The sequence below is a fragment of the Pan troglodytes genome, chromosome 4 (genome assembly GCF_028858775.2).
Source record: "Pan troglodytes isolate AG18354 chromosome 4, NHGRI_mPanTro3-v2.0_pri, whole genome shotgun sequence".
Classification (NCBI taxonomy): domain Eukaryota; kingdom Metazoa; phylum Chordata; class Mammalia; order Primates; family Hominidae; genus Pan; species Pan troglodytes.
The window spans coordinates 143664090-143921657 of record NC_072402.2 but is presented as its reverse complement, the minus strand read 5'-3'; the positions used below and the strand labels follow the sequence as shown (position 1 = coordinate 143921657).

At 41.3% G+C, this 257568-nt stretch overlaps 3 protein-coding genes, 2 long non-coding RNA genes and 1 pseudogene across 9 annotated transcripts; 3 read left to right on the top strand and 3 right to left on the bottom strand.

Moving 5' to 3' along the window:
• Nucleotides 1-7237: 7237 nt before the first annotated feature.
• On the top strand, nt 7238-75943 carry LARS1 (leucyl-tRNA synthetase 1). 2 transcript variants are annotated; one of them, XM_001157096.7, is made up of 32 exons: nt 7238-7548; nt 12339-12457; nt 17067-17154; nt 17850-17930; nt 21576-21713; nt 25371-25532; nt 29344-29456; nt 30361-30424; nt 32040-32107; nt 32207-32432; nt 35870-35957; nt 36036-36112; nt 36620-36673; nt 37845-37985; nt 40173-40250; nt 45154-45239; nt 45328-45393; nt 45515-45597; nt 46300-46438; nt 46764-46976; nt 49597-49654; nt 54219-54282; nt 56804-56987; nt 58785-58875; nt 59733-59873; nt 60763-60903; nt 61093-61203; nt 63330-63440; nt 65789-65893; nt 67283-67378; nt 69378-69510; nt 75543-75943. In XM_001157096.7, exons 1-32 carry the CDS (start codon nt 7543-7545, stop codon nt 75746-75748), a joined length of 3531 nt encoding a protein of 1176 aa, XP_001157096.2. In that variant the 5' UTR covers nt 7238-7542; the 3' UTR covers nt 75749-75943. The 2 variants fall into 2 exon arrangements, with proteins under 2 accessions (XP_001157096.2, XP_016809485.2); XM_016953996.4 differs by lacking the exon at nt 7238-7548 and adding an exon at nt 10997-12031.
• Nucleotides 75944-83625: 7682 nt separating this feature from the next.
• LOC129144025 (uncharacterized) lies at nt 83626-85163 on the bottom strand. Its single transcript, XR_008548095.2, has 2 exons — nt 85080-85163; nt 83626-83704 (listed from the first exon to the last, which is right to left on the bottom strand). It is a non-coding gene; the product is annotated as an uncharacterized LOC129144025 (long non-coding RNA).
• PLAC8L1 (PLAC8 like 1) lies at nt 84308-106882 on the top strand. The gene is made up of 4 exons (XM_518015.9): nt 84308-85693; nt 91588-91724; nt 105598-105734; nt 106623-106882. The coding sequence occupies exons 1-4, from the start codon at nt 85575-85577 to the stop codon at nt 106761-106763; spliced, it is 534 nt and encodes a 177-aa protein (XP_518015.1). The 5' UTR covers nt 84308-85574; the 3' UTR covers nt 106764-106882.
• Nucleotides 106883-128313: 21431 nt separating this feature from the next.
• Nucleotides 128314-254375, bottom strand: SH3RF2 (SH3 domain containing ring finger 2). Of its 4 annotated transcripts, none has more exons than XM_016953989.3 (10): nt 254240-254375; nt 252618-253104; nt 190599-190868; nt 186820-186915; nt 176920-177234; nt 143222-143313; nt 141838-142008; nt 134822-135072; nt 130858-131216; nt 128314-128657 (listed from the first exon to the last, which is right to left on the bottom strand). In XM_016953989.3, exons 2-10 carry the CDS (start codon nt 252993-252995, stop codon nt 128382-128384), a joined length of 2208 nt encoding a protein of 735 aa, XP_016809478.2. In that variant the 5' UTR covers nt 252996-253104; nt 254240-254375; the 3' UTR covers nt 128314-128381. The 4 variants fall into 4 exon arrangements, with proteins under 4 accessions (XP_016809478.2, XP_009448158.3, XP_016809482.2 ...); XM_009449883.4 differs by having other exon boundaries at nt 134840-135072; XM_016953993.3 differs by having other exon boundaries at nt 134840-135072; nt 252618-253101; nt 254240-254371.
• Nucleotides 148137-148653, top strand: LOC107974895 (uncharacterized). Its single transcript, XR_001717971.3, has 2 exons — nt 148137-148226; nt 148307-148653. It is a non-coding gene; the product is annotated as an uncharacterized LOC107974895 (long non-coding RNA).
• On the bottom strand, nt 192849-193778 carry LOC107974894 (MICOS complex subunit MIC27-like; annotated as a pseudogene).
• Nucleotides 254376-257568: the final 3193 nt, after the last annotated feature.

The following is a 257568-nucleotide window of genomic DNA, read 5'->3' as shown; positions in this document are numbered from 1 at the left end:
AAGATCTCTCCACTGCACTGCAGCCTGGGCGACAGAGCAAGACTCCATCTCAAAAAAAAAAAAAAAAAAAAATCCTACCTTCTTCTCTTTATTCTTCTACTCTTTGCTTGTGTCAATTAAAAAAGAAATCTGTTTGCCATTCAGGAAGCATACAGGTAAAGGCAGAACACAGATGTAGAAGAAAAAAACATTGAAAAACAAAAAGTCCCTAAAAGGGTAGGGAAATAACGCTATTCATTGAATGCCACACGCCTTAGGAGCAGAAGCATATAAAGAAGTTCCCACAATTTTTTCCTCAGAGAAAGAACCTTGTCATCTGAAGGTAGGGAAGCTAGGTAAATATGCACGAAAAACCAATACAAAAGGACTCACAGACAAGCTAAAACTAATTATAGCCTTAGGGATCTAAATTTAGAAATGCTAACAAATTACCAAATTGAGCAGAGTGACCAGTGGGATGGGTTTAAAAATAAATCGGGGGGGGTCAGTCGCGGTGGCTCACGCCTGTAATCCCACCACTTTGGGAGGCTGAGGCCGGTGGATCACCTGAAGTCGGGAGTTCAAGACCAGCCTGACCAACCTGGAGAAACCCTGTCTCTACTAAAAATACAGAATTAGCTGGGTGTGGTGGCGCATGCCTATAATCCCAGCTACTAGGGAGGCTGCGGCAGGAGAATCGCTTGAACCAGGGAGGCGGAGGTTGCGGTGAGCTGAGATCGTGCAATTGCACTCCAGCCTGGGCAACAAGAATGAAACTCCGTATCAAAAAAATAAAATCAATCAATCAATCAATCGGGGGAGGCTGGGCATGGTGGCTCATGCCTATAATCCCAGCACTTTGGAAGGCCAAGGCAGGTGGATCACCTGTGGTTAGTAGTTCAAGAGCAGCCTGACCAATATGGTAAAACCCTGTCTCTACTAAAAATGCAAAAATTAGCCAGGCATAATGGCACGCCCCTGTAATCCCAGCTACTCAGGAGACTGAGGTAGGAGAATTGCTTAAACCCGGGAGGCAGAGGCTGCAGTGAGCCGAGATTGCACTACTGCACTCTAGCCTGGGTGATAGAGTGAGACCCCGTCTTGAAAAAGAAAAGTTAAAAATAAATAAATCAGGGAGGAATTGAGTTTTGTTGTGAGGTTTTGAAGAATGAATGCGATATGGTTTGAAAGTTGTAAAAGGTATAACACACAATTACATTGTGATAACTAGCTCAGTTAAGCCAGGGAAGAGATTATTATGGGGCACATGTAAGCTTTTTCCATTTTAATCAGACTAATGTTTATAGATCAATATTAAAAATAGCTGACATTTTAAAATGCTTACTATATGCCAGACATACACACATACATAAACAGAGTTTATACACATATTATTTCTTTAATCCTCAAGCAATCCTAAGAGTTACACATTATTATCCCTATTTCACAGAGTGGTTAGCTGAATTGCCTGAGGTCACCCAGCTAGTAAATGATGATCTCTGTCTGAATCACAGCCTAAGTTCTTATCCACTATGACATCTTTCTAAATTCTTTTGTCTAGAGGGTATTTTACATAGGCTAGCAAATAATTGACAGTTCCCAATTAAAAAGCCATATTACTAAGCTGTAACACAAATATTTTCTAAGTATCTCTTGAATCTGTCTACATTTCTCTATCTTTACTGTCACCACCATAGTCCAAGACCACATCACCTTTCACCAGGACAATTGCAATACCCTTCTGTTTCCACTTTCGCTCTTTTTCAATTCTTCCTCAGAATGATTTTTATAAAATACTAATAGGGGCCGGGAGCAGTGGCTCACGCCTATAATCTCAGCACTTTGGGAGGCTGAGGCTGGTGGATCATTTGAGGTCAGGAGTTAGAGACCAGCCTGGCCAACATGGTGAAACCCCGTCTCTACTAAAAATACAAAAATTAGCCAGGCGTGGTAGCAGGCACTTGTAATCCTAGCTATTCTGGAGGCTGAGGCAGGAGAATTGCTTGAACCCGGGAGGTGGAGGTTGCAGTGAGCCGAGATTGCACCACTGCACCACAGCCCGAGGGACAAGAGTGAGACTCCGTCTCAAAAAAAGAAAAAAAAATTCAAATAGGACCATGTCCCTTCCTTGCTTAAAATCCTTCGATGGCCTCCCATTGCTCTCACTGGTTTAATGTCTGTCCCTTCCACTAGACTGGAAGCTCTCTGAAGGATGTGGCAGTGCCTGTCTTTTTCTTTTTCTTTTTTTGAGTCTCACTCTGCTGCCCCTACCAGAGTGCAGTGTTGGGATCTCAGCTCACTGCAACCTCCGCCTCCTGAGTTCAAGCGATTCTCCTGTCTCAGCCTCCTGAGTAGCTAGGACTACAGGCGTGTGCCACCACGCCCGGCTAATTTTTGTTTTTGTTTTTGTTTTTGTTTTTTGAGACGGAGTCTTGCTCTGTCGCCCAGGCTGGAGTGCAGTGGCGCGATCTCGGCTCACTGCAAGCTCTGCCTCCCAGGTTCACGCCGTTCTCCTGCCTCAGCCTCCCGAGTAGCTGGGACTACAGGCGCCCGCCACTACGCCCGACTAATTTTTTTGTGTTTTTAGCAGAGACTATGGTTTCACCATACTGGTCAGGCTGGTCTCAAACTCCTGACCTCAGGTGACCCACCTGCCTCAGACTCTCAAAAGTGCTGGGATTACAGGCGTATGCCACAGTGCCCAGCTGTGCCTGTCTTTTTCTTTTTTTTCTTTTCTTTTTTTCTTTTTTTTTTCTTTTTTCTTTTTTTTGATACGGAGTCTTGCTCTGTCGCCAGGCTGGAGTGTAGTGGTGCGATCTCGGCTCACTGCAAGCTCCGCCTCCTAGGTTCTGGCCATTCTCCTGCCTCAGCCTCCCGAGTAGCTGGGACTACAGGCGCCCGCCACCACACCCGGCTAATTTTTTGTATTTTTAGTAGAGACGGGGTTTCACCGTGTTAGCCAGGATGGTCTCAATCTCCTGACCTCATGATCTGCCCGCCTCGGACTCCCAAAGTGCTGGAATCACAGGTGTGAGCCACCACACCCAGCCTATGCCTGTCTTTTTCAAATATTGTGTCTCCAGCATCTAGAATAGTGCCTTGTACACAGGAGAAGCTAAATACATTTTGTTGAATGAATGAAATTCAAATGATCCTTAAAACAGGAATCTTGGTCACTTATGTTTTTGTTTGTGTGTGTGTGTGTGTGTGTGTGTGTTTGAGACAGAATCTTGCTCTGTCGCCCAGGCTGGAGTGCAGTGGTTCAATCTCGACTCACTGCAAGCTTCGCCTCCTGAGTCACGCCATTCTCCTGCTTCAGCCTCCTGAGTAGCTGGGACTACAGGCACCCGCCACCACGCCTGGCTAATTTTTTGTATTTTTAGTAGAGATGGGGTTTCACCATGTTAGCCAGGATGGTCTCGATCTCCTGACCTCATGATCCGCCCACCTTGGCCGCCCAAAGTGCTGGGATTACAGGCGTGAGCCACTGCACCTGGCTGTTTTGTTTTTTGAGACAGACTCTTGCCCTATCACCCAAGCTGGAGTGCAATGGTTCGAACATGACTCACTGAAGCATCAACCTCCTCGGCTCAAGTGATCCTCCTGCCTCAGCCTCCCGCCTCAGCCTTTCAAGAAGCTGGGACCACAGGCATGCACCACAATGCTCAGCTACTTTTTTTTTTTTTTTTTTTTTTGAGACGGAGTCTCGCCCTGTCACCTGGACTGTAGTACGGTGATGTGATCGTGGCTCACTGCAACCTCCACCTCCCGGGTTCAAGCAATTCGTCAGCTTCAGCCTCCTGAGTAGCTGGGACTACAGGTGCGCACCACTACGCCCAGCTAATTTTTGTAGTTTTTAGTAGAGGTGGGGTTTCACCATGTTGGCCAGGCTGGTCTTGAACTCCTGACCTCGTGATCCACCTGCCTTGGCCTCCCAAAGTGCTGGGATTACAGGCATGAGCCACCGTGCCCAGCCAGCTAATTTTTTTAATTTTAATTTTTGTAGAGACAGGGTCTCGCCATGTTGCCCAGGCTGGTCTTGAACTCCTCAAGTGATCCACCCACCTCAGCCTCCCAAACTGCTGGGATTACAGGTGTGCAACACCATGACCAGGCTCAGTCACTTAAATGGGAAAATTACAAAAGTTGAATTTGGAGACATGAAGGCAGGTGTTTCATAATTTCTAATAAAATACTTACTTGTTTATTTTCTAATTTAATGTCTCATGCCCTTTAGACTGTAAGCTCCATGAAGGAAGGGACCATGGTCTGCCTTGTTCTTGACTCCATCCTAGCTCTACGTCAGGTTTATGGGAGGTACTCAATAAATATTTGTTGTATGAATACTTTCAATTACCAATGTGGATTGGAAGGTGATGAATCAAAGAGATGAAAATAGTACTGGTTAGGGCAGAATTGGGACAAGAAATTATAGCTATAGTTATAAGAGCTGTGGAGGATGAGGATTCTTTCATTCATTTAATAAATATTTATAAGGCACCTGCTATGGGCATGACATCGTGCTAGGCACAGTCTCTGCTGTTATGCAGATTTTAGTCTAGTGATAAATAAACAGGCAATTCATGAGATGAAATTTCCAAGGCAAGGGGTGCTTCGGGGAACATCTAGTGGGGAGCATTTAACTCGGACTTGGGCTGTCAGGAAGTGATGACTAAATGGTTGGTAGCTAAAGGAAGAGGGTATGGAAAGTGAGGGAGGCAGCCTAGAGGCAGGAGAGCCACTGGTAGCCTAAGGTTCCTTCTTAACTTTTTCCTTTCATCCAACAAATTTGTATTGACCCCATATCATATGCCAAGTATTGTTTTAGGACATCATTGAATTTGTATTTCAAAACTAGTTGTTGAAAAATGTAAAAAAAAAAAAAAAAGTTCTGTGTGTATGTGTTTGTGTGTGTGTGTATTCCCTTCCCTTAAACCCTTAGGTAGACACGCATCTGGGCTGCGTTCCCCATCCCCTTAAAGGGTCCCCAATCCCTTAAAGTGCATTGTAGATGCTTAATGTTTTACTGTGTTAATAAATTATCACATGTGAGTAACTAATTTGTGGTTTTTTGTTGTTGTTGTTTTTTTTTGGAGCTGGAGTCTCACTCTGTCACCCAGGCTGGAGTACAGTGGTGTGATCTCGGCTCACTGAAACTTCTGCCTTCTGGGTTCAAGCAATTCTCCTGCCTCAGCCTCCTGAGTAGCTGAGACTACAGGCACATGCTGCTACGCCCCGCTAATTTTTTTTTTTTTGTATTTCCAGTAGAGGTAGGATTTCACCATGTTGCCCAGGCTGGTCTTGAACTCCTGAGCTCAGGCAATCCGCCCACTTAGGCCTCCCAAAGTGCTAGGATTACAGGCATGAGCCAGGGCGCCCGGCCATCTGTGTGTTTTGTTGTTGTTGTTGTTGTTTTTTGAGATGGAGTCTCACTCTGTCCCCCAGGCTGGAGTGTAGTGGCGTGATCTCAGGTCACTGCGACCTCTGCCTCCTGGGTTTGAGTGATTCTCCTGCCTCAGCCTCCCAAAATTCTAGGATTATAGGAATGAGCCACTGTGCCCGGCAAGAAATGAATTTTAAATTTTATTTATTTTTAATTAATTTGAATTTAAATTGCCACATGTGGCTAGTGGCTACTGTATCAGACACCATATATCTCTGTATGGTAGCATAGTCTTTTTTTTGTTTTGTTTTTGAGACGGAGTCTTGCTCTGTCGCCCAGGCTGGAGTGCAGTGCTGCCATCTTGGCTTACTGCAACTTCCACCTCCCGGGTTCAAGTGATTCTCCTGTCTCAGCTTCCCAGCAGCTGGTATTACAGGCGTGTGACACCACTCCCGGCTAATTTTTGTATTTTTAGTACAGACGGGGTTTCACCATCTTGGCCAGCCTGGTCTCGAACCTCTGACCTCGTGATCCACCTGCCTCGGCCTCCCAAAGTGCTGGGATTACAGGTGTGAGACACCGTACCCGGCCAGTCTTTTTTTTTTTTCCTTGAGATGAAGTCTCGCTCTGCCGCCCAAGATGGAGTGCAGTGGTGCGATCTCGACTCAGTGCACCCTCTGCCTCCTGGGTTCAAGCAATTCTCCTGCCTCAGCCTCCCGAGTAGCTGGGACTACAGGTGCGCGCCACCATACCCAGCTAATTTTTGTATTTTTAGTAGAGACGGGGTTTCACCATGTCGGCCAGGCTGGTCTCAAACTCCTGACCTCAGGTCATCCGCCCACCTCGGCATCCCAAAATAATGGGATTATGGCCACCGCGCCTGGCCCTGTTTGGTAGTATTCTAAATAGTCTGAGTCAGGCAATGGGACCAGGTAGGCTTTCAGCCTCTCGCTTAAAAATGGAGATTGTTGGCCGGGCACGGTGGCTCACGCCTGTAATCCCATCACTTTGGGAGGCTGGGGTGGGCGGATCACGAGTTCAGGAGATCGAGACCATCCTGGCCAACATGGTGAAACCCCGTTTCTACTGAAAATACAAAAAGTAGCTGGGCGCGGTGGCGCGCGCCTGTAATCCCAGCTACTAAGGAGGCTGGGGCAGAAGAATCGCTTGAACCCGGGAGGCGGAGGTTGCAGTGAGCCGAGATCGCGCCACTGCACTCCAGCCTGGAGACAGAACGAATCTCCCTCTCAAAAAAAAAAAAAAAAAAAAAAAAAAAAAAAAAAAAAAAAGGAGATTGTTGGCTAGGTACGGTAGCTCTCACGCCTGTAATCCTAGCACTTTGGGAGGCCGAGGGAGGCAGATCACGAGGTCAGGAAATCGAGATCGTCCTGGCTAACACGGTGAAACCCAGTCTCTACCAAAAATACAAAAAATTAGTCGGTGTGGTGGCGCTCGCCCGTAGTCCCAGCTCCTCGGGAGCCTGAGGCAGGAGAATTGCTTGAATCCGGCAGGCCGAGGTTGCACTGAGCCAAGATCGCGCCACTGCACTCCAGCCTGGGCGACAGAGCGATACTGCGTCTCAAAAAAAAAAAAAGGAGATTGTTAATACGCGGTTATACAATGTCTAAATGCTGGGCTGTTGAATGCCACTGACAGTAATAAATATCTGTGCATAGTGGCAAGCCATAAGTAGCACCTCAGTCACCGAATAGTAATTAACTGCGTATCCTGGCATCCCGACAAGCAACCAGCTCTACCGGGTGAAAAGGTTGGTGGCTAAGGGACTCCAACCTAACCAGGGCGCACTCGCGGCATTCGGCGATCCCGCACTGCATCATGGACTTTGTAGTTCAACATGCCAGTGACGTCACTGCCGGTTCCCCTCTGAGTGGGCCTATCGGGTAGACTTCCGATAACCCGTTTTTCTCTGGGAATTGTAGTCAGTCAGCGCCTGCTGGGTGTCTGCTCGGGTGGTCTGGGAACTACAATTCCCGGCGGGCTCTGAGATGCCTTGGCTGTAGTTAGTAAGGAGCCGGATGATTGCCTCAGCAGGTGTGAAGCGTGTGCTTTAGTTTCGTGGGAGGCCTGGCATCCCCGAGAGGGAGGGGAAAGGTAACCACTCCTTTGTGGAGGTCGCCAGGGTCATTGTCGTGGATTTGCACAGTCGGCTGGGCGGTGCAATGGCGGTGAGTTTGAGCGGGAAGAGTCCGCAGGGGCCCTGGAGCCGGACTGGCCAGTCTCTAGGGGCTCTCCATGTGCTGTCCTGAAGGGAAAGTCTTTTCTAAAAGAGAGCCACGCTTAAGGCGTGCCTTTCGTAGAGACTTTGCTTTTTCTTGCTAGTTTATGAACCAGGAACTGATGTCTGTTAACTTTACGGAGTACTTGGATATCATATTTGTTATTTCTCTGGAGTTTCTAAAATCGAGGTGGAGAGCCGGGCACGGTGGCCCACGGCTGTAATCCCCGCACTTTGGGAGGCCGAGGCGGGTGGATCATTTGAGGTCAGGAGTTCGAGACCACCCTGGCCAACATGGTGAGACCCCGTTTCTACCAAAAATACAAAAATTAGCCGGGCGTAGTGGTGCGCGCCTGTTAACCCAGCTACTCGGGAGGCTGAGGCAGGAGAATTGCTTGAACCCAGGAGAGGGAGGCTGCTGTGAGCCAAGATCGCGCCACTGCACTCCAGCCTGGGTGACAGAGTGAGACTCCGTCTTAAAAATAAAATAAATAAATAAACAAACAAATAAAGCCGAGGTGGAGAGAGGAGTATGTAAGTTGATTCCTACTTACAGCAAAAAAAAAAAAAAAAAAAAAAATTGAGCTCCTCTTCGTAAAACAGACAAAAATCTCTCTTTTCATAGTGTTTATGTGTGTGGGTAAAATACACTGTGAAATATTGTGTCAGGTGCTGATAAATGCTGTGGGGAAAAAATAGAGCAGGAAAGGGTGCTAGGGAGTGTACGGTGGGGTAGTACAGTTGCAATTTTTAAAAATTTTTTTAAATTTGAGAGATGTTCTCACTCTGTGACCCAGACTGGAATGCAGTGGCGTGATCATGGCTCACTGCAGCCTGGACCTTAGGGCTCAAGCGATCCTCACACCTCAGCCTCCCCACAGCTGGTACTGCAAGCGTGCTCCATTACACCCTGCTAATTTTTTGTATTTTTAGTAGAGACAGGGTTTCGAACTCCTGGGCTCAAGCGATCCTTCTGTCTCAGCCTCCGAAAGTGCTGGGACTACAGGCATGAGCCATCCCGCCTGGTTTTATTTTTTTTTGTTTTTTGTTTGTTTGTTTGTTTTTTTCTTGAGACGGAGCCTTGCCCTGTCGCCAGGCTGGAGTGCAGTGGCGCGATCTCGGCTCACTGCAACCTCCTCCTCCCAGGTTCAAGCGGTTCCTCTGCCTCAACTTCCCGAGTAACTGGGACTACAGGCGCGCGCCATCATGCCCAGTTAAATTTTTTGTATTTTAGTAGAGACAGGGTTTCACCACATTGGCGAGGATGGACTCAATCTCCTGACCTCGTGATCTGCCCGCCTCGGCCTCCCAAAGTGCTGGGATTACAGGCGTGAGCCATGGCGCCTGGCCTGTTGCAATTTTTAAAAGGATGATCAAGCAAGGCTTTGCCAAAAAGGTGGCAAAAACGAGACAAGAGAGCAACCTATGCAACTATAGGAAGGAAGAGATTTCCAGGCAGGGGCAACAGTGTAAGTGAAAAGCAGGGATCCCGGGTAGAAGCCAGGGATGCTTCTAAACATCCTGCAGTGCACAGGACAACCCCTGAAAACAAAGAATTATTTGGCCCAAAGTGTAAGTAGTGCCAAAGTTTAGGAATATAGCCTTTTGTTACCAGTGAGGAAGTTGAGTCTCAGATTGATCAAATGACTTGCTCAAGGTTATACAACAAGTTGGTGTTTGGGCCAATATCAGATTTTATTATACTTGATCTTTGAGGTTTTGAGAAACAAGTTTTTCTGAGAAACAGAAAACTCAAAAGCTTTCTTGCATTTGGCATACTCAGTACAATGAAAAGAAACACATAGTTCTAAGTAATTTGTAAAAGACTTGTTTTCATAGTCTTCTTTACAATGGGTGACATGATCATATTTTTTATTTTTATTTTTATTTTTATTTGAAATGGAGTCTCGCTCTTTCCCAGGCTGGAGTGCAGTGGTGCCTCCCAGGTTCAAGTAATTCTCCCACTTCAGATTCCTGAGTAGCTGGGACTACAGGTGTGCGCCACCACGCGCCGCTAATTTTTGTATTTTTTGGTATAGTTGTGGTTTTTACCATGTTGGCCAGACTGGTCTTGAACGCCTGACCTCAAGTGATCCGCCCACCTTGGCCTCCCAGAGTGCTGGGATTACAGGTGTGAGCCAATGCACCTGGCCATGTTTTTTATTTTTTGAGACAGGGACTCGCTCTATCAACCAGGCTGTAGTGCAGTAGTGCAATCATAGCTCACTGCAGCCAGCCTTGACCTCCTGGGTTCAAGTGATCCTCTGGCCTCAGTGTTCCCATGTCCTGCTCATGGTAATTTTTAGGTAAAAGATATTTGTTACATAACTTCTGTGTCTATGGCATTGTACTTTGTGCTAAGGTGACTATAAACGATTTAAAAGTTCCTGCCTGTTGAGAATTTACAGCCCAACTGCATAAATGTCTTAAGATCATTGGTTGCATTTAACAGAAGTCAACTCAAGTTGGTTAAGGAGGAATTTAGTAATAAAGTGGAAGTTGGCCGAGTGTGATGGCTCAAGCCTGTAATGTCAGCACTTTGGGAAGCCAAGGCTGGTGGATTGCTTGAGCCTAGGAGTTCAAGACCAGCCTAGGCAACATGGTGAAACCCTGTCTCTACAAAAAAATACAAAAACTATCTGGGTATGGTGGTGCATATGCCTGTAGTCCCAGCTATTCAGGAGGCTGAGATGGGAAGATTGATTGAGCCCAGTAGGTCAAGGCTGCAGTGAGCTGGTGCTTGCACCATTATGCTTCAGCCTGGGTGGCAGAGGGAGACCCTCTCTCTCTCACACAAACACACACACATAAATACAGTGAAATTTCATATTACCCATGACCGTAGGGAAGGAGATATGACTAGGCTTCATGAGGCCCTACATACTTTTGCCTTTGTGGGTGGGTCCTTTCCTCTGTAAAAATATTAGAAATTATATTTTACAGACTGGGCTGGGTGGCTCATGCCTGTAATCACAGCACTTTGGGAGGCTGAGATAGGTGGACCACCTGAGGTCAGGAGTTTGAGGCCAGCCTGGCCAACATGGTGAAACCTCGTCTCTACTAAAAATACAAAAATTAGCCAGGTATGGTGGCACGCACCTGTAATCCCAGCTACTCAGGAGGCTGAGGCAGGAGAATTGCTTGAACCCCAGAGATGGAGGTTTCAGTGAGCTGAGATTGGTCTTGCTGTGTTGCCTAGGCTGGAGTGCAGTGGCTCCATCTTGGCTCACTGCAACCACTACCTCTTGGCTTCAAGTAATTCTCCTGTCTTTGCCTCCCGAGTAGCTGAGATTATAGGCGCATGCCAACGCATCCGGCTAATTTTTGTATTTTTAGTAGAAATGGGGTTTCGCCGTATTGGCCAGGCTGGTCTTGAACTCGTAGCCTCAGGTGATCCACCTGCCTCGGCCTCTCAAAGTGCTGGGATTACAGGCATGAGCCACCACACCTGGCCAAAATAATTGTTTTTCTTTTAAAGAGGAAGTCTTTCTATGTTGCCTAGGCTGGTCTCAAACTCCTGGCCTCAAATAATCCTCCCTCTTCAGCCTCCCAAAGTGTTGGGATTGTAGACATGAGGCACTACATCCAGCCAAGTTACTTATTAAGAAGAGGTTTTGAAGTGAGAGGGGGCAGTGGCGTTGATAGTCTAAATGAAGGTGGTTAGTAGCAGGAATGGAAAGGGATGAACAGATGTGCAGGCTTATTATTTCTTAGAAAAGAAAATACCTTATACAATCACTGTTTTATGGAAACTTGAAAAGAGTCCAGGTATTTTTTTTTTTTTTGGTGGGGGGATGGAGTTTCGCTCTTGTTGCCCAGGCTGGAGTGCAATGGTGCGATCTTGGCTCACTGCAACTTCCACCTCCCAGGTTCAAGCGATTCTCCTGCCTCAGCCTCCCAAGTAGCTGGGATTACAGATGCGTGCCACCTTGCCTAGCTAATTTTTGTATTTTTAGTAGAGATGGGGTTTCACCATGTTTTCCAGGCTTGTCTCTAACTCCTGACCTCAGGTGATCCTCTCGCCTCAGTCTCCCAAAGTGCTGGGATTACAGGTGTGAGCCACCGTGTCCAGCCTGTTTTATTTAAATTTCATATGAACCGTTCTTTAACAATTTTGGAGAGAAGTTCTCTATCAGTATCTTTGATATTCATGTATTTTAATTAAATAGAAACATTTGATGACAGTGTTACATTGTAGTATATAATTTTAAAAAAGCATATCAAAGCCTTTTACATATTTCAGTAATTGTTGAACCATTTCTTTGAGGTTTGAGGTACACAGGTCATGATAATCCTAATTTCTTTTTTCCGACGGAGTCTTGCTGTGTCACCCAAGCTGGAGTGCAGTGGTGTGATCTCGGCTCACTGCAGCCTCCGCCTCCCTGGTTCAAGCGATTCTCCTGCCTCAGCCTCCCGAGTTGCTGAGATTACAGGTACCCGCCACCAAGCCCAGCTAATTTTTGTATTTTAGTATAGATGGGTTTTGCCCTGTTGGCCAGGCTGATCTCGAACTCCTGACCTCAAGCAATCCACCCGCCTCGGCCTCCCAAAGTGCTGGGATTACACGCATGAGCCACCGCGCCTGGCTGATAACCCTAATTTTTAATGTTCATTTAAATTTCAAGATAACCATGGAAAAATCAGTCTTTATCAGTGAGCAGCTCAGTTCTGTGAACCCAATTCTTTTTTAAAGCAAGCGTGCTGAAATACAGAGTGGATTATTCTCTTTGTGTCCAATAGGAAAGAAAAGGAACAGCCAAAGTGGACTTTTTGAAGAAGATTGAGAAAGAAATCCAACAGAAATGGGATACTGAGAGAGTGTTTGAGGTCAATGCATCTAATTTAGAGAAACAGACCAGGTGAGTAATAGTTTGTGAAGTTCTGCACATTGTATTTATATATATATATATATATATATATATTTTTTTTTTTTTTTTTTTTTTTGAGACCGAGTCTTGCTCTGTTGCCCAGGCTGGAGTGCAGTGGCGCAATCTCGGCTCACTGCAAGCTCTGCCTCCCGGGTTCATGCCATTCTCCTGCTTCAGCCTCCCGAGCAGCTGGGACTACAGGCGCCCACCACCATGCCCAGCTAATTTTTTGTATTTTTAGTAGAGATGATGTTTCACTGTGTTAGCCAGGGTCGTCTCGATCTTCTGACCTCGTGATCCACCCGCCTCGGCCTCCCAAAGTCCTGGGATTGCAGGCGTGAGCCACCGCACCCGGCCCTGCACATTGTATTTCTAAAACCGTTGGCTTTATAGTACAGAAACAGCTTGGTGGAACCCATAAGGTAGATTGTATTTATAATGCCTGAAACAGGGTGAAGGAGGTGACTTTCACTTTCTGCATATGAATTAGGATCTTTTTTCTTATGGGGTTTGTAAAGATTTTTTTTTCTAAATAAAGTTTCTTTTGTTTTAAAGACTACAGTATTTTAAATATTTAGACAAAGAAGGATGTTTTGAGATTTTTTTTCTTTGCTGACTGATAAAACGAAATTATTCTATTAGACTCATAGACGATTATTATCTCCAAAGACAGAAAATGTAAATTTTTATGTTTTTTCTTTACAAGTAAACCTAATGCTTATAAAAGTATAAATGTTGAAGATATTATTTCATAAATACTGCATTGCCTTGATACTAAAATAATACTGATTTAAAGACAAACATAGATCATGACATGATATTTGGGAAAATCAAAAACAAAATAACTCCCCCAAACATTGCCTCAATAAATGTATGCATCAATTATAAGATATATCCCAGATTCATATATGTTGAGATGTAAGAAAATGTGCTTTTTCAGATTGAAGAAATACGGTTATAATAACAACAATAATAGTAAGTTAACATTGAACACTTACTGTGTCCTAGCAAATGTGCTAGCAAATTTTTTTACATGTATATTCTTATTTAATCTTCTTTTTCTTTCTTTCTTTTTTTTTTTTTTTTTGAGCAGTCTTGCTCTGTCATCAGGCTGGAGTGCAGTGGCGCCATCTTGGCTCACTGCAACCCCCAACTCCCTGGTTCAAGCGATTCTCCTGCCTCAGCCTCCTTAGTAGCTGGGATTACAGGCACGTGCCACCATGCCCAGCTAATTTTTGTATTTTTAGTAGAGACGGGGTTTTACCATGTTGGCCAGGATGGTCTCGATTTCCTGACCTCGTGATCCGCCCGCCTCAGCCTCCCAAAGTGCCGGGATTACAGGCATGAGCCACTGTGCCTAGCCTTTTTCTTTCTTTCTTTTTTTGGACAAAGTCTTGCTGTGTCATTCAAGCTGGAGTGCAGTGGCACAGTCATAGCTCACTGTAACTTCAAACTCCTGAGCTCTAGCAATCCTTCTTCCTCGGCCTTCCGAGTAGCTGGGACTACAGGCATGCACCACCATGCCTGGCTAATTTGTTTTTTCTTAGAGACAGGGTCTTGCTATGTTGCCCAGGCTGGTCTCAAACTCCTGGCTTCAAGTGATCCTTCTGCCTTGGCCTCTCAAAGCTCTTAAGATTATAAGACATGAGCCATCACTCCCGGCCTCATTAATTTTTTTTTTTTTTTTGAGACGGAGTCTTGCTCTGTCACCCAGGCTGGAGTGCAGTGGCGCAATCTCGGCGCGCGGCAAGCTCCGCCTCCTGGGTTCACGCCATTCTCCTGCTTCAGCCTCCTGAGTAGCTGGGACTACAGGCGGCCGCCACCACGCCCGGCTAATTTTTTTGTATTTTTAGTAGAGATGGGGTTTCATTGTGGTCTCGATCTCCTGACCTCGTGATCTGCCCGCCTCGGCCTCCCAAAATGCTGGGATTACAGGCGTGAGCCACTGCGCCCGGCAATTTTTTTTTTTTTTTTGAGGTGGAGTCTTGCTCTCTTGCCTAGGCTGGGTGCAGTGGCACGATCTCGGCTCACTGCAACCTCTGCCTCCCGGGTTCAATGATTTTTCTGCCTCAGCCTCCCCAGTAGCTGGGATTACAGGTGCATGCCACCACGCCTGGCTAATTTTTAATTTTTATTTTTAATAGAGACGGGGTTTTGCCATGTTGGCCAGTCTGGTGTCAAACTCAAATGATCCGCCTGCCTCGGACTCCCAAAGTGCTGGGATTACACGCGTGAGCCACTGCGCCCAGCCATAATCTTTTTTTTTTTTTTTTTTTTAATTTGGAGACAGAGTCTGTGGTGTCAGATGGAGCGAGCCTCTGTCACCCAGACTGGAGTTCAGTTGTGTGATCTCAGCTCACTGCAATCTCTGTCTCCTGGGCTCAGGTGATCCTCTCACCTCAGCCTCCTGAGTAGGTGGGACTGTAGGCGCACGCCACCACACCCAGGTAATTTTTCTATTTTTAGTAGAAATGGGGTCTTGTTATGTTGCTGAGGCTGGTCCCAACTCCTGGGCTCAAGTGATCTGCCCACCCCAGCCTCCCAAAGTGCTGGGATTATAGGCATGGGCCACTGCGCCCAGCATTTAAAAAATTTCTTTTGTAGAAATGAAGTTTTGCTGTCTTGCCCAGGCTAGTCTTGAACTCCTGGGCTCAAGTAATCCTCCCACTTTTGCCTCCCAAAGTGTTGGGATTACAGGTTTGAGCCACCATGCCTGGCCTTAATCTTCTCAATATACTTTAAGGTTAACAGCTTTTAAAATTTCTCTTTTACAGCTGAGGAAACTGAGGCACAGAGAGGCTAAGTAACCAGTTCAAGGTTACATCACTGGGAATTGACTGGGCCTGGGCTTGTTTTTAGGACTTTCTGATTCAAAAGTCTTTTTTCCTTGCTTATTAAGCTATATTCTAATGGAGATATATATATATATATTTGAGACAGAGTTTCGCTGTTGTTGCCCAGGCTGGAGTGCAATGGGGTGATCTCGGCTCACCGCAACCTCCGACTCCCGGGTTCAGGCGATTCTCCTGCTTCAGCCTCCCCTGTAGCTGGCGTTACAGGCATGCGCCACCACGCATAGCTAATTTTGTATTTTTACTAGAGACGGGTTTTCTCCACGTTAGGCTAGTCTTGAAATCCCAACCTCAGGTGATCCGCCCGCCTCCGCCTCCCAAAGTGCTGGGATTAGAGGTGTGAGCCACCAGGCCCCAGCTTTTTTTTTTTTTTTTTTTTTAAGAGAAAAAGAAATTGCTGTAATATAGTCTCTGGTGTTATACTTGAAGCTATAATTTGAAGCTTCTATTTTCTTCTAGAGGTTTGGTTAACTTTAAGGTAATTTAAAATAATTACAAGTGAACTGAAAAAGCTGCTTTGTTTAGTGAAAGAGAATTAACTATAGGTGTATGCAGTAACACTGCAGAAAGTAATATAATGTCAAGTGAAGAAGGCAAATTGCAGAAGTCTATATGAAGTTTGCCTTTTTTTTGTATAAAACTCACAAGTGAGTGAAACTAAATGATAAATAGTTTAAGGGTGCTGGCAAGTGTGCAAACTATTCAAAAACAAGGGAACGGTAAAAGCAAATTTCAGAATGTTGGTTATCTCTTGTGGGACAGTAGAGAGGAAACAGGTAGTTTCAGTGGGTTCATAAGTCAGATGGTGTGTTTACAAGTGTTCATTTTATTATGCTTCATAACACAGTATGTATGTTAGATATTCTTCATAAGAAAAAAGAATACAGACCAAGCATGGTGGCTCATGAGCTCATGCTCATGGTGGTTCTTATATTGAGAACCCTGTCTTTACAAAAGCAACTAAAAAATTAAAAAAAAAAAAAGATTTAAAGGATGCTTTTAAAGTGAATCTACCACATATCAAGTAATATTGAGGATGTTTTATATTACCTGAGGGACTTTGAATTGCTTTATATATATATCTAGTATCTAGTGAAAACAAATCTCATTTATTCGGTAAAAAATTAGCCTAGGTTCATAAGGGTATTAAAGAATTTTTTTTTTTTTTGAGATGGAGTCTCACTTTCGCCCAGGCTGGAGTGCAGTGGCATGATCTCAGCTCATTGCAACCTCTGCCTCTCAGGTTCAATGATCAGGCGATTCTTGATTCTCATGCCTCAACCACTAGAGTAGCTGGGATTATCAGCGCACGCCATCACGCCCGGCTAGTTTTTAGTAGAGACAGGGTTTCACCATGTTGCCCAGGCTGGTCTTGAACTCCTGGCCTCAAGCAGTCCACCAGCCTTGGCCTCCCAAAGTGTTGGGATTACAGGTGTGAGCCACTGCGCCTGACCTAGTATATTATCTTTACTCAAGTATTTTAGCTCAAATTAAACCTCTAGTATTCGTTACAAGGCTATTTAATTCTTAATAGCAACCTATCAATGTCTTATTTCTTGTAAATCTAAAGTAATTTTCAATTTTAGAGAGTTTTAAATTTCTAGATTTATAAATTTACTTTTAAATATTTTTTAAATAACTAAACTTAGTTATTTATATCAAGCATTTCCTTCACCCCACTTCCTTATTGTAAAAGGAACTTAACATTTATTCTTCTGTACTTTCTTTTTTATACTGTTGTTTTGCAGCAAGGGCAAGTATTTTGTAACCTTCCCATATCCATATATGAATGGACGCCTTCATTTGGGACACACGTTTTCTTTATCCAAATGTGAGGTAATGTTTCCCTATGTTTGCTATAATGGGGAGGAAGGTTTTTAACGAATATTGTTTTGAAGAAAATGGCAGCTATAGAATTTATTATTTCCTGTTAAGAGAACTTAAAATTCCTTAAAGCATAATTTTTATATTTAAGTAGTTTATTTTTATTTTTATTTATTTATTTTTGAGATGGAGTCTTGCTTTGTCACCAGGCTGGAGTGCAGTGGTGTGATCTCAGCTCACTGCAACCTCTGCCTCCTGGGTTCAAGTGATTCTCCTGCCTCAGCCTCCCAAGTAGCTGGGACTACAGGCACGCACCACCACGCCCAGCTAATTTTTGTATTTTTAGTAGACACGGGATTTCACCATATTGGCCAGGATGGTCTCAAACTCTTGACCTTGTGATCCACCAGCCTCGGCCTCTGAAAGTGCTGGGATTATAGGCGTGAGCCACTGTGCCTGGCCCATTTAAGTAATTTAATTTTTATATTTAATTTTTATGTGCCTTATGTGTATGTGTGCAAGGGTCTGGGCATGTATGCATATTCAAAAGTAATTCCTAGGTTGGTGAGTTTTGGAATGCCTAAAATCTAACTGGCATTCCAAAGGAGGATGTAAAGAAGAAAACTAATTTTTTTGTGTGAAAAGTTCACATTTTGTATTTGTCTGGCATTTAAATTTGCAATTTAAATTTAATTTTATTTCTGTAGTTTGCTGTAGGGTACCAGCGATTGAAAGGAAAATGTTGTCTGTTTCCCTTTGGCCTGCACTGTACTGGAATGCCTATTAAGGTAAGATTGCTAATAGGATTGGTTTCTACTCTTTTTAGTTGGAGCAAATAGTAATACCCAATTCAAGAGCTTGAAAGGATTTTTAAGTATTGCTGCATTAAAGTATGAAATGAGTTGAATTTATTATAGTGAAAATTAATTTAAAAATAAACAACATTTGAAGAAGTGCTTAAATAAAGGGCATCCATTATGGTCTAAGTGATTACTAAGTGATTTTAATGTCTTTTGGTTACCTTGTGTATTTATGTCTGTATTACAGTTAGGTAATAACTGATTCTGTTTTACTAAAAAGAAAAATGTACAGCCATTGTGCACTTGTGACATATGTAAGATGCCGGCATAAAATAATAAACAGTTGTATTGTATTTTGATCATTTTTGCAAATATCTTCATTTGTCATAAGTTTGTATTAGAAATAATTCTCAATGAAGAATAGGAAAGAAAACTAGAGGTGAAAGGATTCCTTTATATAATAGGATTAGGAAATTTAAATCCTATTTCTTTTTATTCTCCAACATTTTATTTTATTTTACTTTATTTTATTTTTTTTTTGAGACGGAGTTTTGCTTTTGTGATCCAGGCTGCAGTGCAATGGTGTGATCTTGGCTAACTGCAACCTCCTTCTCCTGGGTTCAAGCGATTCTCCTGCCTCAATCTCCCGAGTAGCTGGGATTACAGGCACCCGCCACCATACCTGGCTAATTTTTGTATTTTTAGTAGAGACGAGGTTTCACCTGTTGGCTAGGCTGTTCTGGAACTCCTGACCTCAGTTGATCCACCCACCTCGGCCTTCCAAAGTGCTGGGATTACAAGCGTGAGCCACCATGCCCGGCCTTCTGCAACCTTTTATTTTAAAGAATGTCAATCCTACAGAAAAAATGGAATGGTAGTACAATGAACACCCTCCACCCTTCACCTGTAGTTACAAAGTCTTAACGTTTGCCATATTTGTTTTAGTTCTGTCTTTTAGCACACATGCATGCATGCGTGCTTTTCTCTTTCTTTTACTTCTTTTTTTTTTTTTTTTTTTTCTGAGTTGGAGTCTTGCTCTGTCGCCCAGGCTGGAGTGCAGTGTTGTACTTTTAGTACAGACGGGGTTTCACCATGTTGGCCAGGCTGGTTTCAAACTCCTGACCTCAGGTAATCTGCCCACCTCGGCCTCCCAAAGTGCTGGGATTACAGGCATGAGCCACCACGCCTAGCCCTTCTCTCTCTCTTTTTCTGTGAACTTTTTGAAAGAAAGTTGCAGATATCATGACGTGTCATTGCTAAATACTTCAGCATGTATTCTAAGAACAAGGGCATTCTTCTACATTATCAGAGTCCTGTTATCCCCTCCAAGAAATTCAACATTGATGTTATATTATCGTCTTCATCTAATCTGTAGTCAAATTTCTGTAGACTCAAAATGTCCTTTCCATTTGTTTCCCCCCGCCCTTTTTTTTTTTGAGACGGAATCTTGCTCTGTCACTCAGTCTGGAGTGCAGTGGTGAGATCTTGGCTTGCTGCAACCTCTGCCTCCCAAGTTCAAGGGATTCTCTTGCCTCAGCCTCCTGAATATCTGGGATTACAGGTGCCTGCTACCATGCCTGGCTAATGTTTTTTGTATTTTTAGTGTAAACAGGGTTTCACCATGTTGGGCAGGCTGGTCTCGAACTCCTGACCTTAGGTGATCCGCCTGCCTTGGCTTCCCACAGTGCTGAGATTACAGGCTTGAGCCACTATGCCCTGCTGTTTTTCACTTTTTATTTTGTGGAGCACACATTGCATGTAGTTATCCATTCTTTTCACTATCTTTTAGTTGTTTTTCGTGATATTGATGTTTTTGAAGTCTAAGCTAGTTATTTTGTAGAATGTCCTATGATATGAGTTTTCTGATTGTTTTTTCATGATTAGGGTTGGGCTAAATATTTTGACAAGAATACTTCATTGTTGAGGTATTAAGTTACCATTGTATCACCTCAAAAGCATATAAAATGGTAATTTGTCCCATTTAGTGAAATTAAGTTAATCCTGCCAGGTTTCCTCATTCTAAAGGTGACTTTTCCTCCTATAAAATTAAAAAGTAAGGCCAGACATGGTGGCTCACGCCTGTAATCCCAGCACTTTGGGAGGCCAAGGCAGGAGGATCACATGAGGTCAGGAGTTCAAAACCAGCCTGGCCAACGTGGTGAAACCCCATCTCTACTGAAAATACAAAAATTAGCCGGGCGTGGTGGCAGGCGCCTGTAATTCCAGCTACTTCGGAGGCTATGTCAGGAGAATCGCTTGAACCCGGAAAGTAGAGGTTGCAGTGAGCTGAAACTGCGCCATTGCACTCCAGCCTGGGCAACAAGAGTAAAATTCCATCTCAAAAAAAAAAAAAGAAAGAAATTAAAAAGTAATCTATAGGATAACACTTTGAGAGCCTCTGAATATCGTGTTACTCAATAACCCTGGTTTTATCATCCTTTAATCATCCTTGCCTGTTTTTATTATTCTATTAGTGGTTGAAAATCTTCTGAATAGAAGAGCCTTTTCCATTTAAAAAATTTTTACTTCTGTATTTCTTATTTTTCTCATAACTTTAACAGTGTTTACTTGGTGTCATCTTTGTTTTTGACAGTGGACTCATTGTGGTATAATTGATAAGAGCTAGAGTGGAAAGTCCAAGGTTAAGTCTGTAACTTTGCTAGCTGTATGACCTTGGGTAAATCACTTCATCTCTGTTTGTTTTCTGACTTAAAGCCTATCCTATCTACTTGGTAGGCTTGTGATGATAACTAATAGAGTATATGTGACAGTAATCTATCTTTCTTTCTTTCTTGCTGGTGGGATTTTATTTTTGTTTTTATTTATTTTTTATTATTATACTTTAAGTTCTGGGGTACATGTGCACAATGTGCAGCTTTGTTACATGTGTATACATGTGCCATATTGGTGTGCTGCACCCATTAACTCGTCATTTACATTAGGTATATCTCCTAATGCTATCCCTCCCCCCTCCTGACAGTAATCTTTAAATTGAGAAACAATGTTATTAATGTTATCCAAAATGATAACACATTATGTTTCCTACATCTTTATATATCTAATATATATGGTATATAGTATACTATATTGAATATTCTGAGTGTTGAATAAATGCTTTTGAGTAAATTAGGTAAAATACTACTTTATAAATTAGTGAATTTTGAGGTACATGATTTATACCTTTTTTTAATTTAATTTTATTTTTTGGAGACATGGGACTCATTCTTGCTTTGTTGCCCAGGCTAGAGTGCAGTGATGGGATCTCGGCTCACTGCACCCTCTGCCTCTTGGTTTTAAGCGATCCTGTCACCTCAACCTCCCAAGTAGCTGGGATTACAGGCGTGTGCTACCACACCCAGCTAATTTTTATATTTAATGGAGACATCATGTTGGCCAGGCTGGTCTCGAACTCCTGACAAGTGATCTGCCTGCCTCAGCCTCCCAAGGTGCTGGGATTATAGGCGTGAGCCACTGCTCCCAGCCTCCGTTTCAGTTTTCTGTAGTGGAGCCACATATGTATCAATATATTGCAAAAAACTTCAGAGTCAATTTTAGTTGGCAATAAAAACAGTAAAAAACTGAAATTGTGTCTACCTTGATTTTGAACTTCATTATCTCTAATATTCGTTGTAGGCATGTGCTGATAAGTTGAAAAGAGAAATAGAGCTGTATGGTTGCCCCCCTGATTTTCCAGATGAAGAAGAGGAAGAGGAAGAAACCAGTGTTAAAACAGAAGATATAATAATTAAGGATAAAGCTAAAGGAAAAAAGGTTTGATAGTGGTTGATATTTATGTTGGTTGAAGTTTTTTATTTTTCTGATTTATATGTGCATTCCCAGTACTAGCACAGTGCCCAACACATAAAAGGTACTAGATCATTTTTTTAAAGTATCAAAGCAAAAAATTATCTTTCTGGCCAGGCACGGTGGCTCAAGCCTGTAATCCCAGCACTTTGGGAGGCCGAGGCAGGCAGATCACGATGTCAGGAGATCGAGACCATCCTGGCTAACATGGTGAAACCCCATCTCTACTAAAAATACAAAAATTAGCCGGGCGTAAGCCAGTCGTAGGCCAGGCGCGGTGGCTCAAGCCTGTAATCCCAGCACTTGGGGAGGCCGAGGTGGGCGGATCATGAGGTCAGGAGATCGAGACCATCCTGGCTAACATGGTGAAACCCCGTCTCTACTAAAAATACAAAAAAATTAGCCGGGCGTGGTGGCTCACGCCTGTAATCCCAGCACTTGGGGAGGCCGAGGCGGGCGGATCACGAGGTCAGGAGATCGAGACCATCCTGGCTAACACGGTGAAACCCCATCTCTACAAAAAATTAGCCGGGTGTGGTGGCGGGCGCCTGTAGTCCCAGCTACTCGGGAGGCTGAGGCAGCAGAATGGCGTGAACCCTGGAGGTGGAGCTTGCAGCGAGCCCAGATCACGCCACTGCACTCCAGCCTGGGCAAGAGTGAGACTCTGTCTCAAAAAAAAAAAAAAAAAATTATCTTTCTGACTTTCCTATTTCCTTTTTCCTCTTTTTTGAAGTAATTTTAGATTTACAGAAGAACTGCAAGATAGTATATAGATGTTAAATCTTATATAACTATGATACTATTTTTCAAATTAAGGAATTAACATTAGTACAGTAGTGTTTACTAAACTACAGACTTTTTGGATTTTACCAGTTTTTTCACTAATGTCCTTTTCTCTTCCAATGTCCAATCCAGGATCCCACATTGCAGTTAGTTGTCATGTGTCCTTACTATGTTTCCTTAATCTTTTTTGTCTTTCGTTTTCTTCTATGACCTTTATACTTTTAACGAATACGGGTCAGATAATTATAGATTATGCCTCAGTTTGAGTTTGTTTGATGCTTTCTCATCGTTAGATTGAGGTTATTGATTTGGAGGAAGATTATTAGGTAATTTGTTGTTCTCAAGCATTAGGGAGTATATGATACTGATATGTCTTATTATTGGTGATGTTAACATTGATCATTTGGTTAAGATGGCGTCTGCCAGGTTTTTCTCCTGTAAAGATTTCATTTTTTTTTATAATTAATATATATTTTGGGAGAGATCTTTTGAGGCCATGGAAATAATACTGTGTTTCTTTTTAAATATTTGCTCATTAATTTTAGCATTCATCAGTGGATCTTGCCTACAACAATTATTACTCTAGTCTTCTAATCATGATTTTCCATTTTCCTCATTCTTTTTACATTTATTATCTATAATTCTTCTGAAAAGAAGAGCTGTCCTTTCTCCCCCACTTACTTAATCTGTCCTTTCTATGTCATATGGATTCATGGATATTCACTTTATTCTTCAGGTTATAAGCCAATACCATTGAGCTTTTTGTTTTTTAAGAGATGGAGTCTCACTATGTTGCTGGTCTTCAGCTCTGGGGCTCAAGCTGTCTTCTCACCTCAGTCTCCTGAGTAGCTGGAACTATAGGCTTATACCTCTGTGTGTGGCTATTGGGTTGTTTTTGTGTGTGTGTGTGTGGTTGTTAACAACACCGTAATTTGTTGTCAAATTGTTCTTTTTTATTAGAATAAAGCTAGAATAAATAAATTGTTCTAGCTTTGGCCATTGGGAGTTTTTTCAGCTTGGCTCCTGTGTCCATTAGACATTCCCTCATCTTCCTTTGTTCAAAGCACTTGCTTTCTTTATGGTGTCACAAGCTGTTCCAGGCTTGTATTTTCCGTGATTCAACCAAGGAATCAACCACTTCTCCAAGGTTTCTTTTATTGAAGAATGGTGTTCAGAAACTAAGGTCTGAATGCTGGGTGTGCTCATTGCCTGGGGGTATCACTGCTTCTAGGCACTCTCAGTGGAAAGAGCAAGGAAATATATTTATGTCTGCTAAGCCATGCATACACATCTGTTTTTATTTCTTTATGTATTTGAATGTTTATTAAAAAACAAGTAAGTTCATATTGATACCCCTGGCTCCATTTTAGCACCATGGGTGTCATTCTAGCATTTTCCCTTGGCTTATTTGTGACTTCTTACTACAACAGTGAGAAACTTGGCTCTCATTACCTATAGTATATTTATTTATTTGTTCCATCCTAGACTACTAGTAAAGTAGTTTCAGAATTGCCAACCTATACCCCTGGGAGAAACAATTTTACTGACAAAAGTACAGTGTTTGTGTGTAATTCTTTCTGTCTTTACAATCTAATCACACTGTTTTCCAAAACTGCCTAGATCAGCTCCTTTCTTCCCTCCCCCTTGAGTGTGGTTATATCATATATTTGTAATGCAGTTAGACAGATTTGTCACAGTCTGCATTCCTCAGGTTCCTTCAGCATCGTGGTTGAATTTTTTAAAAATTTACATACCATAAAATTTACTTTTTTTGTTGTTTTTTTCAAGACATAGTCTTGCTCTGTCACCCAGGCTGGAGTACAGTGGTGGAGTCTTGGCTCACTGCAACCTCTGCCTCCTGGGTTCAAGCAATTCTCATGTTTTAGTCTCCCAAATAGCTGGGATTACAGGTGTGTGCCACCACGCCCAGCTAATTTTTGTATTATTGTTATTATTTTTATTGTTGTTGTTGTTGTTTGAGATGGAGTCTCTCTCTGTCGCCTGGGCTTTGAAGTACAGTGGCACAGTCTCAGCTCACTGCAACCTCCGCCTCCCGGTTCAAGTGATTCTCCTGCCTCAGCCTCCAGGGTAGCTGGGATTACGGGCGCTCGCCACCATGCCCGGCTAATTTTCGTATTTTTAGTAGAGACGGGGTTTCACCACATTGGCCAGGCTGGTCTCGAAGTCCTGACCTCGTGATCCGCCTGCCTCGGCCTCCCAAAGTGCTGGGATTACAGGTGTGAGCTACTATGCCAGGCCCAAAATTTCCTCTTTGTGATGTATAATTCTGTGAGTTTGAAAATGCCTGGAGTCATGTTTCTACCAGCACAGTATCATATAGAGCAATTCTGTCATCCTCAAAATTTTCTTATGCTGCCTCATTATAGTGTTACAGTTTAACCAAATTTCCTACCTTCAACTTCTGGTATTTGGTTGTCTCTTGGATATTCATAATTTTTGGAAAAGGAGGAAAGTCTTATGAGTAGCCTCTTTTTAGGTAAATAAGGTAAATGTGGTATTAGGATAAAAGAAACAGAAGGTTTGGTATTGAGATCTTATCTTCATGATGGGTAGTTCTTTATGTTGCCATCCATTTAGTTATTATTGGTGCCAGTGTCTTGGCGGATATCTTGGCTATACAGTTTGACAGACTAAATTAGTACTATTTAGTACAGACTAGTACTTTTAGTACAGACTAATAATACAACTAATTCCTGCAGTGTTCTGATGTATCAGCATTATTTTAGAATGTAAAAAAATTACATTCATTAATATCTTGGGTCATTTTCCTGGAGCGTTGGTTATTCTTTGATCGAATTTATTTTTCTCCATTATTTTCAGAGTAAAGCGGCTGCTAAAGCTGGATCTTCTAAATACCAGTGGGGCATTATGAAATCCCTTGGTCTTTCTGATGAAGAGATAGTAAAATTTTCTGAAGCAGAACATTGGCTTGATTATTTCCCGCCACTGGCTATTCAGGATTTAAAAAGAATGGGTTTGAAGGTATGTCTATAAAGGAAATATGAGGAAAGCATTTACAAGTATGTGCTTTTTTAATTGTACTTTGCTTTATTGTGCTTTCCAGACATGGATTTTTTTTACAATTGAAGATTTGTGGCAACCCTGCGTTGAGCAAGTCTAGTGGCACCATTTTTCCAACAGCATTTGCTTACTTCATGTCACATTTTGGCAATTATTTTAATATTTCAAACTTTATTATTATCTGTTATGGTGATCTATATTCACTGATCTTTGATGTTATTATTCTAATTGTTTTGGGTTGCCACACACTGTACCCATATAAGGTGGCAAACTTAATTGGTAAATGTTTGTGTTCTGACTGCTCCACTGACTGGCTTGTTTCCCTCTTTCTCTCCTTGGTTTTCCCTGTTTTCTAATAAACAACAATCTTGAAGCCAGTTATTAACCTTATAATGGCCTCTAAGTGTTCATGTGAAAGGGAGAGTCACATGTCTCTTATTTTAAGTAAAAAGCTAGAAATGATTAAGCTTAGTGAGGAAGGCATGTTGAAAGGCAAGATAGGCTAAATGCTAGGCCTGTTGTGCCAAACAGTCAGCCAAGTTATGAATGCAAAGAAAAGTTCTTTTTTTTGTTTGTTTTTTGAGATGGAGTCTCGCTCTGTCACCCAGGCTGGAGTGCAGTGGTGTGATCTCGGCTCACGGCAACCTCCGCCTCCCAGGTTCAAGCTATTCTTCTGCCTCAGCCTCCCGAGTAGCTGGGATTACAGGCGTCTGGTTGCCTGGCTAAGTTTTGTATTTTTAGTAGAGACGAGGTTTCACTATGTTGGCCAGGCTGTTCTTGAACTCCTGACCTCAGGTGATCTGCCCATCTCAGCCTCCCAAAGTGCTGGGATTATAGGCATAAGCCACTGTACCTGGCCCAAAGAAAAGTTCTTGAAGGAGATGAAAGGTGCTTCTCCAGTAAACACATGAATGATAAGAAAATGAAGTGACCTTATTGTAGATATGGAGAAAGTTTGGTCCATATAGAAGATCAAACCAGCCACATTTCCTTCAGCCAAACCCTAATCCAGAGGAAGGCCCTAACTCTTCAATTCTGTAAAGGCTGGGGGAGGTGAGGAAGATGCAGAAGAGAAGTTGGAGGCTAGCAGAGGTTAATTCTTAAGGTTTAAGGAAAGAAGCCATTTCCATAATAGAAAAGTGCAAGTTGTAGCCTGGGTGTGGTGGCTCATGCCTGCAATCCCAGCATTTTGGGAGGCCAAGGTGGGTGGATCACCTGAGGCCAGGAGTTCGAGACCAGCCTGGCCACCTGGGGAAACCCTGTCTCTATTAAAAATACAAAAATTAGCTGGGTATGGTGGCGGGCTCCTATAATCCCAGCTACTTGGGAAGCTGAAGGAGGAGAATTGCTTGAACCCAGGAGGTTGCAGTGAGCTGAGGCTGCGCCATTGCAACCCAGCCTGGGCAACAAGAGCGAGACTCTGCTGCAAGGTGAAGCAGCAAATGCTGATGTAGAAGCTGCAGCAAGTTATTTAGGGGATCTAGCTAAGATCATTGATGAAAGTGGCTACGCTAAACAACAGATTTTCTATGTAGACAAAACAGCTTTCCTCTAGTGATTAAGATGCTGTAAGACTTCCATAGCTAGAGACAAGTCAGTGTCTGGCTTAAACGATGGGCTGATTCTTGTTAGAGGCTAATGTGTCTACTGACTTTAAGTTGAAACCAGTGCTCATTTACCAATTGGAAAATTTTAAGGCCTTTAAGAATGGTGCCAAATCTACTCTATGCTCTGTAAATGGAAAAATAAAGCCTGGGTGACAGCACATCTGTTTAAAGCATAGTTTGGTGAATGTTTTAAGCCCACTCTTGAGACCTACTGCTCAGGAAAAAAAAAATTTCTTTCAAAATATTACTGTTCATTGACAATGCACCCAATCACTCAAAAGCTCTGATGGAGATATACAAGGAGATGAATGTTTTTAAGCCTGCGAACACAACATTCATTCTGCAGTCCATGAATCAAGGAGTCATTCGACTTGTAGGTCTTCTTATTTAAGAGATACATTTTATAAGGCTATAACAGTCATAGATGGTAATTCCTCTGATGGATCTGGGCAAAGTAAATAGAAAACCTTCTGGAAAGGATTCATTGTTCTAGACGCCATTAAGAACATTCATGATTCATGGGAAGAGGTCAAAATATCAACATTAACAGGAGTTTGGAAGAAGCTGATTTTAACTCTTATGGATGACGTTGAGAGGTTCAAGACTTCAGGGGAGGAGGTTAATGCAGATGTGGTAGAAATTGCAAGAGAACTAGAATTACAAGTGGAGCTTGAAGATAAGCCTGAATTGCTATAATCTCATGAGAAAACTTGAATGGATGAGGATTTGCTTCTTATGGATGAGCAAAAAAAGTAGTTTCTTGAGATGGAGTCTTCTTCTGGTAAAGGTGCAGTGAACATTGTTGAAATGACAAAGATTTTGAATATCACATAAACTTTAGTTGATAAAGCAGTAGCAGGTTTTGAGAGGATTCACTCCAAATTTTTTTTTTTTTTTGAGATGGAGTTTTGCTCTTGTTGCCCAGGCTGGAGTGCAATGGCATGATCTCGGCTCACTGCAACCTCTGCCTCCCGGGTTCAAGTGATTCTCCTGCCTCAGCCTCCCGAGTAGCTGGGATTACAGGCATGCGCCACTACACCTGGCTAATTTTGTATTTTGTATTTTTTGTTTGTTTGTTTGTTTTAGTAGAGACGGGGTTTCTCCATGTTGGTCAGGCTGGTCTCGAACTCCCGACCTCAGGTGATCCGCCTGCCTTGGCCTCCCAAAGTGCTGGAATTACAGGCATGAGCCACCATGCCTGGCCCATTCCCAGTTTTGAAAGTTCTGTTATGAGTAAAATGCTATCAGACAGTATCACATGCTACAGAGAAATCTTTGTGAAAGGAAGAGTCAATGGATGTGGCAAACTTCATTGTTGTCTAAGAAATTGCCATAGCCATCACAACCTTCAGTAGCCACTTCTCTGATCAGTCAGCAGCCGTCATCGAGGCAAGACTCTCCACCAGCACAAAGATTACAACTCAACTGAAGGCTCAGATGATTATTGGCATTTTATAGCAATGATGTATTTTAAAATTAAGGTATATACATTGTCTTTTTAAATATAACTTTATTGCACACTTAACATAATTCAATATAGTATAAACATAACTTATATATGCCTTGGGAAATCAAAAAATTTGTGTGACTTGTTTTGTTGTGGTGGTTTAGAACCAAACCCACAATATCTCCCAGATATGTCTGTATATTTGTGTGATTATATGAGATTTGGACCAACTCCTAATTTTAGAATAATATATTTCCCCTGTATGCCACTAAAGAATTAGTACTGTTATTGTTAGACTAGAACCTAACATTGCCTGTGGGTCTCATAACAATGAATACTTCACTATTTGTTGAATTAGAATGTATATTGACATATTAACAATTAGTAGAAAGGAGCTTTATTCAAAGAATATGAAGAAGCCCAAGTTTAACTTGAATATTTAGAAATACATAAAGGTAGGATTAAATGTTTCTTCTTAATTTATTATAGCTTCTATATGTTTGTTAATATGTATATGTATATGCTTAAAAATATACTTTAATTAAGTAAATTAAAGTAATAATTGTGATATACTTTTAATAGTGGAACTTGGAAAATTATTTTTAATAGTTGATCTGATTCTAAGTTAGAAGAGTAAATAATTGATTCATAGGAATTCTTATTCAAACAAAATTTGTGTATTTCTCAGTAATTGCCTTTTAAAATTTTCCTTTTATAGGTAGACTGGCGTCGTTCCTTCATCACCACTGATGTTAATCCTTACTATGATTCATTTGTCAGATGGCAATTTTTAACATTAAGAGAAAGAAACAAAATTAAATTTGGGAAGCGGTAAGTTTGTTATACTTGAGCATAATAAAGCAAAAATCAGTTGGGCACGGCGGCTCATGCCTGTAATCCCAGTGCTTTGGGAAACTGAGGTGAGGGGATTGCTTGAGGCCAGGAGTTTGAGACCAGCCTGGGCAACATAGCAAGACCACATCTCTTTATATAAAAAAAAAAAATTAGCCAGGCATGGTGGCATGCACCTGTAGTCCTAGCTACTTGAGAGGATGGGGCAGGAGGATTGCTTACATTAATAAATAAATACCTTGTAGCCTACCTTTTCCCATTACCTTTCTGTTTTTAAAATACGTTGTTTCTATTCTTTTGTATCCTTTGTTTTCCTTTTTTCCTTACCAGTGTCTTAATTTCTCTGAGCTGCTTAGCGTTTATGACAGATATAACCAGGGAGAATGGGAGGGTGGGCTTTTATTATCTTACTAAAGATTATGTTCAGTATTCCCTGCCAAGCAGAAAAAGTAATCATTTGATTTGTGTTTTATTTTATACTTTGTTCTACAAATTAAGATTCTTCCTTGATTATGTAGATTAATCAAGGAAGATAACTTAAGAAATGAAAATAAGTTATCTTCCTTGATTAATCTACATAATCAACTTCCTGATAGTTTCATTTGTTAAGTCAATTTATGTTTTATAATCTTTTGTTCAATACCACAGAGCCAAGATCAGTGTGTATTTTTCAGTGGTATTACCTTTGACGAAGGTAGAAAGCTTTCATTAAATAAGTAGGTTGACAGTGGAACTACCATAAGAGTACACATAATAGATACAGATATTTACTCAGAAATTCTAGTTGCAAGACATGTAAGAAATTAGGTGCAACACAGGCAAATATGGTAGGATAAAACGTGAATATTATAATAATGTTTGTCACTTTTTGTTTATTTTTTAGGTATACCATTTATTCTCCAAAAGATGGACAGCCTTGCATGGATCATGATAGACAAACTGGAGAGGTGATTATTTGTGAGACAGAGTAGCTATTATAATAATCCTTAATATGACCATAGAGTTTAAGAAATAGAAACCTAAAAATAACTTCTTTGTAGTGCTGAGGGATGTAGTCCTGATACTCTGGTGGATATGAAGAGGAGATAGAATATTAATACAGGTACCTGTATCTTGTGTAGTACCTAGCTATCCTAAGAGTCATCTGAGGACAGCTGCATCAGTTTGTTACAGGAAAGCACATTGTTTAGCCTCACCCCAAAATTGCTGAATCAAAAGTTCTGGGGGTGGGGCCCAGGAATATCTTTTTTTTTTTTTTTTTCAGTTGGAGTCTTGCTCTTTAGCCCAGACCGGACTGCAGTGGCGCTATCTTGGCTCACTGCAAGCTCCGCCTCCTGGGTTCACGCCATTCTCCTGCCTCAGCCTCCCGAGTAGCTGGGACTACAGGTGCCCGCCACCACACCCGGCTAATTTTTTGTATTTTTAATAGAGACGGGGTTTCACCGTGTTAGCCAGGATGGTCTCGATCTCCTGACCTCGTGATCTGCCCACCTTGGCCTCCCAAAGTGCTGAGATTACAGGCGTGAGCCACCGTGCCCGGCCTCCAGGAATATCTTTTTACGAGCTCTCAATGTGATGTATATGCATGCTAATGTTGTGAAGCACCATCTGGAAAATAAACAGCTCTAAAAAGAAAGCATGGGGAGAGGTAATAAGATATGTGACTAAGATTTGATGTACACAGATTCCAGTTATATTTGCTTTGATCATGTGCCTTCTTGCTTATTTCCAAAGTACTTCTAGCCATGCCTAGAAGTTCATTCTAATTCCTGTAGAACACATTATTAACATTATTCTCTGAAATACTTGAATAAATCAAGAGTAAGTGATTTGGCTAAATCCATGGCACAGTAAAAATCAATGACAATGCCAGCATCTGAACTTATGATTCCCTATGATTGCATCATTCTTTATTACCATCTTTGAACATATTTTCAAAATCAGCCTTCAATTTTGATATAACTTATCTAAGTGAGAGTTGATCAAAATTTTAAAAGATTTGAGAGACTTAAGACCCAGTAAAGTTTTAATATAGCCAATGGCAGCAATATCCTAGATTTCAGTAATCCTTTGTAGATTTTTCAAAGCATTTTTCATCTGTTATCTTGTGTGTTCCTCAGGACAGTCCTATCTGAGACACGACATCCTTATTTTACCAATAAGGAAAGAAAGGCTTAGAGAGATTATGACTACCTTGGGTCTAACCATTAGTAAGGGAGCAAACTAAGTTTAGGAAGCACATTATCTTTGACCTCTGGTCTAGTGTCTTCCTTTGATGACTACTATGTTGGGACATGCCATGGGATGGAATTAGGGTTGATTGTGTCCTCTCACCTTCATTTTGGCAAACACTATTTTGGGCGATTACTCCAAATCTCTCCTAACATACTAGACTTCTGTGTGGGTATAGTTAGCACACCACTGGCAATCTCTTCTCTGCAAAAAAAAATTAATAATGCGAGAACCCATTTTAGGGACTTGAATCAGATCTCTCACATAGATTAGTAGGTTTAAGGCAAGTCTTTTTTTTCCTTCAAATTTTTGTATCGTTTATTTGCTTAGGGTGTTGGACCTCAGGAATATACTTTACTCAAATTGAAGGTGCTTGAGCCATATCCATCTAAATTAAGGTAGGTTTGCCAGAGTAATTGCTTTATCATTTCTGAACCATCAGATAGTTGTTACAGAGTTGACATGTTTTTACATCAATATTTGTTTTTTTTTCTCAGTGGCCTGAAAGGTAAAAATATTTTCTTGGTGGCTGCTACTCTTAGACCTGAGACCATGTTTGGGCAGACAAATTGTTGGGTTCGTCCTGATATGAAGTACATTGGATTTGAGACGGTGAATGGTGATATATTCATCTGTACCCAAAAAGCAGCCAGGAATATGTCATACCAGGGCTTTACCAAAGACAATGGCGTGGTGCCTGTTGTTAAGGAATTAATGGGGGAGGTAAGTTGGATAGCAGATTTTTTATTTTAATGCGTAAATTTCAAGGAAAATTTCAACAATGAATATTGAGAAAAGAGCGTTACAACCTTAAAAAATGAGGTGTACATGCAGTAAACTGTGTAAGTCTTGTGTGTTTTGGTGCGTTTTCATATGTATATACACTTATGTAAGCACCACCTAAATCAAGATATAGAACAGTTTTAGCACTCCAGAAGGCTCTCTCATGTCCATATCATTAGTACTCACCTCTCTCCTCCAAAGGTAACCACTGCTCTGACTTCACCAAAGATTAGTTGTTGTTCTTGAACTTTACATAATGGAATTGTGTAGTCTGACTGTTTTGTGTCTAGCTTCTTTTGCTTAACATTATGTTTGTGAGATTCATACATGTTGTAGGAGTAGTTCTTTTTTTATTGTTGTGTAATATTCATTGTATGACTGTGTCATTAAGATAGCATATTTTATTTTTAGGTTTCAACTCGGCAAATATCTGGTTGAAAAATATAGGCAGTCCTCCCCAAGAGAGTTAATAGCTGCATTAGTCATTATATTATTTTAAAAATACTATTACCTGAATTCCTGGTAATACTAAATTTGGAATTGTAGCTGCCTTTTTTTTTTCATGTGAAGAAAGTCTTGGTTGATATTAATTAAATATGGATGGTTACACAGCTCATCTACTTTATTTTATTTTTATTTTTTTTGGTAGACAGTTCTGCTCTTGTTGCCCAGGCTGGTGTTCAGTGGCGCGATCTCAGCTCACTGCACCTCTGCCTCCTGAGTTCAAACGATTCTCCTGCCTCAGCCTCCTGAGTAGCTGGGATTACAGGTGCGGGCCACCATGCCCAGCTAATTTTTTGTATTTTTAGTAGAGACAGGGTTTCATCATGTTGGCCAGGCTGGTCTTGAACTCCTGACCTCGGGTGATCCACCCACCTCGGCCTCCCAAAGTGCAGGGATTACAGGCATAAGCCACTGTACCCAGCCTTATCTACTGTATTATCGATATTTCTGAATGTGTTTAATTCCATTTAGTGAATGCTGATCTTTGGTATCTTAAATAATTTTTTAAAAAGAAAAATATGAGTAGAGTACCATCTCAATTCTTTTAAATTGAACTATTTTATTCCTTATTTAATACTTTTTATTTGATTGCAGTATATTTACAAGTCCCAAAATTCAAAAAACGCAAAAAGATACAAAAGTTCCCCATTCTAGAGGTAGTTAGTAATATCTGTGTCTTGTGTATCCTGGTAATATTTCATGTATACACAAGCGAATACGCACATACTCTTTGTCCCTCTGTTTTTACACAAATGGCAATATACTTTATATGCATTGTACCACATCTTGCTTTTTAATTTGTATCTTGGCAATCATTTTGTCAGTACATAAACAGCTTCTTTATTCTTATTTTTTATAGCTACATAGTATTTCATTGTTTGGTTGTACCACAATTTACTTAACCATTCTCTATTAATGGATATTTGAATTGTTTCCTGCCTTTTTCTGTTAAAAGCAGCACTGCCACATCTCTTTAGTTCCTAATGTTGGAATTTTGTCTGAGAAGTTCTTGGGAACAGTATTAGGGACATACATGTTTTCCTATTCTTAATGCAACTTTTCTCCCTGTTAATTTGAGCAAATTCTGGTGTGAGGGACATGGATGTTATAAATTGCAAAATAGTTTCAACCTTTAAAATGGTTATAATATTTAGCTGTCATCCATATGACTGCAAATTCTATAAAGGCAGGTTATATGTACATATATGAATAAAGAGGGGTGGGTGGGAATTATGTGGAAAGGAAAAGTGTGTTCCTTAGCTAGAGCAAGCAGCTGCAAACTCTTTGTTGCCATCTGAGAATTTGGGTCTAAAATTGCTTAATCTTTTGGATTTTTTCAAGTGAAATTAGAACTATCCTTTTACTTTGTCTTCATAACTACTATTTTAAATAGATAGGTAGTACCCATTCTTGTTCCTGTAACATATTTTGTTAAATCATTTTCTCTATCATTGAAAGCTTTAGTTGTTTCCAGGCTTTCCTAGTATAATTAACTCAGCATTGGGTAGACTTGTTTAAGGAAAAATAATTAGTTGTTGTTGAGTCTGAGTTACATGAACATTTTGTGGCTTTTGCTGTGGATTCCTATATTTTCTTCAAGGAGTACAATGTCACAAACAATGTATTAGTGTACTCATGTCATCATAATATTGACAGATTTAGTTATTATAATTATTAAAAATTATTTTTCCGGGACGGGCATGGTGGCTCATGCCTGTAATGCCAGCACTTTGGGAGGCAGAGGTGCGTGGATCACCTGGGGTCAGGAGTTCAAGACCAGCCTGGCCAACATGGTGAAAACCTGTCTCTACTAAAAATACAGAAATTAGCCAGGCGTGGTGGTGCATGCCTGTAATCCCAGCTACATGGGAGGCTGAGGCAGGAATCGCTGGAATCTGGGAGGCGGAGGTTGCAGTGAGCCGAGATCGTGCCATTGCACTCCAGCTTGAGTAACAAGAGCAGAACTCCATCTCAAAAAAAAAATAAAAATAAAAAAATTATTTTTCCTCTAGGAGGTATGAAAGAATGTGTTTTGTTTTACTTCATATGTATTTTATTTATATTCTTTTCTTTATTTTTTGAGATGGGGTCTCCCTCTGTCATCCAGGCTGGAGTGCAGTGGCACGATCTTGGCTCACTACAACCCCCACCTCCCGGGTTCAAGCAATTCTCCCGCCTCAGCCTTCCAAATAGCTGGGACTACAGGCGCATGCCACCACGCCTGGCTAATTTTTCGTATTTTAGTAGAGACGGGGTTTCACCATGTTGCCCAGGCTGGTCGCAAACTCCTAAGCTCAGGCAATCTGCCTGCCTCAGCATCCCAAAGTGCTGGGTTTACAGGCGTTAGCCACCGCGTTCAGCCTATATTCATTTTTTAATTGACAGAAATTGTATTTATGGTACGCAGTATGTTTTGAAATATATATACATTGTGAAATGGCTAAATTGAGGTAATTAACAAATTCATACCTTACGTACTTACCATTTTCTGTGGTGAGAAGAGTTAAAATTTAAATCAGGTACAGTGGTATGCACCTGTAGAGCCAGCTACTTGGGAGGCTGGGACCTCAGGAGGCTTGCCTGAGCCCAGGAGTTTGAGCCTGTAGAATGCTATGATAGCACCTGTGAATAGCCACTACACTCTAGCCTTGGTAACATAGCAAGGCTCTGTCTCTTAAAAAAATCTACACAGCAGTTTTCAAGTATAAAATGCATTGTTATTTCCTATAGTCACCATATTGTACAAAATAGCTCTTGAATTTATTTCCATATATTTTTGATTACTAGCTTCTCAGGGCTTAAAATATTAACATAGTTTTAATTCTAATGGTCACAATGAATTCACCTTTTATATTGATTTTTTTCTTATGCAGGAAATTCTTGGTGCATCACTTTCTGCACCTTTAACATCATACAAGGTGATCTATGTTCTCCCAATGCTAACTATTAAGGAGGATAAAGGTAAAGAGTTTATTTCTAGAAATATTTTGATAATCACGTTTTGGTTCTAGTTATTAATTCCACACTTTGTTTTATAAGGCACTGGTGTGGTTACAAGTGTTCCTTCCGACTCCCCTGATGATATTGCTGCCCTCAGAGACTTGAAGAAAAAGCAAGTAAGTATCTGAGTTTCATGTTTGTATTTCGTCCTCACCATCTCATTGCTTAGGTACTGCTGAACTACGCTGTGGGACTAGGCTAAAAAGCTATGCATTTATCTTTAAACTGCTATCTCTAACTTGTTTCTTGATGTTAATATATTTTCTGTGGTTTGAATTTTAAATATGTTTCACAGAATTTTGAAAAAGCTTTCTGATATTCACATTTTCATTGAAATCTGGCATATGAACCTCAATTTAAGTGATATGTGTATGTCTATGTACATTTTTGCTTTTGGCTGTATGGTTTCATTTAGGCTGTTCACTATAACTTTAGCTATTAAATTTTTGAAGGTTACAGATCCCTTTTGAGATATTTGGCAAAGTTAGAAAATTGCTCTCTATGGAGAGGAGAACAAATAGAAACTTTGAAGAAACTTTTAAGAAACTTTGGAGGTTGCTTCTCTCAATGATTCTACCAGTAAAGTGTTGATCATTAGTGTTAACTTGCAAATTTTTCTGTAGGCCTTACGAGCAAAGTATGGAATTAGAGATGACATGGTCTTGCCATTTGAGCCGGTGAGTACATAGATAATTCAGAATATTCACATCCATGTCTTTATCAGAGAAAAAGAAGAGCTAACATGTTTTCCTTATAACAAAATTAATTGGTGGAGTATGAAAAAGAGAGTTTGCTTAAGGATTTACTCACTTTAATTTGATACCTGCTATGGTAGATAAGAGCAAAAGGAAAGCTAACAAGCATTTTCTTACCACCTGGCACCTGCAGTTCTGGAACAAATAGCTTTTTAGCATTACCAATTTTATAGTAGCTTGCTTTGCTAGTGTGATCAATTTCCTGGCTTCTAAAGATAAAATTTTGCCCTTTTCATGAATGTTTATATGTAACCATAATAACTTTAACAAAGTCCTGTACAACTCTGTTTTATGTTTCTTGTATTTTCATGTTAGTATCTATAGAAGAAAAACTTTTAAATTACTAGCAAATGATTTTCATTTCATGAAAGATCCAGAGGAATTAATATAAACCAAAAGCACAACCATCCATGAATCTAGTTGTTTACATCAGCAGTCCCCAACCTTTTTGGCACCAGGGACTGGTTTTGTGGAAGACAGTTTTTCCATGGACCAGCAGGGTGTGGTAGAGGAATGGTTTTGGCATGAAACTATGCCACCTTAGATCATCAGGCATTAGATTCTCATAAGGAGCAAGCAACCTAGATCCCTCCATGCACAGTTCACAATAGGGTTCGTGCTTCTATGAGAATCTAATGCCACCCATGATCTGACAGGAGGTGAAGCTCAGGGGGTGATGCTCGCCCGTTCCTCACCTCCTGCTGTGCAGCCTGGTTCCTAATGCCATGGACTGGTACCGGTCCACATCCTTGGGGTTGGGAACCCCTGGTTTACATCATTTTGCTAGTTTCAGTATGAATTACTTAGGTAATTATATGCCAGTGGAGGATAGAGTGTTGGGAAAGGTGTGTGTGGTGGGGGAAGGGCATTGGGGGTGTTGGTACACAGAGTATGGGTGGTTCCTGTGGAGAGTAGAAGGACAAATTTACATCTGGAAGTTAGTCACTCTGTGATTACTTAATGTGTGGCAGTGTCGTAATGACATATACAATCTGAAATGACTTAATTGGACATTAGAGGCAAAAGGACTTGTGCCCTACAGAGCTGTGTGTCCAGTCAGTGTGAACACGTTCCTGATTGCTGTTTGCTGCAGGTGCCAGTCATTGAAATCCCAGGTTTTGGAAATCTTTCTGCTGTAACCATTTGTGATGAGTTGAAAATTCAGAGCCAGAATGACCGGGAAAAACTTGCAGAAGCAAAGGAGAAGATATATCTAAAAGGATTTTATGAGGGTGTAAGTAAGAATTTTTTTTAGTTTTTATTTGATTTACTCCATGCTCTGTGATTTTCTTAATTAGAAAAAATGTAGAAAAATTTAACATAATTTCAGCTATACATTGATTTGAGAGCTTAATATGAGAATGTATTCTATTTCCAAATTTCTAATTTTTGTTTTTATCATGTCCTTTGCCTAAAAGCATTTTCAGAAATTGTCTTTTTCGTGCCCTCTAGGAATCTCTATGGAGTGAATTTCTTGACAAGATATTTCAAATTAGTTCATATTATTATGCAGTAAACTTGAAAGATTTATCGAATGGAGAATACCTGGTCCCTTCTTTTGCTCTTTTAGTTAAGGAGTTCATATTTTAGATAAGCAGTTTTATTCAGTCCATTAATTTATTTATTAATGTCTACTAAATGCCAGGTGAGTTCAACAAACATGTTCTGAACCATTCTTTTCTCCTAATTGTGCATATGTTAATGTGGTTTATATTTCCATGGAAAGAAGGCTAGGCTAGAGAACATAAAAATCCAAACAAGTTATTAGGTGCTTCAGAGTCAAATGAAGATTTTTAAGGACATCAACAAGAATGTTTTTTAGTTTAGCTTTCCTACATTTTTCTGGATAACCAAGAATTGGTTACATTTCTTTTTTTTGAAGTGACACATATTTTGAATGATGATAAAAGCAACACTTATGTAGCACTTATATATTAATTTACTTAATTCTGAAAATAACCCCATTCTGAAGTAGGCACTCTTATCTCCAATTTACAGATGAGGAAATGGAGGCACAAATTGATTATTAACTGATTTACTTGAGATTAGCCAGATAGTTAGCCAGTGGGAACTGGAATTCAAACTAGGTAGCCTGGCTCTGGGATTTGCATTTGTGTGTGTGTGTGTGTGTGTGTGTGTGTGTGTGTGTGTGTGTGTCTGTGTGTCTGTCTATGTCTTTCTGACGGAGTCTTGCTCTGTCTCCCAGGCTGGAGTGCAGTGGCGCAATCTCAGCTCACTGCAGCCTCCAACTTCCGGGTTCAAGCGATTCTCCTGCCTCAGACTCCTGAGTAGCTGGGACTACAGGCACGTGCCACCATGACCGGCTAATTTTTGTATTTTTAGTAGACACGAGGATTTCACCATATTAGTCAGACTGGTCTCGAACTCCTGACCCCAAGTGATCTGCCCACCTTGGCCTCCCAAAGTGCTGGGAGTGTAGGCTTGAACCACTGCACCTGGCCAGATTTGTGTTCTTTTTTTTTTTTTTTTTTGAGACGGAGTCTTGCTGTGTCGCCCAGGCTGGAGTGGAGTGGCTCAATCTTGGCTCACTGCGACCTCTGCTTCCTGGGCTCAAGCAGTTCTCCTGCCTCAGCCTCCTGAGTAGCTGGGATTACAGGCCCCGGCCATCACACCCAGCTAATTCAGATTTGTGTTCTTAATCACTGCACTCATTAAATATAACTTTATAATGCTGGATTAAATAGATATTGAAGTATTTTGGTATGTTAGAGGTTTAGAATGTCAAAAGAGAATGCATGTCTTTTCTACCTAAGATAGAAACAATTTGAGAGAAATATAAGAGTCATGTAGATGAAAATAAGAGTCATGTAGGTGAAAATATCTGCTTTATTACCAGAGAAAGCTGGAAGGTGATTGAGGCTTAATTGATGGCAACAATGAATAAGCTAATACTTTGCCCTAGAATGTTATTGGCCTACTGAAAAAAAGATAGAGATGAAAGAGTAGGCCTCCTTCTAAGAGCAAGCTTTATCACATGGCCAGGCAAAGAATACTCACCTGCAGCAGGTGGGGTTAGAAAGAGGAGCCTAATTAGATGAAGCCAAATGTACTTAGTTCCTTCAGAAACCACCAGGAATGAGGTGAGTGAGTGTAATTGAAGTCTGTCCATGTGGAAACTTAAGAAGTGGAAGTGAGTATTCCTTCCTAATCATGCTCACACTAGGTATCTTCGTGATACCTAGTGAGATGTGGGTATCACTGACAGAACGATAAGTGTGTTATAAATATTAGTTATCCATGCTATACCAAAATGAAAAATTATCGTTGTAAATATGATAAATTTCATACTAAAAATATTTCGGTGGGCAGAAGCAAATTTAGTTAGGGAAAATTAGGAAAGAAACTCAAGGCAGATTCTAACTGTTTTATATGTGGTTTTTCTCCCCTCTCATCCTTTTAGATCATGTTGGTGGATGGATTTAAAGGACAGAAGGTTCAAGATGTAAAGAAGACTATTCAGAAAAAGATGATTGACGCTGTATGTGATAGGCTATGCTCTGAAGGCTGTTTTAGAAGAGCTGTTAATAGACTTGACAGTGTTATTAGTAGTGAGTTCTACAGTAGAACCTGGAGCTATAATAAAAATATCATACAGTTTTGCGGCAGAAAATAGACCTATTTAGCAATTCATTTAACTTGAACATCCCATCTATAATGTTGATAAAGGTAGTGTTCTAAAGTCGATGTGTGCATAGCATGTGTAGAGAACTTTGATGATATTTCTGGCAGTGGCCATTTTAGATACTGGTAGTTACAATCCTTTCTTTCTGTGGTGTTTCTGTCATCCTCCTCTCATCCCTCCATTTTTGTTATAACTCTCTTCTATTTAGCTGAGTTAACCCTTTACATTTTTATTTTTGACAACTTTGTATACCCATAATACTATGAGAGACAATGGTCTGTTAGGCTTGTTGAAATAAAAAAGCAGCAATTTCCTCATCACTTTTCCATAATTTAAATTTCTCTTCCTTGGAGGGGGTAACATGTAATCGTTTTAGTATTGATCTCCAGCTCTTTTTTTTTTGAGACGGAGTTTCGCTCTTGTTACACAGACTGGAATGCAATGGCGCGATCTCAGCTCACTGCAACCTCCACCTCCTGGGTTCAAGTGATTCTCCTGCCTCAGCCTCCTGAGTAGCTGGAATTACAGGCATGAGCCACCATGCCTGGCTAATTTTGTATTTTTAGTAGAGATGGGGTTTCTCCATGTTGGTCAGGCTGGTCTCGAACTCCCGACCTCAGGTGATCCACTCGCCTTGGCCTCCCAAAGTGCTGGGATTACAGGAATGAGCCACCATGCCCGGCTGATCTCCATCTCTTACAGATCTCTGATCTAAATGCTTGTAATGTGATTTTTTTTTTCAGGGTTAGGTATCAGCCACTAACCTCCTACTCTTGGAAGGAGTAGGAGGAAGATCAAAGTTACACTCTTTCCCCTACTTTTTGTTTTCTCTAACGTCCCACATTTATTGGTATATACTACTCCATACCCTGTCTTCTCCGTACACTGTAGTTATAACAAATGTTAGATCAATAGTTATTATTTACATTTTTGAGACATGGCTTATCCATAATGTAGTAGACAATAATTTTTCATCCTCAGCTTTTGGTTTTCCCTGGGATTAATAGTTAGGTTTATTTTTTAAAAATTCTTAATTAAAATACACTCGTCAGTACTCCATTTCTCAACTCTTTTCCAACTGTCTATTTCTTTTCTTACTCAGTTCAAACACATCAGTGTGCTTTCAGTTCCATCTCAGAGAAAGCTCTTCCAGAGCTTTCTGGCTTTAGTCTGAACTGGTTGCTTACTGTCCTGATGCACAAATCTTGGATGTTCCTCCACTATTACTAAGAATACCCTTTGCTCCTCTTGAGCTGGATCTCCTGTTTCCTTAATCCCATGTCTATGTCCTTATATTCTTTCTCATTTTGGTGAAACTCTGCCTCTGATAGCTTTTCTGAGAAAGGGTACCTGGAAGGTAAATTGTTGTGACTTTTCATGTCTGAAATATGTCTTCTATCTTTATATTGGATTGCCTGAGTATAGATTCTGGATTGGAAGTAATTTTCCCTTAAAAACCTGAAGGTATTACCTCATCATCTTTTGGTTCATTGATGCTATTAAGAAGTTGAAAACTCTTCTGGTAGTGACTGATGTTTTTGTAACTAACTTGTTTCCCCTGATTTTGGAGGCTTATATAATCTTTTTTTCTCCCAGTATCCTGAAATTTCATGATTTGCCTTCGGTGTAGGTCAATTTTCATTCATTCTACTGGGTGCTTGGTAGGCTCCTTCAGTCTGGAAACTTGTGTACTTCAATTTGGGGAACATTTCTTGACTTTTTTCTTGATTATTTTATTTTTTTCTTATTCTCTATTTTCACTTTTTGAATTCCTATCATTCAGATATTGAACCTCTTAGATCCTGGCAGTCCTGTTGGTCCTCTTTGTGGGATAGTCCCTCATCATTTTCTTCCTTAGCTTTTCTTTACTATGTGCTTTTATTTACTATTTGTGTGTGTGTATGAATACAAATTTATAAGAACTTATTTTTAAAGAATCGTATGGAAAATTTCAAATGTATAAAAAAGTAGAGAGTAGAATGATAAATTCCTGTAATACCTATCACCCGGATTCAATAATTACTAATTTTGGGCCAGTTCAATAATTGATTCTTGTTTTCTGATTGGTGTTTTTTTTTTTTTTAAAGAGACAGGGGTCTTGCCATATTGCCCAGGCTGATCTGGCTTTGGGCTCAAGTGATTGTCCCACTTCAGCTTCTTGAGTGGCTAGGACTACAGGCATGTGCCTCCATGCCTGGCTGATTTGTTGTAGGATGCTGTTCTTGTTTCATAGATGGGACATCTTAATCTTATTTCTCTGAGGAAGACCGTTGATATGTAATATATTTGGGTGTAAAAAGAAATGTTTTTGCATATGGGTAGGACTTGTCTCTAGGCTTCACTGGGGGAGATCTAGAAAGGGCCATTTGGGCCTTGGTGACTCCCGGTTGTTAAGTTTTTTTAGTATTTGCTTTTGTGCTTGTTAGATTTCCCTACAGAAGATTCTGCCAATCTCTAGCTCAAAAGGTCTAAGTGGCCAGGCACAGTGAGTGGCTCATACCTGTAATCCCAGTACTTTGGGAGGCTGAGACCGGTGGATCACTTGAGGTCAAGTTTGAGACCAGCCTGGCCAACATAGTGAAATCCTGTCTCTACTGAAAACACAAAAATTAGCCGGGCATGGTAGTGTCTGCCTCTAATTCCAGCTATTCGGGAGGCTGAGGCATGAGAATCGCTTGAACCTGGGAGGCAGAGGTTGCGGTGAGTCGAGACGGCGCCACCACACTCCAGTCTGGGCGACAGAGCACTGTCTCATAACAAACAAAAAAGTCTAAGCAACTGAGCATTTTGGAAGTTGGATGGGAGAAGATAGCTAGGAATGTGTACCAACATCTAGTATGCTGACTTTCACTTAATTCCCCTATTTTTACTATGATAATTGTAACTTTGTCTCTAGTTCAGAGACTTTCTTTTACCTTTTCCAGAGAATTAGCCTTTTTTTTTTTTTGGTGCTGGCATAGGTAGGGGCAGTATATGGGGTTCTAACCTCTATTTTATTTTATTTTATCTTTTATTATCTTATGTTATTTTTTTACCACCTCCCAGATACCCACTTCTTTAAATGACTTTAGTTGGTGATCTTCTTTTCAGTCTCACCTTATCTCTCTCTCTCCTCTTTCTTTTTTTTTTTTTTCGGAGTTTTGCTCTTGTTGCCCAGGCTGCTGGAGTGCAATGGCACGATCTCAGCTCACCGCAACCTCTGCCTCCTGGCTCAAGCGATTCTCCTGCCTCAGCCTCCCAAGTAGCTGGGCATTACAGGTGTGCGCCACCATGCCCAGCTAATTTTGTATTTTTAGTAGAGACGGGGTTTCTCCATGTTGGACAGGCTGGTCTCGAACTCTTGGCCTCCCAAAGTGTTGGGTTTACAGGCGTGAGCCACCACACCCAGCCCTTATCTCTATTTCTAGAGCTATTTAATGCCACCAATTTCTGAGTCTCTTTCTATTTAATGCCACCAATTTCTGAGGTACTAGAGTGCAGAGTAGATTGCTTTTCAGCTTTTTCTATTAGGATTCAGATAGCTTTTTAATTGCTGCTAATATATTTGTCATTCATGTTGCTTTTTTGTTTGCAAAATTCAATTAATATTTTTTCTTCTCATTCATTTTGACTTTGTAGATTCCTGCCATTTGTAAAACCCTCTGTTGTCTTTTTATTGGAATTTTGAGAGGGAGTTAAATGTCTGTTTTTAATCTACCATCTTTAAACCAAAATTCCAGCTATTTAATTTCAGCATGAAGAATTGCATTAAAAACAGAGCAGTGAATCATTTTATGAATAATAATGCTGGATTTTATTTTTAAAAATTATCCTAGCCTAAAATGTTTAGGATCATCATAGCATTAAGAGAGATTTATATTTGGTAAGAAATCAAAAGCATCGTCAATTTTCATGCTTAAAGTATTTAGGATCATAATAGCATTAAGAAAGATTTATATTTGGTAAAAAATCAAAAACATGGTCAGTTTTCTAGTGGAAATTTTTCATGGCACCATAAATCTTTAGTAACAAGATTTTCTATGTTTAGTCTTTGTATATCTTTTTTTTTTTTAAGCAGTAGTTTATAAGAAGGATAAAAAGCTGCCATAGGGCTGTGCACAGTGGCTCATGGCTGTAATCCAAACACTTTGGGAGGCTGAGGTGGAATACTTGAGCCCAGGGGTTCGAGACCAGCCTGGGCAACATAGTGAGACCCTATTTCTATAAAAAAATTAAAAAATTAACTGGGTGGGTTGACATGTGCCTGTAGTCCCAGCTACTCAGGAGGCTGCAGTGTGAAGTAGAAGGGTCACATGAGCCAGGAGGTCGAGGTTGTAGTGAGCCATGATAGTGCCACTGCGCTCCAGCCTGGGTAACAGAGCAAGACCCTATCTGTCAAAATAAAAACAAAACAAAAAAAAATAAAACCCCAAAAAACTGTCATAGGAAGCCCAACGTTCAAACCATAGGATTCGAAACTGCTGACCATCTTTTGTGTTTTTTTTCCTTTTTGTTCACTTTTTAATTTTTCACTGAAACGAAATAATCAGTAGCTAGAGAAAGTGATCCACTTGATGAAGATTCATGCCTTTTGAAAAGCAGGTGTTACATAGAAGGAAAGGTAGAAGATGACTGACCCTGGGAAGGCGGGGAAGACATAATGAAAATGTGGGGTTTCAGTTATTGGTGGTATAGCATTTTTTTAAAGTAATTTTTATCCTTGAGGAATGAAGATTGATTTGACATAGTACCTAATGTATGTTTGTTTACCTTCCTTTAGGGAGATGCACTTATTTACATGGAACCAGAGAAACAAGTGATGTCCAGGTCGTCAGATGAATGTGTCGTGGCTCTGTGTGACCAGTGGTTAGTCTCTTATAGCAAGAAAATTCCCCTAGTCAATTTGCTCACCTTTGACTTAAAAAAAAAAACATATTAATTTGTCCACTCTCAGGTACTTGGATTATGGAGAAGAGAATTGGAAGAAACAGACATCTCAGTGCTTGAAGAACCTGGAAACGTAAGATGGGAGAAAGTGATGAAGGAGGAAAAAGGAGATGAAAAATGTGGAAACAGTAAAGTTGAAATGCAACAAAAAAATGAACCAGTAAAGATACACTTTGTCTTTTGCTCTTTTCTAGATTCTGTGAGGAGACCAGGAGGAATTTTGAAGCCACCTTAGGTTGGCTACAAGAACATGCTTGCTCAAGAACTTATGGTCTAGGTAATTTTTGTTTGGATAACTTTGCCAGTTACACAGAAAATATACATTTTTACCTTCCCCCCTGCCCCTCAATTCTAGTGTTTTCTGAATTGAAAGCAGTAAGTTTCCTTTGGATGGTCATGAAAACTAGGATATAGTCCACTATCATCTACTGTGTGGTAGAAATATGCCCTCTCTATATAGATTTTGTGGTGTGACTTTTTTATGGAGAGACTCCAAGCTTCAATCATTTGTCTTTTTTTTCTTTTTTAGAGACAGAGTCTTGCTCTGTCGCCTAGGCTGGAGTGCAGTGGTATGATCTCAGCTCACTGCAACCTCTGCCTCCCGGGTTCAAGCGATTCTCCTGCCTCAACCTCCTGAGTAGCTGGGATTGCAGGCACCCGCCACCATGCCTGGCTAATTTTTTTTGTACTTTTAGTAGAGACGGGGTTTCACCATGTTGGCCAGTTTGGTCTTGAACTCCCGACCTCAGGTGATCCACCTGCCTCGGCCTCCCAAAGTGCTGGGATTATAGGCGTGAGCCACTGTGCCTGGTCCATTTTGTCTTTTATCTACCATTTTATTTTTATTAATTATTCAAGAATAATTTAAGAGCTTCCTAAATAAGTAGCTTTGTAAATGCTATAGCCCCCTTCTTAAAAATGTGGATTCTATAGATGAAATGTCTCTCAGGTTCCTCATGCGTTACTTTTTATTTTTCAGGCACTCACTTGCCTTGGGATGAGCAGTGGCTGATTGAATCACTTTCTGACTCCACTATTTACATGGCATTTTACACTGTTGCACACCTATTGCAGGGGGGTAACTTGCATGGACAGGCAGAGTCTCCGCTGGGCATTAGGTTGGTAAACAGATAAGGGAAAGGAGCATAATTTGTCAGTAAGAGTTGTGATATTTGATTTACGTATTGAAATGTTTTAATAAGATTTATTTCACAGAATTTTGTCATGATATTTTTGCTTTTTTACTATTGAACTGGGAAAAATTAATAAATAGCCCCTTACTGTCATCATCTATTCTTCATTCTTATGGAAGCTGTTGTCCTTATTTGTTCCTGTAACTACATTAAGAAAGAGATTCCTAATCCATGGTTCGATTCAGGTATTGATTCTTCCAAAGAAATTACATATATATATATATAATAGTTTGTTTTATTTTTAATACAGACCGCAACAGATGACCAAGGAAGTTTGGGATTATGTTTTCTTCAAGGAGGCTCCATTTCCTAAGACTCAGATTGCAAAGGAAAAATTAGATCAGTTAAAGCAGGAGTTTGAATTCTGGTATCCTGTTGATCTTCGCGTCTCTGGCAAGGATCTTGTTCCAAATCATCTTTCATATTACCTTTATAATCATGTGGCTATGTGGCCGGAACAAAGGTGAATGATAAAATAGGTGTGGACTAGAGTTATTGATTGTCAATAGGGGTGTCTTGTGGCTTCAAATATCTAATAAATTATTGTGGAGGGGATGGTATAGATTTGCCAGTTACATTCTTTTTCTTATCTTAAATATGTGCTAAAGCAGAAAGGCCACCTCCTATCTCTTACATCCAGAAATCCACATACCTACCCCAGGCACCAAAGCATGTCATATCTCAGGTGCATTGCTGGTCTGCTAGTAATTCATTTGACCTGTTAAATGCAGGAATAATTCTAGACCATTAGAATTGGAAAGAACTTTCTCTTTAGAGCAGAGAGCCCCAAGGTTCCAGCATTAGTTGTAGTAACATTCTGACTAGAGTTTGTTTCTTCAGAGTAATCCTTCTGTCCTTTTCCCTCTTTACCCAGACATGTCTACTTTTCCCTCTAGTTCCTCAAGTAGCTGAGGAAACAAACCTCTCAGTCTGTTAAAATTTTATTTCATAAAACCAAAACAATTTCTTATGCCTTCTTGTATTTAGAATAAAATTACATTTTTTCCTTCAACAATAAAACAAAGATTTTGAAGTAGAGGAATAAAATAATTTTTTTTTTTTGAGACGGAGTCCAGGCTGGAGTGCAGTGGCACGAACTCAGCTTGCTGCATCCTCTGCCTCTGAGGTTCAAGCAATTCTCCTGTCTCAGCCTCCCGAATATTTTTTATTTTTTTTGAGACAGAGGTTTGCTCTTGTTGCCCAGGCTGGAGTGCAATGGTGTGATCTCAGCTCACTGCAACCTCCGCCTCCTAGGTTCAAGCGATTCTTCTGCCTCAGCCTCCCGAGTAGCTGGGGTTATAGGTGTGCACCACTACGCCTAGCTAATTTAGTATTTTTAGCAGAGACGGGGTTTAACCGTGTTAGCCAGGCTGGTCTCGAACTCCTGACCTCAGGTGATCCACCCACCTTGGCCTCCCAAAGTGCTGAGATTACAGGCATGAGCCACCATGCCCAGCCCAGAGGAATAAAATAAATTTAATGTGGTTCTTACACTACTTGTCATCCACTATTGTTACTTACCTAATTTATTTATTTATTTTTCGACAGAGTCTCACTCTGTCATTCAGGCTGGAGTGCAATGGCATGATCTTGGCTCACTGCAGCCTCAACTTCGCAGACTCAAGTGATCCTCAACACTTCCGAGTAGCTGGGACTAGCCACATGTCACCTTGCCTGGCTAATTTTGTTTATTTTTTGTAGAGACGAGGTCTCACTTTGTTGCCCAGGCTGGTCTCAAACTCCTGGACTCAAGCGATCCTCCTGTCTCGGCCTCCCAAAGTACTCAGATTACAGGTATGATCCACCGTGCCTGGCCCTAGTATTTTTCTCTATTGTTTACAATGCATTTGTAGGCAAATTGGTATCTCAGAAGTATTCTTTACCAATAAGTTGAATCTTCATTCCTTTGCACCAGTTTTTTTCACATTTGTTAGGTTTTTAAAAATTACAAATAAGTATTGACATCAAGAGCTTATACCAGGTACTTTTTAAATCACTTTTAATAACTCTTTTTACTATAGCTTTTCGAGGAAGGTCTTTAATATCCATGTCTGTAGGCAGGGCAGTGTACTGAGGAATAAAGAGGAAGAAATCATAACCCAAAGCTACCCAGCTAATGAAGATAGTACAAGTATGCAAACCCAGAGAGACTGGCTCCACAACTCTTGCTCTCAACTCCCCATATGATCTCATTGCTAGAATGAATGAATGACATGTACATAGTTTGAAAATTTAAAGAGTACATAAAGGCAAAAAGTTAAAAGTGAACTTTCATCCTTGCCTGCACACTACTCTATTTCCCAAAATTCATCATGATGCTATTGGTTTCTTGTGATTTTATATACCAGCATCTGATATCTCTATTTGTTAATGTATATAAAGATACCACATTGTTTACACTGTTCTGTCTTATGTTTTCACATGTATATGTGTGTGTATATCTATGTGTATATATGTGTGTATATATGTGTATATATATGTGTGTGGGTATATATGTGTGTGTATATTTATATATGTGTGTGTGTGTATATATATATACATTTTTTTGAGAGGGAGTCTTGCTTTGTCGCCTAGGCTGGAGTGCAGTGGCGCGATCTTGGCTTACCGCAACCTCCGCCTCCCAGGTTCAAGCAACTGTCCTCCTCAGCCTCCCCAGCAGCTGGGATCACAGGCGCCAGCCACCACACCCGGCTAATATTTGTATTTTTAGTAGAGATGGGGCTTCACCATCCTGGCCAGGCTGGTCTTGAACTCCTGGCCTCATGATCCACCCGCCTCGGCCTTCCAAAGCGCTGGGATTACGGGTGTGAGCCACTTCGCCCAGCCTTCACATATATTTTTAAGATCTTTTTATATCCATATGTGTAGCCCCACCTAAGTAGTTACATCATTATATACCTGTATCCTAGTTTATGTAGCCAGTCCTTTGATTTGTTTTCACTTCCCATTACAAAAAGGACTATAGTATATATCCTTGCACTTTTATCTTAGCAAGCTTTTATGAGTCTATTAGCTTTTACCTCAAAATTTTAAGCCAGAACTATCATCTTTGTTTCTTATTTTCTGTCTTTTTATCTGTGAAGTGACAAATGGCCTACAGCTGTGAGAGCAAATGGACATCTCCTCCTGAACTCTGAGAAGGTAAGGCTTATTGCATCTTAAAAGTTTAAAATTCTGTGGAAGGCTTTTCAGATTTAGGTTGTTGCACTTTTTTTTTAATGTATGTAAGAAATAATGTGTCCAGGTGTGGTGCCTCATGCCTGTAATTCCAGAGCTTTGGGAGGCCAAGGTGGGAGGATCACTTGAGGCCAGGAATTCAAGACCAGCCTGGACGATATAGTGAGACCCCATCTCTACCAAAAAATCAGTAAATAAATAAGAAATAATATGAATTAATCAGAGTTAAAAACCTTCTAATTAGCGTATTTAGGACTAGGCATAAATTAATTTTTTTTTTTTTTTTTTTTTGAGACGGAGTCTCACTGTCTCCCAGGCGGGAGTGCAGTGACGCCATATCGGCTCACTGCAAGCTCCGCCCCCTGGGTTCACGCCATTCTCCTGCCTCAGCCTCTCGAGTATTTGGGACTACAGGCATCCGCCATCACGCCTGGCTAATTTTTTTTTGTATTTTTAGTAGAGACGGGATTTCACCGTGTTCGCCAGGATGGTCTCAGTCTCCTGATCTCATGATCCGCCCTCCTCAGCCTCCCAAAGTGCTGGGATTACAGGCGTGAGCCACCGCACCCGGCCTATAAATTAATTTTTATCTTTAAAATTGAGCAAGGGGAGTAGATAGTATTAATTGAAGAGAGAGATAGGGAAGAGTTACCTATTTGTAACATTTGTATTTAGAGTGGCCAAAGGTGACACAAATTGCAACTGAAGTAAAGAGAGAAAAAGAGAGACAGAGACAGGGACAGGAATCATAAAGAGCTTAGCATTGTGACCCAGAAGAGTTTTCTTTTCCTTTTTTTTTCTTTTCTTTTCTTTTTTTTTTTTTTGTGTGTGTGACGGAATCTCACTCTTTCGCCCAGGCTGGAGTGCAGTGGCACGATCTTGGCTCACTGCAAACTCCACCTCCCAGATTCAAGCGATTCTCTTGCCTCAGCCTCCTGAGTAGCTGGGATTACAGGCGCATGCCACCATGCCCAGCTAATTTTTGTTTTTTTCCATAGAGATGGGGTTTCGCCATGTTGGCCAGGCTGGTCTCGAACTCCTGACCTCAAGTGATCGCCTGCCTCGGCTTCCCAAAGTGCTGCGATTACAGGCATGAGCCACTGCACTCGGCCTTTTTTTGTTTTTGTTTTTTGTTTTTTTTTTTTCACAAATCCACTTTTATTGACTTTTCATTAGTTTAAATCCTTGAGGGGTACAGCATCACTCCGATTCTGTGTCCAATAACCTTAGCAGGAAGATTGTTCAGGAATTTGGCATGAACCATGCTACTGTTCCCGTGGGCCTGAGTTACCTTTCCCCAGATTACTCTGGTTTTGTTTGGTTTGCCTCCAGGGGTCACCGTCTGGTTCTTTGCTTTGTATACATAGCACATCTCTTGCCCAAATAGAATTCTGTTTCATCTTAAGCATAAACACCTTCAAATTTTTTTTCTTTTTTTTTTTTTTCTTTTTTTTTGAGACAGAGTCTCGTACTGTTGCCCAGGGTGGTATGCAGTGATGCGATCTTGGGCTTGCTGAAACTTCCACCTCTTGGGTTCAAGCGATTCTCCTGCCTCAGCCTCCTGAGTAGCTAGGATTACAGGTGCCTGTCACCACACTCGGCTACTTTTTTGTATTTTTAGTAGAGACGGGGTTTCAGTATGTTGGCCAGGCTGGTCTGGAACTCCTGACCTCAAGTGATCCACCCGCCTTGGCTTCCCAAAGTGCTGGGATTACAGGCATGGGCCACTGCACCCAGCCATTTATTTATTTATTTATTTTTTCCTTTTTAACAAATCCACTTTTATTTATTGACTTTTCATTAGTTTAAATCCTTGAGGGGTATAGCATCACTCAGATTCTGTGTCTAATACCTTTAGCAGGAAGATTGTTTAGGAATTTGGCATGAACCATGCTACTGTTCCCATGGGGCCCGAGTTACCTTTCCCCAGATTACTCTGGTTTTGTTTGGTTTGCTGCCAGGAGTCATAGTCGTTCTTTGCTTTGTATACATAAGCACATCTCTTGCCCAAATAGAATTCTGTTTCATCTTGAGCATAAACAGCTTCACTTTTTTTTTTTTTTTGAGATAGAGTCTCACCCTGTTGCCTGGGCTGGTATGCAATGACGCAATCTCAGCTCGCTGCAACCTCCGCCTTCCGGATTCAAGCAATTCTGCCTCAGCTTCCTGAGTAGCTAGGACTACAGGTGCCTGCCATGATGCTCGGCTCATTTTTTTGTATTTTTAGTAGAGACGGGGTTTCACTATGTTGGCCAGGATGGTCTCGAACTCCTGACCTCGTGATCCGCCCACCTCAGCCTCCCAGAGTGCTGGGATTAGAGATGTGAGCCACCATGCCCAGCTAACACCTTCAATCTTAAGAAGAGCTGTGTGTTCTGGAGACATTGCTCATAGCCAGCAAAAATGGCCTTGGACCACAGCCTTCCAGCCATATTTCCTTTTAGAAGTCCTGCTCCCAGCAGGCCTCCATAGGATCCAAGATGATGGGAAGAGCTATTTTTCTTAGTAAGTTGAGAAAATGGCTCAGTGCTTTTTGTTTTATACTGTGACTGGCCACTAAATTAGTAGAATGATAGAATTTTGGAGTCTGTAAGATTTTTAGATGTCACGTAATGCTCCTTCCCAAGCAGTATAGTAGTCCTCTCTATGCTTCTGCTGTTACTATCACTACTGTTACTATTAATAATATGGGTGATTTTTTTTAAAACAGACTGCATAGTACTTTATCTTATTAATCAATATCCTCAGTAGGAGATTATGCAAACTTGACAGACCCCTCACTTGCCCCTATGATACTTCTGTGCAAATTACAGAAGGGCACCCCTACTTGACTTAAAAAAAAAAAAGGGTACAAAATTATTTATTTCTCATTAATAAAAATGGTAACAAATTAGATTTGTTACAACCAGTGAATTTTGCTGTAACCAACAGAATAGCAATGACAGTATTAGTTGTCATAAGTGTCTATATGTCATAATGAAAATAGTTGTAGGAGACTGGGCGTGGTGACTCACGCCTATAATCCCAGCACTTTGGGAGGCCAAGGCGGGTGGATCACCTGAGGTCAGGAGTTCAAGACCAGCCTGGCCAATGTGGTGAAACTCCATCTCTACTAAAAGTACAAAAAATTAGCCGGGCCTGGTCGTGGGCGCCTGTAATCCCAGCTGCAGGCTGAGGCAGGAGAATCGCTTGAACCCGAGAGGCAGAGGTTACAGTGAGCTGAGAACATGCCATTGCACTCAGGCCTTGCGTGACAAGAGTGAAACTGCATCTCAAAAAAAGGAAAAAAAGAGAAAATAGTTGTAGCTTTAAACAAACGGCAGCTGATGTAAATTGCATTATGTAACATCAGACTTAGCCTGTGCCCTAATATTGAAAGATAATAAAAAATGTTCCTTTAAGATAATCTGTGGCCGGGTGCGGTGGCTCACACCTGTAATTGCAGCACTTTGGGATGCCAGGGCTGGCAGATCACGAGGTCAGGAGTTAGAGACCAGCCTGACCAACATGGTGAAACCCCGTCTCTACTAACAGCACAAAAATTAGCTGGGCATGATGGCGCGCGCCTGTAATCCCAGCTACTCAGGAGGTTGAGGTAAGAGAACCCCTTGAACCGAGGGAGGCGGAGGTTGCACTGAGCCAAGATTGCGCCACTGCACTCCAGCCTGGGTAACAGAGCAAGACTCCATCTCAAAAAAAAAAAAAAAAAAAAAAGGTAATCTGTATATTAGACTGAAAAATTGCTGTTTAGAAGCACAGGCGATTTTAATAGATTTTGTTAGCTCAATAAGGAACCTTTGATTATTGAATTCATTTCTTCTTTGTAAGTCAAAGGAACAATACATTTATTATTCTTGTTAGAACATGACATTTTCTTTGACTGTCTGAAAGTTGTTGTACTATCCTGATTTTATTAGAACAAGATATGTATTGCCATGTAGTATAATAGAAAACTGATATAATCATCATTTCCTTTTGATATCAGCATAGTTAAACTAATGACATACAATTTTAAAGTGATAAAGATTGCTAGGCTGTGAGTGGTGCCTCTTCCGATGCATTGCCCTAAGGCAGAGCACAACTTGAACAACCGATTTTTGTGACCCTAATGATAGGAGGGTTCCTAAAATCATAACTCCAACCTCATGAGCTGGTCCATTCCATTTCTGAATGATTCTAATTGCCGTAAAGCTCTTTCTTAGGTAACCAGGTGGTGTTCTAGAGTTATAGTGGAATCATTACACATGTCTAACCCAGACAGTATAGGCTACATCACAGTGGACTGAGTGTGAGTCTGGAGGTCCTCTCCTAGCTGTGTCACTGATAGCTGAGTAACCCAAACAAGGCACTTTATCGGATGAAATTCAGTTTTCACCTCTCTAAAATTAGTATAGTATCTTTTCCTTTCCATATTTTGAATTCTTTTTTGTTTTTATCTGGTCATGGCCAACCTAGTTAATTTTATTTGGCTCATTTGGTTTATTTATATTACTGTTATTAATGATTGATCACTGACTCTCTATTTCAGATGTCAAAATCCACAGGCAACTTCCTCACTTTGACCCAAGCTATTGACAAATTTTCAGCAGATGGTGAGTAAACATTTTTCTTATTGCTGTTCTGTAGGGTCCAGTTCTCAGATTATAGAAGACACATTAAAATTGGTGTTTTAATTTTACTTTCTGTTTTGCTTTTAACAAAATTTTAAAATCTTAATGTTTCCTTTGTGGATGAGCAACATAATATTTAATATATAAGAATTGCTGACATGATGTGTTCAGGAACAAATCAAGCTGAAGTTAGTTTGAGTCTTCCTTTAATGAACTCAGTATCATTGCTAAGATTCAAGACTTGTTTTGTAGAGATGTTGAGTATGGGCCAAGCGCGGTGGCTCACGCCTGTAATCCCAGCACTTTGGGAGGCCAAGGCGGGTGGATCACCTGAGATCAGGAGTTCAAGACCAGCCTGGCCAACATGGTGAAATCCTGTCTCAACTAAAAATACAAAAAAAAAAAAAAAAAAATTAGCTGGGTGTGGTGGCGGGTGCCTGTAATCCAGGCTACTTTGGGAGGCTGAGGCAGGAGAATCGCTTGAACCTGGGAGGCGGAGGTTGCAGTGGGCTGAGATTGCACCATTGCACTCCAGCTTAGGCAATAAGAGTGAAACTCTGTCTCAAAAAAAATGTTGAGTATGTAGGAAGCTTTTCCAAGATATTTCCTCTGTATTTGGTATTCTATTCTTATTAACTGAGAAAGAGTCTTGCTCTGTCATCCAGGCTGGAGTACAGTGGCATGATCTTGGCTCACTGCAACCTCTATCTCCAGGGTTCAAGCGATTCTCGTGCCTCAGCCTCTCAAATAGCTGGGATTACAGGCATGTGCCTGCACGCTTGGCTAATTTTTGTATTTCTAGTAGAGATGGGGTTTTGCCATGTTGGCCAGGCTGGTCTTGAACTCTTGGCCTCAAGTGATCCACCCTCCTTGGCCTTCCAAAGTGCTGGGATTATAGGCATGAGCCACCATGCCTGGCCTGTATTTGGTATTCCTAAATGTGTCTTGAACCTGGGAACATTGATTTTTTCAGAAAATTGTTTTTTTGTCTGGCCTCAGTCCTATTACATTTTATTATTATCGTGTCAAGAGAAGAAATGCACTATCCTGAAAGAACCATTCATTTCTTATATAATTAGTCATTGGTCATCATGATACTTCTTTTTATTGGTCATGGCTAACTCAGTTTGTGTTCTCAGTATTTTGACTGGACACCAAAGCCAAAGACGGAACTGTATCCAAATAATATAGTTAGTCTGTTTCTTACAAGATATATAAGCAATTATGAAACCACTTTATTTATATGTTAGGATTGAATAAATAAGTAAACAGGTAGATAATGAGAACCTCTGCCTCACAGAGCTCACTATCAGAAAAAGAAGCTATAAATAAGTAAAGAGAAAATGCTAGAATGAGCCCTATGGGGTCAGATTGGATTTGGTGATAAAAGTATGAGCTCATGATTTTTATTTTGTGTATAGATATGTAGATATAAAACTAAACAGCTGGGTGTGGTGGCTCACACCTGTAATCCCAGCACTTTGGGAGGCTGAGGCGGGCAGATTACCTGAGATCGGGAGTTTCAGACCAGCCTGACCAACATGGAGAAACCCTGTCTCTATTAAAAGTACAAAATTAGCCGGGCGTGGTGGCGCGTGCCTGTAATCCCAGCTACTCAGGAGGCTGAGGCAGGAGAATTGCTTGAATCCAAGAGGCGGAGGTTGCACTGAGCCGAGATCGCGCCATTGCATTCTATCCTGGGCAACAAGAGCGAAACTCCATCTCAAACAAACAAACAAAAAACACAGATATGTGTATGTATGGGTTAGTATACAAATATGAACTGTTAAGTGGAAAAGGCAAAGTGCAGAACCTGAATGCTTTGATTGGACACCAAAGCTAAAGACGGAAATAACTACATAATGAGTTCCCTCTTTTTTTTTTTTTTTTTTGCAACCATATAGTGTTCCATTGTAGGGATATCCTACAGTTTAATTGATGGACATTTAGGTTCTTTTTTTCAATATTTTAGAATGGAAGATTTTGGTAGTACTGAGAGATGAGAATTGAAAAAGTAAAGTTTTATTAGTGGTAAACTTGTAAGAACCTAGTTTCAAAACTGAGAAAAATTCATATGCATTTGTACACATAAGGCACCAGTGTGTATTCTCATGCATTAAAATGTATTTTGCTACCTCTAAATGAGGCTGAAATGTCGATAAGAAAACCACAATGAAATGTGTATCTTTATCTCCAGTTTATCATTTTCTATCTCTGCCTCATTAAAGATCACTTTATCTCATTAACTCAGCATGCCTGAGAAGAAACACATATTGGTGCTTAGTGGATGCAAATCAATATGGATGGTTTGAATATTTTAACATCACGGTTAGGGATGCTACTTTTTGGTGATTTTAATTTTTGTTGTTGATCCAGGACAGTCCTTTAAAGCATTTGTTAATTTATATATGGGCTTTGCAAGGTATCCAACTGGACACATAGGACACAATTGATACTCAGTAACCATATTTTTAATGCATTGAATTTTTTTTTCTTCTTCCAGGAATGCGTTTGGCTCTGGCTGATGCTGGTGACACTGTAGAAGATGCCAACTTTGTGGAAGCCATGGCAGATGCAGGTATTCTCCGTCTGTACACCTGGGTAGAGTGGGTGAAAGAAATGGTTGCCAACTGGGACAGCCTAAGAAGTGGTCCTGCCAACACTTTCAATGATAGAGTTTTTGCCAGGTAATCTGTAGATCCCAATCATTTTGTGTTTTAGAGTTACTTAGTCCTGGTGCATTTTTAAGTTTTCTTTTTCTTTTCTTTTTTTTTTTTTTAAATAAAATAAACTAATGATAATAATAGCTAGTATTCATTGAAGGCTTACTTGTGCCAGGTACTATGCTAAGTATTTTGTGTCCATTATCTGACTTTAACCTCAAAGCAACCTTATATAATACAGATATTATTAGCTCTATTTTATAAATAAAGAAACTGAAGCTTAGAACAATTAAGTATTTCCTTAAATGCCTTAAAGCTAGTAGTTGCAAACTTGGAATATGAACTTGCTTCTGTCTGTCTTGAAAGTCTGTTCTCATAACCATTTTACCATGTTGTCTTGTTTTCGAGTAGGGCAAAATGGTTAAAGGAAAAGTAGATTAAAAGAAAAGGATAAATATCTTTGGAGTCATCCTATGCACTGGTATTATAAAGATAAATGAGACCTGATCCTTATTGTCTAGCAAGAGAGACAAACACCCAGTTTCTAAGCACAATAATAGAGATAAGGAGAATTCAGAGGTGTCATGTGACTTCTGGGTTTCTTTTTTTTTTTTTTTCCTGAGACAGAGTCTCGCACTGTCACTCAGGCTGGAGTGCAATGGCACAATCTCAGCTCACTGCAGCCTCCGCCAGGTTCAAGCTATTCTTCTGCCCCAGCCTCCCTACTAGCTGGGATTACAGGTGCCTGCCACCACGTCTGGCTAATTTTTTGTATTTTTAGTAGAGACGGGGTTTCACTATGTTGGCCAGGCTGGTCTCGATCTCATGACCTTGTGATCCACTTGCCTCAGTCTCCCAAAGTGCTGGGATTACAGGCGTGAGCCACCACGCCAGGCCAAATTCTGGGTTTCTTGAGAAATAAACAATGTTTTCAGGGAGAGGAGAAAGTGTGGATAAGCCATGGAAAGGGTCTGATATTTATTTGAAGTACATTATCTTGTGGGCAGAGGTAGGAGATGAAACAGGTTGGGGCCAGATTAGGCCAAATGAAGAAGGACCTGGATTGGTATGAGAAAATTTTTTTCTGATATCCAGTATTAGTTATTGTAAATGCAATAATTAAAACCTGGCTATGGCCAGGCACTGTGGCTCACGCCTATAAACCAGGCACTTTGAAAGGCTGAGGTGGGAGGATTGCTTGAGCCCAGGAGTTTGAGACCAGCCAGGGCAACAAAGTGAGATCCTGTCTCTACAAAAAAAAAAAAAAAAAAAAATTAGCTGGGTGTGGTGGCTTGCGCCTGTAGTCCTAGTACTTGGGAGGCTGAGGTGAGAAGATTCTTTGAGCCTAGGAGTTCGAGGCTACAGTGAGTTGTGATCATACCACTGCATTCTAGCCTAGGTGGCAGAGAGAGACCCTGTCTCAAAAACAAAAAAAAAAACAAAACTTGGCTACAACCTTAGTTAAGCTATTTTCATATTGCATTTTGGGCTTTATAAGAATAAAGTGTCCATCAGGAAATTTCTGAAGAAGCATCATTTATTGTCATAAACAGGAGCCCTAAGCAGTGTCAGATGACAGTACTTAAGGGTGGATAGACAATAGAGAGATTGCAGTACTTTGTTTTAAGGAACGCAAAGATGGTGTTGTGTTGAGCAGTTTTAAATGTTCTGGGCATTGTTCTCATTTTACTACTTAAATGAGCAGTATTTCAAATTTGTATATTAAAAAGCAGTATTTTAAATTTGTGTATGCAGCAGTTTTTTATAGCTATGTATAAGGGCCTTTAAACTCAATAACCTTTTTTTCCCCGTATTCAATAGTGAATTGAATGCAGGAATTATAAAAACAGATCAAAACTATGAAAAGATGATGTTTAAAGAAGCTTTGAAAACAGGGTTTTTTGAGTTTCAGGTAGGCTGTTGATTCTTTTGGTAGCTATAAAACATGTCAATGTGAACATTATGTATTTTCCCCCTTTTTTCTTCCTGCTATAGCACAATTACTCGCCTAAAGTGTAGACTGAAAATCCTGCCAGAAAAATTTTAAATTCTTCAATAAATTGTGATTTTAAGTTATTATCTTTGGTATTTTTTCTATTGTGTCCATTTGATTTAATAATTCTGCTCCTAGTTAAGCTATGAGCATTAATATAAAGGAGATTAAATCTAAAATTCAGCTATACTTTCCAGGAAAACATTTCAAAATTGATAAAAACGAAGGCAAAATTGTAATTAATTGCCATTAATTTGAGAGCAAGCGTTTTCTGAGGTTTTCCACAAGGTGTCAGTATTTCCTCAAGTTTGGCATTTAAAGTGCTTAAAGTAAAAATGTAGCTTTACGCAATGAGCTGTGTAAAATATCACATTGAGATTTATATAACTTGGTTTTCAGAGTTGTGGTTAAATAAGGATAAATGGCTGGGCATAGCAATGTGTTGTATTTATAGTCTTTTTTTATATTTAATATCCTATATGCTGCTAAGAGCAGTCACCCTTAATATACAGTTAAAGTTGTTCAACTTTTATGTCTCAGTTACAAACTGTCTGTAAAAAAATTCTTTTTTTGAGAATTATTAGTATAAAACAGCCATGTACTTTGGACAAAGATAAATACTTGCAGATTCTTAAAGTAAAACCTTTACAGTAATTTGGTATGGATTTTTAAAAGACTAGAAACTTAAAAATGTGTTAAAACCAAGATAAAATTTTTCCCTTTATTTTTATTTTAAAGAAGGTGAGGGAAATGGTAAATAATTTCAAATTTTATAGGCCGCAAAAGATAAGTACCGTGAATTGGCCGTGGAAGGGATGCACAGAGAACTTGTGTTCCGGTTTATTGAAGTTCAGACACTTCTCCTCGCTCCATTCTGTCCACATTTGTGTGAGCACATCTGGACACTCCTGGGAAAGGTACCTTTATGCGTTTAAAATGTTTTGAGTGGTTTTGATTTTGGCTTCATTAAATAAGTGTTGTGCTAATATCGTTACTTAAGAGAGAAAGTCTGAAAGTGAGTAATTCAAGAGTAATGCTGGATTCAGCATCATAATTATGACAGGTTAAACCAGAGCTATCTCCTATTCAGATGGATATATGTGCCCTTATTTATATACACAACAGTGCATACATATTTTTAAAAGGGGAAAATATTGAGAAAGATATAAACAATTGTTATGAGCTGCTTAAAAACAAAGATATAGGTGTATATTTGCGTAAGTATTCTTGTTTTATATAAAACTTCTGGCATATATAGGACTTAATATTCAGGGATAGTAGCATTCTTACTATGAATATAAATTCAGTTATTTCTCACAGGCTTGCAGATAAATAGATTGGCTGGTTTAATAACTCCTTTCCAGCCATATTAGCTAGGCTCTTTTGTATTTTTAAATGCATGAACAATACAGAAATGTGCTCATGATCTATATACCAAATAACCGTACTTGAATACTGGATGTATTAGCAGGATAAAAACTGAGTGTATGCATAATTTATATAATAATGATTAAATTTAGGCAAATTAGCATTGCATAATTTTCTTTGAAAGTGAGCATATGTGTGTGGGTATTAATATGCTTGTACAAATGGATGCTAATTAAGAATGTAGAGTCAGACTTCACAGCTTGAATTCTAGGGAACATTAGATCAGGGGCTGTGCAAGTGTGTTATGTGTAGTCAAGTTTGAACTCTGAGCACACAATTACAGATGGTATCCTTGGTATGAAACTATAATCAAGAACCATAAAATAGTTATATTGTCTAATCTCACTGAAGGTTTTTTTGTTTTTCTTTTTTTAAAAGCCTGACTCAATTATGAATGCTTCATGGCCTGTGGCAGGTCCTGTGGATGAAGTTTTAATACACTCCTCACAGTATCTTATGGAAGTAACACATGACCTTAGACTACGACTCAAGAACTATATGATGCCAGCTAAAGGGAAGGTAAATTTTTTTTTTTTTTAAAGGATTATTCCTTAAAAGTTATTGATCAGATAACATTTAACTATAATGAAAGTTAAAAAGATTTTCATTAATGGTGAAGATCGTGGTGGTGTATGTTGGGGGAGGGTTCTTCTCATTTTTGGTTTATATAAAAGCTATTGAATGTTTTTCCTTTCTTTTACCGTCTAGAAGACTGACAAACAACCCCTGCAGAAGCCCTCACATTGCACCATCTATGTGGCAAAGAACTATCCACCTTGGCAACATACCACCCTGTCTGTTCTACGTAAATACTTTGAGGTGATGCTCTCAGTAGACTTTTCCCCCCTGATGGTGTTGTATGCTCCCTATGTTGTTTTTGTTTTTAGGATGTTGGCAATGTCTGGGAGAAGAAAGATAGGCAGCTTTGTTTCATTCCCTCTAGGCAGACAGCATCCTTTTGTTATTCTTGGTGGCTCTTAAATGGATGCTAAGGGAAAAGCTGCTGTTTTCCTCTCATTTCCGAAAAATTTATACAAAAATACATTGGATCTAGTTGAATGTAATCAAAAGAATTGGGGGTTTTCATATGTGTAGTTGAAATGATGAAATAAAAGGACAGAGTTTGCCTTTGGAATTTGTTGTAACTTGAGCCGTGGGAGTCATTCATTAAATTTATTCATTCATTATATTCATTCATTAAATTATTTCAAACCGTAACCTTGTTTATTGTTTGGAAAAAAGTGAAGCTTTGTTCTTGAGTACTTTAAATGTTGTTTGGTTTGATAATTACCTATAGAAATGTAGAGCTTGAAGACATTTTTGGCTGTGCCAGGTAATGATAAATCCACTTAAAGGGAACTCAATAACTTAGATCTAAGTTTTCCTGAAAGAAAAAAATCTATTTTTCCTCTGCATTCAAAATGTAGAAACAAAGTACGTTTATGGACTTTGGCTTTTTTGCTTAGGTTATTAAAACAGTTATTGCTAGATGCAGACCACTAAGGTGCACTTTAAAAAGAGAGACAAAATACGGATTGTGGTCAAAATGTAAAGAAGAAACATAAAGGAAAAATTCTTAGCTTTGATATTCTAGACCATTATTGGAATTTTGCCTCAACACTTTTCATAGTTAATTAAGAAATGCTAAGAAAAGCTGCTTTTACATTTGTGAAATTTGATAGAGAAGAGCAAATGTTTTTGTATTTCTTGTGAGTCTATTTTTATGGAGAACTATTTCCACCTTTGAGTATATATGATAGAAATAGAAGGTGGCCTTTAGAATCTGCTTGCAGATTTTGAATTAAGGTAAATAAAAGATAAAAGCTACTTTGGTTGGCACAAAAGTGAAACTACCTCAGTGGATTATATATTCATACCAGCAATTTCAAGGAAGCAGTGGAAGAACCCAAATATAATATGTAATGTCTTAGGTATTAAAAAATGCATCACCTCTGTTCTTTTTGAAGTTGTATTTTTACTTAGTATTCATTTGCTAGATAATTGAAAACAGTGGTATCTTTTGGCATTAGCAGCTGTCTTTTAGATTTTTGTATGTTTTCATCCACAAGAATGAAAAGAATGTTCATTTATAATCACGAAGAGTGTTCTTATGTTGAATGTGGCACCATTTTGGTGACATAAGGCAAAGGAGTGTTTCCCACCCTTTTTCTTTTTCGTGTGTTTCAGAGGAATATATTAACAAGTAGAATATTTTTTTCCCATGTACTTTAGTAAAAGTTAGAATTGAAAATAGATTATTTAAAATTGTATTATATGTTCCTTTTCATTTAGATTCATTCCCAGCCCTTCTTTTACAATAAAGAGAAAACAAGTCGCCCAAAACTTTGAAAAGACCAATTGCTTTATTTCTCACTCTATCGAGGGGACCGTTAATATTTGTAGAAAGAAATGAATTTAGATTCATTTAAAGCACACTTGGATTGTACTCATTAGTGATATATGATATGGACATTTATTTTTGAGTAGATAGAAATGATTCTGTTTTTAACAGGTCAATAGCTAGGGATTCTTTTCACAATTGTGGTAACAGTTTCTTCCAAGTGTCCAAAAGCAGACATTATATAAACTTGTATGATAGTTGTGTAATTTTTTATTTTAATATGACTAATAAAATGCTTTTAGAAATTTGAAAACAAGTTTTTGTGAGACCATTTAGTTTCTGAACAGGAGAAATATTCAACACAAATCACTTCTTTTTCTCTTCTAAACTAAAAAGTATGTGTTGTTGATTTATAGAGAATAGGAGAGTTCCTTCTGCATTGTTCATTCAGCTTTCACTTCCCCATGATGCTAGGGCTGGACACTTTTCTGCTGTTCTCTAAGGATTGATAGAGGCCACCATTCTATGCCTGGTCACATCTACTATTCTGCCTTATTCTTGAGACTTTTTTTTCTACATTACTCTTCCTCCTTCCTTTTTTTAGGCCAATAACGGAAAACTGCCTGACAACAAAGTCATTGCTAGTGAACTAGGCAGTATGCCAGAACTGAAGAAATACATGAAGAAAGTCATGCCATTTGTTGCCATGATTAAGGTAAGCTGTGGACCTTATGCAGCTGTGACCACATGAGCAATGGTTAGATGGGACAATAGAAGGATGGGGAAAAGCCTTGGACATAGTCTCCTGCCAGAAATCTGCTAAAATAGCACTTTTCAATCAATGACTGAGAGAAATGATCTATCAGATTTTGGGTTTACTTGCGGAATTGCTGAGTATGTGAAAAATATTATTGTGGGAGAAAAAATGGTTTAGAATTGCTGCACTGAACTATTCCCTTTATATTCTACCTTCCCTTCTTTCAAACTCTTTTGGCTTACATTAGGCTTATAGAGGCTTGCATTTCCTAGACCCTATTCCTGGAACCAGGATTCAACATTTGTATAGGTATAGCTTAACAGGGTAAACATTGGTTATAGTGGTTAGACCAGGGTGTCTCAGCATAGCTCTGTTAGTATTTTGGGCTAGATAGTTCTTGTGGGGCACTTTCTTGTGCACTGTAGGATATGTAATGGCATCCCTAGGTTCTACTCATTAGAAGCCAGTAGAACTACCTTTCCTGCTAGTTATGACAATGAAAAATATCTCCAGACATTGCCAAATGTCCGCTGGGGGCAGAATCACCTTCCACTTCTTACCATTGAGAATTATTGGGTTAGACCCTTAGTTTTCTTCATATACGTCGCTGATGTATTATTGGATTTCTTGACAAAAAGAAACCAAAAGAAGGCTTATATTGCTTAAGATCTCAGGCTATGGGGCCAGAAAAATCTTGGTTGAAATTCTGTGTATCAGTCACTCCTTAGTTTTGAGACCTTGGACAAATCACTTAAATTTTCTGGGCTACAGGATTTTTCATCCATAAAATGAGGATACTATAGAACCTAACTTTTTAGGAGTGCTGTGAGGAGTAAATAAAATAGTGTACCTAACACACTTAAGTAGCACCAGTCAAGAAGTAGGCTCAGTAAATGTTGTTTAAAAATACAAATTAGTATCTTCCAGCCTACTAAGCATATCGTGGTTATTCTTGTACTGTCCTTTAATTCTTGGGTCTTCTTGGCTGCAGATGCCTGATGGAGACCAGACCTCTTAACTTCTTCAATATTATAATAGATTGGTATTCTTGGAAAAGGTTTTTAATTCTCTTAGACCAAAGTCACTATTTGATCCTCAGGGTATTTTAAGTTTCAGAAGTAATTTAGAATCCTGTGTTGACCTACACTAATCAAGTTGTAATGTAAGTGCTGGTATGTTCATAGTTCATTGGTTCCCCAGTGGCTAGTGTCATTGGTCATAATGCCAAATCTCTGTCAACATGTGGATCCAACAAAATATTCCACTGGTGGTTGCAAAGGCAATTAATTTTGATGACATGTTTTAAAAGAATCCAGGGAAACCTATTTGAAAAGTAGTTACGTGTATATGTATATATAGAGAGAGTGTGTGTGTGCGTGTGTGTGTGTGTATAAAATGATATTAGATTCAAGAGTTGGCTTCTTTAGGATCTCATTTAAATTTGAAGAACCAGCATCAGACCGTTTGAGTGGTAATATATTTTTAAAATTATGTTGGTGATTTGCCAGGCAAATTAGTGGTTTTGCAAACTTTGGAAGGGATTAATAAATCTGGGAATAAGAAAATGACTTTCTAGCACTTCCATGAGAAAAAGAAATAGAACTTGCATAGTAAGCTAAAACAGTGAGTAGCAGGAATAATATCAGGTCACTTTCATTAAGTATAACATGTTCTAGGTAGTTATATCTGCATATGTACTTGGATCTCTAGGATTCTATTTTGCACAGCAAATATTGACTACCCAAGAAAATTAAGAATAAGAAATTATTTTTTACATGCCATGTTTGAGTACTCATGTGGTATGAGTTTTTTTTCTTTAAACTTTGCAGAAATATCTTTGGGGATTTTTTGTTTGGATATTATTAATTCACTATTCTCTGAAACAGCTTTAAGAAGGTGGTATCTCAGAAAATTAAAATTTTGTTTTTTTTGGGTAACTTAAAGGGATATTTTCACACATTTGGCTGATTCCCTGTAAAGTGAATTCTTTGGGCTTGCATGTTAAGTCAGTCTAAATAAACAATCATAAAACCGTATTTATTTTATAAATCTGAAAACCTTGTGCCTTCCCATCTTTTCAGTGCTGCCATAATCTTATAATACTTTAAAAGATAATTATTTGGAGCTAGTAAATTTCATTAACAAGCAAATGTAGGTAAAGGAAATCATGAGTCCAAGGCCTTTCCTTTAACTCCTGAAATCTGAAGATTTTATCAGTTGAGAGAAGAATGATTACTTTGGAGGAAGTATGTTTTCCAACATATTCTTACTGTGATTTTGTTTTTCCATACCATTTTGGCTCTTAGGAAAATCTGGAGAAGATGGGGCCTCATATTCTGGATTTGCAATTAGAATTTGATGAAAAGGCTGTGCTTATGGAGAATATAGTCTATCTGACTAATTCGCTTGAGGTAAGAGGGCCAGGGATTGTAATAACCAGTTAACTGTAGTTAAACCATAATCCAGCTCTTTTATTTTATAATAAACCTTTTTATAAATTTCATCTTCTGTGTTTAGTATCTTTGTTAAATATATCAGTCGAAAATATTTTTGGAGAGAAGAAAAATGGGTGAGTATTAAAGTTGCAGGAAAAAAGTGATATGTCATCTTATTTCATCAATTCTTAATTTACATATAATCAATTATACATTAAAAAACTATGTCTGGCTATTCTACTGCAAATTATTTTTAAGAGACCTTATATTCAAATGCTTTCCAAGCCTCTCATGTTATGGAGTACTCTGAATTGTTGCCTTTTTTCCCCCCTCCCTTTTGATTTGCAGAATTGGATTAATTATAATCTTTGGTTTAGAATTGCTGCACTGATATATTGGTTCATGATATATTATGGTTCATGATATATTATGATTTGGTTCATGATATATTATGATTGTTCCATGTCTTGCCGTGTTTTTTTCCTCCCAATTTATAATAAAATGAACATCCCTGAATTTTCTACCCAATCCAGGAACTAGAACAGTACCAATAGCTTTTACATATCTGTGACGTTCTCCCCATCCAATCTTTGTGCCCCACTCACAACTTTATATATAGATCGTAAATAAGCTGGTCTCAGACAACTTAGGCAAAAGGAAAAGTCATGTGCTCTAGAAAACTGTTAGAGCACTCAAAACATGGTCCTAGTAATAATGAAGACACTCAAGTAAAAAATATAGGTTTGGAATTTAAGTAAAATTGTTTTGTGAAATACGGAGATGGAAGAAAGTTGTTTCTAATTAAGTATTTTATTTTAAATGAGTTAATGAAATTAATAAATATTAAATGACATCCATTTTATGTATATCTAAATGTTCATATATATTCATTTAGGTCAAAAAACTTCTTGGATCTTTTCACTTGGACCATGCAGACACACCTTATGTTTAGGGTCATCTTATATTCAGACATATGCACTGTGCTATATTTCTGAGCTTTTCTTCCATTTATTTAAGTGGAAGCCTTTTATTCTCAAATGATAAATTTCTGAACTTCTATTTGTCTTAAGTGGAAGCCTCTTATGCTGATTTTCATTTTGTTTTATATGGCAGATAGATGCCAGATTTCATTATAGAAAATGATAAGCATGACTATATAAATAACAATACTATGAGACATCTAAAATGAATGTTAAATAACTGATTACAGATTTCATTTAATATTTATATGGAAAATAATAAAATTGCACAGACCATTTCATGTTAACTGGAGAACCTAGTTTTGTTCTTGGTGAAATGAGGTGATGATTAATTTGAATCACATTAAGTGATACTAATAACTTCCATTTTTTCCCCTCTGTTTAGCTAGAACACATAGAAGTCAAGTTTGCCTCCGAAGCAGAAGATAAAATCAGGGAAGACTGCTGTCCTGGGAAACCACTTAATGTTTTTAGAATAGAAGTAAGTTGAAGGAATCTCACTGAATCATTGCATTTTAAAACCAGAAGAGACCTAGAGATCATTACATCTAAACCCACATTTAAAAAATAGAACAAAGTAAGGTCCAGAGAAATTAAGTGGTTGGTTTGTTGTAGACCCCATAGATTATTAGAAATGGGGATGTACCTGAAATGTCCTAATTCCTTGGTCAGTGCAATACTTACTTTTTCCTCAGTTTACTATTACAGGAACTACCAGATATTATTTGTGGGTTTTAAAAATAAAAAGTATGATTTTCAAAATCTGGTTTTTATTTAAAAATACTGGAAATGTAGGACCTTTTTAGACAGTTAAAAGGAGCTTTTAAACCTCAGATGAGTCTTGGTTTGATTGTTATTCAAGGCTGTTTTGTTTTTAGTATAAACTGGATTGATGCATCATCTTAAGTTATGCTGGAATAGCTTTTTTTAACCTCTTAGTTTTTGGCTATTATTGGTGAAGACGAAAAGGTTTTGGATATTCTGGGTTTTTTTTGTTTGTTTGTTTGTTTTTTAATTTAAGTTCTGGGATACATGTGCAGAACCTGCAGGTTTGTTACATAGGTATACACGTGCCATGGTGGATTGCTGCACCCATCTACCCGTCATCTACATTAGGTATTTCTCTTAACGCTATCCCTCCTGTTGCCCACCCTACCCTGACAGGCCCTGGTGTGTGATATTCTCCTCCCTATGTCCATGTGTTCTCATTGTTCAACTCCGAATTGGGAGTGAGAACATGCAGTGTTTGGTTTTCTGTTCCTGTGTTAGTTTGTGGAGAATGATGGTTTCCAGCTTTATCCATGTCCCTACAAAGGACATAAGCTCATCATTTTTTATGGCTGCATAGTATTCCATGCTGTATATGTGCCACATTTTCTTTATCCAGTCTATCACTGATGAGCATTTGGGTTGGTTCCAAGTCTTTGCTATTGTGGCCCGTGCTGCAATAAACATATGTGTGCCTGCGTCTTTATAGTAGAATGGTTTATAATCCTTTGGGTATATACCCAATAATGGGATTGCTGGGTCAGATGGTATTTCTGGATCTAGATCCTTGAGGAAGGACATTCTGTTTTTTTAGTCTCAAAGAATCCATTCAGATTGGCAGCATTTGGCAAAGTCCAGGGGACTGCAATTGGGAGAGTCTGTAAACTGCCCTCCTTGTCTTGATAAGCAGAGGACTTAGATATGTTTTTTTACTTTTGCCACATTTGAAAACCCAGCAAACAGAAAAGGCCTATTTTGAAAGAATAAGGAAATCGTGATTATGGATACCTCCTGAATTTAGCATCATGTAAGGAATATGCTCATTGCATTAAGATGTGGTAGCTTTTAATAGTTCAGTCATTTGAGCCATGGAGATGGGTATATGAAAATATTCCTTATACAAATATATTTATTTCAAACCATTTTCAAGTATTCTATTAAGATACTATGTATTTAAGTCTTTCACAAGACTCATTTGACTTTTTTCCACTTAAAAATAATAAACAGGGTTCTGGACTATGTAGCTTCTATAAGTACAACATAGGTTTATGTTTAATCTTGACCTTGCCACTTACTAGCTGTGTGACCTGGTGCTGATTTTTAATCTTTCTGGTTCTCAGCTTCTCTTTTGTGAAAAAGGGTACAAAAGAACTACTTCAGGGATATAGAACTAACGTCGATAAAGTGCTTAGTACAATGCCTAATACATAGTAGAGATTCAGTGAATGATGGTGGTTGTGGAAGAGAAAATGTAGTTATTGTTAGTGTCCATCACTGGTGTTGATATATGTAGTTGTAGTCATCTTTACCTAGGCATTTGGTTATAAGCATGAGCATGTACAGCTTTTCTTTCATATTTGAGTACTCCTTAGTCATGATTTTAAAATACCAGAATTAGATCCGTCTTTCATTGGGCATTGAAAACGTAGCAGAGATTCTTCCTCCCTCAGCAGTATTCAAGTTAAACAATCATTTTCTTGTTGTTTTCCTAGCCTGGTGTGTCCGTTTCTCTAGTGAATCCCCAGCCATCCAATGGCCACTTCTCAACCAAAATTGAAATCAGGCAAGGAGATAACTGTGATTCCATAATCAGGCGTTTAATGAAAATGAATCGAGGAATTAAAGGTAAGTTGTTCCCCAAAACTCCCATTTGTCAGTAGCTTGTAGATTTGGTGAGTTCTAAGCAGAAAGGAAAAAGAAAAGAAACCGGCTTGCTTATGGACAGCTGTGTATTATTATGGAAAAAGTACTGGGATCAGAATCAAGAAAACTATTCTTTTTGGGACTCTGTGGCTAGGTAGCTTAGTGGCTTTGCCATGTCACTTAAGCTCAAAACTGATTTTTCATTTACTAATGTGAGGACAATAGAGGGATTAGATAGTTTTCATCTTTCTTTCTAGCTCTAAAATTGTAATGAGTGATTTCTGTCTCTCAGAGATATTCAGAATCAAGGAACACATACCCTTAATATTCTAAACTAACCTGTCCAGCAGGTCTGTTCCTTGAGAAGGAAGAGAAACAGAGTAAAAGTTATTGCGTGTCTTCCATGTATTAACCATTTAATCCTTTTACAGTTATATAATGTAGAGGGTATTCTTATTATTTCCCTTTTATAGATGGTGAACTGGAGGCTAAAAAGGCTAAGTAACTTGCAAAGTTTGTTTAGCTAGTAAACTCTAGATCTGGAATTCAAACAGGTCTGTTTGACTCCAAAGCTCATATTCTTTCTTCTAAACAATGTGCCTCCAGGTAAAATATGTCAGTAATCTTAACTTATTATCAAGAATAAGTCTGCATCTTTTGTGATTAGATTCAATGTAATAATTTATGGCTTTTCTTTTCGTCATCCAGCCAGGTTCTACGGTGAGCAGAGTGTGAAGGGAGATAGTGTGTCTCTCTTATTTTTCTTCTGAGCTATGAAAACAAATTAATGTTGTGATTCTCTATTTTGTATTATCTGTCTTTTTTCTTTTTGATAGCAATCAAAAGTTGATTGGCCACTTTCCATCACTACAAAAATTTTCTAAAAAGATTTATAAATCCCTAACAATAACCTAATTTATGGAACTATATTAGGGTAGTAACATGAATTAAAATAGGAGACTTGAAATAGCTCTTTGGAATTCATTCTGTCATTTATTTTGTGTTCTCTTGAAGTTGTTTCCCTTCTGTGGATACTTATTGAGACACTAATATATGTAGTGTTTGTAGAGACAACTGTGTATGTAGAGACTCCTTTGTATGTACTGGGGCTTTGGGGAGTCCACAGAGTGCTGTTCATTAGGAGCTACATCTAGTAAAGGAGTAGGGAACTAAGCTATTGAAGTGTATGATAACGTAAGGAGAAATTGCTGAGTGTAGTAAGAAAGGTACAGGTAAAATGTGTAGCACAGAGGAACGTGAGATTATTTCCACTTGCAGCGATCAGGGACTAATTTATGGAGAAAATACTGTTTGGATGGGGCCTTGAACATTATACCCATAAAGGTAAGGGGAAAGGGTATACTAGGAGGGAAATACCAGTTGCTTTTGTTTCTCTGTGTACAGAGCATCAGCAGGAACAGTATACTAGGGTTAGGGATGTTGTTGTTTATAGATGTGTTTTTTAATTGTGGTAAAATATACCTAACATAACATTTACTATTTTAGTCATTTTTATGTGTACAGTTCAGGAGGCTTGAATACATTCACATTGTTGTGAAACCATCACCACCATCCATCTCTACAACTTCGTCATCATCCCAAATTGAAACCCTATACCCATTAAATAATAACTCCCATTCCCTTCCCTCCAGTCCCTGGTAATCACTGCTCTACTTTCTTTTTTTCTTTTAAGTTTTATTTTTGACACATAAATATACATATTTATGAGTACAGTGTGAGGTTTGGTACATATTTACAATGTGTAATTATCAAATTAGGATAATTAACATATCCATCACCTCAAACATTTATCATTTCTTTGTGGTGAGAACATTCAAACAGCTCCTCTTACAGCTATTTTGAAATGTACCATATATTATTATGAACTGTAGTCATCTACTATGTAATGGAACAGTATAACTTATTCCTCCCATTTAATTATAACTTTGTACCTGTTGACCAACCTCCTTCCAGTCCCCTCTCTTCTATCCTTCCCAGCCTCTGATAACCATGATTCTATTCTCTACTTCAATGAAATCAACTTTTTTAGATTCCACATGTGAGTGAGATCATGCGATATTTGTTATTCTGTGCCTGTCTTATTTCACTTAATATAATGTCTTCCAGCCTCATCCATGTTGTCACAAATGACAGGACTTCATTCTTTTTTATGTCTGCATAATATTTCATTGTATACCACATTTTCTCTTTTCATTCATCCGTTGATGGACACTTAGGTTGATTGCGTATCTTGGCTATTGTGAATAGTGCTGCAATAAACATGGGAGTACAGATGTCTCTTCAACATACTGATTTCATTTCTTCATTTCTTACTGGATATATGTCCAGTAGTGGGATTGCTCGATCATATTGTAGTTCTATTTTTAATACTTTGAGGAACCTCGATACTGTTTTTTATAGTGGCTATACAAATTTACATTCGCACCACACTGTTCTACTTCCTACCTCTAATTATTTGACTGTTCTCAGTACCTCATATAATTGGAATCACACAATATTTTTCCTTTTGTGTCTAGCTTATTTCACTTAGCAAAATATCTTCAAGTTTCATCATGTTGTTATATGCATTTATTATGTCCTCTCAGTGAACTAGGTACCATAGAATGATAGCTTCATCCTCAGAACTTATAGGCCACATGAAGCAGAAAGAGCATGATAGTGGCTTTTAAAGAAAATAGATATTTGTGTGGACCCACTGGATAGGATTATATTTATTTACTTATTTTGAGATAGAGTCTCCCTCTGTCACCCAGGCTGGAGTGCTGTGGCACAATCTTAGCTCACTGCAACCTCCATCTCCCAGATGCAAGCAATTCTCATGCCTCAGCCTCCTGAGTAGCTGGGATTATAGGCATGAGCCACCACACCTGGCTAATTTTTCTATTTTTAGTAGAGACAGGGCTTTGCCAACTTGGCCAGACTAGTCTTGAGCTCCTGGCCTCAAGTAATCTGCCTGTCTCGGCCTCCCAAAGTGCTGGGATCACAGGGATGAGACACCGGCCCTGCCTGGATGGGATTATTATGATGTTATAGCACATAAAAGGATGTATTTCTGTATTGAAAATTGTATTATGTTAAATCTACCTCTGTTTTAAATGTACTCAAATATAGCACTGACTAGGTTCTGCAGAATTGTACTGAAATGTATTTCCTATTTCTTGTCTTTTCTCATTGAGCCTTTGGCATAATTCTTACCTGCTTTGTCATAGTAGCTGTGAAAAATATTATCTAAAGTGTCTTAAGTTTGATGTTAGTAGCTGTTGTAAACTTTAGAAAATAGAAACATTAGAGAGAGTTTGAAATTGCTATTCCTATAAGTATCTGCAGAAGAGATCTAACCTTGATACTTTACCAAAAGCCCTCAGGATGCCTTGATATCTAAAAGGCCTGAGTATATTGAGTATATGAGATGGAAGAGGAGTTAAATTCAGTAACATAGTTATTGGTCTGTTTGCTGCAATAGACAGCAAATTGTCCAATTAGTGCCAGTTGTATTGAGGGTAATTATGATCTGGGTCCGGGAGGAACTGAACTAAAACTATCATTTCATTCCACAAAGGCCACTGAGTAAACTATCTGATGATAATAAATTTGAATCACTCACAACCCATGCCATATGTGAACTGATAACTTGGAAGTGAAAGCCTTCATTTCTCGTTATCAGTCCCTAGGGACTTACAATCACTCTCATCTTTTCTCTAAGAGCCTTAAATCTTATGTAGTTGCAGGCTTAAATTTCAACAGTTTCAATGATAAGAGAAGTCTGGGATAAAAGACAGTTAAACCACTAAGAAAGCTCTACCAATCTATGGACAGTAATGAACTACATGGTGAAACATCAAAGCAAATATGTTTTGTCACTTAGAAGCCTGATTGAGTATTAAGGTTTCTTTGAACTAGTTTGATTCAGAATTGCTTGGAATGATGAGGGAGGTCTGTTTTAGACAGAGAAAGAGTGTGTGCGTATGAGAGAGAGGCAGAGGCAGATCCTCAGTAAAAGGCCTTATGCATAAAATCTGCTGGCAGAACTTGTCACTGCATCTATAGCAAAATATTTGGTACCACTGATGTGTAAGTTGAATTGCAATAGCTGTTAAAATTAATTGTATTCTTCCCCAAAATAAGATCGTGGCTGTCATGAAGATTGTGCCTGCTCTCTTCCCATTTTAATTTTCAGGGCTCGTACTGTGTCTGGGAATAGATTGTATGGTCCCTGCAGAAACTCTCCAAAGACTCTTAGACAGGGTTTGCTTTTGTGGTAGTCGCAGGTAATCGTTCTATAAGCCCCTTCTCTAAACTTCGGTCTTTGTTTCCCAAAGAGGACAGAATGCATGGATAACTTGTATTCTTGGTTGGCATGGCCGCCAGCTGCATTAAAGTCTTCTTTTATCTCTTATCCCTCTTATGCTAGGCTTTGTACTCTCAAGTCAACATGAGGGAGGGTAGCTCAGGTGTGTTTCAGAAAGAAATGGGAAGTAATTCAGAAAATATCTTCTATTTCTATGGATCAGGTTAAGGATAACTAGCCATGCTACACTTCGAATGAGATATAAACCCAGAATCAGCATTTGTAGTCATTTCTGGTGTTTTTCTGCCATATGAAATAAAACCATTTGATGTTGGGAAGTCTCAGAATTGCTGAAATAAATATACTTCTTTTGGGCTCAGTTGTTGGCAGGATTGTTGACTTACAAAGTTGTTCAAGAGACAGGTGCTTTTTTTGGGGGGGGGGGGTCAGGCGCTATTTTTTTCAGCTTGCATAAGAGCAGATTAGGAAAATCTCAAGCAGGGTGGGTATTAGAGCTCATCCTAAAGCTAAAAATTCTGAAAGCTTAAATTTCTGTCTTTTCTCTGCCTTGTCTCCGCTCTCCTTGTCTCATCAACTTGTTAATACAAATACTTTCATCTTTTGAGCAAATGAGAAACTGATAATGCCATTTCTTAGAGTAGTCATTATTTATCCAAAAGTATCTCTGAGAAAAGCTACAATTCTTGCAGGTTTAGTGTATTCCAGGGAGCTCAAGAAAGGGATAAGTTTTAGATTTTTCGATATTCTGTACAATGGTTAATTGAAGCATATAAAAATGATTTGAGAGACCATATAGGATAATGCTAAAAAATACACACAATTCTTTCTCTCTCTTAGTTTGTAATTCCAGGAGATGTCAGAATCTCTGACACTTTGAGCTGGGTAAAAGCTGAAAGGGGATGAAGATTTGCTACATTTTAGCTTTGCTCCTGGGATTGTTTTTTTTTTTTTTCCGACAGAATCTTGCTCTGTTGCCAGGCTGGAGTGCAGTGGTGCGATCTTGGCTCACCGCAACCTCTGCCTCCTGGGTTCAAGCGATTCCACTGCCTCAGCCTCCCTACTAGCTGGGACTACAGGCATGCACCACCATGCCCGGCTAATTTTTTGTATTTTAGTAGAGATGGGGTTTCACCATGTTGGTCAGGATGGTCTCGATCTCTGGACCTCGTGATCTGCCCGCCTCAGCCTCCCAAAGTGCTGGGATTAAAGGCATGAGCCACCATGCCCGGCCACTGCTTTTTTTTGTTTGTTTGTTTTTTTGAGATAGAGTCTCACTTTGTTGCCCAGGCTGGCATGCAATGGTGCGATCTTGGCACACTGCAACCTCTGCCTTTCAGGTTCAAGCGATTTTCCTGTCTCAGCCTCCCAAGTAGCTGGGATCACAGGCGCCCATCACCAGGCCCAGCTAATTTTTTTGTGTTTTTAGTAGAGATGGTGTTTCGCCATGTTGGTCAGGCTAGTCTCAAACTCCTGTCCTCAAGTGATTCACCCGCCTCAGCCTTCCAAAGTGCTGGGATTACAGGTGTGAGCCACCGCACCCAGCGTGGCTTTTATTTAATAATCTGAAGAAAATATTTTTGTTTAGATATAACAACCAGCGTATTTAAAACGTGAGTTCTCAGACTGCTCCAGGGTTTGAGTGACTGTAATTAAATGCTTATATTGATAATTTATTTTGTTGTAGACCTTTCCAAAGTGAAACTGATGAGATTTGATGATCCACTGTTGGGGCCTCGACGAGTTCCTGTCCTGGGAAAAGAGTACACCGAGAAGACCCCCATTTCTGAGCATGCTGTTTTCAATGTGGACCTCATGGGCAAGAAAATTCATCTGACTGAGAATGGGATAAGGGTGGATGTTGGCGATACAATAATCTATCTGGTTCATTAAACTCATGCACATTGGAGATTTATCCTGGTTTCTTAGGAATACTACTACTCTGATTGTGTCTACTGATTGGCTATCAGAACCTTAGGCTGGACCTAAATAGATTGATTTCATTTCTAACCATCCAATTCTGCATGTATTCATAATTCTATCAAGTCATCTTTGATTCCTGGACCTAATAAATTTTTTTTCCCTTTCTTTGGGTGTCCAAGAGAAATGGTTTTTGCCAAACTCTTTTTAAAAAACAAATTGTTGCTATTTCCTAGAAGTTTCTGGTTTTTAAGATGAACATAAAAGTGTCAGTATGCTTCTTTTATGAGGTGTACTTTATACTTTGATGAAGGCTAAGGTGTACCTAACAGCTTTTTATAGTATATTCATTTATGGAGTTAGCTGTATTTTTTTTAAAAAAAGAAAAATAGTAAATTAGCAGCTTTTTTTTTTAAATGAAGAGAACTTCATGATGATTTAAAAGAACTAATGAGAATATTTTGACTTGACTTCAATTACTAAGTATTTTGTATAAAGAACAAATAGGTCCTGCATTTTATAAGACTTTTTAAAGCTTTAATTTTTCAACTAAGAACCAATAATGGCTTCTTCAAGGCTAATATCAATAGTTTATAAGCAGTATATTTCACCTACACTAAATATGGGCATTTTAAAAGAAGATTCCCCCCTTCCCCCCCAGAAATCTGCATTTACTAAATTTGTCTTAAGTCCAATTGTGTTTAAAGGTCATGCTGGTCGGGTGTGGTGGCTCACGCCTATAATCCCAGCACTTTGGGCGGCCGAGGTGGGCAGTCACCTGAGGTGAGGAGTTTGAGACCAGCCTGACCAACATGGTGAAACCCCGTCTCTACTAAAAATACAAAAATTAGCTTGGCATGGTGGCGGGTACCTGTAATCCCAGCTGCTTGGGAGTGTGAGGCAGGAGAATCGCTTGAACCTGGGAGACCGAGGTTGCAGTGAGCTGAAACCGTGCCATTGCACTCCAGCTTAGGCAACAAGAGTGAAACTCTGTCTCAATCAATCAATCAATCAATAAAATAGAGGTCATGCTGACTGTATTACAGATTTATTCTTTTATTCTTGTTGGAGTGTCTTTTAATATCTGCACCATCTGTCTTCATATGAGGAAAAAATGTAAGGCATTGACTAACAGGAGAAACATTTCTAATTTTGATGGGTTTAATATGGAGAAAGAACAATTTTGATAACCCAGAGGAACCTGAATTCTAACTGAGGTTATGTAAATAGAGTTTATTGAGCTTCCTTATTTTGCTCTCCGCAGTTAGGGACCACTAGGCCTAGTCATATGGTTTATCACAGATTTATTGAAGCCAATCATAGGATGTTAGAACTGAAAATCCTTAGAAATCATCAAGTGCAAATAATCACTTATCTACTAGGGACAGGCACTGTAGCATAGTGGGGTAAGAGCGCATGCTCGGAAATCAGACTAGCTAGGTTAGATTTCCAGTTCTTTTTGCTACTAGGATGCTCTTGGCCAATTACTCGGAGCTGCAGTTCTTCATCTATAAAATGGAACTAATACTGGTACCTTGTAGGCTTATTGTGAGATGTTTAGATGAACTGATCTAGGAAAATCATAACACAGTGCCTGGCAAGTAGTAAGTCTTTAGTGAATGTTACCATTGAAGAAGAAGAAGATGATGGATACCAAGGTATATTGGCTTCAGATTACTGTAGTCTGTAATCATGTACTTTGTGTTGGTTCCTTTGGGGCAACTGATTCTTTGTTTGCACTCCTCTAGGTTCTTTTGCTGTCCTCTCTGATCTGCAAAGCCTTAATTATTTCTGAAATTAAGTAATACTTTCTGTTGCCTAAACACAAACCTACTTGTGTTTAACTTAGGAAAATTAAACTATGTGTGCTTGGCCAGAAAAAAAAAAAAGAGAAAGGAAAATGATATTGTGATTGTGTTCATCTGAAGAACCTGTACTGTTTTGGATTAAGTGTGAGTTGAGATTCATGGATCCTTTGTTTTTTCAGTCTTGATTTCTGTGTGTCTCTCTTAGAATAAGCTTCTTGCTGTGCTGAATATGTTTCTTATGTGTAGAGATACAAATGTTTTGTATAAGGAGTCGTCTGAGCATAAGCCCATTACTTCATCTGGTACTCAACAGAAGAACCAGCAGTTAGTTGAAATGCTGAAGGAAAAACAGGCTACACTGGACTTATTCTATTATTAACAATAATATAATTGGGTGCATAATAATAATGTTATATATAACTTATTATGTTAGTGCCTTCCTAGAGGATTTTAACTCTTTTTAAGTTTTGAAATATAATGCACATACACAAAAAGTGAGCAAAAAATATATAATATACACACAAAAAAAATGAACTTCCTTTCTCTCCCCACCTCCAAAAAAAGAATTTATTAATAAAGCAAACACCTGCACAGTCACCAAACAGTTGAAGAATGGCACAGTGCCAGCACCACAGAGGTCTGCCTTTTGCCTTCTCTGGTCGCTAGAGATAAGCTTTCTGGCCCAGTATATGTCAGTTTTTATAAATGTTGCATTTGAGCTTGAAAAAAATATATATTCTGTAAATGTAAAAGTACTGTATGTGTCCATTAGGTCAGAGTTGTGGATTGAATTGTTCAAACCTATATCCTTACTGTTTTCTCTCTTTCTGTTTTTGAGAGGTATACCAAAATCTCTCATGACAATGAAATTTACCTGTATCTTGTTATAATTCTGACAGTTTTTGTTTTATATATTTTGAGGCTGTTTTGTTAGGTACATATAAATTCAGATTATATTCCTTCTGGTAAGTTGAACTTTTTCTAGTTAGGAAGTGTTTCTTTTTTGCCCAGGGTGGAGTGCAGTGGCACGATCTCGGCTCGTTGCAACCTCTGCCTCCCAGGTTCAAGCGATTCTCCTGCCTCAGCCTCCTGAGTAGCTGGGATTACAGGCGCTTGCCACCACGCCCGGCTAATTTTTGTATTTTTTTCTTTTTCTTTTTTTTTTTATTATTATTATTATACTTTAAGTTTTAGGATACATGTGCACAATGTGCAGGTTAGTATACATGTGCCATGCTGGTGTGCTGCACCCATTAACTTGTCATTTAGCATTAGGTATATCTCCTAATGCTATTCCCTCCCCCGCCCCCCCACAATTTTTGTATTTTTAGTAGAGACAGGGTTTCACCATTTTGGCCAGGCTGGTCTCGAACTCCTGACCTCGTGATCCACCTGCCTTGGCCTCCCAAGGTGCTGGGATTATAGGCGTGAGCCACTGCGCCCGGCCATTTCTCTTTATTTTTAATTAATTTATTTTTTGCCTAGAGACCACTTTGCCTAACAATATAGTAACACCAGCTATCTTTTGGTTAATGTCCATGCAGACTATCTTTTCCATTCCTTTACTTTTAACCTTCAGTAGTTTTATTTTCTTTTAACACTTCATTTCGAGAAATTTTAAGCCTACAGAAAAGTGGAAAGAATTGGCCAGTAAACATCCATGCGCTTGTCACCTAGATTTGCCAATTGTTAATATTGTGTCATGTTTACTTTATCTCTCTAAGTATTTTTAAAATAAACTTTTAATTTTTGAATCGTTTTGGACTTACATAAAAGTTGCATCTTTAATATGGAGAGATCCTGTACATCTTTTACCCAGTTTCTCCTGTTAACATCTTACTTAACCTTGGTTTAGTTGTTAAAACTAAGTAATTAACATGAGTACATTATGATTAACTAAATTGTGTACTTTGTTTGGATTTCACCAATTTTTCTACTAATGTTTTTTTACTATTATGGGATCATATCCAGGATAACACATTGTATTTAGAAAATACTTTTTAAAAATTCAGAACCATTTGACAGTAAGTTACAGACACCATGACACTTCATCTTCCCATAGGTTATCACACAACTCCTAAGAACTTGGACATTCTCCTATATAATCACAGTGTTGTTATTATGCCCAATAAATTTAACATGATACAATAATATTAGGTAATAAGCTTTTCTAGTAAAACTTCCCCGATGTCTCATCAATAATGTGTTCTTTGAAAAACTCTCAGGATTCAAAGATCAAGTATTACATTTTGTGGTTATGTCTGTTAATCTCCTTTAAACTAGGGTAGTTTCTCTGTTCTTTTTTTGATCTTTCATTACAGTAACATCTTTGAAGACATCAAGCTGGTCGTTAGCATGATGCTTACAATCTGGATTTCTGTATTTTCTCATGGTTGTAATCAGATTTAAAATTCTTGGCAAGATTACTACATAGGTGATATTTCCCACTGCATCATGTCAGGATTAATATATTGTGGATTTGTTCCGTTATTAGTGATGCTAAGTTTGATTAGCATCATATTTCTCAGTTGAAAAGCTACTCTTCCTTTTTGTAATTAAGTAGTCTGTGAGCTGATACTTTGAGGCTTATATGAATATCCTGCTGTTATGATCTGAATGTTCATGTCCCCCCAGAATTTATATGTTGAAACTTAATCTTCACGGTGTTGGTATTAAGAGGTGGGGCCTGTAGGAGGTGATTAGGTCGTGAGGGTGGCTTCCTCATGAATGGGATTAGTGCTTTTATAAAAGAGGCTTGAGGGAGTCCTGTTGCCTTTATGCCATGTGAGGACACAGAAGGCATCAGGTATAAGGAATGGGCCCTCACCAGAAGTTGAATATGCTGGTGCCTTCCTCTTGGACTTCCTAGCCTCCAAAACTAGCAATACATTTCTGTTGTTTGTAAATTACCCAATTTAAGGTATTTTGTTAGAGCAGCCTGAAGGGACTAAGACATTTGTTTATCAGCTAACTTTCATGAAGTGGTAGCATTCGTGGATAAGCTGTCAGTTATTGCATTGATGGTTGTAATATGGTGAGTTCTTAAAAATGATAAAATTATTATTTCTTTTACATTTATTAGATACAATTCTTTTGTGAAGAAGATGTTTCCTTTTTGCTGCCATTTTTTTTCTTTTCTTTTTCTTTCTTTTTTTTTTTTTTTTTTTGAGACAGGGTCTGGCTCTGTCGCCCAGGCTGGAGTGCAGTGGTGCAATCTCAGCACATTGCAACCTCTGCCTTCTAGGTTCAAGCCATCCTCCCTCCTCAGCCTTCCTAGTAGCTGGGACCACAGGTGTGTGCCACCGCGCCTGGCTAAGTTTTTTGCGTTTTTCATAGAAATGGGGTTTCACCATGTTGCCCAGGCTGATCTTGAACTCCTGAGCTCAGGTGATCCGCCTGCCTGAGCCTCCCAAAGTGCTGGGATTATAGGTGTGAACCACTGTGTCTGGCCCCAGTGTTCTTTCATCATTCTTTTAAAATCACTGTGGACTGATGGATTTCTTTTTTCATATGTGCTATAATCTATTACCATCATTATTCTTTGAACGCTCAAATTCTGAGTTAACCAGTGGAAGCCCCATTCAAGCTGGCTGCAGTACAATATTTGTCCTTTTTATAACTCCACATTAATTTTGGGGCATTTCTTTGTATAATGGCATAAGAAGTTCCCAACTTGCCTTGTGTTTTCTGTTTCAGAACTAGAAATCAGTCTTTTCTCCAGAGAGCCTTGCTTCATTTTAATGGAGAGTGTTATTAAGAAACCAAGATCCAGGCGCTACTAGGACATTGTTTTTTAGGCCCTTCCAATAGACAGAGCTAAGAAATACATACAGTAGTGTTTTTTAAAATCATAGTTTTATCTAATACCACTGAATTCTCTCTCATCTTTTCCCCTTTGCAATTGTATTTCCCTTCTCACACAGTGAGAACTCTAGTTCTCAAGAACCTCAATATATTTACTCATTTAGTCTATTAAAAATTTCAGAATTGCCAATCCAATTCTGTTAGCAATAAATAAGTACAGTATTTGGTTTTGTTTGTTTGTTTTGCAATTCTTTGTGTCCTTAGAACATATCTCTCTAAGGGATATAGTCAGAGCACTATTTAAATATTTCCTGAATTCTTTTTTGTATGTGGTTGCTTGCTTTTTTTTTTTTTTTTTTTTTATGACAGAGTCTCACTCTGTGGTCCAGGCTAGAGTGTAGTGATGCAATCAGAGCTCACTGCAGCCTTGATCTCCTGGGCTTAAGTGATCCTCCTGCCTCAGCTTCCCAAGTAGCTGGAACTGCAGGCATGCACCACCATGCCTGGCTGGTTTTTTTCTTTAATCAAGAAATGTTTCTTGGATTCTTTCTTGTATGTGCTTTTAATATAAAATTAAAGCCATTCATTTCTCTTTATATTCAGTTTTATGGTTTGCTTTTTCTTTTTATCTGATTTTTGAATAGGTAAAAATACATGATTCAGCCAGATGTGGTGGCTTGTGCTTGTAATCCCAGCCCCTTGGGAGGCTGGAGTGGGAGAGTTCAAGACCAGCCTGGGCAATATAGTGAGACCCTGTCTCTAAAAAAAAAATTTTTTTTTTCCAAATTAGCCAGTTGTAGTGGTTCATACCCGTAGTCCCAGTTACTTGGGAGGCTGAGGCAGGTGGATCACTTGAGTCTAGGAGTTGAAGACTGCAGTGAGCTGTGATCATGCTCTTTAAAAAGAAAAAAATCTGCCAGGTGTGGTGGCTCACGCCTGTAATCCCAGCACTTTTGGAGGCCGAGGCAGGTGGATCACAAGGTCAGGAGATCAAGACCATCCTGGCTAACATGGTGAAACCCCATCTCTACTAAAAATACAAAAGAAATTAGCCGGGCGTGGTGGCGGGTGCCTGTAGTCCCAGCTACTCGGAAGGCTGAGGCAGGAAGATGGCGTGAACCTGGGAGGCGGAGCTTACAGTGAGCCGAGATCGCACCACTGCACTCCAGCCTGGGCGACAGAGCGAGACTCCATCTCAAAAAAAAAAAAAAAAAAAAAAAAGAAAAAGAAAAAAATCTTTTTTTCTCTTCCTTTTTCTTCCCTCCTTCCTCTTTTGCTCCTCTTCTTTCCTTGCTCATGTAATACTATTTTAAAGGTGTACCTTAGTTTATTCAACCAGTCTCCATGGATGGACATAGAGGTTGTTTCTAAGTTTTTAATATTTTATAGAATGAGTATGGAATGATATAGTGAGTAACCTCATGAATAATGTCATTTCACTTTTGTGGAGGTATATCTTCAGAGTAAATTTGTAGAAGTGGGCTTGTGGGTCTGAGGGTAAATGCATATGTAGTTTTGTTAGCACGTATGTGGTCAAAAGCATTTTTTGCTCTGAGGCAGGGGCATGTAGCTGGTGTGCTGAAGGAATAGCAAGGAAGCCACATGAAGAAACAGGTCAAAGTCACTGGCTCAAGATCCTATATATTAGCAGCAGAGTTGAATTAGAGCCCTGGCCTCCATCTTCATTGCACTTAGACAACAAAGAATTCGTGCATGGAAAACAGGAATGTATTTGACCAAGGCCAGTGTTACCAGGGCCATTAGGAGGTCAGAGAAAGGAGAAGTTTATATGGACCCCAGTCAGGTAGAAAATACTTCACCCCAAAATTTACAGCATCAATAAGATTTGTAATGGCCCTCTGCTGTGCATAGAGCTTGTATTAGTGTGTTTTCTTTTTTCTTTTTTTTTTTTTTGAGACAGAGTCTTGCTCTGTCATCTAGACTGGAGTGCAGTCGAATGATCTTGGCTCACTGCAACCTCCGCCTTCCAGTTTCAAGCGATCCTCTTGCCTTAGCCTCCTGAGTAGCTGGGATTACGTGCCTGCCACCACGCCTGGCTAATTTTTGTATTTTTAAGTAGAGACGGGGTTTCACCATGTTGGCCAGGCTGGTCTGAAACTCCTGACCTCAGATGATCTGCCCGTCTCAGCCTCCCAAAGTGCTGGGATTACAGGTGTGAGCCACTGCATCTGGCCTAGTGTGTTTTTATACTGCTATAAAAAACTACCTGAGACTGGGTAATTTATTTAAAAGAGAGTTTTAATTGACTCAGTTCCACAGGCTATACAGGAGGCATGGCTGGGGAGGCCTCAGGAACCTACAATCATGGAGGAAGGGTGAAGGGTAATGTTAAAGATACATTTTGATCACTTCTAGGACCTTCTGATGTAAAGGCATATTTGTTAAAATCACACCCAGAGCTTTTATTGTAAGGGTACTTTTTTTTTCTTACACTTTCAGAACTTTCCAATGTAAATATGCATTTTGAGTACTTCTGGAATTTTTCATAGTTAAGGTACATTTTCTCTTTTGCAATTAGAAATATGTGGAATAGTTATATTTTTGCACCTTGAGAATATTTGGTTCCTAATCTTTTTTATCTAATGGTTTTAATGCTTCTGAATTTCCTTCCTGATATGTTGTTATGCTGGGGCTATGCAAAATGGTGATATTCTAATGCTATTATTTCTTTTCATAAATATTTGGCATTCTTTTGTAAAGCACATGCCTTTTCTATTCATTTTATTTTTAAATGAAAAAGCTGTGTAGCATGTGGATTAGTCACTTCATACAATAGACGTTTGATTAGAAAAGTTGGGCACAAATGAAATGTAAAAATATGGAGTCATAGCTTATATGTACCATGGTGGTTTACTCTTCAAAGGAATCTTACTGTAAATCTTTTTTTTCTTTTTTTTTGCAAAGCTAGTAATCACCTCTTAATTTCTGTTATTCTTATAAACCTGAATTTTCATGTAGGGCACATTTATTCAACAAATTATTGAGTGCTTTTTATGTGCCAGACACTGTAGTCAGCACTTGGAATAGAGTAGTAAGCAGAAAAAACATACCTGTCCTTAATGTAGGGTACATCCTTACTGTTAAGAAGACAATGACAGTTGCCCAGAACCCCATGATTGCAGGCAGTTATGAAGCTATGTCTGAGGAATCTTGATTTGGAAGGTATTATAGGCTTTTCCTAACAACCTGGTTCAATAAATGCTTTGAAGTTCAGAACCCTAAACAACCATTCTCTATGGGTCTGATGAAAAGAATATATGATATAATTGGCAGTATTCTCCTGATGTCTTTCTAATGTAATGTCAAATTATGATTGCAGAGCCCTTTCCTCAACGTGAAATTTTGCCTAACTTTTTGTCTTAGGATATTTCCTAATATTTCTAGAGTCCACACCTCCATAAGACATGTGCTAGAGGCATGATTCAGAGGCTCCTGAGACCTTGAGGATTCAGAGCTGTTGTGAGGACATCACCAGGCAAGCCTTGCTTCGGTTACTAGATTCCGTCTGGACTGGGTAGGAAAGAAATGCCACTTTCCTGGCATTAGCAATGAAGTTAATGGAAGAGCAGAGAATTTCTAGAAGTTCTGAAAAGGCTTTGAGGCTTGTGGCAATCTACCATAGCTCAAACTTGAGGAGACCACCTTTCATAAGATGGATTCAAATACAATACCTGCGCTGAAAGACTTTTTTTGCTCCTGCTTTGGGTTGGCTATGGGACTTGCATCATCTGGCTGAATTGGACCAGCAGTTCAGGGGATGAAGAGAGGTCCCTGCTGCTTCTCAGTCACATGGCATGGCAGAAATTTTCAGCCTTCTGAATCTTCCAAGGAACGGTCAAGTGGCGCTTAGCTAGATAAATGTTTACTAGAGGCATCTCTTAAAGAGTTTTCCACCAAAGATAAGTCTTTTTCTTCTTCTACTTACTCTATACTCCAGCGATATCTCCCTACAGTTTAGTAAGATGAATGTGTCCACAGTTAGGTGTATACCTGTCTTTAAAGAAAAAAGATGTCTGTTAGTTACACTGCTATGACCTCAGGTTCCAGAATATTAAGGGAACATTCTTTCAAGAGATGTTTCACTTTGGACTAATCCGAAGTTTAGAAACCAGCTTATTGCCAAAGGGAAAAGGGATAGCCCAAGGGACAAGAAAACACTTCTCACTATGAATTGGTTTGGAAGTAACTTCTTCAGATGTCCTGAGGATCTTTCCTTACTCAACATATACTCACCTCTGTTGTCACCCATATCATCTGAAGATGAACATTTTATTTCCAACTTGAGGTAGGGAATAGGATGAGTTTTTCCCCTAGCTTTTGCTCTTTAGTTGGACTATCGAGTCAACCTCTACTTATAAGGAGCCAGGGAAAAGAAAACTGGGCTTGGGAAGAAAGTGGTTGCTATCTTTTCTCCATGCAAACTTGAAAAGAGGGCAACTGATTTGTTCCTTCTGGCCTTTCTTGGCTGGTGACAAGAAAAGGGCTGGCTTGGGTGAAATGGTATCTCTTTATTCTTAACTTAAAATATTGAACCCTGACCAAGTGGAACTTTATTTTTAGAGACTGCCAATCATTTCCACACTTTTGAAATGAAAACTCAAGGGTTTTGGCTTCAGCTGAGTTTGAAATAATCAAGGAGGCTTAGGTACAAGGCAGAATGATTTCTCAATACTCCAAGTGTGATAACGGAAGAGTGACATGTAACACCCTAGGCTGAAGAACCAGGCATGTGGGAGACATGGTAGGGCTTGTGCTAGAAGAGGAAGAGGAATGGAGTGAGGTCAAAAAGAGGGAAAAGTATGTATCTCATCCATCAAACTTTAACAGGAGTTAGCCTCCTGCCTCCTGAGTTAAAGCCTCCCTCAGCTTCTGAGGGTTAGGATCACCAACCATCTTGGTTTGCCTGGAACTGTACTGGTTTTAGCACTAAAACTTCCCTATCCTGGGAAAACCCTTGGTCCTGGGCCAACTGGAATGGTTGGTTACCCAGACTGAATCTTTTTTTTTTAAGAGATGGTGTCTGAGGCCGGGCGCAGTGGCTCATACCTGTAATCTTAGCACTTTGGGAGGCTGAGGTGGGCAGATCACCTGAAGTCAGGAATTCGAGACCAGCCTAGCCAACATGGTGAAACCCTGTCTTTACTAAAAATACAGAATTAGCTGGGCGTGGTGGTGCATGCTTGTAATCCCAGCTATTAGGGAGGCTGAGGCAGGAGAATTGATTGAACCCTGGAGGCGGAGATTGCAGTGAGCTAAGATCACAATACTGCACTCCAGCCTGGGCGACAAGAGCAAAACTCTGTCTCAAAAAAAGAAAGAAGAGATGGAGTCTTGCTCATGGATTTAAGCAATCCTGTCACCTCAGTCTCCCTTGTGGCTGGGATTATAGGTGTGCATCACCGTGCCTGGCCATCACTCTGACTGAATTTTAAGGCATTTGGGTAGCACATATGACGACTGAAAACCTGGTCCAGTTCTCCTTTCTCCTTCCTTTGTTTCTGAGAAAAGTATACAGAATGCCCTAGAGCATACACAGGATCCTGAAGTTAGAATAATAACAGTGGCCATCGACTTCATGCATACTACGTGTCAGGTACATGATCTTGTTTAATACTCTGGCAACTGAGGAGCTAGGATATTTTAAATCCAATTTTATGGAGGAGGAGGCCAGAGCTGAGGGTTGTGACAAGTTGTATTTTCTAAGATCAAACAACTAGAATGTAACTATTTGAACTTTTTTGTGTCTGAAATGAAAATCTTTGCTTTTTCTACTAAATGAAGAACTTGTGGAATTTGATAGGTAAATGAGCATCTTCTCTGGTTTAGCAGAGCTTTGTGGCCATAAGCTTCATCCACTGTTTGCATACTCATTCCTGTTCTTCATGGTAGCAGAAGATTCCCTGGGCGTAATATATAGAAAAGCTGTCTAGGAAGCTACAGGAGCTACTTGAGTCTGATACCTGTAGCAGCCCCTGAATAATCTTTCAGTTGTTAATGAACTACTGAGATCCTGGTACATGGAAGGTACTCAGTGAAAGTTAGCTATGGTTGTTATTTCAATTACAACACATGAGCAATCATTTTGAACTGAAATGTCTCAGCCAATGTATGTCAATTCAAACATTTTAATATAAAAATAACTGAAGACTCAGGGTATTAAGGAAATAAATAACAAATCTATCCTTGAGTTCAAAATTAGACAAACAGCCTAGGCAATAAAGCGAGACCCCTATCTCTACAAAAAATTAAAAAAAATTAGCTGGGCATGGTGGCATGTGCCTGTGGTCCCAGCTACTTGAGAGGCTGAGGCAGGAGGATCTCTTGAGCCCAGGAGTTCGAGGTTGCAGAGAGCTGTGATCATGCCGCTCAACTCCAGCCTGGGTGACAGAGCAAGACCCTGTTTCAAAAAAAGAGAAAAGACAAAAAAAAAAAAAAAAAAAAGGGTAAACACAGAAAAAAACCATTTTCTTTTTCCATTAAGGAAAAGCTATCCTGTTAGTTATTTGATTTGGAATGGATAGAATACAGCATTCCTTGCTATAATAAAAGGTGTCACGCACATAATACTGAGTTAGAAGCAAACATTCTATTCTTAGGCTGCCCTAAGAAATCCCTCTACTAAAAGACGATTGAAGCTCTTAGCCTAATGATGGAAGCCCCAGCTTGTGGCCATCACATTGAGAGTTAAATGCCGTTGTATGGAGGAATGCAGAAAGCTTTTAGGCTACCCTCTGCTTGTATTTCACCAATTCATGCCCAAGACTTGTGGCTTTACTAGAGAATGAAACACAGTAAAGTTCACATAAATTTGTAGCTAGCCTTGAGGAGGACTCAAATATAACAGAAGAGACAAGTGAATCTATTTGGTCCAGTCCAACAAATACTTATCATGCACCCATGAGGTTTCAGGGTAGTGTGCGGGATACTGGGTATACAGGGAGGAACAGCATATGCCCCCAACCTCAGGGAGCACACATGGAGGCAGAGGAAATAAGACATATAAAAGTAGTTTCTTCAGGGCCAATTTCAAATCAGCAAAGATGTCTTAATCTGTTTCGGTTGCCGTAGCAAAATATCATAGGCTGTGTGGCTTAAACAAGAGAAATAATTTTCTCACAGTTCTGGAGAATGGAAGTCTGAGATTAGAGTGCCAGCCCAATTGGGCTCTGGCGAGGACTTTCTTCCTGGTTTGCAGTGTGCTCATGTGGCCTTTCTCTGTACGTGCATGTAGAGAGACAGCGATTTCTCTTATAAGGCCACCTATTTTTTTTTTTTTTTTTTTTGAGACAGGGTCTTGCTCTGTTGCCTAGGCTGGAATGCAGTGGTGCAATCTCGGCTCATTGCAGCCTCTTCCTCCCAGGCTCAAGCAATCCTTCTACCTTAGCTTCCCAAGTAGCTGAGACCACAGGTGCGTGCCACCATGCCTGGCTTTTTGTATTTTTAGTTGAGGTAGGATTTCACCATGTTGCTCAGGCTGGTCTCGAGCTCCTGAGCTCAAGCAATCCACCTGCCTTAGCCTCCCAAAGTGCTGGGATTATAGGCATGAGCCACTGTGCCTGGCCTAAGGCCACCAAACTTACTGAATCAGGATCTCACCCCTACAACTTCACTTAACTTTCATTACTTCCTAAGTGCCCTGTCTCCAAATACATTCACACTGGGGGCTAGAACTTCAACATATATGCGTTTTGGGGGATGCGATGCAGTCTACAGAAATGGGCCCTAACTTACATCATAACAAACATATTAAAATATACCCATACATTTGTTATATCCATATATATTTTTTTCTGTACAATACTTGAAAGAATTTTTATAATTTTGTTTTTGAGATTATTTGACTATGAATAACTCATTTATGTCTAGTTGCTGCTTCTTAGCAACCATTCATATTTGGGAATTTTTGCAAAATGAGAACTTACAAATTTTCAAAATGTTAAATATTTGTGAATTCTAAATTTGGCAATTAATAAAATTGACATAATGCTAGATTTTTGTGTTTAATTGAGCATTAATTTATTTGCAGTTTTAATATTTTGGAGCCAATTTTTTTTTTTTCCATGGTAGGTTCCTGGAAAGCTCATTAGACCATGAGAACTGTCTACAATGCCTAATGGATAAAAGGGCTGGGGGTATTTCATAGTTCCACTTCATACTTCCAGACAGGTCGCTTCCAACCCTAACCTCTCTTCCAAGCTCTGGTACATCATTTCCAGCCGTTTGTTAAGTATTGTCTCGATTCTCACTGACATTGAGACTGGATATGTTCCAAACATCCCTACCTCTTATTCTCCTATTTTTCTACTTTTTGCCATCTCTCTTGCATTGACATCACCACCTAGCTAGTGGGAGACTACTGCAGTCACCATCACTAGTGTCCAAATCTACTGGTATCAGGTTTCAGAATGGCATGAGTGCTTAAAAATTACCTGAAAGCCTTGTTTTCATATTAATTTATGTACCTCATTCTTGGAAACCTGTGCAGTTGGTCTGAGGGAAGGCTTGGGAATTCCTTTTTTTAACAAGCTAATGTGCTATCATCTTTGGGAAGGTGTGGACATGATCCATATTGGTGGGATGAAAAAGAGATGTGGATCTTAATAAGATCCACAATGCAACTTATACTATAATACCATGAAATTCCATTGGCTTTATTGCCAGAAATCAGAGGTAATGGGCTCCACAGCTGTTTCCAAGATGCCCCCAGGATGTTGTCTTAAGGGTAGTTAGGAATGTTCTGCTTTGGCCTCCAGGCCATGTGTCCCAGCTACTGAATTTTGGCAACTATTACTGCAACAACTTTTTTTTTTTTTGAGACGGAGTCTTGCTCTGTCACCCAGGCTGGAGTGCAGTGGCGCGATCTCAGCTCGCTGCAACCTCTGCCTCCTGAGTTCAAGTGATTCTCCCGCCTCAGCCTCCTGAATAGCTGTGACTACAAGTGCACGCCACCACGCCCAGCTAATTTTTGTATTTTTAGTAGAGATGGGGTTTCACCATGTTGGTCAGGCGGTCTTGAACTCCTGACCTCATGATCCACCCGCCTCGGGCTCCCAAAGTGCTGAGATTACAGGCATGAGCCGCCGCACCCTACTGCAGCAACTGTTATAGGAAGAAATGCTGCTGTCTCTTATTTTGTCTCAACTATGAGGCAGGCTCTTTCTTTAATTCTTCATAGCACATCAGAAAACAGGTGCAAAATCGTAATGAGGCTTGCTGAAAGAGAAGCACAAAACAGAATAATTACCACACTGCACAGGCTCAGATTCATTCTAGGGCCCTTCTACCCCACTCTTGACCCACCCCTTCTATGAGGCCAAGTGCAACTTACCCTTCACTATGGAAATCACTCCAGACATCCCCATGGTTGAAATTCAGGCACAACTGATTTTCAGCCTCAGAAAGAGAAGTTTTTCCTTACTTCGCTTTTGAAGCCCAGCCACCAGGTTTTCATTTTCTAATTCAGAATGATTGATGATAGGAATATTCATTCCTTTCTGGGAAAATCAACCCAAAGTATACTTTGTGGCACCACTAGGTCAATCATACAGTAATTTGATATCAAGACATATTCTGAAGTCTGGGCAATTCACTTAAATGATACCCATGTCAACTTCAACAGCCTAGTCCAGGTTTCAGTCTGCCCACTCAGTCCAGTTCCTTCTCAGTATCACTTCAGCAAAGGTTCAAAATCCTTGGGATGCAGCTCACTCAGAGTTACTTTGTCACACATCCCCTGGGCACAGTAAACGAATCAGATGTCCTTCAATAGACACAATAATCTCATGAGGTAGTTTTTTCATCAGAACCAACGGAAAGCAGAGAGGTAAAGTCATTTAACCAAGGTCAAGCCTCCAGGAATGTCTGGATTTGAACTGAGGCCTCGATTCCAAATTTGCGAATTTAACTATTTGAAACACTGAGGAAGTAGACTGGACATTGAGCTTGAATTTGCGTGTCAGGATTTAGAACAATAATTCCATTAATAGAGATGAGGCAAAAAGCCAGAAGAGAAGGTATGATGGAGGAGGAGGAGGGAGGGAGATGGCAAAGTCGATTTGGGCTATGAGCCCCTTGGCATCATTGGGTCCCTATCTCTTCTTTATGGTTCTGACTTGGCTTAATGGTTATTGTTCTGAAACACCTTTGTTTCCAAGTTAATCATCATCCTTGACTCTCCAGGGGCCACGTACCAGCCAGCGCTGTGGTGAAGCAGCCTGTTCGGGGAGCCAGTGGCAGGACGACAATCACAGCAATTGTCCAGACTGGCGGGGGCTGGAGCACCGGTCTCTTCAGTGTCTGCAGAGATAGGAGAATTTGTAAGTTTTTCCTCCTTATTTAAGTTCCTCCTTACTATTTTCTTTTCCAGGACATCAGTGAGTGGAAAAGCTACAGCAGGCACAAGGACAGAAATTAAATGTTTTCAGAATAACTGGACTAATCTTTCAGTGACTCAAATGTACTCCTTGTCTGGAAAAATCTTGCTTTTCAGAGATATGGATGTTTTATAGAATAAGTGGTGCCTTCAAAGATTTCTAAATGACAGACTCCACTATTGGCAAAGTGCACAAAATGAGCTTTCTTATCCACTGCTGGTGGGAGTGTAAATTGGTACAACTCTTCTGGGGGATGGTTTAGCAATCCATATAGAAAGAACCTCAGCTGTTGCATAGCTTTTGACCCAGTAATTACATTTTTAGGAGTTTAAGGAAATAAATCATGTGCAAAGATTTAGCAGGAACATTAAATTTTGCAGCATTAGTTATTACAGCAGAAACCTGGAACAACTTAAATGTTCAACAAGAGGAATCCACACAATGAATTATTATACAGCCATGAAAAGTCATATTGTAGAATAATATTTAATGAGATGAAAAGATGATTTGGATACATTTTTACGTTAAAGAAACACATTGCAAAACTGTGCACAGTAGATAACGTGTTTTTGGAGAGAGGAAAACATTTCTTAAATGTCTGGAAGAATACAAATACAAATATTTATAGCAGATGTTTCCAGATGGTAGGTTAATGGATAGTGTTTATTTCCTTTTTGCTTTTCTTTTTTCAATTGTCTTGGAAGAATATGTAGTACTCCTATCAACAAGAACAATCACAAAAAGAAACTCCCTTCCTTGATTGAAATCTTTTCAGACACTGGTTTGACACTTTTCAGCTATAAAGAGGGGCAAATAACACTGTCTTCTGGCTACATGATTCCCCCCTGGGCTTAGAGTTCAAAGCTCATTGATTCTATTTTTACCTGAGGACATTCTGACCCATCTTTGGTACCACATGTCAGGATCCCCTTCCAGGACCTGATGGTCTTGCCCTAGGGAGCAATTGGATCACAGAGTCTCTCTGGGAGGAGGGAGGGTATGTGTGATGGAAGACGGTTAGTCTCTTAAGTTCCAAATCCAACAGACCCTGGGTAAAATATTTTTGAAGGATATATCAGCCTTTTAGGAAGATCTGAATTTGTCCTAATGTCTCACAGGACATATCAACCAGAGAACTCTGAGCAAGTCCTCATTCAGCTGAGAGTCTTCCCCATGACCCATAGTTTGGCAAGTCTCTTCCTGTCGCGGCTACCCATGTGGATTTCTGACCAGACAATTATGGAAGCTGTTCTCTGGTTCTCTCAGAATTCTTCCTGATTCTCTGCTCTTTTCATGACTTTGGTAGTCACCCAGTACTAAGGTACAGAGAGCTAGAGTAGCCATGCACGAATGTGCAGATCTGGCCCCAGAATAATAAGTGGACCATTTTCCTTTCATAGCTTATGGTTGGGGGTTGCGGGAACTTCAGTGCACTTTTAACTAGGGCAAAGCCTGGAATATGGTGTGGTGGTTAGGAGAACAGGTTCATATCACATATACACCTTGAATCCTAACTCTGGCTCTTACTGGCCATGTAACGTTGAACAAGTCCTTTGGGTCTTCATTTTTCCACCTCTAAAATGAAGATAATAAAGGTGCCTACCTCAAGGTTTACTGTAAAGATGAAAACAGAAGATGTATAGAACCCACTCTTAACACTGGTTTGGGCATAACTGGATCAGTTAGGGATTTAGGGTTGCAAACTATACTAGGTTGAGTAGTGTCACTTTAAAATCCATGTTCACCTGGAACCTCTGAATGTGACTTCATTTGGAAATAGAGTCTTTACAATGTAGTCAAATTAAAATAAAGTCAATCCTTATTTATAAGAAGAGAGAGATTTGGACACAGACACACAAAGGAGAAGGCCATGTGAAGACAGAAGCAGAGACTGGAGTGACACATCTGCAAGCCAAGGAGCACCAACAATTGCCAGCAACCCCCAGAAGCCAGGAAAGAGACAGGGAACAAATTTTTCCCTCGGACCCCCCAAAAGGAACCAACTCTGCCAACACTTTGGTTTCACACCTCTAACCTCCAGAATTCTCCCATGAGAAAATAATTCCTGTTGTTTTAAGCCACCCAGTTTGTGGTATTTTGCTATGGCAGCCCTAGGAAACAAATATATAAGCCAACATTGAATTTCATTAGAAGGCCATGGGATAGCTCCCGGAATCAATGAGCCGGGTAAAAGCCAAGCCCAGAAAGGGACAAGACGCACTGTTATTAGGTGCTAGCTGACAGTCCAATCAGCTTTAAATGTTTTTATCCTTGTGTTATCCCCATCTGAGAATTGATGTTTCAGTGGAAGCAGCTCAATTTGCTCAGCTTGTATCATGTGCCTACTTCTTGACCAGGCCACGGTTCTCTGAATGATAGTCCTACCAATATGGTGCATAATAAGGAAGGGATAATTTCCTAAATTTACTATTGGGGTGCAGTTACCAGGAAAATTCAAAAAAATATCATTACAATGCACTTAGTAAATCTTAGCTATTAATACTACTGTTATTTAAAAAAAAATTATCCTTCAGCATGTTGAGAGCAAAGAGTAGATGAGTCAGAAGGCTTATATTAGATGCTGCAGAATGGTTTCTACATAATCCTAAGAGCACCTAGAAAAGCTGGTCAAGGAATTCTCACTCCTCAGCCATGCTGTTTGCCTTAAGCATTACTTCACTGCTCACCTCTGCTCTCAACCCGCATCAACGCTCAGGACACCAACCACACTTCCTGAGGATTCCCTGGTTGTCCACTTGAGAGCCCATTCTAGTGACAAGGGGAGGAAAAAGGATATGGGGAGAAATACAATATTCTTTACAATTGGCATGAATTCTGAACGAAAGGCCATGGATAGGGTTCAAGGTGATCTCGAATGTTGTGTTGTAATTTTTGTTCCCTAGTCGTGTTTCCATGTTGTGACTGCTCATAGTGTTTTAAATTAATTGTCTTAGAAGAAAACTTAAAGGTAATATATTACTGTGTACACTCATTATCTGCACTGTAATTCTGAGAATGCTGCTGGAGTGTGAGTGCTACGAGTCTTGGATTTCTTCCACTCCTTGTTTAGAAAGACTTTTAATTGGGGATTGTTTTATCCACAAAGTTTTATTTAGAGTAAATCACTGTGTCCATTGTTTTGACAGACTTGGGAACAAAGGGAGAGCTTCTTCTCATGACTGTTCCATGCCAGATATCCCATCCTGGGACATTTTTCCATCAAACGCTGAGAATTATTGCTACAATTTGTCATCCATTAAGCAAAGGGTACATTATGAACAGCAGTGATTTCCATTTCTTTTTGACATTTTGCTTCTTCATTTTATTGTAATTATGTATTTTAAGTGCCTCCTTCTTCCCACCTCTGTGCTTTCATCTGAATTCACACTGCACTGGGATTAGCAAATGGGTGTCTCTGTGTCCTTTGAAGACAGGGTAGCTGAGAGCTCAGATGTGAAGATTAAACTGAGGTGAAGTAAGTGGCTGCTAAGTGGCATTGTGAGTGAAAGACTGGGCAATCCAGCTTTGGGAATGTTTGTGATGTGGCCTCAGAGAAGGTTTATGTGGAAGGTGTAATCAACTCATAATTCAGCTCATGATTCAACCATGTTTACTGAGTTTCTTCCCATGTATAGGCACAAAGTAGGTGATATAGACATATTAGTGAATAGGTCAGAGACAGTGTCTTAGAGGAGATGGATAATAAACAAATCTATAGGCCGGGTGCGGTGGCTTCACACCTGTAATCCCAGCACTTTGGGAGGCCGAGGTGGGCAGATTACCTGTCAGAAGTTTGAGACCAACCATAGCCAACATGGTGAAACCCCATCTCTACTGAAAATACAAAATTAGCTGGGCATGGTGGTACATGCCTGTAATCCCAGCTACACCGGAGGCTGAGGCAGGAGAATCTCTTGAACCCAGGAGGCAGAGGATGCAGTGAGTCGAGATTGCACGACTGCACTCCAGCGTGGGCGACAGAGCGAAACTGTCTCAAAACAAAACAAAACAAAACAAAACAACAACAACAACAACAATCTATAAACAAAATAATTGCAGTTGTGATAAATGCCATGAAGAAATTAAACAGAGTGTTATGAAAGGAAATTATAGGAGAATGGGGTAAAGGACAGTCTCTCTGAGGAGCTGACTTCAGCTGTTACCTGAAAGATAGGAAAGAGCCACTCAAACAGCTTCCCTGTAGTGAGCATTGTAAGCACCAGGCAGTAAAGAGACTGATGTGTACTAGGAACTAGTAGATATCCAAGGTAGGAAGAAGAAAGCAAGCCAGAATTTTCCCTGGTTTCTGGAAAAGGAAGGAGGCATGAGAAGGCATTGGACTGGGATTCATGTCCCCACACTGCATCTCAGGTAACCTGTAGACTCCCTGAAGCAGGGACCAGTTTTCTTGTTCAATGCTCTGACGCCCAGCAGAGCACTTAGACCATAGGAGGCACTTAAACGTATTTGCTGAATAACACATAAATGAATTTTAACTTGTATTCTCATTTGCTTCTTTGTCAAATTTAATTGAAAAACTCAGAGCCTCAGAGTTAGAAGGGATATTGCGAGTCAGCTTGTCTGGTCCCCCATCTGTTTGCGTAATTCCCCTCTGCAACGTGCATGGCAAAGACCCGACAGCCTCGACTTTCTGAGCACTTCCAGGGAGGAGGCTCATTTCCTTTGGACCCAGTTCAGCACCTTAAAAAATTATTTTGTGAAGACTGCCATGCACATAATGCAGAATTCGAAAGTACCTACCTTTTTTGTATATGAAAAGCAAGTAGTACTCCATCCTTGCTCTCTATCCACCTGGTTTTTCTCTTCAGAGTCAAATACCTTTACTTGAGTCCAGATATAGTCTATATACTTATACAGATATAGAAATCTAAAAAGTTAAAATAGATGTTTAATTATAAAAGTATTATATAATAATTATAAAAAAGAAAAATGCAAAAAACTATAAAAGAAAAAAACAGCATCCTGTAATCCCAGCTCTTGGAGATAAATATTGTTAATATTTTGGTATCTATCCTTCTAGATGTTTTGCTTATATGTGTGTGTGTGTGTAATTTATACAAGTGGTAGCACTGTAAACACATACTGTCTAGTACCTTTGGCTCATTTTAATTTAATAATATATCTCACATCACATTCTTCTGAAAGAAGTATAAAAGGAAAAAAAACATATCTAGGTGATCAGACCATATCAACATATCTGGAGCTAATTTCTTAAAATTTAGCAAATTCGGCCGGGTGCGGTGGCTCTCGCCTGTAATCCCAGCACTTTGGGAGGCCAAGGCGGGCAGATCACAAGGTCAGGAGTTTGAGACCAGCCTGGCCAACATGGTGAAACCCCGTCTCTACTAAAAATACAAAAATTAGGCGTGGTGGCGGGCTCCTGTAATCCCAGCTGCCTGAGATGCTGAAGCAGGAGAATCGCTTGAACCCGGGAGGTGGAAGTTGCAGTCAGCTGAGATCATGCTACTGCACTTCAGCCTGGGTGAGAGAGTGAGACTCTGTCTCAAAAAAAAAAAAAAAAAAATCTGCAAAGATTCCATTGTATGAATGTACCATAGCTTATTTATCTGAAAATCTCCATTGATGGACCTTTATATGGTTTCCAGACTTTGCCATTCAAACCACTGCTATATGAATATCGCTGCACAGATGTCATTTTGCATGTGTGTGAGTATATCTGTTGGATAACCACTAAAGAGTAAACCTGCTGGTCAAATAGTATGTGCTATTTTAAATATTGATAGATGTTGCCAAATGGCTTTCCATTTGGAAGTTGTACTAATTTACACTCCCACCAGCAATGTATGAATATGACCCATTTCTTTTCTGAGCATCTCATTGTTAGAAAGTTCTGCCTCTTTTGCAATAATTGATCTGAAATGTGCCTTGCTGCAATTTCCACCCACCTTTCCTACTTCTACTCTCTGGGGCTCCACACTCTGGTTTTGTGTAGGTTTCTTTTCTTTCTCTTGACTCTCCTATGAGTTAGAAGGATGAATAATGAGCAACATTCCACACATGCTGGTGGAACCCATCTCAGAGAACAGACCTGAATCATTTATACTGTGGGTGCTTACATAACCACCAGGCCTTTAGGTGTAAGAGGAAGAAGCTAAATTTATCCCTTTTGAACCTGAGCTTCTTAAAAAAAAAAAGACAAAATTTTTTTTCACTAGTAACAATACATTTACCTTGCAAAAAATGAAACATTACAGAAAAGGGAATCATGTCCCTTCTTTTAATTGTATTTATTTATTTATAGAGGTAAGGTCTTACTTGTTGCCCAGGCTGAAGTACAGTGGCATGATTACAGCTCATTGTAACCGTGGACTCCTAGGTTCAAGTGATCCTCTTGCCTCAGCCTCTAGAGTGGCTAGGACTACTGGTGCATGCCACCATGCCTGGCTAATTTTTTAATTTTTTTTTTGTAGAGATGGAGTCTCGCTGTGTTTCCCAGGCTGGTCTCAAACTCCTGGCCTCAAGTGATCCTCCTGCCTTGGCCTCCCAAAGTGTTGAAATTTTAGAGAGTTTGCTTCCTGATCTTTTTCTCTATATTTCTCTATATTTATAATATAAATGGTATTATGTATTATGCTGTGCATATCATTATGCAGTTTGATTTTTTTAAACTCAAAATTTGTCTTAGAGATTTAACTCTGTTGGTTCTTAATTGATCTTTTGTATTCCACAGTATGTATAGTTATACCATTATAGTTTATTTGTACTTCAGCCTATTAATATACATTCATGTTGTTTCAAATTTAAAGTTACAAGTAATGCTGCAATGACTATTCTTGTACCTGTTCTTTGTGAGCATGTATAAGCATTGATCCAGGGTGGACACTGATAAGTGGAATCACTAGGTCCTAGATGATGTAACATTGTCATAGATTCAGCAAAATTGACTTCCAAAGTGGCTGTGCTAATTTCTACTTCCATCTGTCTGTGGAGTACTTATTTCTTCATGGCTCCCCACAATATATCATATTAACAATTTTTTTTTTCGAGACAGAGTTTTGCTCTTGTCGCTCGGGCTGGAGTGCAGTGGTGCGATCTCTGCTCACTGCCACCTCTGCCTCCTGGGTTCAAGCAATTCTCCAGCCTCAGCCTCCTGAGTAGCTGGGATTACAGACACCTGCCACCACGCCCGGCTAATTTTTTGTATTTTTAGCAGAGACGGGGTTTCGCCATGTTGGGCAGGCTGGTCTTGAACTCCTGACCTCAGGTGATCTGCCCTCCTCAGCCTCCTAAAGTGCTGGGATTACAGGTGTGAGCTACTGCGCCCGGCCTGACAAATTTTTAAAAATTGGCATTATCATGGATAATAAGTAGTTTCTGGATGTCTTAATATTCATTTCCAATGACATTGAGCAACTTTTTGCCTTCATTACTGGCCATTTGTATTTGCTCTTCAGTGGATTACCTGCCCATATCCTATGCCCATTTTCTTCTTTTGTTTAATCTTCTATATGTTGATTTGCAGGAGTTTTTTTTTTTTTTTTGAGACGGTCTCATTCCTTTGCCCAGACTGGAGTGCAGTGGCCCGATCTCGGCTCATGGCAACCTCCACCTCTCAAGCTCAAGGGATTCTTCCACCTCAACCTCCTGAGTAGCTGGGATTACAGGCACACGCCACTACCACCTGGCTAATTTTTGTATTTTATGTGGAGATGGGGTTTCACCGTGTTGGCCAGGCAGGTCTCAAACTCCTGACCTCAAATGATCCACCCGACTCAGCCTCTCAAAGTGTTGGGATTACAGGCGTGAGCCACTGCGCCCGGCCAAGAGTTCTTTATATATTCTAGATACTTATCCCTTGGCCTGTGATATGTGTTGCAAAGTTTTTTCCTAGAGAGTCTTTGGAACAAAGGATCCCATCATCCTGATTTTGTGCATCCCTTCTTGGGGTGTGACCTGACAGTGTTTCCATATCCCACTGCATTCCTCATAGTACAGAGCAGCAATACTTGATGAAAGGATCTTCCTTAAAGAAGTTGAGGCTGGACGCTGTGGCTCAGCCTATAATCCCAGCACTTCTGGAGGCTGAAGTGGGCAGATCACCTGAGGTCAGGAGTTTGAGACCAACCTGGCCAACGTGGTGAAACCCTGTCTATACTAAAAATACAAAAATTAGCCGGGCATGGTGGCAGGCACATGTATTCCCAGCTACTCGAGAGGCTGAGGCAGGAGAATCTCTTGAACCCAGGAGGTGGAGGTTGCAGTGAGCTGAGGTTGTGCCATTGAACTCCAGCCTGGGCGACAGAGGAAGACTTCATCTCAAAAAAAAAAAAAAAAAAAAAAAAAAGAAGAAGTTGCCTGACTTAAGACTACCCCACAGGAATAAATGTAAAGTAGTGATAGGATACTGTCTACTGTCTAGTACACCAATCCACAACTACTGTGGCATAATAGATAAATACATAAAACATGAGAACATATAGTAATATGTATAGTAGTTCAGACTTTGGGACCAGACTACCTGAGTTCAATCTCTCCTCTGCCTTTCACTGATGATTGTGTGAATTTGGACAAATTACTCAAATCTTCTGGGCCTCAGTATCCTCATCTGTAAAATGGGGATAAGAAGAATACCTATAGGATTGTTGCAAAGATTAAATGAGTTAATAAGCGCAGAGTGATTTTAACAGGGCTTGGTACATAGTGAACTCTGTATAAATATTAGCTATTATATAATAAAAATTTGTCCTTCATAGTGTTTTTTAAAAATCACATCTGATTTCTTCTTCAAAGTACAGTAATTGAATTTGAGGTATGTTTCTTTCAGCATCTAGTACTACCTCCTAATGAACACTTAGATAACATGATTATATGACAAAAAAGATTAAAAATAAAAACAAAAGCATGTGTTTTTTTTAAAAACATATGAGTCATAAAAATATGGTGCAAGAGTTCAAATGCACTTAAACAATTTCTGTACAATATACTTATTGAGAATGGTGGGCATTTCTCTTTATCAGTTAAAGAGGTGCAGCTGAGGCAATTGTGTAAACACTATTTATTAGTCACTTAGTTTGCCAGCTTTACAATTAAGCAAGTTTTGATTAATTTTTTTTAGTTACAGGGATTTACACTATTTTGTAATCCACTCATAAAGTGAGAGTTGATTGATTTTTATGTGCCATTGATTTCAAAATCCCCTAATTCAAGGTTGCATACAGTGTGAGTACTCTGTACTCTCAGTAAATTTACTGGACCATTTGCTGTCCTCTAAGCTGTTCATACCAGGTATCCAGGCTGGGTGGGGCCTGCTGATCTACTTGAGATTACTTTTTAAATGTAGGGTGAAATATCCCAGTCTTATTTGAGACTGAATTCAGAGTTTGCTTTGGGCCAAGAGATGTCTACAGTAGATGATTGAGTGACTATCTTGAGACTTCCAAATAGATGAAATAGATGTTCCTTCTCTGCCCCCATCCCTCATGCCCTTTGTATGCTTGTGCTACTTCATCCACTATTTGAAGCTGAAGTCCAGAGTCCTGGAGCCTTGGAGAGTCTAAGATACAGAATTCCTAGTTTTTTGCCTCTTTGTCACTGAATTTGGGAGTGGGACTTTGAAGTGCTCACTGTGGGAGAACAAGGGGTAGCCAGAGACAGACCATTGTCAGGAAGTTCTTCAGTGTGCTCGTGTCATGGTATGTGAGCCTTCGTGTCTGGTGCACTAGAAGACAATGGTGACTACTTCACACTCACAAGAGTAACTAAAATAAAAATGACTGACAATAGCAAATGTTGGTGAGGATGTGGAGCAATCAGAACTCTTGGCCAGAAGTGGTGGTTCATGCTTGTAATCCCAGTACTTTGGGAAGCCAAAATGGGAGGATTGCTTGAGCCCAGGAGTTCGAGCAACATACGGAGACCCCATCTCTATAAAAGATAAGAAAAAAAGTTAGCCAGGTGATATGGTTTGGATCTGTGTCCCCACAAATCTCATAGGATTGTAATCCCCCATGTTGGAGATGGGGCCTGGGATTACTATATGGTACCAAGGGGGGATGGTGCCAAACCATTAGAAGCTGCCCCTGTGATCCAATCACAATTGGATCCATCCCCCCTTGGTACTGTATAGTGAGTAAGTTCTTATGAGATCTGGTTTTTTTTTTTTTTTTTTCTTTTTTTTCTTTTTTTTTTTTTTTTAATTCATCATTCTTGGGTGTTTCTCGCAGAGGGGGATTTGGCAGGGTCATAGGACAATAGTGGAGGGAAGGTCAGCAGATAAACAAGTGAACAAAGGTCTCTGGTTTTCCTAGGCAGAGGACCCTGCAGCCTTCCGCAGTGTTTGTGTCCCTGGGTACTTGAGATTAGGGAGTGGTGATGACTCTTAACGAGCATGCTGCCTTCAAGCATCTGTTTAACAAAGCACATCTTGCACCGCCATTAATCCATTTAACCCTGAGTGGACACATCACATGTTTCAGAGAGCACAGGGTTGGGGGTAAGGTCATAGATCAACAGGATCCCAAGGCAGAAGAATTTTTCTTAGTACAGAACAAAATATAAAGTCTCCCATGTCTACCTCTTTCTACACAGACACAGCAACCATCCGATTTCTCAATCTTTTCCCCACCTTTCCCCCTTTTCTATTCCACAAAACCGCCATTGTTATCATGGCCTGTTCTCAATGAGCTGTTGGGTACACCTCCCAGACGGAGTGGTGGCCGGGCAGAGGGGCTCCTCACTTCCCAGAAGAGGCGGCCGGGCAGAGGCGCCCCCCACCTCCCGGACGGGGCGGCTGGCCGGGCGGGGGCTGACCCCCCACCTCCCTCCCGGACGGGGCGGCTGGCCGGGCAGGGGCTGACCCCCCATCTCCCTCCCGGACGGGGCGGCTGGCCGGGCGGGGGCTGACCCGCCACCTCCCTCCCGGACGGGGCGGCTGGCCTGGCGGGGGCTGACCCCTACCTCCCTCCCGGATGGGGCAGCTGCTGGGTGGAGAAGCTCCTCACTTCTCAGATGGGGCGGCTGCCGGGTGGAGGGGCTCCTCACTTCCCAGACGGGGCGGCTGCGGGGCGGAGGGGCTCCTCACTTCTCAGACGGGGCGGCCGGGCAGAGACGCTCCTCACCTCCCAGATGGGGTCGCGGCCGGGCAGAGGCGCTCCCCACATCTCAGACGATGGGCGGCCGGGCAGAGACGCTCCTCACTTCCTAGATGGGATGGCGGCCGGGAAGAGGCGCTCCTCACTTCCTAGACAGGATGGCGGCCGGGAAGAGGCGCTCCTCACATCCCAGACGATGGGCGGCCAGGCAGAGACGCTCCTCACTTCCCAGACGGGGTGGCAGCCGGGCAGAGGCTGCAATCTCGGCACTTTGGGAGGCCAAGGCAGGCGGCTGGGAGGTGGAGGTTGTAGCGAGCTGAGATCACGCCACTGCACTCCAGCCTGGGCACCATTGAGCACTGAGTGAACGAGACTCCGTCTGCAATCCCGGCACCTCGGGAGGCCAAGGCTGGCAGATCACTCGCGGTTAGGAGCTGGAGACCAGCCTGGCCAACACAGCGAAACCCCGTCTCCACCAAAAAATACGAAAACCAGTCAGGCGTGGCGGCGCGTGCCTGCAATTGCAGGCACTCGGCAGGCTGAGGCAGGAGAATCAGGCAGGGAGGTTGCAGTGAGCCGAGATGGCAGCAGTACAGTCCAGCTTCGGCTCGGCATCAGAGGGAGACTGTGGAAAGAGAGGGAGAGGGAGACCGTGGGGAGAGGGAGACCGTGGGGAGAGGGAGACCGTGGGGAGAGGGAGAGGGAGAGGAGATCTGGTTGTTTAAAAGTGTGTAGCACCTCTGCCTTTGCTCTCTTCCTCTTTCCCTGACCATGTAAGACAAGCCTGCTTCTCCTTAGCCTTCCACCATGTTTGTAAGTTTCCTGAGGCCTCCCCAGAAGCAGAAGCTGCTATGCTTACTGTACAGCTTGCGAAACTGTAAGGCAATGAAACCTCCTTTCTTTATAAAGTACCCATTCTCAGGTATTTCTTTATAGCAATGTGAGAACAGACTAATACACTGGATGTGGTGGTGCATGCCTGTAGTCTCAACTACTCAGGAGGCTGAGATGAAAGGATGAGAGGATCGCTTGAGCCTGGGAGGTTGAGGCTGCAGTGAGCCATGATCGTGCCACCGCACCCCAGCCTGAGTGACAGAGCGACACCCTGTCTCAAAATCAATCAATACATAAATAAATAAACAAAATATAACTCTCATGCATTGCTGATGGGAGTTTAAAATGGTACAAATACTTTGGAGAACTGTCTGTCATTTCTTGCAAAGTTAAACGTATATCTACCCCATAACCTAGCAATTCCCCTTCCAGGTATCCATCCAAATGAAATAAAAACATACGCCTGTGTAAACACTTACAGATGAGTCTTCATAGCAGTCAAATTCATAATAGCAAAAAAATGAAATAATCAAATGTTTATCAATGGGAGAATGGAGAAACAATTTGTGGAATATTCATACAATGGAATATGGCTCAACTCTAAAAAAAGAGACAGATTCACGCAACAGCATAGATGCATCAAAAACATGATGTTGAATGAAAGAAGCCAGATACAAAAGCAAACATGATTTCATTAATATGAAGTTGAAGAAGAGGCAAAACTCATCTATAAGAATAGATATTGGAACAATGGTTGCCTCTAGTAGGCAACGGGAGGGCTGGGATTAATTGGAAAAGGACACAGGAGCTCTGGGGTGAGAGCAATGTTCCACACATTTGGTTACTTGGGTGTATGTGATTGTTGACACTCATCCCACAGAACACTGATGGCCTGTGCATTTTCTTATATATAAATTATGCCTCCATAAAATATTTATTAAAAAAATTTTCAGAGATTATGGTTAGCTTGGAATTTCTGCTGTTTCACAGTCCTAATTATTTGCATTCATCAGAGTTGTCATCTTTTATGATGCTACATGACATAACATCTTAACTGTATATCAGGGGTTCTTAACCTGTGGTCTGTTAATAATTTTCAATGGATACATGAACTCCGTGAAATTGAATGCACAATTTTGCATGTCTATGTGCGTGTAGTTTTCTTTTCCCTTGTGGACTGAGTTCATAGCTATCATTGTACTCTCAAAATGGTCTGTGACCCAAAACATATTTAGAATAGAACCTCTGTGTTGGAAGGTTCATGCAGAATATGTAGAAAACAATATCAGTAAAGATGAGTGAACTAATAAATGACAAATTGTTTACAGTTGATGTTCAAGGAACCAAGCCCCTAATAATTTGCAGATTAAAACTGGCAGATGTCAGTGGCTCCAAGACACTAACATAAATTTGAATAACTTGGTCTGAGAAATAGAATAAAGCCCTGATAAGAATAGGAGGCACAATCAGTGTACTATAAAAGACCTTTCAATTACACTTATAGAAATAGATGTCTGTTATTCAAAAATATCCTGTATACCATGTTTATTTTTAATATCGAAATTAGATAGATGAACATAACGAAATCAACAGTTATGATTCAACTGTAAAAAAATTATTTGATGCTTTTTCTCTTAACAGGAACAAAACAATTTCCATAGTCAACGCTAACAGAATTGTATCAGGTTCATCTTTGCCAGTGTTTAACAAAAGAAGGCAATTTTGATGTGGCTCAGTTATGGCAATTTTCATACGATGAGTTTTGGGAATTGGTTATTTATTCTCAGTCTGATAGCAGGGAGACAGTGCAGCATTAAACTGGTGGCATAATGTTGTAAATATTCCTTGAGATGTGAAGTTGCTCCAAGAAATCTGAGAACCTTGGCTTTTTTGGATGTGGTTATTGACAGGTTTCTGTGGTCTATTCTGTCCTATGTGTCTTGAGTGTGACATCGCCAGGCATTATGGAGAGTGTCTTTGTTGGCCGTTGTTACCTGGGTCCACCTTTGCACTGAGAATTGGCACCAGGGAGAGACATAAAATACAGGTAAGTGTGTTTGAAGGTATACGTGAACCCGAATCTGTATGAAAACCTAGATGCCTTCCAAACCTGTGATTTTCCAAGTAAAAGAAGGGTGGGTGAGGATGTTGAAACATACCATGCTTAGTGGGAAACTTTGAGAAAGGAAATACATTTTAAAATTTTATTCTTTACCAGGAAATATAAGTTAACTAAAATACCATACTATTTTAGTAGAGATGGGGTTTTGCCATGTTGGCCAGGCTGTTCTCAAAGTCCTGCCCTCAAGTGATCCGCCCACCTTGGGCTCCCAAAGTGCTGCGATTACAGGTGTGAGCCACCATGCCTGGCCCAGACTGATGTATTTTTAAGTGGAAAAAAAAAAAAGTAAGGCACAGAAGTATGGAACTATTTTAAAAGACTATATATGTATATGTTTATGTAGACATAGAATATATCTGGAAGTGGTTACAAGAAACTGGTAACAATGATTACTTCCAGGCAGGCAACTGGATGGCTGGGGACAGCTGGAGAGAGGGATTTACTTTTTGCTTCCTATCCCTTCTTACACTGAAATTTTAGGCCATGTGCACTTATTACCTACTCCAAAGAAATAAATAATTATAAATATTAGGTTCTAAGAGAAAGAACCAAGAAGTTGATAGAGAAATCAGTGGTTCAATTATAAAGGCCCATATCAGAGGTCCTAAGAGCAGCGCTCTGAATCGCAGGTATTGATTAGCAATTCAGCTGCTTGGCACTTATGCAACTTAGTGTCCCTGGGCATTGGCTTAAGGATGTTGGTGAACCTTGGAAGCTGTGGTTGAAGGGCCAGGAGGTAACATTGTACAGGTCCCTGGGGAAGAAAAATGAGCCTGTGTGACTACAACAGAACAGATTCTGGTCTTGCCCTAGGGCACACTGTGTGAAGACTGGCTGGCGGTGCACTGCTGTTGGCCTTTTTCCATCTGCCAGGTGGCCCGGGAACTCAAGATGAGGACCTCCCAAGTCTATGAAATCTATGCAGTCCCAATGACTAAGGACACCCTGGTTTGACAGCAAGATAACTCCTCCTCCTTACTCCCCAACACCCTCCTCTCAAACCTCTCAGTGGAACAATTGCTTTTTCCTAAGTTTTTACTGAAATGGTATGAAAATAAATGATTTCCCCCCTACTGTCTCTACTGTTCTTCTCTTTACACATTTCCCTGTTGATGACTTTATCATTTGTCTGAATTTGCTATTCCAGTCCAGCCATATAAAGCAGATCTAGAGGTGAGTTTTCTTGTTTGTTTATTTTTTGAGACGGAGTCTTGGCTCTGTCACCCAGGCTGGAGTGCAGTGGTGCCATCTTGCCTTCAAGCAATTCTCCTGTCTCAGCCTCCTGAGTAGCTGGGATTACAGGCATGCACCAACACACCTGGCTAATTTTTGCATTTTTAGTAGAGACGGCGTTTCACCATGTTGGCCAGGCTGGACTTGAACTCCTGACCTCAGGTGATCCACATGCCTCAGCCTCTCAAAGTGCTGGGATTACAGACGTGAGCCATCGCGCCCAGCCTAGAGGTGAGTTTTGTGCCTCCCCTCCCCTGCTGGAGTTTTGGAAGCTTGCTTTTTCCCCTCCAGATTTCTACTGCCATCCTTTCATGAGGGATGTCTGAGAAGCCGGAGGAGTTGTTATGTGGCTTTCTTATGTCAAGCCACCTTCCTCAGAGTATCAGGGATGGGGCAGGAGGTGGCTAACTTTAGTTAGCATCTGGACTGGCTGGAAATGTCACTGAAACACATCAGCCATTGTCTTTCCCTTGTCCCAACTCTTCAGGTCTGATTGCTTGAAGGAGAAGGTCTCAGGTTGGTGCTCATCTTGAACACTTCTGTAACACTTACAAATCTTCTTCAGGCCCCAGGTTCAAAACCTCAGGCAGCAACAGCTATGGGTGGAATTGTGTTCCCCAACTTCCACTCCTCCACCAAAAGATATGTTGAAGTCTTAACCCCTGGTAATTGTGAATACGATTTTATCTGGAAATAGGGTCTTTGCCGTTGTAACTAGTTTAAAATGAGATCTTCAGGGTGGGTCCTAATCCAGTATGACTGGTGTCCTTACAAGAAGAGGAGAAAAGACACAAAGATAGAGACACAGAGGGAAGACGGGTACGTGAAGACAAAGGCAGAGATGGGAGTGATGCTGCCACAAGCCCAGGAATGCCTGGGGCTACCAGAGGTTGGAAGAGGCAAGAGAAAATCCTCCCTCAGAGATTTTGGAGGGAGCATGGCCCTGCCAACATCTTAATACTGGACTTCTAGCCTCCAGACCGTGACAGAATAAGCTACCCAGTTTGTGATCATTTATTTTAGCAGCCCTAAGAAGTGACCATCTACCATGTTTGGCAGATGTTTTTGTTAGGGCAGCAGCACCGAACAGTGCCAAAGAACCTGGGTTCTGCAGCCTGAAATGCCTCCTCTGTTTACTAATTACACAACCATAGGCAAACTTGCTAACCTCTCTCTGTTTCAGTTTCCTTATCCGGAAAGTGGGATGGTGATAGTACTGACTTTGCAGGGCATGAGAATTGTACATCAAGACATTTAGCACACTGCTTGGCAGGTAGGATGGACTCAGTAAATAAGTGAGATTACTGTTTTATGGCTACTTTATATTTGTGGAAAATTATACTAATTTTCCTTTTTTTTTTTTTTTTGAGACTGAATCTTGCTCTGTCACCCAGGCTGTAGTGCAGTGGCATGACCTTGGCTCACTGCAACCTCCATTTCCCGGGTTCAAGTAATTCTTGTGCCTCAGAGTAGCTGGGATTATAGGCATGTGCCCCCACACCTGGCTAAGGTTTGTGTTTTTAGTAGAGACAGGGTTTTGCCATGTTGCCTAGGCTGGTCTCGAACTCCTGGGCTCAAGCGATCCACCTGCCTTGGCCTCCAAAAGTGCTGGGATTACAGGTGTGAGCCACTGCACCCGGCCAAATTTTACTAATTTACTATTGGAACATAAAGTTTTCCTTTAAATTAAATTCTAGATGAAAGTTGATACTAGAGATGAAGTTGCCCCCACCTCAAAAAAGAAAACTGAGTCAATTAAAATAAGAATTTTAAGTAAATAATAACACAGGCGATAGATGGATATGGCAAACATTGTGAAGGTGGTAAAATACTAATTTTATTAAGCACTTATATGTGCCAGGCACTGTTCAAAGCACTCTACATGTTTTAAGAAATTTATCCTTAACATCCCTTAGAAAGGTGCTATTATATCTCCATTTTCTAGAAAAGGGATCTGAGCCACAGAGAGGTTAGGTAACTTACCCAAGGCTAAACAGCTGGCAACACAGGAAATCAGGCACTTGAGGCTGTGCACCTAACCTTTGCACTCATCAGGCAGAGAAGACTTCCAGCCAAGAGGCCTTTGTGGGCCCTCATGGTTGTACAAACCAGAGTTTGCTCCACAGAGGTGAATTCAGCCTGCTGAGCATTAAAAGGAAGTGTTTCTTGCCTGTTTCTCCACCTACCTCCACTGAAACTTAGCAATTCCCATGCGTCAAACTGATTTCGTCTCCTCCCAACCCTCCGTTTTGGATGTCCAGAGCAGCTGCCAGGAGTTAAACCCCTTTGGGAGAAATCAAATGCTCACTGTTGACAATTTATGATGAAGTGTTGCCCTCTCCAAATCAACTACTGAAAAAAAAAAAAAAATCCAGGCCTGGGGAATAACCTATTAAGTGAAAATAAACATGTTTTTATTGTTTCATGCTAAAAGACATATTTGGCTTCACACGCTTACAGCTGGGAAGAATGCATATTTTTGGCAAAGAAGGCTCGAGTAATCTCTGCATGTTCACACGGTTGACCCCTCCCTGCATGAAGAGCAGATGGTGTTTCATGCACAGATTTCTGGCACAGTCCTCCTCTTGTCTGATGTAAAAGGTGCGAGTGGACCTCTAGCCCCCTTTCCCCTTTTGCTTCTTCTGATCAGTCTCGCGGTAAAGAGCAAATTTAGCACTTCATTAAGGCCACTAACCCAAGTCAAGCTCTGGACTCTGAAAGCACTGAGTCTACCACAGAATCACAGAACATAAAACAGAATTAACATGTGGATAGTTTTTTGAAAACCGATGGTAGAAAGTGGTCCTGAAGGGAGGTGGCTTAGGGCCATGACTTCTGGTGTCTTCTAGAAGAACATGTTAAGTCCAGGAAAAAAGGACTTGAAAAAAAAATACGTGCTCCCAGGAGAAACATTATCCAGTACTAGATATTGAAGTGAGAGACAATAACTCTGACATTAAACATCCCATTAGCACAGTTTTACAAAAAATTCGGATTGCTACAAATTTGAGAGTTACCCAACAGTGAAGACATATTCTGTATGTTTTTCTTCTTACTAGAAAATTCCAGGCCGGGCATGGTGGCTCACGTCTGTAATCCCAGCACTTTGGGAGGCCGAGGCGGGCAGATCACAAGGTCAGGAGATCGAGACCATCCTGGCTAACACGGTGAAGCTCCGTCTCTACTAAAAATACAAAAAATTAGCAGGGCAAGGTGGCACGCACCTGTAGTCCCAGCTACTCGGGAGGCTGAGGCAGGAGAATCGCTTGAATTCGGGAGGCGGAGGTTGCAGTGAGCCAAGATGGCACCACTGCACTCCAGCCTGGGCGACAGAGCGAGACTCTGTCTCGAAGAAAAGAAAATTCCTTTTGGTTTTCCAGGATACAAAGTGTGGAACAAATCTCTGATGACTCCATGTGGGTAAACAACACCAACACCAACACACATGCAACAGACACTTTACAGTAATCCATACAGATTATTACAAATTACAAAACCAGAAAACAAGTCCCCACACCTCTTGGCTTTACAGTGGAATATACTAAGGAAATAAGTTGCCAGCCCTGGAACGCTCTATTTTTTGGGATGAAGATATGAAAGGTTTGGAAGTCCTTAAGTGTCCACTGCCCTAAGCAATCATTTTTTATATATTTTATATATGGAAGGTTTATTTATACAATATTCCATAATGACTAACACATTATACCCCTTTTATAAACATTATTCACATACATATTAACTCATAGAGATTCTCTTTGGTCTATTAAAAACACTGTACTTAAAAAAACAAGCAGAGACACAAGAGTCTATAGTTTTTCTGCTTATGTTTCCTGGAGGCGTGAATTTTTCTCTTTATCTATTTGCTCCTTCCTCTTTTTACCCTTAACACCCCTTCCCCCGACCCAAAGTGTAATAATAAGAAACAATATTTCCGGGAGATGCAACTCAGATGTCACCATTAGCAAACTATTCTACTGCACATTTCTGGGTTGACTCATTGTGGTCATTCAAGCCCATCCTTGCATCCTTCCTGACATCCCCAACACTTTTTGATCCTTGATCATTTGGAATCTGTATGCTGTGTTTTAAAAAAAATCTGGTTTATCGGCTAAGCAGGTTCGAAGGAAGAGCTAAATCCTTATGAAACCCTCCACTATACCTCATGGAAAGTTCCCAGAGACTTAAAAAGCAGCACGTGCAAAAATTAGGAGTGGTGGTTTCCTATTGCTCAATTGTAAGGCAGAAGCCAATGCATGAAGATGGAAATGTGACTAAGAGGGCTTTGAAGACAAGGTATAAATAGCCAGTGTGCTCAATCCCACCTCTTCCCTTCTCACCTACCACCTGGCAGATAAAGCCAGAACTCTGGGGCTTCTTGTGGTGTATTGTCACCTCCTCCTGTGGTTAACCGAGACAAGGGTGTGGCTAAGAAGTCCAAATTATTCATCGCATTAAAAGATGGCTGCCTGTTTAACCCCTGCATGTGATAGCTTCACATAGAAGAAAACATTTCTGTAACCTCCAGATGCAATCCTTACTCTGCTCATGGTCTGGCTGATGCTGGATCCTGTTTACAAGCAGGGCTGGATGAAAAACTGAGGATGCTTCCTCAGTAAAATTAGGATCTGAACTTTAAAACAACCGACATATCCCAGTGATGCTGCATTTGTGTTATTGTCTTTGATAATCAGAGCAGCATGTGCCTTTAAAAATCAAATTCTTATTGATGTCTTAAGAGAGGAGGAGAAGATGAAAATATATGGTTCAAATAACATCACGGTATTTATGAATTTCATTTATGTGAGCAATGTCTCTTGCAGGTTAGCACAGTAATTTTAAAATTGTATTTTAGATTATAGTCTTTTTTTTTAAAACAAGGAGTAGAATGTCTTCTAATGGCTTGTTCTTTATGATGACTTATTTATGAACATAAAGGATGCATGGTTATAAGTGATATTTATATCTTTCTACTTGAAATAGCCTCTTTGTAAGCATTGCAGTTTGGTATCTTTCATATAACATCATGGATTTTTTTTCTGAGACTCTTTATGTACCAGGTCTTTATTTTCTTGATCATTATGCTCTATTAGAAATCCCCGGGGTCAGAAGGTATCAGGGGAAAAGACAGAATGGAAAAGAATGAAGATGTGGCAGAGGGATGCAGGTTGCTTGGTGGGGAGTCGGGCTGGGGGTGATGGCTAGGGGACATTGTGCTGAAGCATTGGCCTCTTTGGATTGAACACCAAAGAGAATATTATGTCATCTGCTACATCACTCTAAATCTGATCTGGAGAGACAGGCCAGACCACAGAGCTCGAAGGCATTGGATGTCCTGCCTTGTCATTTGTTACGTGCCAAGCTGTGAGAAATTAGCAAGATAAAGTTTGGCTTTGACAACAGCAGTGAGTAACAGAGGGATGGGAGTTTGGTGTAACCTGTAGCAGCACATGACTCACTTGCTTTTCTCCATTCTGGCCCACCACCCATTAATATTGCAGGTGAAGACAGATTTGCTCTTCCTCCTATTACTCTCCTGTCTTGGAGGCTAGACTATTGGTATCCCTGTACCATCCCTGATGTTCAAGGAATATCATGCAGTCCACAAACTCTCCATTGAGCAGTTTCCATCCTGGCAGATCGTTTGCTCTCTTCTGCATCCCAGTTGTCATGAACTCCTCCTGGGAAGATGACCAAGGCAGGCTCTGTAAGGTAAAAAGGATTTCAGAGTCTGTTGTGTGCGAATGCAGCTGGGAAGAACTATAGTTCTTCAGAATTCTTAACATCTTTTGGGCAGAAATTTATCTTCTCCCGGAAGAGATGCTGTGTCCTTCTGAGTGCATCATATCAGGAGGTACACAGTATCTGTTTCCCCATTGCTTGTGATGCTAACTTTGGTGTTTTGGTTAAGGTGATTGTCTACTGTAAAGTTGTGATTTTTTTTTTCCTTCAGTGACTAATAAGTATCTTGTGAGGAGATATTCTGAGACTTTTCAAGCTTTCATCCACTAGTTTTAATATTCATTCATGGTTATTGCCTGAACCAATTACTACTGAATGGTTGCCAAATGTTTTTTTTTTTAATTCCATAATTCCTTTTACACTTAGAGGTTGGCACTTGACCATAAGGGAGAGCTTTTCCTTCTCCTACATTTATTTATTTATGTCAGTATAGGCTCAGGGATTCCTATTTCATTCTACCGGTTATCATCCGTTACTGCCAAGCCCCCTACTCCTACTCTAAACCCTGAATCTAATGATGAAGAAACAACAAACACAAATTGAGAGACATTCCATAAAATAAATGGCTTACAATATTCAAAATTCCAAGACCATGAAAGAAAATGAATCTTGAGGAACTGTTCCACATTAAAGGAAACTAAAGAGGTATGACAACTATATGCAAGATGTGGTCTTGAAAGGGGTCCTAGAAAAGACTTTTGAAATAATTTTTCTATAAGGGAAAACAGGACAATTAAAAAATAGTAGGGCAATTGAATAAGACCTGTAGACTAGTTAATAGTACTATATCAACATGATTTTATTATGGTTATGTAGGAGCATATTCTAATTTTTAAAAAATACACACTGAAATGTTTAGGGATAAGTGAGCATTTAGTCTCCAACTTACTCTCAAATGGTCCAGAAAAAATAAAAATGAACCTGGTAAAATGTTAACTTTTGGGGAACCTAGTGGGAGAGTTTACAGGAACTCTTTGCACTGTTTTAGCAAACATTTATAAAAGTCTGAAATTATTTCAAAAATAAAAAGTTAAAATCCATGAGCCCCCAGAATTTCTCTGAGGTCTCAAATATTGTATTTTGATGACCAAACTCAACCTGCATTCCTATGATCCTCACACATGTAATCAATATCCTCCCCTCCCTGGCCAATCTCTTGCCTCCTTTCTCTTCCTAGGCTGAGGATGCTCCAGAGGAAAGTGCAGCCAAACCTCTCTGGCAGCCCCTTGTGAGGGGAGGGCAGGTGGTTTGATTGCACATAACAGGAGTTCGCTCTTTATGACTTTGTTGCATGGCTCCTGGCCCTTCTGAGTACAAATAAAGTCCAAACTAACCATGCTGGAGGAGGAAAGGAGAAAGCTAAAAGGATGATGGGAAATTGGTTCGATAATTTTCTATCTCCTGTCCAATTTTCTTTCATCTAGACCCTGATTTCTTTTCTGTCCAGGGACTTGTGCTGATGTAACAGGCTAGTTTTCTCTTTGGGGAAACTTTAATAATGATCACAGCCTCATTCTTTGTGGGGGTGGTGTGGAACAGTCAGATCTTACAAGCCGTTTGTGGAAGTTTTATCACATCAATCTGGGGAGTCTTACCTAAACTCCCAACTTACAAAGGCAGAACTAAGATCTTTGGCTCCAGAGACTGAATGTACCAGAGGAGCCCCAACTTTCAAGCAGACAACCACATTTGGGCTCAAAACTGAGCTGCTCTGAGCTCCCAGGGCCTGCAAATGCAATGCAGCACTTCCTCATTAGCTAATGTGCTCCATTCAGCACAACAGCAAGTAAGAGCTGTCAGAGGCTCCAGGTGGCTGCTTTGCATTCAGCGGGAGAAGCAGGCATTCCTTGATAACGAGGATGCATTCTGTGTCTCACCATGTCAATAAATTACACGGGATTTGGAGTTATGCTGTCTTCACTACATACCACTGAACATGGGCGGGAGGTTCATTTTGTTATTTACCAATTTTAGCCCTCAAAAGGAAGGCGGTTTGCCTTAGACATATCCTGCCTCTCCTCCCTGTGCCTAGGTTGGTGCCAGTGCTGATGCTGGGTGTCCGCCTATGGAGAAGGTTCAACCTGTTAATATCACAATGGGCCCAGAGATGGCCACATTGATCTGTATTATCAGTCTTGGTGTCGGCAGCTGTGAGAATGTCCCTCCCAGATTACAGCATCTGCATCCCAAGCGAGTAGCAGTGGTTTGTTTGCTCTTTTTAACGACATTTATTGTGATGTAACATTTCTGAGAACAAGTGAGGGGCAGGGAAGTAATAAGGAAGTAACTGCCAAGGGAAAGCTGGCTGCCACATTAATCTGACCTTCCAGGTTGTGCTAAATGATGTAGAAAGAACTTCCACTCTAAGATCAACTGACATTTTAATAGGCACCCAAAAAATCCCATCAATGGTAGGAGGTGTGACTTTTCCTAGGCTGGCATTGTGCAGTATGAAGTAGCAGCCCTTATTAGCACTGTCTACAGGCCAGGGGTTTTGGGATTAGGCAGGTAATAATTCTTTGTTTACTGAGCACTCAGAAACCAAGTCTATTTGAAGTAAAAGACAAAAACAAAAACATCACCAAAACCCCCTGATGTCTGGAGATAGCTTTTTCATCCAATTTTTTTTTTTTTTTACATGGAATTTTGCCATTGTGCCCAAGGCTGGAGTACAGTGGCGCCACCTTGGTTCACTGCAACCTCCGCCTCCCGGGTAGCTGGGATTACAGGTGCCCACTACCATGCCCAGCTAATTTTTGTATTCTTAGTAGAGATGGGGTTTTGCCATGTTGGCCAGGCTGGTCTCAAACTCCTGACTTCAGGTGATCCACCCGCCTTGGCCTCCCAAAGTGCTAGGATTATAGGCATGAACCACTCTGTCTGGACTTTCACTCAACCTTAACTGAGGTGGAAAGCAGTTAGCAGCCACAGACTGGAGCCGGATTGCCTGGGTTTATTTCCAAACCCCACGGTGCCTAGCCTTGTGACCCCATGGACGTTTTTTAATCTCTCTAGGCCTTAGTTTCTACCAGTAACATGGGGGTAGTAATAGTATTTATTTTGTCTGTTTGTGGGAATTTTAAATAAGTCGATGTTTGATATAAGTAAAGCAAATAGAATAGTGTCTGACACATAGCAGGTGCTCTATAATTGTTGGCTCAAAATTATTATTATAGATGAAAAGACCTCCTGAAGGATATTTCTTGTGATCCTGCTTCATAATTATCTCAAAAAATAGAAAATCCTACAGGTAGAAACAGGTCATTAAACAGTGGCTGTCACATTTGTTACTGGAGTTTCTTATGCCCTAAAAACCTGTCTCAGTTTCCTAAGTTGAGTTCTTTAAACTTTACATTCCTGTCTATCAAAGGATAATAATGGATAGTAACAAAGATAATAATACCTTAGTGTTTATTTTGTATGGTGTTGTGAGATGTCTTCTATTATTATTCCCTTTATATAGATGAGAAAACTGAGACTTAGATAGGTGAAGTGACTTACCTAAAGTCACACAGCAAGTCACACTTTAGGTACAACTCAGGTGTTCCAAATCTATAGCCTGGGCTTTGAAATGCTGTGCCAGAGAAAGGTTGGGGGAGTGAGGGGGAGACAGAAACAGAGAGAGAGAGAGAGAGAGGGCAGAGGGCTGAAGGGAGGAAGAGAAGAGACTCACAACTAGTAATAAGTATTTTCTGAATGAGTAAGTGGGTGCAGAAATTCAATAACTATACCCTAATGATAACGAAGGAAATTATATTTTATGTTTCATGTATACAATTCCAAACAACCATTTTGGCTGGTTTTTTTTTTTTTTTTTTTTTTTTTTAGATGTCAGTTTGCTTATTGTTTGCTGCCTAGTCACTGCTTTAAAGCACTGCCAGGGCCAGTTCCTCTGAAAGGTGAGTTCTTAAGATCTCACAGTCCTGAATGCTGGTGCCTAAGCCAAGTCCCTCGTTGTAGAGATGGGGAACGCGGTGGAGAAAAGGGCGGTAATTTGCCTCTCCGCTTGTAATAACTCCAGTGGCATCTTCCCTATGTTTATCCTTCTTATGACAGGCCTTCTTGTCAGGATAAAAGGGGATTCATTTATTCTCCAATTGTTCATTCAACAAATACTTATTGTATGATCAAAAATGTTTGATAAATGAAAAAGTGTTAATGGCGGTGAAACCCCGTCTCTACTAAAAATACAAAAAATTAGCCGGGCGTGGTGTTGGGCGCCTGTAGTCGCAGGTACTCGGGAGGCTGAGGCAGGAGAATGGCGTGAACTCGGGAGGAGGAGCTTGCAGTGAGCCCAGATCGCGCCTCTGTACTCCATCCTGGGCGACAGAGCGAGACTCTGTCTCAAAAAAAAAAAAAAAAAAGAGTGTTAATGAAACCTACCTCATGGAGAGTTTCATGGACAGGGGACAGGTTGAGCTTGTTCCTGCTATTCCCACTACGCTGCGTGTCTGGTTCCTTCTTAGTCTTCGGGTCTCAACTCGAATGTCATCCCTTTGGAGAACCTTCCCTGGCCACCCTACGTAATATAGCTCATGCCCCTCAGCCATTCTCTGTCCCATCACTTTGTTTCTTTCATAACATCTGACATGTAGAAATTCTCCTGCTTCTTTGCCATTTACTCCACTTCCTGCAGGTAGGAACCTTATCTGTGTTGTTCACTGCTGTATCCCAACTGTACGGAACAACACCTGGCACATAGCCCATAGTAGATGCTCAGTTGATATCCGTTGAAAAAAAAATGAATAAGTGAATGAAGTGACATTGATTTTTGCCCAGGAAGAAAACATTCTGCGACTTTAAATGGAGATGGAGTGGGAGCAGCACTTGCCTGGAGCCCATAGGTCATAATGGACGCCCAGCGGGGGTTTAATCAGCATTTTCTGAATTACAAAGTGTGCCAGGGACATTTAATTTCTGTTAATTGGCACCAAGGAGGAGAGGTTGTTATCGAAATCACCAGCCAGCTGGAAGCATGTCCGTGTCAGACCTATTTGCAAATCAGAATGGACATTTCATAAACTGTGTCAACCTTGGGAAGTTGCAAGTGCCCAGAGGGGCAACACTAATGTGCTTGCTGGCTGCATTCTGGGGTACACACAGCCCTAAATCTGAAACCTTCAGCAGATGAGGTGGTGAGGCCATGGAGACCACCAGATGAGAAAAGACTGACGAGGATTATGGCATAAAATGCATTTTAAAATAATTGTCATATTGCCCCAACCCTGGCACCATTGACCAGCTTATCTGAAAGGTCAGAGAACAAAGAAGCTGAGATTTCTCGTCCTTCAGAGCTGGCCCCATCTTTGCTAACGGTTGCCCTGGACAAGGGGACAATAACACAACTCATGGGGGGCTTGTGAAGATTAAATGAGAAAATGAATATAAATAATGATAATGGTAGCAAACATTAAAGTATTTTCTTGTGCTAGGCACTGTGCTAATGACTATTTACATTGTCTCACTTAATCCCCACCAAACCACTTGAGGAAAGCACAATTAATATCTGCATTTTACAAGGGAGGGAACTACAGGTTGGAAAAGTTAAATAACTTGCCCATGATGACACAGCAGGGAAACACAGGGCCTGTATTTGGATCCAGGTCATCTGACTCTACTGGTCTCTTAGCAACCCTGTAGTTACAAACCCTCTAAGGGATTCACTAGGTACCTGCATTTAGTCCACAACTAATGAATGGCAGCTAGTAAGAGATTCTGTTCTTTTTTTTTTTTTTTTTTTTTAAGATGGAGTCTCGCTCTGTTGCCAGGCTGGAGTGCAATGGTGCAATGTTGGCTCACTGCAACCTCTGCCTCCTGGGTTCAAGTGATTCTCCTGCCTCAGCCTCCCAAGTAGCTGGGACTACAGGTGCCCGCCACCACGTCTGGCTAATTTTTGTATTTTTAATAGAGACGGGGTTTCACCATATTGGCCAGGCTGGTCTCAAACTCCTGACCTTGTGATCCGCCCGCCTCAGCCTCCCAAAGTGCTGGAATTACAGGCGTGAGCCACCATGCCCAGCCTGAGATTCTATTTTTATATTTAGCATTCTTCTTGCTCATCCTGCTTTCAAGCCTATGTCATCCTGCAAATTTCTCCAACAGCTACCACTTCTGGGTCCCTTTCTGCATACCAACATCTGGCCTCGTGTCACTTGATTTTCCCAATCACAGTGTGAAGTGCTGATTATTGTTCCCACTTTTCTGATGAGTAAAGAAAGGCTCGGAGAGGTTTGTTAACTTGGTCCAAGGTCAGATAGCTGACAAGTGGGGTCAGGATTTGAACCCAGGGATATATGACTCCAGAGTCCAGGCACTTCCCTCTTCATGTCACATTTCTCTGTGCTGCTCATTTTTCAAAATCTTTCTTCTTCATGAAGCTCTCTTAACAACTAAAACACTCTCACTGTTCTCTCCTCTCACTTCTGTCTGATAGAGCCTAGCTTGCTATTGTACTCTGTTTTGAATTGTGCCTCTACATCCAATAAATGATAATAGCTACCATTTATTGAACAATTCTATGTACCCAATACCATACTCAGAGCTGGACATGCCTGAACTTGCTAAATCCTGCTGAGAACTCTACTAGGAGGTGCATAGTCTGATCCTCATTTTACAAATGAGAAAACGAGGTCTAGGGATGTGTCACTTCTCCAAGTTTCTTTAGTTATTTGCCAAAGGAAACATAGCTAGTAACAAAGCTGTGACAAAGATCCAGGTGATCCAGTTCCAAATCTCATCATCCCAGCTATTATATTAATTACGTCTACAGATCTTGTGACATTCTAGTGGACTGGGAACATAGCTGGTCCTTGACTGATGCTTTTAGTTCTCTGTTGGAGGCCCCCATAACAAAGAAGTCCTAAGCTCCAAAACTTGCCAACATCTAAAAACAACTTACGCTTAAAAAAGAATTCAGCTTATAAATAGAATGTGCAGAACAGAATATTTAGAAATGTAGTTCTGATATCTAAAATTAGCCTTCCCTTCAAAACAGTATCACCCCTTCTGACTGTTTGACTGTTGTTCCTTGTCATGGAGGCTAGCGCTATCTAAGCTGTGACTGACATGTCCTCTTCGTGCAATGCAGTCCTCTACCCTCTCCTTGACAGAGACATAAGACATCTCTGATGGAATTGGAGAGAAGGTGGTGGTGGGGCTTGCAGGAATCTGGGTACAACCTTTTGAAGGCACTATTTATTTGAATTCCTTTTTGGACCTCCAGGCCTGTTTTAGCTGCCTCTGTACATTTTGATTCAAGCTTCCTTTCTACTTATCTGTGAGGGTCTCCTGAATGCAAATAGCCTTCACAATCCTCTTGGATGGTCAGGGAGTTGTGATTCTCATGGGAAGGTCATTAGGATGGTGCTAGCCTCCAGGACATGTGTGACCTATAGCAGTCAAACCCTGACATCGAAAATGGCTCTCATTAAGTCGGTCGGTCATGCTAGCACTGATTCCAAGAGCATTAACACAAAATGCACACAGTGCACAAAACAGCCTCTGCAGATGTCTTTTGCCTTTCTCCCTAGGTCTTGGCTGGCATCCTTTTAGTCCTTATCAGGCTGCAGCTCTTGTCCATCCAGCAGTGACCCCACTTGCCTAATTAGTTTGCATCTGTGGGTGTGTATCTACCCCCCAAAAGAAATTGCATTTGAACTTCTGATAAACACCAGCAAGGAACACTGGAAGAAGATGTCAGCTCTCTGAGCCCTTTTGTTCCTGCAGAAGAGATGGAAGTGGGGGTCATTTTGGAGATCATATCCCTCTTCTTGTGGGACTCTGCTCTGTATCATTTAGAGTGAGGACAGACAAAACCAGAAATAATCTCATGAAGAGAGAGTGACCTGGGGAATGCAAAATGATCATTCTGTTTTGATGTCAATGATCCAGAACCACATTGTAAGCTTCAGTTCTTTTTCAAGTAGCTTGGCTGTGTCTGGCAACTCTTGGAGCAGGGGTAGATTTGCTTTTTGGATTTCTCTGTGCATAAAACTCTCAGTTATCTTACTTCCCACCCCTACTTGTTGGACAGCAAGACCTAACCTCATGGTTTTTTTCTGGGAGGGCTTGACCCTGTGAGACAAACCCTCCTCCATCTCCAGCCCCATCCTAGCAAACTCAGTGGCACATCTCATTTGTCCATGCTCTCCAATCTCAACCATGTTGATAGTTGCCATTGAGAAGCGGGATTAAGGTTTTGGCTTAGAGTCCTGGGTTCTAGTCCTTATTGCCTTGGACAGGTCATTTGACCTCCGAGTCTCAATTCTAATCTTCAAAATGGGAAAATAGCAGTACTTCTGTCATAGGGTTGGGTAGAATTAAATGACACAATGTATGTAGCATGTAAAGTGCTTGGCATATAGTAGGTGCTTGATACATGATGGCAATTATTGCTGGATGAGGAGTCAGAGATGCTTTTTTTTTTTTCAGTTTCCATTATACCTCAAACTAGTTTTGTGATCTTAAACAAGGAATTGAAACATTCTGAGTCTCAGTTTTCTGATCTGTAGTCTGGAGGCAAAAATAGCATTTTTCAGGCCAGGCGTGGTGGCTCACACCTGTAATCTCAGCACTTTGGGAGGGTGAGGCAGGCAGATCGCTAGAGCCCAGGAGTTCGAGACCAGTCTCGGTAACATAGCAAAACCCTACCTCTACAAAAAATACAAAAATTAGCTGGGTGTGGTGGCACACGCCTGTAGTCCCAGCTACTTGTGGGGGTGAGGTGGGAGAATCACTTGAGCCGGGGCTGTTGAGGGTGCAGTGAGCCGAGATTGTGCCACTGCACTCCAGACTGGGTGACGGGAGTGTGACCTTGTCTCAAAAAAACAAACAAAAAATAAACAAGCATTTCCCTGCATACCTCACAAGGTTCTTATGATAATTTATTAAAAGATTAATAGCAGCAGCAGCAGCAGCAGCAGCAAGATCTCATTTCAGTTTCAGATTCTGAGAAGCTGCTTTTGGTTTCTATGGTTGGCTACCTTGAGGTCCCAGGCAAGGCCCAGAGGAGAGTTACTTTAAAAGCCCCCAAATCACTTAAAAGCCCTCAAGCAATTTGGGCATGGCCACAACCTGTATTTCCCCATTCAGAAGCAACAAGGTCTCCCAAAACAGGTGTAGTTGGAAAAATTCTTGACAAAATTCCTCCAAACCAGAAATTCTCAAAACCAGACATGTTGGTGCATCAAAATCAGTTCCCAGCAATGAATCAAAGCCTTAGAATCTCAGGCACAGAAGCCAGATGGGAGCTCAAATCTTCAGGCAGAATATCTACGGCCTTAGGTTGCAATATCTGCTTTGAGTAGTGCTTACCAAATATCTCTATGGGTTGCACTAAAAATTCCATATGGTATATGTGTGGGAGAATTACACGGGAAGGATAAGTGTGGGATGCAGGGTAGTGGTTGTGAGGGAGGTTGTGGGGAGGGGAAGAAAGAGGCACACAGTGGACTTCAGTGGTATTGACAATTACTATTTTTAAAAAGCTGAGTGGCAGGTATATGATTATTTTTATGATCCTGTATAATTACATATGTGTATAGACGTATATTTCATATGTGTGAAGCATTTAATAATAAAAAGGGGAGAAAAGCAGAAAGGAGGCCCCAAATCCAGAAAAGATCCCACCTCGCTGCCTTCTATTTGTCAAAGTGTAGATCAGTGGGCATAGGGCCACCTGGGAACACTGTTTCTGCTTTGGTCTAGGACGTAATCTAGGCCTGGAAAACAGTCTGCTCGATCATTTAACATTGCTCTATTTCAAGTAAAATGTCCTTGTATGATTTATTCTCCATGACACCAATTTGCTACGAGGATATTTGGAGTTAACGTCTCTGGTTTGGTCCTGCCTGCCAAACACATTCCCTAAGTGACTGTCTTTCATGGTCAGATGAGAGGTTTCTGGAAGTGCTAGTACTATCTTCTCTTAGCTAAAGAGAGAATCGGGGTCTTTTCTCTCAAGATATAAACAAGAGAAGCATCAGTGGCGGCAGCTGCTGGCCCGGCACTGCCCCGTGCCAGCTCGCTAAGCACTTGGTCCCAGCTGGAGAGACTTGATAGGACTTTGCCGTTCCGCCTGCCACAGCTGTTCACTTCTCAGGAAGGGAGTCCAGAAGCTATGTGGCTGCCTGTGTGGTCAGACGTGGGTGAGAAGATGAGGATGGATGCTTGCTCCTCTCATGGAAACAGATAACTTCCGTACCTGCCAAACCAATGGCAGAGGAGCTGGGAAGCTCACAGGCATTGCTGAGGCCTTTGAAGATGTTAGCTGAGAAAGGCAGACCAGCCAGCATGGAGCTGCCCTCCCTCCCACTCAGCGCCTTTCCTAGGCCAAGGACCAGGTGAAGGTGATTGTCAAGGGCTGGACAGTGGTCAGGAGCGGGCTGGGACGAGTGCTGGGCTTGTTAGCAGAGCTCTTAGCTTTTGAGTGACCTCTCTGGGTCCTACACTGTACTCCAGGGTCACAGTTAAGATATTTAGCAACCAGGATGGCATAGGCACCGGCCAATTGGAATGGAGAAGGGCTTTATTGCTGGAGGTCTTAGATGCACCTGGCCTGAGCTTTTAGGTGCTGGATGGTAGAGCGATGGGGAGGACCTGAGGGAAGGACTGGGGTTTGGGTGTGGGCAGGCCTTGGGGAGCTCAGAGCATCCACTGTTCACCTATCAGTACAAACCTCTTTCAACATTCTACCAACCAGTGTTGCCACACTCCTGCTGGATGTCAGGGCTGAATGTTGGCTCTGCCATGCCGTATGAGAAAGGTGGATTGGAGCCTCACACTTTATGTGAATCAGAATCACTTGGGGATATTGTTAAAAACAGACACCCAGAACCCGCCTTCAAACTACTGAGTGAGACTCTCTAGGGCCCAGGCCAGGCTTACTACACTCCTAAGTCCTGAGTGTCCTGGATCAGCTGATCCCTAAGTATTCAGCTGCGACTTTCTAGGGGGTTATGAGGACTTGAGAGATGGGGTCCTGCACAGTCTCTGGAGGGAATGTGCCTAAGTCAGGGGCAGGTCATGTGGGTGAGTGAAGCAGGCTGCTGTGGCGCAGTATGTTGAAGAATGAATGTTCATTTATTTGAAGCCGCCTTGACCCTGATCCAGCCGCCTGGGTTGCTGCTGCCGGGGAAGGCAGGCCTGGTGTGGACGGACCCCCTGACTTTTCAAGACACACTGGAGGTCACTGAGCCATGTTTTGAGTCAGTTCTGCATCTCATCAAGACACAGGTAGGGGTGCTGCTTTAAACTCTTCCTGCTCTGAAAGCCCTGTCTGTGGGATGGGTGAAGAGTGGAGGAGGTGAGGCGGGTTCCACACACACAGGGAAGGAGACAAGTCCTAAGTAAGGATCTTGATGCTGCTCAATGGGACCATTTCCTCAGGTGTGGTCCTCAGAGTATGTCCCCAGCTGGGCATGACCCGCCTTCCCCACTCAGATGTCTCCCGTTTTCCCCCAATCAAATCCTACTCTTAGCACTTTTCATAGCACCAAGATGCCAGAGTCTGACCACAGGGCAAAGGGGCACTCTTCGTAGGTACTGTCTGAACCTTAGTTGAGGGGTGATGCTCTCACAGGATGGAATTTTCACCTTCAGACTTGAGGGGCTGGGGTTCTACCTGGGATCTCTGGAATGTTCCACAAAGGAATAACTTCCTCTAAGTATTAAGTGAATTTGGGTCCATTGCTACATTTAAACCCAAATGCTGAAGATCTTTTCCTGCTTGAAATACCCCTTTTCCCACCACTTTGTGTATCTGACTCTCTCTTTTCCTTCAGGACTCAGCTTAGACTGTGTTCTACTTCCAAGACTAGTCTGTGTCAGTCTCCTTTTAGCACCACAGTCCTGGGCAGGCCCTTCTGTTAGAATTTCTTCACTGGAAATTTCAACAGCCTGCTTGCTTAAAAACATCCCAGTCTAAAATTTGTTAGGTGTTCATGATGCCAGCACTGTTTAAGTCACTTTGTATCATTATCTCAGATAATCCTCATAATAGCCCATTGAGGTTGGCACTACACTGTATTATTCCTATGTAAGAAAACGAGGCTCTGAGAGATTAAGTAACTGGCCTGACATCCCATGGCCAGAAAGTGGTAAATGAAGACCTGAACTGTGTTTGTGCGCAGCCGAGAGTTCTAGGCTCTTTCGCATTTGCAGCCAAAAATGCACTCTGCTGCCTCCTGGCTGTCCAGAGTCAGCATCCTGAATCAAGGATGGGTTTTTGGTTCATGGAGCAAGTCCCAAGTTGGGCTCTGAAGTCAGACAGTTTGAGACTGTGTCCTTGCTCTGCCATCATCTGTGGTTAACTTTCAAGCTTCAGTTTCCTTGGCTCTGAAATGGGAACAATCTACCTGCCTTATAGGGATATGGTGGAAATTACATGAGGGGATGTGTTTATCATCTTCCTTGCTGTGTCTAGCACACAGTAAATATTAAAAACATGTTGGGGCTGGGTGTGGTGGCTCACGCCTGTAATCCCAGCACTTGGGATGCCAAGGCATGAGGAGGCCAAGCTGAGGAGTTTGAGGCTAGCCTGGGCAACACGGTGAGACTTCATCTCTACAAAAAATAAAACAATAAATTTACAAAGCATGTTGGTGGAATAAATGAGTTAAAGCGGCCAGTGAAGCCAACTTTTACTTGGAAAAAACATCCTTTGTCCCTTTCAAACCCTCTTAAAACTCCACAAAGATGGGATTTTCTTTGGGAGAGGGTGAGTTTGATGCTGCACATGGGTGAAGAGACTGGAGGGAGTGGAGGTGGCAAGTCTTGGAGTTGTTTGCATCTCTCAGAGAGGTTATCCCATAGAGATAATAAATAGATGGTGGGAGAAGAATATTTCATTTCATTTGGAAGGCATGGACATCTCCATTCCATCTAAGCACCCTGCTTGTCAGCCACAAAACTTAAAAATTAACTGGATACATTGCTACTGAGGGATAGACTAAATATTTGGTCGGCCAGTCATGCCATATCTGTGCCACTCTGAGTGTAGAGTAGACTGCTAAACATTGCTAAACTCATTGAGAGTGCTTTTTGGGTAAAGATGAGGTATAGGTACTTATATTTTGACAAATCACACAATGCCTCCCTGTCCTTGTGACTTTATCTCATTTCTCCATCTGGATTATTATATTTAGTTCAATGAGGCATGGATTTGGGCATGTTGATTTTGTGGACCTAATGGGTCAATATCTCATGTTTGTTTGGGTCCACAAACATCAGATATTGACCCAAAGTTTGTGAGATGTGGACCCAAACGTGATTGAGATAGCTAGAACAACGTGCTGTCATGTTGGCTCTACCAGCCCCAAAGGTCTGACACAATGGCAGTATTTTATGGGAGGAGTATGGTTTTGTTTTGTTTTATTAAGGTCTGGAAAAAGTCTGTGGACAATTCTGTTTGCCGAGTGTGTGAGTGGGTGTGTAAAAGATACATGTTTTGAATCCCAGGACCTTCAAGAACTATCTAGGGGAAAGGTCTAATTAGACATGCCCCTTCCTCCCTCCCTCCCTCCCTGCATCTTTTTCTTTTTCTTCTTTCCTTCCTTCCTTCCTTCCTTCCTTCCTTCCTTCCTTCCTTCCTTCCTTCCTTCCTTCCTTTCTTTCTTTCTTTCTTTCTTTCTTTCTTTCTCTCTCTTTCTCTCTCTCTCTCTTTCTTTCTCTCTCTCTCCTCTCTCTCTCTCCCTCTCTCTCTTTCTCTCTCTCCCCCTTCCTTCCTTCCCTCCTTCCTTTCTTTTTCTTTCTTCCTATGGCACCCAGCCTTAGTAGCAAATGTTATTTCTGCGTTAAAGTGCCCACATTGATGGGCATGCAATAAATGTTAAATCACAACAATTAAGTTTAATGAGAATTAATGGGTTGTCTCACAGCATTGCCTCGGCTTCCTGGGATGCCTCCTCTACCCTGATTACAAGGCTCTCCCTGGCTGGTCCTGCTCACGTCAGTTCCATCTTAGCGGGGTCATCTAATTTTGCCCCATTCTTCATCGCAGGCTCTGTCCTTCTTTCCTCACCCTGTCAGGGAATGTAAGGTTGCCCCACCCCTTGTCTCCTTTAGCCTCCTCCTGTGCTTTCCCTCAATCCTCTTTCACTCTTACTCTTATGCCTACTTTCTTTCCTCCATATTTTCTTTAACCCCTCCTCTTTCTCCTTCTCCTCTCCCCCGTTTTCTCCTCCAGCCTTCTTTGTCCTACCCTTTTTATAGCAGCTTTCCCCTAGGAAGCACTCCCACCCCAGCCTCGGGCTGCCATGTTCGCACTGGTGTTGTTGCCTTGTGAGTGAAATAGCTCATCTGCCCCAAGTGAGAAGAAAGCAGGGAAAGTCAAGAATATTGCAATGCAAACAATATATATCCAAATATAGATCCTAACCCCAACTCCATATAAGGTTGTTTTTTAGCATGTTGTGCTTTCTTTTTTTCTTTCTTTTTTCTTTTTTTTAGACAGAATCTCACTCTGTCACCCAGGCTGGAGTGCAGTGGTGCAATCTTGGTTCACTGTAATCTCCGCCTCCCGGGTTCAAGCTATTTTCATGCCTCGGCCTCAAGAGTAGCTGGGATTACAGGTGTGCGCCATCATGCCTGGCTAATTTTTGTATTTTTAGTAGAGATGGGGTTTCATCATGTTGGCCAGGCTGGTCTCAAACTCCTGACCTCAAGTGATCTGCCCACCTCGGCCTACCAAAGTGCCAGGATTATAGGCATGAGCCACCGCACCTGGCCCACGTTGTGCTTTCTTGAAGTCAGACTATATATCTAAACCCTAACCCCATATAAGATTGTTTGTAAGCACGCTGTGTTTTCTTGAAGTCAGACTGTAGAGCCAGGATGAATTAATTGTCCATAATGCCATACATGGCCCTATCCACAGCCACATGCTTTCTGCTTATCTATTGCATAGGATTATATGTGGGAAAATGGATCGAGAAGCTTAAAGTATGATAATCCTTTGATATTTGGTACTCAGTGATCTCTCTGACCTTCTTAAGTGGAGCATACTCAGGAAGCTGACTCCTTCTAGTTTTATTGGGTTCTCAGAATGTTCAAAGTATCCACCTCACACCCCGCGCAGAAATCCTCCCTTTGCAGCCAGGATTATGACTTTACAGAGGGAAAAAGATATGGCAGCTACTAGTGGCCAGTGTACAGGCCCCAGAAGATGGCAGAAGTTGTTCTAATGCTTGTTGAGGATATTGTAAGGTCAAAGAAGCAACGCCAACAATCCCACCATTGTCACACCCCTGCTGCAGCCCCCTTTAGGACACCATAGAAATTCTACACAGTAACACGGGGATGACAAGAGGCCACATTCTCCATGCTGGGGCATAAAGTGGGCACGACAGTTTTTCACTCCTTGGTCTGAGTAAGCGAGCTTTGTGGCATCAAATCATTATGTTTGTATGTTTGGAAGGCCACGCCATCTATCCTCCCACCCAGGGCAGGAATTTCTGCTCCCACTTTTGCTTTCCTGGAGGTGAAATAGGAAGAACAAGGACCCATGCTCAAGTCCCCAAAGAATGGCAGGATGCCCTCAGTGGAGGCAGACTGTATTTAAATGCAATTCACCTCTTTGGGGTCTAGGAAAAGCCACCCGTAGGTTCATTTGCTGGGAAACACGGTCTGCGTGCCTGAGGCAGTGGACACCAGGGTTGTGGCCTTGCCAAGAGCTGACTTTCTCCGGAGGTCTGTCTGCTGTCCGGAGTGGCAGCCGCTTCGGTGGGCAAATAGGACGGTCATCTCTGGGCCCAAGGACGCTGCTTCAGGCTGGGACGCCTTGAGGGTGGCTGGCTGTTCAGGCTTTCCAGAGGTGGGATGGGAGGTGTAATGTTTGGTGGGAGGAGGGCTGTAATTCTGAAATCTCACGGTTTTGACTTGCTGCAAGAGAAAGGAGAGGAAATGGACACAGGTGAGGTGGGAGATGTCTATTTTCCCATGCTTGTCCCCACTTGAAATGTCTCATTTATGTGTTCATTCTGCAAATATCTGTGGCTACCATGAGTGTCAAGTGCTAAGATGGGGGAAGTACAAGATGCTGAGAATGCACAGGAGCATCTAACTTCAGCTGGAAGTGGAGAAGCCAGGGAAGTCTTCCCAGAGGCTTTAAATTGAGAACCACAAAAGGATTAGGACTTATCTGGGAGAAATAGGGTAGGCCACCGCCTATAAAAACAGCCTGAGGCAAGAGGGTATGATCCCTTCTGGAAGATTAAAGAAATTTACCTTGCCTCTCTCCTCTCTACATACTATTAAGGCCAATCTCAAGGCTTTCCTTTTCTTTGAGGCCTCTCTCCTGATGACTCCATTTAGAGATTTCCATAATGGCCTTATAAATCCTTAGAGCACAGTTTGCAAACTGGATACCTGCTGGCTGAATTTAGCCTGCAGAATGTTTGAGGGTTTGATCGACTCGCCAACACATAAAAATTGGGAGATTGCATATAAAAATCAGAATTTCATATGTCTCTTAAAAAAAAAATCAAAGCTCTGACGCACTGGGCCTATGGCTCATTCTGACAACAGCTGGCTGGACCTGAGAAGCAGTGCCCCCTTTATATGAGATGCAAGGTCTCCAGTTTATGCCAATTCCCCCTCTTTCTCTTTCCTTTTACATCTCCTAGCCTGTTATATATCTGCCAGGCACCTATAGGTACAGTATTTGCTTTAGCCAGTCTCTATCTCAGGGCCTAATAAAGTGTTCTGTGGTACTGCTCAGGAATGATGTCTTTCTTCCATGTAATGCAACCCTAGTATCCCCCACTAAGATCTGAGTTTCTTCATACGTTCTGATCCTCATAATATCTAGCCAAGGTCTGGGCATTTATGAAATGCTTATAGTTGTATCTAAAAGCTTGGAGTAATGGGCAACTGGGGCCTAGAAAACTCTGAATTATTTCTATAATTCAGAATAAGAACTCCCAACCTTTATATATGTCAGTGCTTTTTCCAATACCTTTCCCTATGAGCTTATAGCTTAGCAGTAAGAGCATGAGTTTTGCATCAGATCTGGATTCTACTCCACACATATGTGTCAACTGTGCGGTCTTGGGTAATGTTCTTTAACTCCCTGAGCTGCCATTTCCTAATTTTAAAATGAGGATGAAACTAATGCCTATTTGAGAGGGTTGTTGTCAGGATTAAATATATGGGACACATGAAGTACTCAGCACAGTGCCTGCCAGCTTGTTAGTATTCGATAACTGATTAACCAATGGGGGAATCACATCCTCTTTCCGTTCTGAGGGGAATGGACGATGATGGTGGAATGATGCTGATGGCGGTGGTGATGGAGGTGGTGATGGCGATGATGTGATGATGGTAATGTTCATAAATTAAGACAGCAATAAGCATCACCTAACTTTCTTACTGTCTTCTCTTCCCACTATTCCTCCTGCTTCAAGGATATTATTGAGAACATAAGCCTTTTACAAAAACTCTCACATCTTCTAGTGGGAAATATCCTGGACTAGAAGTTAACAGATCTGACGTCTGCCACAGAGGTCACAATAAGGTAGTTGGAGTCATTATCATTCAGTGTGACCTCGATGTCACTTACATTATCCTGTGCCTCAGTTGCCCCTTTTATACAATGCGTAATTATGTGTCAAACCGTATGTAAGCACTTCACATATCTCATTTAATCTCCACTCCATTACTGTGTGGCCATTACTCTTTCTACCTCCATTTTACAGATTATGCAAACTAAGTGACTCAGAAGGGTGAAGTATTTTGACCAAAGTCACCCAGCTAGCAAGCAGCAGAGCTGGAATTCAAAGCAAGATTCATCTAATGCCAAAGTCATGCTTTTTTTTCAAGCCACTTTTGGGCCTCAAAAGATATGTAAAATATTCAGGAAACATAAAGGCGAATCAGTAACACATGTAGGGAGGGTGTGGGTGATGTGGGGATGTTGGCCATGGCTCAGTGGGGAGTTGGGGAGGAGGAGTGTTATGTGTGAGGATTCTTTCGAGGCTGCAATTTTGGTTCCTTGTTCACCAACACTAAAATCTCCGAGCTGAGACACTATGCATAGTACGGGATCGAAAGAGTTGGGCCCCCAATGTCACTCTGATCCTACCTTTTCGATGCCATTTCTTGAGTTTTCTGGTTTCACCAGGATGGATGGTGGGGCAGACGCGGGCGGTTTTGGCAGAGGCTCACTCTTGATGGGGATTTCTTTGTCTTCCATAATGAGGGAGCTGGCCGCGGAGTGGATCCGGGCCTCGCTGCCCCTGCTGATGCACGTGAGGGCGGGCTCCCCCGTGAGGGCAGGCTTGGACCCCATCTCCACCACCATGGCTGAGGGGGAGGAGGGGATCCCCTGTGGCTGGTAGAATTGGAACTGCTGAGGCCGAACGACCATGGTGGGGCTGCGTCTGAGGGAGCCTACCACGAGAGTGGGGATCCCGGACTGGAGGGGTCTCTGCGGGGATCCATCTGGGGAATTATAGGACAGAGAGATCAGCAGCAGGGGCGGCTGGCAGTAGGTTGGGTGGGGCTGGGTAAGCAGTGCTTCCTGATATCCCAGAATAGACAAGCGCTTTCCTAATCTGACTGCACTCACATTCTCTCCGGGTCTTTCAAAGGTGACCTTATTCTTTTTTTAGTGCTGTTTGCTGATGCTGGCAGCAAATATCTCTCTGGCTGAATGGTGTGTGTGAGTGTGTGTGTGTGTGTGTGTGTGTGTGTGTGTGTGTGTGTAGGGGGGCTGTCAGAAGGTATATTGCTTCCATTTGCCTTGTGACACACACACACACACACACACACACACACACACACACACACACACACGTGAAGCAGACACAGAGGCGGTCAGACCAAATAGGAAACACATGACAGAATCAGAGATAGGAAATAGAAGACATTGAGAAACACAAAGGAGAGGCAACCGAGAAGAATGAGAGAGAGGAAAAGGAGAAAGAGAGGAGGAGAGAGGAAAACTCTGCCCAGCGACTTGCTGTGAAAATCTTGACAGAAGCTTTAGGCATGAGGCAGGTGGGGGTTGCTTTTTGTCGGGGGCTGCAGGGAGAAAGGGTGAGTGGCAAGGGCTAGGCCAGCACAACAGCAGACAAAGGCAAATTTGGAAAGGTTATTCCACAGTTAGGGCTGTGAGGATGGGCTTTGCAATGTCTCATGACAGAGGATCTGGAATCAGACCTCCTCCTGGAAAGCCTGGGATGAGTTAAGTCACGTCACCTCTCTGCACCTCAGTTCTCTCGTTTGTAAGCTGGAGATAATAACAGTACATCATTGGGCTGCTGTGAGGATTGCATTCTATTTGGTGTGCAAAGTATCAGGATAGTGCCTGGAATATGATAAATGCCGCATGTTTGTTAGCTGTCATTATTTTTGGGTAAAGGATCACATATACTAAAAATGCAAGGTCCAAGAGCTTGGTTTTGTCCCTTCCTGAGCTCATTGTTTTTCTTTTCCTTTTTTTTTTTTTTTTTTTTTTTAAATTGAGATGGTCCTGTCTCAGGAAAAGGTCATTTCTTCCCCTCAAATTCTCTGGAAGGCAGGAGATCCCCATCCATTGGACATATATCCTGTAGGTGACCTGGGGAATCAGGAGTTCATTGCATTCTGTGGGGAAGTGGAGGAGACACCCATGAGAAACACACTGGGTCATTTCTCCATAGGGGCCCCTCAACATTTAGAGAAGCTGTAGGTTTTGTCCCAGCCAGCGTTGTTAGTCCTTTGTGACACTCCACAGACTTGAGTTTGAATCAAAGTCATTTGTGTCCAGCACAGAGGGTCTGAGCCAAGGCCACGTCTGCATCGTGACTTCTTATTAAGCCAGATGTGTACATGAAAAGCAGGACACTCGCTAAACACAGTCGGTGTCCTCAACTGCTGCAAGCAAGCCAGTCACCATTTACACAAGTGTGACCCTTTCAATTTAGACATTTATTTTTCCACTAACGGCCCTGTGAGGTTCACGCAGTCAATTCTCCTGCCATTTCTCTTTGCTCTGGAGAGACTGATAGGTTGCCAGCCTCACCTTGGGAAAAGAGAGAAAGAGAAAGCCTCCCGGACTTGGGAAGTCAAAGCAGCACCAGGCAGACATGTCCTTAGGCTCTTGTAAATGTGTGAAAAATTGGCTTTATGCCTTATCTATTTATCTTGTCAATTCCTAATTTCCAAGAGATTTAATGCTTTCTTATTACATGTGTATACAATGCAAGCAGTCGAGGCTCCATGCCAATCAAGATTTTGCAAAGGTGGAGAGGGAGTATATTAAGGAAAGTGTGAGCAATTGCTTTCAGGATGCAACTCTGCATACCTAAGTGGTCTAGACTGAGTGTGAACATTTCTCCTTTTTTAAATCAAATATATGTATATATAGACACTAACAGCCCAGACTGGAGTACAGTAGGAGATTGTAGCTCACTGCAGTCTCAACCTTCCCGGCTCAAGCCATCCTCCCGCCTCAGCCCCAAAAGTAGCTGAGACCACAGGCAAGTGCCACCATACTTGGTTTGTTCTTTTAATTTTTTTTTAGAGATGAGGTCTCACTATATTGCTCAGGCTGGTCTTGAACTCCTGAGCTCAAGTGATGTTCCCACCTCAGCCTCCCAAAGTGCTAGGGTTACAGGTGTGAGCCACACACATTCAGCCGTGTATGAACCTTTCAACCTTAAGTGAGTTCGTGCTCTGGATGGACCAAAGATGATCTTGATTGCAGTAGCAATGATAGTAATAAAAAATACTATAAAAAAACTAATGTTTCCTGACAGATTATTATGTGCCAGGCACTGTGCTATCAGCCATATATGGGTTGTTTTATTAAGTTAACCCTGATGAGGTAGGAATTTTTATTTCCCATTTACAGAAGAGTGAACTGAAGGCAGAAGAAGTTAGTCATTTTCCCAAGGCTGTTGTGGTGGGATTACTTATTGTGTGTGTGTGTTGTGGGGAGAGGTGGAGGGAGGTACAGGAAGGTGATGGAGGGAGGCATAGTTGAGTGGAATGAAGTGCCCAGAGTCATGGGACTGGTGGTCAAACAGGCTGTCAGATGAAGGCACTGGACAGCGAAGCTAAGATATGTGCTTTCTTTTTAAGGGGAGATCTTTCCTTAAAAAGGGGCATATTGTCCCACATGTTACTCTTCTGTATTGACCAATCCTATTGCGTTTTCATGTTAATTCATCTGTTAAGATCACAAGAGAGATCGCAGAGCTTAGTTTAATTCAGGGAACATAGAATAAATCATATTTTCTGGGCTTGGCTTGTTGTCTTCTTCTACAGAGGTATAAGAGAATAAAATCTTGATTTTTGTAGAAGAATTGGGTTTCAAACACTTTTTACAATGCCTGAAAAGGAAATCTTATGTAGAAGTTCACTATGTGAAGAGACAAAAGCATAGTTCTCAAGAATCTGTATGTACTGCCATGTGTGCAATGTGGATGTTATGATGGTAAAAATAAAGCAAGGTGTAGAACAATGCAGTGAGTATGGTTAACAGGTGTGTGTGTTTCCATCTGTCTATCTATGGAAAAGAACTTGGGACTCAGGGTTAAGGATATGAGGGAGATTTGCTTTTGTCCAGTTCGTATACTGTAAACCTTTTTTAAAAAGTTCTATGCATTCATTACTTAAATAACATGGTGGGAATCAGGGGCTCTGATCACTGCCTCCTTAATCCTCATTTCCTACTCCCACGCCCTGCCCATCCACCCCATTCTTCTGTTTCTCCTGTGGCACCTGCTGAGGGATTCCTTGGAGTACAGTTTGAGAAGCACTGACCCAGCAAATGCTTTCATCACTGTGTCTTAATAAGAGCCAGTGTCCACGTTGGCCATGTTCTAATTACATGTTGGCACTCAGGGCTGCCATCACCCCAGTCATTCAACAAGCATGTATGAAGTAACCTAGGGCCATCACCTTGAGTTGGTATGACTTCATTCAATAAAACTCATCATTTGGGAATTGTATAATACCCTTTGCAGGGGCTTAGTTTAAAGCCAAGATCCTGTTTTTGCAAAAAACATCCTGTGTACCCTGGGGTCAGATCCCCCCATCACTTAGCTCTAGGCACGTACCTCTCTGCCACCACTTACTCTTTCTCATGCTGCTCCGCCCTTTCCGAAGAGACCCTTGTCCTAAAGTCCCAGGGCCGGCTGTGCTTCTCACGGGGTTGACTATGGCAGTGGGCACAAAGACGGATTTGAAGGGACGGCTTTGCTGTGGATCACCTTCTGAAATGCTGCCTTGGGAGGACACAGAGGAGGTGGATAACGTCCATGTGGTGTAGAGACCAGGGCTCCGGGAGTCTGGAAAACTAGAGGTCTTTCTGGTTTTGGAAAATTTTTTTTTTTAAGAAAAGAAATAGAGAAAGAAAATGTTCAGTCAAGAGTCCTATTTAAAAACCCATCAGCTCCCAACCACATACCAAATGTGGCTACTTCTCACCTTCTTCCCACCCATACACACCCATTTTGTGAACTACAGGCTTAACTAAAGTTGGCCCCACCTCCCTACACCCGGATAACTGTGAGGGTGTGCTGAGGGAAGGAAGGGGGGCTCATATCAAGGCCTTGGTGGAGCTAGAAGACTTGAATTTCATCCTTTTTCACTCCAGTTCTGATCATTCCTCACCCCACATCCCTTTAGCACTTAAGCTCAGAGCATAAGATCCTATATGTGTTTATTTCGTTTTACAGTGGCAATTTCTTGTTGAGTCAGTGACTTTTTCACAAATTCCAAAGTCTTTGAAGGCAGAGATTTCATATGACTTATATATCTGTGTTCTGCATATACTGTGGATCAATAAACATTTGTTAAATGTCTGCTATGCTGCTTTCAGCACTGACACATCATTTTGGCTAACACATATAGAGTGCTTACTGTATGCCAGGTATTGGCCAAGTGCTTTGCCCATATTTTCTCATGGGTTCTTTACAATAGTCCTCTAAGCTAGGTACTCTTAGTGCCACTATTTTATAAATAAAAAAACACAAAGACTTATACAGTTGGTTGCCCAAGCAGCTACTTGAACCCAGGTCTAGGCTGGCTCTCTGTTCTTACCAGTGAGCTATACCACCTCCTGGCTAGTTGGAGCATTCATCATTTGGTGGCAGGAAAAGTCCTTTATTCTGCCTGCAACAAATGAACTAAAGCAGCTGGTAGGCCCTACACATGCCTCCATAAGACTTTAATTCTTCAGCCTTGGGCTATGATTTTCAAGAATTTCATTAAAGTTTTATGAAACAACAATCCCTTATCCACTGTTTCCAGACTGCAGCTCCCTGAACTCCATGGGGAGTGACTGTCATTTTGCATGCCTTTCTTGCCCTTTTACCAATCTGTTCCCAACATCACATTTCCTATTGAGCAGTCCATTAATCACCTTGTCACCCTGTTGATTAAGTAACCTCTGCTAATTTCCTGGGAATAACCAACTCAACTAAGACCCTGGCACAGAGATGCCAAATGGTTTCCTTCTTACCAATGCCTCCAAGTTTTCCTTTAGGTCATTTACCCTCATTTCTCCTCTCTCTCTTTGTCTTTCCTTCTTTTGATTGACAAAGTAATATGTAGTTTAACAACAAGCCAGTATTGTACGAAGATAAGTAAGGCATTGTTTAATTGTGGTCAATGCTGCCTGAGAAGTATATTCAACCAAGTGCTCTAGGAACCGATGGTCGCAGCAAGGGGACTTCTACCCATGTAGCAAGGGGACTTCAACCTGTCTCTGGTCCCCATGGTGGTGTTGTCAGTGAAAACGAGTACGGCTGTTCATTAGAGAGAGGTCAGACTATATTCTGGGGACGAGGCCTGGGCAGTGGGAAGAAATCTCCAGCATTGGCTTCCAGGCCAGAGTGCAACTGATCTGCCTATCTTTTGAACAGAGGCCTCAAGGTGTTGGATGCTGCAAAGTGGACTGGCAACAGGAAAGACAAATTCCAAATTTTTTCGCAGCAGTAGCAGCAGCAGCAGCAGCAGCAAGGGCAGAATACAGCTAATTAGGCCCACACCAGCCTTATTCCATCAGTCCCCTTTTTGAATGACTCTTTATAGACCAAGGTGTGACCTCATTTTTCTGAGCTCAGCACTGAGCTGGATTCCAGGAACTTCTAAATCCCAAGTCTCCCATCCAACACTGAGTGCCTCTATGTCTTTTGGCAGAAAGCTCAGCACTTATCTAGCATTTTCTTCCAATGTCAAAACACTTTGCAATCATATATTAACCCCCATGACACCCCCAGACCTGCAGACATTATGATCTTTGTTTTCCAGATGGAGAGACTGAAAGGCATTCTGGGCTTAGGTGGGAAGAGTGGATGTTGCCTCTGATTTGCTCCACCATGCAGGTCCCTGCGTCCTTTTCTCTAACTGGGATGTTAGCCCTTAAGAGCTGGCCCAATATTCAAAAAGGGCATCACAAACAGCAGCTCTACTGTGTTCACCACTGGCAGCAGCCTCCCAGTAAGGAGAACAGTTGGATCTTGACAATTTTTGTATAGCTTTGTGTAGAGTTAAAGGCAAATGAGTGGTGGCCCATTTGTCACTTTTCTCCACCCATAAGGCACCAGGTAGGCATATGTCTGCGAAAGTTGCAAGAAAGAGGAAGATCCTGGCTAATTGGGCAGAAGGGAATTTATTAGGAGGACAGGAAGAAGAGTAGAGGACTTGGAAACAAGATCCAAGGAGGCTACAGGGAGCTCAGCAGCAGGAAGAGTCCAATCATATGCTGTGGCTGGTGTTCTCACATTGAGTGGTCTTCAACTTTGCCCACATCTTTTCCTCCCTTGTTCAAGTTTCCAGATCCCAAGAGGGAATGTCATATTGGCTGAGACTGACCCTTAGCTGTGGTGATGAGTTGAGGAGGAGGAGGATTGCATTTATTCAGCCTCTGAAAAGAAAGGAAACCTCTGCCTCCCACCAAGACTACACACAATAGAGGAGACCCAAAGGGATGTTGCCGCTATTAAAGGGGGATTTAGATGCTGGACAGATGAAAACTTGACAAATGTTCTATATAACCTGAGCCAATGAAAGTCTCCAGGATCTGGGAAGAGGCAACATGGTGGCAGAGATTTAGTTGTGGTCAATAACAGCTGGACAGGTTGGTGTCATCATCTAGCACAGAGGGCTGGACCACAGAATAGCACAACAGCCTTTTCCTCTCCTGGTAGCTGAAAGGCTCACTTGCTGGCTCTTAAATTGAAATCCTAGCATTCTAGTCAATTATAATCTCTAGTTTATCCCCAAATTCTGGGTGGCTCAGTTCATTAGGTGATGATGTTAATAAGAGCATAGGTTCAAATGCTCACACCTTTGGGCCCTGGCTGTTTTATAAAAGGCTGCAGTACACACCAAGGGGGCTGGATGGCAGTGAAGAGCCATCACTATAAACAGAAGACAAAGGCTAGGGGGAAAAGGACCCAAACACAGAGAATCAAAGAACAGAAAGGGGCCTAGCACATGTAGCCCAATCCACTCAGTTCTTACACAAAACTTGCTAATAATAGTAGGAACTCAGCTGACAAGGACAGTGTTATTCATCCCTGAGACATGGGAAGAAGTAAACTTCCCACCAAGGAAATGGTGGTTAAGAACAAGGGTCACCTGCACACAGATAGATGGACTGGGTGTGTATCATTCATGTGGGAGATTAGTGGGGATGGGAGCCTTTTTTTGCATTAGAGAGATCATCAAGGAAAAAGTATAAACACGGTGAAAGCATTGATCCTCTGCCACCTAAGAACCCTCAGGAGCATATCCTCTAATAGGCACTTGTTCTTCCTGAGAATGTTGGTTCCCCATAAACAAAACCATGCCTCAATGTTAGTAGCACCTCAATATTTGCATATGTTCAGATTTCCCTGAACTGGGAGTGAGGGGAGAACTCAATGGCAATCTATTGTGCTGAAACTCCATCTGTTGCCTGACATGTAGGCATCTCAGAAGGGGTGAGTAGAGATGCTCATGACTTGCCCAAGAACACAATAGACCGACCTTGGCCAAGGAGAGAAATGAAAACTGGAGCCTTGAAATACACTGGGATGAAATTCTACACACACTCTATTTAGGATGACCACACGGCTTGATTTTCCCAGGAGAGTCTCAGCTGATACCTGCCCAAAAGTGTCCTAATTTGGATGATAAAGCATATGGTCACTCTTATTCTATTGAGTCTTTGATGGTATAACCAGGATTTAGGACTAAGGCCTGATGTATAAGCAAATGCTCTAGTCGTGGGGATGGGCCCTGGGGAATTCATTTTAAAGCCATGGAAGAAACCGTTCATAAATTAGGGTAGGCATCCTCCTTGCTCCTCACTGTCAGTTCTAGGCCATTTCCCACACTCCTCAATACTTCCCAGCTTTGACTCATATTATCAGACTTGACTACCCACCACTCCACCTTCCTGCAGTCAGCATTTACTCTCCAAGTCTCTCCTCTCACTCCTTGAAGATTTCAGCTTCTGGCTCGTTGTCATTCTCTGGATACAACTCATCCCACCATGATGATCTCATCTCGTTTCAGGGCTTTAAATAGCATCTCAAGGCTAGAGCTCTCTCTTAAATGCTAAACTCATGTATTCAACTGCTTACCAACATCTTTACTTGGATTATTAAGAGACATCTCAGGCTTAGTCTGCTGTGAACTAAGCTTTTACTTCCCTCCATACCCCAAAACATGCTCGTTTTATGGAGCAGTCACTACCTCATTTAAAGGCAACTCCATCTTGCAGTCACTCAGGGAAAAATACTTGGTCTCACCTTGGATCCTCTATTCTTTCACACCTGACATTTTATCTGTTAGAAAACCCTGTTGCCTAAGGTGTATTCAGAATCTAACCACTTCTCCCTACCTCCACAGCTAACACTTTGGTTCAATTCACCATCACCTCTCCCCAGGATTATGATATCTTCTTAGCTAGTTTTTCTGCTTCCCCCTTTTCCTTTGTATAGTTTATTCTCAACCCAGCAAATACAGGGATTCTAGTTAAACACAACTAAGATTATGTTACTCTTCTGCTCAAAACCCAGCAACAGGCTTAAAGCCAAACCCTTCATTATGACCTAGGAAATTCTTTATGACCTGGCTACCCCATTACCATTCTGGCTTCCTTTCTGATATCCCACTTGCTTGCTCTAATCCAATCCTGTTGGCTTCATGTAACCTCTGCCCTCCCAGTTGAAGAGATTCTCCTGCCCCAGCCTCCCCAGTAGCTGGGATCACAGGTGTCCACCACCACGTCCGGCTACTTTTTGTATTTTTAGTAGAGATGAGGTTTCACCATGTTGGCCAGGCTGGTTTCAAACTCCTGACCTCAGGTGATCCACCCACCTCAGCCTCCCAAAGTGTTAGGATTACAGGCATGAGCCACTGCACCCGGACTACTACAGGTCCTTTGTTTGTACTTGCTGTGTCTTTAGTCTGGACATTTGCCTCAGAGATCCACATGGCTTGGCTCCTGCTTTCCTTCTTACTTCTCAGCAAAGCCATCCCTCACCAACCTACCTAAAATTGTAACCACCCCCAAAAATTCTATCCTCCTTTTCTGATTTTTTTGTTAGCCAGTATAATTAACACATCATAAAGATTACTTAAATATCTTGGTTTTAAAAAATTTGTCTCTCCCACTAGAATGTAAGCTTCTGTAAGCAGGAATTTTGTATATTTTGTTTACTGGTATTTCTCCAGTGCCTGGAAAAGTTCCTGCCATGTAGTTAGCACTCGATATTTGCCAATTAAATGAATTAAAGCATCAATTATAGACCTCAGTTTGCCCTTGGATATTTTACAACTTTGTAACAAATTTCAAGAACTTTTCTTTGAAAGGAAAAGCTATGATCTTTTATCCTGACTTTCTGCCATGTGAAGAAATGTTTTTATACAACTTTAGATCTATGAGGACTCAGGCCGACTTTGCCTGCACTCTTTCTAAAAAGAGAGTCCACCACCTCACCAGCTAGCCTGGTTGGAAAAATCTATGGGCTAGAAAAAGCTGCCTTTTATTGAACCAAGATGTTCTTGAACGTCTTGGTTTACTGAACCAAGACCAGTTGCATACACTGGTCCACTCCACCGCCCCCTCTCAGAACAAATTTACTGCCCTGTTGACACAGTGTATTGTGATCCCTCTGTCCCTTGTCTTCTACAGGTTAAATAACCCCAGTTTCTTTATCGGTTTCTCCTATGATATAGTTTGCTGTCTCCTCACCATTCTTGCTGCCCTCCTCCGGACATGGCAGCTCACCTAAATGAAGGTCCCCAAAAGTGGGCATATGACTAGGTCTGACCCGCACAGAATACAATGGGGCTCTTTCCCTGTGATTGTGACCCTCTGGTATGTCATAAAGACAGTGCTGGATGTGTGGTGGTAGCCTCACTGCCTTGAGACAGGGTTTGCTTGGGCTGATCGGGGGTGGAGGCAGGAGGAGTCATGGATAGTTTTGGAGTCTAGGTGCATTTGTGGCAGTGGTATGAGGTGGTAAGACAAAGAGGGGGTCAATGACATGAACAGTATGCCACACAATGTAAGAGATCGGGAAAAGCTGTGAGGGAGGAGGCCCTGCAGGGTTACTAGCATTTCATCTTGGGTGTGGAAGAAGAGGTAGGGGTCTCAGTTCATGGAAACTCTGATTAGGGGTCACTCTAGCAGCCTGAGAAGTTTCCCGAGGTGCTCTGGGGAAGTCATCTGACCACATTTTCCCATCACGCCACTAGATGGAGCATTGGGATAGAGGATGTGAAGTGGGGTTCCTGGGATTTGTGCAGAAGAAAACCTGACATCCAGTTCTTGAGCAAGTTGCTTAACTCTGCACACCATTTTCATCTGTAACATAATATCTACCTTAGAGGATTCTTGGGCACAGCCTGTGAGCTAAGAAATACAAAAGTGCTTGTAAGCTGTGAAGGGCTACAAAAAAGATAACTAGTTTTGCTATTTTGTTTTAAAAGAGATAGGCGGGTTATAGAGCAAAAGGCGCTTTCTTGGCCTGTTTTCTGAAAGAGCATTGGGTCTTCCACCAGTTCAACCCACAGATGGCCCCTGGCCTAGGGTGGCCCAACCTCCCAAAGTCTGGGATTGGAGGCGACACACCTGAAAATGGGGATGACGTAATTGTTTGGGAAGATGCCGACTCGCCCGGTGACCAAGGAGACGCCCCTGAGCCAGCCGTCCTGGCACTTCCCCAGGACCCTGACGCCTTCTCCCTTTTGCAGGTCCAGCTCATCGGGTCCATGGGCTGAGTAGGAGTGCAGGGCTACAAACCTGGGAAGACACAGAGAACTGGTGAGGGAGGAAGGAAGACGTGCCTGATGGGGGGCATGGAGTGGGGGAATGGTGGAAAGAGACTGCCCAGTGGTTAGCAATAAGAACCTTCTTGGTCGAGCGGGTGCAGTGGTTCTCACCTCTAATCCCAGCAGTTCGGGAGGCCAAGGCAGGTGGATCACCTGAGATCAGGAATTCGAGACCAGCCTGGCCAACATGGTGAAATACCATCTCTACTAAAAATACAAAAAATTAGCTGTGACTGAAGTCCACACAGGAATCAGGCAGGTAATATCCAAGTATGAGTCAGGGGGTAAAGACAATCAGGACTGATGAGGCTGTGGAGGTGGGAATAGCTACCTGATCAAAGGCATTCAGGAAACAATCCATTGGTTTGCCAGATTCAGGGATCACCAGTATATGGCCTCCAGGCATCTCAGACATCAGGAAGTCCCTCCAGACTCCAAGGACTGTGAGACATTGGAGCGTTTTATCAAAGGGAATGGGGGAGTGTTCTCTACAAGGTTTTTTTTTGTTTTGTTTTTTCTTTCTAAAATGCTATATTTATTTTTTGCTGTTTACTAAACAACATGTATTTATGACCCAACATTTTGAATCTAAAGCAAGACAATAGAAATTGCTCAATACCCAATCTCCCAGTGATGTTGTGGTATATAATCTTCCAGTCTCTTTCTACTTTTGTAAAATAATGAGCTAAGAGTGATGTGGTTTGCTAATTTGTGTTGTCTTTTTTTTTTTTTTGAGACAGGGTCTCACTCTGTGGCCCAGGCTGGAGAGCAGTGGGATGATCATAGCTCACTGATGCCTCAAACTCCTGGGCTCAACCCATCCTCCTGCCTCAGCCTCCTAAGTAGCTAGGAAAATATATGTGCACAACCATTCCTGGCTAATTTTTAAATTTTTTTTGTAGAGATGAGGTCTCACTATGTTGCTCAGGCAGGTTTGGAACTCCTGGGTTCAAGCAATCCTCCTGCCTCAGCTTACTGAAGTGCTGGGATTACAGGTGTGAGCCACTGCGCCTGGCCCTAATTTCTGTTTTTCACCATTATTTCACTTGGAAGTGGTAAAGGAAGGTGACCTATTGTCTCTGGTTGGGATGTTTTGGGAATGGTGATGCTAGATCACCACTGTACATGGTAAAGATGACCCCTTTGTGCCAGGACTTGGGTGAAGGGACGAGCCTTTTACTCACATGTTCGCTGAGAGGTGTTGCTGGGAGCCAGGCAGACTGACCACGGCTGTGGAATGTCCTGGAGAGACAGGTGCGGGGTGATAAGTGCTGACCTGCACAGACAGAAAAGACAGCCAAGCAGAACCAATGAATGCCACAACCCAGGCCCACAGCAAACAGAGCAGCTACGTAGAAAGACCTGACACAGCTGAAAACCAACAGCCATGCCTGGTGCCACCCATTGTGCGTCCTCTCTGTGGTTTGTGGCTGTGGGCACAGGGAGGTGGGGAGGAGCTGGTTTATGGCCTGGTGGGGTGGCTTGCCAGGACTGCATTCCAAAAGACTGCTCAGATAGGGTGGAAGATGAAGAGCCATCCAATTTACAGTCCACAGGGCACTACACAGGCTCCTCCTCCTGTCCCTCTCCCCACCCCACCCATCTCCCTCTATGAAAACCTGCTCTTGGAAAATGAAATGGTGGCTAATATTGATTCAGAACTGAGCAATTACTAGGCAGTTTTAAGTACTCTATAAGTATCAGCTAAGTTAATCCTTATTAAAGGAATTGTTATAATCCCCATATTTGGATGAGAAACTGAGACAAAGAGGGAAAGAAAGGTCACACAATTAGTATGAAACAAAGAAAATCTAAAATCAGGTAGTCCAAGTTCTGAGCCCATATTCTTATTATTGACTATTGCTAGAAACACACACACACACACACACACACACACACACACACACACACGCCTATCCAATGACTTATAGTAGTTGAATTTGAATCCCTTTCACTTTTCTAGGATAAAAGAGGAAACAATAAGGATAAAATGATAAAAGCTCCTGGAAGGCCGGGCTCAGTGCCTCATGCCTATAAACCTAGCACTTTGGGAAGCTGAGCTGGGAGAATCGCTTGAACCAGGAATTCTAGACCAGCCTGGGAAACATAGTAAGATCCCATCTCTTTTAAAAAAATTAGCTGGGTGTGATGGCAGGTGCCTGTCATTCCAGCTACTCAGGAGGCTGAGATGGGAAGTTCGCTTGAGCCTGGGAGGTCAAGGTTACAGTGAGCCATGGTTGTGCCACTGCACTCCAACCTGGGTGAAAGAGTGAGACCCTATCTCAAAAAAAAAAAAAAAGTTCCTGTAAACTGCCTACTATCCTAGGGCTTTGGCAAACATATTGCCTTGCTTATTTCCTTCTGAGCACATATCACAGATTATGAGTGTTTCCTTGCTAGACTGTAAATTCCATGAGGGCAGGGACTATGTAAGTCTGGTTCATCATTGTATTTCTGCATGCTCAATACGTACTTGTAGCTTAAAGAACAAAGGAATGAGTGAAGGAATGAATGAAAAGGTCTTCCTACCTAGTACACCAAGGATAATGAAACCTTCTCCATGCCATCCAGAGTAAATACATTCAGTCTGTTTTCAGTCATCTACTGATAAATGATGGTAACTCTGTGTGTGCCTTTTTAGGACTATGCTTTTGTGGGTACAACTATTGTTTGTGTATTTGTGTTTATGTAGGTGTGAGTGCATTATTAAATACATATGTCCCTTTGTTTTGAGCAAACATGTATGTTTGCTCAAGGCCCATGGCAATTTAATGTACATGTGTGATGGCATTGGTCCATTGCAAATCTTGTTTTGTTCACACATGTGGTCTATGGATTCATGTGTGTATGCTATATGTGCTGATATGGGATTGCAGACACAATTGTATAAAGGATTGTGATTATGAGATTCTGTGTGTATGTACGTGAACTCTAGAGGTGTGTACGAGTATGCCCACCATGTAATTTTGTACATGTGTCTATGTCAATGATTGCGTAAATGTATGTGTGGTCATGTATGTAATTGTGACAGTCCAAAGATCAAGTTGTAGGATCAAAAAACCACTTTAGTCAAATAATAAGTGTTGGGGAGGAGGTATAAAAATGGAAACCCTCATACATTGCTGGTTGGAATGTAAAATGGTACAGCCTCTATGCAGAACAGTCTGGCAATTCCTAATATGATTAAACATAGGATTACCATATGACCCAGTAAATCTGTTTCTAGTGTATGCTCAAAAGAAATGAAAACATATGTCCACACAAAAAATTATAGGCAAATGTTTCAGCAGCATTATTTATAATAACCCAAAGAGGGAAACAACTCAAATGTCTACTTATTAATGAGTGGATAAACAAAATATGGTACAACCATACAATGAAATATTATTCAGCCATAAAGAAGAATGAAGTATTGATACATAAGAGAACATGGATGAACCTTGAAAACATTATGCTAAGTGAAAGAAGCCAGACACAAAAGACCACATATTAGTTGATTCCATTTATATGAAATGTCCAGAATAAGTCAATCTACAGATATAGAAAATAGATGATAATTTCCAAGGGTTGGGATGATGGGGAATATGAGGTGATAGCTAAACGGCACAAGGTTTCTTTTTGAAGTGATAGAATATCCTAAAATTGTAATGGTAATGGCTATACATCTGTGAATATACTAAAAACCACTGAGTTGTACACCTTAAATGGGTGAATTGTATGGTAGGTGAATGATATCTCCATAATAAAGCATTAAGAAGAATGAAACCATTCCACAATCACCCTCCTGAGGAACTCTTAGCACTGCATAAAGTGTTCTGAGTTTGTAATCAGATATTGTCACACTGGTTCCTTCAAACAGACATGACAAGGAGCTGGCTTTGGGCTAGGCTGCTCCTTGCCTATGATTGGGGAAGGTTAAACCCCTACAGGGCTTATGTATGTGGAAACTGTTGGAACACTGATTAAACGGGATGGACTTCACTTAACACTCTTGGATTTCCAATATTATGTTTGAGTAAAAGAACTGCTATCCACAAACACCATTAATCCTTTAGGGAGGCAGAAAAGGCCAGAATGCAAAGCCATCTTTTCATTACACTAGGGTCTGTCTTTTTACTTCTCTGGGCCTTTATCTGGGGAGGGCATGTTTCCCCCACTTGGAACAGTGAGCCTGGCCAGGACAGTAACCTGTGGGCTAGTGATGACATTATTTCTAATAGGGAATGGGAAAGGATGTTAGCTTCTCAGGTTTTAAAGTGTCCTGGAGGAGAAGAGAAAGGACGACATGAGAAGGAGACAATGAAGAAGAGGGGTAAGGGGGAGATAGTGGAAGACCCTGAGAATGGCATAGGGTAAAACTGGGACAGAGATACTGTGGGAGAACGATAGCTGCAGAGGGACAGAGGGAGGGAGGAAGGAAGGAGAAGAGAGGGAGATAAAAACAGTTTGGAGAAACTCTCACAATACATTCATAAGAAGACAAAGAACCCAATAAAAATGGGCAACAGATACCACAGAAGATGATATATTGAGTGGCCAATAAATACATAAAAATATGCTCAACATCAATAATTACCAGGGAAATGCAAATTAAAAGCACTGTGAGATACCACTACACACCGATGAGAATGGCTAAAATCAAAAAAGACCAACCAGCACTTTGGGAGGCCGAGGCGGGCGGATCATGAGGTCAGGAGTTTGAGACTAGCCTGACCAACATGGTGAAACCCTGTCTCTACCAAACATACAAAAATTAGCTGGGGGTGGTGGCATGCGCCTGTAATTCCAGCTACTCAGGAGGCTGAGGCAGGAGAATCGCTTGAACCCAGGAGGCAGAGATTACAGTGAGCCGAGATCATGCCCTTGCACTCTAGCCTGGGCGACAGAGCAAGACTCTATCTTAAAAAAACAAACAAACAAACAAACAAAAAAAACAAAAACGGACCAATCATACCAAGTGTTGGTGAGGATGTGGAGCACCTGCAACTCTCATACCCTTCCAATGGGAATGCAAAATGGTACAGGCCATGCTGGAAAACAGATTGGCCATTTTTTATAAAGTTAATCATACACTTTTCATACTACTCAGCAATTGTACTCACAAATATTTACTTAAGAGCAATGAAAACATATGTCCATAGAAGGACCTGTACACGAATGTTCAGAGCAACTTCATTCATTTTAAGGAAAAACTAGAAACACCCCCAAATGCCCATCACCTGGTGAATCAAGAGGCGAATTGTGGTATAACCACAGCGGTGTACTCCTCAGTGATACATGCAACAGCAGGATGAATCTTAACATCACCCTAAATGAAAGATGCAGGACACTGAAGACTATACACTATATAATGCCAATTATATAAAATGTTTTAAAAATAAGCCATAACTATAGTGACAGAAAACAGATTAAGTGTTGCCAAGAGCCAGGGTGGGGAGACAGGATTGATAGCAAAGGGGCACAAGAGAGCTTTTTGAGATGATGCAAACGTCTGGTATCTTCATGTTGGTAGTCATTACATGCTGTATATGTTTACCAAAAGTTTTTGAACTGTATACTCAAAATGCTTAAGTGTTATTGTATATAATTAAACCTCAGTAAAGCTGTTAAAAAACATGAATACATTATCTAGTTAAGGCCACAGGAAACATCCAAGAGGCCTTAGCTTGACTCAGCTCGAGGTCTGGAATTAGGGAAGGGGATGAGAATTGCTCAGCTTCATAGAGGGCAGCTAGCAAGTAACCCTCATGGTAGGGGGCCACCTGAATAGGAGAGAAACCAAGAATGGGAACCTATGGATCAGAGGCTCAATCAATAAGGCAAAGGAAAAATGAACGAATGAATGACTGGAGAGACAGGAAAAGAGAACAAGATAGACATAGGCAGAGAAGAGAGAAACTGGGTGGGAAAGAAGACAGGCAGAACAAGACAGAAAGGAAGGCCCCACCCAGTAAGTGAAGATAACCAGACAGATGGCCAGCTTCTGAGGAGGCAAGTCTGCTCCTGTCACTGGGATTGAAGAAGGAGGCCCAGCCTTTCTGAACGAATGGGCCTGGCCCTGGTTCATTTCCCTGGGGTCAATTGTGACCTCAGGTGCCTGTGCCACAAAGAGTTTGTGAGGCTGGATGGGAGGTTCTCCACCAACGGATGCTCCCTGGCACAGGGTTCTGAGTCCTGAGCAAGATCGGGGTAAGTAAGGGTGTGCGGGTGTGGTGGGGAAGGGCATTCTTGCTGAAATCTAAACACATTTTTTTCCCTCCCTTTTGAAGGAAATGACTCACTTAAAAGAAGTCTTTATCAACCACAGCAGAATCCACAGTTATATGGCTTCTGGGAATTTCCAGGTTTTCAGGTGCTAAGTGAGGGAGGAAGAGGGTATGAAGCCTCCTGGCACAGAGTTGCTGGCAATGCTCTGCCCTGCTGGCCCTGCTGCCTTCACCATCAGCCACTCAGGTATAGAAAATGCAGCTACCTCTTAGGAGTCCAGAGAGGAGGTCTAACTTAGGACTCAGGCCAGTGGCTCTACCATCTACCAGAACCTGTGATCTTGGACAAGTGATTGAATTCTGTGGATCCTCCATTTCTTCAAAACCTATAAAATGGGGCAATAATGGTATTTCTCTCCTAGAGTTTTTATGAGGGTTAAAGTAATCCATATAAACTATTTAGCACAGGGTTTGACACAATGTAAGTGCTCAATAGATATTACTTATTTTGATCTGCAAAGAGATTAGTTACTGCATAGGGTGGGGACAGAGTGGGTGGGGTGCCTTTATGATACAGCCTGGCAAGGTCTTGGACTGAGAGCAGGACCCAAGAATGTGGTGGGCATGGGGAAGAGTGTCTGTAGCAACCTTGCTTCTCTCTTCTAGCAGAAAACCTCTCCACCTTTCCAAATGTAAGTTTGTTTTTCTCCATCCCATGCCGTGGCTCTCAGCTATTTCCTCCAGGGCTCTTGCCTTGCGGTAACTTGGCAGGTATGGGGTGACTGTCTTCCCCAGCAAAGTGTGAACTACTCTAGAGCTGGTATGGCACTACACTTGGTATTCCCCAAAACTAACAAGGGCCTTGAACCTACAGTGTTCACTCAGAGTTGAGAGAAGGGCTACATTTTATTTTATTTATTTTTTAGAGACAGGGTCTTGCTTTGTCACCCAGGCTAGAGTGCCGTGGTGCAATCATGGCTCACTGCAGCCTCAACCTCCTGGGTTCAGTCGATCCTCCCACCTCAGCCTCCTGAGTGGCTGGGACTACAGATGTGCATCACCATGCTCAGACAGTTTTTTGCATTTTTTGTAGAAATGGGGTTCCACCACATTGCCCAGGCTGGTCTCCAACTCCTGGGCCCAGGCGATACGTCCTCGGCCTCCCAAAGTGCTGGGATTACAAGCGTGAGCCACTGCGCCTGGCCTAGGGCTGCATTTTAGAGATAGAAAATTAGGTATTGGTAGTTTCTGTAGCCACCACTAGGGACAATCTGGAGTTGACCATCTGACTTTATAAAGTTAAAAGCTCATTCCCCTCTATAGACTCAAAACAAGTTAAGGGCCACATTTGGTAATTGCTGTGTGTGGACCTTATTGGGTCCTAGGCACCGTGCTAGGCACTGGGGTTACTGCAATAAGCAGGACACGCAGGGCTCCATTCTCATGTGGAGCTCACAGTGTATGCCAGGAAGCTCCTGTAACATACTGTGTAACATACTCATACTCAGTGACACCTATAACTATGCTGTGTAAGCCTGAGCGTGTTGGGGTCGGGGAAGATCAGGACGCTCTGGGAGCTAGCACGAGAGGCTTGCCTGGACATCCAAGGGCTGCTTCACCCTCACATGCTATGACTCCAGTGCTAATTTATACATGGGCCCCATGGTCATTATCCCCATTTTTATAGATGGAGAAACTGAGATAAAAAGATTTCACAATTTTCAGGAAGTGGCCAAATGGGTGGACAGCTTGATGCCAGAAGCAAGGACCCTAGGCTCAGAGTCCTTTCTGTAGAGCCCAAGGTTAACATGTCCAGATCTCAGTGTGGCTAAAGGGGTCGTATAGAGGAGGCATATGTGTTTATGCTCGTGGATAGGATGACCACCGTTCCTGTCAGGTATCCCTAGTAATATGGAATAGGTCTGCAGGCAGGTGGAATATTAAGCTGTTTGTGCTTGTTTTTCTTTTCCTTTCCCTGGCAGGGCAGAGCAGAGGGAGTCAGAGCTTCGGCTGCCAGGAGGCTATCAGCCCTTCTCTATCTATGCCTATTTCAGAGCCAGCCCTGCCTGCAACCCTCCCTGTTCTTGATGAGCAAGGAGAGCCACCCAGAGCTATTTATTTGTCCTGAGAGTAAAAACACTGTCTGAGATAGAGAACTCATTTATGAGCTGTCAGCAGGTCCCTTTAGGTTCATCTCAAAAATACTTTCTTTTCCGAAGTACACGGCTAGGTCTGCAGGGGTTATATTGCATAACGCTGTGAAGACTACTGAATTTACAGTTCCCAAGTAGTCATCAAAATTTGGAAGATCCTCTGTGATCTGCTCCAGTTTTGCTCTCCAGCCTCACCTTTCTCCATTCCCTTCCCCCTCAACTTCAGTGGGGTCTTTTCTTAGCTCTTTGAGCAGGCCACACCCCTGACCTTGCACCTCTCCTGGCCACCCCCCTACCTGTTACTTCCCACTTCCCACTTCTGGTCTGACTGTAACTTCCCTTTGTTATTAAAATGTAAAATTATAAATATATTTTGCATACGGATAAGTATATATATTTTGTGTGTCATTTAAAGAATAATAATATAACAGATACCTGCATACATACCACCCATAAAACAGACACCTGCATACATACCACCCAACTTAAGAAATACAATAAAAATGGAAGTTGAATATTGTGCTTAGAAGCCCTCTGCATATTCCCCCATAATCAAGTCTCTCTCCCAAGTTATCCCAGAGGTAACTACAATGCTGAAGTTTGTGTTAATCATTCCAAGTCTTTTCTATGTTGGCATATATCCCTAAACAGTATATATCCCTAAACAGTATGTTGTTTAGTTTTGTCTATCTGTGAACATTGTATGAATGGACTCACAATGTGTGCATTCTGTGACTTGCATCTTTTGCTTAACAGGAAGTTTTCGCATATATTTGTGGCTAATTTTCACTGCTGATTCTTATATTTCGTTCTGTGACTATACCACCATTTAACCATTCTGTCAGTTATGTGTCATTTGAGCAATTTTCAGTTTGGGGCTGTTATGAGTGATGTTACTACGAACATTTTTGTACATGTCCCCTGTGCACATGGGCAAGAATTTCTCCAGGATATGCATCTAGGAGTGGAAGTGATGGGCCAAAGGGTATGAGCCTGTTCAGTTTTATTGGGCAATAACACACTGTTTCCCAATGTGGCTGTAACAATTTACACTTCCACCAGCAGTGAATGACAATTACTGTTACCCCACAGTCTCACCAGCATGTGGTAAGGCCTGGCTTTTTAATACCTGCTGATTGGGTGGGTGTGAAATGCTATCTCATTGTGGTTTTAAATTAATTTTTCTGAGTACCAGTGAGCTTTAGGTTTTTTTTTTTTCAAATATTTATGGGCCATTCTTGTTATATGAAATGCCTGTTCATGTCCTTCGTCCTGCTCCTCCATGGGATTATTTATTATTTTTGTATTAAATTATGGAGTTCTAATATATTGGATATGAATTCTTTGTAGCTGGTATTTTTACTCTGTGGTGTCTTTTGATGAACTGAAGTTATGATTTTTCATATAGTCAAATTCACAATATATTTCCTATGGTTCACGTTTTTAAACAGTCTTCAATAAGTTTTTTTTCCTCCCAAGGTCATAAGGATATACTTCTATACTGTCTTCTAAAAGTTTTATAGTTTTGCCTTTCACATTTAAGTCTTTAATCCACCTGGAATTGATTTTTGACAAGGGAGGAATCCAATTTCATCTTTTTCCACATGGATACCCAATTAGCCCAGCACCATAGTTCATCCTTCCCTTCTGATCTGCAAAGTCTGCTCTGTCATAAATCAAGCCTCTATGCTGTGTCTGTTTCTAGGTTCTCCAGCATGTTCCATTGCTTTAATAGAATCTCTATGCTAGATCCATGCCATCTTAATTAGCTTTGAAATAAAAATGGAAATCTGATTGGGTAAGTCCAATTCTTTACCCCAACCAAATTCCATCTTCTTCGTCAGAAGTGTCTTGGCTCTTGGCGTTTTTGTTCTTCCATTTGAATCTTAGAATCACCTTTTGAGTTTCATAAAAACAAACAGCAAACAGACCCACTGGGATTTGAATTCATGGTTAAATTTGGGGGAGAAGCAACATCTTTAAATATTAAGTCGTCCCATCCAAGAACACTGCATAATTCTCCACTTATGTTAGAGCCTCTTTAATGTCTTTCAATGATGTTTTATAAATTTTCTCAATAAAGGTCTTGCATGTCTTGTTATATTTATTCCTAGAGATTTAAACAATTTAGTTGCTCCTGTAAATGGTACCTTTTTAAAAATCATTTTTCTATTTAGTGTACAGAGATGCAATTGACTTTCTTATATTGATTTGTATTCAGCAACCTTGATAAGCTCATGTTTATTCCCATTACATTTTTTCTAGATTCTTTTGAGTTCTCTGTATAGACAATAGTATCATCTGCAAATAATGACAGTTATGTTTCTTCCTTTCAAAGACTTAACCTCTTACTTCTTTTTCCTGCCTTACTGTGCTGGCCAGGCCCTCTGGGACAGTGTTGAGCAGAAACATGAAAATGGGCATTTTGTTCTTTTTTTTAATCTTAAAGGAAATGCCTTCAACATTTCACCATTAAGTATGATGTTTGCCATTGATTTAAATAGATTCCATTAATCACATTAAGTAAGTTTCTTTTTATTCCTAGTTTGCTAAGACTTTTTAATATATAATGAATGGACATAAAATTTTATCAAACATTTTCTGTACCTATTGAAATGTCACATTTTTTTTCTCCTTTAATCTGTTAATGTGATAAATTATATCAGTTAATTTTCTAATGCTAAACCAACCATTCAATCTTGGAGAAAAACCCAACTTGATCATGATATATGCCATTTCCCTGCATTTCTGGGTTTGTTTTCCTAACATATACTTGAGGATTTTTGCATCTGTGTTCCTGAGTGAAGCAGAACTATACTTTTCCTTTCTTATGTTGTCTTTTCCTGGTTTTGATAGTAAGGCTATCCTAATCTTATGAAGTGAGTCGGGGAAAGTTTTCTTCCATTCTTTGGAAGAATTTATATAATAGTTAAATTATCTCTTCCTTGAAAGTGTGAAAGAACTCACCAGTAAATCTGTCTGGGTCTGGAGTTTTCTGTATAGGAAGATTTTAAATTGCTGTTTCTATTTCTTAAATGCTTACAATGTTATTCTGAAGGGTTTTTAAGAGTTGTTTACCAGATGTAAAATGTTTTTCCATAAGCCCTGTTTGTTGAAGAGAAGTTCCTGTGGGAACATTTGCCGGGTGGCCTCCCTGTTGGGGAGAAAAGGTGGTACTTACAGTATCTACATAGAACCTTGGAAAACCCCAGCCAATGCGAACCCCCATACGTCATCAAGTCCTTAGAGCACCCGAGAGTCCCAGTGCCTTACTTAAGAGGAACCCCATGGGAGCAGTCACAGTTAGGAGGACTTTTGTAGCTTCTTGAGGCACTATGCAGCCACGGCTAACAGAATGGACTTTTGGGGCTGTCTGATGTGGGTTTGAGCTTTGGCATTGTAACTTATTGGCTGTGGGAGGCTCAGACTTAATCCCTCTGAGCCTTGTTTCTTTATCTATGAAAGGGGGCAAGAATAGTGGCTACCTCATGAGGTTCTTGTGAGGGTTCAATCAGAACATGCAAGCAAAGTACTTTGCATAATGTCCAGCTCACATGAGGTACCCAATAAATGGTTACCATTGTCACTATTATGACATAGGAGACATACAAAGCAGCTGTCTGGGGAGAAGAAGCAGACAATAGGACTTCCTCAGTTGGACTGGATTTAAGAAGGAAAGATTCATTCTCTAGGATACAAAGGCCAGCCACCACAGTCCAGATTGCCTTTGAGGAAGACCCAGTGAGGGGTGGCTTAGCCCAAGTGTGGGGACATGTATTTAGGAGTCTTTCTTCCTTTTCCCCGGTGCTAGGTTGACCATTCTCATGGATCCTGAGGCTTCCATCCCTGGCACTTCCCCATAGCTATGCTCTGCGTTAGCTTTTTGGGAAAAAGCAGAAAATGCAACCCACACTTCAAACCACAAAGACAAATATGCTTTCCCCATTGGTTGGGTACAGAATGTCTCCTGCCCTGCCACTCCCTTGCTGTTTTCTTTTTTTTTTAGATAGAGTTTCGCTCTGTCACCCAGACTGGAGTGCAGTGACGTGATCTCGGCTCACTGCAACCTCTGCCTGCCATGTTCCAGCAATTCTCGTGCCTCAGCCTCCAGAATAGCTGGGATTACAGGCGTGTGTCATCAGGCCCAGCTAGTTTTTGTATTTTTAGTAGAAATGGGGATTTGCCATGTTGGCCAGGCTGGTCTTGAACTCCTGACCTCAAGTGATCCACCCGCCTCAGCCTCCCAAAGTGCTGGGATTACAGGCGTGAGCCACCATGCCTGGCCATATAAAAACAATTTTTATTTTAAGTAGAGACAATGTCTCACTATGTTGCCCAGGCTGGTCTCAAACTCCTGAGCTCAAGCGATCCTCCTGCCTCAGCCTCTGTAGCTGATACCATAGGTGTGAGCCACTGCGTCTGGTCTCCCCTGCTATTTTCTACCTCATGCTTTCCTGAGCCCAAGGGTCCTGCTGCTTTCAAAGCAGGGTTTGGGCATCAAAGCAGAGTATGATGGGGTTGGGTACTGTTAGGACTTTTTGAAATGCCAGGGTACACAGAAGTCTTAATTATAACCCTTGCCCTCCTCATCCTAACAGTCCACTTGAAGAAGTAACTGTTTGGCAGTAATTATGGTTAAATCCTCTCACCAGGCCTCATTAAAGGCCACAAAAACTTAAGTATGCAAAGTTTCTCTGAAGTCTGCTGCAGATCTCCTCACGGCATTTACTCACAGAAGATGCTTGTAAAGCATCTGCCAGGTACCAAGCACCGTGCTAGGCCTGGGGGATCCGTGATGAGGCCACTGCACTCACAGACAGTGGAGACTGTGCCTCCAACCTACTATCTGTCCTACCCCAGTCTCCTGCCCTCACATTCCCCAGACAAGAGTATCCCAAAGATGGGCAGTCTCTGGACATCTAGAAATTTCCATGCTCTACTCACCTCTCGTATGGACTGAAGGACCTACGTCCTTATAAAGTAGCTTTTTATGGTGGAGATATTGGTGATGGAGGTTATTTTCTGAACTAAGGAATGTGGACCCACAAGGAGAAGTGGATGAGGGAAAGCAGCAGACCAAAACAGGAGACATGGGAGCATAACTGTTAGGAACTTGGGTTCTGAATTCAGATGTCCCTGGGTACTGGTCCCCACTTTGCTATGCTTTCACCGACCGTGTAACCCTGGGCAAGTTATTTAACCTGCCTGGCCCTAAATTCCTTCATCTGGTTTAGGGACGCTTTAATAGCTTTTTTCCTAAGGACTTGTCAATTTTTTAAAATCTAAGGTGTCACTTCAGGGGAGATGGCTGGTGAAGCAAACTGAAGTCAGAATGAAAAAAAGTTAAAAAAAAAAAAAGTTAATTAAAAAAAAAATCCCTTCTAAGGAATTTAGTGAGCCCAGAAATAATTTGGCAATGTCAAGTTCATCTCAGCATCTTCAGAAAATTTACTTTCTGCCATGTGTTTGTTGTCTCTTATTTTAAAATTTTCTCAAATGATATTACAGCGACAACAATGAACATTTTTATTTTAAAAAAGAGAAAAAAAATCGCATACCACCACCACCCATTATCAAAGCAGTTGTCTCTGTTCTTTTTTTTTTTTTTTTTTTGAAACAGAGTCTCACTTCATCGCCCAGGCTGGAGTACAGTGGCACAATCTCAGCTCACTGCAATCTCCACTTCTCAGGTTCAAACAATTCTCTTGCTTCAGCCTCCTGAGTAGCCGAGATTACAGGTGTGCACTACCACGCCTGGCTAACTTTTGTATTTTTAGTAGAGATGGGGTTTCACCATGTTGGCCAGGCTGGTCTCCAGCTTCTGACCTCAAGTGATTCACCTGCCTTGGCCTCCCAAAGTTCTAGGATTACAGGTGTGAGCCACCGCACCTGGCCTCTGTTCTTTTTTGAGTAACTGAGTGCCCTCGATAAATGAAGGATTTACATTCTTGGAAACCTAGGCTCCAATGCTCTCACGGTTCCTTGAAACACTCCCTGATACCTTCTTGTTGGCGTGTCTGACTTCATCTTCTGAATTATTATCACTGGATATCCTTGGGAAGACACCTCATACTGAGGCTGAGACCTTGGTTGGTAATAGGACAATTTTTCCTTCTCATAGGATTATTAGAATGTGGCCACAAAGTCCACCAGGGTCCCAGTGAGACAGGCTCAGTGATCTCAGCAAGTGAAAAGGGCATGTGTTTCCAAAGCCATCACTTAAAGCTCCTTCTGGATGGCATGCTTGCTGGCTCTGTGTGGTTCTGCAGAAATCAGAAGTTGTCCTTCATGGTCTCAAATGAGATTTAAACAGTTTTAATTGGCTGTCCCCAGAGACTCACCATCCCTGCCCCGAAGGCCCAGCCTGTAGTGCCTGGAGAGGTTTGGCTACCCTGCAAGCAAGCCCTCTGCTGTCCTCTCCCATCACTGCATGAGCCACACAAGCTCAGGACCCAGGCTGTTTGGACAATTAATGCAGCTCACTCTTCAGAGCACTGCATTTGATGGGAAATAAAGGGAGAATAAAACCCTTCAGATAATCTTTGTTTCCAGATGTCCTGATATTTTTATCTCATTGTGCTAAAAAGGAATGAAAATATGCATTTGCATTAAGAAGGGGAGAATCCCTAATTTTGGCCCATCCTTACAACAAACATAATTTTTATTTGTATCCCCACCTTTTAGAACAATACCTAAGCAGTGGGTAAATGTTTGTTGAGTCTGCTTTTAGGAAGATCAGTGTCTACACCATCTGGGATGGATGTGAGAAAGCCATCCTTCCAATTGTCTCTTCTGTTGGTAATAAGACTTTTGTAACAACAAACAATGGGGATATATTTGTGGGGGAGGAGTGTTACTTTTGTTCTTTACCTTTTCTTGATATTCCCTAACTCAGCGTCTTTTTCCACAAAACGTGGGTGTCATTTTTCCCACAAAAAGGCTTAGGGCATGGCCAGGTGCAGTGGCTCACGCCTGTAATCTCAGCACTTTGGGAGGCTGAGGCGGGCAGATCACCTGAGATCGGGAGTTCGAGACCAGCCTGACCCACATGGAGAAACCCCGTCTCTAATAATAATACAAAATTAGCTGGGCGTGGTGGTGCATGCCTGTAATCCCAGCTTCTCGGGAGGCTGAGGCAGGAGAGTGGCTTGAACCTGGGAGACGGAGGTTGCAGTGAGCCAAGATCGGGCCTTTGCACTCCAGCCTGGGCAACAAGAGTGAAACTCCATCTCAAAAAAAAAAAAAAAGTCTAAGGGCTAGTGCTCATAGATTTTCACTAAGGAAATTCCTGTAACTTCTGGAGAGACATGATTTGGGAATATCTGGTCTCCTCCAATTGACAAATGCTCCTAGGTAAGACAATGTGAAAGACAAAAAAGGTTGAAAAGAAAGCATAGTCCTTGCCCTTAAGGAGTATGTAATCTCACTGAGATAAGATGGGAAAAATGAAAACAGAGTTCCAAAATCAAGAGCTAATGTTTACAGAATACTTGTCAGAGGCCACACATTCCTAAACACTCTATTATCTCATATAATCCTCACAACAAACCAAAGGGCTAAATACCATTATCATCATTTTTCCCATTTGGCGTTGAGAATGTCAAGGCAAAAACATATGATTAGTAACTTGCCCAAGGCCACAGAGCCAGCAAGGAAGCTGAGCTGGGATTCGAACCTACACAATGTGACTGTGACTTCAGAGCCTGTCCTCTCAGCCCTAACTACAGCACACAAGTCCATGTGTATATTTTGGAGGGAGAATCAGGTGGTGCTGGCTCCAAGGGCTGGAAGGTTCTAGAGGGCAGGAGTCGGTGAGGGCTGGGATTCTCAGAGAAGGGCTTCTTTAGCTCCCTGTGCCTCATTTGCTAGGCTAAGCCAGGAAGGGTTTGCCCCATTTCTGGAACTCGGCAAAGACGCCTGAGAAGAGATTTCCCAGTCATTTCTGTGTTACCAGAGAGAAATGTGATTTATGGGCACACTTGTCTAACTTTCCCAAGGCATAGGCAGTAGGATGTCAGGCTGGGCTTTGGCCCTGAGCTGAGGTTTGGTAAAGCCTGAAGGAGAGCCAAGATAGCATCTGGATTGTCTCTGTCACCACACCTAGTGTCACCTCACCCCTCGGTCACTGGCCAGATGAAATTGCAGCCTCCTATGTAATAGACAAAATTTTTTTTTCAAGAGTTTTGGTCAGGGAACTCAGGTTCATATTACCTATATGAATCTTGGAAAAATCTGAAGCCCCTTCCCCTGGCTTTAGGATCCTAGTGTGTAAGAGCTGAAGATCTTGAAGCCGTAAGAGCTTCAAGACCACCCAATTTAATCCTCTGAGGGGAAGTGGCATGCTGAAGGTCATCACCCATGGGGCTTGGCCACAGAGTCAGACCTAAGTCCACCACTGGGAGAGGGTACCATGTCTTGGTAGCTGGTTCAAGAGGTTGGTTTGCTTGACTTGCTTTCCAGACTATGTTTCACTAATTTTCAACAAATATTTATTAGGCTTTCCATGTGCCTCATTCTGTCCTTATGGAGCTTATATTCTAGGGAGATGGCAGGTAAAACAAGATACTCATATACAAAACAAAAACCAAGAAAACAGACGAATAAAATATACACCATAAAGGAAGCAGAGATAGATGATGGGAGACCTACTTTGGATAAAGTGTTTTCCATTCCATGCCCTCCTACCTGGCTGGGGGACCTTGGCTATGAAGTTCATCCAAACCCAACATGCTGCTTGTCTCTTGCCCCTGGAGCATGCATCGTTGTGGGGTGCTTAGCTTTGGGGTGGGTCTTATATACCTGGGGCACATGGAAGGGATGGGGCTGGGGATGCACCAGCCAAAGGTATATTTTTCCATATATGGGAGGCTACAGTCTTGGACGGTGGCTGCCTGGCCTCAAGCTTAGGGGTGCAGTTGATTTTGTCCTTCTGAGAGAATCCAGCTATCAAAGCACTAAAGCATGGACACACTCCATGGGGAAGGGTATTGATTACTCTCAAAATCCCCAGGGCTGGCAGGACAAGAGCAAGCAAGGCAAAATGATGACACAGCAGAGCTTGGCATTGCTGCCCCTTATACCCTTTGTGGGCTTGCAGAGACCCCACGGCCTGCATTCACTTCTCACTCACCCACCCTGTTGATCCCTCCCTCTGTCATTCACTTATATACTTATTTCTTTATTAAATTCCTCATTATTATAAGAATTCCCTCACACACTCATTCACATCTTCTTTCTTTCATCAGATTCCTCCATCACTTAATCATTCGTTCAGTCTCTTCTGTTTATTGGCTTATGTACATAGCTATGTATATGTTCACTGGATTTCACTCGCTTCACCACTCATTCATTCAACAAACATTTACTAACCATCTCTTCATGCCAGGCTCAACTGGGCTTAACCCTGGAGGGAGCAGGGGGACATCAGTTACCCTGTCTTTAAGGAGTTGAGGGCATTAAGGTACGCTTAGGTAAATTCCAAAACAAGGTGGGAAGTGACAGAATTCCAACCTGGGGGCATATGTCAATTGTTTGGAAGTGCAGATGGGATGGTGTCCTCCCAGGCATCCAGTGCTCCTTCTTCCCTACAGGGCCCAAAGTGACCAGGCACACACATTCTCACAAAGGCATTAGGGACCTCAGAAGTGGGTAGACCAGAGGAGGGTGTTTGCTTTTTAAAGGAAGAGGCCAATCTTTTAGCCCAGGGATCTGCAAACTCTCTAAAGGGCTAGAAAGTAAATCTTTCAGGCTTTGTGCAAGGTCTCTGTCACTACTGCCTAACTGTTTCCTTCTAGTGTGAAAGCAGCCATTGATGATATGTAAAGAGTGAGCCTGGCTGAGTACCAATAAAACTTTATTTTTGGACAATGAAAATACAATTTTATATAATTTTCACAGCATGGAGTTTTATTCTTTTGATTTTCACCCCCCCACCCCTGCCCCCCAATAAATTCAAAATCACATCTGTAAAAACCATTCTTAACTTGCTGGCCATATGAAAACAGGCAGCAGGTGCATTTGGACCATAGGCTGTAATTTGCTAATTCTGTTATAGCTCAAAGAAATGAATGAACAGTGGATAATTTCCAGATGCCAATAGCAGAAATAGTTTAGGGGTTAGTCCTTCTCCTGGTGACCTGGTTACTGCTTTCTCTACAGACGTAGACAGATGAGGGCCCAGCAAGGGCCTAATCCTGGGCACAGGGAATCAATCGGATTTTGAAAATACAGGATAGGTGTTCTCTGACCTCATCAGTGTCCTGCCTCCTTGAAACGAATGCAGACAAATGATTAAAGTAGTAAACTCTCTCCATGCTCCAGGGTGTCTGGTTCAAATCTGTTTAGGGTTTGTCACCTGAGTATATGCTCCAGGCCTAGCAAAGAATAGGGCCTCAGTAAATCTTCACTGAATGAAAGGACATGGGCACATGGGCACATGGTAGACACACCATATTTGTGAGCAGAAGCAAGGAAGCAGCAAGATTTTTCTCATCAGTACTGGCTCAGGTCAAGTCAAAGGCAGTGGGGGAAGGCACAAGGGCTCAGTTAGGCAGCTTGAGCAGCCCAGAGAGTAGGAAAGGTTTGTTCTCATTTCTGACTCTGCCCTTTTTGTCCTCAGAGTTGCCCTATACTCAGCGTGAGAAAACAGGGCTTCCCTAGCTGAAGTGTCTTGGAAACAGACAAACTGGTGCTTGCAATATTCTTTGCATATGTAAGCAGTTTTTATTTTGCATTTAGTTGTGCAATTTTCCATCAGGGCTTGATTGTTTTGGGATGGGAAGAGAGGGAGAAGAATGGATATTACATATCCCAAAGCTTGTGCATTGAGATACAATAAATGGTTTTTTTCTTTGATGAAAGAAAATGGTCAATTTTCTTGGAGTTTTGTCTTTATCTTTCTTTTGTTTTCTTTTCTTAACACACTGTCATTTATCAAAAATAAAGTTCCTGAGGCATTCACAGAGGGTTGTGATATAGGGGCCCATATCTTGTTTTTCTATGAAAACAATGGAAGAACATGCCCCTTTTGTGCCCTCTGTAGAAACTCTTCCTTAGGAAGAAGGCCTGATTTTCAGCTTATGTGCAGAGAAAGCAAATAGCACAGAAGCTTGTTTGCTGAACAAATCCAGATGTAACCCGGGCCCAGCATGGCCCCCAGGGAGTGCCCAATAGAATGATATGGAATCACCGAGTCTTAGATGATGGGCCTATGTGGGGATGGCAAACACACGGCACATGCACCCATTTCCTACTCCTGGGCCCGCAACAGACATGGATAATTGATCTCTTTATTCCTTCCCACTGAGTCTGGTTGCTGTCCCAGAATCTCTCCTCAATCATCTCTGGGGACAATTGAGTTAGCATGTGAGATGCCCCACTACTCCCACTGCTCGGGCAGGGAAAGAGCATGGGCCCAGAAGACAGCCAGACCTGGGTTCTGACAAAAACTCTGAAATGCACTTGCTAACTGAACTAGATACTTAGCCTCTCTGAGTCTCAGTTCCTCCATCTAAAATGGAAAGAAGTAACAACGATTAACAATACTTACAGAGGATGTAAGACTGTGGCACTGGGTCTGTCACAAAATGAGTTCCTTTTTTTCTTGGAGCTCAGTGGGAATGGAAAGTGGGCCTGAATTATGTATTTATTGTGCCTTTGTTTATTGTTGTGGGGGTATGTTTCTCTGCACAATTTGTTTTTCTTTTCACTACATATGTATGTTTCTCTGCACAATATGTTTTTCCAACAATCCACTCAATGCACAGATCCTTTCAGCTTCTCCAGCTAGGAGCACGTTCGTGTTTTGGCGCATTTCCAGGGACAGGGCACAGGCAAGTCTCCCCATCCTACCTGTGGAAAGTGTCAGGTTTTCCCAAAGCCCTTCTCTTCTCCCATGTGTTTGAGAAGAGTGGTCTGCTGGGGCTATTCAGAAAGGGCATATTTTTCACACAGCCCTTGACTTAACTGCCCTTTATTCTGCATTTACTACAAGCCAGACCCTGTGCTACATCCTGCACATCAGCTGTTCTCAGCGGGAGGCAACTTTGACCCTGGGGAACATTTGGTAATGTCTGTTGTTGCCACAGGTGGGTGGGTGGTGGGTGCTACAGGCATCAGTGGGTAGGGGCCAGGGATGCTGCTAAAAACCCTACAATGCCCAGGGTAGCCGCCACAACAATGATCTTGCTCAAAATGCCAATAGTGCTGAGGCTGAGAAAGCCGTCTGTATGCGAGTATCTCATTCATCTCCTAACATGTCTGTGTGGAAGACGCTATTAATTTTCCCATTTGAGATGGTGAAACTGAGGTCTTGCAAGGTTGAGCCACTTGGCTGAGGCCACTGCACCATCAAGGTCTGTCTGTGCCCACATATCTATACTACCCTCTTTGTTCCCAGAATGCTACCCTGTTACATTGCTTTTCCCTTTCTTTTGCCCTTCTGTTTTATTTTGCTTCTCTTGTCTTCCTTTCTTGTTGAATTATCTCTGTGTGTGTGTGTGTGTTGCAGGCCCCATTGGTCTTGGATATCAATGTCCCCTGCTACCAGCTCCCAGAGCTAGAGTGTCTATGTTAAAATGTCTGAGGTACAGGCTGGGCCGCTCCCTTTTTCACCCGGGCAGGGTTGGGTCTTCTCGGTGACTCACCTGCCAGGATTAATTGGGCAAAACGATGATGTAAAGTTTAACCTCTTGCTGGAGAAATGCTGAATCAAGGAAGTAAGCAATGTTAATTATCGAACCTGCTTTAGTCACCAGAAACCAGACCGAGGACCTCGGGGAGGTTGGGCAGGGCTGAGGATCTAAGTACTGCAGAAGTCACTGTGCCCCAGGAGTACTGGCGCTTTCTGGAGTGACCTCAGTAGAAAGGCAACTGGGCTGCAGCGCTAAGGAGAGGTGTATGCAGAACCTCAGCTCGCTTCCTTTTTTCACCTGGCTCACTGCTATCAGCTTCCAGGTTTTCACCTGAAGATCACTTCTTCCAGGCAGGCTTCTCTGACTTTCTAGACTAGGTGGACCCTCCATTACATACTCCCTTCATCTCCCATAATTGAACCTCACAGCACTTTGCATGCTTAATACCTTGTAATCAAGTATGTTAATAATTTGTTTAGTTTTCGTCTTCCCTGCTAGCTTGGAGGTTCCATGGCTGTAGCAACCATGTCTGTCTTGTTCACTGTATCACCTGTGCCCAGCTCAGTGCCTGGTGGGCATTCGACAACTCTGGTGACTGGTTCACTGACAGGCTGTGAGGGGCTTTGGCAACTAGGATTCACAATGGGCTTTGGACACTTGCCAGGTGAGGACAGCATTCACAGAAAAAACTGCGAGGTGTGTATAGGAAATGGTGGACAGATGACTGGCTCTGCCTCAGTCTCTATCTTTGTCTTTTTTATCCAAAGTCTTTTTTTTCCTGCATTCATTTTTGGCTTCTCTCACATGGGTTCACACGGAATTACAGTCTGAACTAAGCAAGTGCAATTGTCCCAAGAGTCACACTCCTTCCCTAATTCTGGAATTGTCACTGCTCATCAAGAAAGCAAAGGGGCTTTTGGAAGCCTTTGCACTTCAAAGCAGGCTCCAACAGATCATCTCTGAAGCATGTGGCTGATCAAGCTCATTCTCAGTAGGGCCTGTTTGTATAGGCTGGCCCTGGGGCAGTGGGGATGGGAGATGGTTTTAGCTTCCTGGCTTGACCCAATGATAATAATAACAACAGAGTGAACATTTATTGAGCCATTTACCACTCCTAAACCCTGGCCATTATCTCATGTATAAGCATTGCCTTGTTTTATCCTCGCAGCCATCTTATGAAAATTACCATCATTAGTCCCATTTTACAGATATAAAAACTGAGGCTCAGAAGGAGTAAAGTATCTTGCCCAAGGTTATACTGTTTGGTAAGAAGCAGTGTGAGTTCCGTCCTAGATCTAGCTGACCCCAAAGCCCATATTTTTATTTCCTTACTATATTGCCTGTGCTGAGAAGCTCTTTGCCTCAGAGAATAGCTCTACCCAATACCTGTGGGGCCTGACAAAACTTTGCACCAGCCAGAAAGAAAACAGGTCTCTTGTGTAAATGTGTGCTCACGCAGAAGACAGGAAGAATCACAACAATAACCATGATTCATTAAATAATAGAAACAGCTCTTTCCCTGTGTTACCTATCTTCAGAGTGTGCTGTTAGCCAATTAAGGCACATAATACTCTGCCAAGCCACTTTTGTCATTCCAATGAGAAAACTGGGACCCAGACAGGCAAAACCCTTTGTCCAGTTAACCCTATACAGTTAACTGTGGGAGTGCTAGGATCACATTCTTTGAGGCCTCACTTGTGATGTATCTATCACCTTTCTTGTGCAAATAACGGTTATTGCCACCTGGGACTATGTGGCTCAAAGATGTTATATATTGTAGGGACTATTAGTTATATTTTAAATTATAATTCATGTGTTTATTTAATTTTTTGGGGAAGACCTTGAGTCTGTTAAGGAAGTACCTTTTCCTGCCAGTGTTTTACATATAAGAGGCAAGATCACCCCCTCCTCCATATCTGTTAGTAGTTGTGAAAAACTATACCTTAAAACATTCAGATTGGAATGATCATTTAGATTTTAAAACGTTTGGCCCATTCCCTGTGTTAATTCAGGGTTCTCCCCAGTCACACAAATGACAGATTCTAAAAGCTCCCCTTGGAGGAAAGAGGGGGAAGGTAATAGCAATGGCTGCAGCTTGAGTTATTGCTACCATTGCCAAGACCCTGCATGGAAGGAGTTATCCCAGTTTGCAGATGAGTACACTGAGGCTTATTGGGGTTAGATACTTAATTTCAATGTGATTTAGTTACCAGATGGCAAAACCATGACAAGAAGCTTTGCCTGACTCAAAACCTTTTTGTTTGTACTAAGCTACCTTCCTCTGTAGAATAAATACAAACCAAACCAAACACAATAACAACAACAGAATCCATAGATTCCACTTCAGCATTGGCAGTATTTAGTTTCCAGCAGTCTATGCGGTGGGAGAGATTTCTCATTGTACTTCCCCAAATCCTTCATGTTTGATTTATGTTGCTTTTCTCTTCAGAACACAGGAAAATAAAACTGGTATAGAAAGGCAAGTTTGGAAAAATAAAGTCATCATTCAACCCCACATCAATCTTTTCTTCTCCAGGCTGAACAAACTTGGGCCTCTTTCTCCTGATCTTGGCTCAAGTGTGGGAACCAGACCTCAGGAAGGCAAGGGAGGGAACATGTGGGCCAAGGAGGCCTGGACTGGGGGCCAGCCTACGGCAGTGGCAAGGATGTAAACAAGGAGACTGCACAGGCAGGCAGTAAGATTAGCCCAGCTGGCAGCAGCCAGTGGAAAAAGGGGTGGCTGTTCAGTGATGGCAAACATGCCATGTGGGAAGGTGGTGAGAAATGAATCTTGTCTTTGAGCTAGGGGAATGCCCAGGAACAAATGAGAGAGAAAGAGAGAGAGGTTAAGAATATGAACTTTGGACTCCCCAGTATATGCTGGGGGATTATGATGTGTAGGTGTGGAGATCAATAGTGAGATAAAGCTCACAGTGCCGTGTCTTACAAATAGCTCAATATTATAGAAGAATTGTGGCATAAAAAAATTCAGGAGTGACAGATTTGGAACACCACCATTTTGCAACCTAATGAAATAATGTTCAAACCACCAGGTAAAAGGCTAATGGGGACCCATTTAATGGATGGAGCAGGCTGACACTTGAATAGAATCAATTTTAATACAAAAAGGGAGGCAGTTAGGCATTATGTGCTTCCTGATGTGTTGCTATAAAAAGTACTTAATTTTTAACATGAGTGTAAATATAACAAAATGGGAAAAAATAGTCTTTTTCAGTAAATGATGCTGGAACAACTTCATATCTACAGGTAGAAGAATGAATCTGGATCCCTATCTCACAACATACATAGAAATTAACTCCAGCTGGATCATAAAATCTAAACATAAGAGTAAAAACTGTAAGCTCTTAGAAAAAAATGCAGTGATAAATACTTATGAATTTGAATTAGACACTGGTTTTTAGATATGACAACAAAAGCACAAGCAACAAAGGAAAGAGTAGATGTGATGAAAAACTTTTGTGCTTCAAAGGACACACCTAGAAAGTGAAAAGTCAACACGCAGAATGAAAGAAAAAATTGCAAGTCATATAACTGATAAGGGACCTGAATCTAGAATATGTAAAGAACTCCTACAACTCAATAATAATAAGAAAACCCAATGATAAAATGGGCAAAGGATATAAAAAAACAGTTCTCCAAAGAACACATGCACAATAAACGCATGAACAGATGCTCTTATTAGCCATGAGGGAAATGCAAATCAAAACCACCATAGGATAACATTCACACCCAATTGGATGGCTGCAATAAAAAAGACTGATAATAAAACAAGTGTTGGCGAAGATGTGGGGAAATTGGAACTTGCATACACCAAGCCTGGGAATGTACAATGGTGCAATCACTTTTGAAAATCATTGGCAGTTCCTTAAACACAGAGTTACTATACGATCTAACAGTTCCACTTCTAGGTATATAATCAGATGAAAGCATATGTCTACAAATGTTCATAGCAGCATTATTCAAAATAGCCAAAAAGTAAAAACAACCCAAACGCTCATTCATTGATGAGTGGATAAACAAAATGTGGTATATTCATACAATAGAATGTTATTTGCCATAAAAAGGAAGGAGTACTAATACATACTGCAACATGAGTAAACCTAAAAACATATTCAGCGAAAGAAACCAGCCACAAAGATCCAAATATTCGAATACTGTGTGCTTCCACTTATAGAAAACATCCAGAATAGGCAAATCTATAAAGACAGAAAGTAACTTAATGGTTTCCTAGGGCTGGGGTTAAAGGAAATGGTAGTTTGGGAGGTGATGGCTAAGAGGTGTGGGATTTCTTTTTGGAGTAAAGGAAATGTTTAAAATTGACTATGGTGATGAATGCTCAACTGTGTGAATATATTAAAAGCCATTGAATTGTACACTTAAAAAAACTCAAACCAAACTAAAAAACAAGTACTTAGTACTGCCTATGAAGTATTCTTGACAAAAAATTGAGCCCGAAGCTTTCAAGCCTCTAGTTCTATCAGCTTACAGAAAGTATGGGGGAGGCCAGGCTCAGTGGCTCACACCTGTAATCCCAGTACTTTGGGAGGCCGAGGCGGGTGGATTACTTGAGTCCGGGAGTTTGAGACCAGCCTGGCCAACATGGTGAAACCCTGTTTCTACTAACAATACAAAAATTAGGCAGGTGTGGTGGTGCATGCCTTTAATCCCACCTTCTTGGATGGCTGAGGTGGGAGGACCACTTGAACCTGGGAGGCGGAGGTCGCAGTGAGCCAAGATCACGCCACTACACTCCAGCCTGGGTGGCAGAGTGAGACTCTGTCTAAAAAAAGAAAAAAGAAAAAAAGAATGTATGGGCTAGAGAGGAATGTATTATCACTGCAAAAATGCAACCAGTAATATCCAGAATTTGGAAAATTCAAAAGGGCAAGTGACTTTGTTTTTTTTAATGTATAGATGGTTAAGGGAGAAGGAGGGATGTGTAGAATAAAGAAATTTAAGAGCCATATTAACTCAATGCAATGTGTTTACTTCATTTTGTTCCCATTTGAACAAACACTAAGAACATTCATAAGGCAAATATAAAAATTTGAACACTGAATATTTAATGTTTTTAAGGAACTGTGTGTGTGTGTGTGTGTGTGTGTGTGTGTGTGTGTTTTAGACGGAGCCTTGCTCTGTGTCACTCAGGCTGCAGTGCACTGGCAAGATCTCGGCTCACTGCAACCTCCGCCTCCTGGTTCAAGCCATTCTCCTGCCTCAGCTTCCCAATAGCTGGGACTACAGGCATGCGCCATCACACCTGGCTAATTTTTGTATTTTTAGTAGAGACGGGGTTTCTCCATGTTGGCCAGGCTGGTCTTGAACTCCTGACCTCAAGTATCTGCCTGCCTCAGCCACCCAAAGTGCTGGGATTACAGGCATGAGCCACCATGCCTGGCCTGTTGTTCATTTTTTAGTGTGTGATAATGGAATCATGGTTATGTTAAAAATATTTTTAAAGAGACACTTGCTGACATTTTTCTGGATGAAATGATATGATGTCTGGACTTTGCTTTAAAATAATCCAAGAGGCAAGGTGGGCAGATCACTTGAGTCAGGAGTTTAAGACAAACCTGGCCAACATGGTGAAACCTAGTCTGTCTTCATAATACAAAAATTAGCTGGGCGTGGTGGTGCACACCTGTAGTCCCAACTACTTGGGAGGCTGAGGCAGGAGAATCGCTTGAACCTGGGAGGCAGAGGTTGCAATGAGCCAAGATCGTGCCACTGCACTTCAGCTGGGGCAACAGAGTGAGACTTTATCTAAAATAAATAAATAAATAAATAAATTAACCGAAGAGGGGAGCAGGTGAATGAAAGGAGATATATCTGAAATAAGATTGGCCCATTAGTGGATAATTGCTGAGACTAGCTGATGTGTACATGAGGGTTCATTATACTATTCTTTCAACTTTCAAATACATTTGAAATTTTCTTTTATAAAAAGTCCAAAAAATAACAGGATAGGGATTGAAGAGCAATCCAGCAACTGATTGCTAAGACATTTTGACTGCTAAAAAGTTTTAAAATAACAACAATAACAAAAGTGGTAGCCAAGCACTTTATATTCACTTTTTATTTTTGATCTTCCCAACAACCTTGTGAGTCGGAGGTTAATTCTCATTTTTTGGTGGGAAACAAGCTCAGTATTGATTGGTCCTACATCCCACCATGGGCTGGGGAAGAGGTGCCTGGGTCTAAGGCTGCCATGGTTTCTCCTGTACAACACTGTATCTCTGGGTGGCTCATGACAATTCTTTACCCAGGGGGCTCTGGCAAAATAGAGAGAGAGGTGGGAGGCCTTCTGGTCCTTTCTTGCTTTCAGCCACCTGCCTGTGAAACCCTGCTAAGGACTTAACTGGTAATTTACGTGAAAGTTTAAGGGGTTATCTTTACCCAGTGGGTACATTTTCAAAAATTTAACAAACACATTTCAGACACTCAGTAGGCCCCATAAAAGGCACTATGGGGGCAGATAATGATAACATGGGACAGAGCAGTTGGAGGGGATAGGTGTTCATCTAATGGTGCCTCCTCTCTTTTCTACCCACAACTCTTTTGGAGTGCTCAGTGAGTTCTGGAGTGCTCTGACAACATCACTTATGAGTATGAATTTGTTGAGTGAAAATTGTAAAATAAAAGAAATATTTATCTTGGGAGATATCATCATAAGACTATAAACATAGGGTTAATTTATCTCTGTAAATTACCTCAAGAAGGAAGATTAGCTAAGAATCTTAAATATAAATTTGAACTGGGAGGGTGTCCAAAGGAAAAAATATATATATTAGTGCTAAGTAAACCATTTCTCATGGCAGCCCTGAGAACCATAGAGTTGGGTTGTGACTCCTATGAAAGACAGTGACGAAGGAGCACCCTGGGAGAAGATCTGGACTTATAATAGTTCAAGCTCCCAGAAACTACTTTATTCAGACTATTTCAAATATGGGGCTAAAAGGACAGTCAGCTTTATAGACCTCAGAATTCCCCAAGGCTCGTGACAGCTCATCTTCCCAGATGAGGAGCCCAGGAAAGACGCTTGGACTTGTCATTATCATCCTGGCATAGGATGGAGGACAGTGGAGGAAGGAATTACATTCCTTATGCTGACTTAAGTGACCCCCACCTTTTTCTCTCTCTCTTGCCTTTTTTGTTCTAGGTAATCAGAAGAGGGGTTTGGAAACTCAAGAGCACATAAGTGAACAAAACATCAAGCCTGCTCTTAAAAGTTTTTCAATCTTACGCATGTTGGTAAGATATATATGTGGTATTTATAGTGTAAAGAGGGTGTTATGTGTTCTAATATATATGTTACAACACAAGTATAAACAATGTGCTGTGAATACAAGAGAGATATATATGAGAGAAATAATTCTGTGGAGGAGCAGTGGCAAGAGCTTCCTTGAAAAACAATATGCTTACAGGGCCTTGGGGTATGGATATGAGTGCAACAGGTGAATGCAACAAAAATAAATTCCAGAAGGAACAGCAATTATTTATTCAAAAAACATTTGTTCATTGCCCAGAATAATGCAGGCATTGTGCTGGGTACAAGGACAAAAAGCAAAGAGGTGGCCTAGTACATGGTGTGCATATAGGAATGTACACACACACTGTACTTTTATGTGTATGCACGTGTGTGTGTCAGCAGACCTGGGAGACCAGGAAGTGAACTGTAGCCAGATCATGGAGAGTCTAGAATATCATACTAAAATCTCACTTAGGGAAGGGAGCACAGGTCTGCCCTCAAGTCTGGACCCTGTTTCTACCCTTGAGACGTTGTGCAAATTACTTAATCTTTTTGGGAATTCCTAGCCAGCACAGTCAGGCAAGAGAAAGAAATAAAGGGCATCCAAATTAGAAAAGAAGAAGTCAAACTATCTCTGTTTGCTGATGATCTTATACCTAGAAAACCCTAAAGATTCCTCCAAAAGACTCCTAGATGTATCAATGAATTCAGTAGTCTCAGGTCACAAAATCGATGTACACAAATCAGCAGCATCGCTATACACCAACAACAAACAAGCTGAGAATCAAATAAAGAACTCAATCCCTTTTACAATAGCTATTAAAAAAATAATTCAAAAATATTTTTAAAAATATACTTAACCAAGGAGGTGAAAGATCTCTACAAGGAGAACTACAAAACACTGTTGAAAGAAATAATAAATGACACAAACAAATGGAAATACGTTCCATGTTCATAGATTGGAAGAAACAATATCGTGAAATGACCATACCACTCAAAGTAATCTACAGATTCAATACAATTTCTATCAAAATACTAACATCATTTTTCACAGAAGCAATCCTAAAATTCATATAGAACCAAAAAAGAGCCCAAATAGTCAAAGCAATTCTAAACAAAAAGAAAAAATCTGGAGGCATCACATTACCTGACTTCAAATTATATTACAAGTCTATAGTAACCACAATAGCATGGTACTGGTATAAAAGTAGGCACATAGACCAATGGAATAGAATAGAGAACCCAGAAATAAAGCCAAACACTTTTAAACAAATGATTTTTGACAAAGCACCCAAAAACCTAAACTGGGGAAAGGACATCCTATTTAATAAATGGTGTTGAGAAAACGGAATAGCCACATGCAGAAGAATGAAACTGAATCCTTACCTCTCACCATATACCAAAGTTAACTCAAGATGGATTAAAGACTTAAATCTAAGACCCGAAACCATAAAAAATCTAGAAGAAAACCTAGAAAAACTCTTCTGGACATGGGCCTAGGCAAAGAATTTATGACTAAGACCACAAAAGCAAATGCAACAAAGACAAAAATAAATAAATGAAACCTAAGTAAAATAAAAAGCTTCTGCACAGCAGAAGAAATAATCATCAGAGTAAACAGAAACCTACAGAATAGAAGAAAATATTTGCAAACTATGCATTTGACAAAGGACTAATATCCAGAATCTACAAGGAACTCAAATCAGTAAGAAAAAAGCAAACAATCCCATTAAAAAGTGGGCTAAAGAAGATACACAAGATATATAAGCAGCCAACAAACATATAAAAAATGCTCAATATCACTAATTATCAGGGAAATGCAAGTTAAAACCACAATAAGATACCACCTTATCCAAGTCAGAATGACCGTTATTAAACAGTAAAAAAACAGTCGATGTTGGCATGGATGTGGTGAAAAGGGAGCGCTTAAACACTGCTGGTGGAAATTTAAATTAGTATAACCTCTATAGAAAACAGTATGGAGCTCTCTCAAAGAACTAAAAGTAGATCTACCATTTGATCCCACTACTGGGCATCTACCCAAAGGACAAGAAGTCATTATAACAAAAAGACAACTGCATGCATATGTTTATCACAACACAATTCACAATTGCAAAGATACGGAATCAACTGTTGAGTGGATAAAGAAAATGTGGTGTGTGTGTGTGTGGGTGTGTATATATCTATATATAGATATATAGATATACATACATACATACATATACCATGGAATACTACTCAGCCATAAAAAAGAATAAAATAATATCTTGTGCAACAACTTGGATGGAACTGGAGGCTATAATCCTAAGTGAAATAACTCAGGAATGGAAAACCAATATTGCATGTTCTCACTAAGTGGGAGATAAACTATGGGTATGAAAAGGCATACAGAGTGGTATAATGGAAATGGGAGACTCAAAGAAGAGAGGGAGGGTGAGGGTGGTTAAGGGAAGAAAAATTATCTATTGGATACAATGGAGGCTACTCCGGTGATGGGTACATTAAAATCTCAGACTTCACCACTATACAATTCATCCATGTAACCAAAAACCACTTGTACCCCTAAAGCTACTGAAATGAAAAAATTAAAATTAAAAAAAGACTAAGAAAAATACCTAATCTTTCACTCCCAGAGTTTTCCCGTTTGGTAAAATGAGCATACCAATACCTACTCTGAACAGTTTTGAGGACAGTCATATGTTTGTAAATCACTTACTATAGTTTCTGGCTTTTTGTGATCACTCAATAATGGGATCCATTAATGGTTTGGGGAAGAGAAGTGGCTGAAGGGATTTGGGTTTGCAAGAGGTCACTATGAAGCCAAGACTGGAAGTATGGATGGGGTTGGGAGGGATTGGGCAGGGTGAGGCAAAGTGATTGAGTGTGGGCTCTAGGAGGCCAGTGAGGAGGCTGGAGCAATAGTCTAGGCAAGAGATGAGGACCCAAACTAAGGCAGTGAAATGGAATGGGCAACAGCAATAACTATTTAGGTGGCACAATGAGCTTACTGATTAGCTGAATGTAGGAGGTGAGGGAAAAAGAGCTTTCTAGTTGCATAGCAGTTCTGCTACCCTGGATCTGTGATACAGAAGGAGGGAGGCTTAAGGAGTAGGGCTGAAGGATTGGCAGTGGGACAGCGATGGGGAGGGGGAGGGGAAGGGGAGAAAGAAGGCATATTGAGGAGCAGAACCTCTTAGGAAAACAAGAATGCTTCACTGCTCTGTGAGTGTGGGAGGCAGAGGGCGAGCAGGCTCCACATCCTGAACCAAGTCAATTTTAGAATCTCCAGGGAGGGCCCTGCACATGTGACTTTCCCCAAAGAGGCATTTCTGAAGGACTTCTTTCTAACTTGTGTCATGTGCAGTTGATTTTCTTTGTCTCCAGGACTCTCCCAGAGGCCAACTGCATTGGTTTCAATCCACCCACTTAACTTCCTCCACTGCAGTTTTCCACAGAACTTACTCAGTATCTTCAGGTCTAATCCTGAATTGTTTTCGAGTGCCATTGTTTTTAGTCCGTAGTTGCAGTTCATCTGTGAGGTCATTTCCTGATGCTCTACCCAGAAGTTTCAAGTGGTTTCCCACAGGTAGAAAGACACAATGACAAAGGGGAAAAAATATTCCTGGCTCTGGCTTCTCATTATGAAAAGGAAGAAAATGCTACCCCTCGGGGTTTGAGACTTGAGGGACAATCCAAGACTTGTCTCTACCACAGGAGGAGAATGAGGCAGCAGCTTATTCTTGGTGCCATCAGCACCATACACAATGTTTGGACACAACTGGTAGTTCATAAAGAAACAAAGTGATAGTAAATGGAAGCCTTTTTCAGGTGCAAAAGACTTAGGACAAATTCTTTACTGAGGGGGTGGGTGGAGAAGAAAATGCTGGAAGGCCTTAGCATTCAAAAGGAGTCAAGTGAAGACAACCAAGAAAAGGGAGGCTGCAGACATCCAGGATAAACTACATTGGCAGAATGTTGCCTAATGTGGTCTTGGTTGACAGCATAGTGTAGTGACAAGAGCTTATGTTCTAGAATTAGACAATTCTAAATTCAATCCAGACTCTTTACTAAATTACACGAACTTGGCTTAATCATTTTTCTTTTGGGGCCTTAATTACCTTGCTATAAAGTGTTGATAATACCTCCCCTACAAAGGCTCTTATTACAGTTTTAGAATGGAGGGGAGGCTTAGGAGACTGAGAGTAAAAGGAGACTTTTCTATCAGAGGATATCACTGTATCTATTTATCTATCTATCTATTTATCTATGTATCAATCATCTATCCATCCATCCATCCATCCATCCATCCATCCATCCATCCATCCATCTATCCATCTACCTACCTACCTACTTATAGATCCATCCGTCTCATATTAGTTTCAGTAAAGTTTGAGGTTATATTACTCTTCTTGCTTTGGTAGTAGAATCTCCAGTACTCACTATGGTTACTAGCACATTGTAAGCATTCAACAGATGTTTATTGGCTGGAAGATTTACACTAATCTGTAATCTTTCTTTAGGAAATTAATTCTTTCTCAAGTCTTCCCTAAGTATATGTCACCACCACCTGCCCAGATATTTACGTTAAAAGTCTTGATTCCTTGATTTATTGAGCACCTGCTAGGGTCTAGGCACCATGTGGGTTGCTGGAGTGGGGAAGGTAGGGGGAGTGTGATGAGCCAGACCCAACCACAGCTCTCAAGAATGTTAGAGAAAAGGGAAGAACTTGCCATTTGTTCAACTTTCTGCTCATCATTAGATATAAGTCATAAGTGGGCCATTTCGAGTGTGTTTTTACAACCTTTGGACAAACATGTAGAAATACTTATAATCCACAGCCATCTGAATGGAGAAAAGGCTGCTGTGAAGTAGTTCCCTGGTCATCGGATGTGTGAATGCAATGCCATACTGTGGAATTCTCACTATTTGTGAAAACTACGAAGGAATAATACTTGTTTTGAATCCTACTAAGCTTCTCCCACTCTAGTCCAGCCTCCGTAGATGACATAAATGCCCAGAATAAGAATTTTAAAAGCACACAGAAAATGACTCTTAGTTAAATCTTTTGCGAAGCCAACTTAGAGCTGAGTGAGCTAGCTTATTTCCACTGAGTGTGGGCTGCACTTTATATATCTATGACTATATATAAAGAATCGTTTCAAAAAATTCTGTGACTCTTTGGCTTAATTGTGAGTCACAAGGCTCCCATTTTAGAGTGTGTGTGTGTGTGTGTGAAGGAGAACTTTGGGCATAAAGCATCTATTAATATGTACTTGTAAAGAAGTGCAGTGTGTATGTAGAAAGTTTTATAGTTTTTGTTAAAGCAAGGGGAGTGAAATGGAGGAGAAAGAGAAAGTGTGTATGTGTGTGTGCATGCATGTGGTGCAGTTGGTGGGCAGAATTACATGAGCAGCCAACTTCTTAGCAACCCAGACAGTGGTATAAGATATGAAGTGTTGTAGGAGGTGACTGTTTTCCTTTCAGAATAGCACACAGGTCTTTGAGGAGCCCTTGACTTTCTCTTTCCTCCTTGTCTTGTTAAAAAGGGATTAGAGTCCAATTAAGCCTTTTAATCCCAAGGTAGAAATTCATGTTTAAAAACAAAATTTACAGCTCCTTAAAAAAAAGAAAAAACACATCAGTACAAGTTGAGTTTTGTCCTTTCAAGTTGCCACCTGCATGGTCTCAAAGAGTGTTTTCAGCTGAATACCCAACATGCAGCTCTTCTTAATTACTTTGCCTCATACCTCCACTCCTTCATCTTTTAAAGTACCCTTCAACCTAAATAGCCATATGCTGCTAGAAATACTTCAGCTTCTGGATTGCCACGACCACCCCTAGGCGTCTTCAGTTGGCAACACAGTGCCCAGGGTTAACAATAGTATTAAGAGGCGACACTTATTGGATGCTTAGTATATGGTGGGTATCATGGTGCTAGTCACTTTACATGCATTATCTTATTAGGTACTCCATCTGGAAACACCCAGGGCTGGCGTCACCGGTTTGTGCCTTGCATAGCCACACAGGGCTCTTTGCTTGGTTTAATGCTCTGCTGTTCCCATCTTGAAATTCTTGATCATTTTTGAGCAAAGGACTTGTATTTTCATTTTGGACTGGGTCCTATAAATGTAGGTAACCAGTCCTGAGAACATTCAATAACCCATAGTTTCTTTTTGTTTCTTTTGCTTTCTTTCCATCTGATGTCTAATACATTGCCAGAGGATGGGATATTGAATCTCAGATTGTGATGCCAAAACACTCTCGAGAAAATAGGTGCCATCATCTCCTTAGAGGGAAGTTCTCTAAGGGACAGGAACGATATCATGGCACTCAGCAAGGGAAAGAAAAGTATCCGTGAGAATTTGGATAAGTTGTTTAACCCCTCTAAACCTAAGTTCCCTCAACTGTAAAATGGGGATAATAGTAATAACACCTAACTCACAGGCTGTTCAAGGATGAAATAAAATGTATACAATTCTAACATGGAATACATATGGCATTAGTTACTAGTAGGGCATTCTTGGTGCTTAGCAAGTATTAAACATCAAATATTGGTTGTGACATGGTATGAATCACTTGCCCAACTCCAAAGTGCCCTCATCCCAGGCGTTTCTTCCCTACCTGTCCCACACAGCTGGAAGGAACGTCTGCTTTCTCCATGGGCTGGGTGATCACAGAGGGGTTGCTGGAACTGATGAGCACTGGGGTGCTGATCTCTACCATATGGCGCCCTGAAGGAGAATGGACCATCCGGTTGAGAGTGTTCAAGGCTGTTGTGATGGAAAATTGCCCAGGCACCTTCCTCCTGGACCCTGGGCCCCTACGGAGGGTAGACGTGTTGCCTCTGGAGGACGAGGACACCAGGGACAGGTTTTTTGTGCGGGATGACTGGCGACCTTTGTTCTTCTCTAGAAGGTGTCTTGCGGTGAGGTTTGGCTGAAAAGACAAAAGGCCCAATGAGAAGTTTGTCTTCCTGATCTAATGTGAGTAGCCAGTTCCTACCCACGTACATCTGAAGCCAGGTCAGGTGCCACCTCCTCAGTCACTGGCTCAGATGCTCATTCCTTGGTGAGCACAGTAACAGCTTCCATCTTTTATCAATGCATCCTCATGACTTTGCTCTATTAATGCATTCTCATAACTTTCCTGCAAGGTAAGTATTACTCTTTTACTGAGGTCCAAAGGGGATAAAAATAAGCCATGATGCTCTTCCCTGGCTGAGAGTATTCTTCCTTTACCCATTTTCCCCAGTCATTTCTGGCTGTTTTCACCTAGTGGACTTCTCCCCTCTTCCTTTAGCCATCCTGGAATCCCCTGCTGGGTTGGCCACTTGTCCTTCCTGGTGCTCCCAGCAGCCCCTGTGCTTCCCAATCATTGTATTTTTCCACTCCAAACTGCAATCCTTTACTTGCCTTTCCCCCACTAGTCCATTAGCTATCTGGGTTGCAGGGACCTTCTACACATGATTCTCTCCTGTACCCAAGAGTAGATGCTTAGTGTTTGTGGAATAATGAGTGAATGAAGTTGCTCAAGTTCATACATTTCATAAGTGTTTGAGCCAGAATGTAAGTGCATTCAGGACCCTGAATCCTTATGCTAAGACTGACTTTTACTACTTCCTTTAAATATGTTCATGTAATCACCATTCTTCCTTGTTCTATATCTCTTAGTCAGTGATGTATTGGTAAATCAGCTGTCAAAAAAAAAAGTAACAAGAAAGAAAGAAAGAAAACAAATCCCTGATTTGTGGAGTTTTTCAAGCCACCAATGGCGAAACAACTGGCTGGGAAAATTCCTGAAAATGTAACAACCAGCTATTGTGATCTAGTTCCAGCCAACTCCAGTACACCACTGTGTTATGTCTGTCTTCCCCATCGTATAGGTCCATTCTCACAAGCAATATATGATAATATTTTGAGTACCCTACTCACTGACGGCCCCTGTGGGTTCATTTCCTTTGGAAATCTGAAACACGTTGACAAACAAGAGTTAGTGCAATAACTCTTAAATTTTAGGATGATTACCTAAATTTTCATTTTTATAATTGTTACCAGTTGCCCTCTAAAACTGTATCTCATTCTAATTTAGAAATCCAACCAAGACTAAACCAGGAAGAAGTTGAATCCCTGAATAGACCAATAACAGGCTCTGAAATTGAGGCAATAATTAATAGCCTACCAACCAAGAAAAGTCCAGGACGAGACAGATTCACAACCGAATTCTACCAGAGGTACAAGGAGGAGCTGGTACCATTCCTTCTGAAACTATTCCAATCAATAGAAAAAGAGGGAATCCTCCCTAACTCATTTTATGAGGCCAGCATCATCCTGATACCAAAGCCTGGCAGAGACACAACAAACAAAGAGAATTTTAGACCAATATCCCTGATGAACATCGATGCAAAAATCCTCAATAAAATACTGGCAAACCAAATCCAGCAGCACACCAAAAAGCTTATCCACCATCATCAAGTGCAAGGCTGGTTCAACATACGCAAATCAATAAATGTAATCCAGCATATAAACAGAACCAAAGACAAAAACCACATGATTATCTCAATAGATGCAGAAAAGGCCTTTGACAAAATTCAACAGCCCTTCATGCTAAAAACTCTCAATAAATTAGGTATTGATGGGACGTATCTCAAAACAATAAGAGCTATTTATGACAAACCCACAGCCAATATCATACTGAATGGGCAAAAACTGGAAGCATTGCCTTTAAAAACTGGCACAAGACAGGGATGCCCTCTGTCACCACTCCTATTTAACATAGTGTTGGAAGTTCTGGCCAGGGCAATCAGGGAGGAGAAAGAAATAAAGGGTATTCAATTAGGAAAAGAGGAAGTCAAATCGTCCCTGTTTGCAGATGACATGATTGTATATTTAGAAAACCCCATCGTCTCAGCCCAAAATCTCCTTAAGCTGATAAGCAACTTCAGCAAAGTCTCAGGATACAAAATCAATGTGCAAAAATCACAAGCATTCTTATACACCAATAACAGACAAACAGAGAGCCAAATCATGAGCGAACTCCCATTCACAATTGCTTCAAAGAGAATAAAATACCTAGGAATCCAACTTGCAAGAGATGTGAAGGACTTCTTCAAGGAGAACTACAAACCGCTGCTCAACAAAATAAAAGAGGACACAAACAGATGGAAGAACATTCCATGCTCATGGATAGGAAGAATCAATATTGTGAAAATGGCCAATACTGCCCAAGGTAATTTATAGATTCATTGCCATCCCCATCAAGCTACCAATGACTTTCTTCACAGAATTCTTAAAAACTACTGTAAAGTTCATATGGAACCAAAAAAGAGCCCACACTGCCAAGTCAATCCTAAGCGAAAAGAACAAAGCTGGAGGCAGCATGCTACCTGACTTCAAACTATACTACAAGGCTACAGTAACCAAAACAGTATGGTACTGGTACCTAAACAGAGATATAGACAAATGGAACAGAACAGAGGCCTCAGAAGTAACACCACACATCTACAACCATCTGATCTTTGACAAACCTGACAAAAACAAGAAATGGGGAAATGATTCCCTATTTAATAAATGGTGCTGGGAAAACTGGCTAGCCATATGTAGAAAGCTGAAACTGGATCCCTTCCTTACACCTTATACAAAAATTAATTCAAGATGGATTAGAGACTTAAATGTTAGACCTAAAACCATAAAAGACCTAGAAGAAAACCTAGGCAATACCATTGAGGATATAGGCATGGGCAAGGACTTCATGTCTAAAACACCAAAAGCAATGGCAACAAAAGCCAAAATTGACAAATGGGATCTAATTAAACTAAAGAGCTTCTGCACAGCGAAAGAAACTGCCATCAGAGTGAACAGGCAACCTACAGAATGGGAGACAATTTTTGCAATCTACTCATCTGACAAAGGGCTAATATACAGAATCTACAATGAACTCAAACAAATTTACAAGAAAAAAACAAACAACCCCATCAACAAGTGGGTGAAGGATATGAACATACACTTCTCAAAAGAAGACATTTATGCAGCAAAAAGACACATGAAAAAATGCTCATCATCACTGGACATCAGAGAAATGCAAATCAAAACCACAATGAGATACCATCTCACACCAGTTAGAATGGCAATCATTAAAAAGTCAGGAAACAACAGGTGCTGGAGAGGATGGGGAGAAATAGGAACACTTTTACACTGTTGGTGGGACTGTAAACTAGTTCAACCATTGTGGAAGACAGTGTGGCGATTCCCCAAGGATCTAGAACTAGAAATACCATTTGACCCAGCCATCCCATTACTGGGTATATACCCAAAGGATTATAAAGACACATGCACACGTATGTTTATTGTGGCACTATTCACAATAGCAAAGACTTGGAACCAATCCAAATGTCCATCACTGATAGACTGGATTCAGAAAATGTGGCACATACACACCATGGAATACTATGCAGCCATAAAAAAGGATGAGTTCATGCCCTTTGTAGGGACATGGATGAAGCTGGAAACCATCATTCTCAGCAAACTATGGCAAGGACAAAAAACCAAACACCGCATATTCTCACTCACAGGTGGGAATTGAACAATGAGAACACTTGGACACAGGAAGGGGAACATCACACACTGGGGCCTGTCGTGGGGTGGGGGGAGTGGGGAGGGATAGCATTAGGAGATATACCTAATGTAAATGATGAGTTAATGGGTGCAGCACATCAACATGCCACTTGTATACATATGTAACAAACCTGCACGTTGTGCACATGTACCCTAGAACTTAAAGAATAATAAAAAAAGAAGAAAATAGCTGAGATAGAAAATTTTATTGAATGTGGCTTTTGTTGAGGAATAAAGTTCTTAAAAAGAAAATTTTAAAGAAGACGTGGTTCTTGCTTCAAGAAGCTTATAATATTGTGAAAAACTCATTAAGTAGGGGAATGAGCATTATTATGTCCATTTTAAAAATCAGGAGGCCAAGGCCTGGAAGGGGTGACTTATAAATGACAGAGCCAGCGTGTAAACAACTAGACAAGAAAACATAATATAGTTACAAGGGCTCTGACGTGATAGAGAGTGATTGGGGGAGGCAGCCACTTTAAATTAGGGGGTCGAGGAAGATCTGCTGAGAAGGTGGCATTTAAGCTGAAACAACAAATGTCAAGAAGGAGCTAGCTATGTGAAAATGGAGGTAAGAATATGCCTGGAAGAGGCACCATAAGCTACTGTGAAAGTCCTAAAGAGGGAAAGAGCTCAGCTTGCTTGAGAAAAAGACAGAAGAAAGAAACAGAGAGAAGGCTGGAACAGAGCATGTATGGAGAAGGTGATAAAAGAGGCCACAGAGACAGGCAGGGGCCAGATCACAAGAGCCTGGGAAGCTTCCATTTTATTCTACATATAATAGGAAGTCTTTGGCAGGACTTAGGTAGAAGAGTGATATGATCTGATTTATGCTTTTAAAAGCTCATGCTACTGTTTGGCAGTGTCTTAGAAAGTTAAACATATACTTAGCATCTGACCCAGCAATTCCACTCCTAAGTAATCACCTAAGAGAAATGAAAACTTGTGCCCACTCAAAAACCAGTAATCAAATGTTTATAGCAGCTTTATGCATAGTTGCCAACAACTGGAAAACAACTCCAATGTCTTTCACGAGGTGAATGAACAAACTCTGGCACATCTATACAATGGAATACTACTCTGCATCAAAAAGGAATGAACTACTGATACATGAAACAGCATGAGTAATCCCAAATGCTTTATGCAAAATGAAAGAAGCCAGACTCAAAAAGCTACATTCTGTATGATTCCATTTATATGACATTCTGGAAAAAGAAAACTACAGGAGCAGAAAACAGATTGGTGGTTGCCAGCACTTATGAGTTGGGGAAGAAATTGACTATAAAGGGGAAGCATGAGAAATTTCAGGGCAGACTATTGGAACTCTCCTATGTCTTGATTGTGGTGTGGTTAAGCAATTTTACGTACTTATTAAAATTTATAGAACTGGATGTTAAAAAGAGTAAATTTTACTGTATGTAAATAAAAAAAGAAATAAAAAGCTCGTTTCGGCTGCTATTTAGAAGTGCCAGAACAGAAGTAGGGGGACCAATTAGGAAGTTATTGAAATTGTTTAGGCAAGCTCTGATGGCAGCTTGAACTAGGAACAATGACTTAGAGGCCCCAGGACACCTGCCCCTCCATTGTTCACACAGTAAAAGGGCAATATACACTCTGAATTGAATGAGTAAAGTTCTTTATACAGCCATTCTTGGCTATAATGAAGTAAGTTAATTTTTTCTGCTTCCACCTAATTGTTCTGTCCCCAGGTGAGTACCACCGTCAGCTTTTCTAACATTAACACTGACACAGGGCTCCGGGAGACTCTGCGTCTGCCCTGTCCTCTGCCAACATGATTAATAGCTCTGCTGGGGAAGAATTGCAGGTCTCTTAGATTTGCACCCACTCATTTGAAACAATATTGTTGAGGCTCATTGGGCTGAGCAAAGTTCATATAACCCAGGCAGGCTCCATTGGAGGAGTCCTGATAAGAATGAGCATAGGCTCAGCCTTTGTTTTATCACCTTTTAATGCAGGTGCAATTCAATAAGTGAAATGATACATTAACAAGAAAAATCCTGTTTATGCCAAACACACACAAACATGCACACATACACACATCATGCTCATAAGAAAGCCTCCCTTCCTTCCAATTGCTTTCCACGGCACTGGTAATTCAAAGTTTATTTAAAGAGTTCTCAGCAAGTGCTAGTCTTAATGAAATGACTGGAGTCAAAATTTAAGTGCTGCTTTAAAAAGCACAATTTAGATTTCAGGTAATTTTTGAAAATCAGGTTTCCAGATTAGAGCAACCGCTTAATTATCTTTTTCCCCTCCGAGCAATTAGGAGAACAAATGAAGCACTGGCTAGTTTAATGACAATCTTGATGGTTCTTGTACTCACTAATTTTAGAGGTGAAGTGGCAGGAAAGTGTATCCAAATGAATAATCATTAAATGGAGAAGTTTTGGGAAATGGGTTTCAGAAATGGGTAATAAGATGACTGGTGCCTTCCCCCCCAGCCCAGACTTATGAAGAAGAATCTCAAGATAATGCAGGAGACCAGGCAACCATTTCCATAAATACTTAAGCACCTCATATGGGTCCAATGAGGTAATAATTGCAGCTGACGTCTGTCCTTGGAGAGTCAACCATTTACTGAATCATCCTAACTTCCGCTCCTACCCAGCAGATGGCTCTGCCACTGACCTATGTCCATAAATCAAGAAGTGGGGCTGTCCTTGAACACTTCTCTTCTCTATGCCTGCCTCTGTCAATCCCAAAGTCCTGTGGATTCTACCTGCTGAAAGTTCCATGAACCTATGGGTCAAATCCACAGTCATCTAACTGGGCAATGCAGGGGCCTCCTAACTCTACTTTCTGCTTTTTTCTCCCTCCTCTTCAAATCGTTCCTCCCACTGCAGCCAGGGCAGTCTTTAAGAAATCCAAACCTGGTCACTTAAAAACCTTTCAATGGCTTCTGTTGGCTTTTGGGTCGAATCCACACTTCTTATGATATGGCAGAGGCAATGATACCCAGTGTTTCACGTGTTCCCTTATACTTCTCAGCTGACTTGACATCACATCAGGCTATGTGACTGGTTCAGGCTAATGGGCTGTGAGTGGAAGTGACAAGTGTCACTTCTGAAACGAGGCATTTAGTTGGTGATACAACTCACTCTTTTTCATGTGTCCCTACTGTGGAAACTGGGAAGCCCACATGTTCTAGATGATGCAGCTACCAGATGGCCCAACCCTATTAGTTTGGGTTCCTGAGTGACTACGTGAGCAGAGCCCCTCATCACTCTGCACTGAACATGGAATGTAGGTGAGGAATAACATTTTCTTTGTTAAGCCACTGAGACTTTGGTGCTGTTTATTGCCACGGCATAACCTAGCCTATCCTGACTATACAGGATGGTTTACGAAGTCCTCTGTGATCTGTCTTCCATTTACTTCCCTGTCTTCACTTTTTGTTCCTCTTTCACTCTCTAAGCTCCAGCTCTGGTACTTCCTTTTTCCCCTGGCTACACCACATTTCCTCATCCTGCAGGACTTTTGCACATTCTACCTCCATTATCTAAAATGCTCTCTGTCAGATCTTGGCATAAGTGGCATTTGCTGACCTTCTGCCCTGGTAAGTTGCATATCATAACTCCCTAATAGTTTTCACTACTTCAGTCTTTTTTTTTTTTCTTTTTTGAGATAGGGTCTTGCTCTGTTGTCTAGTCTAGAGTATAGTGGCACAATCACGGCTCACTGTAGCCACGACCTCCTAGGCTCAAATGATTCTCCTGCCTCAGCCTCCGGAGTAGCTGGGAACGTTGTGGGCCACCATGCCTGGATAGTTTTTAAATTTTCTGTAGAGATGGGAGTCTCACTATGTTGCTCAAGCTGGTCTCAATCTCTTGGGCTCAAGCAATCCTTCTGCCTTAGCCCCCAATGTGTTGGGATTACAGCCATGAGCGACTACACTTGGCTACTTCAGTCTTTACGTGATTCAACACACTTGCAATTACTGGAATACTTTCTGAATTTATAGTCTCTGAGAATAGGGACCCATGTTTGTCTTGTGTCTTTAGAACTAGGCACAGGTCCTGGCATAGCAGGCACTCAATGAAAAATTAGTGAATAATTAAACATATGTTTAGGACAGGGTCACAGTGAATGGTTTGCTCTTTAAAAAAATTTTTTTCCCCTGGGAGCTCTGACTACCTTCTCAATTATTTTCCATTCATTCACTTGCTAAGCTTTTTTTTTTTTTTTTTTTTAAACAGAGTGCCTGTTCTGTGTTAGGCAAGCCTGTGAAGTACAACTAACACACTCATCAGATATTCAGAGGAAAGAAGCCATTGAGGGTTTAACTACTTGCTGAAATTTTATGGACAAAGTAGGTTTCCATCTGAGCCTTATAAAATAAGTGAAATTTGAACAGGTAAAGAGAATTGGGTGGTGTATCTGAAAGGGGTCCCAGCAAGAGAAAAGGCATTAGGAATGAGAATTAGGAATGAGTTTAGTAGAGACAATAAGAAGACCAGCCTCTCTGGACCCTTCCTCCATCCCTTCCTTCAACACTGATGGAGTAGAGGAGGTACAGAGAACCCTGAAAGCTGTGCAATGCTCTGGGTACACCATTCATTTCAGAACCTGCTTTAGCTCTTATGACTAGAAGAATTGGTTGCTTCTCCTCAATTGTGGTCTGTTCTGTTTCAAACCCTCCAATCCCCAGGGTGGACAGCACGCCTTTTACTTCTTTCATAGCTTTCTACTACTCATTTTTAATGCTTTATGCATGTTAAGCACCCAGTAAATGCAGCTAAACAATGAAACCTCTCTTTTAAATATGTAATGACTTGCTTCAAGCTAAAGTGAGGCTCATGGCTAATGAGGTTAGGCACTGACAGGTTATATAATACTGGAGCTATACATAGCCTAGCATGTTTTCTTTCTTTTTTTTTAAAGAAGATTTTTCTTTAAAAAACAGAAGTAATAAATATATGCTAATTTCAGAAGATTTAGAAAATACAAGTTGGCAGAAGAAAATGAAAAGCATCTAGAATCTCATCATCTAGTTATCACAAAATGTTAACATTTTGGTACATATCCTTCTCTAGTCCTTTATCCATTTATATAAACACATATATATTTATAAAGCTAGTTCCATATGGTCCAACTTATTTTTTATTGTGATAAAAGACATGTAACATGAAATTTACCTTCTGAACCACTTTTAATTGTACAGTTCAGTAGTGTTAAGTATATTCACACTGTTATGAAACAGATCTTTAGAACTCTTTTATCCAGAAAATCTGAAACTCTATACATATTAAACTTTTAAAAAACTTAACAATGAATCATACATCTTTCCATAATATTGAACACTTTATGATATTAAATATTATTCTCCATATATTTATTCTCCATAAATATTATTCTCCATATTATTCTCCATAAATATTATTCTCCATATATGGATAATATAGTATTATCCATAGAGAGACACTTTTTTCATCACCACAATTTAAAAAAATGAAGTCCTTATTGTTGAATATTTAGAGTATTTCTGTTTTTTTCATAATTATATACCATCACCTAACATTATGGTGAACATTTTTGAATATTTTGTACATCTATCTTTGCATACTTATTTAAATATTTTCTTACAATAAACTCCCAGATGGACTTATTGACTCAAAGGAGGCACACATTTTTAATATTTTTGGTATAAGTTTATTTGAGTTTGCATATGAGAGATTTCACTAATTTACATTCCCATCAGGAGAATAGAAAAGGCTCATTTCCCCAGACTCTTGCCAGAATTGGGTATTATTGTCTGGTATCTTTTCTTTAGAGATTTTAGTTAGTTCTGAAATAAGCCACATAGCAAATAGGAATTGCTCTCAGGCATCACCGTAGCACATGAATATTTCTGTGTATGCGTAAATCAGATGTAGACTTGATACTCACGTACCTCTACAAACAAGATAGGGAAGATGCCTACTTTATCTCCTAACTTGCCTTCTGCCCAGTTCTCATCCACTCGGCTGATCACAGTGATGATATCGTCCTGAAAGAGAAAGTCTCATGGTCAGCATTTACTCTCAATTTCAGGCAGTAAAAGCTCTCAGCAGAGATCAGTTTGGAGTCTCAGATGGTGTAAAGTGTCAGGAATGTAGCTTGTGCTTGATTTATTTGGGAAGTCTTTTTGCTAGAATGAACTTTCTCCATAAAGGGCAGTGTTTGTGTCACTGAGACCATAGGGGGGTAGACATAATTTGGAGAATCAATGGAATCCAATAGGAAAACTTCGAAATGTTTCTAATTTTTAATCACCAGCAGGGTCCAAGCTTTTCATTTAAATTTATTTGATGGAGAAATCAAGATGGAAGCCATAGGGAGAAGCACTTTTAGCTTTGCAAAAAGAAAAATGAATTTTATGCTCATTATGAAGACTTTCAGAACCTATTCAATTTTTAATGCATCAAACATAAAGCAACTTTTTGTTCAGATTTTTCTTACTATAAAAGGTTATATGTAAATTTGTAGAAACATTTGAAAATACAGATAAGCAAAACAAGGAAAATATTATACCACAATAAAGATACAATCACTGTCAACAGCTTGAATAACACATTTTTTCCAGATTCTTTTCTATCAAGACAAAACATACATACATATAAACATACATATTTTTAAAAAACTTTTCCAAAAACATACACACATGCATACAATAAAGTGCACAAATCTTGAGAAATTTTACATTTGAATATATCCATGAAATCCCTGTTCAGATGAAGGTATAGAATCCTCCCAGCACCCAGAAGGTTCCTTTGTGCCCTTTTCCACCACCTGTTAAGAGGCAACCACTACTCTGACTTCTAGTACTATACATTTATTTTGTCATTATTTTGTTCCTGTACCTCACACAAATGAAGCCATATGGGACACAGTGATTTTTTTAATTTAATGCCATTTTAGAAACACCTTTCCTTGTCCATAAACCATTCATCAAGTTCAACCTGTATATTCATCCACTAAAGACCTTCTGATCTCTCTGACATTCTGTTCCATGGTCCTCAGGAATTAGGATTGATTTAAATTTAAATCTGTTACTGCATTATACCCTTTCTTAGCTTCCCCTTACACAGCGGTACCCAACCTTTTTGGCACCAGGGACTGGTTTTGTGGAAGACAATTTTTCCTCAGATGCAGGGGGTAGGAGGTGGGGATAGAGGGTAGGGGATAGGGAATGGTTTCAAGATAAAACTGCTCCACCTCACATTATCAGGCATTAGATTCTCATAAGGAGCACCTAATTTAGATCCCTTGCATGCGCAGTTCACAATAGGTTTCACGCTCCTATGAGAATCTAATGCTGCCACTAATCTGACAGAAGGTGGAGCTCAGGCAGTAATGCGACCCATGGGGAGCAGCTATAAATACAGATGAAGGTTTGCTCACTTGCCCACCTCTCACCGCCTGCTGTGCGGCCCGTTTCCTCACAGGCCACGGACTGGTACTGGTCGGTGGTCCGGGGGTTGGGGGCCCCTGCTCTTACACATGTGCAATTATGCATTTATAGGTTATTCTTTCTTTCTTTCTTTCTTTTTTTTAAAATTTTTAGATGGAGTCTCGCTCTGTTGCCCAGGCTGGAGTGCCATGGCGCCAACTTGGCTCACTGCAACCTCCGCCTCCTGGGTTCAAGCGATTCTCCTGCCTCAGTCTCCTGAGTAGCTGGGATTACAGGCACGCGCAACCACGCCTGACTAATTTTTGTATTTTTAGTAGAGTCGGGGTTTCGCTGTGTTGGCCAGGCTGGTCTCAAACTCCTGACCTCAAGTGATCTGCCTGCCGCGGTCTCCCAAAGTGCTGGGATTGCAGGCGTGAGCCACCGTGCCAGGAGGTTATTATTTCTTTAATGTCGGTCTACCCTATCAGACTATAAACTTCATGTGTGCAGGGCCTGTGTCTGTTTTGTTTATTTTTGTTTTCCCTAGCACCTAACACAGTGGCTCCCTTTTAGTAGTCAGCCAATAAGTATTTATTGAATGCATGCATGCATGAATAAATACATGACGTTGAATAAATTACACAATTTACTGAGCTAGAAAGCACTAGGAAAAGAACAGCTTTGGGAAGGAAGATCTTGAGTTTAATTTGGATATGCTGAGTTTAGACCATGAGATTTCCTAGAAGTCTGTGTATTTCACAGCCTTCCAGAATGGGTCAAATCCTCTCTTTCGGTTTCTTTGTCATAATTTCCCATTTATATGTCTGTTTCTTCCACTAGATTGCCAGCTCAGTGTAGGTAAGAACAATGACTCATCACTTTATCTCCAATGGCCAGCTTGGCACATGGATGGGCTCAAGAAATGAATGAGTGTGTGAAGTAAGTGCCCCAGTTTACAAATTCCCAGAAAGGGTGAGAGAGGCAGACGATGATACTTCCTTATGTCTTCCTCCAGCTGTGTGTCTAATGCCCGGCACAAAGTAAATAATAAATATTTGTGGAATTGAACTGACTTTCCTCTAGCTGTAGTCTAGGTCTACACTTTGCTGTTTGGGCTGTAGAATGACCTTCCTTAGGAGTCTCGCTCTGAGGTTCCACGGCAATAATAAAGATCATTATCTCAAAATATGGAGGGCAGAGAGGTTGTCTAGTTTGAGAAAACCTGAAGTAAATCTCCTTTCTGGTAGTGGTGGAATAAAAACATTTTGTAAAACGAAACACCTTGCCTAAGCTATTGTAGCAGTGCCACTTTTTATACTTACATTTGATCTACTTATCACGAGTAGTCAAGAATGAAAATAACTCCAACTGTGGTTTCTATGAGAGATGTGAATGTTTATGGAATAACAAATACTGAATACAGATAGTTAAAGTAGTGTAGACTTTAGTACAACTGTCATTACTTGCAAATGGCGGGGAATCATCTAATGAAAAAGAGAGGCACAAGAAATCTTAGGGTAATTAATGTTTGAAAAATATATCTTGTAAGAGGTTATTTATGTAGAAAGGCACGATTATGTTATTGTGTGTGTCTGGAGTGTTTTGAATGAGATGTTTACAACAAGATAGAATGTAAATGAGTAGAATTAGGTAACCATAACTTGGTTGCAAGAATACCCTGCCACATACATGATAAAGAGGTAGAGGCTGTAGTTTTACATAGCATGTTATCAAATTGTTTCTAATTTTCTGTCCATGTATCGGTGCTTCCCATTACTCTTCCAGGAGAGCAGAGACTGTGACTTATTCACGTCCTATTCCCAGGGCCTTCAAGGAGTAAATGCTCAAAAGTGATAGAATGAATAAATCAAATGTGTTATTCAAGCTGTTGACAGTGATTGTATCTATATCGTGGTATAATATTTTCCTTGTTTTGCTTATCTGTATTTTCAAATGTTTCTACAATGGTTTCAGGATAAATGAATGAATGAATGAGTGAATACTTTTGTAATTACAATAAAAAAGGCTTACAGACTTCTATCACTTATTCGTAGATTTCTCTAGAGATTTCACGTGCATGTAGTTTGAATTGTACACACATATTACATATATATGCACTACATATATACATACGTAATTTATGCACAAAATATATTTTTATGAATAAAATAAATATTAACAATAATATAATATATTTAAAATACAATTTTTTAAAATCAGCAAATATTAAACAAGCAACTCTGTTCTGCTATGGTCTCTACGTGGTCCCAGGTGACTCTGGTGGCCACCCAGAATCCTACCTTGAGGAAGGTCAGGCAATCCTGGTTCTCACTCTTGTCCTTGCCTCGTAGGTCGAAGTTGTAGAGGGCCCTGCAGAGCGGGGGCGGCTGGGGCAGCTGCTTGATGACTTCCACGGAGCTGGCTGGGAAGTTCCCACTGATGCCATTGATTTCCCCCTGGTACCAATTCTCATCAAGCTGTCTCCGGAGAAGGATGATATCTCCCTTATTAAACCTTAGGTCACCAGGATTCTGCCCTCTGTAGTTGCATAAGGCCTTTGCTCGAGGCACCTGCAATGGCACAGACCAATAAGATATGTACTCAGCTTAGAGTCTAGAGGAACAGAAGATACAAGCATTCCCCCTTTTATTGTACTTTGCTTTAATATGCTTTGCAAATATTGAGTTTTTTACAAATCAAAGGTTTATGGCAACCTGTGTTAAATAGGTCTATCAGCGCCATTCTTCCAACACCATGTGCTCACTTTGTGTCTCTGTGTCACATTCTGGTAACTGTTATTAACTTTAAATATTTTAAACTTTTTCATTATTATTATATCTGCTATGGTGATCTGTAATCAGTGATCTTTGAGGTTACTATTGTAATGTCTCGGGGGGCGCCACAAACTTTGCCCATACAAGACAGCAAACTTCGTCGATAAATGTTTGTGTTCTGACTGCTCCACAAACTAGTCATTTTCCCATCTCTCTCCCTCTCCTTGGGCCTCCCTATTCTCTGAGACACAAAAATATTAAAATGAGGCCAATTAATCACCCTAAAATTGCCTACAAGTGTTCAAGTGAAAGGAAGAGTTTCACATCTCTCACTTTAAATCAAAAGCTAGAAATGATTAATCTTAATGAGGAAGGCATGACTAAAGCTGAGATAGGCCAAAAGCTAGGCCTCTTGTGACAAACAGTCAAGTTGTGAATGCAAAAGAAAAGTTCATGAAGGAAATCAGAAGTGCTACTGCAGTGAATACATAAATGATAAGTAAGTGAATCAGCCTTATTGCCGATATGGAGAAAGTTTGACTGGTTTGTATAGAAGATCAAACCAGACACAACAGACCCTCAAGCCAAAGCCTAATCAAGATCAAGATCCTAACTTTCTTTAATTCTATGAAGGCTGAGAGAGATGAGGAAGCTGCAGAAAAAAAGTTTGAAGCTGGCAGAGATAGTCTGAGGTTTAAGAAAAGAAGCTGTCTCTATAACATAAAAATGCAAGGTGAAGCAACAAGCCATCAATATTGAGGCAAGACCCACCACCAGCAAGAAGATTACAACTTGCTGAAGGCTCAGATCATCATTAAGGTTTTTTTTTAGTAATAAATTATTTTAAATTAAGTTAGGTATATTGTTTTTTAGGCATAATGCTATTGCACACTTAATAGACTACAGCATAGTGTAAACACAACTTTTTTGTTTTCTTTTCTTTCTGAGATGGAGTCTTGCTCTGTTGCCAGGCTGGAGTCCAGTGGTGTGATCTCGGCTCACTGCAACCTCCACCTCCCGGGTTCAAGTGATTCTCCTGCCTCAGCCTCCCGACTAGCTGGGATTACAGGCACACACCACCACACCTGGCTAATTTTTTGTATTTTTGGTGGAGACGGGGTTTCACTATGTTGGCCAGGATGGTCTCGATCTCCTGACCTCATGATCCACCCACCTTGGCCTCCCAAAGGGCATTACAGGCGTGAGCCACCATGCCCAGCCAAATACAACTTTTATATGCACTGGGAAATAAAAAAAAATGTTTGACTTGCTTTATTATGGTATTAGCTTTATTGTGGTGGTCCAAAACTGAACCTACACTATCTCTGGGGCATACCTGCATAATACTTTTTTTCCCATAAAACATGGATATTTTATTCCAGCTCCAGGAAATGGAAAAAAAGAGGGAAACACATCTTTCTACACACCATTCTAATTTAACTGACATTAATTAGGGAAAGCTAGAGCAGAAATATATGATTATACATATAAATATGTATGTCTTTATACATACACATATGCATTTTCAGATTTTAGTCTCACTGGAGTTTATGTCTTTTTTTTTTTTTAAATATGGCCCCTAAAGCTCATTAAATTCAAGCTAATACTTCTACCTAAGTCTCCTCATCAATCATTTAATATTGTTTGCATTGCATTCACAGTTTGTGTGTTAACCACTTATGCAATTTATCAAATTGCACATTTGGAGAGGTAAGGGAAAAACTTGGTTTGAATAATACTCTATGTATCAGTTACCCATTACATGATTTTTTTCATCATTATTTGCAACTTCATACATCTTGCAGTTTTCTATGTAGTCTCTCTATGCAGTCTACTTCAGGTTCCAGTGCTATACTTGTCTATATGTTCTGGGTGGGACCACCTGTGATCCATGAACTTGGGGTCAGGCATAAACTGTGTAGCACCTGAGGTGGATTCTGATTTGGTGTTTGCTTCAGAGCTGAGTTCTGTTGGCAAGGGCACTGAGCGTTTCAAGATGTGAGTTGTCTTTGCAGGTACTTCTATTTCGGCGGGGGATCCTAGCTTAATTTTTTTTCTTTAGGTTTAGGGAGTGACTCTTTCTTTGCTGCTTTTTGTCCACAATGATTTAACTGCTTCAAAAATTTGCTGGCTTGTAGCATATACCTTTTTCCCTGTTACCTTAGCAATTATTACTGACTGAACTGGGTAGCAAACAGTTGCTCATAACGTGGCCAGTCCCAGAGGATAAGTAATTTTCTTAAACTTAAAACCTTTTCTCGCTGAAATCAAGCCCGCCAATCCTGAAACCGTAATAACTCCCATTTTCGAAAGAAAATCTCGAGGAGGATTCTTCAGATAGACATAAGCATCTTTCCCAAATTGTACTGTATCCATTATCCCATTTTTCACAAAGACATAAACACCCTTGCACCAGCCAGTATAATGACCAGTTGCAGTGTAGATGGAAGCAAAGCCCGTTTGTAAATGACCAGGCTGCTCTTCAACATATTTAGACTGGAGCGGTGGTGCAATATATACGGGGAGCTGCTCTGGTTTCACTAGCTGCTTTTTGGATTCCTCTTCTTTGGTTGCATGTACACTTACAGATGCATGTATCAGACTTGCAGGCATGGTTGTCAGTTTTCCCATCTACTAGCAGGGTGAAAATCTGAAACACTGACAATGGTAAACGCTGGGGAGAATGAGGAGCGACAGGAAGTCTCATTCATTGCTGGGTGATGAAATAACCTGTACAACAAATGCCCGTGATACGAGTTTACCTGTGTAACAAACCTTCACATGTACACCTGAACCCTGATGACCGCCATGTCTATGACCCTTTTGGCCAAGGTTTTCAGACGACACCTGCATAACATTAATAACTAGTTACCGAGCACTTCCTATGTGCTAAGTGTGTATGTGGATCATCTCATTTAATCTAGGCAGCCCTTGGAGATAGACACGCATTATCCCCATTTATAAGATAGGGTGACAGAGACACAGAGTGGTTTATTAACTTGCATAAGATGACACAACTGGGAAATGGCAGACATGGGACATGAACTCAGATTACCTGATGCTAGAACCCCTTTTCTTAATCACTACCCAAGGAACAGGGCCGTGAACTTGACTCTACGTCTACGAGATGGGAGTCAGTGACTCTTTCTGGGTCTGAATACTGATTTTGAATTCTGGCTCTACTTCTTTCCTTTTGTGTAATCATGGCTAAGTTACTTAATCTTTCTTAAACTGTATTCATTTATAAAATGAGCATTTGGATCATTAGGAAGCTCAACTGAGACAAAGAAACAATTAGTCAGATCAATCGTCAGTTTTTAAAAAAAAATCAGCTCAAGCATAATCGTTTGTCAAATCAGTTGTCTAAATAATTATTTCAGTCAAATGCATTTTTACTAATTGAAATTGTTTTTTTCACATAGAAGTGGCCTCACTCCAGTCTTGCTTGAAGTCTGCTGGGTAAACTGCAAGTTCTAACAGACTAAGAGGAAGTGCTTCAGTCACCTAAGGTCGTATTTTATTTTGTGTTTTCCAAGCAGTGGGATTATGTAATCACCTCTCATTGTAGCAGCCTTGCTGTTCATAATCTTGCTATTCATGCAATGGGGTATAGAGAGGCATTAATTTAGGTCTTCATGGATCTCCTGAATCTGCAATGATCATTTGAAAGAAGAATTCCGAGCAGCTTAGTGGTAGAGATAAGACCGAACATTACTTTGCTGATGGAATGGTGGAGGTGTCCTTTTCTGCTGGTCCCCAGATAAGTAAGGAGACCCCAGGGGTGAAAAAAATCACAGAAACACAGCTCATCCCCAGGAAACTGGTGGACAAATGAGCAAAGATATATGTGCTAGCGGGTTTAACATAATACTGTGGAATAAACAGGGAATTGGTTGAATAAATTATTATATACCCATACCCATACAATGAAAAACTTTGCAGTCATTAAAATTGATGTTTTTCTATAATTAATAATATTGAGCACTACTGATAATATACCATTAAGTGTAACAGAAGAGGTTAAGAATAATTATGTAGACTAGTTTTTCATTATAAATACACATGTATATTTTTATCTAGGGAAAATGCTAGATGACTGTATGCCAATATTTTAGAAGTGGTTATCTCTAAGTGGTGAGATTTTTGAATACTGAAAAAACACTTTTTTTCCTAAGTGCTTAGCTGTGTTCTCTAACTTTTCTATAATAAAATAATTGTATTGCTTATTAAAGTTGGACAGTTAGAAAATGAATGAAGTTAGTGGATGAGAGGTAAAAGGTATGAGAGGAATTTAGAAAGTAAGCCAAGCTGAGTAGGATAAGCAAACTATGCAACTACCTTTTTTGGGGAAGGTGTTCCCTACCTGAGAAATAAGCACGTAAAAGCTGGATGAGAATGGGTTTCTGGGGAATGACCCAAATCTGTTAGACCCCTGGGGTTGGGTACATCAGGGAACAATAATTTCTCCTCCATATTTCTTCCTCTCAATTTTCCATTGTAATATCACATTTTTCTGGGTACATGACTACCTGGAATATTGGTCACATTTTTAGCCTTTCTGGTGATTAAGTCCAGGCCAGTGTGGGAGTAAGCAACCTTTAGGAAGCATCCTTCCGGAGTTTTCTTTTCCTCTCCTCCATCTTGCTATGTGGAATGCAGACATGATCCCTAGAGCTCTAGCTGCCATCTTGAATACTGAGGACGAGGGCCACACCTAATAGGGAAGGAGCCTGGGTTTCAGAGCTTCCGCACCCATCCTGGATTACTTCACATCCAGACTTTTGGTGGAGAGCTAAATAAACTTCCACCTTGCTGAATGAATTGTGAGGCTTTTTTTTTTTTTTTAATGAAAAACAGAAAAGAGAAAAGGAAAGAAAGGGAGAATGAGAAGATAAAGAAGAAAAGATCTAAGCCCCTTTAGATTTGCATAATGATAATATCAATAGCTAACCTTTACTGAGTGCTTCTTTCTTGTGCCAGATTCTTTGCTAAGTGCTCTAATTCTCTTTGCTAAGCACTCTCTAATTCTCACAACAACCTTTGAGGTGTGTATTATTTCAAATGTCAATTTTTAGATTAAAAAACTGAGGATCAGAAAATGATATAGTTTGGCTGTGTCCCCACCCAAATCTCAACTTGAATTCCCACGTGTTTGGGAGGGGCCTGGTGGGAGGTAATTGAATCACGGGGGCAAATCTTTCCTGTGCTGTTCTCATGATTGTGAATAAAAGTCTCATGAGATCTGATGGGTGTATCAAGGGTTTCCGCTTTTGTTTCTTCCTCATTTTCTCTGGCTGCTGCCATGTAAGAATTGCCTTTCACCTCCTGCCATGATTCTGAGGCCTCCCCATCCATGTGGAACTGTAAGTCCAATTAAACCTCCTTTTCTTCCCAGGCTCAGGCATGTCTTTATCAGTACATGAAAATGGACTAATACAATAAATTGGTACAAGTAGAGTGGGGTGTTGCTGAAAAGATACCTGAAAATATGGAAGCAGCTTTGGAACTGGGTAACAGGCAGAGGTTGGAAAAATTTGGAGGGCTCAGAAGAAGACAGCAAAATGTGGGAAAGTTTGGAACTTCCTAGAGACTTGTTGAATGACTTTGACAAAAATGCTGATAGTGATATGAACAATAAGGTCCAGGCTGAGGTGGTCTCAGATGGAGATGAGAAACTTGTTGGGAACTGGAGCAAAGGTGACTCTTGTTATGTTTCAGCAAAGAGACTGGCAGCATTTTGCACCTGCCCTAGAGATTTGTGGAACTTCAAACCTGAGAGAGTTGATTTAGCGTATCTGGTGGAAGAAATTTCTAAGCAGCAAAGCATTCAAGAGGTGACTTGGGTGCTGTTAAAGGCATTCAGTTTTATAAGGGAAACTAAGCATAAAAGTTTGGAAAATTTGCAGTCTGACAATGTGATAGAAAAGGAAATCCCATTTTCTGAAGAGAAATTGAAGCCCGCTGCAGGCTGCAGATATTTGCATAAGTAATAAGCTGAGTGTTAATCCCCAAGATGACAGGGGGGTGGGGGGAACATGTCTCCAGGGCATGTCAGAGGTCTTCATGGCAGCCCCTCCCATCACAGGCATGGAGGCCTGGGAGGAAAAAGTGGTTTCATGGGCCGGGCCCAGGGTCCCTGTGCTGTGTTCAGCCTAGGGACTTGGTGCCCTGTATCCCAGCTGCTCCAGCTGTGGCTGAAAGGGGCCAATATAGAGCTTGGGCCATGACTTCAAAGGGTGCAAGCCTCAAGCCTTGGCAGCTTCCACTTGGTGTTGAGCCTGCAAGTACACAGAAGTCAAGAATTGAGGTTTGGGAACCTCTGCCTAGATTTCAGAAGATGTATGGAAACACCTGGATGTCCAGGCAGAATTTTGCTGCAGTGGTGGGGCTGTCATGGAGAACCTCTGCTAGGGCAGTGCAGAAGGAAAATGTGGGGTCAGAGCCCCCCCAACAGAGTCCCTACTAGGGCACTGCCTAGTGGAGCTGTGAGAAAACGGCCACCATCCTCCAGACCACAGAATGGTAGATCCACTGACAGCTTTCACTATGTGCCTGGAAAAGCTGCAGACACTCAACATCAGCCTGTGAAAAGCAGCTGGGAGGAAGGCTGTACCCAAGCTGCCCAAGACCATGGGAACCTACCTCTTGCATTAGCGTGATCTGGATGTGAGACACAGAGTCAAAGGAGATAATTTTGGAAGCTTTAAGATTTGACTGCCCCACTTGATTTTGGACTTGCATGGGGCCTGTAGCTCCTTTGTTCTGGCCTATTTCTCCCATTTGAAATGACTGTATTCACCCAATGCCTGTACCCCCACTGTATCTAGGAAGTTACTAACCTGCTTTTGATTTTACAGGCTCATAGGTGAAAGGGACTTGCCTTGTCTTGGATGAGACTTTGGACTATGGACTTTTGAGTTAATGCTGAAATGAGTTAAGACTTTGGGGGACTGTTGTGAAGGCATGATTGGTTTTGAAATGTGAGGCTGTGAGATCTGGGAGGGGCCAGGGGCAGAATGATATGATTTGGCTCTGTCCCCGCCCAGATCTCATCTTGAATTCCCACATGTTGTGGGAGGGACCCAGTGGGAGGTAATTGAATCACGGGGGCAAGTCTTTCCTGTGCTGTTCTTATGATAGTGAATAAGCCTCATGAGATCTGATGGTTTTAAAAAGAGGAGTTCCCCTGCACAAGCTCTCTCTGCCTGCTGTCATCCATGTAAGATGTGACATGCTCCTCCTTGCCTTCTGCCATGATTGTGAGGCTTCCCCAGCCATGTGGAACTATAAGTCCAATTAAACCTTTTTCTTTTGTAAATTGCCCAGTCTTGGGTATGTCTTTATCAGCAGTGTGAAAACAGACTAATACAAAAAATTTAAAAGTTGCCCAAGTTCACAAAGCTAGAAAATAATGAATTTAGGATTTGAACTCAGTATCCCCAAGCCCAAGCCTGCAATTCTTCTTCTTTTTTTGAGACAGGGTCTCACTTTGTCACCCAAGCTGGAGTGCAGTGTCATGGTCTTGGCCTCTGTAGCCTCATCCTCCCAGGTTAAGTGATCTTCCTGCCTCAGCCCCCTAAGTAGCTGTGACTACAGGTGTGCACCACCACGCCTGGCTAATTTTTTTTGTATTTTTTGCAGAGACGGGGTTTCACCATGTTGTTCAGGCTGGTCTCAAACTCCTAAGCTCAAGTGATCCACCTGCCTCGGCCTCCCAAAGTGCTAGGATTATAGGCGTGAGGCATTGCACCAGGCCTGTTTCTTAAAATATAATCTGTGGTTTCCCTGTATGAGAATCTGGGAGGTGTTAAAAATGTGAATGCCTTTATCCCACCCCTGACTGATTTGATCAGAATCTCTTGGAGCAGGATTCAAGTAGCTGCATTTTTATCAAGCTCCCTCACCAAGTTTGATGCTACTGTAGGTCTAAGCTATATCTTATTCTAACTCAAATGGGGGCAATGAATGGAGTTTTGACATAGGCTATAGGCTTTGTAAATTGCTAGCTTGCTTTCTTTCTTTTCTTTTTTCTGAAAGATATTTGCAGTGCAAATAGCTTACATATTTTAATGACTTACTGAGAGAGCATATTAAACTAAAATTGCACAAAATGCTCAAATTGCTTTGAAGGTGCCTAAACCTTGAAACCCTAAGATAGTACTAACTGCCTATTTTCATCTTCTCTCCATCTCCCCTCAACATAAATAAATATTGTGGAAATGAATTATATATAGATTCTATTGTTAACAAGAAGACCCTCTTTCTTCTTTTTCTCCATTTTGGATAATCCCTCCTCTGGTAGTCTCATTTCAATGTTCATACTCACAGAACACATTGGCTTCCATAGTGCAAAGCAGGGCAGAGGGAAGCAGGAAGCGGTGGAGCGAGGGGAAGAGAGAGGGAGAGAGTGAATGACTCTGAAGAGGAAAGGAAATTAACATTTATTGGGGTTCTGCCAGGCCACAGACATTTTTCTTACATTATTGCACTACTGCACTTTCCATGTATTATCTCATTCATATGCTCTCAAAACCCTATGAAGTAGATAGTATTATCCTATTTTATGATGAGGAAACAGAAGTTCTGATATGGGAAATGTCACCAAACAAGGTCACACAGCCAGTGTATGGCAGATCCAAGATTGGCTGAGGCTTGTTTGACCTGAAAGCCTGGGTGTTTTTACCATTCTCATTGTCTGCCATCCACCTGAAGTCACCTAGCATGTTTTTCCATCATAAAACTCATTTGGGGCTCTGTTTTGTAATCAAAATCTTAATCGAATGTGAATGCAGTTTGCTTGCTGCTGGCTGTAATAGCATGAATTATTGAACTCTAGAGCTTTCACATAAAAGTTAAGCATCTGAAGAGACTCAGCTGGTTGATTCTATCCATTCCCCCACTGCTCTCTCAAGGGAAAAGGATTCCAAGTTCCACATTAGCTCTCACCTGTTGTATTGTTGGCACTAGCTTTTCTCACCCATCATTGTTTTCTGTCTCTACAGATGCAGGGGCGAGAAGGCACAGGAATAAAGTTTGTGTGGAGATCTCACAGTCAGGTCATCACCAAACTCTTTTTCCTTGTGTATACCTAAAATGCTTTCCTTTTCTGATATTTAAAAAGCTCAAGACTCTATGCTTTTGTAATTCACCTTTTCATTTGTCTCCTCAGTAGGGTCTGGAAGCCACAAGAGGAATCATTTTGATAGAAAGATAATGCATAGGCTTCAGAGACAAGAGCTTGCAGGCACTTTAGTAATAAAATTATGTTGTTGCTTTGCCAAGCATCCCCTTCTGTGAGGAACCACCTGTTCTCTCCTTACCTTCTGAGAGGCAGGTTATTCACCCTGGCCACATCATACACACAAGGGTACGTGGGCCAGGCTAGCCAGTTAGAATATCCCAAACCCTCAGCACAGTGATGAGGCATGTGCCTCAATCAGGGATAATTAGTATTTTCTCTGAGATTTGATATACAGATACTGAGAAATAATCTCTATTGCTTTTGAATTATGAGCCTTCAGGTTGTGGACTTTGGACCACCAGTGCAATATAGTGTAGTTCAATGTTGGCTATTATATTGGTGATATTTCCCAACCAGTAGACGCACTTTCCTGAAAGAAGCTGTAGAAGGCAGCAGAACTAGATATAGCAAGCTAGATAGGCAACTAGATAGCTAGAGCCCTGACAATAAAATCTGAACTCCTAGATTAAATGGTGCCTGGTTATTCAGTTAGATGAGATCTCCAATCCTCTATATCCCCAATTTACTGTTGATTACTTAAATTACTTGGAGTTATTTTTTGACACTTGAAACTGGACCAGTCCTAACCAGCACATATTTGAAACCCAGAAACAACCAACTTCATAAAAATGTAATATCCAAATAGCAAAATTCAGAAACAGCAGGATGTTCAGCTGCTAGTGAGCCCTGAGTTTATTTCCAATTTTAAAAATAAAGGGAGGTAAAGGCTGATAACAGGGTAAAAGAAAAGGAATGTAAGTGGAGTAGAATCAACCACAGTGACACATACAAGGGAAAAAGCAGAGCTGAGATGAGAACTCAACCTGCTACTGTGTAACAAGCTCTTTGACACACCCTGGCAGTGCTTCCCACCAATTTAGAAAGGTTGGCCTGGTTCTCTCTACTCCTTGCATCAGGTGGGACAAACATCAATATGCTGAGCTAATGGCTTATCAATGGTTTACTTCCCTGAGCTGGTCATGAGATTGCCCATCACTGGAGAATGCAGCCCAAAACCAAAACCATCCTGGCCTTTGACTCAAGTTATGTATCATTTCCCAGGCTAAGTTATCTGCTGCTGGAGAATTCGGGATTTGTGTCTGAAGCATCTCTGCCTCTCTATCTTTGAACACTGTACACAAGTAGGTGTTTAAGAAATGCTTGATGAATGAATGAGTGAATTGCTCTGAAAACATTCAGGAATTACTGTTCTCAGATACATAGAATTCATGCAAGGTTAATACAAATGGCTGATAAGAATTACTCAAGTGCAGATCTATTGGATGAGCTAGGGAAAAGAAGGATTGTTTTCATCATGTTTTCTAAACATCCCCCAATTTTAATGATCTGGTGTTATACACACATACACAAAGGTTCCATACTCAAAAAGTTAGGCATCACTGAATCAGCAAAATCACACAGGTTTCTTTGCTGACTCGCTTTTCAGAAGTTTTATTTTGTGAACGTGATTTGCATAATTGCATCTGGGGCACTTTGCTGGAAGAGCCCACGTGTCTTGGGAATGCTGGGCAAGGGAAATGTAACTTTCCCTGTGGGTTCACTCCACTGATAAGGTAAGGGGTCAAAAATTGTACTGTACCCTAACTTTGTAGTTGCTGCTTAACCAACGAAGCCACTGTGCCTCCTTCGCTCATAGTGATAATCTTTTTGGAGCAGATTTGTTGGGGGAAATAGAGTAAATATTAGAAAGGGCTGGTTAGCCCTTGTGTATGTTTTCTCTTCTCTGATAAGGAGGGAGACACTATGCAAACCCCAGTGCTCACCCAACAGGAGGATCAGATCCACCTGGCCTTGGCAAATCCCAGATGATCCACTTCTGGGTGCTTGAGATCAGCAGAAAGCTCACAGTGATCTTACCAAGTGGAAATCCCTAAATCCGACATTCAGATTTGAGACCAGTTTTATGAGACACTCTGCGTGAGTTTTTTGTTTTTGTTTTTTTTTCATAGAAAACTTTACTTCAGGAGAGGTACTAGGATGCAATAGTTAAGAACTCATGTTAGAATCAAGTGGGATGTTTGTTTGCATTCTGGCTTTTGTAAATTTGGCCAAAACATTTAGCATCCCTGATCCTTAGTTTGGACTATCCACAAATTGGGGCTAATACTATTATTTCCCTGTGCAGCAAACTCAGCGAGTCTGGGTTATCCAAACCCTGCATATTCTGCCAAAAGTTTTGGCTCTTGCCTGGGAGATAACCTCTAAGTCCTTAGAATATTTTGGCTGATCAGAGAGACTTTGTCTACCTGGAGGCCTTGGGTCACACGAGATAGTCTAAGCTAACAATGTGATTTATGGTGGGGGCTCTGGGCCAAGCGGTAGAAGCTCGACCTCTGGAGGGGCTGGAGACTGAGGGCAGCCACATGGGTGGTCTGAGATGGTAAATGTCATCACACAATGAAATCTCCAGTAAAATCCTGGACAGCAAGTCTCTGGTAAAAAGAAATGCTGTCTGCATGACTCCACTGGGAGAGGACAACTGGAAGCTTTATGGAAGCTCCTGGACTCTGCCCTAATGTGCCTTTTCCCACTGCTGACTTTAACTTATATTCTTTCACTGGAATAAACTATAACCATGAGTATAATGGCTTTGCTGAGTTGTGTGAGTCCTTCTAGTGAATAACTGAAAGTGAAGGTGATCTTGGGACCCCTGAGCACACTTCCTCATGGTTTTGGAGACGATTAATGTGATAAACAATGTAGAATACTTAGTGGAATGCCTGGAAAATAATAAGTGCTCAATAAATAAGGAAGCTTAGGAGAGAGGGGTAATAGGCCTGCTGTTATAGCTTCTGGTCTGACTTCCCAGCTCTTGTCATCATTCATTCCTTTTTTGCTTTCAACAAATATTTTTTGAGTGCCGACCATGCTAGGTATGGTCAAGACCCTTCATGGAGCTTACAATCTAGTTGAGGAAACAAAGATCAGACTTATAAACACACATAAATATATAATTGCAAGCTGGAGTAAATGTTATAAAGGAAAAGAATTATGTTATGACCTCATGGGAAGTCAGAGACTTGAGGGATGGAAAGGAACCCAACGTAGGGAAGATTCTCTTTATTAGCTGCTTATTTATATCTGAAATTCTATTATGTTGTGTGACTTTTGTTATGTGTTTCTCTCTTTATTTGTTTTAATGTTTTCTCCATTGTATGTTCTCACTGATATGTGGGAGCTAAGCTATGAGGATGCAAAGGCATAAGAATGATACAATAGACTTTGGGGGCTTCGGGGGAAGGGTGCGAGGGATAAAAGAACTCAAATAAGGTGCAGTATATATTGCTCAGGTGATGGGTGCACCAAAATCTCACAAATCACCCCTAAAGAACTTACTCATGTAACCAAACTCCACCTGTACCCCAATAACTTATGGAAAAAAATTTAAAACAAAGAAAAAATATTTTCCTGTTTTCTCATTCCTGGACTATATCAGCAAGTGTCTCTCTCTTTCTCTCCCCTCAGTCTTTTGCTTTGGCCTCTCTTCTTCCAGTCTTTGGTAGAATGCTAAGACATCATAGGCTCCCTTTTCCTTCTTTACCTAACTCCTGCCACTTTGAGTCTGTGGGCATGACATCCCTTCCTTCCTTCTTCAAGCCAATATTCATCAAACACTCAGAATATGCCAGCCTTTATCTCCTGGTCCCTCCTTCATCAGTTCCAGGGTTCTGCAGCAGGGAAAAGGGAAGGAAGTAGGAGTTTACATCACCTGGGCAGAGAAAGGGCTGCTTATAGTCAGTAGAGCATTTTCAGGGCTGCCATTGGCGTATTTTCATTTTTTCCTCCAAACATTTCCCTGAGATTTCTTTGAGGTGATCTCATTTCCCTATCCTAGGAGGTAATCCAAGATATGTCTAGAGCCATATCCCTGGCTCCAAACATAAGCTGGTTCTCAATAAATAGCTTGGGATTGTTTTTGAAATGGGCTAGATGCCAATGCCCAGAGCTGTTCAATGGGATAGGACTGAACTCCCCAGGGAAGCAAAAGATTTCCGTCACCATCTCTTCCCCACCAGGGCACAGGGCACCTGTGGAGAAGGGCAAGGGGTACGTGGGAGCCTGAAGGATGAGGGAAAGCGCCATCTCATTCAGCCTGGAAGGTAATTCTGCCCTCTTTCATTATCCCCCTTTCCAGATTGAGCTTTTCCAATAGGTGTGGCACGTGGTGGGTGAGTCTTTTTCCATATGGTTTGAGAAACTGAGCCAAATACACCATGCAGAGTGAGAAAAAATGAGTCAAACAACCCTCCCACCACTACTTCTCCCCTGGCTTAGAGGAAAAGCAAAGCTCTGGTTGCCCTACCCCGGCTTTCTCCTCTGAGAGGTTTTTGGAGCTGAAGGAGGAATGACTAATGACGTGGAGGTTTCTCCTCATGCGACCAGCTGGCCTGGGGGCTGGAGGTGGCCCCTGAACGTGATTTACAACTTATACACTGTGTCCTTGAATGAGGTACTGAACCTCTCTGGGCCTGTTTCCTCAACTGCAAAGTGAAGAAGATGATTTTTACCATTCTTCCCAACTCTAAAGATAACAGACATTTATTTATTTATTTATTTATTTATTTATTTATTTATTTATTTAAGACAAGTCTTGCTCTGTTGCCCAGGCTGGAGTGCAGCAGTGCAATCATTGCTCACTGAAGCCTCAAACTCCTGGGCTCAAGAGATCCTCCTGCCTCAGCCTCCAAAGTAGCCAGGACTACAGGCACATGACACCATGCCCAGCTAATTTTTATTTTTGTTTTGTAGAGATGGGGTCTTGCTATATTGCTCAGGCTGGTCTCAAATGCCTGGGCTCCCTCTTCAGCCTCCCAAAGTACTGGGATTATAGGCATGAGCCACTGTACCAGACCCAGAGCTTTTTAAAGGTGAATTATGAAAGCTCCAGGAGTATCTTTAAAATACATCAGAAATAAAGGTGACAGGTGAGATGAAACCAAATTGGCAAAATGGTAATAACTGTTGAAACTTTAGTCATGGGTAGAAGGCAGTTCATTACATTCTCTGCTTTTCATTATTCTATAGAGTTGATTATTCTCTCCACTTTTGTGTATGTGGTCCTCCTCAAAATTGCCAGTGAGGTAAAGGTGCCACAAGCTGATAGGCTGTCGTGTGAGGAATGAAGTGACTGTAAATACTCCCAGGCCCTTGGGGAGAATGACCTTGAAGAGAAGATCTGAAGGAGCTGGGCTTGTCCTCAATTGTCAAAAAGTTACATCTTGATTTCAAGTGGTTTACTTCTTAATTAATCTCCATCTTTTAAGATTTACAAGTTTGTGTGTGTGCGTATTTATACTTATTTGCAGTTTAATTTTGTGATACCAAAAGAAAAAGCCTAGCATGACCCTTGTTGGAGACCACAAGCCCTGGGAAGTTGGACTTCTTCCCTCTCAGTTCAGTTGTCCCTGAAGCCAAGACTTTTTTCTTTTTTGAGATAGGGTCTTGCTCTGTTGTCCAGGCTGGAATGAAGTGGTGTGACCATGGCTCCCTGAAGCCTGGTCCTCCTGGGCTCAAGCGATCCTCCCACCTTGGCCTCCCAAATAGCTGGGGCTATAGGCATGTGCCACCATGCTCAGCTAATTTTTTAATTTTTAGGAAAGACTGGGTCTTGCTATGTTGCCCAGGCTGGTCTTGAACTCTGGGCTCAAGCCATTCTCCTGCCTCTGCCTCCTAAAGTGCTGGGATTACAGGCAGGAGCCACCATGCCCAGCTGAAGCCAAGATTTTTAATCACCAAGACCTTCTGCAAATCTGAAGTTTGCCTCTTTCAAATAAAAATTCAGAGCATTCTTCTCATTTATACCAAGTGAAATAGACATGACCTTGGAGAAGAAGTGCGCTGCCTGCCTATAGAGCTGAACTTCATGGAAGGAGTGAGTGGCTGTGCATCAGAGGGGTGCTAAAGACTCACACACCATTTGTCCACTGGACATAAGGTCATTTCTTTCAACAAAAAGTCTGAACTTAGGGAAACCTCCTGAAAGTCTCCAAGAAATGGGAAAGATCACTGATGGGTAAGTTATAGAAGTTATTTGCAATCATTTTTCACTCTGAGATACAGCCAAAAGTCTTCCTTAGGAATATGAGATATGGCGGAATACATGACAGTTCTCTTTTCCATAAGGTTTTATCCACATAGGTGCCAATATCTTTGGCATTGTTCACTGGGTCTTTTGTATCTTTATCTTCAGAAAGCCTTTCCTATCTCCTTCCCCAAAGGCTGGGTTGGGTCTTCCTCTTTTGTAAGCCATTGCACCCTATACTTCCCCTATCATAACACTCATCACCCTGCGTTGCAACTGCTGTTCTACTTGTCTGTCTGCACACCAGATTGTGAGCTCTGTAGCAGCAGGCTGTATGACTTATTCATCTTTATACTCGCTACATCTACTCATTCATTCAACAAAAAAGTACTGAGTGCCTACAATAAATGAGACATACATAATACCTGCCTTTATGGGACTTATATTCTAGTAGCATCTAGTAAGCACTCATTTATTTGTTAAACAAACAAATGGATGAGTAAATCAATAAATGAATATTAAATCACACTATGCCAGTTAAACCCAACCCAAACTTTGGTATTTAGTCAACGCTGCTCTTAACAAAAGAACTCCAACATACCCAACTAGTTATTTCCCCAAGATTGGGGAGTATCCAAGCATGCTAGCCAAAGATAAATATAGTATTTTTCTAGGCCATCCTTTAAAAAGGCTCCATTATTTAAAACATGCCTTGAGCTACATCTACATCCCAGTTTTTCCAGTGGGTACTTGCCTTGGAGACTCTCGCTTGTTGAAGACTTTTTCTTTCCCACATGCCCTCTGTACTGAGTGTATAATCACCACTGCAGGCAACCATGATGAGTGACAAAAAGTGCCAGCTGGCAGCTCCAGCAAAGGGAACAGGAGAGAGCAAGGAGGTATCTTTTTCTGCCCATTCAGAACATTGAAACCCAATTTATCGCTGGCCTCATGAGCCAAAGAAAGCAGCTCTCAGCAGCTGTTGATCTGAGAGGCTCTAATCTCATTTCCATGAGCTGGGTGTCATTGACACTCATCTGGCTTGTCTGGGAATGAATTGGCATGAAGGAGTCTTCCTCTTTTCATCCCTGAGGATTTGGGTGGGACTGTTACAAATGGCAGAGAGAGTTATATGGTCACTCTTTTGAAAATAATGCCAAAGACTTTCTTGTTTTTGTTGTGGGTGGACATTCCTTAATAACTACTGCCTGGGGGGTTCTACTCTTCTCATTGCTTTCACCCTCACTCAGTAAATGCTGGTTTTCACCCTCACTCAGTAAATGCTGGTAAGTCAGCTCTCAAAAAAAAAAAAAAAAAAAAAGGCTCTGGTTTGTAGCATTTGCCAATTTCCCTGGTATAAATCCTCCTATTTTGGCTACCAACAGACATTGCTGAATGTGAAGTTGGGAAGAGATGTGCCCTATTGCCTGCTAAGAGCTGGTAGAAGCTGGCTCCAAAACACCACTACATAGCTCTCTAATTCACACTTGCTCCAGAGTGAAAGACTGCTTCTGGCTAGCACCATTGCCTTTCTACAACTGGGATTTTAGGATACAGTGTATTCTTTTGCATCTGCTATGTCACTGGGCTCTAATCATGACATTGCGGGGTATTATGATGCCTATTTGGTGGATCTAGAATACTTAAGATCTAGAATAGATCTTAAGAATATTCTTTCTACACTCCACCCTCTCCCTCTCCTGCCCAATCGCTACTTATCTTTTAGGTCTCAGCTTAAATATCGCATTCCTGAATGTCCATGTCAGGGTCAGGTTTCCATGTGCTTTTATGATGCTCTCGCATGCTCTCATGGTGGAATTTGACCAGTGGTGTTGAAGTGGCTTGCTTATTTATCTGCCTCCTTCACCGACTGTAAACTTTGTGAGGACAGAAACTTCTACCCAGCCCACCACTGATCTCAGTGTCTAGTGCAGTGTCTGGCCCAATAAGTATTGTGAGAAGGAATGAATCCATGAATGATAGTCTCCTAATTTCAAAGTTTCCAAATATGTCCTACCAGAACCCCCAAATATCAATTTCTTCATAGATTGGTTAAGGTTTTCAAGAACCAGGGGAGGCTCCTGCTAGAGTGCATGGTCAGCCAGACTTCTCTGTGGGCTGGGTGCAAGTGCTTGCCTCCTCTCTCTCGACATGGATCCTCGGCTTTGCCAAGTGTCACAGAAGCAAGCTGAGAAACCTGTTTGGTGTGCTATGAAATGTGCTCATTACATGCATGCCAAGACAAAGACATAGTCAGGAAGAAGCCTCCAGAAGCACCTGCATCTTGATGAGAGGATGAATGTTTATGAATATCCTGGAACCAGCATGTCCTATAATCATTGCAGGACTGAGCCTTATGAATTAGCATGGATTCCCTCAATTTTCCTCCTAGGAGGCTAGGAAAGGGTCGGGCTGCTTTGCATGCTGGGGAGCTGCTGACCTTTTGTCACCACAGAATGTCATACATACCTGAGGCACTCATGCAAATACTTAATCATCATCTGTAAACACAGCCACTGCCACTTAAAACAGGCAGAAGTAGAGTCTACCACACATTAGTTACTTCCCTTACATTATGTAAGCCTGCAATATAGACTAGTAATGCAGATTTCAGGGTGTTCAGCTTTGTTCTTGAGTGCATATGAGAAAAAATAATTTAACAATTATCAGAGGATCCTATGATGCCTCTAGAAGCAAAAGCAATGCTGCTCAATAAAACTATCTGCCATGGTGGAAATGTGCTATTCTATGCTGTCCAATACAGCAGCCACTGCCCGTCTGTGGTTATTGAACATGTGCCATGTGCTAGTGCGACTGAGGAACTGAATTTCAAATTCTATTTACTTTTAATTATTTAAATTTGAAGAGCTGCATGTGGCTAGTGGCTACTGTGTTAGACAGCATAGTTCAAGATCTAACTATCACTTACAAGAAACACTGAGACTGATGAACAGGTTAAATGACAACACAGGGATGCAATAGGAAAAACTCAGAAAGTGGGAACCTACAAGGCAAATGACCCAATCTCTCTAATAAATAAACTGCATGGGAAAAAGGAAGAGGAGGTGTGTGTGTGGGGAAACCTAGAGCTTAAGAGATTTAGGAAGTTTATCAGCCAACTGCAATGTGTGGATCTTGGTGAATCCTGATTCAAACAAACCATCAAAAAATTATGAGACTGTCTGGGTGCAGTGGCTCATGCCTGCAATTCCAGTACTTTGGGAGACTGAGGTGGGAGGATCACTTAAACCCAGGAATTCAAGACCAGCCTGGGCAACATGGTGAGACCCTGTCTCTACAAAAAATAGCCAAAAAAATTAGCTGGGTGTAGTGGCATATGCTTGTAGTGTTAGCTAATTGGGAGGCTGAGGTGGGAGGATCACCTGAGCTCAGGAAGTCAAGGCTGCAGTGAGCCATAATCATGCCACTGCACTCCACCCTGGGTGACAAAGCAAGACCCTGTCTCAAAAAAAGAAAAAAGAAAAAAAATTGAGGAAATTTAGACACTGACTGCATATGCGATGACATCAAGAAATTTTTAGATGTGACAATGATGTTGAGGTTATGCTAAAAAATAGAATCTTCATTTTCTAGAGGCAGCTCCTGACATATTTACCAATGAAAGAGTGTGATGTGTGGGCTTTGCCTCAGTTTCATCCAGTAGGGGGAGGAAGTGAATGGGATATAGATGCAATAAGATTGACCGTATGTTGATAATTGTGGAGGCTGGGCGATAGGTATATAAGCGTTCATTATTATTATTTTCTCTATGTTTATATTTAGAAATATTTATAATAAGTTTGAAAAATCTAATCATCAGAGTAATCCTAATGTTGGTGTAAGAGTATGGGCAAAAAGGCACTTTCCTTGAATATTGGGAGCTTAAAATTTCACAGTGAGGAGTAACTAGGTACATTGGTCAAGATTTACATTACGTGTTTTCTTTGCCTTACAAATCCTAAAAATCCTAGTTTTAGGAATTTCTCCAATAGACATATGCTAGAATCTATGTAAAAGATTGTGAAGTGCAGGATCATTTATAATAGTGAAGAATTAGAAATAGCCTAAGTATCCTTCTGTCGTGGATTAAATAAATGATAGCAAGTAACTACTGTGGAATGCTAAGCAGCTTTAGAGAGAATGAGATAGATTGGGGTGGACTGTCATGGGAAAGATTCATGATCTAGTCTCAGGTTAAAAAGAAAAGCAATTTGCAAAAAAAAAATGTACACCCTGATCCAATACAAAATACATATGTGTATGTGTACACAAAGATAAAGCCTGGAAAAACATACACCTAATTAATTTGGGAAGGGGAGGAACTTACAACTGCCTCGTTACCTGTGGGTGTCAATTAGCTTCAACTCTTATCGTTTGTTACTATGAATAATCAACAGCTGGTCCTCCCATCAGGTACCCTGGCCTTTCTCCTAGAAGAAAATGTATGTGTCTTCTGGGGCTGAGAGGTTTCATCCAACACAAACTGTTCATCCCTACTTCCAAAGTAGGGCACGTTTCAGAAGTTTATTTATCTTACGATAATAGCTCCCAATTACTGAGCGTTGCCCCGTGCTGAGCATTGGGCTAATGTCTCTGTCACCTCACGGGCTCTGGAATAAATTCAGGTTCTCCCACTCGCTACTGTGTCACTTTGGACTAGTTACTTCAGCTCAACTTCCTCATGTATAAAATGGAAGGAATATCAGTACCTATTGTATGGTTTTGAGAAGTCAGTGAATAATGCATAGTAAGTGCCTGGTGGATAGATATAAATACTCAATAAAAGTCCACTATCATTTTCTCACTTCAACCTTCCAACAATCCCTATGAGGTAAACGCTATTATTCATCCATTTGACAGATAAGGAAATTGAGTCTTAGAGACAGTGGTGTGCTGGAGCCAGCTTCCATGGGCTTGTGAAAGCCAATTGTTAAATTTTCAAAAGTTTTTTGAGTTGGCCGACATCATGTTGATAGTTTGAAAGTAGCCATGATGGGGTATTTCTGCCATGAAAATGAGCCAACCCATTTCCCCCACAGAGCTGCTTGTTAAACATTTACCAGCCCACCACTACTTAGAGCAGTAAGATAACTTATCTGAGGCCCCATGGCTGGTGAGTGGCAGAGCCTAGTTCTAGCTAATTCCAAAGGTCTTGTTTGGATATTTGTAGATATGCTTTGTTTGAACAAATCCCTCTTTAAAAGTAACTCTTATCTCCTGGAAAGGCTGTTTAACATCACGTCCCTTGACAGTGATTCTCAGATTTTTAGGGTGCATTGGAATCACTTGGAGGGCTTGTTGCAATAAATTGCTGGGCCCTACCCCAAGAGTTTCTTCTGTAGTAGGTCTGGGGTGGGGCCCAAGAATTTGCATTTCTAGCCAGTTCCCCCAGGTGATGGTAATCCTGCTGGTCTGGGGACCACACTTTGGGAACCACTGTTCTAGTGCAAAATCAGAAATTTTGTGCTATAAACCTTGCCATAATCTTACTTAGGGCCAGGACTTTAATCAGTTCTTTTCCAACAGAATTTAGATTCTAGGCCCTGAGTTTTTCACAGGTGACCATTTGGTAGGATATCTGTGTTCCCAGAAGTTTGAGCACAGGAAAACAGGAACCCAATCTTGGTGCCTGTTTCTCCAGTTGGCCCCCGTTTAGCTCTGGCAGATATCCCAGGAGTCAGGGCCTCTCCCCACACACAGCAGGAGGCAAATGAAAAAAGGAAGATTTCAAAGTCTATCTTTAAAACTTGGCAGAAAGCTGCCCTGTAATTACCCTAAGTGAACTAGTTACAACTTCTCTCGTATTGATGTAGGATTATTATGAGATTGTTCACACAGTCTGGTGGAATTCAACTAATGAATTTAGAGGTGTTTATTTCTTTCTTTCTTTTTTTTTTTTCCTTAAAACCACCCTCCTAACTAACTCCTGCCTCCTAAATATTGTAGAAAACAAAACCAGGAAGGAAAATGAGGTAAACCCTGAATTAATGTTCTCAATCAGAAAATGTTTATTTACTGAAATGATTGCTGCTTTTGGAAGTACAACTTGCTAAGTCTGGTTTTCTAACTTAAGTATTTCATTTTTCAAAAACACTTAGATGGGGCATGAAGAGTAGATAAAGCAGGAGGGCATGAAGACATATATAAAAGCACCCTGTGGACATCGCTGCAAAGGAATCTAGACAAGCTAGGATGGGGCGTTGGCCATCCCAAGTTTGCAGAGATTTGACTTATCTCTGCAACCAGGTTCTATGAATGTGCTGGCCAGTGTTGTAGAAGGAAATAGACCAGGGTGAGGGCTCTGGTGGCCACTCTTATAATCTTAGGTTTGGGAGGTAGGAAAGGTACCCTCAGCTTAAAATGTACCAAGGGCTTATACCATATGGACTTGCTTTCATTTAGGGAATCTGATTTCAGGAATATGACATTTTGCACATAGTTGGAATCCCAGTTTCTTGAGAGTAGGAACCAAATCTTACAAATCTTTCTGGCCCTATGTTCCAGAGCACAGAATTAGTGTGTAAGAATCTCAATAAATGCTTACGAATGACAGGATGTTAATTTGGAAAGAATAAGGGTTTTAGAGTCAGTGATTTGCTTTCAAATCCCATCTATACTTTCTATCTGTGTGACCTTAAGCAAGTCATTTAACTTCTTTGACACATAGTTTCCGCATCTGTGAAACAGGGGTCAATCAGTCCACAAAATTTACTGAGTGCCTGTGGGTGCCAAAACTGTTCTAGATACAGGAGCTACGTTAAGGAACAAGGCAGTCAGAATTTCTGTCCTTGATGTATATGTGTATGTAGCATTAGAGCCTATCTCAAGCTGCTTCTTGGGAAGGCTAAATGTGAGCTAAGGGCCAAATCCTGGGTTCAAGTCCTGCCTCTACCACAAACTAGCTGTGACATCTCAGCAAGCTGATAGTAATAGGACAAGCCATATGGGGATACTGTATGACCCCCACCACATGTCCATACCTGTCTTTGTGTACATTTGGAAAGGGCATCTTTTTGGGCACAGGAGTTACATGAAAAGGCACTCTTACCATGGGGCTAATGTGGTCCCATTTCAGAGCTTGGTAAGCAGAGGCTGAATTCAGCCTACAGAGTATCTCCTTGGCTGGGTACCTTGTACAGATATATGTAAAGCCCCTAGAACTGTGCCTGGCATACAGTAAGTACTCAATAGGTACTAGCTTTTATTACTGTATGTGATGAGAATTAATGTAAGCAAGGCATCAATAGTATATGATTGGTGTTCAGTAACTGTTAGTTCCCTTCCTCATGGTCTGTGGAAAAATAGTAACCATATATGTCAGAACAAAGTGTAGGTGATAAGCGACCATAGCTTACCTTGTCTTGTCTTTTGTTTTAGCATGTGCAGGAGGTAGTCGGGCCTAAGAAAAAGAGCCCTGGACTAGGAATCAGAAGATATTGCTCTTGCCCCAGTTTCCCCTTGCTTGGCTTCTGCTGAGGAAACCTTCACCAAGCCTCAGTTTTCCCATCTGTAAATGAGATGAAGGTGTGGACTGGCTGAGGTCATGAGCTGGCATGACCACATGAGTGCATTTCACTGCAACAATTTCTTACTTTGCCTGGAGTGTGTATAGACAAATAAGGGCATGAGCCAGACTCTGGGAAGGGGATACTTTATGAGTAAGTCTTAGAAGGACTTCCTCTTCCAACACGCCTTATCATACAGGCTCTAACTGAAACAACAGGACTTGCCCACACAGTGGGTGACCTCTATATGGTGTCAAATGACCTTTAACTGAGAACCATGGGGAGAACTGGCTAGCAAGCCCAGCTATTAATTGATGGCTTAGGCATGCAAGATTTTGTATCATGTTTTAGTCTTGCCTGGGCTAGCTATGTGACAGTGGCTAAGTCACTTCTGGTCAATATGGTCTAGGATTCTATCCAGCTCAGATATTCTATCAGTCAATGACTAATACCTTCCGTTTTTCTTGACTTTTCTAGTTAGAACTAGATTATTCAAATTCCTAATCAGGCACTTGAATGAGGCATTCTTTCTTTCAATTTAGGGAGTGAAACTACATGGTGGTTTCCAAGCAGTCAGTGTTTTACCCTTTAGGCAAGTGCATTTCCAAAACCCGCCCCCCACCTTTTTTTTTTTTCCTTCTTAATTCCATTAGTCTGCAAAATAGCTAATAAAAGTCATCATTTATTGAGTTTGTTGTGGGTCCAGAACTGGGCTAAAGTGCATTTAGATACAGTATCTCACTCAATCCTTACAACCAGCTGATGAGGCAGGTATTACAACCATTTTACAGGTGAAGAACTGGAAACTCAGGGAGGTGAACTAACCTGCCTAAGGTCACACAGCTGATATGTAAGTGGTGGGGTCTGAGGGCGAATCCTGGCCTCTTTCCCCTGCAATATCCTGCATTTGTTAATTATTCCTCTTTATGTAGCATTATGTGAAGTGGCTTCTCTATTGTAGTTGTTCAATATTCTAAGTCGATTAATGTTCCACAAATATTTACTAAAAACCCACCTCGTTACAAAAGAAGGTTCTTCACTGGTGTGTATGTGACCTGTCATTATCTTATGCAAGCTGTATAATGATGTATTTGAGGCAACACCATTGATCTCTTATTGAGTGCCTATTGTAAGTAACATTTATTGGTCAATTGATACCATGTCTTAATGTACTATCTCATCTAAGCCTTACAACAATCCTTGAGGCAGGGCCTCTAATTATCTCCAGTTTACAGATAAGGGATGTGAGGCACAGAGCAGGGATTTGTCTGCAGCCCTACAGCTCCACAGCTAGGCACTGCCCCAGTAGGGGAATGATTCAACATCTTCTGTTTCCTTTGGCTCTCTGCCAAGAGTCCAGGGGTCCTGTGTTAAGTTTGAACTCAACACGGTTCATTGCTTGGTTAGACTCCAGCAGGGCTGACTGTGAACCACCAAGATCACAGATATTCTTGCTCATCTCCCACTCTGGAAAGATGGACAGAAGTGCACAGAGGGAACCAGCTGGGGCTGTTATCAAGTCAAAGAGTGCAGACAGCTGGGGTGGGAGCTAGGACTAGCACACCTGCCTTCCCTCACTTGGTGGAAGGGGGATCTGATATCCAAATACCTTTCTTTCCTCTCACTGCTGTGAGTCACCTTGTGTCTGCATGAGGAGGCTTCCTGTGATGTCTGCAGCTGCCCCTCTAAGACGAGAGACTTGGCCAACTAAGACAGGAGTCAGGGATGTGCCATGTTCAGCCAGCCTTCTTAGAGTAAATGATGGAAAATTCTGGTTTCCAATGACTAGTGCTGAGTGGCACTTTTGGAGCCATTTTGTTAAACTGGCTATTGGGAAACTGAGCTCCAGTGTCAGTTGGGAAGGACGGAGTGTCCAGAAATAGAACAGGACATTGCAAACGAGCCATGAAAAACAAACTCAGGCCCTGGCCTGGCTGCCTGGGCCCAGATGTTCTCCCACAGAAGCTTGGCAGAACATGCGTGTAGGGCACTGCCTGGATGAGCCAGGTGTCTCCAAGGTTCTGGACACAGCTTGGCTGTAGTGTTTGGCTCCAGGTTCTGAAACTCAGGTGGGCCAGAAAAGAGTTCAGATGCATGAGACTCATCTGTGATCCCACAGGCTTCAGTTCTAGATTCTATTTTTTTAATTGGGTGGTTCTTGGGAAAACCGATTCAATATATTGTAGACCTACAGATTTCCTTATTGATTGTCATCTCTTTTAGGAACAACTTTGCATATGTTTGGAAGCTCTGTTATCTCTCATTTCTCCATCTCTTTCCTTTTCTCCTCCTTCTCCCACCTCTCTTAAACTACAGGGTAGTAGGTGAAGCTTGGGCTATAGAGTGTAGCAGAAACAAGTGTGACTCCTAGTTTTACTTTTTGCACTGTACGACCTCAGGAAGCTTGCTTCACGTCTCTGAATTCTAGTTTTCTTTTGTAAGTGGTTACAATAGTTAACACCTACCACATGGGGTTTGGAGAAAGATTACATAATAAAATGCATGTGAAGATAACTGGCACAGTACCTTGCTCATAATATATGGTTAATAAATGCTATATATACATAGATACATTCTTCTCCTCCCTCTATTTTTCTTTTCTTCTTGCTCTCTTCTTTTCCTTCCCTTCCTATCCATCTTTGGCACACAGACTCTAAGGTGGCCCCCATGATTCCTACCATGACCAAGGGTGCTCCTACCCCCATGAAATTCCTTCTCCTTGAATATAGGTGGGATCTGTGGTTTGTTTCTAATCAATGGAACATAAAAAAGGTGATGAGATATCACTACCCTATGATTAATTCATGTTATATAAGATTCCGTCTTGCTCGACACTCTCTCCCTTGCTGGCTTTGAAGAAGTGGCTGTGTTAGGAGGTCATATGGCAAAGAGCTGAGGACAATCTCTAGGAGCTGAAGGAAGCTTCCAGTCAACAGCAGGCAAGAAGCCTGGGTTCTCAGTTTTACAGCCACAAGGAAATGTTCTGACTACAACCTGAGCAAGCCTGGAAGTGAACCCTTCCTCAGTCGAGCCTCCTGATAAGAATCCTACCCTGACCAACCTCTTGATGGCAGAGGATTCAGCTGGGCTGTGTCAGACTCCTGACCCACAGAACCTGTGAGATAATAAGTGTGTGTTGTTTTATGCCTCTAAATTTGTGATGATTTGTTACACAGCATAGAAAATGAATGTCCCTTCTTTTCCAATTCTCCCTCACTCCTTTTTACTCATTCACAACTTTCATAATTCTTCCTCACCCCTTTCAACTCATTCACTAATTCCATAATCAAATTACATGTCTAAGTAGAAAATGCAGTAGAACCACTTCAATATATTGCTTACTGAATTATTTAGGAGAAAATGATTTTGTCTTAAGGTCAAAAACAAAAATAAACAAAAAAACCACAAAGAACAGAATTGAGTTTGGTTGAATGGGCTCAAGAATCCTTGGAGAAAGACATAGGGAAGCTGCAGTCATTTTTATGGCATAATAGAAGCACTATCTCTTTCTTCCTATATGGTCCAACAGAGAATTCAATGACTTCTCATCCTTCTTAAAAGGATAAACCTGTTTTGGGACATTTCAATATCCACTGCATAAATGACTCAGAACTTGAAAGAGTGAAAGAGCCTCAAAAGACTTAATTTTGAGAGAAGTTCAATTGGTTTCTGACCCACTGTTTTTCTTGGGTGGTGTGGAAGATACTGTTGAAAATGCCCAGTTCTGAAATGATCATATCATTTTCCCATACAGAACTCTTTAGCAGTCTCCCTACTGTCCCCAAGATAAAGTCCAGATCCCTTAATTTGGCTTAAGGGTCATTGCCAACTTCTTCAGGTTCATTGTTTCCCTTTCTGCCTCTGATTTCTGAGTTCTGTCTTACCTTAGAGCCTTTGCACATGCTGTTCCTCTGCTCTGAAACCACTTTTATTTTTTCAACTGGCTAATTCTTAATCGTTTAAAGTCCCAGTTGAGGTGTCATTTACTCTAGAATGCCTTTCCTGAGTCCCAAGCACGGGTCAGGTGTCTTTCCCTTTCTTTCCCCAGTCGTAGGCTTCATTACACTGCATTTAAATTGCCTGTTTACATGTCTGTCTCACTCCAGTAGACCTTAAAGGCAAGGTTCATACCTTGGTTCTTCTTGTAGCTCTATTATCTACTTGTGGGCCTGGTACTGTGACTGCAACAGCAAATAGAACAAAGTACTTCCCTCATGGAGCTCAAACTAGGATCAGGGTATTGCACACTGCCAGCCCAGCTCTACAAGGCCCTATTTACCCTCAAGGTCCTTTTACCAAATAAGCCATATGACTTTCCATGATGCCAAATCATTAGGATTAAAGATAATTTATGCAGCCTTTGTATCTCCTGGAAAGGCATACAGGATAAAGGAGCAATCACCTCTGGGGTGATGGGCCCAGCAGACACTTGCTCTTCCTGTGACACTCAACTCTTGAGTCAGTGTTCAGTTTAAGAGGAGATATCACATCTAGTCCATTGCCTCTCCTCTGGCTCTGGGCCGTCACTGATGATTGCCGTGTGAATGGCACCCTGGAGCCTGATCTATGGGGAGCAGAGCAAGTACTACGAGTGGGCAAGTGGGTGGTGGTGGTGGTGGTAGTGGTGGTGGTGTTAGTAGTTCTGGTGGTGACGGTAGTGGTGGAGCACATTCTTCAAATACCTTTGCTTCTGCACTTGCTCCCTTAGGAGGTGGGAAACCCATCTGTTCTGAAGAGTAGAAACAGAGCCTTTGCTATTCTGATGGGATGCTGGAATATTCCCCATCTTCTTCACCTATTGTAGTTAAGGGCATGACCTTCCTTTTCTTTCTTTAATTTTTTTTTCAGTTTTTTATCAAAGATTTATTTTATTTTCCAGATGAATTAATGCTGTTAAGTTAAATAACATGCCTAAGATTATCAGATAGTGAGTAGTACAGTAAGGACTTGAACAAACTATATTTGTTCTGCATTCCAAGAAGCATATTTTTTGAAGAGAAAAAGATCTGGATTCACATCCCAGCTTTTCCACTTAAAGCTGCTGACCTTGGCCCAGTCTCTTCTTTGAAATGGGAATGATAATAACATCAATCTCATACAGTTGTTGTGGGGCTAAATGAAATGGTCCATGTACCATGCTTAGAACTAGGTAAATGCTTACAAATTGTTAGCCATCATCATCATCATCATCATCATCATCATCATCATCATCATCACTATTATTTCTTGGCTATTCCAAGCCTCATGTTTCACCTTATGCTTTAACCTTGGGGCTTCATCTTAGTTATTCCAGAGGTGGTAGCTTTGTTTACCAATACTCTGCTAGGGTTAGCTAGGACTGTGACATTTTCTTCTTTGGCACCTGCCATAGCAGTTAGCACATGCAGGCCACAGCTGGTCAATCCTTGTGGACTGACTGATAGAATGACTGAACTTCATTCATTCCTACCTTGGCCTGCATGCTTTATATTTCTGCTGGGCCTTTCCCATCCTAGAAAGCAGCACAGTATGTGTTGAGGAATAAACACTGTATTTGGCGCCATTTGCCAGCTTGAAGGCATTAGAAAAATAACCTGTTTGTTCTAAGCTTCAGTTTCCACATTTGCCAAGTGAAAATAATAATCCTGACACCGTACAGAGCCATTCTGGAGGTGAAATGCCCACAGGTAGGGAGCCCCACATGCTCTGGTCCCTTCTCTTTTTTCCTCAACTAGCTCCAGTAACCAGAACAGGCATCTGCCAGGGGCTGGATCCAGACGGAAGGGAGAGAGGCAGACTACTGTTATTGGCTTGTTGCATCATTTCCTTACAAACCAATACAGCCAGCTGCTCAGCTTTAGTCAGGTAGGAAGAGTTTCCAAGCCCAAGGGCTCAGTTTTAAATATAACAGACATCGGTCCTTGCAGAGTTCTCAAGTTCAGAGGCAGCCATGCAGGTAATATTCACTGGTTGCTTTGGGCAGGATTTCTAAGTTCTTGCAGGGTAAAGTAGAGCCCTGATCAGGGAAGACCCAGCCCAATGAAAAGGATGCCTCAAGACTAGAGACTTCTTAGATTTGGAAGGCTTTGGAATGAGGTTCCCATTAATATTACTTATGACCCCCAAATGACTCAAAGTTTCATAAAGAGGTTGCTTTACTCCATTTTTTTCAATTGCTTTGAGAATAATGTAGAGATCAAATTGCATTTGTGGCCGTATCAGTGAAAATTACATGTTCATAAATTATTAGAACCTCTTCTGATATACACCAATTCTATAAGGTTAACTTCCTTCTTAAAAAAAGTATCACAGCTCTAAACTCATGTAGTTTTCAGTGTCTTTTAAACTGTCTTTTCAGTTTACTAGGTGTCTTAGTCTATTTTGTGCTGCTATAACAGAATACTACAGGCTGGATAATTTATAAATGATAGAAGTTTATTGGCTTATGGTTCTGGAGGGTAGGAAATACAATGTTAAGGGCCTTTTTGTTGCATCATAACATGGTAGAAGGCATCACATGCATGTTTATAGCAGCACAATTTGCAATTGTAAAAATATAGAACCAGCCTAAATGCCCATCAACCAATGACTGGATAAAGAAAATGTGGTATATATGTACCATGGAATACTACTCATCCATAAAGAAGAATGAAAAATGGCATTCTCAGCAACCTGGATGGAGTTGGAGACCCTGATTCTAAGTGAAGTAACTCAGGAATGGAAAACCAAATATTGTATGTTCTCACTTATAAGTGGGAGCTAAACTATGAGGATGCAAAGACATAAGAATGATATAATGGTCTTTGGGGACTCTGGGGGAAGGGTGGCAGGGGGAGGTGAAGGACAAAAAACTACAAATTGGGTACAGTATACACTGCTTCGGTGATGGGTACACCAAAATCTTAGGAATCACCACTAAAGAAATTATCCAAATAACAAAAATCACCTGTTCTCCAAAAACGATTGAAAAAAAAATAAAATGGAACAATAATCTGTGAAGATTAAATGAGTTAATACATGTAAAGCTAACATGAGTAAGGGCTTGTCACAGTTAGCCATCATCATTATTAGGCAATATGAATAGGTTTATTTTGCACCCGAATCTCTTCTTTCTTGAGAATGTAGAGAATTTTCAGATTAAGGGAGTGGGAAGGGAATAATGCAGAGCCCAGGGAAAATGTACTCATGTTCAAGGCTACCTCATGAGCAAGGTCACCAGCAGGCCAAGGAACCACATGCTGGCACTACAGTGTATATTGATCACCCTCATCTCAATTTATCTGGTATTCTTTGCCAACTCATGGCTTGGATCCCCTTTTCAAAAATAATGATTTATTTGTTTGTACACTTTATTATTATTATTTTTTAGAAAGAGTGTCTCGCTCTGTCACCTAGGCTGGAGTGCAGTGGTACAATTACAGTTCACTGCAGCCTTGAACTCCTGGGCTCAAGCAATCCTCCAGCCTCAGTCTCCTAAGTAGCTGGGATAACAGGCATGTACCACCACGCACGGCTGGATCTCTTTTTCCTCTAACATGTTTTGCCCTCTAATGTCTGTAGCTGTTACATAAACCAGGCAGACAATCAGGGGCTGTTGGAATCTGCCCTCTGCCTCTTTTCCATCACCACTCAGTGATGCAGGGGTATCTGGGATCTGCCTGCTCCAATATGCTGATAGTGAACATCTTTTGTTGTCTTCTTTCCTCCTCACCTTTCTTCTTACTTCCCACCAACTCCCCTTCTTTTTAATTCTGATTGCACTATCAACTCTACACTGTCTATTTGGTGATGACATTTAGACTTGAGAGTTTTTTTCTTTAAATGTTTCATAAATAAGTCTTTTCTTCCAGTAAAATTCTAAACTCAAGTGCAGGAATTGTGCTTCATTCCTTTTCATAGCCTCTATAGGGTGCAGCTCACGTTGCAAACTTTTAATAAACACTTGTTGGCTTGACTTGTTTGGCAACAGCATGTAAATATTTGCACACCCTTGGCCATGAGTCCCTGATAGCAAGTAAGTTCTAGCCTGGGTGAATTGTCTGGTGGGACCTGAGAAGCAAATTCAGATACTTACAGGTTGTTCCTAAGAGTTCTTTAAAAAAATATGTATATAATTAAAAAGTAAAAAAGAATTATATGTTCTCTATACAGAGATCTAGACACTATAGAATGTATAAAGAAAATATGCATATCTCATTTCCTTTCTCTTCTAATTCCACTCACTAGTGAAGACAACCTGTGTCCATAGTTTGAGGCATATACTTCTAGATCACACTGTCCAATATGGTAGTCACTAGTTCTATGTGGCTATTGAGCATTTAAAATATGACTAGTCCGAATTGTAATGTGCTGTAACTGAAAAATACACACTGGCGTTTGAAGACTTACTATAAAAAATGTAAAATATCTCAATAGTTTTTGTATTGATTACATGTTGAAATAATACGTTGATGGATTAAGTGAGTTATTAAAATTAATTTCACCTTTCTTTTTACTTTTTTTAATGTGGCTACTCAAAATTTAAAATTACATATGTGACTAACATCATATATCTATTGTAGAATAATGTTCTGGATTTTTTTCTATGCATATATAAACCCACATACATGCACAAACACATATAGACATAATTGTTAACAAAAATATGTAGATAGGTTCTGCCACTTGCTTTCCTCACTTAGCTGTACTTTTGGGACATATTTTATTAGAATATTTAGAGCTAACTCATTTTAAAAAATGACTATAATATTCTGCCATAGAGATATATCATTGTTTATTTAATTAAGTCTCTATTGATGAGATTTGGGGTTCTTTCCAATATTTTTTGCTATAAACAATGCTGCAATGTTTGAGCATCTGGGCATAAATATTGTTAGCCACTCTACTAGTATTTCACAGTGACATTATTAAATCAATAAGTGCATACATTGTACATTTTGATAGATTAGGCAAACTTTTTAACATTTGGGTATCATGGACCCTCTGGAGAATTTGAAGGCTACAGCTTCTCCCAGGAAACTATACATAGGCAAATATACATAGGCAAATATCCATACAGTTTTTTACAGTGTCAGGAATTCATGGATATCCTAAAAGCAAAGTTAAGAGATCTTTTCTAGAGAAATAACTCACCGTAGGGCTGAGCGTGGTGGCTCATGCCTGTAATCCCAGCACTTTGGGAGGCCAAGGTGGGTGGATCACTTGAGTTCGAGACCAGCCTGGCCAACATGGTGAAACCCTGTCTCTACTAAAAATACAAAAGTTAGCCGGGTGTGGTGCTGCATGCCTGTGGTCCCAGCTACTCAGGATGCTGAGGCAAGAGGATTACTTGAACCTGGGAGGCGGAGGTTGCAGTGAGCCGAGATTGTACCACTGCAACTCCAGCCTGGACGGCAGAGTGAGACTCTGTCTCAGAAAAAAAAGAAAGAAAGAAAAAAAGAAATAACCATAAATTCAGCTTCGGAGTGTTCTAATTGTTGGCTAGAAAAGATAGAGACAGTCCCACGTTGTGGTCAAGAACCTGCACCAAGCATTAGGCAGACCTGGGTTCACATTCTAATCTTTGTAATCACAGGGATTTACCTGAAACTCAACATGCCTCAGATTCCTCCTCCATGAAATGGAGACATAATACCTACTCATGGGATCTGGCATATGGCAGTTACTGAATAAATACTGCTTTCTTTTCACCACTTCTGTGGGATTTTTTTTTCTTGAGGTATCTTACAGTTAACAGGATGCTTTCAGTGCTTAGCTAATGGTCAGAGACTGACTAGGGCAGGATTCATAAATGGGCCAATTAGAGGAGTCGCTTGATATCTAGATAGAGAGTTTACTTAAACATTTGCAGCCATTTCTTCACACAAAGCTATCGTTTTGAAGCAGTTGCCCAAACGGGAACTTTAAACAGCCTCCAACTCATACTAGGATTTCTGTTCTAATATCATTGTTTCAATAGGATGATTTTCACCTAAATTATAAAAGCCAAAGAGTTCTTATTCCTTTGAAGGGTCTCTGGGTCCCTACTTATAAAGTAATTATTTCTTTTTCTTTTTTAAAGTTTGAGACAGGGTCTCATCCTGTCACCCAGGTTGGAGTGCAGTGGTGTGATCTTAGCTCACTGCAGCCTCTACTCCTGGGCTCAAGCGATGCTCCCACCTCAGCCTCCCTAGTAGCTGGGACTACAGGAGTGCACCACCATGCCCAGCTAATTTTTGTATTTTTTGTAGAGACAGGATTTCAACATGTTACCCAGACTGGTCTCAAACTGCTGGACTCAAATGATCCACCTGCCTTGGCCTCCCAAAGTGCTGGGATTACAGGCATGAACCACCATGCCCAGCCTTATAAAGTAATTATATCTATTTTTTCCCTGAGTATTCTTCTTATCAACTCTTTCTTTCCACCCACAAAATTTGGATTGTTCTGAGGGACAAAGAGGTCTTTCTCTTGTTTTCCCCCACAGCATTTTGTGCAGTGCTGGATATAGAATGTGTATTTTAATTCTCGTGAACTAGAACCCCTGTCTTGACAGTTTTCAATAACAGAAAAGAAGTGAGTTTTTATTCAAATGATTCCCATTGGCCTGAAAATAATAAAAACGACAACAATAGCGAACATTTATTGAGTATTTACAGCATGTCAAGCATTGTAACAAACTAATTATATTCATTGTTTGTCTCCCTTTATTCTCACAACCCCAGGATGTAGGTGTTATTGATTTCACCTACATCAGTGAAGAAATTGAGTCTCCAGAATCTATCTCAAATTAGTCATTTCACTCTGTCTCTGCTGCCACCGTCATCCCTCTTTGCCATGTTCTCTGGGTAGGTTTTCCCATTTCCACTTTGTCCTCACCCAATCCTTCTCACCAAGGCAGCCAGAATGATCTTTGACCTTTAGAAAATATAAATTGATCAGACTGCTCCTGGTTTCATCTTCCTAGAGGTTTCCTATTGTGTAAAGAACCTAATGTGTCCTTGCCTCCCTCACGCCTCCCCCGTGTCTCCTTACCCTTTCTGCACAGGAGTGAGGTCATGGCTTCTAACAGCTCCACCTCCCTCCTCCCGCTTCTGCACAAGCTACTGTTCCCTTTGCCTCAAATACTCTTGCCCAACTCTTTGGTTGGCTCGTTCAGACTCATCCTTCACTCCTTTAGGGAGTAGCTTTTTCTGATAAAATGCTTCTCATTTTAATGAAGTCTCTTTCCTCAAATAGGTCAGAGCTTTCAGGATTTTTTCTTATTATTACCAACCACACTTTAAATATTTATTTGTGTGTTTTACTTCTTAACATCTCTCTGATGAGACCGCACATTCTATGAGAGTGCCTACAGTTTTCTGCACTATATACCCAATGGCCTAGTCGTCTGTCTGGCTGGCATATGGTGGCTGGTGTTAATAAATAAATATTTGTTGAAAGGATGAATGATGCTTCAAGTAGTGAGTGTAAACACCAATTACCTCCGTTCTTTTCCACTTTCAAAACCTCAAAATACCTACTCTAATACTCTCTGTGCAAAAGGCAGTGTTCGTTGAAATGAATATAACTGAACTTCAACTTTTTTTTCCCTCTTAGTTTAACAGGAAATTGCCCCACCCTAGTCCAAAACAATGATGGCTCTAGATGGCAAAAAAAAATGATGGCTCTGAACAGATTTAGGAGGATTTGTAACACAGCTTATCAATTACTCTGGGCCTAATAAAGCCCCAGATAACCAAGTGAACTCACAAGACTCTTCACTTAGTGACTACCTACACAATCAGACATTGCCTGAGGGTCAACACCATTGACAAAACAGGCCGTGCCATTTCTGGGAGAAAAAACAAAAAATTGCAGTGGGTGACTGAAATACAGTTCTAGGTTTTTTTTTTTAATTTTACTTTTTTTTTGAGACAGAGTCTTGCTCTGTCACCCAGGCTGGAGTGCAGTGGCGCGATCTCAGCTCATTGCAACCTCTGCCTCCTGGGTTCAAGCAATTCTCCTGCCTCAGCCTCCCGAGTAGCTGGGATTACAGGTGCATGCTGCCATGCCTGGCTAATTTTTTATGTTTTAGTAGAGACGGGGTTTCACCGTGTTGCGCAGGCTAGTCTCGAACTCCTGAGCTCAGGCAATCCACCTGCCTCGGCCTCCCGAAGTGCTGAGATTACAGGAGACCACCATGCCTGGCCTACAGTTACTAGTTTTTGCTTTTTGAACAGCCTTGTCAGAAATAACAAAAGCCTACGAAATGAGTTTGCCACTTCATTTAATTAATCTCAGGACATATGAGAAAATGATTTTCTGCTGGAGCGTGCTTTGTGAGCACCAAAGGGAGCCCTGTGGTGGATTGTTTAATGATCCACAGTCAAAATGGACACAGGGCAAATCTCTACAGCCTGCTCACCTCTCATTTTTGCTGTAAATGTAACTTAATTATAACTGCAGTTTATGGACTTTCTGGTAGTATGGTGATGCAGCAATAAAAAAACCAAAACTGGCTGAGCATGGTGGCTCACGCCCGTAATCCCAACACTTTGGGAGGCCAAGATGGGTGGGTCATCTGAGGTCAGGAGTTTGAGACCAGCCTGGTCAACATGGCGAAACCCTGTCTGTACCAAAAATACAAAAATTAGCCGGGCGTGGTGGGGCGTGTCTGTGATCTCAGCTACTTGAGAGCCTGAAGCAGGAGAATCACTTGAATCCAGGAGGTGGAGGTTGCAGCGAGCTGAGATGGTGCCACTGCACTCCAGCTTGGGCAACAGAGCAAGACTCTGTCAAAAAAAAAAAGAAAGAAAGAAAGGAAGGAAGGAAAAGAAGGGAAAGAAGAAAGAAAGAGAAAGAAGAAAGAAAGAAAAGAAAAGAAAGAAGGAAGGGAGGAAGGAAGGAAGGAAAAGAAAGAAGAAAGAAAAAGAAAGAAAAAAAGAAAAGAAGGAAGAAAAGAAAGAAAGAAAGAGGCCGGGCACGGTGGCTTACACCTGTAATCCCAGCACTTTGGGAGGCCGAGGTGGGTAGATCACGAGGTCAGGAGATCGAGACCATCCTGTCTAACACGGTGAAACCCCGTCTCTACTAAAAATACAAAAAATTAGCCGGGCGCGGTGGCGGGCGCCTGTAGTCCCAACTACTGGGGAGGCTGAGGCAGGAGAATGGCATGAACCCGGGAGGCGGAGTTTGCAGTGAGCTGAGATTGCGCCACTGCACTCCAGCCTGGGCGATAGAGCGAGACTCCATCTCAAAAAAGAAAAAAAAAGAAAAAAGAAAGAAAGAAAGAAAGAAAAACTATTAAGGGAAACTCCAAGAAATCAAAGAGCTGGGGCTGAGGGACAGGGTTGCAGAAAGTTACCTGATGCCATTTAATTCCGGTCTCTGTCTCCAAGGGACTTGGAAACCAGTTATAAATGATGATGGGAGGAATTTGGGTGTCTAATCAGCCTGACAGGAGAGTAATTTTTTATATTAAAACAAACTTTCTTGTGCAATAGTTTAAATGTACTGTGTTCCATCTGTTTTCAATATGGGTATGATACCTTCCAGTATAAAATTTTTCATCCCTCACTCAGCTAATCCGAATCCCTTCATTCTTTGGAACTCTTACTTATTGGGACAAGAGGAAGGTTTTGTTATTGTTATTGTTTAAATAAAATGAGGTGGAGTCTCACTATATTGCCCAGGCTGATCTTGAACCCTGGGCACAAGAGATCCTTTGGCCTTGGCCTCCCAAAGTCCTGGCTGGCCAAGGGGAAGGTTTATGTGAGAAACTACAACTACCTCTATAAATGTATAGTTATTCATCCATCCATCCATCCATCCATCCATCCAGTATTTATTTTGTGCAAGCTATTAAAAAAAAGTGGAATAAGGCTGGGTGTGGTGGCTTGTACCTGTAATCCCAGCACTTTGGGAGGCCGAGGTGGGCGGATTATGAGGTCAGCAGATCGAGACCATCCAGGCGAACACAGTGAAACTCCATCTCTACTAAAAATACAAAAAATTAGCCGGGTGTGGTGGCGGCTGCATGTAGTCCCAGCTACTCGGGTGGCTGAGACAGGAGAATGGTGTGAACCCAGGAGGCAGAGCTTGCAGTGAGCCAAGATTGCGCCACTGCACTCCAGCCTGGGTGACAGAGCGAGACTCCGTCTCTAAACAAAAAAAAAAAAAAAAAAAAGTGGAATAATACAGTGATTGCCCTTAAAGAACTCTGAATTCAGAAGGAGAAACAGATAAGAAATAGATGCCATTAAAGGGAGATAGGTGTTACAATGGAGGAGGTATGAAGTCCTAAGGGGGTCTTGACTCAGACAGCTCCTTCACTTCTTCCTTCTCTTGCTCCCTTACTCTCTTTAAGAATTTTCTGAGCTTTTAATCTGGTGGAGGAGTGGGAGAGGAAGGACGGCCTAAGGCAAAACCATGCATACATAAGATATAGAAGGGGAGGATGAGGTAGGTGCCAGGGAAGTCCTGCTGCAGGAACTGAAGAGGGGGACAGAATCAGAGACCAACTGAGAAGATTTTCCAAAGAGGCAGCGTTTGAGCCCAACACTAATAACTGTGGACAGGATTTTGAGAGATTGGTTTGTCGAGTAGTGAAGAGGTTGGATAAAAACTCAAAGGGTTAAGAGAATTAATAAGGCATTGGGAAGTACTTTGAATTTTGGTTTCTTTTTGCTTTTAACACTCATGTGTAAAATGTTTGTAATCCTAAAAATGCACTTAGGACTTAAATGTTTTCTTACTGAGATATTTGTCGCACAGGATCTCTTCCTTTTGTGAGCCATCTCTCCTTTACTCCCTGGTAGTTTTGCTCAGGCCATGTGGTGCAGGATGGCTGATTCTGCCCAGACCTCTGGCTTTAGGGGTGGCCACATGACCGAGGTCCAACCAATCAGACTATTCCTTATACCTTTGGTACAGCAATTGCTCTGAGATGCATGCAGAACCCCAGGTAAGCTAATTGGAGTCTCCTTGGCAAAGCCGTCATGAAAAACACCCATAATTTCTCTAAGATTAAGAGCTTAAAGAATGATGTAGGCTTTGGCTGTCAGTATGTCACTCCTGGAAAGAACTTGCCTGGGAATGAAGAAAGCGGTAGGTAGAGCTGAGAGATGATGAAAGATAAAGAATCCAGGTGACTGTGAGCCCATGGATCCTGCTGGGTCTGAGGTCTAGCCTCCAAATCCCCATGAAACTAACTCTCCTGCTTTTTTATTTCTTAAGCCAGTTGGAAGAGGAATTTTGCAAATTACAACTGAAAAGGTCTTCCTACAATAGAGCAGATAAACTGTATTGACAGAAGGGAAATAATTTTCCTGGATAAGTTAGTCTGATCAGTATTAATAAAAATCCATGCCTCAGGCTCACATCTGCCCTGATCAACTTATCTTTCTTGCTGAATTGATGGCCTCTATTCACGACTTCAGTTAAAATGATAAAACACCACTGTGGTTATAGACATGGCCAGGTGGCTGCCCAGACTACTGTTTTTCAGATCAATCCTTTTAACAACTATTCACCATGATTATGTCCTGTATTTTAGGCATTTGGGTCCTTTCATCCCAAAGAATCCTGAAATCGTTTCCTATCTGTGCCAAGAATCCTATGAGTGTTAGTCATTTTATTCATATCTGAAATATTATCTCTCTCCTCAGCTCTCTCCCTTCCCTCAGGACAGAAAGAAACAGTGGTTCTTAGAGAAGAGAAATGTTAAAGAATGTACCTTCCCGAGAAGGAAGAAAATTCGAATTAGTCACCACATTCTCATTTCTATTACCAAATAAGGGAGATTGTCATAAGTGACAACTGAAGATGACCCCTCAGAACTTTCCCCCACTACAAACTCTTTGAAGTTGACATGAGGCAAAAAAAAAAAAAAAAAAAAAAAGGAGGATGCAGGAATGCAGCAGCTCCTGAAAAAATCCCACTGTCTTCAAGAACGTTATCAATTTGCCCTCTTTATTTTATCTCCATGGGCAACTTTTCAAGAGTCAAGGCTGGGTGGTGTTCACTGTAGGAGTATGTGTTAGCAAAACTAGTTTCAGCATATGTATAAAAAATTTCCATCAGCTGCTTGCTGCTATCAGATATCACACTACCTGTGAAAGCTCTTTGAGGAATTGCATTTTAACTTCCTGCTCTGTTTTTCAATGAAACTGAGATTTCTATTTGCTAGCTGTCTTGCCTGTTGGGTTCTTTTTGATCCCAGTTTTGACCCTGCTAATGTGTCTTTATGTGCCAATAGCAATTTTACATCCTGTTAATATTCTTCCTAGGTAAGAATCTCATTTTCTAACTCTGTAGACTTCCATGGGTAAAAATGCCAAGTTTCCATTTTTCAGAAATATTATATCCTTTTCCACCCACCACAGAAAGAAATTAGACAGCCATAGGAGTTAAACACAAGTGAGGCAGGTCAGCCTACCCCTTTTAAACAAAAGTTCAGGGAAGAAATATTTCAGACACTAGGAAACCAGGGGGCACAGCACTTTAGTTCCATCTTAGTTTTGTCAGTATTAGATACAAAGGAGTCTTAGGACTTAGAATCAGGCCTTTTTTGGAAAGCTTCTGGATCATTTAAGTCCAAAATATGTTGATTAAGGGCCAGGCATTGAACTACATGATATTGAAAGAAACTTTCCTTCTTTTCTAGGCCGGTAGAGCTTCTTTTCTGGGCTGGTGGAGTATGTAAGTCTGAGCTATCTGTTGCAATAGTTTTTTGCAGTAAATATTTGTGATTCTTTTGAATGTCCCACATCTGAATCCCTTTTCCATGTTTGGGAATTCATCCAGCTTATAAGTTTAGGTAGGTGGCAGAACTTGCTTCAAAATTTACAAGTTGAACAGCTGGGCATGGTGGCACATTCCTATAGTCTCAGCTACTCAGGAGGCTGAGGCAGGAGGTTTGATTCAGCCCAGGAGCTGGAGGCTGCAGCAAGCAATGATCACTACTGCACTTCAGCCTGGGTGACAGAATGAGACCCTGTCTCTAAAACAAAATTAAATACATACATACATACATACATACATGCATACATACATACATGCCCAGAAAAGTTGAAAATGCTGGCTTTAATAGCGTTGCTTTCAGCCAGGGATCTAGGTTTTGTTAATTACATGTACCTGACTTGAATTTTGAATTGGGAGTTAGTGACCCAAAGAGAGGACCTGGGAAGACTCCTCTCCACCTCCGTGTGATGCTGGTGGAGGCTAAAGCAGGTTGACCTCCAACTACAGCAATAGAAGGGGGACAAAGGCAGACCTGGAAGTCACACTTAGTCATTTGGGGCATTGTTCCTGCAAGGTGGCCTCAAACCAGTCCTTCAGCCCTCCTAGAGGTTCTGTGAACAACCTAATATTCTTTTCATTATCCTGCCTCTGCTGATATATATATATATATATATATACACACACACACATATATATACACACACATATACACACACACACACACATATATATATATATATATAGCAGTAGATTTTATTGTTTGCAACTAAGAAGGCTGGGGATCTAAGTCATGGAGAGTGCCCTTTGCAAATGGAGAGAATGAGGTCAATTCATATAAACAAGGGGAGTTAAGGCAGAGGGGGGTGAATCTGCCAGAGCTATCTGGGTCCTTATAGGCTCTTAGTCTGGCTCTTACTCTAAATTTTCCAGCCTATGAGCTATCAAATACCCAGTTTTGTTTGAGTTAGTTTGAGGTGGTTTCTGTCACTTGCAACTAAAAGAGTTCTGGCAAACACAGATGAAAGCAAATTAATATTACGTATCAGGAGTCTCAAGAATGTTCATCCCTTTGACCTGATCATCATTTTTCTATTCTTTGGAAATAATTAAAAATGTTAAAAAACAAAACCAAAATAATTGATGGGATTGGGCAAATGGTTGCATAAAAAGTGCCTTTAGATGACAATATCCACAAAGCTGGAGGTACTTGCTGCCAATTCCATGGTCGCCTTTTTCATCCCTTTCATGTTACCTTTTGGAGACATTTTCATTGCTGTCTTAGTTTTATTCTGTGTCTCTCTGGACAGCTTTTCCCTGCTTCTCTACCTGGAGTCTTTGGAAACTGCTTTTTGAGGCTCAAAATGGCCATAAACTGTGAGACCATGTAAATGCTTATTTGCTTTTCAGACCAAATTGCTGTTGAGCGCCAGAGGTCTGAAAGTGCCCTAAACAGGCCACGTTGTAAAACACCACACATGATCTTGGATGTGTTCGTGTTTCCAGTGGAATTCTTTATGCTGCAGCCTGGTGTGGAGGCTTCTGACCCAAGCCCAGCAAACTGATTACAATGGCCCGGGCAAGAAGCAAAGCAGTTTGGTGAAATATGAAGTGCATGGACCGAGAGTCAGGAAACATGGAGTTTGGTCCTTGTGTGTGTTCCTTGCAAACTGGGTGACCTTGGAAAGTTCCATTTTTCTCGTTAGGCCTACGCTGCACATTTGTATAAGAAGACATCGGACCAGATGTGTTTTATGGCCCTTTAAATCTCTCAGCACCTATGTTTTATGATTCCTTATACGGAGGCATTTTAAAAGAAAACCTGTGATAAACTTGGTTTAGGAGTGCCTTTGCTGTAATACCCAATCCAGATCAGGCCTCAAGCAGAGTCATGAGAAGAATTTGCTTGAATGCATTCCCCTGGGATGAAAACCTGTCACTGAGTGCTTAGAGCTGAGTCCCCTGAACCAACTCCTAAGAATATTGACCTGACTGCACCTCAATTCTGCTCCCAGCTGGGGCCATTCAGGGAGGTGGTCTGAGTTGACTCTGGAACAACTAATGATTCAGCCTTTGTTACGGTTTTACAGAGGAGGAAACTGAGGCTCCAAGAGTTCTAGTGACATCGAGCATGTGACAGACCTGGATTCAAACACAGGTTTTTTTGTTTTCTTTTGTTTTTTTGTGTTTTTTTTGAGATGGAGTTTTGCTCTTGTTGCCCAGGCTGGAGTGCAGTGGCATGGTCTTGGCTCACTGCAACCTCCGCCTCCTGGGTTCAAGTGATTCTCCTGCCTCAGCCTCCCAAGTAGCTGGGATTACAGGCATGCGCCACCATGCCTAGCTAATTTTTGTATTTTTGGTAGAGACGGGGTTTCACCATGTTGGCCAGGCTGGTCTCAAACTCCTGCCCTAAAATGATCTGCCCACCTTGGCCTCTCAAAGTATTGGGATTACAGGCGTGAGCCGCTGTGCCTGGCTGGTCTTTTGGTTTTAATGCCTGTGATGTTTCCCCTGCCTGAAAACATCCTGCAGGTGAACATTGTTGAAGTGAACAGTGAGGTGCTCATTCAGAGAAGGTGACATTAGGCAGACCCCCACTCCACGTTTTTTTTAATGTTATAGTATAGCACCTTCAGAGCATTAGCTTTGGCCAAATCCAGGTTTGTCTCTTGCTCTCTGTGTGCCTTTGAGCAGGTTAATCTTTCTGAGCCTCAGTGTCCTTATCTGTAAAATGGGAATAGAGATAATAGTACCCACCTCACATAGGGGCTGCAATAGTTAAACAGAAGTGCTTAGCATGCTGGGTTTTCAATAAGGTTAGCGATAGGTAAAGGGTTCAATGTGCATGTCCAATCTGCAGCAAGTTCTACTGCAAATTTACTCTTCCACTTTCAATTTACTCTTAAATTCATCCGCTTCTCTGCATTACGGCTACTATTTTAGTCCAGGCCACCCACCCAGAAGACCAGAATTGGTCTTCTACTGTCATTATTGTTTGCAGAAATTCATTTCCCGCACAGGAGCCAAAGTAGGGTTTTTTTGTTTGCTTGTTTGTTTTTAGATATTAACAATATTTTGTAATTCAAGATCAATGCAATATCTGTTGAAAGTAACAACTTTGGTATTTAGGGAATAAATTTTATAAAATGATTGTTTCTAAAATTAGTTTGGTTTGGTATATCATGTTGCTCTGTAAAGGACTTTTATGAAACAGCTGTTATATAAAAGAATTGACTGTCTCAAAAGAAAAAGACAGCCAAAGCTTTCTTAATCAACTTAATTTCATTTGATTAACTCATACAACAAAACTTCTATCTTTGCTGCCTGATAGTTATGAAGAGGAGACATGAGTTGCTACAGTTTATAAACTTCTATCTTTGCTGCCTGATAGTTATGAAGAGGAGACATGAGTTGCTACAGTTTATACCAATTCTAGCACAACCTTCTTCTCCAGTAAGATCTGGAGCAGGAATAACCCAATCTTTTGTTTGAGAGCGGATATACTGAAGCCATCTGAAGTAAGCTCTGTCACATTTCCTTGTCTTTAACTCCCAAATTACCTAGGTAACTTATTTCTTTCTTCCTTCCTTGCCCCTTCACAATCCTTTCTTTACAGAAGTAACCTCTAGATTTGTGGTCTTGATCCTTCCCCTTCTACAAGCTTTTTATGGATTATTCCCATCACTTCTTTCCTTTTAATTTAACAGTAGCATATGTCTATAATTTCTATATCTTAACCCCTTTGCTTCTTCCCCTCTACCTAGAAACATGCTTAGACACTAAAGCAAAAGATGGCCAGGCGCAGTGTCTCACGCCTGTAATCCCAGCACTTTGGGGGGCTAAGGCAGGTGGATCACTTGAGGTCAGGAGTTTGAGACCAGCCTGGCCAACATGGTGAAATCCTGTCTCTACTAAAAATACAAAAATTAGCTGGGTGTGGTGGTGCACACCTGTAATCCCAGCTACTCGGAGGACTGAGGCAGGAGAATTGCTTGAACCTGGGAGGTGGAGGTTGCAGCGAGCTGAGATTGGGCCACTGCAGTCAGGCCTGGGTGACAGTCTTGCTCTGTCTCAAAAATAAAAAAATAAATAAAAATAAAAAAGCAAAAGAATGCTTTCTGTCAATCCTGTTACATCTTGAACTGCTATTTAGTGACTATTCTTCCAGCTTTCTCTATGATATCTATACCCTTGCTACTCTGGGCGTGGTTCGAGGACCAGCAGCAAAGGCATTACCTGAGAACTTATGAGAAATTCAGACTCCCAGATCTGCTGAATCAGAATGTACATTTTTAACAGGGTCCTCAGCTAATTTATTAAATTTTGGGAAGTTCTGGTCTATTCCATGCATGCTTCCACACTCCTTTATCTTAACTTACCCTTTTGGAATCTGGCCTCAATTTTCTCCCTATCCTGTCTCCCAAAGATAAACTTTATTCCAAGTTATAAAGTTTGAATGGCCTTTTTATCAGACTACAGCTTCCTTGATCTCCCCGTAACTAAACCTACCCTGTGTTTCTTTCCAATTCTCTTCTTTTAGACTATATGATATGATCACACAAAGTAACATTTTATATGACATTGAATTATAGACATGTATGGCTGACCATATATGCTTATGTTCATCTATGGTAGATAAAACATAGCTCTGCATGGTCAGGTACCTCAATCCTTAATGCCCTTCCAACAGGACAAAGACAGCGAGAGTGGGAAAATTTTGCTCTACTTCTCTGACAAGTTTTGGTACTGGAAGCTCATTTTATGTTCTTCCCACCTTTCTAATACCCTGATCTTCCTTTTTCTCTTCAACTTTTATTTTAGATTCCTGTCCATGTGCAGGTTTGTTACCTGAGTATATTGTGGGATGCTGAGGTTTAGGGCACGAATGATCCTGTCACCCAGGTACTGAGCATAGTACCCAATAGATAGTTTTTCAATCCTTATCCCCCTCTTTTCCTTCCCCACCTAGTAGTCCCCAGTGTCTATTGTTGCCATCTTTATGACCACGAGTACCCAATGTTTAGCTCCCACTTACAGGTGAGAACGTGCAGTATTTGGTTTTCGGTTCCTGGAATAATTCACTTAGGATGATGGCCTCCAGCTGCATCTATGTTACTGCAAAGGACATGATTTTGTTCCCCAACTGAAAATCAGGTCAGTTTTTGAACTGAAAATCAGGTCAGGTTATTCCCTGCTTTAATCTTTCTCATTATATCTAGTACCCAACCCCCTTCGTTACTGATATAGTTTGTATATTTGTCCCCACCCACATCTAGTGTTGAATCATAATCACCAGTACTGGAGGTGGGACCTAGTGGGAGGTGACTGGATCACGGGGGTGGATTTCTTATGAATGGTTTAGCACCATCCCTTGGTGCTGTCCTCATGAGATCCAATCATTTAAAAGTGTGTGGCACTTCCCCCCACCTCTGGTCATTTAAAAGTGTGTGGCAACTCCCCGACCCTCTCCTCTCCACTCTCTCCCTCTCTCTCTCTCTTGCTCCTTGCTCCTGCTTTCACTATGTGACATGTCTGTTCCTACTTTGCCTTCTGCCATGATTGTAAGCTTCCTGAGGTCTCCCCAAAGCTGATGTTGGAGCTATGCTGCCTGGACAGCCTGCAGAACCATGAGCCAATTAAACCTCTTTTCTTATAAATTATCCATTCTCTAAATGTAAAACCCCAAACTATAAAAATCCTGGAAGACAACCTAGGTAATACCATCCTGGAACGTAGGAATGGGCAAAGATTTCATGACAAAGATGCTAAAAGCAATTGCAACGAAAGCAAAAATTGACAAATGGAATCTAATTAAACTTAAGAGCTTCTGCACAGCAAAGGAAACTGTCAACAGAGTAAACAGACAACCTACAGAATGGGAGAAAATATTTGTAAACTATGCATCTGACAAAGGTCTAATATTTGGCATCTATAAGGAACTTAAATTTATAAGAGAAAAACAAACAACCCTATTAAAAAGTGGGCAAGGAACATGAACAGACACTTTTCAAAAGATGACATAATGCATCCAACAAGCATATGAAAGAAGCTCAATATCGCTGATCATTAGAGAAATGCAAATCAAAACCACAATGAGATACCATCTCACACTAGTCAGAAGAGCTATTATCAAAAAGTCAAAAAATAACAGATGCTTGCGAGGTTGTGGAGAAAAGGGAATCCTTATACACTGTTGGTGGGAGTGTAAATGAGTTCAACCATTGTGGAAAGCCATATGGCGATTCCTCAAAGAGCTAAAAGCAGAACTACCATTCCACTCAGTAATCCCATGACTGGGTATATACCCAGAGAAATATAAAGCATCTACCACAAAGACACATGCACATGAATGTTCATTGCAGCACTGTTCACCATAGCAAAGGCATAGAATCAATCTAAATGCCCATCAATGACAGATTGGATAAAGAAAATGTGATAGATATACACCGTGAAATACTATGCAACCATAAAAAGAATGAGATCATGTCTTTTGAGGGAACATGGATGGAGCTGAAGGCCACTGTCCTTAGCAAACTAATGCAGGAACAAAAAACCAAATACGGCATGTTCTCACTTTTAAGTGGGAGCTAAATGATGAGAACACATGGACACAAAGAAGGGAACAAAAGACACTGGGGTCTACTCGAAGGTGGAGGATAGGAGGAGGGAGAGGAGCAGAAAAAGTAACTTTTGGGTACTAGGCTTAATTCCTGGGTGATGAAATAACCTGTACAACAAACCCCTGTGACATGTGTTTACCTGTATAACAAACCTTCACACGTACCCCTGAACCTAAAATAAAAGTTAAACAAGTAAATAAATTACCCAGTCTCAGGTATTTATAGCAATGCAAGAATGGCCTAACACAATTACCATGGTTTCTTTGTCCCTCTGCATCTTCCCCTGCAGCTTATCTCATGCCACTCGCCTCAGTGCTTACCACCCCTCAGCCACGTGGGTTTTCTCTCAGTTTCCAGAACTCAGATCTTGCCAAGTCCTCTCCACTCTCTGAGAACAGGGTCAGGATGTTCTCCCTCATTGGAACCCACTTCCCTGCCTTCCTCTCATCCTCCAGGTATCAGCATAAATGCCTCCCTTAGAGAGGTCTTTTTTTGACCACCCTAATAAAATATCTTTCCTTTTATCTTCCATTTCTTACCCTTGTCTATATTTAGTTTATATAGCAGACACATTGCAATTTGCAATTATTTTTATTATTTGTGTGTGTGTGTGTATGTGTGTGTGTGTGTGTGGGTGTGTGTGTGTGTGACAGAGAGAGAGAGAGAGAGAGACTGTTGGTGTTCTGCCTATATTTCTTCAGAGCCTTTACCATTTCTGTGCAATTCAGCTTCACTTCCAATAGCTGGCACCTATGATTTTGTTGAATGCCTTCTATTGAGCTTCTAGAATGTACTTTGCCTTTGGGGGCAGCTCTTAACCAATGACTGACAGGTATGAGGGTATAAATAACCCAGATCTCTCATCTCTTGGCCAGCATAGTTCTAAGGTCTGGGTTTTATACTGTTTCTCAGAGTTTCCTCAAAAGACTAAGCTTTATTGCCCACTGCAGTAGCTGGCCTCATAACACAGCCTTCTTGGCCGCCCTCTCTTCCCTATATGATGCCATCACTCCCCTGCCAATGTCCTTACGCCTCCCAGATAATCTATAAGCATTCAATCCTCATCTCAGGATCTGCTTCTGAGGGGAACCCAGCTAAGATTACAAACATTTTTGTTCCTTTTATCTATCCCATTAGAGTATACATTACACGTCTGTCTTGTTCATGGTTATATCCTAGAGCTTAGTTTAGTGTCTGACACATAGTGAGCACTCAATATACATTTGTGTAGTCAGTGAATATTAGTGGTTATTATTATTGAAATGTAGAATTTCTTCCTTTCACTGAGTTATGTTACACCAGTAGCTTACCATATCCCCACAGAATGTGAGATGTGCCCGGCAGAACTTAGAGGAACAAAAGTTGTTTTTTTTTCTATAGTGCTGTTAAAAGTAGCACTACTATTAAGATATTGTTTTATCAAGGTTTGTTATGGTTAGAGGCTCTTTATGAGAAGGAATCCCAAGAAAGATTCTCTAGGATTGTGGCAATTCTTCCTGGTATGACCTGAAACCCCAGCATATGGATACTTTAGAGATGTTTTAGGCAACAAAACCCCATTATGCTTATTTACAGGTGGTTTAAAGAGAGCAACTGAACCCTGGACCGGGGACCCTCAGTAGAATAAGATGGATACTTATGCAGAGAGAGTGGCAATAATAATATTAAATAATAACAAAAATAATTAACATGTGCTAAGTGCATTTATGGGCCAGTCCTCAAATGTATTTGTTAATCTCAGAACCAATGTAGGTGGTAGGTTACACATTATTCCCATTCTTGATTAAGAGATTGGGGCTCAGGGAGGTTGACTTATCCAAAGCCATACAGCTATCAAAAGGTAGAACTGAGATTTGAAACTAGCTATTATAACTTCAGAGCCCCTGTTCTTACCTAGTGCTCTATCTTGTCCCCCGGGTTAGGAATACTTAAAACCAGTTCAATAGGAGAACTAAGCGAAGTAGTCCAGCCCGGAGAAAATAAGACTGAAAATAAGGTGTTAAAATAAGATGCAACCTTCCTGAGTTGCCTTCAAAGAGTGGCAGATGCCCATGGAAGAGTGGGCAGATGTGTTTCATGTGGCGTAATTTCAGAGAGACTTTTCTAATATTGCTGTTCAGAGGTGGAGGAAATAGTATGTGCCTCAGACACAGAAAACTTCCCCAAACTGGAGATTCAAATGGACTGGTTGTGTGGGCCTCTCAGTGGGAAGTCAGTGAGAGGACTGAAGCATAGGAGGGGTGGCTTGGAGGACCTTCAAGATGTCTTGCAGATGCGAGATTTTAGAATGCAAAGGAATTAGAAGACTCACTGAGTCCCTACGTATGTGGCTGGTACTATGTAGTTTCAGAGAACCAAGATGTAAACTGGTAACATGACTTGGGAGAAATTTACTAATGCCATGTTAATAAACAAAAAAGATATGTGCTATGCATACTGTTTGCATGAGGGAGGCAGAGCTACTGTGCTGCGAGGTGAGCCAGCATAAGTGACAGTCAAGAATGTGTGCTTAGAGTCAGTCTACATGGGTAGCTTGCCCAAAGTACTCCTGAGCCTCTTATCTGTAAACAAGTGTTGCTCTGTAGATTAAATAAGCTTTTGCGGGTAAAGGATTTAGCACAGGCTCTTGAAGATGGTAAGCATTAAAAAATGTTAGCCATCTTTCTGAAAACTTTTAAATTTATAATTTTTTCTTAAAAACATAAATGCAAAGATTTCCATATCTTCTGCATACTCTATAAAATATGAAAAGAGAAAATTCTAAATTTGGGTTGCTGGAATATTGAGACTCAGAGAATTTGAAACTTTTTCCATAACCATAGTAAGGCTAAGATTTATTAAGTACTCAGATACATTTCATGTCACATGGTTGGTTTTCAGCTAAGACAGGATTGGAAGCAGAGTTTCCTGAATTTCAGGCTCTATTTTTCCTCACCTACAATGAACTATTTTGCCTGTGCACATAATGGGTTTCTGTTAGGAATGAAATATATTTTGTCCTGAATCTGTTTACATTTCAGGAAAAGCAGATCAGTTCTGGACCAGAGCTTGTCATATTCGAGATAAAATCTCTCTTCCAAATATCCCTCCCTTGCACATTTGATTTCTGATTGGCTTCCCTCCCTTTTCTCCTCCTTCTTCTCCGGTTTTTATTTCTATTGTCCATATCACATGTGTACCTTTTCTGCCTTTTTTCTTCTCTAGCTCCCTCTTTTCTCTCACTGAATTTCCCCTTCTCCTGTTTCCCTCTCTATTTACCTACACTGATTTTTATTACTTACATTCTTAAATTTCTGACCAAGAAGTACCCAGTGAAGACACAGCATATAATTAACATGGAGTTAGATTGGCTAGGGATTAAATCATGCTCCAGAAGCTCATCAACAACATTAGAATGGTAATGTTGGTGCCAAAGGATTCAACCAGCAATGGCAGCTAGTGCAGGGCTCCATGAGGTTGCAAAAGGGAACAACATACCGGTCTTCGTCACCTTGGTTAGAACCCAGCCCTTGGATTCAGGCAGACCTGGTTCAAGTTCTGACTCTGCACTTCCTGAGAGTTTCCTCATCTGTAAAGTGGGAAAATACCACAGACCTCCAAGGACAGTTGAGAGGATTAAAGAAGACATGTTTCTTTGGCTCAGTTCTGGGCACATGGTGTGAGCTACATGATGGTAGTAGTTATGAAGGTGATGATTAGCAACTATATCCACCTCTTCTTTGGCTCCTTTCTTTCCTGGTCCCTCCCTCCATGCCCAATCAGTGAGAATAATCATTCCACTTGGTTGTGTTGGCTTGATTCTCCAGGCTTTGGGATAGCAACTGGAATGGGAAGGTAGGAATCCCAGGAATATCTCAGCTACAAAACTTTATGTTGTGAAAAAAATCTTAGTGTTTGAAAAGCTGCAGAAAACAAGAACAAAACAATAAAAAGAAATATGTTTAACTGCAAATTATTTTTCTTTCGAATACAAAGAGAAGTAAAAGAGGGAGATGGTAAATGTTTCTTTTTCCCCTGTTAAAATGCAGCCTCCTGCATCCTGGATCCTTTTTAATCACCTCTCAATAGGAAAAGAACACTGCTGTCTTCTTCCATTCTCTCCCTCTATTCCTCTTTCCCTTATGCATCAAACCAATCTACTCGGCTTTCTCTCAGCTGTGGGAATTCACCACTCCGAGGAGAAATTTGGAATCCAGAAGATTACCTCTCCTGCTTCTCCAGAGAGCTGGGAAGGGAAGTTTTCTCTTCTGCCCCTCCATTTCTCTGCCATTCCTGTTTATTAAGCAAAAGTCCCAGATAAGATTTACTGCCACTTTGCCTTTCTCATATCCAGGCAGCTCGTTAATATCACAGACGAACACCTTTCCTGAACACAGCCCTGCAGAGTTCTATTCCTGCTCTGTGCCCTGTGATTCTGCCGTATCGCCTTGGCAACCAATTAAAATACTTTAATGTGTACAGCGATATCATTTTTAATTCTGCAAAAACCAGGGCGACCTGCTCAGAAGGCTTTGGCATGCCAGTCAGTTGGTGTTCTCCTTGGTATCTGGCTGCATTCTGGTTTGACTTCTTTTTTCACCTCCCAATTACCTCCGAATCCCCTGCAAGCACCTACGTGTCATTCCTAACACACCTGGCCTCAAGTCAAGCAACACCCTCATCAACAAGGCAGGGGCTGGAAGAGATCCTGGGGACAAAATGGCTGATATGTCTCCTTTCGTTTAGCCTCAAGGGAAGATACCAGGAGCTCAGCCACGAGGCTGGCTAATCTAACCGCAGTTTCTTGCAATATGGCAAACATTATGCATTCAATAATTAAGTATTTAATGAATGCTGATTGCATTTCAGGCCCTGTGTTCGGTACAAAGGAGGACAAGACACCTCCTTACCCATGGAGCTTATAGTCTAGTAGAAAAGAGACATGAACAGACAGCACTGTACAGTCTGATACATGCTGTGGAGGCTGGAGGATAGCACTGGAGACTGGGAACCTGCGGAGGAACCTAAGACCAACCTGGGTTTAGGACAGAGGGCTGACTTCTGGAGGAACAGAGGCTACACTGGTACCTGAGGGTGGGTTGCCATCAGCCACATGGCGAGTTTCCCAAGTAGCTGGACAGTTTTATTCCTGCCTTCTCTAACACTGGCAGTTTGTCTGATGTCCTCAGCTAGGTGGTCTTCTTCAGACACCCTGGGATTATTTGCCTTATTTCTCCTGTCTCCAGGCTAATGTTTTCCTAATAGGCTTTCAGGAAAGGGTGACAGTGAATGATCCATGTTCTCTTACATCTACTCTTGGTCCCTCTATGCTGCGCATGCAAGTGGCACCTGAGAGGCACATTTTCCAAAGCGAGCGGTGTTGGGGCCATGAGGCCAGGACTCACCACCCAACTTATGTGCCCTGCAATGCATTCTGAGGTTTGCAATCCTCAGTGTCATGGGTTTCTGTTGATGCCTAGTTTTAAAAAGTACAACCTCAAAATCTTCCCTAAACATTCCCACAACTAGAGGGATGATAAATTTTGATGTGTAATCATATTTTCCTATTTTGTTTTATTAATATTTACACTTACAGAACACAAACCTCTTGTATAAAGTGGAGATACCAGTAGCACCATTCTCAGTGGGTTGTATGTAGAGCTAAATGAGATTCTGTAGGTAGAGCCCAGTGAATGACACATAGTAAGTCCTCCATACATCTACTCTGTTTGTAGAGTTGACCAGTTCTTCATCTGTGCTCTCGTAACACATGTGAACACCCTTTATTTTAAGATTTATTAACTGCATCATGCATAATAAGTAAGATGCAGTTAATAAATCTTAAAATAACTTGAAAATAAAGTTTAAGTGGTATGTGGTTTACATAAAGGACCACAAGCTATTTGGTAATATTTTAAGTAGTATGTGGTTTACATAAAAGACCACAAGCTATTGAGGACATGGATCCTGTCTCTCTCACTTTTGGAGTCCAAGCAAAGGGACTTTACCCATCAAAGACATCTTATATGTGTCTGTTGAACAAGTGAGACCTGGGAAATATTAATAATAACAATGCCTGACATTGATTGCCACTGAGCTTACTATGAGTCAGGCCCTGTGCTATGAGCTTTATAAGAATTATCTTGATATATCCTTCAAGTGATGCCATGATTTTTATTAACCCCATGTCTATAGCACAGGGAAATAGCAGTCCAACTGTGGTGGGCATGATAGCATGTGAAAAGAGAAACCTACCTGGAGGAGTACAAGCAGATAGCTAATCATACTGGGAGCTTATTTGGTGCCAGGCCCTGTGCTAAGCACTTTATAGGCATCATCTCATTAAATCCTCCCAATAACCATATGAGGTGAGCCTTACTATTTCTATTTCATAGTAACAATGATCAGAGTCACTAAGTAACTTGCCCAGAAACACACAGGCAGTACTCATGAATGGACAGCATTATCTTGTAAACATTAAGTAAACATTATCTTGTTTACTTGTATCATCAGATGTCTAAGGTCAGAAGCAGCAGAAAATTGGAATACATATTTTAAAAATAATACTAAATACCTATTCCTATTATTCAGAAATAATTTAAATATATATAATTTTATTTTAAATATATATATATATGGGAGAGGACAGAATGGGAAGTTATTGTTCAATGGGTACAGAGTTTCAGCATGGGGTGATGAAAAAGTTCTGAAGATGGATAGTGGTGACACTTGCATAACAAGATCAATGTACTTAATGCTGCTGAACTGAACACTTAGCAAAGGCTAACATGATAGATTTTATGTTATGTGTATTTTACCACAATAAAAAATATAATTGTTGAAAAAACTGATAAAATTAGGGCTTTGGCAGCACAAGTACAGGGGCCATGTTTCTACTGGAAACACTGTCTTCCCTTCATATTGGAGGCCAGGTCAGTTCAACTCATAAACTCAGTGGCAAATTCTTTCAGAGCCTCTTCCTTTCTGCCACTGGTATCCCTATGACTAAGTGTCAGTTAAGATGAAGTGTTTCTCTCAAGATCAAAGAGCACATGAAATTTGTGGTGTATGATGTAAGAGTTTAGTCATATGCAGAGTGGCACTGCCTATCTTCTTAGGGTTAGCGACTCATGAGCTAAGAGATCTTGAAGCTGGCCCACTGTATTTTCCCGAGAATGATGTTCATCACCCAAAAAGGTATTTAATAAGGTGATTCACAGCAAGAATGTTTCAGTCACCACATGACTTTATGCCTAATATAGTGTGCCACTTGTTTCTCAAATAGCTCTGTAATGGCTCAATTCATAAAGGGTTCATTTCTGCATAATGAGGAGTTATTTCATGATCCCATGAGGTCTACCACAGGCATGATTGTGTTTATTTATTTACTCTTCCATTAAAAAAAATTCCTAATATGGGCCAAGCTGTAGGCTGGGTGCTCTGAGCACAGTATTCAGAGATAAGATGAGTTGCCTGTTTTGTTTGTACTCGGAAAAAAGATCGAATAAATGACAGAGATCTGAGATGAACTCAGCTACTATTTGAGTCCTGGAGTCTGAGCTCATGAGTGTCCCTGGTGTGAGCTTTCAAGACAGAGCCTGGTACATAGCAGGCACTTAGGAACAGTTTGTTGAATGCTCTGGCTTCTGAGCTGGGGATCTGGAGCAGTGTGACCCTGGGGACTTGCACAGATGCAGGAAGCAGCTCATGGTGAACAGATTTATCTTTCCCTGCTCATGTTATATCACTTGCTTTGGATGTTCTTGCTGGTGTTCATGTGTGCTAGGGGTTTCAGGTAACCTGACCATTTCAGTGGAAAAGACTGGCTTTGTCTGCCAAGGACATGGAGACTGCTCCTCAGTTACCCAGTAAGCTCGGTCACCTGCTTGGAGTAGAGATAACTTCTTGTTTGGCTGCACTGAATCCAAGAAGTTGCTGTAGATACAGCTGATAGTCCTCACAATGGCAGGCAACAAGTCTGGCATGAGGGCCGCTGGAGAGACTTTATTACAGAGAATGCTTGACATGCGTCTTCCTGGTGGTATCTAGTCACCCTGATAGGAAGGCAAGTATCTAGTCACTCTGCCTCTCCTCTATCTGTTTCCTTCCCTTCTCTTTCAGCTTCAATTCTCATTCAAGATATCCCTGCCCTATCCTGCCTTTTCTAGGTCCACATGCCCAGAACAGACCCTGCCTTTTCTTCCCTTGACCATACACTTCCTGACTTTTAAAACATCTTTTTGTTTTTCTAGGAAGTTTCTTTTTATCAATCAAGCTTCATTTTGTTCAAACTGAATTGCCTTGCCACCTGATATTTTCATAAACCATCATTTCTTGAGTCTAAGAATTCTTTGTCTTAATCAAGTTTATTGGGTTATAATTTACATACAAAAATGTACCCAGTTTAAGTGTCTACTTTGATGTTTTCGTAAAACTATATACCATTGCATAAAACATTTTCATTATCCAAAAAATCACTATAGTTTATGGTTTTGTCTTTTCTACAATTTTACATAAGTGGAATAAGACAGTATGTACTCTTTGGTAAGACACTTCTTTTTTCACATCTTAACATTTCTAAAATTGGATGCATCCTACAGTGAGCATGTAACATAGTAGTGTTTCTCTTTCCCTCTAAGAACTATAACTAAATAGACAATACATCTTATAATGAATACCTTAAAATCAATATCAATATCCCTAATTTTGATACATGTATGTCTCTATATATGTATGTTTGTATACAGGTATACTGACTAGTTGGTTTACCAATTAGTCTTGACTGGTTTCTGCACTGAGGAGGTGAGAATCTTTGCTTTGCTGTGCAGGTTACCATAGTGCCTATAGCTGAAAACTGGTAGGAACTAAATAAATACTGCAGAGGGTGGCAATAGTGAGTTTCCAACAGTTTCCTAAAAATATCTTTTGCATTATGACTGAGCATGTGAACTCTGAGACAGCGTTTCTCAAATTTTGTTCCATGGACAATTAATATTACTAAGAGGCTAATACAAGAAAAGGGAGAAGAAAGGGGTGTCAGTGCCATAGAAATTTGGGAAATGTTTCTTATTAAGCTCTCACTTAGAAATTTACAATTCATTAGCATGCTAAAACGTGCAAAAAGTCCTGCAGCAAAGGGAAAATGTTTAGTTTTACTTTAATCTCAGGTTTGTTTGACCCTGGCACTTTGTGGCACACCCATTACAGAATTCACCATGTGAAAGGCTGGTCTAAAGTACAAGCATGAATAAATAGAAGGAGAAAGAAAGGGAGAGTCAGGTGTGGTGTGTGCCTGTAGTTGTAGCTGCTCAGGAAGCTGAGGCAGGAGGATTGCTTGAGCCCAGGAGTTCGAGGCTGCAGCAAGCTATAATTGGGCCACTGCACTGCACTGCACTGTGATGGAATGAGACCCTGTCTCTAAAGCATATATATATATATATATTTTTTTTTTTTTTTTTTTTTTTTTTTTTTTAAAGGGAAAAGAAATTGAGTTAAGTTGTCCAGGTTGAGTATCCCTTGGGACCAGAAGAGTTTCAGATTTCAGATTTTTTTTGGATTTTGGAATATTTGCAGAATACATACTAGTTGAGCATCCCAAATTGAAAAATCTAAAATCTGAAATTCAAGATGCTTTGATGAACACTTCCTTTGAGCCTCATGTCAGCACTCAAAAAGTGTTGGATTTTGGAGCATTTCGGATGTCAGATTTTCAAATTAGGGCTGCACAACCTATATCTGAGCTGGTCCCAGCTAAGCCAAAGTGATGTAACAGTGCTGGCAATGGGCCAGATGAGGATGCTCTTCAAGAGTCAAGGGCTGAATAGGCACTTTTCTTCTCTCCTGAGTCTTTTTATAGCATGAACGGACAGGTGGGCAGGCAACTTTTCCTAAGGGGAAATGAAACAACACAAAAACATGTCCCTAATGCACGCGGCAGATAACTGAGGTTGAGTAAGAAAAACCTTATGCCCCACCCATTGCCTCAGAGCTTAGGCCATCCTGTGGGGAGTGAGCTGTTTATTGGGTTTGTCCACTGCTTGACCAGACACCTTTAACTGATAAAACAAAAACAAAAACAAAAACAAAAAACTGAAGTAGGTAATGGAATGGCTGTCTACAACACAGAGGAACCCACTGCAGGGATTACCCTGATGACTTAAGTGATAGTGAAGTTTTTCTCAGAAATAGCATTGATCCAATACACATAGAAATGAAAGGAAATCAGAGTGGGTCAGGTGAATATCAGGCAGAGACTAAAAGAAATGTGCAAGAACTTACTTTCCTTTCTTAAAATATTGTCATACAGTAAAATCAACTTTTTTCTCTTGGCATTTATTTCTATAAATTTTAACACATACATAGTTTCATTTAATTACTACCACAGTCAGGATATGTAACAGTTCTATCACCTCATTCTGCCCCTTTTTGGTCCCATCCTCCCCCAGTCCATAACCCCTGGCTACCACTGACCTATTTCTCATCACTACAGTTTTGTCTTTTTGAGAACTCCCTTTCCTTTTGCAGTATTCTTTGGTTCCCTTTTTTTTTTTTTTTTTAATGGGGATCCCTGCATGTTTCTGTGTGTGTGCAAAGAACTCTAGTGCCAGCTGACTTTCTCTTCCATTGTTACTCTTTTGTTATTTACTGTTGCTAACATTTATTAGCTTCTGTTATATGCCAGGCACTTGTGCTAAGCTCTTTATATATATTATATATATGTATATAATTTTAATCTCATTTTAATCATTTTAATCTCACAATAGCTGTATGATATAAGTATGCCTTTATTATTCCCATTATATAAATCTAGAAACTGAGGATCAGAGAGGTTAAGTGACTTGCCTAAGGCCACACAGCTAACAAACAATTGAATCCTGGCACAAATACAGCCCACTTCACCATAAATCCTTAATTGCTACAGTAAGCAATAAAAGAGAGGAGACTAACTAGAAAAGAGGTGCACTGAGAGAGATTGAAGGCAGTGCCAGTGTGGGGCCATGTGGTTATTAAAAATGTTTGTAAATATGTGTGAAGCTGGAGAACCATCTGGGTCTCTTGACTTCTCAACCTTAGCCCCTACCTTTATGTCTTCCTCCACCTGCTACATATGGTCCTTGCTGTCCCAGATGGCACCTATCTGCTGTTTTCAGGGGCCTGGGAAGATTTTAATCCCCTTGCAAATTTAGCAAAAACCCCACTGTCTATATCACAGCTCTATTACAGGACACAACCTCTGAGACTCAGGAAAGGGGCTGGTCCACCTTCTGGTTTCTACCCAACCTCATTCCCTGATGTGTTTTCTGACCTCATTTTTTTTCCCCATCAGTTGCTTGCAACACCAGCTGAAAAGTTTCTAGGACAAAGCCACCTGGTCTGTGTGCTGGAGGTGGCAGGTGTGTTCTTGCTGATAAGGGGCAAGTAAGACAGAAATGTGTGTGATTGGCATGATGCTAGCAATGTAGGGAGAAAGTCCATCCCTACAGAACCCATGGCAATATTTGTGTTGGGGAATAGAGTGAGAAGCAGGAAAAAACGAAAGAAAAAAATGTTAATGAAGAATTGATGATGCGGAGGAAGTAGACCAGGTTCTTGCCCTGTGTATGGTTTTCCTTTGAAGGTGCTGTTTGGGGAAAGTGAAGTTAGTTAGGGAGTTTTCTCCTAGAATGGATCATAGTGCCTTAAGGGTTCTGGAAGTGAGCTGCGAAGCCAGCACATGCTGGGAAGAATCACACATCTGAATCATGGCCACGGATCATGTGGAGGCAAACAAAACAATGCAAAAATCAGGGTACCAAGGACCGTCTCTGGATGGCACTTGCTTAATAAGGGGCTGAAAGGGTGTGTGTAATTTAGAGTAGACAGTATTGAGTCACTTCAACAACAACCACAGCTAACATTTACTGAGCACTTAATATGAGCCAGTCTCTGTGCTAAGAGCTAAGTGACATGAATCATCTCACTTATTTCTCACAACAACCCTCTGAGGTAGGTACTACCATTATCTCCAATTTACAGATGGGGAATTGGAGGACCTGAGGTTTAAGTGACTCACCCAAAGTGCACAACTGTTGAGGGGCAGAGTCAGGATTTGAATCTGGGTATTTCTCAAACCCAAGTCCACAGATTCATAACTTCTCTGCTTTACCACATATCCTAAATCAGAAATATTACTAAAGTGTAGCAGAATGAGGAAGAAGAGAGATCAGCTATTCAGGAACCTACAATCCTTTTGAAGGCTTGCCAAGTTCCTTTGCTTTAACTGTATTAGGGAAGGAATAAGAAGAACCAGTGGAATTTGCACCACCAGGACCTCTTCCTGGAGGAGTCTGGTGATCTTGCCTGTTGGTTTGAAATAAATGCACACTGCAGAAACCTACAGCTGTTTCTCAAGTTTTCTTTTTACACAATCATCTAGGGAGGGTTTTAGACATGTAGGCACAATAGGCAATTTTTTTCTCTCTATGGGCTGGCACCATGAGGTGTGACTATTGGTTCCACCCTAGAACACTGGTTGGCACAGGAAGCATCAGGCCACTTTGAGCCAACAAAAAGAGCTTGATGAGCTTGTTTTTTAGATGAGTCTAGGTGAGCAGAACAGACTTTGGGCTTCAAAAGCTCATGGACAGAAAGTTAAACGAACTCTTTCAGGGTGCCAGGTTATCGGCAAGTCCTTTGAAAGAGGTGTTTTACAAAACGGTGCCCTGTGACAACAGGTTATTTATGCTCTCTGGGCGGAGTACTTTATACTTAGTATGATCCTGGCCTGAGCTCATCATAGAATCAAGTTCAATAATAATACCTATTACACTCTCCTGCAAGGGCTGTAACTCCTTCTACATTTTGTAGCATGCCTCATGTGTGGCAGGGCACAATAAACAGTCAATAATAATGTTCACTGTGATAATGATCTTCCAAATGTCTTTCATCTAAGGCTCTCAAAGTGTTTTGGAGATACTAATTAGTTAAACCTCACAGTAGCTGTCTGTTTTTATAAAAGACATCTTCCCATTTTACAGAATTTTAAATTGAGACCCAGCAAACATAAGTGGCTTGCCCAAAGTCCTATAGCATGTCTAAATGAATCTTAATGATGATGCTTTGCATTTACATAGCAGATGTTTTCTAAGGCAGTAAAAGTATGTTGCAAAGATAATTTTCACGCTATCCTGGAGGAAGGTGGGTAGCAAGTAGCTTTTGACTAGATTGGCTGAACTGTGGCAGAGAGGGCAAGGAACTCAGGAGGATTTGACTGAGGATGTAAGTCTATTCCTCTGACTCTCTAAACAGACTGTGGCATCCAGACAACCCTCAGTTCTCTTAACTGTGGGATGCATGGTTGCTTTCATGGTTGCAAAAAAGATAGGTAATATTTTTGGGAGCAGAGGCACGTTGCAGAACAGCAGCCATATTGACATCCAGAAATAGGTTTGTTCATATCCCCATTGAGGAAGGCAAAAGGGATGAGAGGAGTCACTTCAAGAAAGGATAGTTAGGACATAAAGGAATTGGGAAGTGGGGGTGCCAGCTCTGCTCTCTTGCAGAGCATCTTTCTAGCCCAGGTCCTGCCTGAACACAGGAGCCCTTGAGTTTCAGCCTCGCGACGGGACTTGGTCCAGAGCAGCTTGGAGGGTGGGCACAGACGATAGTCTGATGTTATAAGTCCCTGCAAAAGAATTCCAGAGAGACCCAGTATCTTAATGGCTGTCTCTTATGTACAACCAGCTCTCACCTCAATTCCCTGTGCCAGAAGGGCCCTGGGAATCCTCTGTAGTTCAAAAACTTGGTAGCTGTGGATCCATTCATCGCTACCTGTCCTTTGCAACACAGTCACATTGAGAAAGATGTAAACCACAACAAAAATATTCCAAGCTGATAAGGGAACTGCCTCCTCCCAGTGTGACACCGTTTCCTGAGTAAGTGATGATACTCCGCTGAAAGGCAGGTCAGACTTCTGCAAGGTGGGGAAGGGAAGAGATTGCTAGGTCTTAGGAATTCAAGGGGGATTTGCTGACCCAGAGATAGAGCTCTTTTCTCTACAAACAAGGCATGTTTGAGAACAATTTGCTTCCCCACCGCTACTCTGCCATTTCCAGACCTGTGGATTCTGATTGATGACTAGACCAGGGGTAGTGGAGGGACTTAAAAAGAGTTCCAAACCCTTTTCTGGAATGTGTCACTTACAAGCACAATGGCAATAAAAAGCCTACAGTGAAGAAATCAAGAGTGTACAGTGAAAAAATGTCCTGCTTCTTCCCACCCTCACTGTTGAATGTTTACACATGCCCCATGGGTGGTTTAAAGATGCAGTGAACCCAGGAAGTGGTAGCTCTTAGAAGGAAAATTTCGGAAAGTTGTTCCAAATGCGTATCACAAGCCACTCCTCACTCCTGAGTAAGGAAGCAGTCCTGCAAGACCCTCCCACACGTTATTCCTCTTCAGAGCAGGGAGATGTGGGACACTGCTGCCAGCATTTAGACTCTAACGCTTGCTCTAGGTAAGACTTCAAGGAATGTAGCTTTGATTTTCTAAGTATGCCAATGGCCCAAGCCACAGCTTTCCGTGTCCACTTTTTTACACTGACTCCAGGGGTGACAGTGCAAATAATTCTGCTGGACTCACAAGGACCATGTCCTTCTTTCCAGATGTGCCCTTACACATTATCCCACAACAACGTTCATAGCCAGGTCAGATGAAGTCCTCGGGGTGTGCTTTCAGCGCTGGACAGAGCGATTCCCATTATCCAAACATGAAAAGCATTAATCTCCTGTGAGGCGTAACTGGGTCTGTTTGGTTTTTTAATTGCAGCCCCTGCTGTGTATCTTCTCTGTATTTCATTCATTTTGCAAAATGAGACACATCTGCAGAGCTCCTATACACAGCTGAAGTACTTCACAGCCCAGCCTTTGCTATCAATCAGTCCACCCACATAGATGCTTCCCTCCTGCACTAACTCCCGCGTCAAGTATCTTGATAGCTTGGAACAGATTATGAATGAGTATTGCCATAATAGCACTTTATGACTAGGGGTGGGAAGATGGATTTGGGTAAAATTCAAACAAAACCTGACATTTGGAAATTTCTGAGAGATCTCAAAAGCAACAAGCAGTTGGATTTGTTTTCTCTCTTTTGTTTCTCCCCACCCTCCGTGCATTTCCCAGGCACTAGTTTGGCCTCAGAACAGCAGAAGTGAAACACCAAAAATATAATCTAAAAGGCTTTCCTTGTTCTACTACTTTCTGGACGAGAGGAAAGGAGAACCTAGGAAGCTTTAATAGTTCTAAAGAGAATTCTTAGATGGATTAGATAGGCTCAGGTTTTCACTGTATTTGAGTAAAATGATCACTGCCCACAGAAACTTATCACTGGGAAATCAACAGCGGCACTCTGGAATGTAACTAAAAGAAGATAATCTCTAGCTCCTTGTATACACAAATCCAACCTCTATGTGGACATGATATTAGCAAATAAGATCTCTCTTACCCCATCCATGTGGATTCTGACATTAGGCACTAGCCGGAAAGGACTGGCCTGCAGACGTCTGGGGTTGGTCCTGCTTTTCCTGCCATCCTGCAAGGTCATCGTGCCAGGCCTGCGGAAGGAGCCCCCTCTCCCGGAGCTCTGCCCTGAGCGCACTCCATCCAGAAGGCGCACGAGCAGCAGGTTGGCCGGCAGCGCCTCAATGTTGGAAAACACAGGCGTCCTGCATTCGGGGCACCGCAGCTCTTTGTGGGCCTTGAAAACCCTCTGTAGACATGGTTTGCAGAAGGTGTGCTGGCAAGGGAGGACTTTGGCTGTGACATCGAGCTTCTCAAAGCACACAGGGCACTCCAGAAGATCAAGTAACGTCAAATCATCCATTTTATTTCAAAACTCCAGTTCCCACCTGGAGGAGCAGCGTCCACATGGTAGGGTCAGTTGAGCCACGGGGGCAGAGCTGGTCTCTTGAGAACGTCAGAATTTTTGCCTGCTTGAAGGAGGGAGAGGAGAGAAAAAAAATGTGACTGCTCCGAGAGGTATATCCCACCTACATTGAGGCAGTGTCTCATAAGGCAGTTTGCAAGTACTTTGTTCCGGCACCCAAGTTTCAAATGACTCATTCTGATTCAATGCTAGCAGGTATAAGACTCAACTCGTGCTTGCTGTGAGGATCAGAGGGAACATTCAGCACAAGACTGACTGCTTATTGCCTATGTGGACAGGAAAGCAGGGAAATAAACTGGCCTGCTGAAGTGGCCCCCCAACCCCTCTCTACCAGCCAGGGCGGGAAGAGGTCCTTTACCCCCTGCCCGGGGAAAGCTCCTGGACAGTCTCAATTCTTACAACAAAGCCCCCTTCGAACGCAATTTCTGTGAAGCTATCCCCTCCTCCTCCTTCCCCTAAATCTAAATGTATCTATTATCTGCACCACATGCAGATTAGTTTAGGTGGGTAAGTTTATCTGAATCTCATGCAGATGTAGAATTATTTCCTTCACAATATACCTTCCCACATGATTCTAGCAATGTACAAGAAAAATTTCCACTAGAAACCCATTTCCAAAAATTGTTTTGCCTTAACCACAGGTCAGGGTGCTTGGAAGCTTTGTTTCTTTTCTTTTTTCATCTTTTTTTTTTTTTTTCTCTCCTCATCCCGATTACCTTAGGCTCAGAGACAATATTCCTCCCACAAGGTAAAGTAGTGCAGCTTGTTTAGTTACTTTGACATTGTTCTCAATTTCAAATGAAGCAGATAGGAATTCTGGATTGTGGTCACGACCTGTAAAAACCGTACTGGGGCAGCATATACAGGTAGGGGTCGTGTGTGTGTGTGTGTGCTCTGAAAACAGTACTTGTTCCAGAAACAAGTTAGTTTCCTTTTGGATGTATGAAAAGAAGCCTCCAGTTTAGAAAAGTCTGGAAGAAGTCAGCTGTCCCTCACAAGTGCCAGGGCTTCGGTAAGCACCGATCCCAGAGGTTTGGCGAGAAGGCCAGTGGCCCCACTAGCGACTAGTAAGCAGGACAGACACGACGCGAGAATGAGCGATGGCGCCTCGCCTTCCTAAGCCTCCTCTCCAAAGATGTCAGCGCGGCAGCGGGCTGGGGAGGCGTGTGGGGGCCACTAACCTTGTGCGTGTAACTTCTGCTGAGTTCAGCTCAGCCCCCTCCTCCGCGCAGCAGGGGTGCGCTGCGCCCTCCAACCGGCTTCCTTTCCTCCAAGCGCCGCTGCTGCCACTGCTTTGAAAACTTTAACCACTCAGTCTTACTCATTTCAAGGGATCGCCTTACCCAGCCCTGTTAACGCTTTCACTGCCAGGGCGCTGCCTACTTACCACGCTTTTGTTGTTGCAGTTGTTAACTTTATGTCTTTCCTTCAGTTTACTGAATTGTTTCTGGGAAAAGATTGTAAGAGGTAAAATATAAGCCAGTCCCTAAGGCCAAGTATTTACAAAGTTCCTATTTTCACCTTTCCCGTTTTCTGTAGTATCCAAGGAGTCAGAACCTGCTCCATTATAAACATACCGAAGTGATTGTGTTTATTTTAAATCTTCATAAGGATTTCCTGGGAAGGTCAAAAGTAAAAATGGTCAAGCTATGAAAACAAGGATAAGTCGGACACCTAGAAAATATTGCTCTTTGAAAATCATAGTCAATCTCTGAATTTAGAGATAAGAGGGACTTTAGTGATCTTTTTGCTCAATCTGTTTAAATTAAAAAACTAGTGTCACGTATATACACATACGTGAAAAATCAAAGCACAGAGAAGCTTTTTCAAAAAAGGAAAAGCAGTGGCCTCCAAGCTCTCCTCCTGCCTGTTATCCACTGTAGTCTTTTCATATCCTCAGATTATGCCTATATTTCTATTTTTTGATTTATCGATAATACATTTCATGTAAAATTACAAAGGTATCCGATTAAGTGAATAATAACAATCTTACTTAATGCCAGGGTAGTCCTTATCTGTGTCAACCACTGTTCTAAATACCTTACCTGTGTTAGCCCTAAACCCCTTAACAACCCAAGGAGACACTAAATTATTCTTTACTTTCATTTTGCAGATGAGGGAACTTGAGACACAGAGAGGATAAATAACTCATCTCGGGAGTCACAGCTAGCAGAAGGCAAGTGGGCTGTGCTCTTAACAATGTCATGGAGTGATATAACTTTAAGAGGCTGGCCAGGCGCAGTGGCTCATGCCTGTAATCCCAACACTTTGGGAGGCCGACGTGGGCAGATCACAAGGTCAGGAGATCAAGACCATCCTGGCCAACATGGTGAAACCTCATTTCTACTAAAAATACAAAAATTAGCTGGGCATGGTGGTGCGCACCTGAAGTCCCAGCTACTCAGAAGGCTGAGGCAGGAGAATCGCTTGAACCTGGGAGGCGGAGGTTGGAGTGAGCTGAGATCGTGCCACTGCACTCCAGCCAGGGCGACAAAAAAAAAAAAAAAAAAAAAAAAAAAGAAAGAAAGAAAGAAAAAAGAGGTGAAGAGGTGGTTCAAGGGAGCTAAGCCTCCCCTAAGAGGGCAAGAGGTCAAAAGATAATGGCCAAAACTGGCTACTCACTTTCTCTTACAGATGAGGCAGCTGTGCCCAGAAAGATCAAGGGATTCTTTGAAGTTGTCCAGTGAGTTAGGGGCAGAATTGGGACTAGAAACTAGGTGTTTGAGGCCAGGCGCGGTGACTCACGCCTGTAATCCCAGCACTTTGGAAGGCTGAGGTGTGGGTGGATTGCTTGAGGTCAGGAGTTTGAGACCAGCCTGGCCAACATGGTGAAGCCCGATCTCTACTAAAAATACAAAAATTAGCTGGGTGTGTTGGCTGGGAGTGCTTGGGAGGCTGAAGCACAAGAATCACTTGAACCTGGGAGGTGGAGGCTGCAGTGAGCTGAGATTGTGCCATTGCACTCCAGCCTGGGTGACTAAGACTCCGTCTCAAAAAAAAAAAAAAAAAAAAAAAAAAAAAAAGAAAGAAACTGGGTGTTCTTTTTAAAATTATTGTTATTACTATATCTTCTCTCTAGACATAAGGATGACAATTATTTATTATGCAGAGAGTGTTCAGACACAGCTCAATGGGAAAATCTTAAGAGGAGACCAGGAGGTCTGAAAACATTGTTTACATGTTTTTCCACGTTCTTTCATGTTAGTTCCAAAACATCAAACATGCATGCGGCCCAGAACTTTAGTATGGAGCAGATGGTTATCTATTTTCTGAGCACGGAGGCCTAATTTTGATGTAGGTCAATTTCCGAGACCACTTTCAACTATTACTTTTTTAACGTCACTTTTGAGCTTTGATAACATCACATCCCATTCTGCTTGCCTGTCCCCTTCTATTAATTTCTACTCTTGAGTCTGTGCCACTAAGGAAGCTCTTGAGGTTTACTGTCCTCTTACTCTGTTTCCCACTTAGTAAAGCTGAGTCAGTTTCCTTTGTGCCCTGCAGTGGTCTCACTCCGTAAAAAGGGCCACTCCTATGCTGGAACTCCTGTTGCAGAGATTGGCGATATTTTTCATTATTCTTTCTCTTGTTCTTAAACACACTCTATCTCCCTTACATACTCATATCTGCACCTATATGCAGATGCATGCATACACTTGTGTAAGGGTGCACACATAATCTTAATAATAGTAACACCTATGGAGCACTTGCTGTATGCCACTGACCAATGCTAAGATTTTAAACATATTATCTCATTGAATTCTCCCAACCACCCCATAAGATACTGTAACTTTCCCAGGGTTACAAACCTTGTGATCTGAACTCAGGTTGGTCTAATCCCGGGGCCTGTGTTTCTTTTCATTTTATAAAGTCATGTACATATCATAAGTACACCCATGTATCTTTACTATTTAAATCTGCACATGTTTACACATATACCCATATTGTACACACCAGCTGATCTCAGAGCCAACCCAAGACAAAATATTGATGTCAGAAAAGGAGATTGGGCCCCTCTGGGTTGTAGTCTACCCATCTCATGGCCCCTCCACACCCCTGTATGGTCAATGGTCTTAAAAGCTTCAAACCTTCCCATCCCTGAGAAAATGCAGTCAAACCAGCTCAGTCCCAGGACGGCAGACTAGATCCAGTGGGTTACTCTTGTAGCAAATCTGGCAATTGAAAATCCAGCCAAATAGAATCATGATGGTAGAATTTTAGGTTCTAATGGAGGACAGAGAAAAGGTACACTGAAGCGAGGGGTGGTCTTTCAGCACCTCTCAAATGACGCCCTGTAGGTGGTCCCCAACACCACCCACATGAGGTTTGTCTTGAAGAGAAAATTTCTTGAAACTTTTAAAGAAGAGCGAGAGTTTTAAATGGGGATTTGTTCTGGCTTACCCAAATACTACCTTGGCATCAAATCAGATGAACATGTAGTCTTTAAAAACAAACAAAAAGGTGAACTATGCATACCTCTTCAGACTCCAGGCCACCTCCCTTCTCCCGC

Coding starts and splice junctions, on each gene's coding strand:
- SH3RF2 (XM_016953989.3), bottom strand. CDS start 252,995: ATGGATGATTTGACGTTACTTGATCTTCTGGAGTGCCCTGTGTGCTTT. Junction 186,916..190,598: donor ATTGCCTGACCTTCCTCAAG/GTAGGATTCTGG, acceptor TTTCTCTTTCAG/GACGATATCATCACTGTGAT. Junction 142,009..143,221: donor CAACACCTCTCAGCGAACAT/GTGAGTAAAAGG, acceptor GTGTCTTCCCAG/GTTTGTAGCCCTGCACTCCT.
- PLAC8L1 (XM_518015.9), top strand. CDS start 85,575: ATGAATTGGTTTGGAAGTAACTTCTTCAGATGTCCTGAGGATCTTTCC. Junction 85,694..91,587: donor CATTTTATTTCCAACTTGAG/GTAGGGAATAGG, acceptor TTGACTCTCCAG/GGGCCACGTACCAGCCAGCG. Junction 105,735..106,622: donor GGGAGAGACATAAAATACAG/GTAAGTGTGTTT, acceptor GTCTTGCCCTAG/GGCACACTGTGTGAAGACTG.
- LARS1 (XM_001157096.7), top strand. Junction 36,674..37,844: donor TGGTCTTGCCATTTGAGCCG/GTGAGTACATAG, acceptor TGTTTGCTGCAG/GTGCCAGTCATTGAAATCCC. Junction 49,655..54,218: donor TCCTCCTGAACTCTGAGAAG/GTAAGGCTTATT, acceptor TCTCTATTTCAG/ATGTCAAAATCCACAGGCAA.